Consider the following 242011-nt stretch of genomic DNA (forward strand, 5'->3'; position numbering starts at 1 on the left):
ATTATTTAGATCCAAAGATTTTAATAGAAGGATATTTAAAAATCAACGAAAAAACTAATTACAAACTATTTAATTTAATTTGGAACACAGCATTTTATTTCAAAATAGCCAGTGGCAATTTTTGTTTTAAATATCTTGATTACGATACAATGAAATCTTACCCTTGTGGTCCTTCATGCGTAGTTACTTAGTACACGGGAAAAGTATGTACTATGAAAATTAGAAGGCAAATATAAGCAATTTGATTGGACGAGAAGTTGTAAGTATGTGCTAACCTAGACAGAGACAATAGCCTATTGAAGGACGTTATAGGTTTTGGGCAAGAAAAAGATTAATTAGAATATAGCAAAGTGCTCTCGACCAATGAAATTGTAGGATTTGATGTCTCTAAATTGTAAAGAATGAATGTAAATCATGTTCTTAGTAATGTATTATACTATTAGTCTAGGTTAGTCTATGGAAAGGTATATACAATGAAATTTAGAGCGAGGGGCTTGCCTTTAGTATATACTTTTTCATAGACTATCCAATTTAGCACATATTTACAACTCGAGTAATCTTTTAATTGGTCTATTGATAGTTTATTTTGGCTGAATACTTGTATCACAGATGTTTGTAAAACAGAGTTCATTAACGAATTTTATGTTTTGTAAATTTACTCACTAGTATCATTGTAAGATATGTGATTTCAAAAGGCCCTAGTGACTCCAGAATGAATAAAGATGATAGCTGCTGGTGTAAGTATGTATATTGATATAAAGCGGTATTTTGCTATACATGTACTTCTTTACATGGTAAGATGACAAAATGAATTGACCAAAAGCAGACAATAATTAAATTGCAGCGGAAGCTTTACATGTTTTGATAACACTTTTCAATTTCACAGTAAAACTAAAGCTATAACAAATTGAAATTATTTGAAAGATATAGATAGTTTTTTCCCCATAGATAGTCTAGCGGATAGCATTAAAAAGCAACTATCAATAGATCAGAGATTATAGGTTTTGTGTGTTTTTTTTTTTTTTTTTTCAAAGTAAAAACTAAAAGATTTATCAGAATATGTATATATATATATATATGTATACGAGTCTAAATTGAAAACAACGTTCAGACCTATGATTGTGTTGGATAAAAACTAACAACTGATGGTTTTAAACCCTGCTGACTGCCATTGACGATTGCCAAATAAATTGATCACCAGATGTAACATGGATCTTATATTTAATTAAATACAAAACAGAAAACAATAAACTTGCAGAGAAGATGGTATACCGCAAACATGAGGTGCAAAAATTTGTACACCATATCCGGATTTCGACAATTAATGTCTCTTCAGTTACGTTAGGGATCGAAATAGTATTTGGAAGGCCATATAATTTACCTCAATTTAGGATAAACTCTTGAATTTTAAAGAGTCGAAATAGGATGAACGGATCATATAAACCCGAAAGAAAATGTAATACAAGCCCAAACGAAAAAATATAAACGAGTCTAAATTGAAAACAACGTTCAAACCTATGATTGCGTTGGATAAAAACAGCAATTTTTATACGTGTGCATGTAAAACAAATTTCTTGGTAGAGGGGTCTAAATACAGCACAAACAACATTTTCCAAAAGACCAAAAAAGTGAAAAATTTATTTTAACAAAACGCATTTGACTAACAGGTCGAACAACTCAGTCTGATGCATATGTATATATATATATATATATATATATATATATATAAGTCTAGAGATTTGCACAACGATACTAATATAAGATGGTATTATACGAAGATCATGTTGTTAATAAATCGTGTTGACAAATATTTCGGCTTAACAAATAGCCTTCTTCAGTGTCAATTATTTTAACAATACTGATTATATGTATAAAAATAGCTCAATAATACAGGTAAGTTTTGGTCTATTGATTTAATCCAAAATCCTGAACATCATAATATAAAACAAAACTCAATACTCAAATATACGTGACTGTGTATATTTACATCCCAAAATGAGTGAAAAATAAAACTTAGTATTTTTTATTGATGCCGTTTGGATGATGTACATTTAGTTCCTTTATCCAAAAGCTTTCCCGAACCTGTCGCTGGGCATCACTCCAGTGAATGTTCGCGTCGAAGGAGAATAACAACAGATGCTCGGATAGCGACTCAGAAATTTCAGAAGACGAGAACAACTACAAATTTATAAAAAAGAGTACTTGGATCCCTAAACCGAGCAAAAATGCCAAATCATTTATTGACAATTTTAAGTCGGACATTATTAGAAATACTAGAAATAACAATAAACCTTTTGACAATCTTACCAACGAAGAACGAACTGCACTGAAAAACTTACGATCTAACGACAATATCGTCATTAAACCTGCAGACAAAGGCAGTGCAGTGGTTGTCATGAATAAATCTGCTGAACGACAACTTGGCGATGCTTTTTTTTTTTCCTTATCTGCACAGTATCGTCTATTCTAGACGATCCGGTACATAGTAAATTTGCTGGCTGGTCCTTTTTATAGACTTCTATAGGTGGTACATTCTCTCCAGACATTATCATGGTTTTTCAATTCAAGACATGCATGAAATATTTGCCACTGGACATTAAGCAACCAATAATCAATCAATCAATTCATGACGAAATAGATCAATTTCCCCAAGAAAGTTAATAAAATCACCAAGTTGCCTTAATTTCCCTTCACAATAAATCATAGTACACACTTTTTTTTGTGTACAAAGTAATTGCATGGACGATAAATTATTACAATTTTAAGATAGCGCTGTACTCTAATCAAGGTGTAAAAAACCATATTTGTTACTCTTTATTTAAATGAAAAAAACTATCAATTGTCAAAAACATTTTTTTAGATCCAAAGATTTTAATAGCAGGATATTTAAAAATCAATGTGAAAACTAATTACAAACTATTTAATTTAATTTAGAATATAGCAAAGTACTCTCGACCAATGAAATTGTAGGATTGGATGCCTATTGATTGTGAAGAATGAATGTATAGTCCATTTGACTTCTATAAATCTTCAGAAAATAATTCTTAAAAATTCATTTTTGCAAATAAACATTTTTTTTTCTTGATGTATGTTAATGTTTGATATATACGAACTTTGACTATGAATATCATAATTTTGGGACAATAATCAAAAAAGTTACCCATTAGGTCTCTATGTTACTTCTATTTTTTTTTTTATATAAAATAATTGATAGAGTAAGTATGAATAGTGTAACAGCCTTCCATTCAAAACAAAAACATAAGACATGTGTTTTAAACCTGTTTCATTGTACCATGTTGTACCAAGAGAATGATAATCCCTTACTTCATGATAAGTACTCGCTAACGCTCGTTCTTAAAAAATTGAAATATGTATTGAATAGAAATTATCTTGCTCGTATATACCTAACATTTATTAGACCAGTTATGGAATATGCATGTGAGTTATGGGATGGTTGTACTCAACAAGATTCTTACAATTTAGAACATGTTCAGTTGGAGGCATTAGAATAGTAACTTAAGGTTGCCCGTGTATGCTAGTAGGGATGCTATATATTTCGAAACAGGCTGGCAATTGTTAGTGGACAAGAATTTCAAAGCTCAGTATGTTCTATTCTTTAATTTACATAATGGGACTGCCCCTGATTATCTCTGCGATTTAATGCCCCACTTGTTGGTCAAATGTCTAATTATGATTTGAGAAATAGTAACAATTATGTAGTACCCCGTTATAGACTAGATATAACCAGAAAATCCTTTTTCCCGTCTACGACTATAGCCTAAAAAATATAAATATATGCAAACGAAAGATGAAATCTAGTAAGTTAATATACAGCCATCATCATAGTTTAGTTGTGGTGATAGAAAACTTAATATTATTCATACACGTTTGAGAAATATGTGCATGCAGTTCTTAAATGCAGAGCTACACCGTGTTAATATTAAACCCAATCCCGCATGCAGCTATGGCCATCCTATTGAGGATAGTATTTCTTATTTGTCGGATTCCCTTTGCATAACGAAGCAAGAAAAATATTGTTTTTAAAATTAGAAAGATATGCTATATCAATTGAGCTTCTATTGGCTGGTGACAGTGACCTTACATTTAAGTAAAATAAAGACATTTTTGAGACTGTACAATATTATATCTTTATTGCAAGGGGGACCTGGCAAGAAAACGTTAGGAGTGGGTGTTATAAAAAGTCTATGTATGAACCCTATATATAAAAATAAGGAGATGTGGTATGATTGCCAATGAGGCAACTATCCATCCAAGTACAAATGAAGTGGATGTAAGCAATCATAGGCAACCGTACAGCCTTCAACAACGAGAAAAACCCATAACGTATAGTCGCTTATTTCGGTCAAAAGCTCTTTTGAGCTTGTGTTATATAGTTTTATCAATGCCGAATCAAATAAAAAAAATCTTATCTTGAGGCCCGACATTAAAAATATGAAACAATTCAATTGAGAAAACTAATTTATAACAAAACAATTTACGAAAAACAAATATGACAGACATGAACTAACGACAATCACTGAACTACAGGTTCCTGACTTGGGACAGGAACATAAAGAACGAGGCAGGTTAAACATGTTTGAAGGCGCCAACCCTCTCCTAACCTGGGATAGTGGTGTAACGGCACAACACAAGAGCAAACTTTGCAAAACATAATGTTTTACTTTTTTCTGTAAAATTTACATTTTTCTGTGACATTACAACGGATATGTATCAAAACTGCAGGAATGTTTTTCTGTTCTGCCTTGTGTCAAGCAGAATCGTGTGTACCGTTATAAGATTCTAAGAGCAGGGCTGATATTGATATTCATAGATGCTCAGATAATTGCCATTATCATAAATAATAAAAAGAAACTTTTTATGGATAGTGCTAGAAGTGGGGAAATTGAATAGAATAGGAAAAGGGAGATGTGGGGAAAAGGTAGACAGCAACCGAACAACTACATGTAATATTTTCCATATGCCAGCTGGAAATTAAAGACACCCACAGCAGATATTCCAAATTGTTCAATGTGTCATTGACTGATTTAAAGGGGTTTGTGAAATTTGCTTTCAAATATTTGTAAAAAAAAAAAACATAAACTTTAAGTATGCATACTTTAAGTGACATGTTCGTTTTTACGATTTTTTTTATAAAGCTAAAAGGATAGTTGTCTCTTTGGAATCATATCACATCTCCTTCTTGTATTTATATATATATATATATATCTTTTAATTTGATAGTCTAGGAAATTGCTCGTTTTCGAATTTTGAAGCTATTTGGTTCGACCCGTGGCTTGCTAACAAGATTTAAAATTGACATGTAGTGTATAGAAAAGTGTCGGATTTCACGTCGGGGCCTTTTATAGCCGACTATACGGTATGAGTTTTTCTCATGTTAAAGGCCGTACGGTTGCCTATAATTGCTAACATTCACTTCATTTGATATCTGGAAGATAGTTGTCTCATTGGCAATCATACCACATGTCCTTGTTTTTATACAGATCGGTGTCAGAATAACATGTTATATGAGGGTGAATCTTTTTTCGTGTTGAATACAAACATGCATTTCCTTTTGGGCTAAATTAATGTTAGCAATACATTAATCTTGGTTAGAAGAGTCTAGTTACGTTTTTTATTATTAAGAGTTCAATAGAAAAAAATCCTTCATATCCTATATATCATTTTCATGATAAATCACGGACTTTGTTCTTAATAAAACTATCAAAGAGGGACGAAAGATACCAGAGGGACAGTCAAACTCATAGATCGAAAACAAACTGACAACGCCATGGCCAAAAATAAAAAGACAAACAGACAAATAATAGTACAGATGACACAACATAGAAAACCAAAGACTAAGCAACACGAACCCCACCAAAAACTGGGGGTGATCTCAGGTGCTCCGGAAGGGTAAGCAGATCCTGCTCCACATGTGGCACCCGTCGTGTTGCTTATGTTATTATCAACCTGAACTTTTCTTTACAGTCATGCAACTGGAAACTTTTCAGTGAGTTCTTAATTCAATTTTTTTTCGGCCATTTTTCTTGATTTATAGACAGAAGTATATTTATAATTTCAAAAAAAATAATGAATGTCAAACACATTTCACTCTTTTGATTCATTTTCTCAAATTTTTTTTATTCCAATCAGGTTTAGTTTTAAACGGGGTCTAGTAGGCTTAATTATGTACATTTTTGTAGGAAGTCAAAAGGGGGGGTCTATAATGTATATAACAAAGAAATTTTTCGATTAAATATGATACTGACCTCAAAAAGTTCATCTATTTGGTTATCGGGAACAATCTAACTTAACATTGATGGTCCGGGCTTATCTGCTTATTGTGCAATTCAGAGTCTACACGATCTACCAAAATATACATTAAGTCTTCATCTGACTCGGACAATATTTCTTCATAATTCGGATTTTTTGTAAGAGTCGCTTCATTTTCAGACGCAGATGATATATCTTCATATATTAGAAGAAAATTTCCACGAACATCCTCATCACGATTCGTAGAATTATCACAAAACTTTGATTGAGTTATAAATATATTGTCATAATAAAATTTAGAATGGAAATGGGGAATGTTTCAAAGAGACAACAACCCGACCAAAGAGCAGAAAACAGCCGAAGGCCATCAATGGGTCTTCGACACAGCGAGAAAATCCCGCATGTGATTTATTTCATTTATTAAAAAAATTGCGAATCGTAAGGGATACGTTTTACTCGGTTCCGAGCAAAGAAATGTTAAAATCAAAGAAAAAGATTGCATAAAGAATTCATACCAATGGTTTAAGTAAGAGAATCTGTAAGAAGTAGTGGATTCGAAATCGTTAATCAGGTTGCGACTTACGTCGCTCGTTGATTATCGTTATAAATTCTCAACTACGTAGACTGTTTACACGAGTGATTGCCCTTAAATGACGATTGTTTACCCATTTTTGTGTTTTTGGCAAAAACTAAAGAAGATAGAGCGAAAAGGTAAACAGAAAAAAATGACCAGCATTACAAGATCAACAAAAAAGATTTTTTTTTGTCATGAATTATCACAATGTCGAGAGTGTTCATTATTGAAGATGCACATAGCCCTAGGGGGTGATACTGTGTCTTTAAAGCCTCAGTTTCTGTTTAAATTTGTCAAATAAATTTTGGCAAACCTCTTTTCAATCAATCTTCCTCTTCCCTCTTGAATAAAATAAAGGTACTTAATATATACTCAATAGCTCCTTTAAGTTATTTCGTATCTTTCGTATCTGAACTTACATCAAACGGAGCTAAAACTGTATGAATAATGAGAGGTATATGCCAACGAGACAACCCAAAGACAAAACTAGAGGCTCTCAAGAGCTTGTGCCGCTCACCTGATTCTACTTTGGTTTTGGATATCATGTTAAAATAGATTAAAATCATAACAGATACCCTAATAATGAGTGAGGCCAAATTTGGTTTAATATTGGCCCTGTAATTTAACAAAAAATCCTGGTGGCCATCTTGAACAGTAAATCAGCAACAAAGTAGCAACACTTCATCAGCACCTCATAAGAAACATTTATGCCATGTTTGGTTTCATTCCATTCAGTGCACCTCTAGAAGAAGCATTTGACGTATGTATTTCCAATAGGGTCTTATGTTAAAGGAAGTCCCCCGCTGGCGGCCATCGTGGATGAAGGATCAGCTTCAAAGTAACAACACTAAGTCAGCACCTCATAAGGAACATTCATGCCATGTTTGGTTTCAATTCATTCAGTGGTTCTGTAAAAGAAGACATGTGTATGTATTGTCCATAGGGTCCTTTGTTAAACACTGTCCCCAGCTGGTGGCCATCTTGGATGATGGATCAGCTTCAAAGTAACAACACTTGGTCAGCACTTCATAAGGAACATTCATGCCATGTTTGGTTTCATTCCATTCAGTGGTTCTCTAAAAGAAGACATTCGTATGTATTTCCCATAGGGTCCTATGTTAAACTAAGTCCCCCGCTGGCGGCCATCTTGGATGATGGATCGGCTTCAAAGTAACAACACTGGGTCAGCACCTCAAAAGGAACATTCATGCCATGTTTAGTTTCATTCCATTCAATGGTTCTTTAAAAGAAGACATTTGTATGTATTTCCCATAGGGTCCTATGTTAAACAAAGTCCCCCGCTGGCGGCCATCTTGGATGATGGATCGGCTTCAAAGTAACAACACTTGGTCAGCACCTCATAAGGAACATTTTTTATTAAATTACAGGGCCAATATTAAACCAAATTTGGCCTCACTCATTATTAGGGTATCTGTTATGATTTTAATCTATTTTAAAATGATATCCAAAACCAAAGTAGAATCAGGTGAGCGGCACAGGCTCTTGAGAGCCTCTAGTTTTGTCTTTGGGTTGTCTAGTTGGCATATACCTCTCATTATTCATACAGTTTTAGCTCCGTTTGATGTAAGTTCAGATACGAAATAACTTAAAGGAGCTATTGAGTATATATTAAGTACCTTTATTTTATTCAAGAGGGAAGAGGAAGATTGATTGAAAAGAGGTTTGCCAAAATTTATTTGACAAATTTAAACAGAAACTGAGGCTTTAAAGACACAGTATCATCCCCTAGGGCTATGTGCATCTTCAACAATGAACACTCTCGACATTGTGATAATTCATGACAAAAAAAAATCTTTTTTGTTGATCTTGTAATGCTGGTCATTTTTTTCTGTTTACCTTTTCGCTCTATCTTCTTTAGTTTTTGCCAAAAACACAAAAATGGGTAAACAATCGTCATTTAAGGGCAATCACTCGTGTAAACAGTCTACGTAGTTGAGAATTTATAACGATAATCAACGAGCGACGTAAGTCGCAACCTGATTAACGATTTCGAATCCACTACTTCTTACAGATTCTCTTACTTAAACCATTGGTATGAATTCTTTATGCAATCTTTTTCTTTGATTTTAACATTTCTTTGCTCGGAACCGAGTAAAACGTATCCCTTACGATTCGCAATTTTTTTAATAAATGAAATAAATCACATGCGGGATTTTCTCGCTGTGTCGAAGACCCATTGATGACCTTCGGCTGTTTTCTGCTCTTTGGTCGGGTTGTTTGGTCTTGTTCTGAAAACCATTTGTTTCCACTACATTCCATGTATCTGTCCAAAGCATGGAGCATACAGACCAACAACAAAGCATGGAGCATACAGACCAACAACAAAGCATGGAGCATACAGACCAACAACTGTTTATTTCATGTGTCTGTCTACTGTTAAAGCCTGTGGTTGTCTTGGTATAATTCATTTTGTTATTTATTTTACAGTATGAACATAAAATGATTAGCTGTTTCTCATAAATATTTGTCATAAAATTTATGGGAACCTTTTAAAGCTTACCTTGTAGTGCTGGCCTTTGCCCATTGCCAATTTTTAAAACTGTACTGTGACTTGTAGAATTGTATTGAACAGACAACTGTCATATTGACTATCATACTAGCATCTCCTTAATTTTATATTCTAAAAGTTGTCCTCTCATTATTGTTAATAAGATCATCATTGTCAACCTGTATTTTTGCTAATTATTTACAGGCAGATAGAAAAGAGGCGAGTGTATGCACCAATGAAAAATATACTGAAAATCAAATAATAATTTTTTTTTATTGTCATCAATTTCTTTTTTTAAAGGAAAATAATCTGGAAACAAAAATATACTGAAACACTGTTCTAATGTGTAATGTAATATTGTATCAAGCTTCATGTAAATGTAATAAATGAAGTACAAATGTACAAGGAGTTGTATTGCTAAGGTGGGTTATGATCAGGCTAAAAGCTAAAGAACCTGAAATCTTCTAATGAAGAGGTGCACATATCATGATCTATTACATATTTATAGACTTTTGATTGATTGATTGACTAATTGTTGCCTGTTTAATGACTTTCAAGCAATAAAGACAAAAAACACAGAAATTTGGGCAGACAAGACAAGAAACTTTGATTTAAATCATCTACAGATATGCATGGCATAGGTTGTAAAATGAACAGATTTTTTTTATCTGATTACACAATTCACAATATTTACAATGTCAAAACAAATTTACAAAATCATATAACATCATGATAGTAATTTTACAATATATAAGAAACCTAATATAACTAAATATGAGAAAGTGTAAATTGTTTTAGACCCTGATGTACAAGGTGAGAGTGTTCTTATAATCAATGGTGGTTGTTCTGTGGGTTGATTGGGTTCCGGGAAAAATCCATTGTGAACTATGAGATCTCGCATGAATCGTGCAGAGTCTTTTGGAGTTCTGGGTCTGCTTGGATTGCTGAAGTCAACAAAGTGGAGACCAAACCTCTCTGTATATCCTCTCATCCACTCAAAATTATCCATCAGTGACCAGGCTGTGTATCCTTTCACTTTAACACCATCTACTCTTATTGCTGATAAAGAAAACCAGATTGGGATGTGAATTAGTAATTGATCATCAATAAATTTTTACTTAACTAAAAAAATGAAGCTTCTTAAAATTAGACAAAATTACTTCCCAAAATCTATATAAATACACAGCTGTGCCAGGAACAATTGATACGTCCATACACAAATCCCTGAGAGAGGACATTGTATGTTAAGGATGTACTTAGGTCAGGTTTATGAATTTTTGTCAGATGTTAGGACTTTTGGGGTTTTTTCTTACGATACAGGGTAAAATATTTTGCCCCATATCACCCACTTTTCTTTTCATAGAAGTCTTCAATAGCTCATAAAAGGTCATTACCAAAATTAAGCAGATTCTAGATTTTTTTCTTACGATTTGAGACCCAAATAATGAAATGCTAAATATAAGGTGAAAGTCCGAGTAAGCCTTTTCCCGCCATTTAAAAAAAAATAAAATATCGCAAAAAGGAGTTCCATAACCTATCAATATTTCTAGCTTATTTTGTTCCTTTACTAATGCTCTTCTGACTTATAGTATCAATTTTAAGTTCTAGATTTTTTTAATTTATCCTACCTACATCCCTAATCTAGGAAAAATTAACGTAAATATCAGGAAATATTCATACCATTTTTTTTAAGGATTTACAAGCTGAATCTAAATTTATGTCTTTTTCAATTCACAAATTTTAATAAATGATTTTATCACTGTCCAGTTAAAAATCTTGTGTTCTTGACAAATGTCTATAATTATTCTCATACTAGCAATTATATTTACGCACATTACCCAAACACAGTGAATTTGAAAATAAAGAAAAAAAATAAGTCCCTTTATCTTGTTTTACGGGTTTTCTTGCATATTAAATGTTAAGGAAGAAATCTTATTCATTAAATTTTCAATTAGCATGTAAAGCAATCAAGAACATTCTAAATAGTTTGATTTACATGTATCTTTATACCAAAAGGGAAAATAAGCTTGACAAAATTGAGATACCTGTATGATTAGATCAATTTTCCAAGGAAAAGGTCAGTAAAAAGAAAGCCTTTTTTCACCTAACTTATTTTCATTCAATGTTTTGTTATAGTTTTGTATTTCTATAATATGGATGAAACTATTCAAACTGTTAAAGGGAGACAACTCAATATATTCTCAGTGAAAGTTTTGCCCTGAAATAGTAAAATCATTGTTGTACAATAAAAAAACAATTGCATATTAAAATGCACCAACAGAAAAAATCTAGAAAAGATACTTTTTAACAACAACTTTCCTAAACATTTAAGTATAATGTTTGAGCAAGCTACAGAGTATGTACAAAATATAAGATTTTTTTTTTTAATGTTCCAGGTAATGTATTCAAACTTGAAAGATGATTTTTATCACAAAAACTCAATGATATATACTAATATACCATCATTCACTTGAAATTTTTCTGTCCTTAAGAGATAGTTCCTAGTACAAATGTAACAGGATAATTCTAAAATAGTTATTCCCTCTTTGCCAACAAGCATTTAAATGTACCTGTAAATGCTATATAAGATTTAAATTACCTCTGGGACTTGTTGGACACATGTATAATTACCTGTTAACATGTGTTTAATTTTAAAGCTTCTGTTAATTAAAAAAAGTGATAGCTATAATTATCTTCTGGATATTATTTTTAGATGCCTTTTGTGGTTTAGTTTTAATTAGTTAGATTCTTAAAACCCATTCTTTTTACGACCTCTGAAATATTGGACAATATATTGTCTCCCAAAGAATTCCAAAATCTAAAGGATTTATTACCTGACATTAAACAGTAAAATAAAATATTAAAATAAGCCAAACAGATGAAAATTTTGTTCTAAGTAAATCTACATTTGTAACCTCCATAATTGTCTTAGTTGGAGATCTTCTACTTTGGATGTTAAAATATTGACACCTTGTAACTAACAACTTTTTGCATGTTCACCTCTTGATGATGTTGATGCATTGCAGTCTCATTGATAAACCTAATAAATCCTTCTGTTCAGATAGGAAAGAAGAAATATGGTGTGGATATGAAATAATTAATAAACCCGAATAATAACAGGAAATGAACAACTATTCAACTGCTTTCTTGAACTTGTCGATTGCTTGTAAGTCTTAAACAATAAAACTAAACTATAGTCTACATCTCACTGTAAGATTATATCCCAGAATTATCAGTTGTAGACATATTTAAACCAGGAACATATATATTGACGGGACTTGACACTACCTGATTGTAGTCGATTATATCGTCGTGCCATAGTTAATAAAGATACGATACAGAAACGGATATGTGTAAAAAACGGACTCGCTATTATCCTAATAATTTCTGATATTATCAATAAAATGTCATTCAAACTAGTTTTATAGTGATGCTAGTGTATCAAACTTGTATTCTGTCACTTCAAATTTGTTAAAATCGCAAGCATTTTATCACAGAATTGTGCAGAATGCAAACCAGGTAATAAAAAAATGGCGGCCATTGCCGCGATGATTTACAAATTCCCAAACTATTATAAAACACTTCACATCAAATAAATCAAACTTATTTTGGTAATTTTATATGACAAAATATATCTACTAAATGATAAAACTTGTATTTATTTACAATTAGAGTTATGTGGTTTATTTGTTGAGCAGTTCTGATAGTTTTTCAGTCAGACGCTACCAAAATCCGTAAATCTCGGGAAGTCTCGGGGAGTCCGAGATTTTATCAATTTTATACTGAAAAGCGTATCAGATTCATTTCCCGTTAGATATACTGTTCCCAGTTTAAACACAATGGCGTAATTTTGGTTTGTTCTTTTTTCACATATTTCTAGCTCTAGAAACTTTCTATGGAAGTCAAGTATAATAGGCACTTCCATAGGTAAAGATAAATTCAATCATTATACAAAATAAGAAAAAAGTGATAGTCGACATAAAACCATACCTTTTAATACATTGTTGATATAATGTTTATAATAGTATATTCTATGATCGTCCTGTAGACTTCCATTTCTATCAGAGATACCATTCTCTGTTATATATACAGGAACATCTCCATAGTGATTTCTTATCCAGTTTAGACCTTTTCTTAGTCCCCATGGTGTAACCTTTAGCCATGAAGATCCAGATCTACAATTATTTAAAAATAATCTTTCAGTTAACAACTGACAAAAGAATAGTGAATGTTGTAACAATGAATGTAAAAATTTTGGTGTGGGGGTTATTTTTTGGAACATGTATATTGGGATAAAATATCAGGAGTGTTCACGTAACACGTTTCTCTAACATTTGATATTTTTGTATACAAGTAAATAATTTCGAGTTGGAGAAACGTGATTTTTTGGCAGTAGGGATTAATGAAATTTACCTGTAAATGGAGTTACAGTGAATCCAGCTCAAAATAACTTTTGAAATATATGACGGAAATTTGAAAAAAATATATTTATCTATAAATATACAAAACTATTTTACAATTGTATAAAATTATCAACAATATTAGCACTAATAGACAAATACACTTAACAATCAGGTATGCACAGGAAAAATGCTTTAAATTGTGGGCACATTTATAGTATTTATATACAAAAAATAAAATCTTTAAATTAAGCACAAAAAGTGTGCTTAATAAACAAAAGTGCAAACGATGAAATGCCTTGCCTGCTATACTTATCATGATTGAATTTATGTTAAAAGTTTGTTATATGATCAGATGAACTCTGTACACTTTTATACAATCATACCAATCATATGGTCAATGATTTATCAATTTGTTTACACTGTTGACTTATTTGTAGATTTTACTTTGCTGAACAATTTAACTGTTCAAAGTTTCTGTCTATCTATCATAATTTCTGAAAAAAACTTAAATAAAAAGTTGTTCTTGGGCAATAACTTTTGTTAGGGATCAATTGATGAATTCCATTCTTAGACTTATTGGTAGATCTTACTTTGCTGAAGATTTTTGCTGTTTAAAATTTCTTTTTATCTTTAATAGTTTTCAAGATAACAACCAAAAATAGAAATTTCCTAAACATTATTACTTCAGGGGCAATAACTCCAAATTGGGTTGTCTGATTCGTCTTAAATATTCTCACTTATAGATCTTGACCTGCTAATCATATTTGCTACATGTCAGTTTTTCTCTAACTGTTTTAGTTTTTGATATATAACCAACAACTGGAATAAAAAACACAAACTGTTTACTAGATACCTCAAGGATCATTCACCTAAAGTTTGGTTGATATTGGTTCAAGAGTTTCATAGGAGAAGATCTTTGAAATTGTTTACGACGACAACAGACAGGAAATATACATCGTTTTATCCTTTGAAAGTCATCAATTACCTAACGAATAGCCAATGAAAATGTCTCCATATCGTTTCATAATGCTGGATGATAAGCCAATCAAATTAACGCATAAATTAAGTAAATATAATTGAAGTTTAAAACTAGAGGCTCTTTAGAGCCTGTGTCGCTCACCTAGGTCTATGAGCATCTTCAACAATGAACTCTCTCTCCAACATTGTGGACTAGAATAGAATTCACAACAAAAAACCTTTTTTTTTGTTGATCTTGTATTGCTCATAATTTTTTCTGTTTACAGTTTCTCTCTATTTTCTTTAGTTTTTGCCCAAAACAGAAAAAACGGTAAAAATCATTATCAAAGGGCAATAACTCCAATAAGGGGTGGACAGACGATTTCAAGACTGCAAACTTATTTGTAAATCAAGTCTTGCTGATCACTTTTGCTTATTTAAGTTTCTATCTATCTATAACAGTTTTTTCAGATATTAGGCAAAAACGCAAAAAAATGAAAAAATTCGTCGTTAAAGGGCAATAACTCCAATAAGGAGTTATCTGATGATTTCGACCATGGGAACTTATTTGTAGATCTCGTCTTGTTGATCATTCTTTGTATATAAAGTTTCTCCCTTCTATCTATTATAGTTTTTCAGATATTAGACAAACATGAAAAAAATCGGTAAAATTCATCATTTAAGGGTAATAACTCATATAAGAAGTCCTCTGATGGTTTTAAAGTAAATAGATAATATGAAGAATTTTCAAGATAATAGACAAAACTTGCATTTTACTCCTATGTTCTATTTTTAGCCATGTCGCCCATGTTGGTTGGCAGGCAGGGTCATCGGACATATTTTTTAAACAAGATACCCTTATGATGTTTGTGGCCAAGTTTGGTTAAATTTGGCCCAGAATAATCAGAGGAGAAGATTTTTGTAAAAGTTAATGACGACGGACGACGAAAGAAGACTGACGCCAAGTGATGAGAAAAGCTCACTTGGCCTTTTAGGCCAGGTAAGCTAAAAACAGACTATTTTCAAAGTAGATTGGACTAAGAGTGCACATTTTATGAATTATTAGTTGAAAAAGCATACCCAATCCATGTGGGATCTTTTGTTGATGTGATATCATTGTCTTCATTGTAGTCCACTTTGTAGACTTTGTAGCTAGGAGTTGACTTCAGTGTAACAATATTTGAAGTATAAAAATTTAATCCAAAGAAATCTGATGTGCCTGGAAAGAGAATATAAAAAAAAAATGTTAAACGAAATTTACCAAAAAAGATTGTACAGTACAACAGACCACCCCAACCACCAACACCTGATTACTGTGAGAAAAAAAACATGGGTATAAATACAAAAAATAACAAGCTTGTCAGATTGGGTACTGGCCCACAATGTGGTGGGGCTAAACCAATTTAAACCAGTGCAAGTTGATACGTACTGACAAAAATAGCATCTAAAAAAGAAAGTAAACATGCGGGCTAAAAATGGCTACACACAAAATAAATTATCAGCAAAAATAACTTGGTTAACAGCACCCAAAGAATAATTGTGGACAAGTTTGGTTCCAATTGGACCAGTTGTTTCAGAGAAGATTTTTGTAAAAGTTAATGGGTGACAAACACTGCAAACAAGGCCTGGTGATCTGAAAAGGACAGATTAAAAGGGAATTTACAAATATATGATGAGGGCATTACTACAGACCTGCCAACTATCCCGATTTTGGCAGTATCATCCCGATTTTCATGCCTCAACCCGAATCCCGATATCGGGATCGTAAAACAAGTCAAAATCCCAATTTTTACAAAATCTACCTGAAAAAATTGTTGGTTAACGGTTTTGGAGTTTTTCTGATCAATTTCTATAAATCAATAATTTTACCTGGCGACATATTTATGACAAGTTTACCGCCCCAGCTAATCAACGGTCACAACAGGTGTCATAATTTTTTGTTACAGGTAATCTGCTTATCGGATGGGTCATAATGATCCTCAAAATTAATTAATTTGTAAATAGAATTGGTCAGTTGGCATTTCAATTTTAATCAATTTATCATACGATCACAGTTTGCAACATTTACCATAGTTTCATGACAAAAACGTAATCAACTGAAAGACGAAAACTGTAATGAACTCATTAGGAAACATTGTTTATCTTGAAATCCGTAACAATTGTTGAAATTGGACGTGTTTCTCTCCAGTTCTGATTTAAAATCAACACCATTTTATATGCACTTCTACTGTGTATATAAGCCTCCGTCGGTAGGAGCACCTCTGAATACAAAGAAAGATAACTCAAATGTTATCCATTTTCTCATTACTGATTGACTAACTCAAGAACTTAGCTTTAGGTCTTTTGAATCATGGTGCAAATATTAGAAGGTCTTTGGAGGTGAAATGGGGGGGGGTCTTCATTTTGAATTCTTTATTTTTAAGGCCATTTTTCACTATTCTTAAGTTATTTTGCCAATTAATAAGTACAAGAAATAAAAGAAAACAAGACTTATTAGCTCATCATCAGCATTCCAAAAGAAAAAAGAAGAGATATGAAACTATTTCTAGAGTAAAAACAGTGCACACAGAAACGCCGCAAAAATTGTAACCCTTAAAAATCTGGTCACGCACTAAAACCCCCATGGGGATTTTCAAAAGTTGGCAGGTCTGTTACTATGGATTTGATAGTAGAGATCTAGTTTAATGTGTGGATGTACCGTTGATGAAGTTTTTCTCATGATCAGTAAACTCTGACCTAGTTTAATGTGTGAATGTACCTTTAATGAAGTTATTCTCATGATCAGTAAACTCTGACCTAGTTTAATGTGTGAATGTACCTTTTAATGAAGTTTTTCTCATGATCAGTAAACTCTGACCTAGTTTAATGTGTGAATGTACCTTTAATGAAGTTTTTCTCATGATCAGTCAACTCTGACCTAGTTTAATGTGTGAATGTACCTTTAATGAAGTTATTCTCATGATCAGTCAACTCTGACCTAGTTTAATGTGTGGATGTACCTTTAATGAAGTTATTCTCATGATCAGTTAACTCTGACCTAGTTTAATGTGTGGATGTACCTTTAATGAAGTTATTCTCATGATCAGTAAACTCTGACCTAGTTTAATGTGTGAATGTACCTTTAATGAAGTTTTTCTCATGATCAGTAAACTCTGACCTAGTTTAATGTGTGAATGTACCTTTAATGAAGTTATTCTCATGATCAATGTACCTTTAATGAAGTTTTTCTCATGATCAGTAAACTCTGACCTAGTTTAATGTGTGAATGTACCTTTAATGAAGTTATTCTCATGATCAGTCAACTCTGACCTAGTTTAATGTGTGAATGTACCTTTAATGAAGTTATTCTCATGATCAGTAAACTCTGACCTAGTTTAATGTGTGAATGTACCTTTAATGAAGTTTTTCTCATGATCAGTAAACTCTGACCTAATTTAATGTGTGAATGTACCTTTAATGAAGTTTTTCTCATCATCAGTAAACTCTGGGAGACGACTTTTGCTGTAATTAAGATGGATACTTTTGTTTCCAATTTTGTACTTCATAACATCAGGGTAATCTCCATTGACATACACAGGGTTGGCATACTGGCCTAACCAGAACTGGTTCCCTATTTCTGATGCTTTCAGATCATTTTGATCCTCCATGTTTTTTGGTTCATGCCAGTCAAAATTTAATGTTATTCCAATTTGTCCTGAAATTAATAATGAATACAAAAAAAAAAATCAAGAATCCAATTGATTATAGTTATTACAGTTATTCTGAAACCAGGCCTGACATATTGTTATTTGGGATTACAATAATATAATTTGTCATATAATTTTAATAGTTCATCCACAATGAACATGTGTACTACGTTTCAAGTTGATGTTCAACTTTATGGCTAACTATCTTTACCAAAAACTTTAACCAGCAAATGTATTTATTTCCCACATTTTTATGGTCAGTGAACCATGTAGTTGAGGTCAAAACAGTAATCTGGCATAAATTTTAAATGTTCACAACATAATGAACATTTTAATCTTAGATACCTGATATTTTTTATTAGTTGTTATTGGCTTTAAACTAGATGTCAGTAACTGCGAGTACTTTCAGATTTGTACTTTGTGTCTTATTTGTTGTGAGGGATGTATAAATTCCCTGCCATGTCCAGTCTGTGTTTTTGTTCACTGTTTTTATGCTTTGTATTGATCTGATGAGTTAAGCCTTTTTTAACTGATTTTTATAGTTTGTTCTTATGTTGTGCCGTCCCAATTCAGGAGTCAGTAGTTCAGTGGTTGTCATTGGTTCATGTCTGTCATACTTGTTTTGTTATAAATTAGGTCGTTCTAAGTTTTCTCAATTAAATTGTTTAATATTTTTCATGTCAGGTTCTTTTATAGCCAACTAACTGGTATGGGTTTTTCTCATTGTTGAAGGCTGTACAGTTGACTGTAATTGCTTACATCCACTTCATTTGGACTTTGGTGGATAGTTGTCTCATTGGCAATCATACCACATCTCCTTATTTTTATTTATGCATACTAAGTTTTAAGTTGATGTGACCACACCTTTCTGGTAAACTACCTTAATTAAAAACTTAAATCTTATACGGGACAAACAGACAAACAGAAGCACAGATAAAAAAAATGCCCCTCTTCTATTACTGGCAGGACATAAATACTAATATCTGACATATTTCTGTATTGTGAACATCAAAAGGAGTTAATTGATAAATGTATAATATTTTTTGATTTTCACATTTCAAGAGGCTGAATATTGACCTTATCTTACCTTTAACTGAGTGTTATCTTTATTGTGCATCTGTATTCTTAATTTTACAGACAAAATTGATTAATACCTTTTTGAGTTGGTCTAAATTCTTCATCATAGATATGGTATGCCTTTGCATGAGCTTTGATCAAATTATGGGCTGCTACATATGTTGTGGTTCCTGGTCCTATGACTCCTGGGGCCATATGACCATCACCATACCCCTGTGTGGCTACAACTCGAGGTTCATTGAGTGTTATCCAAAATTTCACCTATGATAAATTTAGTTCTATATTAGTTTAATGAAACATAATTAAAACTCAGTTTTGTGGTGTTCATTATATCAACATAATGATATGTCTGACACAATGGTATTCTGTTTTAAAATAGGGTATGTGAAAACCCTACCATTTGGAACTTTAAATAGAAAAAACTCGAGACACGTCAGTCAGGAGCAAATTGTAACTATATGATATCCAAATGTTTCAAATTTTTGTTTTACAACATGAAAAAAAGTAATTTTCACATAACACTCATAATGTTTATATATGGATCTAAAGGCTAGAATGAATGATAGGGTGTACATAAATTGTCACTTTATTCATGACCTATCCATATACAATATTAATGAGAAATCAAAGTGCATTATACTGTTAGAACAGCAATAAACCCCAACACATATATGTATTTTCACATAAAATGCTGTTCAACTCCCCTCCCTGACTTCTCATTAAATTTTTCTAGAAACAGTCTTAATTTAGTATCAAATGTAACTAAGTTACTTAGGCATGAAGTTTAAGTAATGACAATCTAAATATTGTGGCACTGATTTGTACTATCAAAGTTGATTGTTGAAGACTGTATCATGTGTATTTTGGCCTCTAGATGTCTTCTGATTTTTTTGTGGTGTTAGAGTTGCTGCATCATTGATGTACACCTCATATCTACTACAGGTACAATTCATAACATAATTTCAACTGTGTGAAATATAATTTATTTTCTATGATGGGGTTTGAAGATAGGTACCTAAATGTAATGAATCAACTTATCACTCAAAATATAAAATATAACAGATTATGTTATCTCTTAAATATTACTGAATGCTATCATTAAGACTTAAGTAGGTTTTAGGGGTGAAATATCAATGATTTAACAAATGATTTGACTTGACCGAGAGAAAAAAATCTTGCTTTTTACAATGTAAGTTATTGTGACCAAATTATTACAAAAATACTTGAATATACATGGGACATGTGATAAAAGATACACCATCATGTCCCCTAAATAGGGCTAAAAGTTATCGGACACTTTTACATATATATAGGTCAAGTTGACCTAAAACTTAATGATCAATATTTCATAAAATAAGAAAAAAGTAATGGCAAAATATTATTGATATTGTATTGAAGGTTTCTTAGAATTTTTTTTTAACTAACTCTGGATATACAGACAATCAGTCAGACAAGTGTGAACCTAAAACCTAGTCACATCAGCATGTGGCATCAAAATTATGGGTTACAATATAAAGATTTCTGAAAAGCCTTTTTATATTTGCACTCATTATTATGATTATGGATATTAAGAGAACTATATTCTAGTTGGTTTTAGAAGTACTAAGCATTAACTTACTCTGTTTCCAAATTCTCTGAAACAAATTCTGGCATACTGTGCAAACAATTCTGACACTGTTTCATTAGCCCATCCTCCATACTTGTCCTGTAAGGTCTGTGGTAAGTCCCAATGGTACAGGGTAACCATAGGTGTTATATTAGCTGCTAGTAAACTGTTTATCAAGTCATTGTAGTAATCAACACCCATACGATTGAAAGACTGAGTGGTGCCATCTGGTAAGATTCTTGGCCATGAAATAGAGAATCTATAGTGTGTCATCTGTAAATAAAAATGTTAACACATTACAATTTAAACCATACAGGTGTTTACAAATTTTCTTGTACAATGTAATTGGTCAATCCTAGTTCAACTGTTGCAAATGCTTTTTGAAAAATAATTATCAGCAGTTAAAATAAAATTGCTCAAGTCTTGACTCAGGATTTTACCTTAAAGACTCAGTCCTGTTTGAAGAACCTAAAAGAGTCATGGTATTGCTATGATAAATTGAACAATTGATGATTTTAAAAGTTTGAGCAAGCTTTGTTTTGCACAAATCAGACAATGTAAAACAATAGTAAAAATATAGCACGCAATTCAGTGGGTGTTGTTGGTTGCAGTCTGTCAAATTTTAAATTTTTTTATTGTTTTGTAAAATATAAGGTCGTTAAGTTTTCTCTTTTGCCTTGCTTAACATTTTGTCTGCTGTCTGGATTGAAATACTTGTCTTTTAGTTTTTTAACCTTGTATGTAATTAAAGTTAGCACACAATTCTAACTGATATTTGCAATATTGCTTTAATTAGTTATGACAACGACAGAAATATAGATTCCACCACTGCAGCAAGTGTTTTACGATATTTCTCAACTCGAGATACTTACATTTAAATATTTAAAGCGCAAAGCTTGCCAAGATTTTTAAATAATTAAAATTTAGCTGTTGAGAATGGAGAAATAACGTAATACACGAGTTATAGTGGTGGAATCTGTTTCTCCAATGATTTTTATCCTTCCTTTTCAAAGATTTGCAGAAAGTTGTGTTCTTTTTATGTGATGTCATCAATCATGGTCGCCTTTTTTCATGACGTCACAATAGGAAATTCAGAAGAAACCAAGAAAATTTGACGTCATAATTGAATTTTGACCAATCGTTTGCTGAGAACAGTTATTTCACTAGTGAGGAGAACAATTTTTTTGAGAACAATCGGTTTGGGAAATGTGAAAATAGTGATAAAAATTAGAGAAATAAAATGCAACCATTGTAAAGTTCTGCTATACAATTGAAGGGTTATTTCACAAAATATTGATGCATATTGATGGTCTCTTGAAGAATGTATATGGCAATAAACAAGCTTGTTCCATTAGGATCTGTGAGCCATTACTTTGATTCTAAGTTTAAAATTGAAAAAAAAATAGAGGCCTTGTACATCTTTAGATCTTAGGTAAGCCTTAAGATTAAAAAAAAATTCACACCTAGAAAAACATCACCACTATCAATCAAATTTTTTTTTTAAATTTGGACTTCTAGTTGTGCTTTTTAGACTATGCACTATATAAGAACAGTAGGTTGACCTTCCGTTAATTTATCATAAAACTATGTTTTTTTTGGGGTTAAATTAAAGAATGTCATGTGATTAAAACTGTGTTTTTCTCTCTCCTTATTATGAAAGTCCTTAAATTGAGGTCTACCACTATCATTTCAATTTTATTACAATTGACATGTCATGATACCAAAAACCTATTTAAGTTTATAATGCCTATCTAATACAGTGTTTTACAAAATTTTAAAGTGCAATAATGTTAAAACTGTGAGGGAAAAAGAGGGGTGAAAGATACCAAAAGGGACATTCAAAATATTAAATAGACATGCCATTCAGAACATATACCATGAGGAAAAATATTAAATAGACATGCCATTCAGAACATATACCATGAGGAAAAATATTAAATAGACATGCCATTCAGAACATATACCATGAGGAAAAATATTAAATAGACATGCCATTCGGAACATATACCATGAGGAAAAATATTAAATAGACATGCCATTCAGAACATATACCATGAGGAAAAATATTAAATAGACATGCCATTCGGAACATATACCATGAGGAAAAATATTAAATAGACATGCCATTCGGAACATATACCATGAGGAAAAATATTAAATAGACATGCCATTCGGAACATATACCATGAGGAAAAATATTAAATAGACATGCCATTCGGAACATATACCATGAGGAAAAATCATTCACAGTAATGTTATTTAATATTTCGTTGCATTAATTGGAACATAAGGAATTAACTATACAGCAGTTATACCCTGTAAGTATGCAGTGGGAAATACTTCATGAATATTAAGGATAGTCAATAAATCTAAATTAGAAAAGTTTACAAACCTTCATATCTTTCATTAACTTGATATCTTCATGATATTTATGATAACTATCACAAGCTACATCTCCTGTTGCATTGTTGTCTATTTTACCATTGTGTGAATGAGTATCCCATATACTTGGTCCTTTACCTACAAATAAACTGTATTTATTAAAACACAAAAAAATGAGAAACATCTTACATCAAAATCCATTCAGTTGTTTCTCTCATTATATTGGATGAGGCATTCACCAAGCATGAGATGTTCCGAAATACTGTGGATTCATAATTATTCGTTGGATACCAATTTTCATGGGTTTCGTGGGAACAGGTGAACCACGAATTTCAATGTTCAACGAATTCTAATGTTCAATTGCCTTGTATGCAGACATTGGCAAACCACGAAATCAATCATCCACAAAAATGCAAGTTTTCCTCAACCCTAGAAAATTGGTGCTAACGAAAATAAATGAATCCACAGTAAGACAAAACATTCTCTTAAAATGAGAAATGAATAAATAATACCGGTACTTCATTGTCATTTAAACATATATTTGTGACAAATTTGTGGGTCGGTTCAGCATACCCTTGCACCACTGGAATCCTTGAATACTACTCAAGAGGTGAGAGAGAAAAAATTAAGATCATTATCAGCTTGTTTTCCTTTAGAACTTATGTGTTGAGATGATATCTTTTTATTGCCAAATTCATGATTTTAAGCAAATATAGGAGGAATCCATATCTTAGTCTGTCATTTTTATTATTGGCTTATACATATTCCTTCTTCTAAACAAAAGTGTTTTCAACTTTTTTACAGAAAAAAAACTTGCCAGTAAGAGGCAAATTGACTTTAAATAAATAGTGATAGAAGTTTGATGTACATTAAATCACATTGCTGGTATTTTGAGGATTAATTTGAGCCCTTAACCACATTTGTAGTCAAAGAATTACGATGAAACAAGACTTAACAAAAGAAATGTCTTAAATTTGCTTCACCAGTACAGTGTACTGTTGTGAAAGGGAAAGGGTTAAATTTATACAAAGCAACAGTTTAAATTTTTTCTATTTATTTCATTTTCAAATAAGTTTTTCCATTTTTCAATTAATTCATTTTTCAATCAAGGGCTATGAAGACTTTACTTTATTCAAATATCTAAATTTGGGGTAAATGTCAATTAGACAGAAACCCCTTGACAAAATTTAACCAAAAGACATCTAGAGGGCAAGATACAGCCTTTAAAAATAGACATGTACAATATGTCAGCTCTGAATCATCCTGCATCTAGAAAAGTTGCGAATAAATGTAACAAAAATAATCAAAGATCTTCCATTAAACTCTGTGTTGTACTATCCCAACATGATACATAAGGTCTAAAATGTCAATATGAAACATCAATTGAAATAAGTGGAACTCCCTAAACATAATATATTTGATCCAAATTACAGTGGTTATCAAACATAAGACATTGGACCTTACCTTGATATAATGGCTGTTCATATGAAAATAAGGAGTTGTGGTATGATTGCCAATGAGACAACTATCCACCAATGCAAAGACATAAGGGCAATGATTAAACAACTATAGGTCACTGGATGACCTTCAACAACTAGCTAAACCCATATCGTACAGTAAGCTATAAGAGACAGATCAACCATCTTCATCAGTTCTTAACAAGAATTACAAACATTTCAGTTTTACAAAGTTTGCAATTCAAATGATGGATAATTAACTTTTTATAATTCTTATATAACTTGCATGTCTACAAAATACATGTACTGTAATCAGATTGTTGTTGTTATAACTGCTTTCACATTTAATCCGATTGGTTCCTTAAAAAAAAATCCCTTGGTTTACACTTCGATAGACCATGTTGCCGAAACTACTTTCGTAACCTTCAATGTGTTTATTCATGCGTGATACACATGCGTTATATTAAACTTTTGTCTTTTGTGATGAATACAGGGGTTCCAAGCAAAGTGGAGATTGAAAAACAAATAATTAACAGTGACTAATTAGTGCATAACAAAAAGAAATAATGCATTAAATCTTGGAAAATGTATAAAATGAAAATAAATAAAACAAAATTCCACGAAATTTCATGACTGATCTTGGCGCATTAACTTCATGGCAAAACATGACATACGAATGAAAATTCTCAAGCTGATGATTATTTCTTTACTTATACGGTTCAAATTCGAAAAATAGCTCATTAAAATGAAGTTTTAGAGATTGGTGTTATTTTATTTTAGATTCTCTTGGATTAATGGAACATTTAGGGATTTAAGAAAGTCAATATGGCGGCTAACTCCTTAGTTACAACATGTCAATTGTGCAGTTGATGTTAAATAGTAGCCAATAAACAAACAATTGTTGATTAAGAAATAATTCATGGGGGCTTGAATTTATACGGATTTTACCACGGGTTTGCCCTTTTCGCTCGTAGTAAAATATTTAGCATAAAGGACAAACCGGTGGTAAAATCAGTATAAATTCAAACACCCATGAATTATTTCTATTCTAATAGATCCTAATAGGACAAATACAGCAATTCTTTTGGATCAAAGCGCTCTAGGTGAAGGCATTAAACACACTATTAATATTGACGTAAAAGAATGAAGAAAACTGAACTATTGACATGTTTAAACTATTTACAATAAAGTACTTATATAGCTTTGGATGAATTTAAATGATAATCTTACTTATATGTAAAAAAAAATTAGCTTTTAACAAATTTTATTATCGTATAATTATGTTTCCTTGATTTGATGACTTTCAGTTTCCCGTAAAACGCTTATATTCTTACATCATCGTTCGATGATGTCATTTCCACCAATTGACGTCAGGTAGCTCATTCATAAAAAAACATATGATGTGGGAGTATGAATGGAACAGCCCAAATAAATCATGACCTTGCCGATAAGTTGACATACAATATATTCATATTTTACCACAGGTGTGTACTCAAAGCGTTTGAAGAACATCATATTAGAATTCAAAATTGTGAATGTTTCATTTCAGAATTATAAGGATTAAACACATTTTTTCCAGTGTGAAATGCTGAACCTAAGACAATCTGACAGTGATTTTGAAAGGTTTGGTTTAAACTGGCCTTATAATATTCAGGAGGGGGCTTCCTTTTTAAAGTTAATGTTGATGAACATCTTTAAGCCTGGTAAGATTAAAATAAAAAGAACTATTAAAAGCTAACTCACATGCCCACTGTCCCTAGAGCAATGAAAATATACATTGGTCCAAATTTAACAAATTCTGAATAATCCAATTCATGAAGTTTTTGAACAGAGCTCAAGAAAACCTGCATACAAATTTGAAAGAGATTTTACAAGAACACAATTAATAATATGACTTTTGGTACTAATCCCTATGCACAAAAAATGTTAATAGTTTCCTGTTTTTCGGATTTTACAATAACAGCTAATTTAAAACATGTTTCTATCTTAAGTTTATTGTTTTTACCATCTACATTCCAAGCTCCTTCTACTTGGTAAGCAGCTGTGGCTGAACTCCAGGCAAAATCATCAGGGAAAGTTCCATAATAAAAATCATCCATCATTGGTAGTTTATTTGGATCTCTAGTATGCTTAACATGTTCAAATGGTGGGTGGTTATCTAGGTTAACAAAGCCATTGTTGATAATTAAGTTTCTATAGAAATTGGCAGAAGCCTTTGGAATTCTGGGTCTGCTTGGATCACTGAAGTTGACATAGTGGAGACCAAACCGCTCTGTATATCCTCTCATCCACTCAAAATTATCCATCAGTGACCAGGCTGTGTATCCTTTAACATTTACATCATCCAATTGAATTGCTGAAAGAAAAATGCAAACAAAATGGACTAAACAGCGATAACAACACTAATGTGTGGGGATGGGAACATATGGCTACAGAAAATTATGCTGGGAATATTTATAAAATCACTGGCAAGTCATGAAATAGTCATTGTAACTTGTCAATTGAATATAGTTGTTGGTATATCATTTGGTCTACAACTACTTAGAAAATGAACAATTCATTACAACTGATGTTCAATTTGAGCTTATTAGACAATGATTGATTTGATGGTGTAGGATCTGCAATATTGAACTATGAAATACATCAGGAAAACCTTTTTTTAGTATAAATGTGTTTGCAGACCTGCCAACTTTTGAAAATCCCAATGGTGGTTTTAGTGCGGGACAACAATTTCAAAGGTTACATTTTTTTGCGACATTTTTTAGTGGCACTGTTTTGTAAAAAAGTATCATATCTTTTTTTTTATGGCATACTGATGATGAGCTAATAAGCCCTTTCCTTCTTTTTATTCACATGATTCTTGTACTTAAATTATTGTGTAGAAAAGATGAACATGTAGTTAGAATACTAGGAAATATTTTCTAGGAATATTTAATAAAGTGACTGTTGACTTTCCCAATTTAAAAAATATGGACAAAGAAGGACATTTATCTGATTCCTCAGCTCTTGGAAAAAATAAAAGATATTTTTCTTTAAATGATTCAAAAATAGAATAAAAAGAATGACAACCCTGTATGGTCTGTTACAATAAGTGTAATATTCATTGAGCTACAGTAACAGTTTATTATGTTTATGGTAGAATTGCAACTTTGAATTTTGTCAATCAGCCATGCTTTTCTTCTTAAGCTGTGTAAGAACCTTCTTACAGATGAAAATTCATTTGCTATGATCACGATTTTTACAATTCTGACATACAGGAACTAGAGGCTCTCAAGAGCCTGTGTCCCTCACCTGTATCGACTGTTGTTTTGGAAATAATATAAAATAAGGTAAAAATCATAATTAATAGTATTAGATACTCTAATAATGATTGAGGCCAAGTTTGGTTTAATTTGGCCCAGTAGTTAAATTAAAAGCAGGTCATCACATTGTAGTCTTATAATAGTTACTGAAGACCCCTTATCATTATTTAAATTAATTTTCAAGTTGTGACCATTTGAAATTGTTTTTTTTTTTACAATTTTCCCTTAGACTTCTATAGTAAACCCCTATGTTCTATTTTGAGCTATGGCAGCCATGTTGGTTGGATGACAGGGTCATAGGATACATTTTTCTAACAAGACACCCTTTTGAAAATTGTGGCTAAGTTTAATTCTATTTGGCCCAGTAGATTAAGTGGAGAAGATTTTTACAAAAATTTACGAAAAATTGATTATAAAGGGCAATAACTCCTTATGGGGTCAATTGACAATTTTGGTCATATTAACCTATTTGTAGATCGTACTTTGCTGAACATTATTGCTGTTTACAGTTTATCTCTATCTATAATAATATTTAAAGGGGCACTAGCTACGAGATATAAAATAATTATAAAATATGATTTTTTTTGTTCAATCTTTAATGAAAGTGTAATAGTGAAATAATAATTCGCTTTTAGCAGCCAGTATTGTCTAATTTTGTCAAAATAAGCAAATAAATATTGATGATAAAATTATTCACTTGCAAGTGAATAATTCGACCTCATTGAATCCGTATTCATGTGAACTTCAATTTAACCCATTAGCTAGAGATGGATAACGCATGAATTGTGTGCATGTTTGATTATTTATAGGAAAAGAATGTCAACATTGAAAGTTAACAAAGGTAATTCATTTAATTGACTGAATTGATCCTCAAAAAAAATCATTCTTATACAGGTAAAAATGATGATTAACATATATTTTTAATCTATAAATGAAATTAAATAGACCTAGAAGAATCCAATTGCACGAGTTGTGCTATCTATTTATATCTTTATTTATGTTTATATCCCTTATATGGGCATCAGTGGTTTTCGGGAGGTCAACTCGACAGTTAATTAGATGGCGTTTAGACTAAAATACACACAAAACGAAGCTACATATTATCAACCCTATGCCCTGTAAATTGTTTATTTTAGATTTTTTATAATTTGGATAAATGTTTTACATTGTTATATAACAAATATGAGAATTTGAGTCAAATCGGTGAACATGAATTTGACAGCTAGTGCACTTTTAAGATAAAAAAAAAAACAAAAACTGCAAAATTTCCTTAAAATTACCAATTCAGGGGCAGCAACCCAACAATGGGTCGTCTGATGCGTCTGAAAATTTCAGGGCACATTGATCTTGACCTGATGAACATTTTTACCCCTGTCAGAACTGCTCTAAATGCTTTAGTTTCAGAGATATAAGCCAAACTGCATTTTACCCCTATGTTCTATTTTAAGACATGGCAGCCATCTTGGTTGATGGGCAAGGTCATCAGATACATTTTTTAAACTAGATACCCTAAGGATGATTTAGACCAAGTTTGGTTTAACTTGGCCCAGTAGTTTCAGAGGAGAAGATTTTTGTAAAAGATTACAAAAATTCAGGAAAAACTGTGTAAAATTGACTTTAAAGGGCAATAACTCCTTATGAGGTCAATTGACAATTTTGGTCATTTGACTTATTTGTAGATCTTACTTTGTTGAAAAATTTTGCTGTTTACAGTTTATCTCTATCTATTATAATATTCAAGATAAAAACCAAAAACTGCAAAATTTCCTTAAAATTACCAATTCAGGGGCAGCAACCTAACAACAGGTTGTCTAATGTGTCTGAAAATTTCAGGGCCGATAGATCTTGACCTGATGAACAGTCTTTACCATTGTCAGATTTGCTCTAAATGCTTTAGTTTCAGAGATATAAGCCAAAAACTGCATTTTACCCCCATGTTCTATTTTTAGCCATAGCGGCCATCTTGGTTGATGGGCAGGGGTCATCGGATACATTTTTTAAACTAGATACCCTAAGGATGATTTAGGCCAAGTTTGGTTTTATTTGGCCCAGTATTTCTGAGGAGAAGATTTTTGTAAAGGTTAACGGACAACGGACCCTATTGGTCCAGGTGAGCTAAAAAGGAATACAACTCAGAAGTTCCAAACTAGTTCGAATTTTTGCATGTTTGCAATAATCACAAGAAACAACGATTTTGATTGGCTTATTAACGTGACCATGTGAAACACAGACCTTAATTGGCTGATCACAATTGTCTCCCTTGGGAAAAGTTCAAAATCAGAACAATAATTTTTTTTTTATAGAATTTCACAAAATTGTGTTTTAGAGTTTTTTTTTCACAATCATGATAGTGCAATCATGACAAAGGGTCAAAGTTGTGTAGTTCATGCCTAAATCGTGAAAGTTGGCAGGTATGTGGTTGACTATAACCAGAAGATACTTGACGGTAAAGATAATTTATCTTTCAGATTTCTACACAACCAAATTTGCTGTCAACAGCAGGTCATATAAAGCAATGTATTTATTGCTTTTAAGTTTCTTTGTTTTTTCCAGCATAACCAGATTTCTAATTTTAAGAATTCCATAGCAAGACTTATTTTTGGCTGTGAGCATGACTGATGAAGATGAATCCAAATTCAAAGAAAAGCAAATTGGACCACCAAATTTAGAAAGTGTTATTTTCTGTTATACATTCTTGATCTTGCTGTAGGAAACTTTATTCCACAATTGACATTCCATCTCTGTTTTAGGGATGAAACATGACACCAAAAGCACTTCTCCTTTGACCTCTGATAATCTCATATACATTTAACTTATGATTAAAATAAATTCCTTTGTTACCCACTTTCATACAGCCAAATATAATTTTGGAAGAGCATCTATCTATGCCAATAATACTTTTTCCTTTTGGTTAAATCAAATTTTAAAAAAATAATTAAAAAAATAACATATCTTATATACCTTTAAGTACATTATTGATATAATGTTTATAATAGTATATTCTATGATCATCCTGTAGACTTCCATTTCTGTCAGAGATACCATTCTCTGTTATATATACCGGAACATCTCCATAGTGATTTCTTATCCAGTTTAGACCTTTTCTTAGTCCCCATGGTGTAACCTTTAGCCATGAAGATCCAGACCTAAAATAAGAACAAATATTATAACAAAATCTGATCTTTTCTTATAATGTACTATCAGTTCAGAATTTGTAATGTTATATCATCAATTGTGCATGCCTGCCAACAATTTGTAGCTACAAAGTGAGAGATCTCCCTCTTTCAATTCCCACTAAGGGGGATGTTATGCATGACAACCTTTTATCATTCAAAATTTTGTAATAATGTTCAAAGTGTTTTAACATTTCGGCACAAACAGATAAAATATAATTTTCTTTACATGGATTTATTACGGTAAGTTAAAACAACATTCTTGATGACCTGGGATATGTCTCTGTACTATGCAGATAACCAATTTTTTTGCAAAACAGTGAAAATCAATCACAGAAAATACTTTAAAAACAACTCAAATGATGAAAAGGGGTGAAAATAGGAAGAATTGGGGTCAAAGAGATAGTTTAACATCCCTTGCTGGTGACTGGTCCACAGGGTTATATTTAAGGAAATTGAGAAAGTCTCCATCCTAGATTTGGTGTGTTGGCAGGTTTGATTGTGAAACAAGAATATTTGTCCATAAGAAAACATGTGCCACTTGCAATGGCACATTTCCATCTTCAATGAACCACACAATCTGCGTCAAAACCCTAATTTGGTACTTATTTTAAAAAGTTCACATCGTAATTATCATGTGTACTACTCTTAAAGTTGATGTGACCACATGGCCAAATCTGCAACCTGATAGGGGATGGATGAATAGCCTTACAGACAGAGAGACATAAGTGTGGCATAAAAAAGTGAAAGAATATGTACATGTATTAAACTGACTAGAATAACATATAATAAGTAATAACAGGAATCACAAAAAGTACTGCACAGTATTACAGACCACATTAACCACCATCACATTTTAAATTCTGTTCACCTTATTTGAAGGCAGCATTTACTGAAATGACTTTAACTATTACTAATCAAATATTTTTGTTCATTCATTAGCAATCAAAATAACAGATGCAGTCTTTTGAATTATCAGTTCATGTAATAAATGAATGTAAACATTATTGTAACTATGAGACATTTAGACATCATGTAAATATATCCACAAGAAGGTTTCAATGCTAAACTGAAGATAACAAAGATAAATTGCATAATAAGCCCCTACAGGTACGAAATTTCAGGAATAACAGTACTGTAATTAAAAGATTTGCTGCTGTCAATTGGTGATTTAACAGTTCAAAATTCTATTTTACTGGATTTGTGTAGCAGAGCAGACAGTAAATTCCCTTAAGGATGTTCGCTCGTCTTGTTTTTGAATTTTTGCCAGATATTCGAAATCCTCTGGTTTTATCAATGTAGTGCCATTAAAAAATTTTGCCCACAAACCCCTACTTTTCTTTCGATAATTTGATTACATATAGTTTAAAATGTCATCTTTGAAAATCTTATAAAATCCTTGTTATTTTTTCATCGTTTTTGAAAGAAAAAAGGTGCCAATGTTTAATGTATGAAAAATCTAGAGAGAATTATTTCCCGTCAAATTTTCAATGGCTTATATCTCGAATACAAGCACACGGACCCTTCAATTTTTTCTGCTTTTTTAGTTTCTATATTTATATACTATCAATTTATAACAGTCTTTTAAAAAGCTTGTTATTAAATTAAAAAAAAATAATAAAATTGAAACAGAGAAGCTAACACCCTTAATTAAAGACAACAACTCTTCTACTACAGTTATTGTTATTGTTATGCCTATTCCTTTCCTAGTGCATTTCAAAAAGAAATACTAAAATAGAGTTTGAAACTATGTTTCAATAAAAACAATAAATTCTGTGAAATTTCATGAAAGATTTGGCCTAAAAATGTCATGGCAAATCAAGACATCATACAAAAATTAACAGAACTTCATATTATCATTATCATTATTGTTTCTTTACTTACGCCTATTTATAATCATTATGATGTAACATGCCCTTATTGGGCTGATGCTTGGTTTAATTAAGTATTCATATTCGTACAAATGAAAACTTTGACTGAAGGTTTTTCTGTTTCATGTACCATTCAAATTGGAATAACATCTCCTTAAAACGATGTTTTTGAGGAAGTTTAGTTTTTATTTCAATTATATTGTATAAATTAAACATTTGTTGATTCCAGCAATTCAATATCGCAGCTCAATCCTTCGCTTTGACATGTCAATTTTAGATTTGACTGTAAATTTTTGCCGTTGAAAATTGCATTATAATCTTCTATAAATCCATTTATAATAAACTCTATAAAAAATATATTCTGATAGCACCATGGCACAATTGTACTATAAAGACCATGTGAAGAACACTTGATGAGCACAACAGAACTTGGACAAATGGGAAAAAAAGACCATGTATTAAAATGAAAGTGAAAGTAAATTTATAAATGCAATAAAAGTGCTGTTCCTTTGCTTTTTGTGTTTTTTGCTGAGCCCATACTGATTTGATGTCATGGATGGATACCACATATCCTTTCTCTTCTATTATGTATTATTATGAAAGTGAAAATGGACTTCAGCTTTCGATTTCATATGGCCAAGTGATCAGTAATGTTGAAGTTGAAATGACTTTTCAAAGTAGAAAAGAATCCAGCTGAATTTAGCAGTGAACTTCACAATGATACAATTTAATCATTTTAATATGTAAACAAAACACAGAAGTGGCTTACTATGGCTTTGAACTGTCTGAAGTCAGTTAAAAGCTGCTAAATCAGCTGCTGATATGTACAACAATCAAAAATCTAACTAAATGTTAATCGTCAAAATAAAATGTGTAACTTTCAATTATGTTGTTATTACAAATTACAGTAAGTAGCCCATGATATGGCACAGAAAACAATGATACGATAAATCTCCCCCTTTGGAGATTTTGAAAATTGACACCTATGATTAAGGGTAAAAATCTCTTGAATGGCAAACCACCAACCTTCTGTAAGTATCTCAGTCTATTAAATAACAAATTTGAGACTATGATGCACATATATTGGGACACAGCATATTTCTAATATTCATTATATATCTAATCAAAAATCAAATGAATGAAAATGCTTTTTTTTAACCATTAACCTTACCCAAGCCATGATGGATCCTTCACAGAATTGATGTCTGGATCCTCATTATAATCTACTACATAACTTGGTTTATCTTTCATCGAGACAAGATTTGAAGTGTAGAAGTTCAAACCAAAGAAATCTGAGGTGCCTGAAACAAACCTTAACAAATAAATAACAGAAAATAGTTGATAAAATAATTAACTTCTAATGCACTGATTGTTGTGCTAAGCATACCTTCCCTCGTAATTCAAAGTTTTTGTAAAGAGGAAAAAAGTGCATGTCTTACAGATCTAAAAACCATTCACATGTTTCAAATCATCACTGCCAAGCTGCTGACTAAATATGAAGTCATTGTATTTGGTAATACTGGAAAAATGTGTGTTAAAAAATTTAAAGTTCATTTAAAATATTGAAAAAAATTCAGATTTGGCAAAAAGGAAGCATGTTAGTCTGACAGATCCCAAAAGTGTTCATATATAAACAACTATCACTTAGCCAAGCTGATGACCAAATATAGAGTCGTACTGCTCAGTTGTTTTCTTTGTTGATAAATTTCTAAAGAATTTAAAAACTAAGGTTCCATTTCCCTCATTTGAAGTTGACTGTAGATGAATTTGGTAATCCTTTTATGTCCTTTTGGTCATATAATTCCTCACATTTTCAGGTCTTATACATCCTTGGCTTTAATGTTTTTGGCATTCCGTATGAAGACCTTGTACCTGGTGATGCAAATATTTGTTGGACGTATGGAAGGATGGATGGTGGGTTAAGGGGAATGCAATATGGTAGAACAATATATTTACTGTCAAATTCAAATATACTTGCATGTATTTATTATTGTTATTGTTGAACAATGAACAAAAATATTATATTAATCTTTACGATTTTCGGAAATGCCAAATACAATCAATGCTATCAAAGTTTGAAATGAGAGTTTATTTTTGCAAAACCTATATCAAAATTTTCAAAATGATAAATACATCACATAAATTTCTAAATTTAGAGTACTTGTTTTTCTTGTACCTTTCTTATTTTTGAGGATGTCTGGCAAACTGGATACCTTACACAAAGAATTATTGAAGTCTACCTACTATGTCTACAACCAATTAAAATACAATTGACAATTTTATTATTAATGACACTATAAATAGTTGTCATTCTTGTATTCACTACAAACTTTGGTATCACTTTGAACTTTTATATAATGAGAACTTTCAAATGTTACAGGAATTCAGCACTTCAAGATAAAAGCTTTACCTCTGATAATCAGGACAGCTCAATAAATCATGCTGTAGGATTGAAACATGAATAGGTTAGAAAAATTACATTTTATGGACCTCTAATTTTTCTATTTAAAAGACTAGTTGGAGATTTGATTGAATAATGACTACAAATGTCAAGCAATTCAAGTAGTGTCTGTATAACTGAAATTTTATGAATAAATATAGGAATTCAAAAATGATTATGTGTTACCTTTTATATATCTTTTTTCGTAATCACTGAATGCTGGCAGACGACTTGTATTGTAATTTTGATGTATACTCTTATTAGCAATCTTGACCTTCATGGCCTCTGGATAGTCCCCATTCAAATAGACTGGATTTGCATACTGTCCTAGCCAAAACTGGTTCCCTAGTTCTGAGGCTTCAAGGTCGTCTGGATTATTTTTGTCCTTTGGTTCATGCCAATCAAAGTTCAATGTTATTCCAATTTTACCTGATAATACCAGAATTGTTATGGAATAAATAAACATTAACATGATTAAAGATATGCATTTTTCCTTTCAAAGGACAAAACAATAGTATTTGACATATCTTGCCTAGAAAATATAGAATAAAAGCATAAAAGTTGATCCCTAACAAAATTCACAAACCAACTTATACCTTAAACAATTAATTATAAGACTTCTCCACAAAACATGACTCCTTTAAAATGTCATACAGTTATATACAATGAATAACAGTATCAGTTAATGGAAAGAAAGTCATCAGGCATGTTTTACCTAATGAAGTATTTGAATTTCAAAATATAAATTTGCTTAAAGATAATGATAGAAATAAAAAAAGATCCCTCAATAAATGTCTTTAATCACTTATCAAAAGCCCCCTTTATTTCCCCTAAAGAAAAAAGAGGATTCTCCCCCTTAAACACTGGTTGGTTATTTTCAGCTAAGTATTTCACAAATGACTGTGAACGTATTTCTTATAATGCTTTGTGTCTTACTGAACAATATTACCTAATTTACTAATTTATATCATTACTGGCTTTGATTGCAGAGTTAAATTTATAGACAGAGCACTTTAAAAATGTATATCTTAAAATTTTCAAATGTGTCTAAGTTTTACTTTGTTCAAGGTAGGAATTTTATCACAAACTTTACCAAACATGAACATTTCATTGTCCATTTAAATGAACTGTACCAAGTTATAAAACACAAATAATGTACACAGCCAAGATTTAACTGCATAATCTAAAGCCAAAACCGTGAACATGACATGAAAATAACCCGACATACATTATCCCAATCCTTCAGGAGAACCTTATTTCAATTCCAGGTCTGATGCAAGTTTTGAACCCAAAAGGAATTTTTAAGTTTTCAATTCTGAGTTTATATCCATACATACTTTCAACCCCACCACATTTTATATGGGCCTGTCCTAAGTCAGGAGTCTGTAGTTCAGTGGTTGTTGTTGGTTCATGTCTGTCATATTTGTTTTTCATAAATTGTTTTGTTATAAATTAGGTCATTTGTTTTCTCAATTGAATTGTTTCCTATTTTTCATGTTTGGGACTTTTATAGCCAACTATACGGTATAGATTTTTTCATTGTTGAAGGCCGTAAGGTTGCCTTTAATTACTTACATCCACTTCATTTGAACTTTTGTGGATAGTTGTCTCATTAGCAATCATACCACATCTCAGAATTTGAACTTGAAAAGTATCATTTTCCTTCCAAATTGTCTTGTACTTCGAACTTCAACACATCAGAGTTAAATCGTGAGCTTTTTTTTCTTTAAGGGACTTAGATATATAACCAAGATTTCGAATCCAGCAAGTCATCAGAGTTAGAAAGGCTTTTGACAAACAGGAATTTTATGGGACTGACAAAATACCTAGAATTATCTGATTTTTTCAACATAACCCAGTTCAACAAAACAAGGTTCTACTGTACCGTAATCGGCCTTATATAGTTCACACTGGTACATTGTCAACACCCCCCTTCTTGTCACAATAATTCAGGTAAAAAACCTTTTTGTAACTGGTCGAAAATGTCTTATGAAACTCCGGTAATTTCAAATCGTGTGTGATCGTTTGCAGTATTTTCATGGAAAAACCCTTTTTCCATCATTGAGTTAAAGTTAAAATGCTTGTAATTGGTTCTATGACACTTCACGAGTGTTAAAATAAGTCAAAATCACAAAAAAAAAAACAATTGAGGAACTTGTGTTCGTTTTAACCGGAAGTTCGAATAGCACATGTCAATTGGAAAAAAAATATGGTGAGATTGTACGGAAAATAGTTAATAGATATAGAATACTACTTTTAAAGTAAAACAGTTCCATGCTTAAGTTAAATAATGTTTAACATATCCATCACATTAACGAAACACATGCATCAGTATGAAACACCAAAATGAAACGAATAACCAATTACATTTTGTAGTTTATACATCGTTATGCATAAGCTGGTTCCCAGCTTACTTACACACTTTTTTTGTTCCGTTAAATTCAAGCGGATGGCAGTTTATTTTATGCATGTAGTGAAAAGAAACGAGAAATTTGTAATGCAGCATTTAATTTTGAAATTTATTAGTTAATATTAGATTTTGAATAAAAATTGCATATTAATATGGATTAGGTAAATTATTAGTTTTGAAAATGATAAGAGTGCCCTCTACAATTTCAATAACAAACATGGCGGAATGTAAACAAACCTTGTGAAATTGAGATTTTCTCTTTTTTCTTGCTTATCGTACTCTATAATCTTCACCCCTGTATGACAGGTTCAATTTTGGAGAATAAAACCGTGGACTATACAAGCCTGAATTCGGTACTACAAATAAAGCTTAAAACATATGGCATTACAGTGCAGGTACCTTTCTGAAGAGATCTGAATTCCTCATCATAGATATGGTAAGCTCTGGCATGGGCCTTGATAAGATTATGAGCTGCCTGATACATAAAAGTTCCCGGTCCTATAATGCCTGGAGCCATGTGCCCATCACCATAACCTTGTGTAGCTACAACACGAGGCTCATTTAATGTAATCCAGAATTTTACCTGAAAAATTAAAGGAACACTTTCAAAACCTTCAAAAATGGAAATATCTGTGTATGTTTTTTTAAATATTATATATAAATAAGCAGTATTTTTTGTGTTCTTGAAAGTATCAATCTAAAAATCTTAAATGAAAAAATTAATTTGCGTTTGACATAAAAATATTTTCCCGCAAAAACAAAGAATAAGGCAGTATTTCTAGGGGAAAAAGTCATGTTCTTGGCACATTCAGAACTTCAAAATGCACAACTGAATAAGGTTTAATGCAAGTCTGTTTGTCCTATTCAATTGTTTAATGTAGGAAATTTTGAGATCAAAGATTATTTCCATGAGAACAAGATCAATGTAGGATCTGGACCTGTGTCGTTGCATGCAATTCATTGAGGTTACATGTATACTGAGGCATAACTGATCATTCAATTCTATAGAAGACAAGAAAAGTTTGATAAAATTTTTCCTTGCATAACAAGTGATGAAAAATTTCAAACTATCGTCGAACAGGAAGTGGTTATACAACAGATGTAAAAATTGTTACCATCCCACAACTCAACATTATCAAGCTCTTGACCAAATATAAAATCATTCCCTTCTATAAGCTTATAAGCTAGATGAAAATTTTCCTTGTATAGTGAGTCCTGTAAAATTTATAAATTATCGACAAACAAGAAGTGGCTGCACAGCTTATGTAAAAATTGCTTACACTGTACAACTCATCATTATCAAGCTGCAGACCAAATATAAAATTATTCCCTATCATAGAAGTCAAGAAAAGCTTGACAAAAATTTGTGTACCAAAGAAAGACGGAGTGGAGTGGTTATTAAACCTGCTTTCACCTTTAGCACGCAGGTAAAAAGATTATATATGAAAAAGCAAAGGGGATTAACTCATTGTTTTGCACAACTAGGATGTATTTAGAAATGTTGTCAAATTATGTTAAATTTGTTGAAAATAGCAAAAATTAGGCATTCACAACTTTAGACAGATAGATTTTGTTAAGTTATTAATTTTTTTTTCAATTTTTACCAAATATGTGTTTTTTAAGCCCCACTGGCAAAGCTGACCTTTGATGGTAGTCTAGCTATTTCTTCTATGTATCTTTTGATAACAAAGTTTAATAAGTATTTTATACATCTTGTGCTTTCAAAATTTAAACTCTAGTATTTCTGCATAAAGTTTAATACAAGAAGGCACTTCAAATACATCAAGTTTAGAATATTTGATTTTTATCCAAATAACAGCAATTCTTCTAAAGCTATGATCTTATGTTTCACAATACATAGAGTCTAAAACAATGATTTGAAACTAAATTCCATTGCATTGTAAACCAAGAGATTGTGTAACCAAAAACTTTTGTGAAAGTAAGAACCACCAAGAATGTGTCCATAGTACACGGATGCCCCACTATCATTTTCCATGTTCAGTGGACCGTGAAATTGGGGTCAAAACTCTAATTTGGCATTAAAATTAGAAAGATCATATCATAGGGAACATGTGTACTAAGTTTCAAGTTGATTGGACTTCAACTTCATCAAAAACTACCTTGACCAAAAACTTTAACCTAAAGCGGGACAGACAGACGAACGGACAGACAAACGAACGAACGGACGCTCAGACTGAAAAACATAATGCCCCTCTACTATCGTAGGTGGGGCATAAAAACATGATCTCCTCTAGCATGTCCAGGAGAGGACAAACCAAGATGTACTGTTAGCTATTGCTCCCTTTGTATATACCAGCAAACAGGAAGTGTAATTTCAAAGGAAAACAATAAAGAGGTATGGCATAACCAGATGAAGGTTGGTGTCACTGTGTTTCTGAGGTAAATGCCAAATATATGTTACAGACTGATGGATACACAGGACAGATGGACAGAGGTTAACCAGTATACATATTTTTGGAGTGGGAGCCTATTTATTTTAAGAAATAAATCAACAGATAAGAAAGGTTTGAATTTGCTAAGCTACAATTTATTATCTCAAAATTGAAAATGTAGACTTGTTGGAAAATTATACAGATTTTAATATTAAACATTATGAAAATGCCATGTTCTTTTTGCATTTATTTACATTTTCTCCTGTGGAGATTAATTGCTGCATATATATGAATCATTTTTTTGTTGTTGAAGTTGGTACATATAAAAACTCTAGCAATGAAATATGGGAGATTCTACAAATATTTCCTGATTTACATTGCAAATATTTCTGGTTACATTTTTTCCAGTTTGTAGATCCACCTACCCTATCTCCAAATTCTCTGAAGCATATCCTAGCATATTCTCCAAACAAGTCCTGCATACTGTCACTCAGCCAGCCATTATACTTGTCCTGTAAAGCCTGTGGCAGGTCCCAGTGATATAATGTCACCATTGGTGTGATTCCTGCTGCAAGAAGACCGTCTATTAGGTTGTTGTAGTACTGAATACCAAGTTTGTTTATTGTTTTTGTGGTGCCATCTGGTAAAATTCTTGGCCAAGAGATTGAGAGTCTGTAATGAGTGACCTAAAATTGGAATGTAACATTGATTATTATGATAGCAATTTTAATCCATCTTGATTATTACCGGTATATATTTATTCTTGTCCTTATATTTTTTTAATAAAATGCTTCGCTGGGGCGCAGCTTGATACGACCGCAGAGGTCGAACCCTGAACAGTTGGGGCAAGTATGGACACAACATTCAAGCTTGATACAGCTCTGAATTTGGATTGTTATTAAATATTTGACACAGCATAGGTTTCTGACACAGAAAGAATGTGGTCTAAGAACTTGAATTTTTTTAATTTACCTATTATGGTCCAATGTCCAAAATCAAAATACATGGTTAGATTCAGCATATCAAAGAATCCAAAGAATTCAATTTTTGATGAAATCAAACAAATTTTAATTTTGGACCCTTTTGACCTCAATATGAACCAATTTGATGACGGGGCCCAAAAATCAAAATACATGGTTAGATTCAGCTTATCAAAGAATCCAAAGAATTCAATTTTTGATGAAATCAAACAAAGTTTAATTTTGGACCCTTTCGACCTCAATGTGGACCAATTTGATGACGGGGCCCAAAAATCAAAATACATGGTTAGATTCAGCATATCAAAGAATCCAAAGAATTCAATTTTTGATGAAATCAAACAAAGTTTAATTTTGGACCCTTTTGACCTCAATATGAACCAATTTGATAGCGGGGCCCACAAATAAAAAATCTAAATTCATGGTTAGATTCAGCATATCAAAGAACCCCATATATTGAATTTTTGTTGAAATAAAAAAAAGTTTAATTTTGGACCCCAACTTGGACAAACTTGAAAACTGGGCCCATAATCAAAAATCTAAACACATGTTTAGATTCAGCATATCAAAGAACCCCAAGAATTCAATTTTTGCTAAAATCAAACTAAGTTTAATTTTGGACCCTTTGGACCTTAATGTAGACCAATTTAAAAGACGGGACTTAAAATTAAAAATCTAAATACACGGTTAGATTTGGAATATCAAAGAACCCCAATAATTCAATTTTTGATGAAATCAAACAAAGTTTAATTTGGTCCCTTTTGACCTCAATATGAACCAATTTGATAGCGGGTCCCACAAATAAAAAATCTAAATACATGGTTAGATTCAGCATATCAAAGAACCTCATATATTCAATTTTTGTTGAAATCAAACAAAGTTTAATTTTGGACCCCAATTTGGACCAACTTGAAAACTGGGCCCATAATCAAAAATCTAAATACATGTTTAGATTCAGCATATCAAAGAACCCCATATATTCAATTTTTGTTGAAATCAAACAAAGTTTAAATACTGGACCCTATCTTGGACCAACTTGAAAACTGGGCCAATAATCAAAAATCTAAACACATGTTTAGATTCAGCATATCAAAGAACCCCAAGAATTCAATTTTTGTTAAAATCAAACTAAGTTTAATTTTGGACCCTTTGGACCTTAATGTAGACCAAATTAAAAAACGGGACCCAAAATTAAAAATCTAAATACACGGTTAGATTTGTAATATCAAAGAACCCCAATAATTCAATTTTAGATGAAATCAAACAAAGTTTAATTTTGGACCCTTTTGACCTCAATATGAACCAATTTGATAGCAGGGCCCACAAATAAAAAATCTAAATACATGGTTAGATTCAGCATATCAAAGAACCCCATATATTCAATTTTTGTTGAAATCAAACAAAGTTTAATTTTGGACCCCAATTTTGACCAACTTGAAAACAGGGCCAAAAATCAAAAATCTAAATACATGTTTAGATTCAGCATATCAAAGAACCTCATATATTCAATTTTTGCTAAATTCAAACAAAGTTTAATTTTGGACCCTTTGGACCTTAATGTAGACCAATTTGAAAACTGGACCCAAAATTAAAAATCTAAATACACTGTTAGATTCGGCATAACAAATATATAAATGTGATCAAAGATTTTACAAATCTAATGCGCCATGCTGTGCAATTAAAGATTACTTCTTGAAATTTTTCAATATTTGAAATTTGAAAAAAAAATAATATTTGAAGAATAATTCTTTTTAATTTCTGAAATCTGAAATGAGAAAAAATTGACCCCCCACAATTTTTTTTTATCCCCCCCCCCCACCTTTTTTCCCCCAAAAAATTCTTTCCCTCAAGATATGGTCATAATCTCAATTCAAATTTCCAATGGAGTTGGCAACCATAATTACCCATTTAAATTTACCATAGTGCTAACTTAATCTATTTTATAATAGAATTAAAAATATAGTGTCAAATCTTTTATATGGATTTTTTTGTAAAAAAAAAAGATGCAACATTTGCAGATATTTTTACTGGTCTTCCTTTATAAATATGCATTTCTTTAAACATAATTTAAAAGCAGTGTAAGGGAAGTAACCAAAGCGTTGTATTTGGATTACCTCCCTTACACTGTTTTAAATTATCTTTATTGTTCATTAACCATTACTTTATACATAATTTAAAAGCAGTGTAAGGGAGATAATTTCAATGATGTATTTGATTTATCTCCCTTACACTGCTTTAAATTATGTTTTGTACTAAAGTATTTGTCCATTAACCAGGACAACCTTGTTTTTCCCCCTTTTTTGCCCTTAATTCCTAAACGGTTTGAGCCATAACCCCCCCAAAGCAAATCCTAACCATCCCTTTGTGGTATGGAAACTTGTAGTATAATTTCAGAGAGATCCATACACTGTTGCACAGTTATTGTCTGGAAACTAGAAAATGCTTATTTTTGGCCCCTTTTTGGCCCCTAATTCCTTAACTGTTGGTACCATAACCCCCAAAATCAATCCCAACCTTCCTTTTGTGGTATTTAACCTTATGGTCAAATTTCAAAAAGATCCATTCACTTAAACTAAAGTTAGAGTGCGAAAACCAATGTGTCTTCGGACGACGACGACGACGACGACGACGCCGGACGACGACGACGACGACGACGACGACGCCAACGTCATACCAATATACGACCACAAAATTTTTTTGCGGTCGTATAAAAACTAAGCTGATACTTTGGTTTATATAGGATGAATTAAAAGAGATACTATGTCAATGTCAATATATCTTTTTCAGAAATTTTACGAAGAAAAGACTGATACATATTCATGAAATAGTTTCAGAATTGGCTTTTCTTTGATGTTTTATCTACATACATTGTGATCCTAAACAGTCTGATATTTATTTTGTAATATTTAAAATCATAAATAGGTATAAACAAATATCAAGTTTAATGTTCAAATTTCTGAGAAAAATTAGGCAAAAATGCCTTTATCGATCCCTGTTTGTGTCCAATAAAAGTTTACAAACCTTCATATCTTTCATTAACTTGATATCATCATGATATTTATGATAGCTATCACAAGCTACGTCTCCTGTAGCATTGTTTTCTATTTTACCATTGTGTGAATGAGTATCCCATATACTTGGTCCTTTACCTAAAATAAAGCATATGCTATTGTGAGATACTCAGTGCAAGAAATGCTAAAAGATATTCTCACTTGATTTATCCTTTTCCTGACCTGTTGACTATATTTATTTAATCAACGTGTTTCATTTGATCTCAGTTCTTCATTGGTTAAAATTTGATTATGACTTCAAATTTTCTTGCTTTCCTCTGAAATTCCTATTGTGACGTCATGAAAAAAGGCAACCATGCCTGATGACGTCACGTAGAAAGAACACATCTTTTTGCAGGTCGTTCGAAAAGAAGGATAAGATTGTCTGGATATCGTCTAAAAACCATTAGAGAAACAGATTCCACCACTAAATCTCATGCAATACGATATTTATCCACTCTTGACAGTTAAATTTTAAATATTTAAAACGGTCGGCAAGCCTCATTTTTTAAATTTGAAAATTTAACTGTCTCGAGTGGATAAATATCGTATCACACTCGATGCAGTGGTAGAATCAATATTAACATGGCTTATTTGACACTGTTGTATTGGCAAACAATTACCATTATGTAGTAAACAGCATCACAGTATAGACCTTCTATATGGTCAACCTTATGTCACAGTAAACATTGTAAAGACCATATAGCAAAATTTTGGGTAAATTGTTAATTGGAAAATGAGATAACCAGCTGATGGCCTGTATCTTACCTTAAGAGACTGACAGCATATTTTAATTGATTTGGTTCAACCTCATAGTCTCCTGCACTCAAGGTAAGTTTCAACAAGTGAGGTACTGATACATGTAAAATCAAGTTGATATCAAAATAAAGTTCCTGACAATGGCTTTGTTTGCTTAATTGACAGTTTCGGATAATTAAAGTGAATTATTTTCTTTGACGTCATTTGAGTTGTTACACTGGGCCATTAACTGTATAGCAGAAACTACACCCTATCGATTTGATGAAGATAAGTCTCAAATTGATTTAAAGGAAACAACCACAAACTTGATTTTGTTTGAATATGTCCTTCTACATAATGAAAAAGAACACACAAAGTTTCCATCATGTTTTGCCAGGCCAATTTTTTATATAAAAGTTTACCAGGGATGATTCAGATAAAAGGACTATTGAAGCACAAAGTTCAACTTTGATGTAATAAAAAAGCTTTAGCTTGAAATTAACAGTCACTTTACCATCTAAATTCCAAGCTCCTTCTACTTGGTAAGCAGCTGTGGCTGAACTCCAGGCAAAATCATCAGGGAAAGTTCCATAATAGAAATCATCCATCATTGGTAGACTGTTAGGGTCTCTTGGACGTGAGATTGTAGTATATGGAGGTCTATCATCAGGTCTGAAGAAGCCATTATCTATTATCAAATCTCTAAAAAATCTAGCAGATGCTTTTGGTGTTCTTGGTCTCTCTGGGTCACTGTAGTTGATATAATGAAGTCCAAATCTCTCTGAATAACCTTGCAACCATTCAAAGTTATCCATTAAGGACCATGCAGTATACCCTCTAACATCCACATCATCCAATCGGATTGCTAAAATAAAAATTAGAAAAACTGTTCTTCCAACATTCAGTCAACAGGTAATGCTACTGTACAATGGACCAATTGTGGGGGATTGTAGAAATTTCATTGTTTTTATGTTATGATTGCTATAGACGTAATTAACAAGAACACTAAGACTTTGTTACATAATTTAAACATGGAGGTTGAATTTCTAAATTAGTCCTGGCATAAAGTTTGTGACTAGAAATTCTTATAAAAGAATTGATAGATAAAATTTGAAAAAGTCAATATATCTGGTAAAATCTATATAGAACAATACATTATGTAAAAATTACAGAACAATTAAATACAAAAGACTAATTATCACAAGATCTGCTCTAGATTCATGCTTTTGTTTGACAGCTGTTTTCCATTCATTTGATGTGTCTGAGCTTTTGATTTTGTCATTTGATAAAGGACTTTCCAATTTGAATTTTCCTTGAAGTTCAGTATTTTTGTTATTTTACTTTGTAATATATTGAATTATGGTTTGATAATTATGGAATTCCAAATCATATAAAATTTGTAAAAATTGAAAAAGATTTTTCATGGAGGAAAAAAGGCATTGTGAATCAAAAAGGTGTACTAAAATACATGTGAAATTTTATAAAGTTGAACAACATGCAAGATAGAAATTATAGCCTTATATATTGATAGTTCTACCAACACCAAAAGAAAAAGTTGCTCATTCACTAACTTTCTAAAATGAGATAAGACTGGCCCTGGGTATAAAACAAAAGTTCGCATTTGATTTATAATCAATATGTCTAAAATTTGAACAACAAAGGGACTGAATATTTATAGGAATTGAAATCCCATAAAATAGTAAGAAATCAACGATATATCAAATATGTCTTAATACCTTTCAGGACATTATTTATGTAATGTTTATAAAAATATATTCTGTGATCATCTTGAAGACTGCCATTTTTGTCTGACACTCCATTTTCAGTGATATAAATAGGAGCATTGCCATACTTGTTCCTGATCCAGGTCAAAGCTTTCCTTAGACCCCAAGGAGTGAACTTCAACCATGAAGATCCAGATCTAAAATAAACATGAAAATCTTGTATTCCTTCTAATTTCCCTTCATTCCTAATGTGCAAGCTCACTCAAAATAGTTAAATTATGTTTCAATGCTTTAATCCTAACATCACCCTTCTTTTAAATAAATACTTTTGATTCATTTATTGTGAAAGAAATGAAACTTTTCCACAGAATCACTTTCTCTTGGTCAAGGTATTTAAACTTTTGTAAGTTTACTTGTCCCATTGTATAAATACAATAGCTATTGTTCTCTGTGTAGTTTATTCACTGGGGCCTTTAAATTTCTTCTAAGAGAAATCCACCACTCATTGATTAATTTACCTAAAGAAAAAATTCTCTTCTAAGTAGATGAAAATACATGTATCAACTCACAAAACTGCATGTGATGTTGTATTTACTCAATATCAATAATAAATTTTCAATCTGTTCAATATAAACACTGATTCAAATATTAAAAGATAATTTCTGACAAGATTTTCAACATTGCTCCTATTGAAATTTGTTTTTTGTGTGTTTGACAAATACAAACTGGAAAATGACAATGTTTAGATCAAGGCCTTCTTAAATGTTTTTTATGACTAAACAAACACAAAAAAAAACGCAAATTTCAATTGGAACAATGCAAAAAAATTGTCAGATATCAGCTTTTTATGATTTTATTTTTATAGACAAAAATCTATGTTGCTTTGTTGATCTTGTATTGCTGATAATTATTTTCTATTTACAGTTTATCTCTATCTTTTTTAGTCTTGCTCAAAACACAAAAAAGGTAAAAAAAAATCATCATTTAAGGGAAATCACTCCTACAAAGGGTCTACTAATAATTGCAGCAAAACTTGACTTAATTGTAGATCTTGATAATTGCTGATAATTTTTGCTATTCAAAGTGTCTATCTGTCTTTTATAGTTTTCAAGATAATAAGCAAAAACGCTAAACATTGGTAAAAATCATCATTACAGATCAAGAACTCCAATAAGGAGCCATCTGACAATTTCTGCTTTGTACACTTATTTGTAGGGTTGTCTTGCTGATCATTTTGCTATTTAAAGTTTCTATCCATCTATTATAGTTTTTAAGATACTGGAAAAAATTGTCATTTAAGGGCAACAACTCCAAGAAGTAGTCTTCTGACAATCTAGATGTAAATAGACAGCAGGTAGATCTCAACATTCTGTACATTTCTGCTACTGTCCTATTTTCACTTTTCATAGAGGTTTTCGAGATAATAGACAAAACTTTTACCCCTATGCTCTATTTATAGCCATGACAGCCGTGTTGGTTGGCAGGCAGGGACATTCAACACATTTTTAAACTAGATGCAATGATGATTGTGGCCAAGTTTGATTACATTTGGCCTAGTAGTTTCTGAGGAGACGATCTTAATGGACGACGACAACAGACGTCAAGTGATGGCAAAAGCTAAGACAGGCCCTTTGGGCCAGGTGAGCTAAAAACTGAAAATTAATATAATTAAGATAACCTACGATAATGCATTAGTCACCTGTAATGACATGGATTGTGTGAACAAGTCATGTAATCACTTGAAAATGTGTGTATTATACAGGAAAAGCATGTGAGTTCGCCACTATGGCAAGTAATCTAATTTGTTCATTTCCTTATATTCTGTATATATATATTAAAATACAATGTTTTGGCATTGACTCTTTGAAGTAGATTACATTTTTCATCAATGAGCTATGTAAATGAACTAGTATAATTATTTATCACATAAGACCACAATAAAACATACCCTAGCCATGATGGGTCCTTTGTAAATGTCAAATCTGTGTCATCATAGTAGTTTATATCATAGGTTGGATTAGCCTTATGTGTGACCACATTGGATGTATAAAAGTTCAGTCCTATGAAGTCAGCTGTGCCTATCAATAACAATAAAATTAAACATGTTTGAATTTTATTTACTAAACAAGGACTTTAGCAGTGTTTATTAGTTTTAAGAGGTTGAACTACTTTCATATCTATAAGCTTCCTGTGTTGTATGATTTTGTAGCCTCAATTAAAACCGATGTCAACTTTATGCTTCATATTTCAGATAAGCATTATAAAGTTCATAACAAATGAAAAGTGGATACAGCTTGATGTCTCCGTGAATTTATATTTCTTTTTGGGAATCTTAAGAAATCTACCTTTTATGAAGCTTTTCTCATAGTTGCTAAAACTTGGAAGGCGGCTTTCTTTCAAATTCTGGTGGCGACTATGGCTTCCAATTTTGTCCCTCATCACCTTTGGATAATCTCCTGTTAGGAATATTGGATCCCCAAACCATCCAAAGAAGAAGTCATTTCCAATTTCTGAGGCTTCCAAGTCACTGGGGTCAGACCTGTTCTTTGGTTCATGCCAATCAAAGTTCATTGTGACCCCGATCTTTCCTAACAAGAAAATAATTTAACAGTCAAAATAAAACTATTATAAGGGTATTTCTTAATAAAATGTACTGACAAAATACTACAACCTGAAAAAAAAATTGTTCTATCTTGAATAACTTTGAAACATCTTCAATGAGTTTATGCGTTGTTACTGTTGCATGTATATCAGCACAATTGTTTTCTGATACCATAAGATGGTGTTTGGCAGACTAGAAATTGATATTTCCTTCCTGAATTCTATTGAGTATGCTAGAATGTATTTTTTTCCCTAGTTCATAGGTGACCGTATATAACTCTTGAAGGAGAAAACTCTTCTTATTCAATAAAATAATTCATAACATTGTGAATTCAAAGCATCTTACCAAAAGTGAAGCTTGAAAAGTTCTAATTCAAAACTAAGAGAATTATGGAGCAAAAGGTTAGATGAACCCTGCCAGACAGACATGAACACCTTATAATCATTCCATAAACCAAAAATAGTTGACCTATTGCTTATAGTATCTGATAAATTGACAAAAATATGAAAACTTTACATTTATTAGTGAACCATGAAATAAAGGTCAAGGTCATACGAAACCTGCCAAACAGACATGAACACCTTACAATCATTCAATACACCAAATATAGTGACCCTATTGTTTATAGTACCTGAGAAATAGACCAAAACACAAAAACTAAACTTTGTTTAATGAACTATGAAATACCCCAAATATAGTTGACCTATTGCTTATAGTTTCTGAGATACAGACTTGACCACCAAACTTTAACCTTGATCAATGATCCATGAAATGGAGGTCAGGTGAACCTTATCTGAAGGACATATAGACGTTGCAAGGAACCCATATATCAAATATATTTATCCTATTACTCATTACTTAAATAAGTGAAAAATTCACTTGACAAAAAAACTATAATTTTTTTTCAAGCAGTCGCTGAACCAGTTAAATGAGGTCAAGGACAATGGACATATGACAGACGGAAACTTCGTAACATAAGGTATCTGCATACAAGGTATGAAGCATCAAGGTCTTCTACCTTCTGAAATATAAAGCTTTATACAAATAGTTTACACCGTCGCCAGATTGTAATCCCTAATCTCACATTCTGCAACCAGGCGACAACAAAAAGCACAAGAAAATAACACTGAATATAATATTCTTTGCCTGAATTTCAATACCTTGTTGTTTTGCTCTAAATTCTTCATGATATATATGGTAAGCTTTAGCATGTCCTTTTATCAAGTTGTGAGCAGCAATGTATGTTGTTGTCCCAGGGCCTGGTATTCCGGGAGCTTTACCCCCATTTCCATATCCTTGTGTTGATACTACCCATGGCTCATTCAGCGTAATCCATAACTTCACCTTAAAGACAAAGAGAAAAAAAACTGTTGACACGGAGATATGTCTTGCCTGTATGTCATTTTGATAGTGAAATCAAAATGGCAATACTTTAATATGAAAACTATGCAAAAGTTTCAAAGTCAATGAACCATGACTGAGGAGGCAAGACCAAATATTATCCTTGAAAATAATATGTGCCAATGCTATACTATTACAACTGCATACCAAATATCATTGATTACCATTAGTGGTTCATCTTAAACTGACCTTATCACAAACTTGATCATGTAAACTATGCAAAGGTCAATGAACCATAAGTTACAGAGCCAAAAAATCTGTGTTAATATGCTGTTCCCCTTAAACTGACCTAACCTTATCACAAACTTATAATTCTAACTTTGCAAAAGTTTCTAAGTCAACATACCATGCATGACTGAGGTGGCAAAGCCAAATAATCTCCATGGAAATGAGATGTGTCAATGGTAATACAACTGTATACCAAATATCATTGTCTAACCATTAGTGGTTCCCCTAAAACTGACCTAATTGCAAAATTTAAAGTTTAAACTAAACATAAGTTTCAAAGTTGATAGACCGTGAATGAGGAGGCAGGGCTAAATTATCTCCATGGAAATGTGATTTGTCAATGTTAATACGACTGCATACCAAATATCATTGACTTATCATTAGTGGTTCCCCTTAAACGGACCTTATAAAAAAAAACTTTAACAAATTGTTGATGTCACCAAGACCTAGGAGTGAACTCAGAATCTCCAGAAGGGTAAACAGTTCCTGCTCCACATGTGACACCTGTCTTGTTGCTCATGCAAGTACAAATCTGGTGATAAGTCTCATTTGGTCGGTGATGTCACAACTGAGGAAAGAGAACAGGATTGTGGTTACAGCAATTGGAACATATCCGTGGTCATCTGTGACACAAATATTCCATTACAGTCTACCAACTCCTGATGGAATCTGTAAAACTTTTTTTTATTTCTCAAATTTTAACCTGCAACATGTAAGTTCTTTTTAACCCACTGATATAGAGAAAGTGCAATCTATATCATTAATGCTGTTAACAACATACTTACCCTATCACCAAACTCCCTAAAACAAATTCTTGCATACTCAGCAAACAAATCTGATGTGGTCTCATTCAGCCATCCACCATAATTGTCTTGTAGAGCTTGTGGTTCATCCCAATGGAATAAAGTGACCATTGGTTCAATCCCAGCATCCTTCAAACTGTCAATCAAGTTATTGTAGTATTTGATTCCTAATGGATTGATGTATTTTGTGGTTCCATCCGGTAATATTCTGGGCCAGGAAATAGAGAATCTGTAATGGGTTACCTGTAATATGGATATATATTGTAAAATCAGAAATGTGAAAACATCTGATAGGATGATCATTACAATAATAAACACCATATCTTAAATTGTGTCATCACTATTCTATTACAACATGTACAGCAACAGTATTAATCTAAATATCCTATATGAAAAGTGTTGTGTATATCAACTTGGTTACACATTCTAGTAGCAACTTATGATTTGATAACAGAACATTTTTCAAAGAAAATTAATAGAATGTAGAGTTTAAATGCTAATTTATAATAACCTAATCTGGACAATACAAATTTGAGTCTTGTTAAAACTTAGTCTATTAGTATATGGCTATTAATAATTCAATAATTTCATTGTGTAATGATCATAGCAGTTTTTATTCAAATCTTTCCTTACAATAAAAACAACAAGTTGCATTTGATTTTGTGTAAAGTATACCCCCTCCTTATTACACTTTGACAAAATGTTCCATGCTCAGTGGGTATAATCAAAACTCAAAGAATTGTCAATCAGGCAGTTTTAAAAGTCACATGGAACAACTCACTGTATAAAGCTCCTTACATAACATGACTATCAATGCATTTGAATGGGGACATATAGTTGGAACCCCCTTTATCCTGGGTTGGAAACCCCCCCCTTTTAAAAATGGATGGATCCGCCCCTGCAAAATGTCCTTAATATAGAGCTGAGTATTATGAAACTCAAGTTTTGGCAGACAAATAGACAAAAATTAAAATGGAAAAATGAACAGACTGAGACAGGCTGAATACAGTGTACCACCCACTCTGTGAGTTGGTGTATTATGATGTCAAAGGGCTTGTCTTTTTCTCAATGTTCAAATTTTATGCTGGTTAATTAGCAATGTTCACAAAGATTTAATGATTCCATTCAATCCATTTATTTCGCTCACCAAAATTAGACAGGAGCATTCCTGATGCAGTGGAGAAAAAAAAAATTCAAGACAAAATAAATCAAGTGCATGATTTTTTTTTTAAATTACCTTCATGTCCGACATAATCTTAATGTCCTCGTGATATTTATGGTAGCTGTCACATGCAACATCACCAGTATCATTGCCATATATTTTACCTTGATGAGAGTATGTGTCCCAGATACCCAATCCTTTACCTGTAATTAGAATGTATATCTTAAATATTTTAACTATTGCAGTATGATCAAATCAAAACTTGTGGTAATGTTTTATAATAATAATATTCAATATATCATCGCTACAATATGACAATTCAGATACACATGTACCAGTAAATGTTTTCAAGGGGAAACATAATTGTCATTGGCCAAACACAATAAAGGAACCAAATATAACATAAACAAGAATATGTCCATAGTACACGGATGCCCCACTCGCACTATCATTTTCTATGTTCAGTGGACCGTGAAATTGGAGTCAAAACTCTAATTTGGCATTAAAATTAGAAAGATCATTTCAAAGCGAACATGTGTACTAAGTTTATAGTTGATTGGACTTCAACTTCATCAAAAACTACCTTGACCAAAAACTTTAACCTGAAGCAGGACAAACAGACGGACGAACGGACGGACGAATGAACGGACGCACAGACCGAAAAACATAATGCCCCTAGGTGGGCATAAAAACATTGCTGACTGTGAAATAAATAAAATATGAAAGAAACAGTGTTTGAATTGCTGTTCTTCTTCTTGACATTAGATGATAAAGTAAAAAGTTCAAAAGCAAGATCAAGACAGTCCTGAACCTTCAATAACTGATAATCTCTGCTATTTATTGAAAAATGCTATTTAAGTCTTTGAAGAAGCATATGCTGGTATAATCAATAAATTATACATATGTAACTAGCAAAGGCTTCCAAGACAGAATCACAATGGCAAAAGATGCAAACCTGCTTCAAAAAATGGGTCAAAGTCTCAAATGGCCAGGTTGCATGACTAAATTTTACTAAAAAATGAGAAAGTTCCAAAGTCTAGAAAAAATCCTCAAACAATTCTATATTACCAAATGAAAAACTGCAACATATGTGTGATCTTCCTGTAAAGTTTCAGGGGTCTGGGTTGAAACTGTAGGAGGAGCTCAGTGTTCTCCCCAGAAATTTTTTAAGGCGCAAAATTTCCAGGGCGCGTAACTCTACTTTAGAGCTGTGAACTATTGTGACCTAAAGCAATCAGTCATAAATCATTACATGCAATAATGCACAGTATTAATATACATGATACATGCTGAACAGCTTCAGAAATATTTATTTCTGTACTCTCTGTTCCTTCTATAGTAACAAGACAGGTTGTAATTTTGTTGGACAGCCTGTTCCTCAGTCTTTATCTTCTTTAGGGTTGAAACCATTATCTGCCTTTCGCGTAACCCATTTCTTCTTTGCAAACAACATGTTGATTCAGCATTAAAATTGATTATGTTTAAGATGTTTGGTATACAGCTTTTTAAAACAAAAAAAATTGTAATAAACCAGCTGACCAGTGTCCGTAGTTTGACATTACGCTTCCGTGTGTATAATTGTCAAAACGTTTCTTTGGCAGGTAGATATAAACGAAACTTGACAAATTCGTCAAAGTTAAACTCAGTGAAATTCTTTACTAGTGACATTATACTAATGCTGCACGATTCTGTACATTATTTCCCGATGGACGAATTAATGATCAATGTTAAAAAATTATCTTATTTCTAAAACTAGACAGTTGATAGACGAATTTTACTTGCAAGCAACAATTTTTCACTTTTAAATAAAATAAATCACTCCTCGTTATCTTTAATAAAAGTTTATTTTACTTTCTGACGTACAAATACTCTCATTCATTAATTTCATCGTAAATTTCTTTAGTAATGTGTATTCAAATTTATCACGTGTATTCATCATGTTCATTGGTCGTGTTTAAATAGATTCTTCTTCTCGACCAATGAAAAAAATCGTTACTTAAATGGCCAAATATCGCACACAAACGTTGCGTAATTACAATGTATTTGCGATCTATTTCTTCAATTTTTGCACTTAAGTTTTTAAAAACTTTTATTTTCTACTTAAAATATCTATCTTCTTGATGATCATTTACGCTGTAACCTGATTACATGGTCTGATAAGGCTGGAACAGGTAAATCCGAGACTTTTGCTAGTTATCAGTTATTGCGCAACATTGACCGACCTCTCAGCGGTAATCAGCAACTTGCCAATTTTAACCAACATTTATAATTAAAATGTGAAAATTAACAAGCTGCGGGATCAAGTATTAAGGGACAGCGGCCAGTTAAGGTGCTGCGGGATCAACGAAAATATTTTGAAGGCGCTGCGGGACCGCAGCGTCATATCGGCCTGGGGAGAACACTGGAGCTGATTACACAAATTAGGTACCATTGCTTTTCCCTCACCTGCAGCCCTGCCCTTTATCACCATACTTGAAAACAGTTTTGGACTTTTTCCAACAATTCCAACCAAAGTGCTTGAGAGCACTGAAGGGTAAAGATTGCTTTCATTTTGCAAGTGTGTGAATTTAAAATAAAACACTGAATTGTATTTAGCTATGCAAACTATAAATTTGAGTTGGAGTAATCTTCCTTTGTTCATGATTGTACATAAATTTGTAGTTTAACCTATTTTTATCACAGATTCATACACCATGCATTTCTAATGTTATTTTCAATAAAGAAAATTCTTCCTGATAAGTATGGTAGTGCACATACAAATCATATTGTAACTTGAGTATCTAAGTATAACATAGTATAAATAAATTCTATGATGTCGGATAGGATCTAAAGAATGATCACTTTACTGCACTATTTCGTTTGAACTATGAAAGGTAGTGATAAACCTTGGAAGACTTAGATATCAAGTCAGTACCATAGGGTTTTGATTGCATTTCATGCAATCTTTACCCAAAAAGGCAAAAAGACTATGGCATTGAAAAATAAGGAAACAATTGCATTATATATCAAAAAATAACTGCAAACAAACAATAGCAATATAAATCTTTCCAATATAAAAACAAGAAGATGTGATATGATTGACAATGAGACAAATATCTATCAAATAGACCAATGACAAAATAAGAAAAAAAAAATACAGGTCACCAGAACTTCCTTCTAAAGGTAATTTAATAATCACAGATACCTGATAATGTAAATATTGACACGTATTAATGTAAAATTTCAAAATTTGATATGGCATTTTAGGGTCCTTAATACTATGTCAAAATTTTAAAAGTTATCTTATTTATATTTCATATCTATTTTACCATAAAGAAATATTAAAGAAAAAAATCACTTTTTCCCTAGATAATAAAACCATTACTCAGAGATAGAAGTGTCAAAATTTCAAAACTTCAACCTCCAGTTGTTGCCTATCAAACAAGTAAAAAGTTGGCAGTGCAAACAGATGCTCCCAAAAACTCCACATAGTTGTTGCCAATCAAACAAGTAAAAAGTTGGCACTGCAAACAGATGCTTCCCGAAACCCCACATTTATTCATAGACAAGAGGCTTCATAGAGCTTGAATGGCTCACCTGGAAATTTTTGTGCAGATCTTGCATCACTCATTTCTTTGCTGTTTAATGTATATTAATGCATGTTTAATCATGCCATTTTAAGTTTCTCTCTATCTATCATAGTTTCTGCAAAAAATTTTAATAAATTGAATATTCTAACCATAAGCTCATTTTTGTTAGACACCTGTTTTTGGGAATGATAGACATGGGTAAAAGTATACTTATTTGAAGGCACATAACCTCCTTACTTCGTACACAAACTGCACCATATAGCAGAATTGTAAAAAAAAAACAAATAGACCAAAGTGCTCAATGAACAAATATTGTATATCAGCACAATATACCTACCATCTTCATTCCATGCACCCTCTACTTGGTAGGAAGCTGTGGCAGAACTCCAAGCAAAGTCATCAGGAAAGGTACCATAGTAGAAATCATCAAACATAGGAAGATTGTTTGGATCTCTGTGGTCATGAACTGGTTCAAATGGAGCCCTGGGTATTTCAAAATTTGGGAAGAAACCATTTGTTTCTATCAACTGTCTGAAAAATCTTGAAGATGCCTTTGGTATCCTTTGTCTTTCTGGGTCTGTGAAGTTAACATAGTAAAGCCCAAATCTCTCTGTGGTAGCTCTGTTCCATTCAAAGTTATCCATTAATGACCATGCAGTGTAGCCCCTCACATCTACATCATCTATTCGTATTGCTAAATCAAATGAAAACTGATTATGATATATTTCTGTCCATTTACTTTGTAGACTTACCTTTGGTTATTTTATTTGTTCTTTTTCTTTAGTTGCATTGACACGTTTGGTTTTTATCTCATTTTACTTTTCTGAGGTGGAATCACTTGTAGATCATTTCCTTTAATTTTCTTTTCACATTAAAATTATATTTTTTCATTTCCTTTCATTGTCAAACAAGTTGTAGGTTGGTTCCTTTATTTTATTATTTCACTTAAGAATACATGCAAATTATGTAAGCATTTCATCAAATTTATTCTATACTTGACTCTACCTTTTAGCATACTATTAATGTAATGTTTAAAGTAGAATATTCTGTGATCATCTTCCAAACTTCCATTTCTGTCTGACACACCATTTTCTGTGATGTAGATAGGTACGTTTCCATAATGATTCTTGGCCCAATTTAAGGCTTTCCTTAATCCCCATGGTGTAAATTTCAACCAAGAAGATCCAGATCTACAAAGTTTCAACATTCAATCAAACCGTTGAGTTAAGAATGTCAACAAAACCATTTGTCCAATTCTTCCATCTAAAAACTGCACCAAGATCTTTATACAAGTTTCAAGAATACAGTTGGGTTTAGACCAAGAATAACATATGAACAGCCAGAAAAGTTAAGGCTACATTTACTCACATGCCCTTCGTGTAAACACCACCTTAAGTCTGCATCAACCTTAAAATTTTAGTAGACACAAAAAAGAATCTCATTTATTTTCACTTTTAGCTCTATTTTAACGTACGTGAGAAGGCGCATTTTCTAATTTTGTTAAAAGTAAAGGCACATTTCCTCTCTGTACTAAACGTGTGTTAACACAGTTTGTCATAGTATCCTGGATACATTGATTCATCACACATCACATGACCAATGAAGGTCATAATTCATTTTCTATGATAAAATACATTATTTGATAACAACTATATTGTAAAAGCAACAAAATGGATATTTATTGTAATAAAAAATTATCTATCAATTGACTCAAAATAATTATGATATTTTATATCTTTCAAGTATTATATTGTATGTATGCCATGTTTATGTTTTAAAATTGACTCAAATGTTTAATTGTTAAAAAAATTCGTAAGGGTTCCGCAGAACCCAGTGTCTCGCCTACTTTTGCTGTTAATCGCGGGCTCAACAAAAATGAGGAAAAAAATCAATAAAAATATTCCTTTAGATACTATCTTTTGATTGTAAGAAGCTTCTGTCAAAGTTTGGTATAAATCCAGGATAGTTTATGAATCTAATAAATGTTTTAAAAACTTTAACTGAAGACTGTATTTAATGTTAACTGGAAGAAAAACTAAGTCCATTTATAAGTAAAATACGGATAAACAGGTACAAAATTTTAACAAAATTTCCTTCTAGATACTAGCTTTTGATCATAAACAAGCTTCTGTCCAAGTTTGGTACAAATCCAGGATAGTATAAGAAAGTTATTAAAATTTTAAAAACTTTAACCACAGAGTGAATATTTGTGGACTCCGCCAACGACGACGACGCCGACGGAATGTAGGATTGCTATGTCTCGCTTTTTCGACTAAAGTCGAAAGCTCAACAAAAAAAGACATTGCATACTTACACTGTGTAAGCTCTAGACAAGCAAACAAGGTTATGAAATATGTGCATGCAGTGTTAATGTGTTTACTGTATGTTATGCTTTTTCTGCACCCAACTGTAACTGTAAGAAAATTGTCTCGAAATTCTTGTCAACCTGTCTATTATTGAAGATCATATGTTGACCTCTAGATATCTTTGGTTTTGTGTTGCTGGGTTGCTGTCTCATTGACATTTACACCATCTCTACTTTATTCATATTTACTTAAAAATCAAATTCAATTTAAACACTTAAGACAAACAATCACCACTTTAAGAAATGCTTTTCCCCTTTGTGACCCATGTCAAGTTTAACGTGTAAAGATATTGATAACTCTTACCCAAGCCATGATGGATCTTTGTACTGGTCAATATCCCGATCTTCATAGTAACTGACTTTATAGGAAGGTGAGGATTTTAATGTTGCTATATCAGAAGTGTAATAGTTAATTCCAAGAAAATCTGAAGATCCTGAAATATTCATATAATATTATATGTACAAACACAAAAATATTCATAATAAGATCAACACTGATAAATGTGTATGGGCCTGAAATAAATGTAGATGGAGAGCCAGAAGTCACAGCATATTTTATTCCAACAAGTGAAAAAAAAAACGATTTTTTTATTTCTTAAAACATGTAAAATTAAGCCATATTTGAATAAAAAATGCCTTCTAATGATTCCAATTTGTTATAAAATTATAACTAAAAAGGACCAGTTACCAGTTAACGTCACCTGGCATTTTATGTAATAATGGACATGTTTCGTGAATACAACATACTGCTATTATCTGCACACTATAACTTTCATTTAATTTTTTGAAGCATATATTGTTTTGTTTGATCAGATTTAAACAAGAAAATTATGAGTTTTCACTTTTTTTAATACTTTGTTGGAATATATGTGTGTGGGGACATGAAATCCTCTGTTTTAAAAAACTTTCCGTTTTCATACAAAGTAATATCAAAGCTTGTTTTAGAACGAACTTTCGTAAGAATTAAAGAAACTAATTTGAAAATTAACTTCTTTGCTCTTGTTGAATACTGTGTAATTTTATTTCAAGTCACATAAATTCTTAATCAGCTCAGATTTAGCAAGAGGAAGAAAGCTTTAGAATTTTGGACGGAAGGACTATATGTTTGGTTTATTTGACATCCAACCTTCTCTTACCATAGTCTATCAAAATATGAAACTGTGGTTCATGCAGATTAAGCAAAAATTTCTATTATCTAGTAGCTAGATTCTGAAGTGATGGTAACTGGTTCTCGTACTTAAACACAAAAACTGCCACAATAGTACCCAGCTTAACCTTATATATGATTAGTTGTAAGGCGATTTGAAGTCGAGTCTATGGTATTCATTCATGTGATGGACTGTGAAACTTAGATCAGGAGATTGTAAAATTTTGGTCAGGAGATTAGGACTCAGATCAGGAGGTTTTTAATCAACATTAATTTTGTCGTAAATGTAACCGTGTGCTGTAGAAATTGTCTTTTAAAGTGTTTTTTCTTCAATTTTCCATCCGAATGTATTATGTTTAAAGTACCCTTGTACTTATAAATTTTCTCTATCTTTATTCAACATGTTCAATTTTACATATTTTTTTTTTCAGTATGTTCTTTCACCTTTAACTAACAATTATAAGAAAGTTTAATTTAAGACCACTTAAATTCTAAATTCTTATTTGTAAATATATCCAGTTCTTACTTAACTTGTTCTTACACCTCAGCACATTAGGAATATTATTTTTAAAATTTTCTGATGACAATCCTATGAATTAATTATAATATTACTAATTTAGTAATTATTATTGCCTAAATTCAGTCATCTGTACATAATTAAATGTTTCCTTATGTTTAAAGGTGTATATAGTTGCTACAATTATACCCTATGGGTAGTGCTCCACAATTAATGGAGGAATATACAAGAAACTGAACTGAACTTTAAATTCTTTATTTTATAACTTTTTTTATCATTATTTTTCAGAACAATCACTATAATCACAACATTTGTTTAACTATCGCAAATAGATCTTTTTTGCATGTTAAAAAACACATTGAACTGGTCATAGTTATTATATAAATTTCAATTTAAGCCTTGAAAGGAAGTATAGAACCCTCAAATAATTTTCAAATTAATTATTTTATCTGTCCTAAGACATTTAAAATAATTTAATTACCATTCTTTTATGATTATTTGTTCAATTTATATTTTATTTATATTCTTTTAAAAATTTACATTATTCAAAGGAAAGTAACTTAAAACAGGATAAATCAAGGGAAGTAACCTCATTTCAATTATTTTTGAATACACAAAGTTTTTATTCAACAACGGCAGTTAGCCTGAGGTAAAAATCGTTGATTACCAGTATGTTTGACACCCAAGCTGACAAGTGAAGCCATATAATTATGCATATTAATTGATTTACATGTAAAATATAACTTCAGGTTATGTCAGTTACACCAGATATGTTGGGCTGAAATTTTTCATTCATGAAATATTTCATACACGGGATTTTTTTCTCTTCAACCAGAGGTCGGGAGGAGACTCCTGAAAACGGGATTATTGTACCCCCGTCGGGAGGTTCACATGTATGGGTATTAGAACTGACTTTTGGTAACCCGTTATACATGTATGTTAAAAAAATATGTGCAAACAGAATTCCTGTAAAAAAATATTTGAGAAAAATTGCAAATTTCTGACGATAACTGGTACTGGACCAGAAGGGATGGTATCTTTTCTTTTTAATATTATTTAAAATTAAAATAATATAAAAATTTCAATGATCGGTGCTAATAACACAATTGTGCAACTTAATTTGCTTATTTTAAAAAGTTATAAATGATTATGTATCTTAGGGAAATGACTTCAGGTAATACATAACTCACACCTAAATCATTATGAACAGGCATTAAAACATGGCAGGTTTTCATTTTCACTCAATGTTTGATAACCAATGTATGCCATCATGAGTTAATAGGTCAGTAATTTTGCCTTTTGAAAGGTCCTGATAAATTGCTTGCGCAAGTATTCTTAAATATGCATTTGGAATTGCATCCCAAAAAGAGCGAGTTCCAATGTTGTGTATTCAGTCCTACAAGATGTGACTATGCATTGATCCCTCAAACAAGGGACCAGTTAAAGGAACAACTAAACCCTATTAAGCTCTTTGGTATTTTTTCTTTCCTCTTAAAAAGATTTGATTTGATTTTTGGTGTTTTAACGCCACTTTTAAGCACCCCTTTTGGGCTATATCGTGGCGGCCAGTTTTTATTGGTGGAGGAAGCCGGAGTGCTGGAGAAAACCATGACCTTCGATAGGAAAACTGACAATCCTAGTCAATTAAGATTGAAGTCGAGTGCACCCGCACGAGCGGGGTTCGAACTCACAACCTCAGTGTTGACTGGCTAGTGATTACAGTAGTAACTACTTAGACCACTCGGTCACCGAGGCCCCCACCTCTTAAAAAGATTGTCATTATGTATACCTTTGATATAGTTCTTTTCCTCCTCTGTGAAGCTGGGCAGACGACTGGATGGTAATTTCTGATGCTCACTCTTGTTTGCAATTTTAGATTTCATGACATCAGGATAATCACCATTGACAAATATAGGATGTCCATACCAGCCTATCCAGAACTGGTTCCCTATCTCTGAAGCTTCTAAATCACTAGGGTCTAATGTATCCTCTGGTTCAAACCAGTTGAAGTTCAATGTGATACCTATCTGACCTGTAAATATATATCACAAACTAATCAAGGTGCTATTTGGTGACATAATGCCATACTCCTTCTTCACATTTCCATATTCAGTGAACTTCAAAATCTGAATCATAACCATAACCATAATGTTGCATATACTTTAAAGTGATCATATTATAACAATCATGCATACTAAGCTTGAAATTGATGTTACCACAACTTCATGATGAACTATCTTAACCAAAAACATTAACCTGATTAAGGATTGGAAGAACTGCCATACAGATTAAAGGAAATACACAGGCATACAAAGATGAAAAAATCACAATGGCCTCTACTATCCTAGGAGGAACATAAAAAAAATGGTCAGCTGCATAAAATCAAAGTTGCCATTATGATTCATTCTTGTTAGTAGTGCAGTTGATTAAAGTCATTCTCTGACAAACACCACACAGATCATATAACACCTTGATGCCTATAACAATTTCATGAGAACAGCAACTTATCCCATTCAAAGGCTTGAGACCCTTAAACTTAGTTTTGACTTTGTTATTGTGGATTGAAATCTTTATATTATATTTATTTCAATATATTTGAGCCACATTTGAAGTATTGTACTAACACGCATATACATTCAACAAAAAACTTTCTTCAAAAAGCAATCTGTTTGTGGGAAAAAATATGGGTTGGAATTCTGATATTTTTTAAGTTGGTTTAATTTGAAAAATTTAACAAATGTACTGTTATTCATTGCCTACTAACTATACCCTGGCTCAATTTTATTGGAAAAGAAGGAATAAGAACTAGAGGCTCTAAAGGGCCTGTGTTGCTCACCTTTGTCTATGTGCATACTCAACAAAGGACACTCTCCAACATTGTAGACGAGAATAGAATTTACAAGAAAAATCTCTGTTTTGTTGATCTTGTATTGCTGATCCTTTAGTCTGTTTAGTTTCTCTCTATCTTCTTTAGTTTTTGCTCAAAACACAAAACAGGTAAAAAAATCCTTATTCAGGGGCTGGGCAATCACTCCTATAAAGAGTGACAGGCTACTACCTTTTTCAGCAAAATCTGACTTGTGAGTAGATCGGACGATTTCCTCTATATTGTCTTAATTGTAGATCTTGTCTTGCGGATCATTTTTGTCTATTTAAGTTTCTATCTATCTATAATAATTTTTAAGAAATAAGGCAAAAATGCAAAATATTGTAAAAATCATCATGAAAGGGCAATAACTCTCAAAAGGAGAAGGCTGACGATTTCAACAATGCGAACCTTGTTTCAGAGGAGAAGATTTTTGTAAAAGTTAGCAACAACGACGGACGACAAGTGATGAGAAAAGCTCACTTGGCCCTGTGGGCCAGGTGAGCTAATAATGTAGGAATTAAAACATATCACAGGGTACAGTATAACCAAATGAAGCTATGTGTTATATATCAAGAAGCTATGACTTATAGTTGCTAAGAAAAGGGAGAACACAATTTCATATATTTGCATGACTTTTCAAAGATACGTTTTAGGCAAACAGGAAGTAGAACAGCAAATTTTACATGGAATGGCATACCTAGATGAATTAGGGTGCCATATATCAAGAAACTATATAATCTTTGGATCTGGGTAAAATTACATTATATGTTTCTGAAGATCTTTTACCTTGCTGAGTACTCCTGAACTCCTGATCATAAATACGGTAAGCCTTGGCATGTGCTTTGATTAAGTTGTGTGTGACTGTATAGTCCTTGGTACCAGACCCCTTTATGCCTGGAGCCATTGTCCCATCTCCATATCCTAATACTGATACCATGTGTGGCTCATTTATAGTGATCCATAATTTCACCTGAATTCAAATATTTATAAAATTTGGTTTATATCCTAGTCATATGATTTTTTTATGCATTTTGAAGGCCATTTAGAAAATGAAGGATGATGGATAATTTTTGACACCTGAAATAAGTTAGGAATAGCATGTTTTACCTATATCTCCCTTTTTGATTGAGATTTCAGCACAAAAAGATGTTGCAAAAAAAAAAAAATTCTCACAAATTTTCACAAAAAGAAATATGCACAACAACTGCATAAAATTGCATTCCAGTGGTACTTAAACTTAGAGATTTTGTATTTACAAACATTTTTTCTCAAAATTTGTGATTTTTTAGCAAAAAGTAAAGTTTTAACCAAAATTAATTTTCCAAGGTTTCTCAAAATCACAGGACTTCTTTTTATAGATATATAAAACCTGTGCATATATATTATTGACATTTGCTTAGAAAATCTTTACTTAACATATAAGAACTAAAAGTTTGGATGATAGTAGAGTGATTACTAGGATGCAATACAGATTTTTGGCAGGGTCCCTAATAATAAAATTACTTTAACCTCTGCCCTCACAAACCTCGTTACCACAAATTATTAAAAACTTGATTGAAATCTGAAATGTGACTACAGACGCAAGCATAGCGAACAAGTTGTGCTTAAATATATACACTGTAAGAAAGGGCCAAAGGAACATCACTGTCCAAAAAGGGAAAATTAACAATCGGGAAGGAAAAATCATCTCTTTTGTCGTAAATATTTATATATAGCTTTTGGTATGAAACTGAAAAATTTCAAATCTACAAAAAGACACTTATTGCTGTCTGTGCCTGATTTATGAACAGTAAGTTCCTTTTGGTAAATTTTCACAGTAAAATTATGAAATTCCTGATTATTCAAAGCAAAAATATCCTCAAGGTAACAGTAAGTATTTTTTGTTGTTCCTTATTCTTTAAATATTTTTGCTTCAACAAAAACAACAAAATTTATGTTCATCATAACTCTTCTATATTATTTGAAATAATGTTCTCATACCCTATCACCAAAGTTCTGGAAACACACTTTGGCATATTCTGCAAACAAGTCCGAGATGGAATCATTCATCCAACCTCCATACTGATCCTGAAGAGTCTGAGGTAGATCCCAGTGATACAAAGTAACCATTGGCTGTATTCCAGCATCAATCAATCCATCAATCAACATGTTATAGTATTGTATACCTCTACCGTTCACTTTTCCTGATGTGCCCTCTGGTAAAATCCTCGGCCATGACAGAGAGAAACGGTAATGTGTCATCTAAAATGTCATTTACAGTTATCATATTTTGTAACCATTGAGAAAATCTTTTTTTGATATCAATAATTTTTCTTGCTACTTAAAAATCACTTATGGATATATACATGTTCTATGTTCTGTGTATCACATGTCATATATTTCTTTTTTTTTATTCAAGTATTCATATTAGGTGCTCTTACAGTACGGTACACAAGAATTGAATGAAATCCTCAATTATGGTTTGAATGATCACAATGATACTGTTCCAATTTAATGATACTATTTTAGTAGTTCAATGGTCAATTCATTTTTTAAAATGAATAATACAAGATGTGGGTACATATCAACAAGATAGCATGCCAACATGTAAACCTAAGGAAATGAGAAAATAATCAGTATACTATAATAATCGTAAAGTTACCTTCATTTCAGACAAGATTCTAATGTCCTCGTGAAACTTATGGTAGCTGTCACAGGCTATATCTCCTGTTGCATTGTTGTCTAACAAACCACTGTGTGCTCGTACATCCCAAATACTTTCACTTTTACCTAAAATGTCACAAAATTTAAAAATTTCATATGACCTATTTACAATTGGTGTTGCATTTTGGGATTTCAAGTATGTTTTGGTAGAATGTCTACTTGTAGATCTGATTTGTCATCTTATAGTGATGTCTTATGTCATACATCATCTCAAATATAACTAAATTTCAAATATGCTACTTATATCTTAAAATCTATTTCCTGAGCTAAGACAGGGATTTTTTTTTCTGGAAAAAAATTAGGGTTTACCATATTTTACATTCTCCTTACAGGACATGGAAATTCTTAACTCAGAACTTTTAAGAAAAATAATCTTGCAGCCATCTTATAGCTCATTTTTGAAACTTTAAATAAGTTACAAGATGAGGAGCAGCAATGAAATCACACATGAAAATGTTCCACTTTACAATGCCATTTGTTAATACTTTATTAATAAACATATTTCAAAATACAACACAAATACAATATATAACTTAAGCAATCAACATACAATATATGAAAAGTAATCTATACTTAAGAGTTTTCTTCCCTGAAGAGTTTGACCTACAAAAATTTTGATGTAGTTCATACCTGATGATGTTAATCTAGAGCATACCTGATGATGTTAATCTAGAGCATACCTGGTGATGTTAATCTAGAGCATACCTGATGATGTTAATCTAGAGCATACCTGATGATGTTAATCTAGAGCATACCGGATGATGTTAATCTAGAGCATACCAGATGATGTTAATGACCAAAGAGATCTAAACTGAAAACATGTCCACAAGTATCAAAATTTTATAATTTCTTCTTTATAAAAAATCATCACTCGTATTTACTATTATTACTATTTTCAAGATCTGAAACATTTCTGAAGAATGAATTTCATAAATATAAATTATTAACAAAATCAAAAGAATTGATTTTTGTCATCTACACATTTATACAAACTCAACATATCCTGTCTTTCCTAGCATGAACATCTACTAAAAACCTGTATATCCCATTTAACATATTAGCTCACCATCTACATTCCAAGCACCTTCTATCTGATAAGCAGCTGTAGCTGCACTCCAAGCAAAGTTTTCTGGAAAGGTTCCATAATAAAAATCACTCAACATTGGCAAATTATGTACATTTGTTTTCTGTTCAACTGGTTCAAATGGCATGGAAGGTACGGGCTCTTCTTTGTAAAATCCATTATCAGCTATTAGTTCTTTATAGTAACCAGCTGAGGCTTTAGCAGTTCTCTTTCTGTCAGGGTCATTAAAGTCAATATGGTAAAGTCCAAACTTCTCATTATAACCACTCTCCCAGGCAAAACCATCCATCAATGTATGAACAAAGAAACCTTCAACTGTACAGTTGTCCAATATGATTGCTGAAATAATATATAAGGTAGTTTTGTGTGCAGAAAAGTAGTTTAAACAAGGGATAGCATCTATAAAAGGATAGTATATCAGAATTAATGAAAAAAATTTGGGTAAGTTGCCAAGTTTTTTTTTCTGCATAATTTTAACTGTAGCTTTTTTTATTCTACTGATGAAGAAAAACGTTTAACCCTTACACATTTTTATGTCTAAGCCCATAGCCAAGATTTTTTTTTAAATGGCTACATCAACCTCTTCATATTTTTGTCAGTTGACTATTTATTGTTAGTAAAAGACATTAATGTGTTTAATACTCTGTTGAATTCTTTCACTTGTGTAAAATCAGGATTCAAAGCTAGTTATATTGCCTGGTTAATTTTTCACCATTAGACACAGTCTGGTGATTTCTAAATGTATGAATTTAACAATGTTGTGTTTATGGATTGCTGTCTCCATGATGTTTATCCAATCTCCTTGTATTCCTATTTATCTTACCTCCTATACATTTCTAGGAATATGATTGGTTAAAAGCAACCGCGTGGAGACCGTGTATATTCCATATTAGGTTAGTAGGGAGGCGGGGCTTATTTCAATACACGGTTAGTAGTGGTGTTACATCCCTTTATAAAACAACACGGTGTTGAAAAATCTTTTAAGGTTTCAACAGACAATGCAATCAGGATGATGAACGATTGAAATAAATTAATTAAACACATTTTAAGCTAACAAGTTGTTATTGTCGGCATTTGTTTTTGTGTAGACCAATGGAACTAGGTTCCTAACGGTATTGAAGAGTTGATCACTTTTATATGCCCCTAGTCTAAATACCACATGTTAAGATAGTCGGTAAGATAAATTCGTTACATAGTGTGCTAGTGACATAATACGATATATATGGGGTCAGTAAATTCCATATGGGGATTCGAGCTTCGCTCTCACCCCATATGGAATTTACTGACCCCATCTATATCGTATTATGTCACTAGCACACTAAGTAACTAATAATACCTTTCAACACTTCATTTGTATATTCTTTAATATAGGATATTCTATGGTCATCATCAAGTGTGCCATCATTATCACTGGTTCCTGTGTCTGTTACGTATACAGGAACACCAGGGTACTTATTCTTTATCCAGTTCAGCATCTTTCTCATTGCAAAAGGTGTAATATAGTACCAAGATGAACCAGTCCTTAAAGAGATATAGGAAAGGTTAAGCCTTTGAATGACTGTGAGTTAGTTAATAACATTCATATAATACTGAAGAAATCATCCAGAACTAACAATTTTTCAAATTTATATCCAACAAATATGACTTTGACCTTTATCTTCCATCTATATAAGTTTCATATTTAAACTAACAGAGGCAAATTAGTTTTTTTACCCATTGATGGACAAGACAGACAAGCCAACCGACAGCATAATAAGCATGAAATACATGCTCCAGATATATTTTTCAGACAGTTTAATAAAGTATATGGATTTTTTTATCAATGTAATTGCAACAGAATGAACATTGTAATTTGATGTGTCTGTCAAAACAACCAAAAAGACCGATCATCTGAAAGTAATCAGAGATCTCAGAATCTCATGAATCCTGAAATATTCTTCCAACAATGGATTTTACATAATATTTTCATTATTTAAAAAAAAGTTATTTCCAATAGTCTTATAGATTCTAAATTGACCAATTACAAAAGAACACATATAGATATAAGAAGATGTGGTATGAGTGCCAATGAGACAACTCTCCATCTACGTCAAAATTTATAAAAGTAAACCATTATAGGTCACAGTACGGTCTTCAACACGGAGCCTTGGCTCACACCGAACAGTAAGCTATAAAGGGCCCCAAAAAATTACTAGTGTAAAACATTTCAAACGGGAAAACCAACGGTCTAATCTATATAAAAAACGAGAAACGAGAAACACTTATGAACCACATCAACAAACGACAACTACTGAACATCAGATTCCTGACTTAGGACAGGTGCAAACAAATGCAGCGGGTTTAAACGTTTTAATGGTACCAAACCTTCACCCTTTTTCTGAAACAATAGTGTAACATCACAACATAGAAAGACACACTATAAAATATCAACTGAAATAGCTTAACTCAATCAAAGGACATTTTAACACCATTGAACATACACTGAACAAATAAATTTGACCTATGACACAATGTAAATACAAAATAAATAAACTAAGGGAAGAATAATAAAAGTAACATGTTATATCGGTAAGAAATGTTAAACAATTAAAGAAAAACAATATGCTCGAACAAAAATACCATCCATTTGCAATAACTTTAAACACAGGTAAATGAAAATAATTTTGTTGTTAGGTATACCTGTACAGTACCAATAGAGAAAGGAAATATTTTTACAAAATAAATAAACTAAGGGAAGAATAATAAAAGTAACATGTTATATCGGTAAGAAATGTTAAACAATTAAAGAAAAACAATATGCTCGAACAAAAATACCATCCATTTGCAATAACTTTAAACACAGGTAAATGAAAATAATTTTGTTGTTAGGTAAACGTGTACAGTACCAATAGAGAAAGGAAATATTATTACAAAATAAATAATTTAGATGTTCATAGTACGAAGTGAAAATTTATAGTTATACCAAACACTTATCAAAGCTGGTATATAGACCAGATATAACCCTGAATAACATTAAATAACAAAAAAGCAATACAATTAGTATCAACAGGTCAAATAAACAAGAAAGTATGATTTGAGAGTACTCGCAGTTACTGACAGCTAGTTAAAAGCCAAAACAATTAATAATAAAAAATCATGCATCAGAGACTAAAATCAACTAAAACACATCCCAGGGATTTAGTATTTTAACTTCATGGACAGTCAAAGAAGACATGACTAGTGACATATACATACTTTTTCCAACTGCTGTCCACAGAAAAATTTACTGCAATGTCTTTTGCAATACCTGTCAACATGTCTGTGTGTTCTTCAGTAGTAACTAGGTAAGCTGTGTAAAGATTAAGTCCAAGAAAATCTGCTGAGCCTGCAAAATATACATACATTCAGCATTTGACCAGAAAAATCTTGGAAGAATTGTTTGTTTTTATGAATTAGGTTTTGTTCATTTTCAGTTTGATGAACACGGTACCCAATGTCAAATTTTGGAAATCTAGTTTTTTTTTATACAAAGTAGAAGTTGTGAATAAAGGGAAATGATTCAAAATTATGAACAGCACCTCTCCTTAACACGTCCTGAATTTATATTCATATTTTAAATGTCTTCACATAATGAATAAATATTATCAAAATTGTGACTCTTATCATGATTGTTATGTGATCAAAAAAAAGATGTGAGTTGAAAAATGTTTTTAAAAAAAGAGGTGGAAGATACAAAAGGGATATTCAAACTCATAAATCAATGAAAAACTGACAACGCCATAGCAAAAAAACAAGAAAACAATTTAAAGATAAACAACAGCATACAAAATACAGCATAAAATAAAAGAAGAATGTGTCTGAGGACATAATAATATATAATAATAATAATAAATTCTTTATTTAAAGAGGGTAATTCAATTAGAAGTACGAAGAGAAAGAGGGACAGTCAAGGGTAACACTTAATGCCCTCGTTGCCTGCAGCATGCATAAAAATAAAGACTGAGCAACACAAACCCCTTAAAAAACAGGGGTTTCATTAAGCTATGAATATCTTAACAGATACTGTCAAAGTCTAAATAAGTTTGATTTACTTCCCTTTACTTAAAAACCAAAGAGTCTTGGAAAGAAGAAAAACCTTTGACTGATGTAAAGATCATTAGATGTCTTCACATGGATCTTTAAAAAAAAAAAAAAGAAATTATGTCTTATCCATACTTGATAGAATGTTTTAATAATGAACACCAACAATTACATCTTGATTGACATGACAAAATATTATGTTATGTCCTAGACATGTTATAATTTGGTAATAACAATGTCATGAAATAGAAATTCCTTTATAATACAAGCTCCAAATGGAGGAAATATTCTGGAATATTATTTTATAAGGCAATTGTACACCTAATAAGAGAATACATGTAGATGAAATAGACCATAAAACATCAATTGACAAAAATTGCAGCCAACTGCCATTAACAGCAGAGACTTGAAATTTGATTTTTAAATTAATACCGACCTTTTAACATTTTTTTCTCCTCAGGAGTAAACATTGGCAGCCGACTGTCATTTACAGAAGATTTCATTACATCAGGATAGTCACCATTTCCAAATATAGGATTAGCAAACCAGTCAAAATCAAATGCATTAGCCCTTTCTGCTGCATTCCAATCTCCAGGGCTGTATTTCCTCAAAGGTTCATTCCAATATGCTTCAAGTGATATTCCAATTTTACCTTTAATACATACAAATAAATCTACATTTCAAAATCATTATAAATAACTACTTTAAAAACAAGAATATGCGTTAATACTGACACCATGTTCCACTCCTATAATCACATTTGCATGTTCAGTGAAATGCAAAAATCAGGGCCAAAAACTATTGTGCATAATATTTAACTAAATTCGCATCATAATAAACATGTGTATTACATTTCAAGTTGTTGATGTGACCACAACTTCATGGTAAACTACCATAAACCAAAACTTAGCGTGATACAGTACAGACATACTAGTTGATGCACAAACAGATGAACATACTGCAAAATATAATGTCCCCTTACAATTATTTCTTACTTCCCTTTGAAACCTAGCAGATACAACATACCTTTTTGTACATCTCTGTACTTCTTGTCATATGTATTGTAAACCATGGCATGGGCTTTCAATAAATTGTGACCGACAAGATATGTATTTCTACCATCCTGATTGGTCAATCCTGGAGCTGTAGTTCCTTTCTCATATCCATCATATGCTATGCCCTTAGGACCATGAATTGTCACCCATGTCTTTACCTAAAGCAAGGATAGATCAACATACAGCTCTTCAAATAGTAGTATCCTAATTTTTGAAGATGATTTATCCTTTCACAACCAATTGTTTCTTGGTAATAATAAACAAGTAGTTTTTCATTTTCAGCTTTTCATTGATTGAAATTTAATTCTGATGCCAAACTTCATTACTAAGGAAGAAAAGAAAACAATCAAGCATGATGACATTAAACAGAAAGAATCAAATTTATATATATTTTTTATATGTTTGCTTTTGTACATTTTAATAAATAAAAGAAAAACTGCGCCAAATAATACACCTTTGGCAATACAGCACACTAAATGAGACAATTGAATTTCAATTAATCAAGCTTCATATCTTAGAACTTAACTGTCTTGAAAACAAAAATTAAATGAATAAAGATAAAAAAAAAAAAAAAAAAAAATCTTACTCAACTATATTCACATTTTAAACTGGTATGATATAATCAATTACTTGAAAGATTGTGTCAAAAAGAGCCTTAATTCAAATATGTCTTTTTTTTCAATTTCAATAAAACCATAAATGAACTAACTGAATAAATCATGTCAGACTACCTTCTTATATTGAATTGTTTTAGTCATATTTCTTCTTATTTTTATTGTTAGGCACAGTTTTTTGTGTGTTATTGGGTAGCTCTCTCATTGGCATGTACCCCATATTTCCTTTTATCTACTGTATATAAAACTTTTTGAAAATACTGCACACCTAAACTCTGGAATGAAATTAATAACTGTTGAAATGCATTTTCTTCTAGCGTTTGGAGTTATTTCTTTCTACGTAATAGAAAAAAAGTAGCAAGGTTGTATGACTTATGATTATAAAATATGATTAATTCAGCATTAGATTCCCATATGCTAAATTTATAACTAATAACAATACAGCTCAATCTTTGGATCCAGGGCCAATACAGAACCTATAGCAAAAGTATATATTTACTGCTTTAGTTGACCAAACCAAATGTGTTCATGTGTTTTTATGTTATAGTTGAAAGCTTAAAACCTCAAAATTGCAAACCCATATAGTGATCAGCAAATATTCTATTGTGAATGGTTGGCTATTTCCTATATTTTTAAGGCTTTTGTTTTTATATAACATTCATTTAATTATTTTTGTTTCCAAACTTGCATCTCAAATAAAATTTACTACAGACTACAAATACCTTAGCATGGAAATATGTAATCACTTACCCTGTCACCAAACATTGAAATATGTAATCACTTACCCTGTCACCAAACACTGAAATATGTAATCACTTACCCTGACACAAAACATGGAAATATGTAATCACTTACCCTGACACAAAACATGGAAATATGTAATCACTTACCCTATCACCATACAATGAGAAACAAATGTCAGCAAAATCATTAAATAATGTAGCAATATCCTCATTCAACCATCCATCCATGTCCATTAAAGCTTGAGGTAGATTCCAATAATATAAGGTAACTACAGGTTCTATTCCAGCATCAATTAAAGCATCAATTAGTTGGTTGTAGTACACAATCCCAGCAGCACTAGTTATATTAGTTGTCCCTTGTGGTAAAATTCTAGACCATGATAGGGAAAACTTATACTGACTCACCTACAAAATTATCAAATTAAGTTTTAATAAGATAACCAAGACAACATGTTCCTTGGAGCCTGTACCCTTACTTTTTATGATATACAAGTTAACCTAACCTATTGTGTGCTACTACCACCATATCCTACATTAAACCTTTTGCTAAAATGAATGTGCTAGGCATCAGTTTCATTTTAGGATTATCTCATTACCAATAAAGAATACTGATTAAGATTGTATTGTAACAATTCTCTAGAAGAAAATATTATGTATTTCCAAATGGGCCTATATATCAAAGCATGGTGACCATTTTGAATTTTGGATAAGCATCATTTGGTGTCACATATTTTAAAATCAAATACTCATACATTATAACATTGATTCATTGCCTTCTTATAATATCAGTTAAAAGTCTGATTTCAACATCTGATCAGAAATACTATTCAACCATCTGTCCAAATACAGAAATATAATGGATTCCTTTAATGCAGGGAGAGAACGATTTTTTTTTCTGCTGATGGATATTGTAAAATATTAGCTGAAAATCATTTTCTATAAGGCTCTAAGCTTCCCATGTCATCTAAGACATGAGACAAAAAGGTCAATATTATCTCAAGCAATAGATTTCTTATAATAGCTATATGCTGAAATACTGATGATCTGTTTATTACATTAGTTTTAGTACTGTTAATTCAGAAATTATTGTGAGGTTTTCATTAATGCAAATTATAAATGTGACTTGCAATAATAAGAACTCGCATTCAAATATCTGATACATACATATGCATTCAGCTTTACCTAAGATTGCAATACCAAGTAATTTATCTCGCATTATTGTTCATTCTTCCAAAATCACAATATTATGCACGCAATAATTTCTGAATTACAGTATTTACTTTATAAATAACAAGTATGTGTCTAAAGTACACGGATGCCCCACTCGCACTATCATTTTCTATGTTCAGTGGATTTTGAAATTTGGGTCATAATGTGCAATGCAGGATTCCCTAAGGTGTTAGAAAGATGCAGAATGAGGAAAATCTGATAACTTCTTAGGCTTGCAGGAAATACTTGTTACATGCAGCCAAATTGTTTTCAACATTTATATTACTTCAACAAGAATAATAGTCAAACTCATGGTAAGGACATGGGAATCTAAGAGCATAACTACCAACCACCAAACTTTCTTACATTTAGTTCCTTTAGAAGGTTAACATCCTCCATGTACAAATTGTAACTATCACTAGCTACATCACCTGTCTCATTGTTCTTTGCCAAGCCATCATGTACAAACTGATCCCAAATACTGAGTCCTTTACCTATAGGAAGAACATGAAAATTCATCATATTCTGGTTGTTGACAAAATTGCTAAATGCTTTGGTGTCTATTTTTCATTAATATTCCATGTCTACAAACAAAAGGTTTTCCAAAAATATATGAAAGGAGGAGTTAGGGGTCATTTGTAGTAAAACTATATGGTTAATGGGTGTTCTTTTTAATTTCTTTGAAACAATAAAGGTTATTATTATGTCAAATTTGTTGTACAGTAGTGTCAAATAAAGTTCCATAAAACCTCCACTCCAAAATATATTTATTTCTATAGTTTTGGTAAAACCTCAAAAGATAAACCAGATTTCCAACTTTTAGCCTTAGACCTTCAGTAATCCTTTAAATAATTGTGTGTGATGGCCTTTTTATCTCGAGCTCCCAAACATAACAATTCATAAACATATAGTCGGTAAGTGCAATGTCATTTCAAAAGGATTTTTAAAAAATCATGTTGTGCAGGCTGGATATTTTTTGTAGGTTTTTAATTTCGCCATTCAATACATAAACTTTTGGATTAGAGATTAGATACCTGCATGGAACAATAAGTGTGCCTTTTGCACATCTATTATTCATTTGTTCAATTCATTTAATCGGGGATATCTAAAAATGACTAAGATCCTACGTCCGAAAATAATGAGAAAAAATACCTAAACAAAATAGTAGGTGAGCAATCTTGTGCATTCTTTCTGTGAAGTTTCATGGATCTGGGATGAACACTAGAATGATTTCATTACCAGCCCATAACCAATCACTATCACCAGTTTTGCATTTCATTTAACCTTACCAAAAACCTAAATCAATCATCAAGACCAGTGAAAATCTAGAAATCCTTTAGAAATATTTGGAATTTCAACAACAACAAAAATAAAATAATTATTTATAGCAACAGACTGAGGTAATCTTCATTGGTGGATGGAAATCCTCAAACCCACTCTAAAAAAGGAAAACGATAAATTATGTAGTGTTTAATTCTGTATTATTAATGATTAGCACATTGATATCAGACAAAAATTGGATGAACACTAAATGGTGATCTTTGCTTCTAAATGTTACTCTGGACCAGGTGAATAAAATATATATCAATCACAACTGTCTTAACACAGTCTTTTGTTTATGTCTGTCTCATTTGTTTCTAGTAAATTGTTTTGTTATAAATTAGGCTGTTGGTTTTCTCATTTGAATTGTTTCACATTTTTCATGTTAGGGCCTTTGTATAGCAGACTATATGGTATGGGTTTTTCTCATTGTTGATGCCGTACGGTTGCTTATAATTGCTTTCATTTGAACTCTGGTTGTTAGTTGTCTCATTAGTTTTTCATTTTCATCAGATTCTTCTTATCACGATATATTAAATATAATGTGTACATATAAAACCAAAACAGATTTGAAATTTATAATTCGATCGTAGGTTTCAAATGATGAGTAAGTTCACGATTCTACATGTAAATTACAGACAGCATTAACAAATGATCTTACCATCTGCATCCCAGCCTCCCTCTATCTGGTAAGCTGCAGTATTAACACCCCAGGAAAAGTTCTTGGGAAACATCCCATAATACATCTCATTCTCATATTCTATTGTAGGAATTCCTCCTGGTGCTGTAAATGTACCCTCAACAAAACCCTTATCTTTTATCAGATTGGAGTAATATAATGCTGACAATTTAGGAATTCTTGTTCTCTCCGGATCATTGAAGTCTACATAGTGAAGGCCAAACTTCTCAACATAACCCTGACCCCATTCAAAATTATCCATCAAACTCCAGGCACTGTATCCCTTTACATTACAACTGTCTAACTTCACAGCTGTAAAACAAACCCTTAAATGTAACTCAATTTCTGTGTGTTATATCATAGAAAATTAGAAAGAACCAGAATCATATATTTTTTTAAATATTAAGAATAATAAAGAAATATAATTTCATATTATAACATTTATATAAATAATCATTGGTCTACAAGATGGTCAATCATGTCATACAAAGCAGATAACACACCTTTTCATTAAAAATCATCTTAAAATTCTGTCAAAATTCACACAATCAAATAAGATACAAAGCAATTTTAAATTTATTTAAGGAATAACTGTAATATTTTTTCTGTCTATGAAGAAATAACATCAAAAATGTGATGCACACTGAATAACCCACGTAGCGGGTTATTTTAAAGTGTGCATCACATTTTTTATGTTATTTCGAATAGACAGATAAAATATTACAGTTATTTCTTATAATTCAATTCTAAATTCCATTTTAAACCGGAGTAAACAATGAAAAAACGTTGATGACGTCACGGTCACATGACTAAATTATGTCTATGAGCTGATAAACAAAACAACGTCAGCCAATCAGCAGACGCGTTACATCCAAAATTAAATTATTTTAATATGGAAAACAAGTCTCAAGCAATCTTAAAATTGTATTTATTTTATATCCCAAATTTTGTTGTCATAAGTCATATTCCATTGTAATGTCATATATATGAACCATTCTAAACCAATCCCTGGGTAAATGGTATTTTTTTTAACCATAAACCTAATTAAACTATTACAAGTGTAAACCAAAAACTTGTCTAAACTATTTTGTGTAAACCAATCATGTACCCAGCCTTGCAATAGATATTTTCGATAAATAAACCAATTTAACAGGTCACATCCTATCTTAATATTTGGCCAAAAAGAGTTTGAAGGCCTCACTGTGACTTTGAGATGAAGAACAGCAATAAAAGCATTGTTCCTTTGCTGTTTGTGTTTTTTGCTGTGCATATACTTAAATTTGGTGTCATGGGTGGACACCCTATATCCTTTCTTTTCTATTATGGTGTATACAGTCATGCTATAAAAAATACCTTTTAACATTTCATTAATGTAAGCTCTATAGTAATTAACTCTATGTTCATCACGTAAACTTCCATTTCTATCTGAGACACCATTCTCTGTTACATACACAGGGAAGTTATTGTAGGTTTTAGCAATCCAGTTCAATGTTTTCCTCAAACCAAATGGAGTAACCTTTAACCAATTGGAACCAGACCTGTGTTATCAAAAAAGTAATTATTAGTATAGTTAACAGCAAAATAAAATAGCTTCTGAAAAGAAGATTTGTTATTAACTGAACAATACAAGATGTACCGTGAGTTGTTGCCAAAATACTTTATCCAAAATTAATATTGTTGACTAAACATGTTTCATATATTATCATGACATTTTAAAGATATAAAATTTGGGTAAAGAGAATGTAGAACATAGAAAGTAACTGAATTTATGTGCCTGTCCGAAGTCAGGAGCCTGTAGTTCAGTGGTTGTCGTTAGTTCATGTCTCTATGTGCCTGTCCGAAGTCAGGAGCCTGTAGTTCAGTGGTTGTCGTTAGTTCATGTCTCTATGTGCCTGTCCGAAGTCAGGAGCCTGTGGTTCAGTGGTTGTCGTTAGTTCATGTCTCTATGTGCCTGTCCAAAGTCAGGAGCCTGTAGTTCAGTGGTTGTCATTGGTTCATGTCTCTATGTGCCTGTCCAAGTCAAGTCAGGAGCCTGTAGTTCAGTGGTTGTCGTTAGTTCATGTCTCTATGTGCCTGTCCCAAGTCAGGAGCCTGTAGTTCAGTGGTTGTCGTTAGTTCATGTCTCTATGTGCCTGTCCCAAGTCAGGAGCCTGTAGTTCAGTAGTTGTCGTTGGTTCATGTCTCTATGTGCCTGTCCCAAGTCAGGAGCCTGTAGTTCAGTGGTTGTCGTTGGTTCATGTCTCTATGTGCCTGTCCCAAGTCAGGAGCCTGTAGTTCAGTGGTTGTCGTTGGTTCATGTCTCTATGTGCCTGTCCCAAGTCAGGAGCCTGTAGTTCAGTGGTTGTCGTTGGTTCATGTCTCTATGTGCCTGTCCGAAGTCAGGAGCCTGTAGTTCAGTGGTTGTCGTTGGTTCATGTCTCTATGTGCCTGTCCCAAGTCAGGAGCCTGTAGTTCAGTGGTTGTCATTGGTTCATGTCTCTATGTGCCTGTCCCAAGTCAGGAGCCTGTAGTTCAATGGCTGTCGTTGGTTCATGTCTCTATGTGCCTGTCCGAAGTCAGGAGCCTGTAGTTCAGTGGTTGTCGTTGGTTCATGTCTCTTTGTGCCTGTCCCAAGTCAGGAGCCTGTAGTTCAGTGGTTGTCGTTAGTTCATGTCCGTCATATTTGTTTTTAAGTAAATTGTTTTGTTACAAATTAGGCTGTTAGTTTTCTAAATTGAATTATTCCATATTTTCATGCCTTTTATAGTCGACTTTACAGTATGGGTTTTTCTTATTGTTGAAGGCAGTACAGGAGCCCATAATTGCTTACATTCACTTCATTTGAACTTTGGTGGATAGCTGTCTCATTGGTAATCATGCAAAATCTCCTTATTTTTATATTGAAAAAGTGTCACACAGTGTGGCAAAACCAGATGATGCCATAATTCAAAAAGCTATGACTTGTATTGGCAGAGAAAAATGAGACAGAAATGTGTTGCAGACAGACTGACAGATAGATGGATGCATAGATCATATAAAATAATGGCCCCTTCTAATGTAGGTTGGGCATAAAACGTCTACAATTTTGAAGCAATCCTAAAATACATCAATGGCAAAATCCAGAGTAGAGCTGAAAGTTGATGTTATAACACAGAAACTAGGAGGTTCTGAAGAGTTTGTGTCGCTCACCAAGGTCTCTGCATGTGCATCATTAGCACTGGACATCTGAAACATTGTAGCCTTGAATACTGTAAATTCAGAAATTATTGCGTGCATTTATTTTTGCGATTTTGTCATTTTAGACTAAAATGTGATTTTAATTTTTGCGATGTTTAGCGAAAATCCTGTTTAATTCATATAAAAAATTTCAAAATGCGAGTTTAAATTATTGCGATTATAACCCTGTCGCATTTTTCGCAATAATAAAAACATCGCAATAATTTCTGAATTTACAGTAGATTTATAAAATTATATTATTCATGACAAAATCTCTCTTTTGTTGATCTTGAATTGCTCATTTAGTTTTGTTGACAGTTTCTCTCAATCTTCTTTAGTTTTTGCCCAAAACACACAAAAGGGGTAAAAAAAACCCAGTGTGCTTTGTATTGAACAAAATTGAAATACAAGTTTTGACAGTTAGACAGTGCCAAAACAAATTATTTCTTATAATGACTTTTACAAAATTAGAGACTCTCAAGATAACTAGAGGCTCACAAGAGCCTGTGTCGCTCACCTGACTCTACTTTGGTTTTAGAAATCATGTAAAAATAGATAAAAATCATAACAGATACCCAAATAATGATTGAGGCCAAATTTGGTTTAATATTGGTCCCGTTATTTAATAAAATATCCTGGTGGCCATCTTGAACAGTAAATCGGCAACAAAGTAGCAAAACTTGGTCAGCACCTCATAAGGAACATTCATGCCATGTTTGGTTTCATTCCATTCAGTGGTACTCTAAAAGAAGACATTTGTTTGTATTTCCAATAAGGTCCTATGTTAAACTAAGTCCCCTGCAGGCGGCCATCTTGGATGATGGATCGGCTGCAAAGTAACAATACTTGGTCAGCACCTCATAAGGAACATTCATGCTATGTTTGGTTTCATTCCATTCAGTGGTTCTCTAAAAGAATACATTTGTATGTATTTCCCATAGGGTCCTATGTTAAACTAAGTCCCCTGCTGGTGGCCATCTTGGATGATGGACCGACTGCAAAGTAACAACACTTGGTCAGCACCTCATAAGGACGTTCATGCCATGTTTGGTTTCATTCCATTCAGTGGTTCTCTAAAAGAATACATTTGTATGTATTTCCCATAAGGTCCTATGTTAAACTAAGTCCCCCGCTGGCGGCTATCTTGGATGATGGATCGGCTGCAAAGAAACAACACTTTGTCAACACCTCATAAGGAACATTCATGCTATGTTTGGTTCCATTCCATTCACTAGTTCTCTAAAAGAAGACATTTGTATGTATTTCCCATAGGGCCCTATGTTAAACTAAGTCCAACGCTGGCGGCCATCTTGGACAATGGATCGACTGTAAAGTAACAGCACTTGGTCAACACCTCATAAGGAACATTCATGCCATGTTTGGTTCAATTCCATTCAGTGGTTCCCTGAAAGAAGACATTTGTATGTATTTCCCCTAGGGTCCTATGTTAAACTAAGTCCCCTGCTGGCGGCCATCTTGGATGATGGATTGACTGCAAAGTAACAACACTTGGTCAGCACCTCATAAGGAACATTCATGCCATGTTTGGTTCCATTCCATTCAGTGGTTCTCTAAAAGAAGACATTTGTATAGCCATGATGGCTCCCCTGTGCCTCCATTCACTTTATCTGTATCATAACTAATAATAAATACCCAAGTCATAATGGCTCCCCTGTGAATCCATTCCTTTTATCTGTATCATAACTAATAATAAATACCCAAGTCATGACGGCTCCCCTGTGAATCCATTCCTTTTATCTGTATCATAACTAATAATAAATACCCAAGTCATGACGGCTCCCCTGTGAATCCATTCCCTTTATCTGTATCATAACTAATAATAAATACCCAAGCCATGATGGCTCCACTGTGACTCAATTCCCTTTATCTGTATCATAACTAATAATAAATACCCAAGCCATGATGGCTCCACTGTGACTCCATTCCCTTTTACTGTATCATAACTAATAATAAATACCCAAGCCATGATGGCTCCACTGTGACTCCATTCCCTTTTTCTGTATCATAACTAATAATAAATACCCAAGCCATGACGGATCCCCTGTGCCTCCATTCTGTGTATATGTATCATAACTAACAATAAATACCCAAGTCATGGTGGCTCCCCTGTGCCTCCATTCCCTGCATCTATATCGTAACTAATAATAAATACCCAAGCCATGATGGATCCCCTTTGCCTCCATTCCCTTTATCTGTATCATAACTAATATCATTGATTACATCTTTATCTTCTGGATATACTAAGAAAGATGTATAAAAATTCAATCCAAGAAAGTCTGTACTTCCTGAAAAAGAAAAGAAATTCTACAAATAACAATATAAAAATAGAAGGCTCTGGTGATCCAAATGTTTATCAAGTAGCTGCACACATCGTCACAATTCAAATATCTGCAAACAGCAAAGTATTGTTACTGACAGATCTTAAAAGAACTAGATGTGTCGGAACGACACGAATGGCCCCGTCTCAAAAAGTTGGAAAATCTGCAATTTCAACAACACATATGGACACAAACATGCATGGATAGTTATCCAGCTCTCAAGACCAATACTAGTCTGATGAAAAATTTCCTTGATCAATGAGTAGTTAAATTTCAAACAATCAGCAAACAGGAAGTGGATGTACTGAAGATGTGTTGAAACAACATGTAAATCAGCATATCGGAACAAAACATAAACTTGATCTGTTACTCATCAAGGTAGACTCACATATAAAAAATCAGCGCAAAATCAGAAGGCGTATAGAACAAAAGTCTGTATAACTGTGATTTTCAACAATTTTCAAAGTCCAAAACCTGTAATTACGGCAAAAATCAGCAGAGCAAATTGAAACTTAAAACTTGATCTGTCTGTAACACATCATGGTTAACTCGTATAAAAAAAATCAGCCCAATATCTGAAGGTGTTTAGAAAAAAATTCGTACAACTGTGATTTTCAATAATTTATCAAAGTCCAAAGCCGGTAATTTCGGCAAAAATATTAGTAGAGCGAAACGAGACTTAAACTTGATCTGTAACTCATCATGGTTAACTCACATACCAAAAATCAACCCAATATCTAAAGGCGTTTAGAAAAAAGTCTGTATACCTATGTTTTTCAACAATTTATCAATGTCCAAAGCATGTAATTTCAGCAAAAATTAGCAGAGCAGAATGAAACTTAAACTTGATCTGTAACTCATCATGGTTAACTCACATACCAAAAATCAGCCCAATATCTGAAGGCGTTTAGAAAAAAAGTCTGTATAACTGTGATTTTCAACAATTTATCAAAGTCCAAAGCAAGTAGTTTTGGCAAAAATTAGCATAGCGGAACAAAACTTAAATTTGATCTGTAACTCATCATGGTTAACTGGCATACCAAAAATCAGCCCAATATCTGAAGGCATTTAGAAAAAAAGTCTGTATAACTGTGATTTTCAACAATTTATCAAAGTCCAAATCCCGTAATTTCGGCAAAAAATAGCAGAGCGGAACGAAACTTACACTTGATCTGTAACTCATCATGGTTAACTCACATACCAAAAATCAGCCAAACATATGAAAGGCGTTTAGAAAAAAAGTCTGTATAATGGTTTGTTGCAGAATGACGGAATGACAGAATGACAGAATGACAGATTGACGGACAAGGGTAAAACTATATGGCCCCGACCACTTTGTTGTGGGGCCATAAAAATATTTAAATGCATCATTGCCAAGCTGCTGACTAAATGTGAAATCATTCTGCAAGGGAAATCAAAATCTCCCCCTTTGATAAAAAATTACCTTGTTTCAACCCCCTTTCCTGATTTGAGTTTGAAATAATAGTAATTACTATTTGTCCAATGCACTTATCTGGATTTATCTCCATCAAGAATAAACCAAAAAACAATTAAAATCCCAAGGGTGTAGATTACTTCTTTTTTTATATTGTTCTCATGATTCAATACACTTACATATCAATAATCAAAGGGAAATTTATGTACTTCTGTAACAACAAATAAATTTCTGAGAAAAATCTATGCATTGGTTTTGAATTCTTTGACAATTTTAAGACAATTTTAAAAACTTTTAAACAGATTTTATGTCTTTTCTATACAAATGGAAATCTATTTTGAAAGAATTAATTCTATTGTAGTTCAGAAAATAGAAGAGATAATATCATTAACCTACCACTAGTGGTTCCCCATAAAATGACCTAATCACAAACTAATACATGTAAACTATGAAAAGTTTCAAAGTCAATAGACCCTGACTGAGGGGGCGGGGCCAAATAATCTCTATGGAAATGAGATGTGCCAATGCTTATACAACTGCATACCAAATATCATTGACCTACCACTAGTGGTTCACCATGAACTAGACCTAATCACAAACTAATACATTGTTGACGCCGCCGCCACCGCCGCCGCCGATGCCGGAAACAGCATACCTATGTCTCCCTTTTTGACTCCGTCAAGGCGAGACAAAAATCTGTGACATATCCCTAATTACTGTAACTTGACATCTGTAACATGCAATAGGGGTCATCTGACAGCTTTGGTCAAATCATGGAAGTATTATATGACAGGAATAACAACAACGCCAGTTCAAAGGTTTCATCTGCGTTACCACCTATCTTCCAATTACTCGTCAATTGGTTTAAGATATGGAATGGTAATTGATTCTCGGCATGTGATCAACAAAATCACTGACACTTTTCGTCCATTTTCCTGTTCATGAAAATATACGAACAGATCTAGACCAGTTGACGGTTGTTGTCGGACATACTTACGAAGTAACCCGAATAGTTCACTCGTTACATTCCGCTGTTGTACGCTGCCCAATAGAGTCACTCGTTCAATGTTGACTTTAGGCTATTTTTCATATTTAGGTCTTTTTTCGATCTTGATAGTTTAAGCTGACAGTTATCACATATGAAATTAGGGGGAAAGGGTGGATCATTTTCAATTTTAATATTTAAAGATAGTTAAGAATCCATTTCTGAAAGTTTGTGTCATCTGTACTATTATCTGTCTGTTTGTCTTTTTATTTTTGGCCATGGCGTTGTCAGTTTGTTTTCGATCTATGAGTTTGACTGTCCGTCTGGTACAGCCCTCAAAGTAGCTTCTGAAATGAAGTTGCCAATTGGCCACCAGACATGAAAATTTAGTGGCCAACTCAAAATTTCAGTGGCCAAGAAATAATTTTAGGTTGTCTACATTTTTTTCTAGTTAAACAACCCTTGTGAAATAAGAGTATTAAGTTTTTGTTCTGTGTTTGTATGCTGTCGAGAGTAGAAAATAGTTTGTATAAAATCAACTGTAAAATAACCACATGATTTATTTAATTTTATATTCATTGTACATGTTTTAAAAGTAGTTTGCAGTGTTAAGCGGAAGCCCGAAGCCTCAGTCTAGTAGAAATCTCATCAGACTTGTGCTTAGAAGCTCGGTTGCCCGATCTGTCAAGTGAACATCTGAAATCGTTTGCGAAATCGTAGCCGGTATTTTATTGAATCTAAGAGAACCAGTTACAGAATCGACAACCTTGTTTCCATCCGTTTACTGACAAAATCGAGAACGAGGCTCGACCATGTGCTTTCAATAAACACAATCTATAAATGCCAATGGTTTTCTTTCTAACGGCACTTAATAGTCAAAGTTGTGACTGAGTGCAGAAATAGTGCAGTATAAAAGGCGCTTGAAATACAATATAAATTTGTGTTACTGTCAAGCGCTCAGACAATTTTTTAAAAACCTGATTCTGATCAGGGCAAAATTTACGAAAATTTACGGTCGCCAGATTTTCAATATTCTAATAGCCTAAATGGCGACCAGTCATGAATTTTGGTCGCCAATCAGCTTTTAAAGTCGCCCAGGTGACCATTTAAGTAGACTTAAATTGAGGGCTGTGGTATCTTTCGTCCCTCTTTTTTAAGAAGATAATTGTACAAAAATATGTTTGGACCTCCTTTTTTTAAATAAAAATAATGGAAGTTTTTCGTGTATACTAGTAAATTAAAATATTCACAATTTTAAACATCTATATTCTTTAATTTGTACATTAACTAATTCATGGTTAGAAATATAGCGTCAAGCTCATTTTGTTTGGTTGTTTCTCTTGTTGTTTTAACTTGTTAATTAATACTAGTATTCAATTGTTATCAAACACTTTTTTAAAATAGATATAAATTTCATGTTTTACAACTTTATAATCCAGATTTTAATAGTTCAGTTTCAATAATGTAATCAATGACATTATTACAATTATATAATTCTTATATGATTTACATATTAGAGAATACATTGATATGATTGGTCTAGAGGACTTCCGGCAGCTAATCTTGACGTTGTTTATTTTTCGATAGACGACGTTGACCGAACTTCTTTTTTGTAACCAATGTAAACAAGATGGCGGCGATAATAATACAATCCGACTCGACGTTAAAAATATTGTTTTCACTTCATGTTAATCGTTAAATAAAATGATCAACATAAAACATTTATTTGAATGATAATAAGAGTTTTTGTAGTTTTTTTATCAGATAGCAAATTTCATGGAGTACATATTTTTGCGTTAATCAACAAATATATTCATGCACCAGGCCAACTCAATGACACAAATATACAAATATGCGAAAGATATAACGAGTGTGGAAAATTAAATTCGTCATCTCAAATTTTAAAGAATTATAAGGATTAAACGGCTTTTTAAAGGAATTTATTGGTGTATAAACTGGACCAAGTCACTCACAAACATATTGTTTGTGAGTGAATTGGTCGAGTTCATACACCAATAAATTCCTTTAAAAAGGCGTTTAATCCTATAATAAATCTAAAATTCTTGAAAGTAAATATCCTTTAATAAATCTTGATAAACTTGGCACATTTCATCAGTAAAATAAATTATGTCTTCATTTGCATGATATGTCTACATTATTTTTTAAAACATCATGTGAAACCTGATCGCTTCTGCAGGTCATTAATACATGCTAATTAATTGTTGTTATTCCTTTTCATTTTACTTCCATGGTCAAACTAACAGTTAAGATAGAACTCGGCATTCTGAATATTTTTGCCCCTTCAGACTTTCTCCATAAGGGTTTTCAATATATAAAACAATACATGCATTTTATCCCCCATGTTTCATTAGCCATTATTGTCAGCGAGCAAGTTCATCAGATTCAATATTGAATCTAGATACCTTAAGGATGACTGTGTTTTTTTGCATTTGGTCTTTTAGTTTCAGAGGAGAAGATTTGTTTTACAGTTGTATTACCTTTAAGATTTCTTTGTTCTTCTGCTGTAAATTCTGGTAATCTGGATTTGGCAAGATTTTGCAGAAGACTGTTGTTTCTTACTCTACTCTTCATAACATCAGGATAATCACCAAACATAATCGGATTTGCAAACCAACCAAAATCAAACTGCATTCCACGCTCTGATGCCTCCACATGTGAAGGGTCGTAGGGATCCAATGGTTCAGCCCATCCAACATTTAAGGTGATGCCAACTTGACCTAACATTTAAAATAAAAAAATAAATAAAAAATTACACTGAATACATTTTGTGTGTGACTGTCCAAGGCACTTTCCTGGGTCCACCTTCATCAGGAATAATCCAACAAAACAACAATGGATGTAAATTACTTTATCCTGGTGGCTCTTTTTTTTTTTATCCTACTCTCCAATCACAAACCTTGAGTTCATTTAGTGTATAGTAATTTTAAACCCATTTTAGTTCATTTAACAAATAATTAATCCAAAATTCAGAAGCTAGACTTATGTAAAAACAATTCTTACAAATATATGCTTGTACGAGAATTCAAGTCAAAGGTAATTCAGGCAAGAGTTGTATCACTATGTTTGACAAATGTTGATCTCAAAAAATAAATTCAATCTGAATTCCATGAATTGTACGTCAACCGTAATAAAATGCTAACAGATCTGTAAGTTAAATTTCACACTAATGTACCAAAATTACCTCCTCTGCTTCAATTACAAAAGAAAAGTCTGAACAAGTACACTAATGTAACAAATATCTAGCAGGTATTACAATGAAAAGTCTGGAATGGTACAATTTTCAAGGACCTTCATCAGGAAAACTGACATTTCTAGTCAGTTAATATTGAAATCAAAAGCACCTGCCTTGTGCCAGGTTTGTAATCACAACCCCATGTTTTTACAGGCTAGTGGTACAGTAGATGAACTACTTAGACCACTCTGCCACTACCTTTTAAGATCATGTCCTCTCACTAATCATAAGTATTTCAAAGTTGGGGACTATTTTGAACGCATCTATCCCATTGAACTTGAAATAAAGAATACAGCAGATACAGTTAAGTAGTTTAGTGTACCTCAAATCTTGATTCACATCTAGAAAGTGACAATTAAGGTCGGATGAGGACAAAAATACTTAATGACAAAAAGGATTTCCAATTGCAAAATTTCCATTTCTGTGAAGCAACATTCAAGAACAGCCTACGTCTCCCAGTTGGCACTAATTTGCAGAGCTTGAATTTACTACCATAATTTCCTAGTAGAGGGTTTCTTCTTACAGTACAAGAAAGCTATTAAAGCAAGGGTTCCAAGTGGTATAGTTGAAATCATTCCTTCGAAAATTAAACGTACATGAACGTTATGGAATATATCTGTTCCAATTGTCATAACCACTATCTTGTCCTCTTTTCCTCGAATGTGAAATCACTGAATTAGACTTATTACTTAATTTATCCTTATATGAGTAACAAGGCCGGTGCCACAGGTGGAGCAGGATCTGCTTATCTTTCCAGAGCACCTGATATTAACCCCCAGTTTTGTTGGGATTAGCTTTGCTCAGTCTTAAGTTTTCTTTGTAGTGTTTTGACTATTTTCCGTTGTTTGCCATGGCTTAGTCAGTTTATCTTTAACTTGAGTTTGCATATATATCCCTTTGGTATCTTCCACCTCTCTTTTGCTATTGTTGGAAATTCAAAATGCAGTGCTTTCATCTGCTTTATTTATATAACATTGGTACATTTTTTTTCATCTTAAAACTTAAATTTTATGACAACAGCTATCATGAATTAAATCTTTTTAGATTTTCATTTAAATATCACTAGTACATTTTCTACAAAAGATATATCCTGAATTTTCATTTTTTATATTTTCATTAAGTATCACTTTTACATTTTTGTACTAATATTTTGTGAAGTAACAGAACAATTTTTGGTTACCGTTTTGTTTTCCTTTATATTTCCCTTCATACAGTCTGTAAGCCTTCATATGAGCTCTGATTAAATTGTGGCCAACAACATAGGTATTAGTACCAGGTCCAAATTTTCCCGGAGCAAATGAGTTAACTCCATATCCTAACCAAGCAACTATCCAGGGTTCATTAAATGTAATCCAAAGTTTAACCTAGAATAAGCATATAAATGTCATAAAAATCACTGAAGAAATAATAACATGTGATATGAAACAAAATACATGTTTACAATACTGTAAATTCAAAAATTCTTTGTGCATTAATATTATTCTTATGTTGGTTGAACAATGACATCAAATCAATTTAATCCAAACATATTTCTAATACAGAAATAGTTTTTTTTATATTTTTTAGCAGTTAGTTTTATCAAGCATACACAAAATGGAAGTTTATTTTTTCCCTAGTAAAAGTCTTTAAAAAAAAAAGACAGAGAGAGAAAAACAATTAAATTGCATCATCTTACTCTATCACCAAATCTTTCAAACAATAAACCAGCGTAGGCTTCATAGTAATCTGTGATAGAAGAGTTCAGCCATCCTCCATGGTTTTTCTCAAGTGCAGCAGGGAGATCCCAGTGATAAATGGTTATCATTGGTTTTATACCAGCATCCAGCAATCCATTTATTAGTTTGTTGTAATATTCGATACCTTCTTCATTGACATTGGGCAACTCTCCATCTGGCAATACTCGAGACCAGGATATTGAAAAACGATAGGACTTAACCTAAAATGCATATAACATATGTGTCTGATTCCATGAAAACCATAAAGACCAAATCATCTGTAATCATAATAAAAGGAACTTTTTGCTTCTAACATAGAGCCATTGATGTAATAAAAAAATCTGCATTTATATTTTTATGATTTTGTGTTAGGCCAAACAAAATTAGGTGTGTTTCTAGTAGCTTGACTGACCCTTATCTTTAGACTCTGACCCTTACTTTTTTTTACATAATTTTTTTTTTAATAAAAATCGGTAATTATGGGGTGATCTGAAAAAGTTCTTCCTTTTGAATGTCCTAAAATCATCAGGGTCTAATTAGCAAATTTTTGCAACCTGAATGGTTATAAAACAATTGCCGGCTGTACAACTAGTGTGTCCATAGTTCGGTTAATAAAATGCAATCATAAACCTGATGTACAAACTTTCATCACAGTTTCTACCTCAAAAACATTTGAACAACATTTCAAAGAACTTCATGATGAGATCAATGAAAAGAAAAAAAAGAAAAAAGATCCCACCCTAGTACCCTACCAAACCTATTTTTTGGGGGGATACAACAGGAAACACACTTATTTGGTTTTGCTTTATGATGGTATTATTTTTTAACTAACATTGGTATACTAACTTAACATTGGTCTACTAACTTAACATTGGTATACTAACTTGACATTGCTTTATGATGGTATTATTTTTTAACTGACATTGGTATACTAACTTAACATTGGTCTACTAACTTAACATTGGTATACTAACTTTACATTGCTTTATGATGCTATTATTTTATAACTGACATTGGTATACTATTAACTTAACATTGGTCTACTAACTTAACATTGGTATTCTAACTTAACATTGCTTTATGATGCTATTATTTTTTTTTTATGATGCTATTATTTTATAACTGACATTGGTATACTAACTTAACATTGGTCTACTAACTTAACATTGGTATTCTAACTTTACATTGCTTTATGATGCTATTATTTTTTAACTGACATTGGTATACTGACTTAACATTGCTTTTTTCACAACATTTACCCTGTACATCCTTCAGGAATTCAAATGAGACTGCTTGTCAGAATATCATGCAAAATTTCAAATTCTATCAAATGGAAAGAACTGCAAGCTTTTATTATACTACAAAATGGGGAGTTCAAAGTCTTGTTAACAGAAGATCTATATTTTCAAGACCTTTTTATTTTCTTTTAAGAATTTAGAATTTCCTTCAATGAGAAAATGAATCTGAATGTATCATCTGTCTGATGACTGTCTGAATGAACTTTGTTCTTTTAACAGATTGCGTTTTAGAGGCAAATGGACTCTCTTTGACAACATTTAGCTTTATTTTGTTGCTAAATGTAAAATATAACAAAGTAAAAAAATTGGTTATTGTGACAGGGTCATGAAATAACCATTCTTATTCCACACTTTCATGGTCAGGTGAACATGAACTTTTCTACAAATCTACATTTATTTTTTCAGGATTTTTTGTTTTGCTGTTAATCATTTTTAACTGACATTGAATGTGTAGAACTTAACATTGCTTTTTTTAACCATGTTTACATACTGGATATGAATACAAATACTTTATAAAACCAATTATCGTCCGATAAAGGGCATGTTACATATAATGATTATAAATAGGAATAAGTAAAGAAACAATAATGATAATGCTTATGATAATATGGATTTAACTATAGCAGTTGTCTTCTTATTGTAAAACATTTATAACAAATTAAAGCCAAAGTGTTTCATAGTTCTACATATTCACAAAAAAGAAGCCAAATAAATCTGTTTTCTGTATTTAGATTTTAAAAATTATTACATATTTTCAAAGCAGAATTTAACAATACTTGTCTTAGTTGTTCGAATGCTGGACATTCCATCAGAAATTGAATTTCATCTTCAATAGAATTTAAAAAACCAAATTAATAAATTCTTTTATCTTTGTCAATTTTTTTATAACTGCCCTGCTCAATAGCTAATTTATGATATGCACAGTAAGATGACAACTTTAAAGTTTACCAAAAAATGTTCATAAAACAGTATGCAATGTATCAAAATTTATGGCAATAAATTCCACATTTTATCTCTAAAATGAGAGTGTAATGCATTGGTGTAGATTATAAATCTTGCAATTGTAGACTTGAAAAAAAAAGCTAAAGAGCCTATGTTGCTCACCTGCATCTTCAACAATGGCCAATTTCTAGTAAAAATCATCATAAAAGGGAAACAACTCTATTAAGAGTTAATTGCCAATTTCAGTCATGTTGACATGTTTGTAGATCTTATCCTGCTGATAGTTTTTCCTTTTTAAAGTTTTTATTTATCTATTATATTTCAAGATAATAGGTAACAAATGCATAAAATTGTTAAAATTACCATTTAAAGGCAATAACTCAAATTACTAGTCAACTGAAGATTTTGGCCATTATGGTACATTTGTAGAAATTGTCTTGCTGATCATTTGTGCTATTGAAAGTTTCTATCAATTTATTACAGTTTTCAAGTTAATAGGCAAATATGGGGAAAATCATCATTAGAGGGCAATAACTTCAATAAGTAGTCGACTAACGATTAGGATTATGTTGACTCATTTGTAGATCCTGTCATGCAGATCATTTTTGCTATTGAAAGTTTCTATCTATCTATTATAGTTTTTAAGATATTAGGCACATACCAAAAAAAATGGTAAAAATCATCATTAAAGGGCAATAACTCTAATAAGGAGTCAACTGAAGATTTCGGCGATGTTGACTAATTTGTAGAACCTGTCATGCAGATCATTTTGGCTTGTAAAAGATTTTCTTTATCTATTATAGTTTTTAAGATATTAGGCAATAATGCAAATTGGTAAAAATCTTTATTAAAGGGCAACAACTCTAATAAGGAGTCGTCTGATGATTTTGGTCATGTTGACTTATTTGTAGATCTTGTCTTGCTAATCATTTTTGCTTTTTAAAGTGTCTATCTATCTATTATAATTTTCGAAATAATAGGCAAAATTTTCAAAAATGGTAAAATTTGTCTTTAAAGGGCAATAACTCCTATGAGAAGTCGTCTGATAGTTTTGACTCAAATAGACAATAGGTGGAGCTCAACATTCTGAAAATTTTTCATCTTTTAGATTTTCTCTATTTAAAGCTGTTTTCAAAATAATAGGCAAAACTTGCATTTTACCCCATGTTCTATTTTTAGCCATGTCAGCCATCTTGGTTGACAGCCAGGGTCATCGGACACATTTTTAAACTAGATAACCAAACAATGATTGTGGCCAAGTTTGGTTAAATTTGGCCCAGTTGTTTCAGAGGAGAAGATTTTTGTAAAAGTTAATGGATGACGACGGACAACAAGTGAGCCAAGTGAGCTTTAAATGTGTTTACTAAATCTGAGTACTTGTTGAAGAATACAAACACAAAACATTTCAGCATTGCAGAGCAGATATATATAAAATATGTTCATTGCCTGAATCTGCGGAATAGGAAAATTAGAAATTTACTTACCCCCATCTCTTTCAGTATTTTGATGTCATCTTTATATTTGTGGTAACTATCACAGGCCACGTCACCAGTAGCATTGTTAACTATTCTGTTTCCCATATGAGTGAAGTCATCCCAAATACTAGCACCTCTACCTATACCAAAAAGAGGTTTTCCCAAAAAAAAAATTTAAATGAGACAGATCTAAGCTGAAATACAATTATCATATTTATTTCTACAAACTAATGCTCAGTATAAAATGTTTAAAAGTCATCCAATGTCAACCTGTATGTTACTTGTGATTAGAGACATTTTCCACTCACATTTATTTTTCTGTTGTTATTAATTTGTTAAAATAAACGTCACATATGAAATAATAGACTAATTTTGTCACAAATAAAATTTGATAAATAAAGTGATAAAAACTAAAACTAAAATCTCAATGTAAAACTTGACTGGCATGGGACATCAGTGACAATTACATTCTATTATCAGAAACCTTCTTTAAGATCTTTTGTTTTTTTTAAGCATTATTTATATAACAGGGTAATAGTTTATTCCAGAATAAACTGTTGACACCGAGATATTCTAGCATGTCCACATAAAATTCAGAAAAAGTCAATCTGAGGGATAGAAACATTGCTTATTAATTCAAAGTCGCTGGACAATGATCTTGTGGGCAGGGCCTCGAAATGGTTGACAAACTGATATGTTCTGTTAGTAATGCAACTTTATACACAATATCATTAATCTGTCACAATTCAAGTAGTTCTTATCAAACTGACTTAAGCAGAAAACTTAATAATTGTTGACGCCGGAGTCGGAGCCGTAGTCGCCAGAAAAGCAATCCCTATGTCTTGTTTTCTGCGACTTTCATTGCAGCGAGACAAAAATCATAAGAATAGCATGGAAATTGGTATCATTACCCCCTTCATCCCAGCCTCCTTCTATCTGATATGCAGATGTAGCTGAACTCCATTCAAAATCATCTGGGAAAACACCATAGTAAAACTCATCTTCATATGATGGTGCTGTCCCACGTCCTCCATCACCACGGTAACCAGGAATATAGCCATTCTCTGTTACAAGTTGTTTGTAAAACTGAAAAGAGTCTTTTGGTGTTCTTGTTCTTTCAGGGCTACTAAAATTTACTTGGACCATACCAAATTTTGGATAATATCCTTCAATCCATTCAAAATTGTCCATCATTGACCAAACAGAATATCCAATAACATCACATTTGTCAATTGTGATAGCTGAAAAATACACAAATCTTACATCATAATACACAAATAATAGGAAGCATGACGTCAGATTGAAGGCCAGACATGGCTACAGGAATTATTGGGAAATCATCAGAAAGTTATTCAATGCAATGAAAAACAATCAACAAACAAAACCAAATGAAAAAACTCACGAATTGAATAGCAAATGGGCTGAATCTAATTGTATTATTACATTTTTTCTTTCTAATTTCAGGACTCAATATGTGTAATGGGTCTTCAACCTATATCTGGACCTTGGGCTTAATCCCTCAGTCTTAGGAGGATACCAGGGCCTATGATTCCCCTTCCCCCTACAGAAAAAAATAGTATTAAAGACTATTAAAGTCAAGATTTAGATTGAAGTTATAAAGTCAGAGCTTCATGACCCCAAAATAAAAATAGATGTGAAGTTTCAGTTGACAAATAATACAATGGCAGAAAAATAGTATGAAATAAGTATGTTATTGAGTTATCATCAGAGTAGATGGGTACAGCTTACATTTATTCTTGTACCTATGTACTAAAATAAAGTAATTATATAAAATTGCAATTCTGTTTTAAATATAAACAATACATATTCATACTCATGCTGCAGCAAAAAAGAAAAAGTCTGATAATACCTTTAAGAACTTCATTTGTATAAGCCCTGAGGAAATTGATTCTTCTGATATCATGTAGATTTCCATCATCGCACATTCCATTCTCAGTTATCATAACAGGTACATTATATTTGTATTTAATCCAGTTAAGGAGTTTTCGTAGTCCCCAAGGAGTCACTCTGAAGCCATCAAGGCAAGTTCTATAACAAAAATAATTCTTACTATGGGTGATACAAAAGTTGCAATCTATGACAATCAATATAATAAAGTCAAATATTATGTCAATGACAGATCTTTGATAGTCTCTGTTATGTCCATGACAGATCTTTGATAGTCTCTGTTATGTCAATGGCAGATCTTTGATAGTCTCTGTTATGTCAATGGCAGATCTTTGATAGTCTCTGTTATGTCAATGGCAGATCTTTGATAGTCTCTGTTTTGTCAATGGCAGATCTTTGATAGTCTCTGTTATGTCAATGGCAGATCTTTGATAATCTCTGTTATGTCAATGACAGATCTTTGATAGTCTCTGTTATGTCAATGGCAGATCTTTGATAGTCTCTGTTATGTCTATGGCAGATCTTTGATAGTCTCTGTTATGTCTATGGCAGATCTTTGATAGTCTCTGTTATGTCAATGGCAGATCTTTGATAGTCTCTGTTATGTCAATGGCCATACGGTTGCCTATAATTGCTTATATCCATGTCATTTGAACTTTGGTGGATAGTTGTCTCATTGGCAGTCATATCATATCTCCAATCTTTATAAAGGAAGATAAATTACAACTTACCAGTTGGAAGAAAATTAGTTTTGATGTAATTTTAACTGTTACTTTCAAAAACGAAGTCTTTGATTTATTTATTACCTTTGGTAACTTACTCATTGCGAAAAATTACTTAATCCTTTGTCTAAATATTTCATTACTTGATTTAAGGTCAGGGTCTACCATAGAACTAAGTCTGAGAGTGCTTGATCAACATTTATTTTAATAATCAAATTAAGCCATTCAATGAATAAACATGAAAACAAGCGTTTATCAGGTCACAGTCTGTATCCCCCATCTTGCATCAATGCATAATAATGATTTTAATATGTTGAAAGGCATCTTCAATGGATTCATGTTTGTAACCACAAACCCTTTACGTGATTCAGGCCAAGCTTGGTTTGAACTGGCCTAGTTGTTTCAGAGAAGATTTGAAAATTTACTTTTCCTGAATGCTAATTAATGACTTTAGCTACAAAACAAAATTAGCAAAATGACCAACATCATAATTCTTCATCTCAGAATTGGAATTTTTATTTGTGTCTTTTCTATCACATATTTCTATAAAATCTATGTTTAGAATAAAATGAATATAATTATAAACTTACTTATCCCACTTTGGATCATATTCCCGACGTACACCCATGTCTTTGTCATAATCTGTCTTAGGTTCTATATCTCCTACTGGTGATGCCAGGTGGGAACTATACATGTTAACACTGAAAAAGTCAGACGTTCCTGAAATGATATAGAGACTAATTATACCTTGTATTGTCAAATAACTGGTTATGCATCTGTATTTGAATGACTGATATAATAGATATTCCTACTAACTGGTAGACATCTAGATAAAGCAAATGAAATTGATATAACTTCCAACAGTTAAACACCTAGATAAAGCATCGAGATTCATATAACATTCCTTATGCTGAACACCTAGATAAAGCATTGAGATTCATATGACATTCCAGCAGTTAAACACCTAGATAAAGCACTGAGATTCATATGACATTCCAACAGTTAAACACCTAGATAAAGCACTGAGATTCATATAACATTCCTTATGCTGAACACCTAGATAAAGCATTGAGATTCATATGACATTCCAACAGTTAAACACCTAGATAAAGCACTGAGATTCATATGACATTCCAACAGTTAAACACCTAGATAAAGCACTAAGATTCTGTGTATTACTGTTGGAATGTCATATACATTCCAACAGTAATACACCCAGAGAAAACTTGGTATTTGATATAATATTCCAGCATTCAAACACCTAGATAAAGCATTGAGATTCATATAACATTAGAACAGTTAAATGCCTACATTTGTTGATAAAGCATTGAAATTCAAATAACATTCCAACAGCTAAACATCTAGATAAAGCATTGAGATTCACATAATATTCCAACAGCTACCATCTAGGAAAAGCATTGAGATTTACATAACATTCCAACAGCTGCCACCTAGATAAAGCATTGAAATTCAAATAACATTCCAACAGCTAAACATCTAGATAAAGCATTGAGATTCATATGACATTCCAACAGTTAACACCTAGTATATAAAGCATTGAGATTCATATGACATTACAACAGCTAACCTCCTACAGAAAACTTGGTGATTGATATAACATTCCAGCAGTGAAACACCTAGATAAAGCATTGAGATTCATACAACATTACAACAGTTAAATGTCTATATTTGTAGATAAAGCATTGAAATTCAAATAACATTCCAACAGCTAAACATCTAGATAAAGCATCAAGATTCATATAATATTCCAACAGCTACCACCTAGGAAGAGCATTGAGATTTATATAACATTCCAATAGCTGCCACCTAGATAAAGCATTGAGATTCATATAACATTCCAACAGCTAACACCTAGATAACATTTACTTACATAATCAAAAATAAGAGGGCTGCCTCAATGCAGAGCAAGATCTGCTTACCCTTGATCACCTAGAGGTTTCGTTTGGGTTATTGTTACTCAGTCTAGTTTTTTATGTAGTGTTTTCATCTTTCTATTGTTTTTTATGATAGGATTTTCATGTGTCAGTTTCTCTTGGATTTATAAGTTTTGAATAGAAATCATAAAGTATCACATTCTTAATTTTACAATAATGTTATTTATAGAGCTTATAATGAACTAGACTACTTATTGGTCCTCTGGGAAAATCTTATTCTTTAAGGTTATCAATTTAATATTGCAGTAGGATATTTGAATATGTTCTTGATCAATATTTATTGATTTTATTTCCAATAGTTAAATACATAACTAGGCATGTCCTGCTATCCAATGAATTTTACATATTGTCCGATTTTCTGTCCATGCTTAATATTTTATCTTTACACAAGATCATGCTTTTCTAAAACTTCTTATGATGTCTTCACACTAAATCCATTAGAGGTGTACTGATTAATATTCTAATCAGTGATAACATGGTATATTTATCAGCTGAAATTGGGCTTTGAACTAGCTTTTAGTAGCTTTAAGTACTCTTAGATTGATACTTTGTGTCTTTTGTCTTTTTGTTATTTGATTTTTAGATTAGTACTATTATGATGAGTTATGCCCTTTCAAAATGATTTGTAGTTTGTTCTTATTTATTACTGTCCCAATCCAGGACAGTAATCCAGTGGTTGTAGTTAGTTGCTATCTGCCATAATGTCTTTTCATTTATTGCTGTAGTATTAATCATGCCGCTTTGAATTCTTATTTCATCATTTCGGTCCCTTTATAGCTTATAATGTGGTATGGGTTTTGCTTATTGCTTAAATCTGTATGATTACCTGCAATTGTTACCATCTTTGCCCTTTTGAACTTAAATGGATAGTTCTCTCATTGGCAAGCATCCAGTATCTCCTTATTACTAAACAGAAATTATAAGTTGTGAGCACATCTCACAGGTATCAATATAAGACTAACATCAAAAGTGAGCAAACACTGCAAATCTAATATAAAGAAGAAACTTGAACTTGAATAGGGAAAGTTGGTAATATGACTTTCTTCTTCTATCAAAGGACATACGAATTTCATAATCTATGAAAATGACATACCATAAATTTTGACTTTCTGTTCATGGGTAAAATCTTGAAGTACCATTGTAACTATATTTTTCTGTATATTCATTTTATTTCTTTCTTTCATTATGTCTGGATAGTCACCATTTACATAGATAGGATGAGCAAACCAACCCAGCCGGAACTGTAAAGCTGTTTCTGCTGCTTCTATATCTCTGGGATCACTAGGACTCTTAGGCTCATACCATGCAGAGTTTAGTACAATAGATACCTGTCCTAAAATCAATTCAAACAGTTAAATTAAAACAACATATATCCATCCCCTCGTATATCAAAATTTCATATTCCCCCTTGAAGCATTTTATTGAAAATATATAGGGATAGATATGATGTATAACTGATCATTTGCTCTAACCTCAAAATAAATTTGTAACAAATTACCAATAAGGACATAAATAATAAATTTTACAAAAGTTACTCATTCATAGAGCATTCATAGAGCATTTCTAATCACTTAAATGTACATACCCATTTAAGCACATTCTTAATTCAAAGAAATCAACTTTTTCAGTGTGGAAGATGAAATAACTTTTATTAAAAATAAAAAAGTATATGCTAAATAGCATGAAGTTTTCATTGCTGGTCAAAGGGGAGTTATAAACAAGATATTCTTAACCTATAGCTGAATACTGCAAGTTCAGATCTTTTTTGCAATGTTTTTGTTTTTAAAAAACGTGGCAGAAAATAAAACATGTTATAAAGTAATTGACATGATTTTTAAAAAAAACAAATAAACCACCGATGTAAGCAACTTAAACTATAGTAAACCAACTGACTTTAGCAAGTAGGAAAATAACATGTATATAAATTGCTGTGAATATGTAAAACTTGAATCTTTCCTTAATCAACTACATCAAATAAATTTGAAAATCTAATATTAAATCGCCACAAAGTGTGCTATAAAGGGCAAACTAAAGTATCCGTGAAATAAGTTGGTTCACTGTCATCAAAGTTTTTCTATTACATTATTGCATTTTAACAATGCCTTCCTTGTGTATCTAACACATTACTGGAACAGCCCTTACCAATTTCTCAAACAACAACATAGACAAAATTCTTACCGTTTTGTGATGCTCTGTAGGTGTCATTGTATAAGTGATAGGCTTCTGCATGAGCTAACAACATATTACGAGCTAGAACATAGGTGTGTGGTTGTCCAGGTGCTGTCAGATTCGTTGTCTGCTGCATTGGTTCGTTCATTGTAAACCAATACTTCACCTACATTTACATAAAGTAGATCTATTGTACTTTTCACCATAATTTATCAACTATCAAGGTCTATTTAATAATAAAACATTCGCATCAAAACAAAATGGAGTTATGGTAGACATACAACATTGAGAAATTTGCCGAAAATAGAGATTCATGATCAAAGTAATTTGTAATTGAAAATATGAGATAAGCATGGAAAATCCAATTTTACAGGAGAATTCACTATAAGCAAATGTGGTCAGTAGAAAGACCCAATAGAGGGTACACAACACAGAATCAAACATAGAAATGACAAAACAAAATAAGATAAGACATACAAACTGCTACAACAAGCATAAAAAATGTATTGCATACATTACACCAATCATTTTTTGAATATTGATCAATTATGTATTCATCTATAAACTGGTTTTCAGGGGATAACATTCAAAATTTGTGAGAAATTTTAAATAAGTTCTATTAGAACAATCAATTATCCCTTTCCTGTATCATCAACTTAAAATAGAAATTCTCACAAGTTTACATATTAACTTTTAAAAATCTGATGATTCTACTAATTGATTATCAAAAATCATCAGAAAAAAAGAGCATGTCAGGCAAATGAAATGAATACTATCAAATATTAAAAAGAAGTTAAAGTTATTTAAACTAATTTTGTATATTAATAATTAAAATTGACAACAACACTTCAAAAGATCTGCAATTTTATTATCTATGTCTACATGTTTCGCCTGCAAGGCAGGCTTCATCAGGACAATTTTTATACAGAATTTAATCCCTGAAGTACTCAAAGTGGTGCAAGAAATTTGACGTCGTCATGGTGAGAGAAACAATGAAAAGTGAAAGTAGCAATACAGAGTTATAAATAGATAAGATAAATATAGAAAATTAAAGTTTGTTTACAATGTAACTTGAGTTTGTTTTACTATTATATGATACATGAAATTGTTCTAATGGCTTGGTATCTAATTGGACGAACTTCCCATGGTTCCTACCACTTCGCAAGGCTTCTCTTCCAACCTGGCCATTGTTGGAGGTTACTACTTCCTGGCGCGTCGGCAACACATAGGAAGATTATGGTCGCCGCTATGTAAAATAAAATTGTCAAAAAATGTTCCCTTGTTAATTATTTGGTGACTCTCTATAATTTTTGGATCGTCTGCAGTAGTTGGTCTGTTTAATAGCATGGTTGTGAATTCCTAGTTCATTTAAGATCGGCGCCCGTGGTACGTTTTTTTTCTGCTAACAGTTATATCTATATGTTAAGGTGGTATCGGATTTCTTGGTCATCTTGGTTCAGTTGTTATTTCGTCGCAAGTATGGAATATTCCTTGGTCCATGTATATGCTGGTGGCCTGTAGATTGGCGCGTGTAGCAAGGCGGTTCCTTTCGGATGCAGGGGTTCACGATTAAATAATAAATTAAATTCCGTGTGGTGAACCAACGCCTGTGAAATCGTTTTGGTAGAGTCCCTGAAGTGGATACCTTGGTATGCCGGGTTGTCAAATCATGCAAATGAATGCAATCCTTAAATAATAATTAAAATTGACAACAACACTTCAAAAGATCTGCAATTTTATTATCTATGTCTACATGTTTCGCCTGCAAGGCAGGCTTCATCAGGACAATTTTTATACAGAATTTAATCCCTGAAGTACTCAAAGTGGTGCAAGAAATTTGACGTCGTCATGGTGAGAGAAACAATGAAAAGTGAAAGTAGCAATACAGAGTTATAAATAGATAAGATAAATATAGAAAATTAAAGTTTGTTTACAATGTAACTTGAGTTTGTTTTACTATTATATGATACATGAAATTGTTCTAATGGCTTGGTATCTAATTGGACGAACTTCCCATGGTTCCTACCACTTCGCAAGGCTTCTCTTCCAACCTGGCCATTGTTGGAGGTTACTACTTCCTGGCGCGTCGGCAACACATAGGAAGATTATGGTCGCCGCTATGTAAAATAAAATTGTCAAAAAATGTTCCCTTGTTAATTATTTGGTGACTCTCTATAATTTTTGGATCGTCTGCAGTAGTTGGTCTGTTTAATAGCATGGTTGTGAATTCCTAGTTCATTTAAGATCGGCGCCCGTGGTACGTTTTTTTTCTGCTAACAGTTATATCTATATGTTAAGGTGGTATCGGATTTCTTGGTCATCTTGGTTCAGTTGTTATTTCGTCGCAAGTATGGAATATTCCTTGGTCCATGTATATGCTGGTGGCCTGTAGATTGGCGCGTGTAGCAAGGCGGTTCCTTTCGGATGCAGGGGTTCACGATTAAATAATAAATTAAATTCCGTGTGGTGAACCAACGCCTGTGAAATCGTTTTGGTAGAGTCCCTGAAGTGGATACCTTGGTATGCCGGGTTGTCAAATCATGCAAATGAATGCAATCCTTAAATAATAATTAAAATTGACAACAACACTTCAAAAGATCTGCAATTTTATTATCTATGTCTACATGTTTCGCCTGCAAGGCAGGCTTCATCAGGACAATTTTTATACAGAATTTAATCCCTGAAGTACTCAAAGTGGTGCAAGAAATTTGACGTCGTCATGGTGAGAGAAACAATGAAAAGTGAAAGTAGCAATACAGAGTTATAAATAGATAAGATAAATATAGAAAATTAAAGTTTGTTTACAATGTAACTTGAGTTTGTTTTACTATTATATGATACATGAAATTGTTCTAATGGCTTGGTATCTAATTGGACGAACTTCCCATGGTTCCTACCACTTCGCAAGGCTTCTCTTCCAACCTGGCCATTGTTGGAGGTTACTACTTCCTGGCGCGTCGGCAACACATAGGAAGATTATGGTCGCCGCTATGTAAAATAAAATTGTCAAAAAATGTTCCCTTGTTAATTATTTGGTGACTCTCTATAATTTTTGGATCGTCTGCAGTAGTTGGTCTGTTTAATAGCATGGTTGTGAATTCCTAGTTCATTTAAGATCGGCGCCCGTGGTGCGTTTGACAACCCGGCATACCAAGGTATCCACTTCAGGGACTCTACCAAAACGATTTCACAGGCGTTGGTTCACCACACGGAATTTAATTTATTATTTAATCGTGAACCCCTGCATCCGAAAGGAACCGCCTTGCTACACGCGCCAATCTACAGGCCACCAGCATATACATGGACCAAGGAATATTCCATACTTGCGACGAAATAACAACTGAACCAAGATGACCAAGAAATCCGATACCACCTTAACATATAGATATAACTGTTAGCAGAAAAAAAACGTACCACGGGCGCCGATCTTAAATGAACTAGGAATTCACAACCATGCTATTAAACAGACCAACTACTGCAGACGATCCAAAAATTATAGAGAGTCACCAAATAATTAACAAGGGAACATTTTTTGACAATTTTATTTTACATAGCGGCGACCATAATCTTCCTATGTGTTGCCGACGCGCCAGGAAGTAGTAACCTCCAACAATGGCCAGGTTGGAAGAGAAGCCTTGCGAAGTGGTAGGAACCATGGGAAGTTCGTCCAATTAGATACCAAGCCATTAGAACAATTTCATGTATCATATAATAGTAAAACAAACTCAAGTTACATTGTAAACAAACTTTAATTTTCTATATTTATCTTATCTATTTATAACTCTGTATTGCTACTTTCACTTTTCATTGTTTCTCTCACCATGACGACGTCAAATTTCTTGCACCACTTTGAGTACTTCAGGGATTAAATTCTGTATAAAAATTGTCCTGATGAAGCCTGCCTTGCAGGCGAAACATGTAGACATAGATAATAAAATTGCAGATCTTTTGAAGTGTTGTTGTCAATTTTAATTATTATTTAAGGATTGCATTCATTTGCATGATTTGACAACCCGGCATACCAAGGTATCCACTTCAGGGACTCTACCAAAACGATTTCACAGGCGTTGGTTCACCACACGGAATTTAATTTATTATTTAATCGTGAACCCCTGCATCCGAAAGGAACCGCCTTGCTACACGCGCCAATCTACAGGCCACCAGCATATACATGGACCAAGGAATATTCCATACTTGCGACGAAATAACAACTGAACCAAGATGACCAAGAAATCCGATACCACCTTAACATATAGATATAACTGTTAGCAGAAAAAAAACGTACCACGGGCGCCGATCTTAAATGAACTAGGAATTCACAACCATGCTATTAAACAGACCAACTACTGCAGACGATCCAAAAATTATAGAGAGTCACCAAATAATTAACAAGGGAACATTTTTTGACAATTTTATTTTACATAGCGGCGACCATAATCTTCCTATGTGTTGCCGACGCGCCAGGAAGTAGTAACCTCCAACAATGGCCAGGTTGGAAGAGAAGCCTTGCGAAGTGGTAGGAACCATGGGAAGTTCGTCCAATTAGATACCAAGCCATTAGAACAATTTCATGTATCATATAATAGTAAAACAAACTCAAGTTACATTGTAAACAAACTTTAATTTTCTATATTTATCTTATCTATTTATAACTCTGTATTGCTACTTTCACTTTTCATTGTTTCTCTCACCATGACGACGTCAAATTTCTTGCACCACTTTGAGTACTTCAGGGATTAAATTCTGTATAAAAATTGTCCTGATGAAGCCTGCCTTGCAGGCGAAACATGTAGACATAGATAATAAAATTGCAGATCTTTTGAAGTGTTGTTGTCAATTTTAATTATTATTTAAGGATTGCATTCATTTGCATGATTTGACAACCCGGCATACCAAGGTATCCACTTCAGGGACTCTACCAAAACGATTTCACAGGCGTTGGTTCACCACACGGAATTTAATTTTGTATATGTACACATGTGCTTCTAGAAGGTCTATGTCATTGCTTGTGACATGAGTAAACATTATTGCATAATGAATGAGCTCTGGTCTAACAGAAGACAATAAAGAGCTGCACCATGAGAGCATGATACACCAATTGTCCTTTTAGCTCATATATAAGCTTTAACTGAATTTATATGATCAACTAGAAATACTATGATTTTCAACATTTTTTAAATAATAAAATTCCATAACCCCGCATTATGTCATATCAGAAATTTATAAAAAAAAAAAAAAGGGAGCTTATTTCAATAGGTATAAACATGTCACCAAAAAAGCATTTTTATGTTATTGTCCGAAAACTAGAAAATCCCACCTTTTTTCAGAATAAAGTCCCAATTATCCAAAACATAAAATCAGAAAATTTTTTAAATCGAAAGGGAACTTATGTCAATATATGAACAATTCACCAAAGTTTCATGAAAATTACTCAAAGCATTTTTGAGTTAAAGCCAGAAAACTGGAAAATCACCCATTTTTTATGAATAAAATCCCATAACTGGGAACCGTAAAATCTTAAATTTATAAAAATTGAAAGGGAGCTTGCGTCAATAGATATAAATAATTCACCAAAGTTTCATGAAAGTTGGTGATAGCATTTTTGAGTTATTGTCCGAAGTGTTGACTTCGGATGGACAACTGTATACCATAAACGTCCCGTCTTAGACAGGCGCATAAAAACAATAGGGTTTATGCTCTAAATTACATTCAATGGAGTCCTGAAACTGATAAAAAACATATTTTTACATTGATGTTTTCAATCTTAACACATTTGTACAGCTTTTCAGTTTTCAGCTCCAAACAGAACTTTCGTAGATACTGCGCATGCATGCCTCTTGACACAGAAGTTGTTACTAATAGTGCAATCTTAATTTAAAAACAGCATTTAATGTAGGGCTACAAACCTTATTTCCAAACTTCTTAAAGCAGACATCAGCATAACGCTTGAAATGCTGGATTGTATTTTCATTTGCCCATCCTCCAATTCTCTCTAGTTCAAGTGGGATATCAAAATGATACAGTGTTACCATTGGTGTGATACCTGCTGCCAGCAACCCATCTATAAGTCTATTGTAATAATCTATTCCTGGCTGGTTTGGTATTAGATCACTACCATTGGGGAATATTCTAGTCCAAGCTATAGAAAATCTATAAGCTGATACCTGAAATAGACATTGTATTGAACTAAAAGTGCACCAAATTTACATGCAGTATTGTTATCGTTTGCTGTTACACCTTCCAAGGATATGTGAAAGGTAAAGCTAAAACAAACATCTTAATCTTCAGTTTTTTTTAATCTTGTTTGTGGACTGTTATTTGTAAAAGCGCTTCATACTTATATGAGAACATGATAAGTGCTTTTAGGTTAGCAGCTGATAATTTACGATCTCTTTGTGCAGAAATTGCAATCAGCTGATTATTTTATTGATTTTCTGTAAATCGATACACGTGATGAGTTCAAGGTGAAATCTGAGTATTGTTTGATCAGGGAAAAGTCAAGAGAAATCTAAAACAAAATTAAGAAGATGGACAATCTAAAACAAAATTAACAAGATGGACTAAGTCAAACTATTATATTTTTTACAGAAGTTGAATATCTTCATTACATATGTGGCAACTGTAATAACCTTTAGATCAGAAAGAAGTTTTATATCTTCATATAAAATGGTAACTATAATTACCTGAAGTTCAGACAGAAGTTGTATATCTTCATTATATCTATGGTAACTATAATTACCTTTAGTTCAGACAGAAGTTGTCTATCTTCATTATATCTATGGTAACTGTAATTACCTTAAGTTCAGACAGAAGTTGTATATCTTCATTATATCTATGGCAACTGTAATTACCTTTAGATCAGAGAGAAGTAATATATCTGCATTATATCTATGGCAACTGTAATTACCTTTAGATCAGGGCTGTTCCAGAAAATACTATGTCCCCCCCAGGGAAGGCAATTTTCTTTTAATTTTATGTGGGTGGTTGTATTTGAAATACCAAAATGCAAAGGGAGTGCTGTTCTAATTTATTTTTACTTCTGTGGGTGGTGGCAGTCAAAATAAAGTGCCGTCCCTAGGGGGGGGGGGCATAGTATTTTCTGGAACAGCCCTGAGACAGACAGAAGTTATATATCTGCTTTATATCTATAGTAACTGTAATTACCTGAAGTTCACACAGAAGTTGTCTATCTTCATTATATCTATGGTAACTGTAATCACCTTTAGTTCAGACAGAAGTTGTCTATCTTAATTATATCTATGGTAACTGTAACAACCTTTAGTTCAGACAGAAGTTGTCTATCTTCATTATATCTATGGTAATTGTAAATACCTTCAGGTCAGACAGAAGTTGTCTATCTTCATTATATCTATGGTAACTGTAATCACCTTTAGTTTGACAGAAGTTGTCTATCTTAATTATATCTATGGTAACTGTAACAACCTTTAGTTCAGACAGAAGTTGTATATCTTCATTATATCTATGGTAATTGTAAATACCTTCAGGTCAGACAGAAGTTGTAAAGCTTCATTATATCTATGGTAACTGTAATTACCTTCAGGTCAGACAAAAGTTGTATATCTTCATTATATCTATGATAACTGTAATTACCTTCAGATCTGACAGAAGTTGTATATCTTCATTATATCTATGGTAACTGTAAATACCTTTAGATCAGACAGAAGTTGTATATCTTCATTATATCTATGGTAACTGTAACAAGATTTAGTTCAGACAGTAGTTGTCTATCTTCATTATATCTATGGTAACTGTAATCACCTTTAGTTTGACAGAAGTTGTCTATCTTAATTACATCTATGGTAACTGTAACAACCTTTAGTTCAGACAGAAGTTGTATATCTTCATTATATCTATGGTAATTGTAAATACCTTCAGGTCAGACAGAAGTTGTAAAGCTTCATTATATCTATGGTAACTGTAATTACCTTCAGGTCAGACAAAAGTTGTATATCTTCATTATATCTATGATAACTGTAATTACCTTCAGATCAGACAGAAGTTGTATATCTTCATTATATCTATGGCAATTGTAATTACCTTCAGGTCAGACAGAAGTTGTATATCTTCATTATATCTATGGTAACTGTAATTACCTTCAGGTCAGACAAAAGTTGTATATCTTCATTATATCTATGGTAACTGTAAATACCTTTAGATCAGACAGAAGTTGTATATCTATGGTAACTGTAAATACCTTTAGATCAGACAGAAGTTGTATATCTTCATTATATCTATGGTAACTGTAACAAGATTTAGTTCAGACAGAAGTTGTCTATCTTCATTATATCTATGGTAACTGTATTTACCTTCAGGTCAGACAGAAGTTGTAAAGCTTCATTATATCTATGGTAACTGTAACAACCTTTAGTTCAGACAGAAGTGGTCTATCTTCATTATATCTATGGTAACTGTAATTACCTTCAGGTCAGACAGAAGTTGTATATCTTCATTATATCTATGGCAACTGTAATTACCTTTAGATCAGAGAGAAGTTATATATCTGCATTATATCAATGGCAACTGTAATTACCTTTAGATCAGGGCTGTTCCAGAAAATACTATGTCCCCCCCCAGGGAAGGCAATTTTCTTTTAATTTTATGTGGGTGGTTGTATTTGAAATACCAAAATGCAAAGAGAGTGCTGTTCTAATTTATTTTTACTTCTGTGGGTGGTGGCAGTCAAAATAAAGTGCCGTCCCTAGGGGGGGGGGGGGGCATAGTATTTCTGGAACAGCCCTGAGACAGACAGAAGTTATATATCTGCTTTATATCTATAGTAACTGTAATTACCTGAAGTTCACACAGAAGTTGTCTATCTTCAATATATCTTTGGTAACTGTAATCACCTTTAGTTCAGACAGAAGTTGTCTATCTTAATTATATCTATGGTAACTGTAACAACCTTTAGTTCAGACAGAAGTTGTCTATCTTCATTATATCTATGGTAATTGTAAATACCTTCAGGTCAGACAGAAGTTGTAAAGCTTCATTATATCTATGGTAACTGTAATTACCTTCAGGTCAGACAAAAGTTGTATATCTTCATTATATCTATGATAACTGTAATTACCTTCAGAAGTTGTATATCTTCATTATATCTATGGTAACTGTAATTACCTTTAGATCAGACAAAAGTTGTATATCTTCAGTATATCTATGGTAACTGTAACAACCTTTAGTTCAGACAGAAGTTGTCTATCTTCATTATATCTATGGTAACTGTAATTACCTTCAGGTCAGACAAAAGTTGTATATCTTCAGTATATCTATGGTAACTGTAACAACCTTTAGTTCAGACAGAAGTTGTCTATCTTCATTATATCTATGGTAACTGTAAATACCTTTGGATCAGACAGAAGTTGTATATCTTCATTATATATATGGTAACTGTAAATACCTTTAGATCAGACAGAAGTTGTATATCTTCATTATATCTATGGTAACTGTAATTACCTTTAGATCAGACAGAAGTTGTATATCTTCATTATATCTATGGTAACTGTAAATACCTTTAGATCAGACAGAAGTTGTATATATTCATTATATCTATGGTAACTGTAATTACCTTCAGGTCAGACAGAAGTTGTATATCTTCATTATATCTATGGTAACTGTCACAAGCTATATCTCCTGTGTCCTTGTTCTTTACTATACCCAGATGAGATATGTAATCCCATAAACTTTCACCTGTACCTAAAATGTTTCAACCACATATTGAGTTTAATACCAATTGTAGTATTTGTACAATAAAATCAGTTCTGAACCAAAAACCATGTGCATTGTTTTTAAAAAGTTTTGAGTCACTTCAACTCTCTTATGCTAAACCTTGCTTTAATTTATTTTTAGATTGCTTGTAAAAATAAGAAAAATACTTTCACAAAAATACCCTGAGTTAATATTTAAAACATAACTATACCCAAATCTAGGAAAAATGTCAAAGCAAAATGAAACAAACCAGAACAACATAAAAACAGTTATAGCACAAAATTTAAAGTATAAGAGAAAAAGGACTATAGTCCAAATAAATTTGATGTCTTGAAAGGCTACTTTTATTTTTTTGCCCTTGGTGTCATGAATATTGTAATTTATATCTTAAAATTTGACGGACCTGAATTTCTTGATAATATATGAGCTGCGTCCGATAGAAATCGACCTTATGCAAGTGCATGTATACATGTACATTTATAAGACTTTGATTGATTTTGGAACATTCAAATACGAAATAAAAGATGAATTTTGGTCCGTTTTGTAGGGTTCTAATAGCAAATCAATTTTCAAACAGTTACAGACTTTGCATAGAGATTTTTTCTATCCGAAAAAGGTTAACAGATGTATTGATATTCTTTTGCATAAGGTTGATTTCTATATATCCTACACAGCTCATATATTGAACATTCTAGAAATTTGGGTCCATCAAATTTTACGGAGTTTGATATTTTATACTGTACAAAAGTGAAGGATCAAGAGAAATCAGGGAAACCATTTTAAAAATAAAGTAGGTAATTGCACATCTCAAATGGAATTGTAACTTATTTTATCATTACTTTTGGATATTTCTGGAAATATTGTTAACCAACAAGCACACAAAAGGTTTATATGCAACAGTCTACAGCCTTCAATGAAGATTTCATGGCAAAATTGGATCTCAAAGCTCTGCTGAAAATTCTCTCTCAAAGTCCAGACAAAAAAATGGCTTTGGCATTAATATTTAGTTGGAAACTCAGGTGTCAGAGCAAAAATTTTAATTAACCTTTCAAGACTTCAGAATTATTTGGACTAACATGATTCCAAACAATAACTTTTTAAACTTGAAAGTTCATCAAAGAAAGGACTTTTTTCACATCTCCAGCTAGTTACATAATATGAATACATACTCAACAATCTAGTTCTATAACTAAAATGTTTTTGTATAAGTTTTCTTTTTGCCTAAACAAATGTCATAACTCTTTGCAGCTTATCCACTTCTGGTAATTGAACTACTGATACACACAGTTGTATCACCTCAATTTGTTTACAATTGTCAACAACTCACCATCTTCATTCCAACCACCTTCTATCTGATATGCAGCTGTTGCAGTAAACCATTTAAAATGTTCAGGAAATTTTCCATACAGAAATGTGTTCTCATTGGCCACCATAGATGTTGATACTCCTCCTACACCTGGGTATCCTGGCTCAAAACCATGATCTTTTATCAACTGCTTGTAAAAATATGAAGAAAATTTTGGCATTCTTGGCAAAGTAGGATCAGAATAATTCACCATGCAAAATCCAAAGCTAAAATTGTAGCCATCAGTCCATTCAAAACTGTCAATCAATGAACGACCATAAAATCTTTTCAAGCTGGAAATTTTATCAACTTGTATTGCTGAAATATATAAAAAAAAAAATGTAGTTGTTTAGAACTGAATTTCCCATGGTATATATAATTCAGAGTTAGCAAAAAATCAAAATTCCTGAAAGCATGAACAAGATTGACTTCATCATGCTGCAGTAGATTATAAAATTCATTTGTTTTTTAAAAGTTAAATTTATGATTATTCCCCTTTGATAAGATGCCATATATGTATAAACATTATTTCAATATATTTTCAAGAAGTCTTAGCCAGATATCTTTAAATATTTAAATTTTCCTTGCTTTTTTGTTGTTGATTTTAAATGTTCTTTCCTTAATTCTGACTTAATGCTCTCTTTCAAATAAAAAAGCCTAAAATTACCTGTAGACTTGCAAAACCTTAAAAGTTGTTTTGAATTACTTCGAGAACTCAAATGTGGCCTAACAACTTTTATCTAAACATACTTGTACAGGAAAATGAATACATTGACAATAAAGAGCTGTGCCATGAGTGCATGATACACCGGTCGCTTTTTCAAAGAATAAAGTTCCATAACTCCTCAATGTCATATCAGAAATTTGTGAAAAACCAAAGAGAGGTTATTTCAATATATATAAACCAGTCACCAAAGTTTCATGAAAACTGCTCAAAGCACTTTTGAGTTATTGTCTGAAAACTGGAAAATCCTTTTTTATGAAAAAAATCCTACAACTCAGAAACGTAAATTCTAAAATTTATAAAAATTGAAAGGGAGCTCACGTCAATAGGTATAAACAATTCACCAAAGTTTCATGCAAATTGGTTAAAGCATTTTTGAGTTATTGTCCGACATTTTGACGACAGACAGATGGACAGACAGACGGACGGACGACAACGGTATACCATAATACGTCCCGTAAACAGGAGTATAATAATATAGAAAAAGAAAATGAATACATTGACAATATACAAAAACAGACATTGATTTTGATGTGCTATACCTTTCAGTAATTGATTAATGTGAGCTTTGTACCACTGGACAGTTTCTGTGTCCTGTAAAGACTGTTTTCCACTAGCTGGTCTACCAAGATACCCTGCCATATACATCACTGCTATTGGATATTCTTTACTAATCCATTTCAGGATTTTTCTTATACCAGATGCTGCTTCAGTATCAGATCTTTGAATAAAATGAAAAGAAATTAATATCACTGCCAAATGTTTATACCCTTTCAGTTGATACAAAATTATGGTGGATTACTTATAATTTTTTTAATTTATTCTAAAGGTAGCCTATAAATAAAGGAGAAGTAGGTGATACTTCAAGAAAAAAGAAACCCAAAGACAAATATAACCAAACCACATCTAGAGGCCAACATTACAGTCTTCAATAATTGGCAAGTGTTTATACAACATGTCAAGCTCTAAATTGTCCTTAGTCTACCAAATTGTGGTTTATACAAAATGTCAAACTCTAAATCATCCCTAGTCTACCAAGTTGTGGTTTATACAATATGTCAAACTCTTAATCATCCCTAGTCTACCAAGTTGTGTTTAATACAAAATGTCAAACTCTAAATCGTCCCTAGTCTACCAAGTTGTGGTTTATACAATATGTCACACTCTAAATCATCCCTAGTCTACCAAGTTGTTGTTTATACAACATGTCAAACTCTAAATCATCCCTAGTCTACCAAGTTGTGGTTTATACAACATGTCAAACTCTAAATCATCCCTAGTCTACCAAGTTGTGGTTTATAAAAAATGTCAAACTCTAAATCGTCCCTAGTCTACCAAGTTGTGGTTTATACAAAATGTCAAACTCTAAATCGTCCCTAGTCTACCAAGTTGTGGTTTATACAAAATGTCAAACTCTAAATCATTCCTAGTCTACCAAGTTGTGGTTTATACAAAATGTCAAACTGTAAATCATCCCTAGTCTACCAAGTTGTGGTTTATACAATATGTCAAACTCTCAGGGCTCACACTACTTCAGAATCATAGGGAGAAGTGACTTCTCTTTTTGAAACTGAGAGGGAGAATGGGTTATATTTGAAAGAGAAGTGCTTGTTCAACCGCGGCGCTACAATGTTTGATTTTACTATAATACAAAGGGCCATATGTATCTTCTTTTTTTATATTGTTCAATTTGTACCTGGGAGTACAATAAAAGTAACAGTTCAAATTCAAAGTTGTTTAATTTTATCATATCTTGTTGCACAATCATATTAGTCCTCTTGTCAGAAAAAAACAGTTTAATATCTAGCAATAATAAAAAAGATTTTTTTTATATCAAAAAGGAAAAGAATTAAGTTGTTATTTCAATTTAAAATGTACTCTGTTATGTTTGTGAAATTCAGTGGTTAAAATTCTCATTTAAAAGATATATAAATTTAACACAGTTAAGCTTGGACATAGTATAGTAGTCCCAGAGTTGAGCAATTTTAAATAATAAATTGGAACAATTCATATACATGGAAATATATACATTAATCAAGTAGATCTAACCAAAAGTATGTTAATGTGCGTGGAATGCGTAATTTTTCCTTTTGGGATCAATATTCCTCTGTCAGCTGTGCCATTCATTCTTCAGTAGTCATTATCGTAAGAATCCGGATTTCGGTCATAGCTGGTCCGGTTCCGATCAGTAGTTTAGTACAAATATTTCAATGGCAGACGAAGAAAAATTTACAAAAATAAACGATGTGTGATACGCTATTTTGAAAGGAATATGACGTTTTTAATGCAATACATGGATAACAAATTTACTTCAGGCAAATTTCATCACGTTCTAATGAAGTAACAAACTTATTTTGCCGAAAATTAGAATGATTTGATGTACGCTCTCTAACAAGTACCGGAAGTGATAAAAAATTGTTTTTATGAAATAACATGCAACCAACTTTAAAATCAACGCTTTATAATTTTGACTTGGATGGAGAGTTGTCTCATTGGCACTCATACCACATCTTCTTATATCTATTTAACTTCTTTTCTGAAGAAAATAAATGGTTTATGTCTTTGAATTTCTTTACTTTTTACTTAAAAATTGCTGTTTCATCCACTTGGTAAAAATTGAAAATTGCAGATGACGAAAGCAACTGAAAGCGAGTATCGTAAACAACAGGGCGACTAGATTTCGCTTTTGACAGTCGGGCAAAGCGAAGTGACGGCCCGTAAAGCGACTTTGTCGCCCCAGTTGCATGGTAGCGTGAGCCCTGACTCTAAATCATCCATAGTCTACCAAGTTGTGGTTTATACAATATGTCAAACTCTAAATCATCCCTAGTCTACCAAGTTGTGGTTTATACAACATGTCAAACTCTAAATCATCCCTAGTCTACCAAGTTGTGGTTTATACAACATGTCAAACTCTAAATCATCCCTAGTCTACCAAGTTGTGGTTTATACAACATGTCAAACTCTAAATCATCCCTAGTCTACCAAGTTGTGGTTTATATAACATGTCAAGCTCTAAATTGTCCTTGGTCTACCAAGTTGTGGTTTATACAATATGTCAAACTCTAAATCATCCCTAGTCTACCAAGTTGTGGTTTATACAAAATGTCAAACTCTAAATCATCCCTAGTCTACCAAGTTGTGGTTTATACAACATGTCAAACTCTAAATCATCCCTAGTCTACCAAGTTGTTGTTTATACAACATGTCAAACTCTAAATCATCCCTAGTCTACCAATTTGTGGTTTATACAACATGTCAAACTCTAAATCGTCCCTAGTCTACCAAGTTGTGGTTTATACAAAATGTCAAACTCTTAATCATCCCTAGTCTACCAAGTTGTGGTTTATACAAAATGTCAAACTATAAATCATCCCTAGTCTACCAAGTTGTGGTTTATACAACATGTCAAACACTAAATCATCCCTAGTCTACCAAGTTGTGTTTAATACAAAATGTCAAACTCTAAATCATCCCTAGTTTATCAAGTTGTGGTTTATACAACATGCCAAGCTCTAAATCATCCCTAGTCTACCAAGTTGTGGTTAATACAACATGTCAAACTCTTAATCATCCCTAGTCTACCAAGTTGTGGTTTATACAACATGTCAAACTCTAAATCATCCCTAGTCTACCAAGTTGTGGTTTATACAATATGTCAAACTCTAAATCATCCCTAGTCTACCAAGTTGTAGTTTATACAAAATGTCAAACTCTAAATCGTCCCTAGTCTACCAAGTTGTAGTTTATACAAAATGTCAAACTCTAAATCATCCCTAGTCTACCAATTTGTTGTTTATACAACATGTCAAACTCTAAATCATCCCTAGTCTACCAAGTTGTGGTTTATACAATATGTCAAACTCTTAATCATCCCTAGTCTACCAAGTTGTGGTTTATACAATATGTCAAACTCTTAATCATCCCTAGTCTACCAAGTTGTGGTTTATACAATATGTCAAACTCTTAATCATCCCTAGTCTACCAAGTTGTGGTTTATACAATATGTCAAACTCTAAATCATCCCTAGTCTACCAAGTTGTGGTTTATACAACATGTCAAACACTAAATCATCCCTAGTCTACCAAGTTGTGGTTAATAAAAAATGTCAAACTCTAAATCATCCCTAGTCTACCAAGTTGTGGTTTATACAACATGTCAAACTCTAAATCATCCCTAGTCTACCAAGTTGTGGTTTATACAAAATGTCAAACTCTAAATCATCCCAAGTCTACCAAGTTGTGGTTTATACAACATGTCAAACTCTAAATCATCCCTAGTCTACCAAGTTGTGGTTTATACAACATGTCAAACTCTAAATCATCCCTAGTCTACCAATTTGTGGTTTATACAACATGTCAAACTCTAAATCGTCCCTAGTCTACCAAGTTGTGGTTTATACAAAATGTCAAACTCTTAATCATCCCTAGTCTACCAAGTTGTGGTTTATACAAAATGTCAAACTCTAAATCATCCCTAGTCTACCAAGTTGTGGTTTATACAACATGTCAAACACTAAATCATCCCTAGTCTACCAAGTTGTGTTTAATACAAAATGTCAAACTCTAAATCATCCCTAGTTTATCAAGTTGTGGTTTATACAACATGCCAAGCTCTAAATCATCCCTAGTCTACCAAGTTGTGGTTTATACAACATGTCAAACTCTTAATCATCCCTAGTCTACCAAGTTGTGGTTTATACAACATGTCAAACTCTAAATCATCCCTAGTCTACCAAGTTGTGGTTTATACAATATGTCAAACTCTAAATCATCCCTAGTCTACCAAGTTGTGGTTTATACAAAATGTCAAACTCTAAATCGTCCCTAGTCTACCAAGTTGTAGTTTATACAAAATGTCAAACTCTAAATCATCCCTAGTCTACCAATTTGTTGTTTATACAACATGTCAAACTCTAAATCATCCCTAGTCTACCAAGTTGTGGTTTATACAATATGTCAAACTCTTAATCATCCCTAGTCTACCAAGTTGTGGTTTATACAATATGTCAAACTCTTAATCATCCCTAGTCTACCAAGTTGTGGTTTATACAATATGTCAAACTCTTAATCATCCCTAGTCTACCAAGTTGTGGTTTATACAACATGTCAAACTCTTAATCATCCCTAGTCTACCAAGTTGTGGTTTATACAATATGTCAAACTCTTAATCATCCCTAGTCTACCAAGTTGTGGTTTATACAATATGTCAAACTCTTAATCATCCCTAGTCTACCAAGTTGTTGTTTATACAACATGTCAAACTCTTAATCATCCCTAGTCTACCAAGTTGTGGTTTATACAACATGTCAAACTCTAAATCATACCTAGTCTACCAAGTTGTGGTTTATACAATATGTCAAACTCTTAATCATCCCTAGTCTACCAATTTGTTGTTTATACAACATGTCAAACTCTAAATCGTCCCTAATCTACCAAGTTGTGGTTTATACAATATGTCAAACTCTTAATCATCCCTAGTCTACCAATTTGTTGATTATACAACATGTCAAACTCTAAATCATCCCTAGTCTACCAAGTTGTGGTTTAGAGCTTGACATATATGTGGTTTATTTTTGGTATGATGGAATACACTTGACAGACTTGGGAACAGCTTAACTTCTGAAAATTTATAATAGTTATATTCCAATCCTAAAACAGAAGCAAAATACAAGCAAAAGCAACAAGTGTTTTAACTGTGGAGAAGGTGGACATAGTACTAGAAACTGTAACTTTGGGCATAAAATTGAGTGTTATAAATGTGGTTATTTGGGCCACAAATTAAAAAATTGCAAAAACAATTAGGGATGTGGCAAAGATAAGGAAGCCGAAATTACTGTAAATACATACACAAGGTTTGAGGTGTTAAGTAATATCTGTCAAGAATGTAACAAGGTGGCATGTGCTTGTGATTATGATAATCTTTTAATTGACATAAATGGAACATGTTCTAAATCCTTAATTAACAATAATGTAGACTCTGTATGTGTAATTAACAATATGGAAGTTCTCCCTGAGGCTAATGAGTGTGTCAATGCAAATAAGGGTGAAATAGTTGGTGAGAAAGGAAGTGGTCTGCAAATTGAATGCAAACGCATAAATGATCCTAAATTGCTTAATTCATTTGGTCTTAAAAAAAGGGGATTAAAAATTGCTAATCTCAATATTCAGCACATATTGCCAAAAATTGAGGAAATAAGACTCACCCTTAATGAAAAGAAAAGTTTACATATTTTGGGCCTATGTGAAACATTCTTAAATGCAGAATTGGGTGATAATTTAATTGAAGTAAAAGGTTATGACATAATAAGAAGAGATAGACATGAAACCCAAGACAAAACAGGGGGTGGGGTATTAGTTTATATAAACAACTTAATGGCATATGAAAGGAGAGAAGACTTAGAGATTGGTAATGTTGAATCAATTTGGCTTCAGATCAATTTTCCATACACAAAACCTATTCTTTTGTGTTCAGTTTACAGACCACCTGATATGAAAGTAGACTGGATAGATGCTTTTGAATTAGAAATAAGTAAAGCATCAAGCTTAGATTTAGAAATTATTATTATGGGTGATATAAATATTGACTATGCTCAAGGATGTAGTAACAACAAATGGTCCCATATGATACAGTGCTATGGTCTTACACAACTTATTGATAATTCAACAAGAGTAACAGATAAAAGTAAAAAGATCATTGACCATATATATACAAATAAGTCCGATAATATAATTGAAACATATGTACCTTATTTGGCATTAAGTGACCATTACCCAGTATGCCTTACAAGAAAAACAAATGTTAAAGAAATACCTGATTCTAGCCACAAGATCATAACTTATAGATGTTTTAAAAAGATTAATGAAGAGAATTTTATAAAAGAACTTCAATGTAAACCATTTAATACTGTGAAAAAAGAACATGACACAGACAAAGCTTTAAATTTCTGGTATTCTCTTTTCAATAATGTTTTAAATAAGCATGCTCCAACAAAAACAAAGCGAGTCAAAAATGTCCAAAGGCCAGAATGGTTAACCCCTGAAATATTAACTGCCAGGCAAAACAGGGATTATTACCATAAAAAGCATGATCTAGACAGATACAGGTTCTGGAGGAACAAAAGCACATCACTTATAGATGATGCAAAAAACAAATTTTATAAAACATCTATTGAACAGGCTAAAAATCCAAAAGAATTATGGAAATATGTCAAGGGGCTCAACCAAACTAAAAGTTCTCCTTTTCCATCACAACTTAAGATACACAATGGTGTTATCACAGAAACTCAGCATATAGTTCATGCTTTTAACAAACATTTTATAAATATTGCCCCGAAAGATAGCCTATCAACATCTAAATCATACAAATTTGATAGTAATAAGATTTATGAGGAGGTAGCAGCAAAAGTACCTCAAGATACTTGGTTTTACATCCCCTTAATTACAGTTGCTGAAGTTAAGGACTGCCTTAGCAATTTAAATGTTGCAAAAGCTACAGGCATTGATCAGATCAGTCCTCGCATACTTAAACTATCATCAGAAGTTATTTCACCGTCAATAGCTTATATTATAAATAGGAGTATCACTGCTGGTATATTTCCTTCTGAGCTTAAAAATGCCCGTGTCATGCCAAGTCATAAAAAGGGTCCTAAAGATACTGTTGACAACTATAGACCAATATCTATTTTGCCTACTCTTTCAAAGATTTTTGAAAAGCATGTCTGCAAACACCTATACCGATACCTATTAAAATATAAGCTCCTTCATGCAAGTCAGTCTGGATTTAGAAGCCACCACTCTTGTCACACTGCTTTACTAAAACTTATTGATCAGTGGTTGAAAGCCATTGATGATGGAGAAATTATAGGTATTATCTTCCTAGATTTTAAAAAAGCATTTGATCTGGTAGATCACATTATCCTTCTTCAAAAACTGCAGTGCTACAAAATTTCAAATTTATCATGTAACTGGTTTAAATCATATCTATCTCATAGATTCCAACAAGTTGAAAATGGGACAATCAAGTCAAGGGCACTAGAAATAAAATCTGGAGTACCTCAGGGCTCCATATTAGGCCCCCTTTTATTTTTATTGTTCATTAATGATTTGCCCCTTCATATAACCTCATCTGAAGCAGACCTTTATGCAGATGATACTACCATTCACTGCACAGGTCGTAGTCTAAATACCATCCAGGACAGCATTACAAATGATTTAGACAGAATTGAAGAATGGTGCAAGGGAAATAAGATGTATATAAATCCAACAAAAACTACATCTATGGTTATTGGTTCTAGACAGAAACTAGCAAAAACAGACCATGTTCTTAATTTGACTGTTGGTAACTCCCACATTAGAGATGTTAATGGCGAAAAGCTCCTAGGGGTTTTTATTGATGAAAATCTTGAGTGGACAGCCCAAATTGACACTTTGTGCACAAAAATCAGTACCAGGCTAAATCTTTTGTCTAGGATAAAGAAATCCCTCCCCCTGGAAACACGAAAGTTATACTTTAATGGTTATATTCTCCCTATTTTGGATTACTGTTGTACAATTTGGGGAAACACCAGTGACCAAAATACAAATAGATTAGATAATCTTCAAAAACGAGCAGCTAGAATTATTCTTGAACTTTCTTATGATACCCCATCTAATACAATGTTTAAAAAGTTATCATGGCTTCGATTTACTGATCGTGTAATTTACCACAAGGCCTTATATGTTCATAAATGTTTATATGGATCTGTCCCAGAATATTTGTCTAACAAAATCTCCTATGTTACAAATAAAAATGGAATGCAACTTAGATCAAATACTACCCAATTACTTAATATACCAAAGGCAAGAACAAACACATTTAGAAGATCTTTTTCATATTCTGGCCCAACTTTATGGAATAAACTACCAGAAGCACTAAGACACATGTCAAACATAAATACTTTTAAAACAAACTGCTTTAAGTTTTTACTTGAAAATCCAGGAATTATTTAAATGATTATGTATCAATTTTGATTATGTTTTCTAATGTTTATCTTTGTTATGAAGAAATTGTGTGATGCATTGTGAGTGGAGTGTGAGGGCCTCAAGGGAGAATAGTGTTTGTACTAATTGAGCATACCCTCTTGAAATAAAGATTATTATTATTATTATTATTATTATTATTATACAATATGTCAAGCTCTTGTGAAAATTCCAAGTTGTGAATAAATTTAAAATATATTATCAAAGATTTCTATCACTTCTACACTAATTGAAAACCAAATATAATGCAAATAAAGAATATTCTCAATAACCCATACTTTTGTATACTCTAAAAACTCACATTCATAATCTCAGAAGTGATTTTCCTTACAAAATTTTTGCAATTGCATTAATTAGATCTCACATTTTTACCAGTTATCAGTGATTTGCAATACTAAATGCGTGCATTAATTTCTGAACTTACAGTACTGTACATAAATGTGTGATATATGTTTAAACACATGCAATGCATGAAATGTACATAGAATCTTGCATCTTTTTGGCATTATGTGTTATATTTCACTTAACATTTAAATGTATTTAGCATCTTTATAGAATGCAGTTTATATTTCGCATTTATATATTTAAGGTTAAAAACTTTTTTAGTTATTTATTTTCTACAATAATCTTTAACATACGTGTATTTGTAAATCCTAAGTTCTTTATCATTATCAAATGATGAGAATTCAGTATTTTCTCTTGGAACAGGATCAGCAAACATGGTTCCCACATACAGCAAATCCAGAAAATCTATAGTACCTGGAAATGTGAAAAGTAAAAATAACATTCAATATCAAAAGATTTCTGAGATATATAATTGTGGCCTATCTTTACTTCAAAGGACCCTGTACATTACGGTAATGGTTCAATCTAATGTTAAGGTTTGTTAGAGTAAAGTTTAGACTAGGGGTATGTTTAAGGTTTATGTTAAGAATGGATAAGGGCTGGGGTTTCAAGTTCTGGTAAGTACTTGGGTTAATCTTTAAATTTATGCTTTGTAATGTAACAGAAAAGACCTATTTGATAAGGGTCCCAAAAGTAAAAGTAGACCGTAAACTAAATGAATAGCACTGGAATACTTTAACAAAAACACCTGTTCCCAGTTCAGTTATCTGCTTACAAAAATCATACAAGTTGCAAAAGTAAAAATGACAGCACAAAAAAGAAAATGTGTTCACAAATTTTTAGGAGTGTTCAGTTTAAAAAAATTTCAAACAATTTGCATTTGACACTGAAACTGCTCAGACAGAAATCAGATAAATATAAGATGATACAGACTGATTCAAGTTGTTAGATTTCAGAAATCTGAAATTCAACAGATTACAATTTCTTTAATCCTTCTGTAAAATAATATTTTATAAATTCAGAAATTTTAGGGTCTATATTTATTTTATGTGATTTTTGAACAATGGAGAAAAATTCAATGTTAATTATTACCATTTCAAGAAATGCTGCATACAATTAATGCTGACAAAATTTAAAATGCAATTTCTAATTTTTGCAAATCTATATCCCATTGCATTTTTTTGCAAGAAAAAAACATTGTGTTTCAGTTTTTACAGTAAACAGAATTAACCACAGCAAGAAAACTCGATAAAATATCAAAGGATTATACCCTAATAATTTAATTTTGGATGTAACACGTTTTCTGATTGGCTGAAAGTGTTTTGTCTATCATCTCATAGACATAATTTTGTCATGTGAGCGTGACGTCATCAACGTTTTTATCATGATTTACTCCTTTTTTGGATTAAATTATAAGGAATGACTGTAATATTTTTCTGTCTATTCGAAATAACCTAAAAAATGTGGTGCACACTTTTAGATGACACTTTGCAGGTTATTCAGTGTGTCCTTTTATAAATTTTGAAATTATAAAGAAACTAAGGTTTCAACTCCCTTAGGCAAAGTTGACCTTAGATGAATTTTTGCTCTTATTAAGGTACTTTTGGTCATATAGCTCTTCAACTGTTTCGGTTCTTATACATCCTTGGCTTTCAAATATTCGGCTTTGAGCATTCCTGATGAAGGTTAATCCAGAAAAGCACTTCGGATGCATTAAACTGTTGTGTTGTGTTGTTTTCATTTTTTTTTTAGATCCTTGTCTATTATAAAAGACAATAACTAAATAACATCTCAGCCACACTTTGGAGATCTGATTTTGAAGATGTTAAAGTTATATTCACTTTTAAGTCACTATCAGAACTGTACAATTCACATGAATCAACCAGTATATAAAATAATTACCTTTTACACTTGTAATGTTGAAATTTCTGGCATAGACTTCCATTTCATCAGGCCAACGTCCCTTAAACAAGGGATGTGCCAACATTCCTATATCAAAATGTAATCCTCTATTTCTTGTTGATTCCTTGTCATCGGAGACTTCATACCAATTACTCTGCAAAGTTATTCCAATGTCACCTTAAAACAAAAACAAGTACGATATATACCATGGTTCTTACGAGTTAACATATTCAATCAAACGAATCCGAAGGATGAGTTTGTTTAAATATGTTAATGAGTAAGACACGTGGTATATATAAATTGTAATATAAATAGAATGGTTGACAGCTTGAACTAATACAAAACACTTATAACGTTACCGATTTATCCAACAAGATGGTAGCTCGCGCAAGTCAGTATTGCATTTGACTTACAATGCTGGTCTGACACACATGCAGATTTGTAACAAACAGATACGGATGTAAGATTTTGAAAGAGGGGGGGAGTGGAACATGTAAAAAGTCTTTGCATTAACCATATATGTATCTCCATAAATGGGGTCTAGGTCCCCTTGCCCCCTCTAAATCCACATCTGACAAGGATATTAAACATTATTCTAATGATGGTAAGTTTTGTTTTATTGATAATTTTCAAGATATAAATGTTGTTCATTTCATTTTACCTTTTAGCTTTTTGTTGCATGAAATAAAAAGAAATCACATCTACGTTTATGTATTATTAAAAAAAAACATTAATTGATATGTTTTTTTTTCCTTATTTTTTAGGGTTTGTTAATGGTTCTCATTTAAAATCATATTTATAAAAATTCTTGTTTCCTAAATAGTTGAGAGGCAGATATATTTCAGAAAATGGAGGTGGAGCTTCAGCAATGGAATAACATCAAAATGAACATGTTGTACAATAGCTAAGCTCCGCCTACTTTCCTTTAAGATTCTAGTTCTTGTTTAGTTATCAAAGTATGGTAAAACATCAAATTGAAGATAATAGACCATGGTTTTCCATCAACACAATTTTTAAGCAAATTATTTCATTAAAACATCAAAAGAAAAAGTGCAATTTATATTACAAACAATTAATTTACCACTTGATTCATTGAAAAGGTTTTTTTTTTATCAAATGCATAAATGGAAAATGCAACCAAAAGCTTGTAAATTGCATAAACATGATCAAGTTTCATGTTACAGTTAGAATCTATCAAAGACCTTAATTAGGCATTGAATTTGTTGAAATAATAGCATTTTTGGGGGTCCTAAAATAGCTTTGAGTCACCTCAATTTAGTTATAATGTTGTACTGAAATAATTTTAAACCAGTTGACACATTTATATGAATCTTCATAACTTAATTTGGGGATGTCCTGAAATAGAAATGGACTGCTACACTTTGATTTCACAAACTATTTAGGAGATCCTAAATTCAAATTGTGAAGTTCTATTAATATTAGAGAACCTCCTTAAATCAAACATATTACATGTATTAGCTAATTATTCATGGAGGTCATGAAATAAAATTAAGTAAATTCACAAATTTCGTTGTTATTTCTGGAAGGGCTTTCATTTGGTATCAGCTTACTAGATGTATCAATTTCGACATAGTTCTTTTTTTTAGCTTATGCATTATTATTAAGCAGCTACTGTTTCCTTGGTGCTTGTAGGGTAGTCCATGCCAGATGTTCAAGCATGTTACTAACTGATGAAGTGTTGTGATATCTGCTGAAGTTGTGTATCCACTCATTTATTTTACCTGTTATCCCATAATGATTCAGTTTGTGGATGAGAAGGCTATGACTATAACCTTATCAAATGCCTTGTAGAAGTCCATTATGAGACAATCTGTATGTTTTTGTTGATCTTAATTGTTAGTTAATTTATCAATGAATTCAATTAGTTGTGACTCACATGATAATCCCCTTTGAAACCTATGTTGAAGTGGATACATAGTTTTGTATTTATCAGCATGAGACATAAGGAAAAGAATTTTAATTTCACTGCACTTGCCTAGATCAGTTACTCTACTAATCATACAGACCTTATCTTACAATGAACTAAAAAAAAAAACATTATCAGTTCATCAATTTGAAGGAATGATTTCATACCGTAACTTTAAAAAAATATTATTGCATGAAGTAGCAATCATAAAGGTCAATAAGACAATGCTTCTTCCATAACAACACTAATTGAAAATGTTAAAAACACCATGATTGCTCACCTTGCTGTTTAGTTTTGTAGTTGTTCTTGTATCTGTTGTATGCAGTAGAATGAGCCAGTAAGACATTACTAGCAGCCTTGTAAACAGTCTCTGCAGGGCCATCAATACCAGGAGCCATGTCTTTTGTTCCATATCCTCCATAAACAAATGTGTAAGGGTCATGAAATGTGATCCATTGTTTCACCTACAATATCAATTTATTAATCAAATGATTTGTAATGTAATAACAAACTTGAATTTGATTTAAGTTATTTTAACAGATACCTTTTCACCAGTCAGGGGACTTACTTAAATGAGTGATTTTCTAAATCACTGATTCAAGTAACATTATGTTCATAAAGGTTGGAAGTAAGAGCTGTCTTTCTTAATAATCACCTATTTAAGTAGAACAGATTAATCACTAGACTAAGTGATTTAATTTTATTGTAGCCTTAAATATAGAATACTTATGATCCAGGGACTAATTATGTTGCTAAAATTATCAGAACCAACATCTGTGTTGATAAGATGACCAGGTCATGTCAGGTGATGACCTTGTACTAAATCTAGGATAATGACATAAAAATCACTTGTTTAAGTATCATACCTCAATTTCCTTCCAAAAAATCACTTCTTTAAGTATCATTATTTTAATAACCCCCACTAATTTCAACACCCCCGAACAGTGAAATTTTGATCGCGAACAGTAGAATTTTATTACATAATCTATAAGATGAAACCTTGAATTTTACAGGAAAAATACTCCCACTACTGGGAAAAATCTGTTAAAAAGTATTAGTTGATTGTGTAAAGCCATTTTTATAGCATTTTTTCAACTAAAATAGAATTTGCAGCTAAATGATTGCATCAAAGGCATAAACCTTGCTGCTTAAAAGAAGCAAAAAGTTCATTTTTTCAATTTTACTAATGAAAAGATATTATCTAAACCTATGTGTTTAAAATTTTGGTAAAACTACAAAATCACAATTTGTGACAAAACTTCGAATTTGCTACTTAAATAAGTGATTTTAAAAATCACTTATTTCAATAAGTCCCCTGACTGTTCACATTTAGCCTGTATTAAGAAACCTTGAGACTATTAACTTTTCACAATTTTGAAACTTTGATGTTTTCGTATTAGAGAAGATTTAGGTTTTGATTCACTTTATTTTTGAACACATGAAAGTCTGACCAATAAATCACATATGAATGAAAATAAGTTGGTTTACATTATTGTGAACTGTAGAGCCACTTATGACCAAAAATGGTGGTTATTGTACATGTTTCTGATTTTTCATCCCCCCCCCCCACTACCCCTTTTCATGCAAACTAATTTTTCTGGTACCCCTTTTTGAAAATTCTAGAACAGCTACTGATCTATTTAATTACATAGTGTTAATACATATATCTCTTTTCAACTATAAAGTAACATGATGTTATGAACAATTATAGATTTACAGGGTGTTGATTCTCTTTTGAATTTTTAACTGTACATTCCCTATGTAAGTAAGAGCTTCTCACAAGGTATATAATGTCACCACATATAAATGGTAGAATTGTGACCTATTATCAGGCTACTCTCTAGTTGAGTAAACTAAATGTACATTAAAACCCTAGTACAACTTTATATGCCATAATGTATAAAAGAATTTACATTTGTTTTCATCTCGTAATAAAACTTTCTTGAATCTTATTACTACTACTAACCTTGACTTCCCATAAGGTTTCGCAAGGTTGGTTTTATGAATACAATTAAAGAGATATCAGTTAAGGCTTCAAACAGACACAGTCTTTTGTCTACTTTTCATCATATAATGTAATATTACAAATTAGTTTTTTTCCACCATAATCATTCTCTCCTACTGGCAAACATACCTTATGACAATATATGAACTTATACCACATAAAACTTTAATGTAAGATTGTATTTTTTCAGCAAAGTACAAGCTGTTGAGTAAACAGGAATTCATCACACAATACACCTTCAGGCTTACAAATTAACACAGGTATTCTTGTTTAATTGCACTAAAGACAATACTACCTTGAGGCCATATTCCTTGAAGCATTTATCTGCATAAGCTGCAAATTTATCAACAATGGTAGGATTGAGCCATCCTCCTAAATCTTGAAGTGCCTGAGGTAGATCCCAGTGATATAACTCCACCATGAGGGAAATCCCTGCTTCTTGGTAAGCAGTAATGACATTATGATAGTGCTGTATGCCTTCAGTGTTAAATGGTCCATCACCTGATGGCTGTATTCTGGTCCAGGACAACTGAAGTTTAAAATGCTTTGCCTACAAGAAAATACAAAACCTTTTTAAGTTTTAGGAAAATGTTTGAATGTTTCAGAGGCATACCACTTTTTTTTTTTTTTTCATTATTAGCAGTTGGTCAGAATTATTGCAAACAATTTCTTATTGGGTTTACCACCATTTTTCTTTTTCTCAGCAAGAAAAATCAACAAGATCTATTAAGAACAAGAATGTGTCCAAAGGATACCATGCCCTGCTAACTTTATCACATTTACATGTTTAATGAACCATGAAATTTTGGACACACAGACTGGAGAACATATATAATGGTCTTCTTCTTTCTTAGGGGAATATTTTTCAACGGTTTTTGGTCTGTTATGGCCATGTGGTCCCAAATTGAGGTTTTTAATAATACGATAATGACATAAAACCTGTTTAGTAGATAGCTCAGCAAAAAACCTCCATAAGTTTTTAAAGATATTTCACCTGGCCTACTCTTGCACAAAAGGTGGTTCAATTAAAATGATTAAAATTATACCCTGGTGATTAGGGACGACAAAACACTGATTTGGGCCCCTATACATGTCATTTCACTGAATAAATAGTTGATACAAAAGTGAATTTAAGCTTATTTGCTTATGCTACGAGGTACTGTGCTTTTGTTTGAATTATTATGTTTGCTTGGAAATTTTTTATTTTGTTTGCTCTCTGTCATATTTAAGCATGTTTTTTTTCGAATTTATTTCTATTATTCTGTTGGAATTTAATGTATTTTGCAATAACTTAAAAACTCTCCATGAAGAATATAAAAGTCTGTTAATAAGTAAATATGTACTTTATTCAACTCTCTCTTGTAAAAGTTATTTTAGGATCTATTGATATGTTTTATGTAAAGATGTCATGTGGTCATATTGACATGAACTTTTAATAGGGAAGTAATCTGGTTCATTATATTATATGTACTTTATTTCAATCACATAGTCACCTTTATTATTGTGAAATGTGCATTGAGTTATAAATGAAGAATTGTTTTAAGTTTTTGGTTTTGGTAATTTATCACAACTTTTTTTGTACTATTTCTGTTTTGTAAAGTTTATCAGCACCAATTATCCACGTTAAGATTTTGTAAATTACAGGTTCACATTCCCTTTACAACTCTTCTTGCCGGCAAGGCTTATATTTGGTTGCCTGGGATGATTAACACAATTTACAGTCACTACATGTAATGTATTTATTACAGTTTTAGTATAAAATCGGCAAGTCAGTTTTCTCTATTGAGTTGTTTCACATTTTGCAGACCTGCCAACTTTTGAAAATCCCCATGGGGGGTTTTAGTGCGCGACCAGATTTTAAAGAGATACAATTTTTGCGGCGTTTCTGTGTGAACTGTTTTTTTACTCTTGTCTCTTCTTTTTTCTTTTGTTATACTGATTATAAGCTTAGCCTTGTTTTCTTTTATTTCTTGTACTTATTAATTGGAAGTAATGAGAAGATGGATAAAATTTTAGTTATCTTTCTTGGTATTCAGAGGTGCTCCTACCGGCGGAGGCTTATACACAGTAAAAGTGAATACAATATGGCGTCAATTTTAAATCACAACTGGATGTTTAACTTCTGATTTCAAAAATTCGGTAACCAACAATTTTTTCTGGTAGATTTTGTGAAAATCAGGATTTTGACTTGTTTTACGTTCCCGATATCAGGATTCGGGTTGAGGGATGAAAATCCGGATGATACCCTAAAATCAGGATAGTTGGCAGGTCTGATTTTGTCTCTTCTGTTGTTCAATAGCTTATTATATTGTATATGATTTGCTCATTGTTGAAGGATGTTTGATTAACTGCAATTGTTCAAATCTTAGTCCTATGGTCTTTGATGGTTAGTTGTCTCATCAGCAATCATACTCCATCTCCTTATTTCTATAGTAATTGTCACCATAATAAATTTGCTCAAATAGAAATCATGAAATACAATACATGTGGAGCGTTTTATGCTCTTTGATGTAAAAGAGTCTCAGAGAGTATGTTCAAAAGCCACTTTTACAACTGTTCTTGGATTATTGAGTTTAGCTGTGTAAATTGCATAAATAAACAGTCATATCCTATTAGAGGTTGGTTAGTTTAAAACAAATCAAAACTTATCAGATACATTGACTTATCAATTTAACAGGGATAATAAGGATATACTCAAATGATATGACCACCATTGTGAACTCTTTGTAGAGAATAACAAAGATCAAACTTGGAAACTTCCTGGGCAATTAACTTGCATTTGGTTAATTTTAAATGCCTAACTTAGATTTAACACCATATTGGCAAATTATTTTGCTTTACTTTCCTTTGTCATACTATCTTTAGTTAATTATTGTTGAATATATGCATGCAGGAGCTGCACTTTCGAGGTACGTGACATTGATTGATGCCCAATTGGCAAGTCCACTTATCTCCCATTTGGAACATAACTGAATCGAGTGCACCTTATTCTTAAACATCCCAGAATAAAGAATAAATTTAAGACAAATACACTACAGATTTCCAAATGGCTAGTTTCTGAATAAAAAGTAATGCAAGATTTAGAAATGAAGCAAAATCAACTCTGTAACAGAAAAAGGAAAATCAATAAAAGTTAACTGACAACTAACAAAAAGGGGGAGACAAGAGTGACATGCTGTCACAAAAGAGTAGGTGGGGTAAGTGACTTCACATATTACTCCCCTCTTTATCATGCAAACTTATTATTTCGAAAAGAAAAATACTGCAAGTTAATTTATAATAAACATGTGAGAAAATGAAATAGAACGATGGTTGTAGAACTTTGCTAATAAAATGCATGTTTTATATTCACAGGACCTGACCTGAATAGTACATTTGACATGTATTTGATAATTGTACACCTATCACCTCTAGACAGTCATGCTTTGAATGTCATTTTATTTCTATGATGCATAGGGTGATTTTTAACTGTCTACGTGTCATGTCCCATATCAGTTCTTTTTCACAAGCCTATGTTAGATAATGATAGAACAACTCTTTTAGCAAAACACCACCATCAACAATCTTGGAAAAAAAAATTCGTTACATGTTTAATATTCACATTTATTACAGATTTTTGACATGCAACATACATATGTAGACTTAAAACTCGGGATAAAATGTTGTTTTTGATATATCTCCAGCTACATAAATGTCAACATATCTGATGGAGTGGATAAGTTTTAAAAAGACCGACCTCTAATGGCAACAAGATTGGAAATGTTGAGTCAAAGATCAATAGTTGATTGGGAGTAAACTAATTGCAATGTATGAGGGGAGTTGTTCTATTGTAATACCTTGTTCAACCCATCATTTCCATTAGCAATCTGATCAGAAATATGGTACATGTCCTCATTAATTGTCCCAAACCTATTTTTTAGAAAATTTTCTAGCTACTTTAAGGACATTGATTTTTTTTTAAAATCTCCATTTAAGATTACCATATGTGACAAGGTGATAAAATTCATCCGGAGCAAATAATATCAATTGAATCATAAATAAATTTAGAGAATAAAGATGACTTATTATAAAGAGATGTGTAATTATGAATGTATGAGAAGAATATGTATACTGGGTATAATAATTACTAACCTCTAAATGTTGAATGCAAGTGATATCTTATGAGTAGGATACATATACCTAGAATAACTATTACTAACCCCTAAATGTTGAATACAAGTGATAGCTTTTGAGTATGATACATACCTGGTATAAATATTACTTAATACCCCTTAATGTTGGATATAAGTGATATCTTATGAGTATGATAGATACCTGGTATAATTATTACTTAATACCCCTTAATGTTGAATATAAGTGATATCTTATGAGTATCTTACATACCAGATATAACTCTTACTCAACCCCTAAATATTAAATACAAGTGATATGATATGAGTATGTTAGATACCAGGTATAACTATAGGCTTGCATCCTGACCCAATCTAATACTTTGTCGATAGGGCCAGGCATAATACAATCCACTTGACCAACTATCAGCGCTGAACAGGACTGAATAACTGAGCATGTGCATGTTCTATAAACAAGGAATATGTCGATCGGATCGTTAATTAACAGTTGATTCACGATGTTAATCAATAACATTTGAATTATATATGCTAAATTTTTGGAAATGAAAAATAATTTTCAATGAATTCGTGACAATATAAATATTTCCCGCCAAGTGTGAAGAAATGACGCTATCCCACGATGAATCATTCTATCATCCAATTGACGAAACTATGTCGTTGTATTCCGCCTGACTCTACTGTCGAGCAGTGAGCCAGGATCCCAGGCTAGTATAACTATTACTAACCCCTAAATGTTAAATACAAGTTATATGTTATGAGTATGAAACCTAACAGGTTTAACTATTACTAACCCCTAAATGTTAAATACAAGTGATATGAGTATGACCTAACAGGTTTAACTATTATTAACCCCTAAATGTTAAATACAAGTGATATGTTATGAGTATGATACAAAACAGGTTTAACTATTACTTATCCTTAAATGTTGAAAACAGGTGATATCTTATGATATCTTATGAGTATGATACATACCTGGTATAACTATTACTAACCCCTAAATGTTGAATACAAGTGATATCTTCTGAGTATTTATTGAAGCTGTCTGCTGCCACATCACCTGTGACTCCACCTAGTACATGACCACTATGTGTAAATCTGTCCCAGATACTTTCACCCTTGCCTGAAAACAAATATGCAGTCTCTAAAGAGGCTTGTCGTTAGAACTCACCAAAAGCGATAATATAAATGTGCAAGTGACTAGTGAAGTGTAAACTAAAATGGTACATGCAAAGAAATTAGCTGGAAACATTTTTAGATGCTCTACACACACTCAGTTCTCATGAAATATACACAACCAAAGACAGTAAAATGAGGCACTTCTTGGATATAAAAATATATGGCTTGATAGCAAAATAAAATATGTGTGTTTCCAGTTACTTTTAATTATCTAAGGACAAATTAAAAACTTAGAACTTTTAATGAAAGGCAACATATTTAAATTTAAAGCAATAGCTCACATCAGCCTATAAGATACTGTGAAAGTACTTTTATTCATGGGTATCCATTTTCGTGGTTTGAGCAAAAGTTACATGGTCATTGGTTCTTAAGTTCATGGATTTAAGTTTTTTGAAAGAAACTTTTTGTCAGTGACTTTTTGTCTTTGACTTTCTCTCCTACATTCTTTCATTACTGACAACATTATCAAACTTTTAATAAAATAATTGCTTTCGGAAATAAGCTGATTCATATATGCTTACAAATGTTCTCAGTTGAAGGAAATTGCAAAGTAAACATTTTAATTGTTGCACACATGTAATCAGAAGTGATGACACTTATTAACCTGAGATTGATTGATCAACAGATTAATGATTACCAATGGTGTTAATTGGGCCATAAACATGTCACTTAAAGAAACGGTTACATAAACAAATGCAACAAATGTACTTTGAATTGTAGAATTAATTCTTATGAAATGAAAAAAGCAAGCCCAATATGAAATATTTTTTTTTCATATCCCAGTTCTTGAAATCTTTTTTTTTTCCTGGTGGTCCTTGAAGAAAATCTGCTGATCCTCACTATTATTTCTATTGCAAAATACCATTAAAATTGTGTCTATCCTTTGCTAAATTTTGGTGGTCAAAACCTTCAGACCACCACTTTTACGAGAAATCTGTTGTATGATTTGGACAACAGTTCTTATATTTCGTTGGATATTTAAATTCGTAGTCTAGATAAAGCCATCCATGAAAACCAAGAAAATTGATACCCCACGAATAAAAGTACTTTCAGACATGTCAGAGTATAACAAGATTGCTACGCTGTAGCAAAATTTCATTCAACGCTGTGTAACTGTGGACAACAAATATGACAAAGTGCCATAACTAGCAGAAGAATTGTCAAATCAAATGGCAGTAAGGTAAGATCAACTACACAGGATCTTTGATGACAAAAAAATCCTACCAAGTATAAAAGGTTTCTGTCAAAGGTTTCATAAGAACTGATCATGCCAGACCCTCATGTGAAGTCAAGGTCGTTTAAAAATCCTAGTGGTAGTTTCAGAAGAATTCAATTCACAAGATGTCATTGTGTTACAATCATGACAATGGAGTTCAATTCATAAAGTGTTATTATGTTACAATGGAGTTAAATTTACAAGGTGTTATTGTGTTACAATGGAGTTCAATTTACAAGGTGGTATTATGTTACAATGGAGTTCAATTTACAAGGTGGTATTGTGTTACAATGAAGTTTAATTCATAATGTGTTATTGTGTTACAATGGAGTTCAATTCATAAGGTGGTTTTTGTATCGATCTGATGAATTAAGCCTTTTTCAAGTGATTTTTATAGTTTGTTCTTATGTTATGCTGTTACACCAATGTCCCAGGTTAGGGAGGGTTGAGCAATCACAAACATGTTTAACCCCGCCACATGATTTATCTTCCTGTCCCAAGTCAGGAGCCTGTAGTTCAGTGGTTGTCGTTGGTTCATGTCTGTCATATTTGTTTTTCGTAAATTATTTTGTTATTAATTTTGCCTTGAGTTTTCTCAATCAAATTTTTCATATTTTTCATGTCAGGGCCTTTTATAGCCGACTATACGGTATGGGTTTTTCTCATTGTTGAAGGCCGTATGGTTGCCTATAATTGCTTACATCCACTTTATTTGGTGGATAGTTGTTGTTTGACAATCATTCCTCATCTCCTTACTTTTCTATTACAATGGAGTTAAATTCATCGGGTGTTATTGTGTTACAATGGAGTTCAATTCACAAGGTGTTATTTTGTTACAATGGAGTTCAATTCCCAAGATGTTATTGTGTTACAATGGAGTTCAATTCATAAGGTGTTATTGTGCTACAATTGAGTTCAATTCATAAGGTGTTATTATGTTACAATGGAGTTCAATTCATAAGGTGTTATTGTGTTACAATGGAGTTCAATTCCCAAGATGTTATTGTGTTACAATGGAGTTCAATTCACAAGGTGTTATTGTGTTACAATGGAGTTCAATTCACAAGATGTTATTGCGTTACAATGGAGTTCAATTCATAAGGTGTTATTGTGTTACAATGGAGTTCAATTCACAAGGTGTTATTGTGATACAATGGAGTTCAATTCCCAAGGTGCTATTGTGTTACAATGGAATTCAATTTACAAGTTATTGTGTTTCAATTAGGGATGTCAACAAGTACTCGATGACTCGAGTATCGCTCGGTAGTACCGAGTATCTATTGCCAAAATGATACTCGTCTAATGGGGATCCTGCTAGAATGTTGTTGCTTTCTTAAGCTTAAACAACAAATATTTTTATTGAGAGCACCTCCCGGGAAATTATATATTAAACAAATATAATAAAAATTAAAACAAGATTCGAATGTTTGCGTTTAACTGTCATTTAAAATAGCTCTAAACGGAGGTAGGAAATGAACAAGAGCACTTTTCCAAGGCTTACACTTTTTGCTAATATTTGTCATTCCCCCACCTTTCTACCGTCAGAGCATATATTTACATCAGCAGAAATGTTAGTTGCCTAACAAAGTTGAGAAATCGCCTTGTCCCAGAAAAAATTGACAAGATAATGCTTTTCAATAAGAACAAATTCGTTGCATCCTGTGTCGGCCCTCAGAAATTGATTGAAGGCATCAGTAAGTTCTAATCATCACCCTTTTAGCAGAGACATATATACACATGTATGTCTCTGCTTTTAGTAATCATCAAATGTGTTTTTTTTTTATGGTTCCCAAATACTGTTGTTTGAGTAATCATTTTTCTATAGATATTAATTAATTACTTGATGAGATTATTTTCAGCTTACATAATTAGTACATTGGGCTATTAATTAGGATATAAAATTCCTAGGACCTTTATTTAGTCCTAGGTAATAAAGCTGAGTTTTTTTACGTTCATAAGGCAACGACCAACAAAACATAAAATGGGTATAATTTTGTGCTGCCACTTTGTAAAAGTTTTACCGAGCGAGTACTCGAGTACCGATGGGTAAATCCAACGAGTACTCGATTAGTAAATCTTCACCGACTTGACATCCCTAGTTTCAATGTATTAGAAAAATAAAATTAAAATCCCAGTTCTCCAAAAAAAATTGTTTAAACGAAATGAGGGTATAACATGTATAATATGATGACAAGATATCCTCATAAAGAATATATAAGCTTCTGTAATATGGTCTCAGGCCCTGTGGGGAGTACCAGTAATGCATTTAAAAGTTGTCTTAGTGTTAAAATATTCGAACCTAGGTACTTTATTCATTGGATTTCTACCACATGATTTGGGCCCTTTTGATTTAATAACCTCCCTTAGTTGCAGATTGAAAGATATAAATTTTAGCTAATTTGTGGATCATAAATCAAGACTTCTTCCAACTTAGAAGATCTTAGAACTCTCCCTAATGTGTCCTTGAAACTTCCTTTGGTGAAAATTAACAAATATGTTGTGTTATTCTATAAAAAATTCGTAAGGGTTCCGCGGAACCCAGTGTCTCGCCTACTTTTGCTGTTTAATAGTCGCAGGCTCAACAAAAATGGGGAAAAAAATTATTAAAAATTTTTCCTCTAGATACTATCTTTTGATTGTAAGAAATTCTGTTGAAGTTTGGTAAAAATCCAAGAAGGTTTATAAATCTAATAAATGTTTTAAAAACTTTAACTGCAGACTGTAAGTAATGTTAACTGGAATAAAACTAAGTCCACCTATAAGTAATATACGGAAAAACAGGAAATAAATTTTTACAAAATTTCGTTCTAGATACTAGCTTTTGATCATAAAGAAGCTTCTGTCCAAGTGTGGTACAAATCCAGGATAGTTTAAGAAAGTTATTAAAATTTGAAAAACTTTAACAACAGAGTGAATGTTATGTTAACTGGCAGTAAAACTAAGTCCACATATGCGTAAAATACGGATAAACAGGATTTTTTTAACAAAATTTTCTTCTGGATACTTTCTTATGATTATAAACAATCTTCTGTCCAAGTTTGGTATAAATCTAGGATAGTTTAAGAAAGTTATTAAAATTTCAAAAACTATAACCACAGGATGAATGTAATGTTAACTGGCAGAAAAACTAAGTCCATTTATGATTAAAATACGGAAATACAGGATTTTTTTTTTTACAAAATTTTCTTCTGGATACTATCTTATGATCATAAACAAGCTTCTGTCCAAGTTTGGTAGAAATGAAGGATAGTTTAAGAAAGTTATTAAAATTTCAAAAACTTTAACCACAGGGTGAATATTTGTGGACGCAGCCGCCGATGTCGACATAATGTAGGATCGCTATGTCTCGCTTTTGCGACAAAAGTGGCAGGCTCAATAAAAATCATTATAGGTTGCACTTTGTAAATACAGCTGTTTCACAAACCACACCTCTTTTGGGAGATATATAATATTCATGGATATTTTGTTTTGTTCACGTACTGGTTGAAAACGTCTCTACGTAAAGTCTGTAACTGTTTTAAAATTTATTTGTTATAAGAACCCTACAAAACAGACCAAAATTCATCTTTCATTTTGTATTTGAAGGTTCCAAAATCAATCAAAGTCTTATACATGTACATGTATACGTGCACTTACAAAAGGTTGATTTCTATCCGACGCAGCTCATATATAAACTTTATGTAAAATTTCATATGGGGACATACACGTTTATTTCTATTCTGAATTTATGTTCGGATGCTTTTAACCATTGCATATTAAATTCATATAATATAAAGCTTTTAGCTAAAGCAAGCGAACTAATCATAAACGTCAACAAATTTTAGTGCCCTTTTATAGCTGACTATGCGGTATGGATTTTGCTCAATGTTGAAGGCTGTATGGTGACCTGTAATTGTTGACTTCTACGTCATTTGGTTTCTGGTGGAGAATTTTTTCATTGCCAATCATACCACATCTTCTTATTTTCATAAAGTCATAGACACATAATACCCCTCTCCCATCATATATTATTTTCAATGCTTTTTTCAACATAAATTTGTCACAAACTGTTAAATATTGTAAGTTCCATAAAAATACAAGCTTCTTAAATGAATTTAAAGAAATAAAATGCATTTATCTATACCATGTAAACTAGGGACAGTCAGTTGGTACAAACCGATTGGCGTGAATATATGCGATGTTCAGTTACTCCTTAGATAAGTAAACCGAAAAGACCAGACACAGTATATATTATCATAAAGGCCAAAGATGTCGTAAAATAGGTTATTAACTTCTAGTTGCAGTTCAAGGATTTTGAAAAGGGTGGTTTACCATGACAACGTTAGGAGTGACATTTGAAAAAAAATTATGCATTTACCATACATTTGCCTAAATGCCATATATATAGCTGCAGCCAAGGATTTGTATACAAATCCTTGCTGCAGCCCAGCACCCCCAAAACTCAAAGAAAACAAATAGATATAAAAATCCGCTCTGACTTCAAAAGTTGAACCCGGTAAAAAAAATATATAAATTGAAAGTAAATTATTCATTTACAAATTTACAACTGTTTTTGGATGGTTCCTTCAATTTACTCGAGATTCAAGTGAACAAGTATTTGTGAAGAAGAGATTAACACTTTACCTTGGCTTCGTTTTTTGCTTGCAATGAACTATAAATTCTATATAAGTTCTGAAGAAGTTTTATGTTATCGTTAGAAGTGAAAAATATTTGAATCTTCATATAAAATTGATAAAAAAAATCTAAATTCTCTGCTCTATAGATTTTCATAAACATTGATAAATGGAGTCTAAAATATATCCATAATAAATGCACTGTATCAGAGACATATATTACATCTCTGACTGTATCTAATGCATATATATGAGAACAACTACTTATAAACTGTTACATTTCCCGTGCTATGTGGTGTAGAGACTGCATTCATCATAAATCTAAGTTAAAAGACAAATTACAGCCGATTCCAACGAGTGTGTAGCTAATGGTAGAATCTTTGGTTAGCTTCCTTGCTAGCTCAACCATGAAATCATTATTAGGTAAGGTACATCCAGCCTTTGGGTGGAGTCAATAGTTAAGCAGAGAACCAATCAGAATTAAGTGACAGAATATAAACATTAGTTTTACAAGTCAGTTTAAAAATAAGTTTTCAATCTAAATTTAAAATTTAATGATAATTATTAAGATCATTCACAAGCATGTTGTAGGTGTGTTTGATTTGCCAATTTTATTTTGATAAATGGTTAAAAGTTAAATGAAAGCTGAAATTCCTAAAATGTTTTCATCTTCATCAAACATTACAAATAATAATATATTTTACCTGTCTGTTAAATTTGTTACATCAAGTTAATAAAATGTAGTTGGATATGATTGACAAGTGCTGACCGTATTCACTTTTACACATACACATATGTTTACAATACACCCGGACAGGTAAAAAAGATTGAAGGTGTTCAAAAGTACATATGACCTGATCATTTAATCTAGGTCAGATTAAATCGAACTGAAGTAGAGACATAAAAATTGGTCTTCATGGCTGCATTAATTATCTAAACTAATAAGTAGTTAACAAACCAAGTGGATGTCCATAAATTCTGCAATATTTTCAATTCTAAACTGCAGTTGTTTGCTGGGTTTTTTTTCGTTGCAATTTTAACTAAATATAAGTACTACAACCGTGCATGATATTAAGTAGTATGATAATTTTTATTTTCTGTGTGAATATAAAAGATTTTAGTTCTAAAAAATATGCATATATAAAGAAAATACATAACAATGTTTCATGCGTGGGGAATACACCAAAAGACATTAATTTACTAGACTGCCTATTCCCGGCGTAAATATTTAAAAAAAAAAAACGTGACTCCGCTTCTGGTTATTTGTAATAAAAAGATTTTTTAATTCAATCAAAGAGTAAGAAATGAAATTTTATTTCCAAAGTAGTCTCAGTAAACCTTTGTATGAAACATATATATATTATAAATAATAAACAGGCCATTGATATAAATGTTTTCATTGGATGATAATATAGCGCTGTGCTCCTCCCAATTTTAAGGTAATAATCATTTCATGGTTGGGCTGGCAAGGAAGCTAACCAAAGATTCTACCTTTAGCTACACACTCGTTGGAATCTGCTGTAAAAAACATTTCTAAAAGCTTTCTTTGACAAATTTTATACTAACTTCATTACAACAAGTTTAATTTGCATTTTCTAAAAGAGAGCTAAGAACTGTTTTGTATTGTAGTAAATTTAATTCATTTGAAATTTGTATTCAGATACGATGTTGGAGATTGCTAAGCGCCAATAAAATACAATAATTTTGTATTTCATAAATTAGTGCCTTCGATAATAAAAATAGTCTCATCATGCCGATATTCATAATTCAAAAAGACTCTTTTCATTGTTATTACAACAAATAGGTCAAAATAACATGACAGAGTGTTTTGTTTCAGTATGTTCTAGATACATATACAAAAACCCAATTTTAGACAAGGTACCCCCATAAGCCTGGAAATATCGTGGGTAGTCACACCTGGAAATATCGTGGGTAGTCACATATATACATGTATATATCTTTATATCTATTCTGCGTATCTGGTTTTTGACGAATTGGGTTATTTTGTATAGACATCATTATATATTTTTTCAGCTACTGATTTGCAAACTAAAAAGGCAGAAAGTTTTTAAAGTTGACTAACTCTACACAAAAATTTACGACAAAAGGGATGATTTTTCTTTCCCTATTGTTAATTTTTCCTTTTTGGACTGTGATGTTCCTTTGGCACCGTCTAAGACCGTCACTCTTACGGTGTTGATATATCCCAACTCGTTCGCTATGCTCGTGTCTGTAGTGACGTTTTGGATTTCAATGAGAATAATATATGTTTAACTAGTAAATTATTAAGCCAGAGATTTAGTTACCACAAATTACTTAAAACCCCTAATTAATTTCTTCCATAGCTACAAAGATTTGGTTTGCAAGTTTGACTGTACCTGTCATGCCTGTAGAAAACTTATTTCAAATGGAATAGCATATCCTAAATTTTATCATGTTTATGTCAATTATGGTGAGGTTATAAACCAAGCCCAGGAATTTAGATACAATCCGGGTAAATTTATCAATCCTTTGAATAAACATATTCTAAAAGGTTACCTATTCAACACTGTAATTAAATCTTTGAATATTGTTTTTATTGGTATTAATATTGATTTTGTTATCAGTAAATTAAAACCATACTAAATATTACACATATGTACTTTCAAGGTACTACAATCATGACAATCTGTCGATACCGTTTACACCTATAGTTTGGCATTGCACAAGGTCATGTTTTTCTCTGATTATTAATAACGTCTTTACACTAAATCCATTGGATGTTGGATGTGTACTAATTGATATTTTAGTCTTAGATAAATGATTTTTTTATAAGTTGTTATTTGCTTTGAACTAGCTGTCAGTAACCATGGTAACTGAGAACTCTAAAATCTGTAATCAGTGTCTTTTTGATGTGTGGATGTATAAGTGCCCATCCACTTCTACTAATTTGTTTTTGTTAAATGTATTTCTATTTATATCCATCTGATGAGTTAAGCCTTTTTCAACTAATCATAGTTTGTTCTTTTGTTGTACTGTTTCACCACTGTCCCAGGTTAGGGGGAGGGTTGAGCTTTCACAAACATGTTTAACCCTGCCACATGATTTATCTGCCTGTCCCAAGTCAGGAGCCTGTAGTTCAGTGGTTGTCATTGGTTCAAGTCTGTCATTTTTGTTTTTCGTAAAATGTTTTGTTATAAATTAGACCGTTAGTTTTCTCAATTGAATTGTTTCATATTTTTCATATGGGGGCCTTTTACAACTGACCATACGGTTAAGGTTTTTCTCATTGTTAAAGGTACGGTTGCCAATAATTGCTTACATCCACTTTATGTGAACTATGGTAGATAGTTGTCTCATTAGCAATCATACCACATCTCCTTATTTTTATATGCACATGTTAATATGTTCATTTTTACACCAACAAAATATAATATTGAAGATTACGAACAGTTGCATGTGCAGAGTACGTGATTAAAAATATTCAAATTATAGTTACACAACAAAATTAATTTTTTTTTTACTTGTAGATTACTTGAATGGTGGTATTTACATGAAAAAAGACAACAAGTGATTTAAAATATGTACATTGATATTTATAAAGTTAATTTATGTTGTGGAGAACTGTTGGTGTCAATTGTAAAGGTTTTAATTGTTTGACATGCTATTACAAATTGTGGTAACAATTTCCATTGCATTATTGTTTGTGAAAAAAATGACCGAAATGATTGGTTATGTGCTTTTCTTGTTTTAGTATCTGTTGGTATAAGGACTAGCGATGGAATTGCAATGAGTCCATGGATGATTTTGTAAAACATAATCAGCAAGCAAGTGAGGGCCATTGAAGATTGTTTATCATGGATGTTACACACTACTAGTGTTGTGGTTGTTGTTACATAAATAACGGGTAGCACGCCTCTGTAGCATTTCTAGTTTATTTTTGTATTCGTTGTGTGTGGATCCCACAAGTTTTGGTCTCACTATGGATTGGTATGCACGGGATTTGATGTTGGTGTTTGATACTTTTAGGTTTCTCTTCAAGCAGACAAGAGATTTGTTTGCATTTGATACAATGTTTTCATAGGATTGTTCCATTTTAAATTTACTGTAAGGTTCCACCAATATTTTTTGCTGATGTTACTGGTTCTAAGTATGGTTATGCATGATGTAATTTTTCTGCACCAGATGTGCATTTTGGCAATCAATGTCTCTTCAGTGATGCTTGAGGCCAAAATATTTGAAAATGTAACTGGTACTGTGTTTGATGTTATTCCATCTATAACCACTGTGTGTGTACCGTCTGATAAGAAAGCCTGAATCCATTTTAGAGTGTTGTTTTGAATGTCATAGTACTTAAGTTTGTAGAGCAGACATTTGTGGGGTACTTTATCGAAGGCTTTGGCAAAATCCATAATAATGAGGTCTGTTTGTATATTTTTGCTGTTGTTGTTATGAAGTTCTTGTATAAATTGAAAAAGTCACCTTGATATGCAAACAAATTATTATTATTATTATATATCAGAAGCATGTATAATCCGGGTTTGCCCTAATTACATGTTCGCCCTGGGTCCGTTCGCCCATAGTCTGTTTGCCCTGGGTCCGTTCGCCCTAATTTTTATAAAAAAGTTTTTGTTTTGGAGCATTAATCAGGCAAATTGGCTTCATTGTTCCATTTGTTTTTATTCAGAATTACTTATAATGACTGTTGATTGTAAATAAACTCATCATAGATACCAAGATTAAAATTTTGTACGCCAGACATACGTTTCGTCTACAAAAGATTCATCAGTGACTCTCTAATAAAAAAAGTTAATAAGGCCAAATAAAGTACGAAGTTGAAGAGCATTGAGGACCCAAAATTCCTTAAAGTTTTGCCAAATACAGCTAAGGTAATATATTTCTGAGGTGGAAAAGCCTTAGTATTCCGAAAATTCAAAGTTTTGTAATTTAGAATGCTGATTAGATATGATTACGATGTCTTTTATCTCACTGATTGTTGTGGTTATTGTTTTTGATGGATTAATAATGAAATTGGTTTTTTTTTATTAACAAGTCAGCTTGGAATGAGTTAAAACAATGATGTAAGAATTGTAAGACATTGAAGGGAAATTGTTTTCGCCACTTGGCTAAGTCTTTGAGCTCAAGGTGCTGAGTGAGTTGGATCTTGTTATACCTGTTTGGATTGTTTTGAAATTGTTCCAAGGTTTCAAAAAAGATAAATTCATACAGATAACTTGGTCTCCAGTTCCTGAACACTTCTTCTTCTTCAAAATACTGTCCACATTCAACATGATGAATATTCTGGCAAGAATATTCAATGCAAATCAAAAGAAAAATAATTATCTGGAGGCATCATGGTCCAAATAATTTGGACTAGAGGCATCAATACAACATAAATATTTCGGTGGAATTTTAATTCAAATAATTTATATTATACAAGACAACAAAATAGAATAGAAATCTGAGGGCTAACAGACTCAGTGCGAACAGGAATAAGGGCGAACGGACCCAGGGCGAACAGGTATTAGGGCGAACAGGTACTACTAGGACGAACGCTAATCAGGGGGAACGGACCCGGATTCGTCTGATGCCCATGACAATGCAAAAGTGATTAAATACATGTTGTTTGCAGACGTCAATAGGTTAAGTGTCGCTGCATGGTCACCAAATTACAAAAGATTTAGATCATGTAGTAGTCCAAATAATTATGACGTCTTGCAAGTCTATTATATTTTTTTTCTTTGACGCCTTCCATCGACGTTCGGCGTTATGACGTCGATGTAAGGCGTCAAAGAAAAAAAATATAATAGCCTTTCAAGACGTCATAATTATTTGGACTAGATCATGTAGATACAAATATAAATGATTTATCGAAAGCACTTCTTCTGAAGTACATACTTATTGGGCTATTCCAGAAATAGTCTGTCCCCCCCCTATGGAAGACATTGGAATTCCAGATTTTTTTTTCTTGATTTTTTCTAAAATTCCAAAGTAATTTTCTGTCTGGACCAAAAAATTCCAAACTTTTTGTCTGTTAGTGCACATGAAATTCCATGTATTTTCTAGAGGGACGAATAATTTCCTTACAATTTTTACTGGTAGTCATTAAGATTTGCCAGAACAGAAATATTTTGTGACCCATAATTTCCAGGTTTAAAACACAAGAGTTCTGATTAATTCCCTATGTATATGTACATTTCTGGGGAGGGGGACAAAAGTCTGATACAGCGATAGTAGTTTAGAGAGCAGGATAAATGATATTGATACTATGGAATTTCATTTTGTAGGTTGCACTTTGTAAATACAGCTGTTTCACAGACTATGCCTCTTTTGGGGGATACATTTGTATATCATATTCATAGATATTTTGTTTTGTATATGTACTCGTTCCCAGATATGATCTATATGTTTTATCTCTGACATAGAGACATAACTTGGGAATGTAACCAGAATAGGTAGATATTTATAGGTAGCGGCCAACTTGAATTCTGAGGAAGACCCAAAATGAAGGGAAAGGGGGGAGCAGTACAGAATTTTATTAGTATAAGTTCAAACTCTTAGAAGTTCTGGGCATGTAAATGTTGAAAATATGCTTCAGATCCCTATGGTTAGACTTTTGAATAAAATAGTTGTGCATATCAACAACTTTCCATTCTAGGATATAATTTTTGTTACAAAACTTCATAGTGAAAGTGGCACAGTTTGAGCTGTAAAGGGGGTTCCTATGGGAAATTACATTGTCTTTATTTACAGATTCGCAACCTACGATTTTTATCTTGAATTGTTTCATGTATACAAAACTGTTGAATGTTAATCAGGTGCAAATTTCAAAATGATTGGATTAATAGCATCTATGATTAGCATCACTCAGTGGAAAATTATATCACATGGGAAGATAAAAACAAAGAAAATTTGGTATGACAAATATTTGATGCCTTAATGACCTTTTTAAACACATCAAAAATAAATACTGACATCTGATTAGTTTCAGACTTATGATGATCAAGTAGATGATAATTTCAACCTAATTATATATTTAGAATTTAATCTGTATTTTTCACCATTAATTAACACCAATAAATTGTGCAATTCGATATCTCCTAAATTTTAGAATGAAATTTAGGGTTTGTCCTATATCATTATAAACAAATGTCAGATTTTGGGTTACTTCAGGCTAAATAGCCAGAACATTTACCAATAAACAGCTAATTGATACATCCTTTATTCAAACACACTTGTTTGTCTTCACAGCAGGAAATTGTCTAATTACCACTATATTGTAGAAGACTGACCAGAGAAATGACCAGCTGTGTACTATGACTCTACTATGGATTGCAAAATACTGTTACACATAAATAGATTCATTTAGATTGTTATCAGAATCAGTGGCAAACTGTCTACTGACTTTTGAATTTACACACAGAAGATCCCCCCTTTTTTTTTTTAATTAATGCAAGGAAATGTGAACTTTTATAAATTGATTATTTGTGTTTAGTTTTTTATTTTCATACGAAAGCATATAACTTACTAAGATAAGAAAAATAAATATAATAAGAAATGACTGATGTTTGAAGAATTAACCTATTTTCAAAAATATTTTTATTGTGTACTGGAATGAAACTTTAGATGATATTGAATGCAATGTTCTCCTACCAATTGAATAATCTGAAAATGTATTCTCTTAACAATGATGTCTAAAATTTGACATGAGTTTTGAAATTTAAAAAGTTTATAAAAATTCATTACACAAAAAAACTGACATTCTTAAGTCATCCTGTTTTACAATTTACTATTTGTCAAGCCTGCAACTAGAGTTCCCCAAGCTAGACATAGCAATCCTTCTCTCTAGTGTCATCAACATTTAAAGGAGTAGGTCCTGTAAGGGCCAATTTTGGCCTCAAATTTCAGGTACATCTGATGAAAGATTTTGGGCACTTTTTAAACTTATAACTGTCTTCTTCAGTCGATTCAATTAGTTGATGTGAAAGATTTCAACTGATTAAGTCATTAAAGACGGCAAAATTCAAGCTTATTTATATGAAAAATCTATCAAATATGCCATAAAATGTCACTTTTCAGATGTTTTTTGTCAAAAATGAAAGTGGCCGCGTTCGTGTTCATTCTCAACCCTTTATATATGTTATGTATTATCATCAAATACAACATACATCTAAATATTGAGACTGAACACAAATGCGGCCACTTCCATTTTAGACGGAAACCGTCTTAAAATTAGCTCAAATTGTAAAATTGTGAAGATTGCAGTAATTTTGCATGATTTAACGATGCTAGTACCCGATACATGTGCATTGTTTTGCCAAAAAAAAGCCCATACTTATGTAGCAGAAGTATTCTTAGCTTTTCAGTAAATAGCTGAAAGTTTACATTTTAACAATTTTGTAAAACTGCTATATTTTGGGGCCAAAAAGGGGTCTTACTGGGCCTACTTCTTTGTTTTGGGTTAATTTCTTTTTTATTTTAAGTCAATTATCTTTGTTAAATATTCATGGAATTTTGCTTAACTGACAGACGCTTCTTCTATACAAAGACAGCATCCAGAGAATATTATTCTTTTTTCAATATTTCACTGATATAATGGACTTAGTTTTTTTTGCACTAACATATATTGTTTACAAAACTTTGAAATTTTCAAAAAACTAAGGATTTTTTATTACAGGGATAGATTACCTTAGCTGTATTTGGAAAAATCTCTTTGGAATTTTGGGTCCCCAATGCTCTTCAACTTCATAATTTATTAGGCCTTTTATTAAACTTTTTGGATTCGAGCATCACTGTTTAGTCTTTTGTAGATAAAAGCCTGGTCTGGTGTTCACAATTTTAAGCCTGGTAACAATAATGTGGTTTTTTAGACTTCAAAATAACTTTGTCAAAGCATTATGGAATGATTGATGTATTGATTAAATGATTGTTGTTGATGCCACTTCAGCACTATTGTGCTATTTTGTGGCGGTCAGTTTTTATTGGGTGGAGGAAGCCATAGAGAACCATGACATTCGGTAGGTCTCTGCCTTATAGAGCGAGCACTAATCTAATAAGCAATATTTTAATTCAAAAAGACACAATTTTTTAGTTGACAAGATAAATTAAGAGTACAAATTAAACATCCAGGTATCATTTTCTGTGATTAGGGATAATTTCATAGAATTTGATCCAATACCCACACATTTTGGTGCAAATCATATCTCTGGCCTTTCATGGATACTGTGCTATTTAGCACTGTTTTGGTTTTTTCCGGAATTGTATTTATAATTAAAGGGAAACCTTCTTCAGAGACCACCCCTTTTGTTTTTGTTTTTCATTTATTTCTTTTTTATTACTGTTTAAAGTTTTAAAAAAAAATGTAATATCTTTTTTTATTTATTATTATGGTAATTTTACCATGCCCATTTTATATAAATTTATTGTTTATCAGTAAATTTCATAGTATAGTTTTATATGCAATATTTTTAAAATCTGTTTGTTTTAGGATTTTATAACATGGGGTTTCATATTTTATTGTTAATACATATATATGTGAATGGATATATGTAAAGCGCTTAGGGTAATTTTAATATTATATAAATCGCTGTTGTAAATACTGTATAATAATAATAATATTATAGTTTTTTGATTTGTTAATTTAAATTTGAATTTTGATTTTTTGATTTTCTAACTATTTCAACCTACATGTATTTCAATAAAATTTAATGTTGAATTAAGTGTTTCATGGTAAGAATTTTGTCTGAAGAATATCAGTTTACTTGTGTGGTTTACATGATGATGGTCATTAATTAGTTCTGCACAGTGAAATATTTTGTAGGAACTGTGAGTGTGATGTTCATACAAATAATTTTATAGCTCATTTCACTAATTCACCAATGTTCTATTTCTTTTGAATCCTATTGATAGGTTTTTATGGGATCTGGCACCTATTGTAGAATCTGTTTTAAAAAGATGCCAGTATTTCCTGAATACTTTTTGAAGTTTTTCTGCTTGAGAATGATAATATGTATTGTAATGAATGATACATTACATCTATTTCAACTTTGTTCTTTTTCTTTAAAAATTGGGTGGTTTGAGTTTTTATGAAGATATTGGAATTTTTCAGTATTCTTTCAAAAGCATTTCATATCTAAAACACCAGTATTTTTCAAAGCGTTCATCTTTGAAGATTTATGGAATGATTATTGCATTCATAAGTGAACTTTAGCAATAATTAGCATTTCAAACAGGAAATCCAATTTCAATTACTATTTATTTAGTGGTAGGGATGAGCTGCTAAAAAGATCACCATGGTCACTATTTCAAGCTTCATTATATATGATCCAATCTGGAAATTTAGATGAAGGTCAAGTTTTCAACTTGCTATTTATATCACAAGTATTTGAAACTAATCAGATGTCAGAATCTTTTGATGTGGTAATAACAACAGTTGTAAATGTATCCAATTAAGTGGTCAAATCAATTATCTCTCTATTAATTTTCCCATATGCATTCTTACCAGCTATTAACTTGCTGTTTGTGCTTTTAATCCCATTGTTTAGACATTTTCACCTAATTAACATTAAAAATATATAATAATGAAAAACTACATATTTTTAATTTTACCCTTTGAGAGTGTTGACCATAAGAGAAATAGGTTTAACAACTTGAGAAAATTGGATATCGCTTGATATCAACTCTTGTTATTTAATTTAATTACTAATAATAAACTCGCCACAGGCTAATTTATTATTATATTGAAATTAAATAACTCCAGTTGAAATCAAGCGATATAATTTCAATTCTCACTTGTTATATGAAACCTATAAGTACAGCCTTCAACATGGAGCCTAGGCTCACACAGCATAGTAAGCTAGAATGGGCCTGAAAATGACCAGTGTGAAACAATACAGACGAGAAAAATTAATGGCCAACTTGATATACAAAACAATAAATGAAAAACAAATATGAAATACAGTAATAAGCGACAACCTCTTAAATTACAGGCTTCTGACTTGGGACAGATATATATATATAGAAAATATATGCAGCGAGGTTAAAAAAACGTATGTGCTGGATCCAAATTCTCCTGGGATAGTGGTGTATTTGTCTGCAATGACAAGACTTCCATATACACTGGTAAACATATTGGCTAACAGTTCTTCTAGTCAGGGATTTGTTTGTGCTTAACTTTTAAACACACTTCTTTTGGTTACGGCTGCATATATGTTACTGAGAATAAAATTCCAGTTTTTTTTGGCACATTTAGAAAAAAACAGATAAATTCCAGACAGAAGAAATAAAATCGATGTCTTCCATAGGTATTGCTTCTAATCTTTACACTAAAATTTCCAGACAAATTGACAGCATCATGAAAAAAATTCCAGTATATTTAAGTTTTATAATGCGTTTAAATTCTGGAATTCCAGAAAATTTTGGTAATGGTGAAAAATATTTCCATGGATTTTTTTTTTTTACATCTTATGTCTTCCATAGGGGGGGGACAGAATATTTCTGGAATAGCCCATTGTAGCTGTTGACGGCGACTGAGTCAACGAAAAGGGACATCTATCATGATAGTATTATTTCTCGCTTCTGCAAGCTCGGCAAACCCTAAATTCTCACGCACACTGCTCAGTCCCTGTGACATCGAGGTACCGGGGAGAGGAGCATGTACTCAAATTCACCCAGAAAAAGCTACCTGTTACCTATCTTCCTCCTCTAGCAGGAGCTTCGCTTCTACAGCGTACTTCTTTATTTTGCACCCTAACCCTTACACATGGGGCACTCATAAAATTGGTTATAGTATATGTTCATAAACCTGTAAACGTAATTATTAGAAACAGTAACATATATACAGCACGCGGACTAATCCATCACCATGTAAACGAAGTTAACTAGTTTATTACTCAATCCACTTGTCCAGATTTCACTATTTATGTATCTATATAGTAAACAGGATAAACACTCCTGCTCTCGTAATACACCTTATCGCTATTTGTCCGCCATTACTGGACATCACACAAGTTCCCGTAAAATTTTGACGTCATAATAGAAAATGTCTGACGCCACAATGGAAAAGTGATTGTTGTATGACGTCAAAAGTTCGAGCGGGACAGATTCTCGGGTCAAGCGGGAATAGCGATAAGGTGTATAGCGTTTACTTACCCTTTACTGTTCAAACACTATCCTTGTTTAGTTATTATCATAAAATCTAAAAAAAAACGTTCCACTGTTCATACACCTAATCGCTATTGCCGGCTGACCTGAGAATCTGTCCCGCTTGAACTATTGACGTCATACAACAATCACCTTTCCATTGTGGCGTCAGATATTTTGTATTATGACGTCAACATTTTACGGGAACCTGTGTGGTGTCCAGTAATGGCGGACAAATAGCGATAAGGTGTATTAGGTAAGCAATTATTTTATAGTATAACACTCCTGCCCTCGTATTAGCGTTTACTGTTCAAACTATATCCTTGTTATCATAAAATCTAAAAAAAACTTTCCACTGTTCATTAGGTAAGGCAAATATTCTATATAACACGCAAACGAAGTACTTAAAATCTAGAATCAGTTAATATCTTATAAGCATCGGATACGAGCTAACAGTTCAAACACTATCCACATCATATTGACGGTAGAATAAGAATCACTATATAAATCCTGACAAAATCCAGTAAAATGCAGATCAAATGTATATATCGAAAAGTTATCCGATATGGAATTTATTTTGTTTCTTATATACCGCTATACTGAGAATAAATTTACTCTGACATTAAAAGTAAACGTTTATGGTATAGTTTCTAATTATAGATGTGAAAGATTCTCTTCATCATCAAATAGTTCTTGCAGTGGCGGATCCAGGGGGGTCCGGGGGTTGGAACCCCCCTTTTTTTGACGATCAATGCATTTGAATGGGGACATATAGTTGGAACCCCCCCCCCCCCCCCCTTTATCCTGGGTTAGGAACCCCCCTTTTATAAATGACTGGATCCGCCTCTGCCTTGTATTAGCAAAAACGGCTTATTGCTATCTACGAGAAAAGATTTCAGCTCTTGGATAAAGCGATTTCTTATGCTTGACAGCTTTTCACATTTAACGGTATAAAGTGAGTCACATCTTCTGGTTCAATGTTACATAATGGACAATTTGCTGAAATAGTTTTTTGAAATTCTAGACCTCTGATACTGAAGAATCATTATTCCAGTGGCAATTTTAACTTTAATAGCAGCCATATTTACGGAGTACGGGTTAGTCCCACTGCTTTTCCAAATATTATGCACAGTTCCTATGTTGGAGTCATTAAAATTAATATATTGCAAGGATGAATTTCCTTTAGCTTCCATCTTTAAATTTTGTAAAAAAATAATTGTTAATACAGTTATTCACATGCCTATTCCAGCTTATTTTTGATGGTGGATTCTCAATGATATCATAAGGCGACGGCAATCAATAAATTTCAGTTAAATTGTGTAGTTTTGTAAACCAACTTCCAGATTTTTCATCTTTCATAGCCAATTGTCTAAAAGCAATTTAGTTACGCCTGAGACTTCTCCTTCCAAAATTAAATTTACCATTGTCTTTTATTCATAAGTGGGGCTAGTTGGTAGGCTTTAATTTTGTACATACTTTTATTTATCAGTGGGGTGAGTTGGCAGACATAAATTCAACGGCATTACTTTCTTTTTCATAAGTGGAGCGAGTAAGCATGACTCAATTCATCATACTATTGGGTACGACTCCAGTAATCAGTAAAATCCATAAACTAGCTTTGGGAAGTTTTGCAAACATTTCAAGATAAGAGAACTCTATAGAAAGACAAGTCGCAAAAAGACAAATCCTCATCTCAACGTGACAGCCGTAAAGGACAGTTGGTTCACAAAATGAGATCTTTATTAATTAAATACAGCCTACCATCAATCTTTAGCATTTTAGATGAACCACCTTCAAAATTAAAATGAAAGAACTCTATCAGGAAAGCGATTGACACCTTCTGGGTTGAACATGTGGTTACCATGTCTGTCTACTACAAGAGTATTTCATTTATTTCTACATCTAATAGTAAAACTGGTCAACTACCGTCAATGCTCTAGCAAGTGTCCAGACTTCTGCAAAAGACATCCAGCGTCTCCCGGCCATCAAACTTAGACTCCTTACTGGAACATATATTCTTCAATGTAATAGGACAGCTTTCAACCAAGTTGACATCAACCCAACATGTCTCTTATGTGAGGAGGACGCTGGAACATTAGACCATTTCATTCATTCATGTACTGCTTTAGCCTCTGCTAGAAACTATCACCTGCTTGAACTTTCACACATTATCAATAAAAGCGAGCTCTGCCGCGGCGAAATGTAGAACATTAGAAAAACTAGAAATTAGTACACAACTAATATTGGATGCTAGTGCCTTGCTCTGTAACTGTCAATGTAAATGTGGATGTACAGATTTTCTTCATCTTGTAGAATACATAAGTAGAAAACTTTGCTTTGCATTGCACATTAGACGTAATACAATATTATAAACATTACCGGTGAATAAAAAGAAAGGGTTGCTTGCAACCACTCAGTCAAAGGCGTGAATATTTAAAATCTAAATTATCTTTTGTTTTAGATTTTAATAGTGTAATAAACATTTAGTGGGTGTTAAATACACCATATTCTAGTATGTAACCAGAGGCGTGCCTTTGAAAGGCGGGATCTTCACACAAGACAAGGCAATTGCAAGACAAGACAATGCCGGACCCGGACTGGGTAAAAAATTATAGGTGGAAAGTGAATTTTCTTAGAATTATTTTTTTTCCTTTTTTATTCAGGAGAAGTTAGTTAATTTTTGGAGAACTGTAACAAGATGCGTTATGATGATAATAAAAATAAATCATACCTACAGTGTGTATATTTACAAATGACTTTAAAACACATGGACATATTTTTGGATGAATTAATTTAGTTTATATTTATAATTCGTCTACTCCTAGTCCGGGGTTAATTCAGGTCACGGCCCGGACTCACCTAGTATTATTTTGTTGATTCTCGGATAAAAGTCTTTTTGTTAATTTTTACGTTGACAATCAAATAAGCAAAAAGGTAAATGAATATAAATGAAAAACCTCTTTTCATCACATAATGTGTGAAGTTTTATATCTCTATCAATGTCTATATTTTGCGAATACACCTAGTCCGGGGTCACTTCAGGTCACCACCCGGACTCGCCTATTACGACCAACATTTGATTATTTCGTTGGATCTCGGATAAATGTCTTTTAAATTTCCTGTGTATTACACGGTTGATCAAATGTCCCGTCAACAAGCTATGCCACAATAAACAGTTTACATACAGTTAGTTATCGTAATGCAATACACGCAGGTATAGTAAACTTCAAGCTAGTCCGGGGTCATGTCAGGTCACAGCCCGTACTCAACTGTTCAAGATTGTGTATTACATCGTTGATCAGTCGATCGCTGCTTAAATGTCTTATTTTATTGGAAAAATTCCAACAGTGTATCATCCAATCAGGAGTCGCAGAAGATTTTATTCAGAGTACCATCAGGCATCTTGGGGTAAAAAAAGTTCCCGGTTAATGAATGCGGCCTTGATTATAAGATCAAAAATTAAATTATATATCGAATGCATACCCTCAACGCTCACCAACACATCTATTACATGTCCTGAGTGCACTTTTTATGTCCTGAGTGCACTCAGGAGGTCCTGAGCGGTTTTTAAACGTACCGAAAATAAAGTGTCTCTCATCAATTAGGTCATATAAAACCACTAGTTATCATTATTGATACAAAAGCATAAAGCACAAAATATTAAACTCTTGGAGAAATTTTGAATAAATAGGCTTTGATTAAACATATATTTACTTGATCATTTATTTATTTATTTATTTATTGTATTCTTCATTTTTGTTTTAATTTTGCGCTCGGAATGTGGGAAAATTTCAGTCCGGTTCCGGGTTTCATACCAAAGTCCGGGTCCGGAGTCCGGTCCGGTCCAGGTTTCAGTGCGTACCAAAAGAGGGATTTTCAGGTTTTGAAGTGATTTAAAGCGGTGTGAAATGGTCGGTGATGTATGGCCCCCAAAGCCGTCGTTTTTTATTTGTTACCCCATTGCGTTTAGGCACACTTCTATAACGAAATATGTTCTTATATAACTAAAATAAAGCGACAAAGTTAATATTATTTGTTTATTCTAAAGAAAGAAAGCAATTTATATATAATGAAATTCCATCAATAATTATAATAATAATTTTCTAGTCGAGACGTGACAATTTGTGATCAACAGAAATAATATTTAATAAACGTATTTGTTTTTAAGATTAGATATTTAAAAGAAAGTGGCAATTAATTTCTCATTTGAATATACACATATCTCGGAGACATATAATTTCACAGTATGACATGTAAATCAAGTTAAGTGTGAATTATATATATTATATGTCCGAGGTAATACAAAGGTTTTATATAGTAGTTTACTATTAAAATCCCTTGATAGTGAATTTCAATCATTTTTGGCACACACTCCTGCAAATTTTCCATGCTTCTAACAAATGTTTGACATTCTCTCAACACTCAGATACCGAGTAAGAAAATCGCTGCTCACAGATTTTACTAACAGAATGTTTCAAAATTCAAGGGTCACATAGGCGGATCCAGGGGGGTGGGGGGCCTGGGGGGCCCGGCCCCCCCCCCTTTTGTGGGAAAAATTTGGTTGATTATATAGGGAATCACTGAAGCATGACTGGAGCGCCCCCCCCCCCCTTTTAGGTCAGTCAGCGGGCCCCCTTATGAAAAGTTCTGGATCCGCCACTGGGTCAAAATCAAGAGAAGTGGTGTCCAATGATAAGCTTTACAGTCGTTTGTAAATTTTCAATTGCTATTTTTAATGATTTTGTCTGCATCATGAATACATAGAAAGACCTAGTAAAGATTTAATTTTACAAATAAATTCTAAAAAGTATTACCGTGTTCGTTCCATGCTCCTTCCGTTTGGTATGCTGAACTACATACTCCCCATCCAAAATCGACAGGAAATTTTTCCAACAGAAAGTCGTCATTTGCAACAATAGCTACAAAATAATAGCACAAAACTAATATTCTGTGCATCTTTTGAAATTCTTACATGCAGTTTAACGATGTAGACATGTTGAAAATCGTAACCGATAAACGCTTATCTTGTCGAGCATTTAAATACATTTGATCATCTCTTCTGATATCGTTTATATTTTGTTATTTAAACTTAAGTGGAAAACTATGCAACACATTTTTGAATCATCTTCTTATTCCGAGATGAACTCTACACGATCGATGAAAGATTATACAGAAATTGCATTTTCAAAATCATATTTTTGTTCTCTTTCCTTTTTTTTTTATTTCAAAAAAGGCAATATGATTTCATGGGGAGTTATGCTTTACTATAATCAAAGCAGGAAATGTTGTAGGAATTATCGGACAAAGATGTAACCAACTGATTATTAACAAATAATGTTATTGCAATCGCTACTTATTTACGTATAATTACTGCTTTTTTTTTCTTTTCAAGTACTTTTTTTCCTTGCTTTTGTCTTGTGAAATTTGATTGAGCCGCCATTTTGTTATTGGCTGAAGTGCATAAAAATGCGTCTCACTACGTAAACGTGCACACTCTCAATTTTAGACTAAGACAATCAAATTGTTTTTTAAATTCACTGGATGATGTATAGTAACATACTTGTCATATGTATGCATGGTATGAGCCTTAAATCATCGTGCATGTATGGAAAGTGGAACAAAAAGTCGTCATAAGGCCTAGCGGTCGATATATTGAAAATGTGGTCTTTTCTCTTCCTTCTTTTTATAAGAAACACACGCACGCGATAAAGTTTACATACAAAGTATAAAATTGTAGATAAATTTAGTTGTGTACAACCTCCATTCGTTGATCTTTGTTCTTTAAAATATTACATTAACCTTTAGAAAAATAAGAAGTTATTTGGAAACACTAACATATAGTTAGATGAAAATAAATTAACAACCTGAATATAATACAGAACTACCCAAGTCTTTATTTTTACCCTAAAAGAAGATTTGTTCAAATAAAGCAAACAAAATGCCGATAGTTACAAAAGCGTTAATACAATATAACACCATTTGATAATAGTGGAAATGATTAATACTGCTGAATAAAGATGATTTCGGGAAGTTACTAGGCTACCTTATTTTTTTTAGATTAACAGATTTAAGAGTGTATCACTAAAGGTTAGATTTCACTGAGAAAATCAACTGAAACTCGCTTCTTATAATTGTTCATGTACATGCATATAGTATACATATACATTCCGAATCATGTGACAAACACTCGTCTCAAACGATGTCTAAAGTTTTTTTGTGACCTTCAACAAAATGAAGAAAAAGTACGCCATACCATTATGTTATTTTTCGTATTATATAAAATAGCTGTAATGCTTTCTACATGTTCTAATGGTAATGTTTTTGTTGGAAAATGTTTAGATAAAAAAGGAAACACTTTGACAAAAAAAAAAACCTTACACACAGAAAATCTCCATCTCGAACGAAACATGTACTATAACCTTAAAATTGATCGTTTGTTTGCCAAAAAAAACAGATATTTATTTTATCGCACCGTACACTAACATACTTTTATAACCTATTTTTTGTATAAAAATAAACCCATCAACCTCTTGTTAATAACAAAGAACAAACAAATACTGACAGGTTGACAAATTATGGTATGCACTGAAGTTGATCATGGGGTTTTAAACTTTTTAAGAATTTCAAGGTTTTAAATTTCATAATATATTGGTACTTTTGAACTTCATATATCTTAAATAATCTTACTGCGAAGAAAATTTGTCATCCATGTTATAGATAAAATTTCATATTTACTATATAACTTAGACAAACATATGATGCAAATCATATTAGAGGAACACAGGAATTTGTCCTCAATATAGACTCTTCAGATTTGTATCTCCTAGCAATGATCGTCTCACTTAAGGAATAAGGAGGACTTTTAATTTATTTAAAGTATTTGGAAAGCAAAATCTAGGCTTTGAAGTACCACTAAAATATTCCGCTCCAGAGTAATATTATTTATCTTATTATGTTTGCAATTACTTGTTATCATCTATCATGTAATGTGAAATAAGATAAAGGCAATCCCTTGGATGTCTTCTTTAATACTTTGCTAGTAGCATAAAAACTTCTGGAAGGTTACATACAAAGGTTATTGTTTTTACACAACCCACATTCAATATGATAATCCCACTACCGGATGGTTATAATTTTTAATTTTTAAGTTTCCGCGTACGTCTGATCGTCCATCTACACAGACTATATATATATATATATATAAAATTCTTCCTCATACAGCAAACAGATTTTTACAAACTCATTTAATCTATTTTTCATTGTCAAAATGTTACTTTCCGTAATAAACTTATTTTCATGCTTTGACAAGATTAAGGATTTCGTGAAGTGTTTGGGTCTAAGGAAAAGGGCACAGCCATTTCATTAAATTTCACTTCCCCTTATAGTTTATATTTTTTTTCTTGAGAGAAGGAATTCGAAAATATCAAAGAACAGGAGATTTATTAACTTTCTTCTATATATATGATTCTAACTTTGTATATGCATTTGCACTTAAACAAAGATTGTAACTAACCAGGAAAAGTTGATTTTCGGCGATTTGGACGATTTTGTTAAGGTCCTTTTTAGGTTTTTGGTTGATGTCTGTCATACTTGTTTTTCGTTTATTGTTTGTCCTTAGTAAGACCGTTGCTTTTTCTCGTTTGAATTGTTTGAAATTTTGTCAATTTGGGGTCGTTATTTGACTTTACGGTATGGGTTTTATTTTTGTTGAAGGCCGTACGGTGACATTTCATTTGTTGTCTCATTTGCAATCACATGCATACCACATTTTCTTATTTTTATATAACATGTATTAGTGCATGTGTCTTCTTTCGAATGTATCTGACAAAGGTCACTCCTGAAACACGTGTTCTTCGTTTGTACTGTAATATGTATCGTATGTTATATAATAGTACTACAACTTGACGATAATACACATTAAGTATATCTATAGCCAGTATTATACAAAAAGGAGTTTCTATATCAAAAAGACAAAAAAATGACAATTTAGGAGATAACTGTATTGTATTTTAAGCTTGGCCTTCGTAAAACGTAGATTTTACTGTCGCAAATTGAGTTTACGTAGCGACGCGTAGTGGAGCTAGGTAAACGGATATTTGCGACAGTAAAATCAACTTAAGCTTAAAGTATAATACAGTTATCTTCATTCTAATGCCACACATTAAAATAAATACCATTTTAGTAAATATTTTGGCTTAAAAATGCCATAAATGAAAAGTCAATGTGACGTCATTGGTATACTACCGATGTCAAACATAAAATCTAAACGTATTTATACTTTTCGTACGCTTCTTGATGGTTTAAATATTGACCCTAAAATAAAATTTGTGGCAAAAATTGTTATTTTTGTTTATTTTTTTGATGAAAAATTACATAGTTAAAATAAAACTCGAAATTCAAAATGGAAGCTTTCCTTAGTTACGGACTGGTAGAACGGACGATCTGACCCTTTTAAATATTTGTCAACGTCCAATGACAATTTCGTTCTAAACAAATTGCATTAGAATGTTGTTTTTGCTTTTTCAGTGATTGTGGGACTCTCAATATTTATCAGAAGACGATTTTCAAATTAAATAAAAATGACGATAAAGGTGTAACCTAAAAGCCAAACTAGCTATAGATAGAGTCGATTAGTTAAATACATCTCTTTCTTGCGCCATCGACAATATTAATAGTAAAAATGAGTATCATTTCAACCAATCTCCTTTTTGAGAATACATACACACCTTATGTTATATCTTAAGGTCGACCATCCAACAAGTGCAGGGAAGAGAAAGAGGCTCACCGAACAACATTAATTTTAGATGTACCTTTGGTAAGGACTGTAAGTCGTCGCTGCATATATAGGACAAGCCTCTTCCCAAATTTTTTAATCGGATGTAAGCCAGGTTTGAAACACTTTCCATCATTAAATTTTTTTGTATCTCTGTTAAATGAACTTATATCTTCTCTAGAAATTTGTAGAGTATAGTTTGTTGAAGGGAAACATTTTAACAATATCATCAGTATGGAAATTGATATATCCCTGAAAAGCTCGCAACTTACTGATCATAACCAAACTTTCGAACCTTACGTTCAACATGTTACTATAGTTAACAAAGTTTCTAGTGATTTGTATATTCAGAGATACCGTTAACGTGGTGTATAACATTAAAAACTAGCAATGTAGTTCAAATTTTGAAAGTAAAAACGACATATGGTACTACTGGTTCACAAGATTTTAACCACCTCAAACGTTTCGTTGCCACATGAATGCTTGAATGTATGGGATCGTATGATCAAGTAAAACCCCTTCCAAGAAAGCGACAACCTAGGAGTAAGAGCAAAGATAAGTCCGTCGAAAGAAAGAATAATGCAAATAGCATATAACTACAAGGAGCTAGGGTGACAACCAATCTAATTAAATATAGATCTCGGATTTCCTCAAGCTCATCTTGGACGAGCACGTGAGTTGCGATAGATCTGAATTATGATCAGATTTGTTAAACTTACTGCGGACTGTTACATGTACCTTGTGAGCTAACACATTAAAATTTAGTTTGGTGTCATTACAATTTACATGTTGTGGTCTTAAACAGTAATCAAAGTACTGAAGTACTGAACATCGGATGACCGCAGGTTCTTGTGGATGGTCAAAAGCACATGTCACAGAAATAGATCACATCTCTATACCTGAAACTGAGGTTAATTTACAGAGATATATTTTTTTCTGATACAAGTTCGTGCATGGATGATGAATAAATGACAGGAAATTCAACCGCACCGTAATAACTATTATATTGTAGTGATACAAATCAGTATACCTGGGACTATTATACTAATATGATAATAGTGTCAGAGTATACACGTCTGGTTTGTTGTTATATATTATATTAATATACGGTTGCATGTATATATAATTTTCATCTATTTATATATCATTCTATTCTACTATTCTAATTATAGTGCAGTGCAAGTGCATGGTGGACACTCTTCTGTAAAAAAATCGATTTTTCTAAAAGATTGGATATGAGAAGCCATTCATATTTTCCCGCAAAACAAATAACAGAGTTATCGGTCCTTGCCGGGAGTGTCGCAAAACGTTCTTGAGATATTCTTCCGTAAGCTTTAACACAATTTTTCGATACGTGTGCATTTATATCATCAATGATTTTTTACTTTTATATATACAACTAACGACAACATATTTTCATATTATTAATTTGAGTTTTAATAAAAATATTTATAGGAGTATCCATTAAAAAAATGAATTTGAAACAAGCGATAAGTAATGTTATTTTGCACTAGATAAGTGACCGCGGATCTATAATTTTTATAGATCGGTTGAAAACCCAAAACTAATTTGCATAATGGATATTTAGGCGATAGCAATACATCGAAATGACCTCACGGTCATCGCGATGTAAAAAGTTACTCATTCCTATAATAATGCCAGCCAGCTTATTTATATGTACCATAAGTGTAAAGTATGTGTAGAGCACCTAAAACCTTTGCGGAATAACAGAAATGTCTAAGGGATTTTAATTTTGCACTCATGGCAAAATGTTAAAACGTTTTAAAAGAACTAGAAGAACAGCTGAATTCGTTGTTATCTTGTTGAAAGCCTTTCTATGAAAGGTTAGGAGCCTCGATGGACGAGTGGTCTAAGAAGTCGAACTACTGTATCTGTAGCCTCTGACAACACTGAGATTGTGAGTTCGAATCCCGCACCGCACGTGGCAGGTGTGCTCGACTCCAATATTAATTGTCTAGGACTGTCAGTTTTCCTACCAACCGTCGATGGTTCTCTGATGACAATCCGGCTTCCTCCAACAATAAAAACAGACTGCCACGAAATAGCACAATAGTGCTGAAAGTGTCGTTTAACACCAATCAATCAACATATACATGTTAAAGTATAGATATCGACAATAAGCATTGGCTAGGCACAGTTGTGGATAATTTCAAATATGTGACTAACTATGAGATTTCCAGGCTTATGTAGATACCTGGTCTAAAATGGGCTTATTGCATATTTATCCAGTACATACTAAGAAAAAACATCTTGTCAAGTTATTATGACAGATTTGTTGAAACAACAGTGTAATGGGTCTTTTTGTGTTTCTACAGAAGGAGTATTCGATTAATTTTTTTTTTATCAACGAAATACTTATATATGGATATTTCGAGGATTTGGACTCCTAATAATTCAAATAATATTATGAAATAATAAACAGGATAAAATAATCAATAGTAAACATTTTATTGCTATCAATAAATGATCTAGGTGATAGATAGACGCGATACTCAGAGAGGGAAGGGAGGGGGACGTTCACTTCGGACATATATCTGGAATATTTATCTAGCTATTAATATTAATCAAATATTGGAATAAAACAGTCTATTGAAGTCAGAATTAACCCGGTTGGGTCTGTACAAAGAAAAAAAATGACATGTTTCATTTCCATTTAATGGGAACACAAAAAGCATATTACAATATCAGACATTATTTTAGACAACAACAAAACAACAATAATTAATCAATGTACAAAGTAAAAACAATTTGAACATGTATATACTCCGTAATTATATGTATAATGTGCCTTATATGCATATATATATATATATATATATATATATAAACAAATACATTAACCTAAATTCCGGTTTCTTTTTTGCTGTTGGACACTGGTTCATGTTATACAATTGTAGAAAGGTACCTACTTCTTACTCTTACCAATAATACGAAGATAATCAAAATAAAACGGGCTAATTCATTGCATACATAGCTAAAATATATCATTGAGCACAAAATAGTATATTAAACACAAAATAGTATTTTAAAACACAAAATATTATATTTGAACACAAATTAATATATTAAAACATAAAATACTGTATTAAAACAGAACATATTATCTCTCATTCTATTTTTTTCAACATTAGATTATTGCAGTCCGTATGATACTGGAAACCTCTCACTTCAGAGCATATCCAAGCAGTTTTTATCTTGATATAATAATGCTATCAATTACCTGGTAAATTTATAGGTTATTACAACACAAACTTTAAACAATCATAGAATATCACACGATTCCGTCATCTCAGGACAGACAAGATGATACTCGGACTGTTTGCCTTTGTTTTCTTACTCAGAAATGGATACTCTTCATCGATGGAAAATGAGTTCTATTACGGTGATTTTCCTTCAGACTTTAAATGGGGTGCCGCAACAGCTGCGTACCAAATAGAGGGTGGCTGGCAAGACGATGGTAAGTTTAGTTAATATAATTTTAATGCAGGTTTGCCGTTTGTCATGTCGCTTTATTATAAAAGAGATTTGAACTTTTTTTACACATCTGTAAGTATTCTAAACTTGTTCAATACTTAAATAATGCTTTTGCTGTTTCAACGGTGTGTTCACATTTCTCCAACATTTGATATTTTGGTATACAGGTGAATAATTTCTTGTTGGAGAAACGTGATTTTTTGGCAATAGGGACTAATGAAATTTACCTGTTAATGGAGTTACAGTAAATCCCGCTCAAATTAACTTTTGAATGATGTGACGGATTAATAGTGAAAACAGTCAAAATTGGAAAAAAAAACATATTTATTTCATCAAAGAGCACTTATATACAAAACTATTTTACAAGCGTTTAAAATTGTCAACACTTTTAGCACTGATGGACTAAAAATCTTGAAATTCTGCACAGGAAAATGCTTTCAAGTGCGAAAACACTGATAGTATTATTCAAAAAAATTCTGCACTATAAAATCTTTAAATTAAGCACAAAAAGTTTAATTAATAACAAGAGTGTAATAATGCGGGGCCCTATGTTGCTTCCCTAGTGTTTATGTAACAGGTGATAATAAAGTATGTTTAAAAAAAATAATTACAAGAGTGCACCCGCTGAAATGTCTTGTCTGCTTTACTCATTATTTATCATGATTGAATTTATGTTCACATATCAGAATAAGAAGATGTGGTATTATTGCCAAGGGACAACTCTCCACCAGAGACCAAATGAAATAGAAGTTAACAACTGTTATAGCTCATCGCATGGCCTTCAACAATGAGCAAACCCTATACCGCACAGCAAGCTTTAAAAGGCTTCGAAATGAAGTCGGTAATATGAAGGTTTTACTCAGATATCACATAAACTCAACACGATCAATGATCCATGTAAATTAGGTCAAGGTAAGATGAACCCTGCCAGATAGACATGTACACTTTACAATCATACCAAATATAGTTAGCTAGCTACTACTTTAATATAGTATCCGAGAAACATTTATTGCGTGAGGTGGAAAAAGCAGCTTCCCAATTTAATGTTAACGAATGCTCGTTGTGCGTAATTACGGGTAGCTGTCTCGGTAAAGTAAGTAAAGAATACAATGTAATTCTAATCGAAGTTGATAATGGTGAAAAACAGTCCTCAGCAAGTTGAATAAGCGGTCGTATGTCTGCTAACTTTTATTGAATAGTAGACTAAAGACCAATTGGTACATAACTTCATCGACCAATACGTCTATTGTGTGGAATTTAACAAACCGGGATTGGTACCCTTTAAAGGAGTTGTATTAGTCTACTTTATTAAATAGTATGGCAAATGACTATCAATTTGTTGTCACGAGTATGAAATTCTACAATTTGCAAATGACGGTGCTGTATAGAAATCAGGTTCATGCATTAACTTTTGCAGAAAAAAAATACAAGACCTCCAATGTTACATTTATTATTTTATTTTAAGAATTATATAATACCCTGTATACAGACCTCACTTCTCACTATACCTTCCTAAAATCAACAATTTAAATGTTTAATTGTTATATAAACACCAAGCCAATCTATTGTTTGAAACTTTTTGGATAAACGTGAGTTGGATTTTTCAAATGTTGGAGAACCGTGAATAAACCGTTTAAACATTAAATTAAATTAAATTAAACCGACGCATAAAACGCGTCTCTTGTTACAGATTCTCGTAAATCTTTCTCTAATCCACAAGTACACAATATATATGTAAACATATTACGTAAGATTCCAATATCTTCTTGCACGAATTAACACTACAAATGGACTCAATAACTTCATTTTTTTTTTCATTATTTGATATTAGAATGTAGAATTTCTGGTCGAAACCGCGTTTGAAACAAAAAACAATTTTTTTTTACATGTATGATTTCCCCTTAAATTAAACGTGTATGAAAAGGATTGTGTTCCTTGAAGAAAGGATATAAAAAGGTATAGGTTATGTTTTGTCCTAAACTAAAAGAGGTGTTGATTATTCCTCCTAAAATTATTTCACGTCATGACCCTTTTTCATTATTTTTGTAGTCTTTTTTACTCATATTCACAATATCATAGTTTCATATATCATTATAATCTTTTTTTTTTGAGCTTATGATGAAATTATAAATGCCAAAAGATGGCTCAAAGATACTTGCTTTCCTGTACTGTCTATGAAGTTGCTGTTTGAAATCTTTGATGATGAAGATGATGATGGATTGCTGATTAGCGTCCAGCGGCAAATTAATATGCATATTCAGGACGAGAACATATGTTAATGTAGTATGAATATTAACCCTGCTTTGTACTAGACCGACACGCTGAGCCGGATTTTCAACGTGCTAGTTCACAAGGTAACAGTCCGCCAGAAGACATGTCACCTTACCCGGACACATTATTCTGACTTCGAGCCGACCAGTCTTTGCTCTTACTCCTCAATGCCGCGTGCCTAGCGGAGAAGCAGCAAATACCAATTTTAAAGTCTTTCGTTTGACCTGGCCTGGGTTCGAACCAACGACCACGAGACCTCGTTTTAAGATAAAGTACTTTTCTTATACTGATTTGTATCGGATTTCTTATAAAGGTATCTTTTGCTTTTCCACTGATCGATATCAAAACGGGAATTGTTGAGATCTAATAAATTCGTCACAATTGAACCCCGTCACATATATTCATGTGCCTGTCCTGAGTTATTAACTTCGTCGGAGGTGGTCTTTTGGCATATCTTCATTTTTTTTTTTGGTTAATTTTGGCAGATCTTTGATAAGATATTTATTTTTACACGGACCTATGAAAGACATTGTGTATATAGACACCTGTGTACGGTTCCAGACTGCAGACGCGTCTAGATTTCTTTGGTTATTTGTGTTGTTAGTTTTAATGACGTAAACCCCATAACTCCTTTCATTTATATTCAAAACTGTTCCTGAATTTCAATTTCAGATACACTAAACTGCTTGACTAATGTGTTAACAGTACATTTGGAAACCAAATATTATTCCCAACAAATCTTACTTAAAAGAAAATCCTGTAATCTTACATTCATTTGGAATTTCAACCAAATACTATAGTTTAACGAAATAGGACCTTCTTTTAAGGTAGATTCTTAAATGTTTATAAGTGTCCATATCAGCAATGTTGTATTGCCCGGCCTACCAAAATGATCTACGAAAGCTCTCTCTGATTTATAAATCTATTTCATAACCAACTTAAACCGAGCTTTAGTTTTATTAAAAAGGACCTACTCATCTTAGGAGTTTTGTTAATTGAATATTGATACTTAGAATACATACAATCATAGTAATACGTACTATTCTGTTCATTACTTGTTGCCTGCAGTATTCACGCTCAAAAGTCGTATAAGATTAATCTGAAAATTCATTTAAAACTGAGAAAGATTGTCATTGTTTATGAATATAACTTATCGTACTGAACATGCAAGAAATATTTGCCAGCGGACGTTAAGCAACCAACAATCAATCATGAATATAACCATTCATGTCTTAAGGGACGAATAAACACTATAATAAATGACACGTTCCCTTCTTATTGCCGCTGGTACCAAATAATAAGTTTAGAACTGAGAAAAGTTTATTTAGAGGAATATTTATTTAAGATTTGAAACGCTTTAATTCGCCTACGATAGGGAGGTTGCTTTAAGTTTTTCTGTCTTCGTGTCCGTCCGTCCGTCCGTCCGTCCGTTCTTCTAGGTTTTCAGGTTAAAGTTTGGGATTAAGGTAGTTTATCATGAAGTTGTGTTCAAATCAACTTGAAACTTAGTTCATATGTTAATCATATATGATGTTACAGTTTTAAAAGATTTGCCAAATTTAGGTTTTAAATGCAGATTTTGCAATTCACTAAACATGGCATTGTTATAGTGCTAGCCAGGCATGGTATCCTACGCTCAGATAATTTGATATTTCCTGCATTTTCGCATGTTATATTGTAGAATTTTTTGGAAAACATCGAGATGAACATGAGGAATGTGTGCATTAAAAATAAATATCTATTTAATGCATGGATATTTCGGCCCAATTTGAGGGTCTACCTACATTTGCGGAATTGGAATTTTGACAAGTATTCGGCGTTTGCGCATACAATTGGTATTAGTTTGCGCGAGCTTACTTGTAATTTACTAAAGTTTTAATATGTGTTCAATCATGAAAATAACCTGAACTTTACAAAAAAATTGTTTTGATTCGAGCGTCACCGATGAATGAGTCTTTTGTAGACGAAACGCGCGTCTGGCGTACAAAATTTTAATCCTGGTATCTCTGATGAGTTAATTTACATATTAATTCAATAGTTTTATAAACATGACTATATAGGTTGAATTCCGTTGCATATAATTGCCTACATCCACTTCATTTGAACTCTGGTGGATGGCATGTCTGATTGGCAGTCATTCCACATCTCCTTATCTTTTTTGAAAAAAGCAGTATTGAATAAAATTATACAGTGTGGTTTTCCCGGAAAGGATTATTTAAAGTATATAAAACATAGTCTCGAATAAACACAAAATGTATATTCTCCACAGGTCTAATCCATAATTTAGTCACTGTCTGGTACGTGTACTCGAGCGATTTAGGATAACTTGTGTATATGGATGTGAAATTTCTCCAGTTTAGTAATAAAAACAAAATCAACGGTGAACTTAATTTTGTCCATATATGTGCCTTTCCCCGGAACACCATGAAACGTTCACATAATTAAAGAAAAATATAAAAAAAATAAAAAATAGAAAAAAGGGAGGGTTCCAACCCCCGGACCCCCCTTCCCCCTTTTGGATCCGCCTATGTACCACGTATTTTAATGTACGTAGTGAGCTGATCTTTCAGCATATTTTTTTTATATTTCTTAGTTACGCTTATTATACGACGAGTGTGCTCCTCATTTGTTCCCATAAACAAAACATTCAATTCACGATCGGTTCTTATTCTACATTTGCATATTTTCTTGGTGCATCTCCATAAAATATCTCCATTTTTCAACTCTTTTTTAACACGGATACTATATCCATCGAATTGATATCAAGGGTCATTCACTTTGTTTGTCTAACTGATTGTAATCTCCATTTTCAATATCAACTTTCACATTGTCATTTCTCTCTTTTTTTAATTTTATTTCAGAATTTATTATATTTAAATAAAGTTAAACGATTTTTCAATAGAAACTGTAATTAACTAATTCTCGCAAAAGTAGTAGTTTTTCAACAAGTAAATTTTGCACAATCGTAATGCGCAAGCGTAACGCGCCGATTTAAAAACATAGACATACTTATTTCTGTACGTACACATGTCTACAAAGTATTTTGATGGGAAGATCCAAGTTGTTTGTAAGCCGAATATGCATCGTTCAGAACAGGTATTGGAATCCATTAATTTTTTTTCAATATCAAAGTGTTATAAAAAAAAAGAAAGAAAGGGGAACATACCATGATGCAATCAGCAAATCATTAGTCAAAGAAAAACAGATAGTACCGTGGTCATGTACATACAACGAAAACATAACAAACACTCCATAAAACACTACACAAAAACCGTGGTCAAGTACATACGACGAAAACATATCAAAAACTCCTTAAAAAAGAGGGACGAAAGATACCAGAGGGACAGTCAAACTCATAGATCGAAAACAAACTGACAACGCCATGGCCAAAAATAAAAAGACAAACAGACAAATAATAGTACAGATGACACAACATAGAAAACTAAAGACTAAGCAACACGAACCCCACCAAAAACTTTGGGTGATCTCAGGTGCTCCGGAAGGGTAAGCAGATCTTGCTCCACATGTGGCACCCGTCGTGTTGCTTATGTTATTACAAATCCGGTAAATAGTCTAATTCTGTAAGTCACATTCGTGAAAAGGGAAGGGTATTGTAGTTACGACATAAGGAACATATCCGATATCATCTGTGAAACGGTTATTCCATAACGGTCAACCAACTCGTGATGGCGTCCGTAAAATTTACGAAGGGATGATTTCAACTTCACCATTTGGAACTCTTGGCTTAATAGCTTCCTTGTGAGCAGCAATCCCCTATCAAGGAAATCATGATAGGAAACACAAGCCCAGGAATATCGTATCAATTGGGAGATATATACTCCGTATGCAGGCGCTGCTGGAATGTTGCTACATAGAAATGGAAAGTTCACAATTGGGAAGCTGAAATCATCTCTTTTGTCGTAAAGTTTTGTTTTCAACCGACCCTCATTGTCAATTTCTAGATGTAAGTCAAGATATGAGGCAGACTTAACTGTATCTGTAGTATCCTTTATCTCTAGTTCGATGGGATAGATTCGTTCAACATAGTCACCAAATTTTGTATTATTTAGTGAGAGAACATCATCTATATAGCGGAACGTAGAGTTAAAGGATATTGCTAACTTTCTATCTTTCTTCCTAAGAAGTTCCTGTATGAAGTCAGCCTCATAATAATAAAGAAACAAGTCGGCAAGAAGAGGGGCACAATTGGTTCCCATTGGAATTCCGACAGTCTGTTGAAAAACACGTCCTCCAAACGTAACAAATATGTTGTCAATCAAGAAATCAAGCATCTTGATAATGTCAGTTTCAGAGAATTTTTTGTTTGAATCAGAGTGATTCTTTACAAAGTAGGATTTATCCCTCCCCAAGACAAGATACTTGTATCTACATTCGCCATTCTTTTTAATGAAACAAAGTAATACCAACTCTTTCAATTTGTCTTTTAGTTTGGAATGGGGAATACTTGTGTAAAGTGTAGAAAAGTCAAATGTTTTAATACTATTGCAAGATGAGAGAGTCTTAGATTGTATGTACTCTAAAAGATCTTTGGAATTTTTTAGTATCCACATCTGATTCACGCCACCTCTAGAATAGGCAGTTTCACAATAACTTTGGAGCCCGGCTTTGATTGCTGATAAAATAGATGTTAATAATTTAGAAAGAGGTTTCGTGGAGCACTTGATTGAGCAACACGACTAAATTTGGGTTGATCTCAGATAAAAGAGTAGTCAGCTGCAATAATATAAAGGATATAAAGGAAATCAAATGCGTGTGTTAGAAAACGCCCTGGAATATTTGATTACTTGAACTTGGAGATGTAGGCGCTGCTGAAATATTGCTACTAAGAAGAGGAAGTTCACAATGAGGAAATTGAAATTATCTCTTTCGTAGTAAACTTTAGTTGTCATCAACCGACTCGATTAAATTGGACGGACAGACAAGTTTCATTGCCATTTATTCATCTAATCTTTGTACATTCGAGGGATAAAAATAAAACCGATTTTACCTTGGCGTGCAATATTTATGAATGGCAAATATTGGAAGCCTTAAGTTTACTAGTATACAAAATTGATCGATGTAGATTTTGATATATATTAATAAACTTGATTAAAGGTTTGAAATTCGAAATAACTTGTGAATGAAAATTCAGAGAAACGTGTAAATGTAGTAATGTAGTAAGATACTATATCAACAGGGACATTTCGAAATAATTTAATCATATATAATCAATCATTTTATGATAAACAAAGACCAAACGACCTTCACAAATGCTTGTATATGACCAATAAATTGACAACAAGGTTATTCAACTTGTTAATATGTTCAGGATAAAGGTAATTGTATAAAATGTTATCTAATTAAAACCAAATTTGGCTAGCACTTTGTCAATGCTAAAATAATTATATAAAAGCAGACTCGAAAATAAAATGGGAGAAAGGAAACTCAGATAGAATACAATTGTTTGAAGAAAACATAATAAGTGTTAGTATTTATAGCACTACTTAAATATCGAACAAAACAACAACAAAAAACAGAGATTAAAAGACAAACTATTTGGTAGTACGAGTCGAAAATTAGAGCTTAAAGTATACAAATGACAAAAAACTAATAGTTGTTTCCATTATCTAGCTATAAAATATATCCAGTACTGTACGATTTCGCAGCATGTTACGCTTAATATGTCTTTTTGGTTCTTTTTTCATTCTAGAAATCGAGATACTGAAAATATGAATCCATTGATCCAAGTCAGTTTTATACATTTGTAAGTGTATCTCTGGAGATATTTAAAAAAAAAGGTGATATAGGCCCTTTTCCGATAGCTCTTTCCCGATACAGAACAGAACTCTTGAATGGTAATTGTTCACATTCAAAACTGAACTTGACCTGTATTGTTCACAATACTGTGTTTAAATTTAAGAATATTCTGTCAAGTGGAACATTTGCAATCATCCAGAAACCAGGAATAAAACCATTTTGATAAATTCTTCAAAGATTCGGTCAAGCCACGGATGTGTATAGTAAGACTATACAAATATTTTGTCAAGCTGTACATTTATCATCATACTTGGAATTTTTTTAAGAAGTGTTAAGGACCATAACGCTTGAACGATTAATGCCAAAATCCGTTCAAACCATATATTTTAAGGCCAAAAGTGTGAGAATCGCAGACAGGACGAATATGTGCATCACTATATATATATTCCGACCCTTTGAGACGGGGGAATAATAATTACTACATATGTCATTTTAAGATAATTGTACTATGATGCAGCTCAACAAGTGCTAAATACAATACAATTTCACGAAATTCCTAAAATCCGTAATGCAGTTAACTAAACCATTATTAATGACAAGATCTAGAGTATTACCCACACGAGTCTGGCGTAAAGAAGTCAATAACGAGAACTATACTGCTTATCTATCAATATCTATCACTACTGACACAACAGACCTGGTTCAAAATTCAAAACTTAGAGAGATACATAAAAACCTGTCAACGTTGATATTTCGGATATTATCTAAATTTAAATGAGTTTAATAACTGTTGTACGTGTCATGTTATAATGAATGTGCCTTTGTTTGTTGACTTTGTTTGTTTATGAAATATTTTGGATTAAATCAACTTACATAAAGATATCAATCAAACGAGGTTCGCTTATATATCAGCAATACTTCTTATATGTTTTGATTTTTTAAAGCATAATAATCCATTTGTATTTCAAACTCTGAGAATACTAGTCTAATCAGCACGACGAAAAATATAATTTTTAACAAATATGATTGGAACGGGACACGTGGAAAACTACTGTGAGACAACAACTCAACGGCCCAAAAGAAATAAAAAATTAATCTAAAGGTCAATGAATTGTAATTGTTTACTTTTTCTACATTGTGACTTGGATGGAGAGTTGTCACCACATCTTCTTATTTATATTGATAATAATAGACTAGAATCCATATAATATGTTTGACTTTTTATCTTTAGAATCTATAAAGAACCACTGAATGAAGACCTGTAATCAACAACAAAAACTTTTCATTGTTAAAAACAAGCAAATAAAGGAGCCTGTAATTCAGTGGATGTCGTTTGTTGCTATATGTCATATTTGTTTTTCGTTCATTGTTTTGTACATAAAACAGGCCGTTAGTTTTCTCGTTTAAATTGTTTTACATTTGTCATTTCGCGGCCTTTTATAGCTGACTAAGCGGTATGGGTTTTGCTCATTGTTGAAGGCCGTACGGTGACCTATAGTTGTTAATTTCTATGTCATTTGGTCTCTGGTGGAGAGATTTTCTAATTGGCAATCTTACCAAATCTTCTTACTTTTATATTTTTACATGACGAAAAGTGGTCAGAAGAAATCTTTGTCCTTTAAATGTTTGTATTGTTTCTGTATATCGCGGTCAGATTATCGTAAAACTTACGACAGTCTTTTTTCTGACAGCTATCAAATCGTTGCTATGCGCTAGCTTTAACTTTCACTGAATGTTTACTACGCAATGTTAAATGCCAAATTGTGACATGAAGATGGAAAATTCCAAAATACAGACTTATAATTTAGTACGTCAGACGCTCGTTTCGTCTACAAAAACTAATTTGAAGCGATCAGATTAAAACAGCTGGATGGGAAAATCAACTTTATAACTGAAGAGCATTGAAAATCAAGAATTTCATATAGTTGTGTCAAATATTGATAAAGCCATCTATGTTTAGGAAAAAAACCTTAGTGATTCCAATGATATTTTATGTCAACAAAAGAGTGCTGACGTGTGATACTCTCGGAATATTTAAAAGTCCACTAGTGATGGTAGGAGGTTAATTAATTTCATTTTCATTTTGTCTAGATCAGTGGTTAGTTAAAGCATGGAAGTATTATATATATCAATATAATACTTCCATGGTTAAAGCTTGGTATATGAATATAGACACTTTTCGAATGTATTGAAATCAGATTGTCTTTTTGGTGAGGGTGAGTGTGCAGGTCTATATTAACGTATAATAAAGAGACTCTCGCCATTAAAAACTTACTAAAACTTTGCTAGCCTTACGAATCAGTTGAAACCTTTTGCAAGGTCAATAGTATTGACCAAATAGTAAAAATCCCTTGATGAACAGCCAACGCTGTCACTTGATATAGTAATTGAACTTTCAAAAGTTCAAGAAATGGAATACTTATCAAGCCAAACAGTTTTTACTCTTATGAATTCCTTATTTGCTCATTTTCAACAAAATTTGAATGAACTTTCAACAAGTAAAGCTTCTTATCAGGGTTACTTTTCTATTGAATTGTTGTAACAAACAGTGCAATTGAATCGGTTTTAGCAGTTTAAGTTATCATGCAAATAATTAATTCAAAGTTTGGTATTACTTTGAAATAATTGTGTTCGAAATTACGATTTAAGCAGTTGAAATTATCCTTGAACAGTTTAGAAAATAAGCATTGCTTCGACATAGTCATGAAAATGTTGAAAGCAAAACATTTTTTTTTAATTCACCAGGTCCATAAGGAAAGTGTAAGATATTACCATCACTACCCCCGTTATCCTTCAATTTTCACATTTCCGCCTTTTCCTCATAAAATTGACAAGACTAAGCTAAAGCACATGTTGGACTGTGTGTTGTTCGTTTGTGTATTTTGTTATTTTACGTCTATTTATTTTAGAGGATTTGAGTGTTGGTGTTTGGTAGTCTTGTAATGTTCAATTTTTTTTCAATAATTCTTGTTATCGTTTTTACGTAATTATTGATCTCTATATATTCTTGACCATTTTTGCATGCATGTCTAATTCTTTTACCTTGTTCCAGTTTGTTAAAATTTTTCCATGTTATGTTGTTTCGGTCAAATAAAAGTTGATCACCGAAGACAATGCCTTTTCTTATTTGGTCCCCATTTGAATCTATTTGATGTCTGCTTTCTCCAGAAAATATCGGATAGAGTAAAATTGATCATGATTACATTATTGAAAAATACTCTAGAATTGAATCCTTCGTATGGTAGTATTATTTGGGTGCAAAACGTTGACCGGAAGCGCTTCACCCTAAAGTTCTGTACACGCACCAAGCTTTTACAATCTTATAAAATTACAAAAACGCATTGAATTCTTATAGCTAAATTTTAAGCTGTAACCATGAAAATCATGAGTTGAATTAAGCCTTTCGTTTGTTTTTCTACGCATTGTTTTAACGTACACGGAGAGCACGTGTAGTAATAGATGGTTCATTTCATACGGAAGTAAATATTTTACTTTTTTGTCAAGACAGGATTGCTGTGTTTAATGGGTCGAAGGAATGAAAAAACTAAAGTTTCCTGCCACTTTCAAGTTAAAACTGAAGCGCCTCCTGTCCACCCTTTAAGAAATAACTGATGTATCTTTTATTTATACCGCTATCTGCAGTAAAGCCAAGTTTGCCAAAACATCCTTTTTAATAGAAGTTTAACCTTTGGAATTGAATGCCACGTCCAATTAAAATGCACAATTATGCAATTATACCGAAAGGACAGAATGATTTGACCAGGCAACTGTATATGTAAATACCTTAAATGATGCAATAGCATTCGCAGTATGTTATATCATCATCAAAGGGTACTGCCAACGAAATAATGAATTCCAAACCAAAAGAACAAACACAACTGAATTTAACAACTGTGTTTAAAGAGTATGATTACACCCATCACTGTATTTTAACCCCTTTCAGAATGTATACAGTTTCACTGGAGTGGTGACAATACAACTAGTGCACACTATTGTTAATATTTTTTGTATGTCCATAGTAATATAATGAGAAATAATTGCTATAAATAGAAAAAGGGTTCACAAGAATAAAATGAAACACAAATAATGCAACGTGTATATATATGCATTTTATTTGAAATCAAAATCACCAATTGTCACAGCCGTTGATCATATACTGTATCGTACATTAGATTTGATTACAACTAAGTATGTTATGCAATAAATCAGTTGGAATTAAACACAGAGCCAGAAAAATCGATACTAGGCCTTTTTTTTTTATCATTATTCATAGAACAAGGCAACTTTTTTCGCTTGTTACATAACAAAATAAAACATAAATATGTGTATAGTTGAGTACATTTAAGCTCTATCATTAGCCACAGGCACGCTTTGAACACATTTATGAATTAATAGTAAGAATCTATTTGTGATTTTTTGCTTGACTATAGTTTTATGTAAAAGTAAGAAGATTAATGATTGCCAACTATCCACGTTTATGGTAAGCAGCTGTAAGTCAACGTACGGCCTTCAAACAATAGCAAAACCATGCTGTATTGTAAGCCATAACAGTTTCGAAATGACAAAATGTAAGACAATTGAAACGAGGAAACAAACGGTCTGGTTTATGTACAAAACAATAAACAAAACAAAAAAATATGATAGACAGCAAACAACGACAACCACTAAATTTCATGCTCTTGACTTGGGACAAGCACATAGAGAGTGGCTTGGTTTGACATGTTTGAGAGCGCTCAACCCAAACCTGGAACAGTGATGTATCATCACAGCATAAGAACAAACTGTAAAAATCAGTTGAAACCATATTTGATGAAACAGCTTGTCATGTACTTTTGTACCCAAAATGACATTTTACATAAAAATCCACATTGATGTATAGAAATGCTTTTAGATATGTGAAACAAAGATATGCCTCAAACAGTTACCAATGGAATTATTACAAAATAAACTTTTTCAGATTAATTTCCAGTTATGATTTGTGGATGAAACTAGTGTTTCTAACCCAGACACTTTAGATTTTGCAAGGCTTTTGATATGTGAAAGAGGGCTTATACTAAGTAAACCTTTAAAATGAGACCAAAATTACTTCTGTTCCGATTTGCTTAAGGTTATGCAATTTTTATGGTAGATTGACTTGACTAGTAGCCACGTGTTTGATTTGAATTTATATATTCCCAAATATGAAAGGAAAACAAAACTTTTATTTCATTATCATAAAAATAAAAGCCGTGAAATTCTGATGTGCCTGCAATACAATTCATAATTTTTTTGTTAGATCTCTGCTTGGTGGAAATATTTCATATGTATTTCCTAAGACTAAACATTTTTTTACAGGCAGAGGACCTAGTATTTGGGATACATTTCTACATAAATGTAACGCAAACAAATGTCAGAATGGTGACATAGCAGCAGATTCATATCACAAATACAAAGAAGATGTACAACTGTTAAAGGGCTTAGGTGTAAGTTTTTAATGCCGAAAAATAGATAACTATACTTCGACGGGCTTAATTGTTTGGTGACCAAAATTGATATGAAGTTATTCTTAATACGTAAAGCAAAACATGTTCAAAATTTGACGAAAGACAAATGACGATTTCAATTTAGACCGGCCATTCAAAAACGTCCTCTCCTGAACATGCATGAAATAGTTGCTACAGGACGTTAAACAACAACGATCAATCAATCAATCAAAACGCCCTCGATATGATTAGTTTTAGGAATGGGATTATCCTCTTGAAATGCCAATTGTTTTTTTATTTATTTTGATGTGGTATTAAATCGATTTTTTATAACAAAACAGAAAAATACATTTCTACATAAATGTCGAAAAATTGACTAATTCTGTAGTAACAAGCAGTTGAATATTGAAGATTTATCTTATTTGCGGTTTTTACAGGTAGATTTCTATAGGTTTTCTATATCTTGGAGCCGAGTATTTCCAGATGGAACCCCTTCATCTCGTAATGCAGCAGGGATACAGTACTATCATAACGTTATAGATGAGCTTATCAAATACAACATAGAACCAATGGTGACATTGTATCATTGGGATCTACCGCAGACTATTAATGACAAAGGAGGATGGGAAAACGATACCATTGTTGATTATTTCAATAACTATGCTAGAGAAATGTTCCGAGAATATGGAGACAAGGTGTGAAACTGTGGTTAAGTTGTTTTGGGTTTGAAAGTTATACTAATAGTACATACCACATAAGCAATGAAGGTCAGGTGATTTTTATTGTCAAAACTATTCAAGCAATCAAGCAAACATGAATCTTGTCATTTTGGGTGATTTGAGGTTTGACATTTCTAGATTCAATATGTGGTTTGAATTAAATTCGACATTCAATATATGGATTGAATTCAAGATCTAAATGTAAGATAATAAATTTCGATTTAAAGATTTAGAATTCATAATCGGAATTTAAAATTGAAATTAAATATACGAAATTACCGAATTGAAGATAGGTTTTATTAATGAACCTATCACAGCCAAAATACAATATTAAAAAAAAAAATAGCCACTGCCATACATTAAAAAATTACAAATCAAATGTCCTAATAAGTTAGCTGATAACACATCGAAATAGGAAAAAGCATTTGCTGTGATCGAATATTTATAAAAAGATAACAGGAATTAACAAAAATATTGAAAGTGCAACATCCCCCCCCCCCCCCCCCCCCCCCCCCACTATAGAAAGACTTCGTACAAAATAAAACGTATACACAAAGAATAACAACAACAAACAACTCATGGTCCAAATAGCCTGACATTGTAAATGAATAAAATGTGGTGGGATTAATTATAAAATAAAAAGATGTGGTATATATTGCCAATGAGACAACTCTTTACTAGAGACCAAATGACATAGAAGTCAACAACTATAGGTCACCGTACGCGTCAAACCTGTTTCAAAGCGCTTTATTTTTTTTTCTGAATTAAGGTTTGTCGTGAACGCCAAAAGTTTGGAGAGCAAAAGTTGTATGAATGCATTTTAAAAGCTAATTAACAGAAAAATAAAACTAATTATACGATGCTCAAGGGCTTGGAATTCTATTATTATATTTCATTTGGGCGATTATAAACATGAATCTATTTCCATGCGCACAGCACGTCCTTTTCACCAGGTAACCTGTACAACAAAAGTTTGGAAATACTTGAGGAGTTCATATTCAATATCCGAAATTGCCGATCTGAAGATAGCTTTTATCAATGAAACTATCATAGTCAAAACACAATATTTTGAAAAATTACAAAACTTCCTAAAATAGTCAATATGTCATACCTTTTAAGGTCAAGGTACAGTAAATGGGCTATGTCTCAGATTTTGGTAGAATTTTGCATACAACTTTGGCTCGTTAAACAATAACTGAAAATCGAAAAATTATTGATGTATCTCTCATATTTTGTGAAATATTTCTGATTGAATTCATTCAAAACAAGTAAGAATTTGTTTAGAAAGCACATACAATCGGCGAAAAACGTTCTTCAATTTGTCCTAAAATCATAAAAATATCTAATTTCAAGTCCATCGAGTTTTCTTAAAAAAGATATGTTGTTGATACACAAGTTCACGTTTAAATGATAAAAAAAAGAATCATATATATATGGTTATTGACTTTGTTCTTTTGATGTAATGACCAATCTGTTACCTTATTGGTAGTAAAAAAACGTCAAAAAATCGACGTTTTACGGCTTACAACGCAGTAACTTGTGTTTATTTTGACGTTAATATGTGGTATTTTTTTTCACCAAAAACGACACTTTGAATGATGTGTACCGTAAAAACGAAGTTGGTGAACACACATTTTCAGTAAGGCACTGAAAAGTATAAGTGTACTATAATGTAATACTAAATATATCGATTGTTCATTCTTTGCTATTGTACTTTCGTGTTCCCCCAGATTGCAATATATTGACACTAGTTTTTTTAACGGATGATAGTTTTGTTGCATGTTCAAATACATAAATTGTTACTAAACTGTTAGTGGGGGTTTAGATTTTGTCGATAAAAAGATGACCTGAATGTTCACGGCAAAATGATAATTATTTTTTTCAAATTATAAACCAGGTTAAAGGTTGGATAACTCTAAATGAGCCTGGTGTGGTATCATGGCTTGGTTACGGAACGGCTGTCTTTGCTCCAGCTGTTTACAAACCCGCCACAGGACCATATGTAGTTAATCACAATCTGATTAGAGCACATGCAAAGGCTTACAGAACTTACAGACAAGAATTCTACGCTAAACAGAAAGGTAAAATTTACTACAGATCAAAGTGGATTAAAGTTTATAAATCAACGTTTCTGTGCATATTTTTTTCATAAAACATTTGAGTCCAACAATCATAACCTTTTTGGTTTCGTTGTTCCTTCGACAATACAAGAAAGTTTCTTTACAAACTTTATGAACTATTTTTAAAAAGGCGACTCGAAAATATCAAATCTGCTTAAGCTTTTTTTTCTTTTTCAACGAAATGATATATTTTCGGATAAGAATTTTGAAACAAAACTTTGAATTTGCTAGACGTCAAATCTAATGAAAAGAAAGATAACAAAATAATTTCTCGGGATAATTTATAACTCCTCTTAAGAGAACTATTTTAATTGCTTGGTCTTTTTATCGAAATTGTTACACTATCCAAATTATTTGTCCTCTTTATACTTTAACAGTTAGCGTACAAACATCTTGATGTGGCAAGAGAATGTCTAAATGTTTAAATTGTTTGTGTATTTGAAATGAGATTGTACAGCAAATTATGAGAGTTTTGATTGATTTATTTGTCCCCTCATATAAGTTTAAAACACAGATGTAGCGGCATCTAGCAAATAATTTATGCCAATTTGCTGAAAGGGTCCGTCTGAAACTTACAGTACGGTATGAGATTTTGCTACATGTGTCAGGCTCCACTGTCTTAAGATAAATAACGAATAGGAATAGGATATATTTTATAAACATTTTACATCATTTGAAGCAATAGAAGATTTAAATGCGTGCGAATTTGTTTGAAACGACAGAGTTGAATGTTTGAAAATCGTTTTTAAATTGTTATTTCGTTGTATTTTGATCTATGAAGTTCTGTGAATTAACAGTGATATGCATAATGTAGGTAAAATAGGCATATCCTTGAGCACGGATTGGAAGGAGCCAAAAACAGATAGCAAGGCTGATAAAGATGCATCAGAGAGGAAGATGCAATTTGATCTTGGAGTTTATGCTCATCCAATTTATGTAAATGGAGATTATCCTGAAATAATGAAGACAAAAGTAGCAGAAAAGAGCAAATTACAAAAATTATCAAAGTCTCGACTTCCAGTATTTACAGAAGATGAGAAACTAATGAACAAGGGTAAATATACTGAATCGATTCCGCATGCATTAGAGCGTTTGTTTAACGCATATAGATAATACAGTACACGAATTTATTATAAGATAGATTGAAAAATCCTGCAACATTGCATTAATATAAGTAAGAATATAATAAGTCTTTTAGTAAGGGAACAAGTGCATATTACACGAACTCTGTTGCGCCGGCCTTTAAATTCAGTACAAAAGTACAATGACGGCTCCTAGTTCGTACTATGGTTGGAACGGTAGCAAATCGGGAAACCTCTATTATGCATGAAATTATTGGCAACTGGACGTTAAGAAAACAACAATCTAGAGCTCATATTTGAAAGCTGGATTGGAAAAGGTCCTTCCTTTTTTATACTCGGAAAAGCATGAACTGTATTTGAAGTTTGTGTTTTAATAGATTTTGCGGTCTTAAATTGAGTTCCCCTAAAAAAAGGTTGAAGACTTTATTCTACAAACTAATTTTTGGAAGAAAACGCTAAACTACACATACTTTTACCACTGTTGTCGATGCTTATAAGTCTTTCAAAAAATGATGTCTTGGGATAATTACAGGTTCAGCTGATTTTATTGGTATCAACCATTATACATCAAGGTATATTTACAACAGTCCTCATAATGACTGGCCAAGTTTAGCACAGGACCCTGATACTGATGAATCGGAAGATCCAACATGGAAAACGTAAGAAAAAGATATAGACCATTATGCATTAATAAAATTGAGAATGGAAATGGGGAATGTGTCAAATAGACAACAACCCGACCAAATGGGTCTTCAACAAAGAGAGACTTGGGACAGGCGCAAAAATGCGGCGGGGTTAAACATGTTTTGTGAGATCTCAACCCCCCCCCCCCCTATACCTCTAGCCAATGTAGAAAAAACAAACACACAGCAATACGCACAGTAAAACTTAGTTTAAAAGAAGTCCGAGTCCGATGTCAGAAAAGGTAACAAAAGAAACTAAGCAAAATGACAATGATACATAAATTAACAAAGGACTACTAGCAGTTACTGACATGCCAGCTCCAGACCTCAATTAAAAAATTATGTCTTCATTAAGTCTACATTACTATCAAACTATAGTTATGGATACTTTCAACTCATTTGCCATCCGGGTGTCATCTTGAGATTCCCGTATATGGTTGGAAGAATGATACCAGGCTGATATAGGCAATAACGTGAAACTATACTTACGATGTAAAAAATGAGGCCTGATAAAAATTTATAATGAACTCATTCATATAAGACCTGATATTTGAACGCAAATCAAAAATTTCAGGTATGCAACCTACAAACATATCACATTAAAATAATGACTGGTATTTTTATATCTTAGAGCAAAATCTAGTTGGCTCAAAGTCGTACCCTGGGGAATGAGAAAATTGATGAACTGGATAAAGAAAAAATATCCTCATGCAGATGTGTACATCACAGAGAATGGTTTCTCTGACTGTGGTGACCTCACTGACCAGGGAAGAATAGATTATTACAAAGCATACATTAACGAACTGCTAAAAGGTATATTTCTCTAAAAGTTGATATTGTTTAAACAAAGTTTGTAAATCGATCTTCTTTATAGACTTTAAAATACTTTATGTAATTGTTTACATAAACGTCTTTAAAGACGTTTTAATGATTCAAAAAGAAGTCATGCATAAATAGTGAAAATGTCTCGCAAATAAAATATTGGAACATTTAAAACTAATATGTATTTCACCATCAATACCTTTGATGCAAAATTTGCACGCATCAAAATCAGTATTGTTAAGTATATATGATAATCATGTTACTATAGCATATGAATGTGTATTTTAATGTTAATACAATGTCAAACTTCCAATTGGGTTGCAACTCACCAGAGCATCAACAGAAATTGACGAACAACATATTATTGCTTATTTTGTATTAGGTTTTCAGTATTTTAAGATCTTCGCATTTTCACGAGTTCCTTACTCAGTACTATTATAGCCTTTGTATGATGTTGATACGACGATATACCCACCTGAAAGAATATATCGACTGAATGTATGTATAGTTGCTATTTACTTTACAATACATATCTATCCGATTATTTTAGCAATCAAATTAGATAACTGCACCAATGTAAAACGTTACACTGCATGGTCGCTGATGGATAATTTGGAATGGAGAGCTGGCTATTCTGAAAAATTTGGACTTTTCAAAGTGGACTACGAACGATCAGATAGACCAAGAATTCCGAAGGCATCAGCTCATTTTTACACAGATCTGGTGAAATATAACGGATTTCCAAGAAATTGGGATATGAGATATGTACGACAAGGTAATTAATGAATAAGATCAAAACAAGGATCTAAGGTTGTCCTAATATGTCGTTGTCCTTCTCTGTTGACCGCATGTATACGTTTAATATCTATACAGAACGAATATAACAGAAAATGAGAACACATAAAAATAAAAAACAGAAACTGAAACTAGATATCCAACTGAAAGTGCTCACTGCAACTGTCGAATATAAAGGAAGGAACTGAATACCTTAATGTGTCGAAATACAAAATGTAAACATAAAAAAACAATGAATGTGAAAATGCAAGAGTCTAAAAGAGAAAAAAAAAACAAATCTGAATCATTGATTCAGCAACATGTACAAAAGTATTTTTAAAATACATATAAAATATCTAAACATCTAAGAAAAAAAAACATTTTGTACAAAAAAAAAAAAAAAAAGAATGTTGAAAAAATGAAGGACACATCTTTTATATTAAATCAATGTGCACATAATAAATTTTGACTAAGAATACATTATATTTATCAGAAAACACTTTGCACTGTTAAATATAATGCTTAGGACGCAGACAATTTAAAAAAAGTTATTTTCATTATTCAAAGGAGCTTAATTTGTTTTTGTTTTTAATTTTTAAATATGAAATAATAAAGAATATCAAGATATATAGCTAATCCCTTCAAATAAGACTTAGATATGTTGTGACAACACGGATTTCCCGTTCACCTGTGAAAGGAAGCAAACATTCAGATTAATGGCTACAGACATCATTAAGAAAGAGTTGACAAATACAATTGGTATGGCACTTTTTCAGTCTAAGAACCGCAATTCTGTTGCAAGTATATCACCCCAAACAAAAGGCAACTGTATTTTCTTTTATGCATAAATTGTAAGAATCATATATACATTTATTTGATCGCCACTCATTTTAGATCTGGATGTTTAAGAATGAAAAGTGTTTACATTGTTTAATTTAGATTTAGTTGATAGAGATGCCTTCATGCATGGGACATTTCAAAACGATTTTGCCTGGGGAGCTGCAACATCTGCATACCAGATTGAAGGAGGATGGAACGAAGATGGTATGCATGCTTACAATGATTTGGTCTATTTAGTATTTATTATAGGTAAATGTTTGGTGGTGGTGTGCTAATTTCAGCTTTGCTTATTTTGTGGAATTTATGGTTATATATCATTAACCCTAAAAACTGCTATTTTCAAATGATATTGGAATACCGAAGGAGGAAGTATAAGTTAATGGACGTTATATAAACGTTTCAAAAACATTAATATATTTGAAAAAAAAGTTTGAATATTACTGTAAAACTAATTAAATATACTGTAAATAATGTTGCATATGATTTTTCTTGTGGAGCCTGGAACATTTTTTATTTCGCGGAAGCAAGACATATCGATCCATCATCCCGTCGGTGACGCCGACGTAAACATTAAGGTTCATTCTGTGATTAAATCTTCATTGAATTTTACGACAACAAGACTATATCCACTTTTCTGTGTGTTTTTTGCTGTGCGTGTACTGATTTTGTGTCATGAATGCATACCCCATATCCTTTGTTGTTCTATTATAACCAGAAGTAATTTTCGAAGTTAGCATTAAGATTCAGTCTAAGGTTAAAGTTTTCAGACATTTAAAATAGCTTTGTCAAATCTTCAAGGAATTTTACGAAAATTCAACAGAATTTTGTTGATGATGAAAAAACAGTATAGACATCAAAAGTTTAAAAAGATTTTTTTCTTTATTTTTCCGTTTTTGTTTTAACTAATTGAATAACTTAGTTTTTGCAGATTAACAGTTCGATACAGTCTGGGGTTAAAAGTGTTTTGACATCAATAACTTTGTCAAACCTTCATAAAATTCTTTAAAGCTTTTAAAGTTTTGGCAGAGATAATGTCTGAATCAAAATTCAAAAAATTGTTTTTCCATATTTTAGAATGGGATTAAAGTTTTAGGCATCAATCACTTTGTTTAACCTTCACGGAATATTTTGAAACTTGGAAATAAAAAAGAAACAAGTCTTGAATTTTTAAAAATTATTTCCCGTATTGTACTGATAAATGGACTTAGTTTTTTTGACAATCAACATTACACTTTAACACTGACAGCAGCAATCGCTGGTGATACACAGGGTTCCGCGGAACTTATTATGAATAGTGTTTGCTTTTTAGGAAAAGGACCGAGTATATGGGACGTGTACTCCCATGCTGGACGTATTGTCAATAAACAGACTGGAGATGTTGCCTGCGACAGTTACCATAAATATAAAGACGATGTTCAGATGTTAAAGTCACTCGGAGTAAGTAATCTCATGGTGTGATTTTATTTGTTCAAATATGAGAATCACATGGAATTGTATATCTGCTTATTATAAACATATTTACATAGTTCAGTATTTACGACAGATGTTTCTGAAGTTGTAACTATAACTTTTATTGTAAACCGCACAAAAGATACCAGGCTTCTGACTTAATGTAAGACAAGATATTCTTATAACTGTCATGTATAACAGAAATAATAACGTTTGTTGTTTTCTTCAAATCTATCATAATATAATGTAAATTGTTTTTAGTTTGATGGGGCAAAAATTTTCTCTGTTTTCTTCCATGTGCAAAACACTTATGTTTTTTGCACATGTAAGAAAAGAATAATAGAATAAGATTTGTTATAATTGCAAATGAGGCAGCTATCAATCAAAGACCTAATCTTGTAACTGGATACGCGAATATATCACATCATATATACTGTATGGCCAGACGTTATATATAAATGCATAAGGATTCAATAGTAACTATGGAATACTTTATTGATATGTAAAATTAACGTATCTTTCACGTCACAGAATTACACTGCTTCCATTGAATGATCCTTTAGATTGTTAGTCATTCCGAATTTCTGCTTCTTTTCAATGAATGAATATGAGATTTTTTTGTTATTTCATTAAAGGTATCACACTACCGTTTTTCCCTTTCTTGGAGCAGAATAATGGCAGATGGTACATTAGCAACTGTTAACCAAAAGGGTATCGACTATTACAATAATCTTATCAATGAACTACTGGCAAACAACATTGAACCAATGGTTACTCTCTATCACTGGGATCTACCACAGGGACTTCAGGATAAAGGAGGCTTTAAAGATGAAGCTTTCATAGAATATTTCAACGACTATGCTCGCTTATGTTTTAGTATGTTTGGAGATAGAGTAAGTCAATAAATTATAACTAAGCCATACGATTATGTTCCAAGAGAAATACCAGGTACCACATATTTCATTATAATAATAATAAATATCAATTTATATAATGAATAGGGAACTCATGCTCGAAATGCAACTTAATCACTATACACTGTAACGATTCTAATGGTATCTTTGTGGTTAGGATGCAGATAGGAGACACGACTCCAAGCTAAAAACTTATTGTCTGGAAAATCAAAAAGCCTGATAACAATAAACGTGCATTTGTAAAAGGTCTTTGTGAATATGAATGAAAGAAGTGGTAGGGTGACATTATATTTACTTAAAAAACGCATAAGTTCACCGAAACAATGTTACCAAGTGATAATTACAAGTGATGTTTACTTTGTACAAGGACTGTGATAAGTACCAACACCAAATTGCTAGCAATAGTTAACTTTCTACTGTTGTCCTGAATTGAGTTGCAAATGAATTCAACTAATAAATTCAAAGAGTGTTTGCTTTTCATCTAAACATGCAATGTTTTATTGTGTTATTCTATACCAATATTTTAGGTAAAACTTTGGATTACATTTAACGAGCCATTTGTTGTTAGTTGGTTAGGCCATGGCATTGGAGTAATGGCTCCAGGCATCAGTGAACCAGGCTCTACTGTATATACTGTCACTCACAATATTATCAGAGCACATGTTAAAGCTTACCATACATATAATGACCATTTTCGTTCACATTTTAATGGTATGTTTGTTAATAGCTTCTTTTTGTTTATGTTGTTTTGTTTTTCTTTGGGGGGGGGGGGGGGGGAGGGGGGAGGTGAGACGGAAATTTTGGAAGGGTTTGATTTAAATATTATATATGATTTGTCCTGTTTTCAATTTGTTCTTTTAATATTTTGTAGCTTTATAACTGTTTTCATTGGGTTTTATTTTTTTGACTTGAATATACCTTGGAGTTCGGTATTTTTGTTATACATATTTTATACTGTAATTTCAGAAATTATTGCATGCATTTATTAATGCGATTTTTGAAGAAAGAACAAAATTATTAGTTTAATCATTGTGATTTCAGGAAAATCTGCATACAGATATATGTATCGGTTATCAGAATGAGAATTCTGTTTATTGCGATACTCACCAAGTCGCATTATTTGCATTAATAAAAACCTCGCAATAATTTCTGAATTTACAGTAAGAGGAAGTAGATTATCTTAAAATATTATAATTTTAGAGTATCTTAAAACAGAGGCGAACTATACCAAAGGGACATTCAAACTCATAAGTTGAAAATCAACTGACAACGCCAGTTACTGTGTTAAGGTTTACATGTCAGACCACAAAAAATGATTTAGTTTATAAATTGCCAAAATCACACAACATGCTTATTTGGTTTATCTACAAGAAATATTAATATTTTTGTTATGTTTCAGGTAAAGTAGGTATAACCTTAGACTGTGATTGGAAGGAACCTAGAGAAGATACACTATGGGATAGAGCTGCTGCAGAAAGGGCACTTCAGTTCAAACTTGGTTGGTTTGCTAACCCTATATTTGGTAATGGTGACTATCCAGCAGTCATGAAGCGAATGATCAAATCAAAGAGTGTGAAACAAGGACTATCAAAATCAAGGCTTCCGGAATTCACCGATGAAGAAATAAGTCAAAATAAAGGTAGTTATACTCATAATATAGAGTATGTTATAGCTTCTTCTGAAATGGAAGGTTGATTGGGTTTTTTCTATTTTGTCCCAAGAATAAATAACTTTAGATAACATTTGTATGTTTTGCTGTTGTAAATATGTTGTAGAGATTAAACCAACACTACTCTGCATAACCCTTACATCATTAATTAAATCATAGTTGGTCTTATGTTCTCTTCCCCACAGGAGCTGCAGACTTTATAGGTATCAATCATTATACAACAAATCTAGTCTCTCAGAAGGAACAGTCTGTTGATGAACCGCATTATGAACGCGATCAGGATATTGATGTATCGTACAGTTCATGCTGGAGGGAGTAAGTCATTTATTTCTTACTCAAAACAAAACTACAAATGAATGAAATGAAATGCAAATTTGATATCAATGAGACACGGTAACTCAAAAACTAATATTCCATTAAAAAACAATAAGAGATCACATGAGGTCTACAAACTGATAAGAAACCTGCAGTGCCTTTCTTATCTAGACACCAGAGAAGAAAATTTGTGTACAATGAAAAAAAAGGAATTTTCAAATGTACGTATGATGATTCCTTTATCATTATTAAAATACCAAATTACATAGTACAATATTATCACCTCTGAAATGAAGTGGAGCATTTCACTTTAGTTATATGCCGACATTGCAGACAAAGACAAAAAGAAAAAGAAAAATCATATTGCACAGTTCTTTAATTTCACTCTCAGATATATTGCTGATGTCATACAGTAACCTATATTTCAATTTGTGCCTTCATCTAATATATCATATATCCATGTAAACTTGAAGTTAAGAATACTTTCTTATATGAGATGCAGAAGTTCGGCTTCAGATCTTGATATTTAACTCGATATTGGCACATATGGACCATTTGAAACTAGAATCTTTGACCAACGTGATGTTTTCAACTTTCCAATTGTCAACTTCCCATTTCTCAGCAGAAATAAATGATTTGTAATATTAATAGGCAATGTCAAAGGTAAAATGCTGACTGATAAAAGATAACTGTTTTTTCATAGAATTAAATATGACAACCAAATAGTGGTGGGCAAATATGAAAAAAAAAGTCTCTTATTATTAGAACATGATCAGAAGCATAAGCTTTATTTTAAAGGATTTGACTTTATAAAGCATGTACAGAAAATATATTTGCTATGAGATTTTCATCAAGGTTTAAAGACCAGAAAGCGATTTATGTTTTATTGAATATTATTTGTCCAAGAAAATTTTCAGTATCAATCGTGTTCGATGTATACTACGTTGCTTTCAAAACCGATAGGACGTGTTTTTATAGAAGGGTTCAACGATGTGACAAGAAGAATTTATTTTGTAGACCAAGTGCGACGGTATTCTTTCTTTCCCAACATCAGGAAAAGAAGATCAAATAACGATTATTTAATTTTGACATGATAGAAACAGGTATCCATAAAAGAAGCGGAAGGGAAACTGGTTTTTAGCTCACCTGGCCAAAAGGCCAAGTCAGCTTTTCTCATCTCGGCGTCCATCGTCGTTCGTTGTCGTTATTAACTTTTACAAAAATATTCTCCTTTGAAACTACTAGGCAAAATTTAACCAAACTTGGCTACAATCATCATTATGGTATCTGTGTCCGATGACCAAGCCTGCAAAACCAACATGGCCGACATGGGTAAAATAGAACACAGGGGTAAAATGCAAGTTTTGTCTATTATCTTGAAAACCACTATGAATAGAGAAAATTTGACAGGAGCAGAAATGTAAAGAATGTTGAGCTCAACCAATTGTCCATATACTTCAAAACTATCAGGCGACTTCTTATAGGAGGGATTGCCCTTAAATGACAAGTTTAACCGGTTTTTTTTTCGTTTTTGCTTATTATCTTGAAGACATTAATAGATAGAGAGACAGTTTGAATAAAAAAAAATGATCAGCAAGACTAGTGCTTCAAATAATTTTCACGGTCGAAATAGTCAGTCGACTCGTTATTAGAGTTAATGCCCTTTACTGACGATTTTTGCCATTTTTTCGCGTTTTTGCCTTATATATTAAAAACTTTGATAGATAGATAGAAACTTAAATAACCAAAAATAACCAGCAAGACAAGATCTACAATTGCGACAAATGGTGGAAATCGCCCGACAACTCCTTATTGGTGTTATTGTCCTTTAAAGACAATTTTTACCATTTTTTTTGCGTTTTGCTTTATATGATAAAATTATAATAGATGAATAGACACTACAAATAATAAAAATGATCAGCAAGGCAAGATCTTCTAACAAGTCAAATTTTGGTGATATAGTTAGTAGACTGTCACTCTTCATAAGAGTGTTTGCTCTTAAATTAGGATTTTTTTTATCCTCTTTTGTGTTGTGAGCAAAAACTAAAGAAGATAGAGAGAAACTAAACAGAACAAATGATCAGCAATACAAAATCAACAAAAAAAGAGATTTTTGTCATGAATTCTGTTCTCGTCTGCAATTTTGGAGAGTGTCACATAGACAAAAGCGACACAGGCTCTTTAGGGCATCTAGATCATTTTACCCTTAGATTGTTTGCAAGGAAAGGGAGAGAAAAAAGAGGAGTTAGTCTCCCTTAAACATAATTAATAAGTACGTGCGACTTATCTATCTGTATTTAGGTTTTGGAATTTCTCGACTTAGAAAAAAATACCATTCATGTTAAAAATCTCAGTTAATACATTAATCTCGTGCATGTTTACAATATATGAACTTCATTAACAGGGGTGTGCTTCTTGAAGAAAAACTGCTCGAACAGAGTTATGATGAAGTAGGACTGAAATCCACACAACATATGTTTTACGGTCGCTATCACAAATTAATTGATCGATAGGATGTGTAGTCGTCTCAATTCACTGGCAACTTGTCTTTAGATACCAGTAAAGTCGTCTGAACTGTTATTTTAACCGATTTTGTCATATTCCTGATTGTGAACTCTTTACTGAGTGTTAATTTACCCTATTCAAATAACTTTATAAGAAAACAAATATGTCAAAATATTTATAATGCAAACATCACAACAGAAAATGTCCATAAAGTATAAAAGCATTTGTAAGTATAAATAAAGGCAACAGTAGTATACCGCTGTTCAATAGTCATAATTCAAACAAGCAAAAACAAATCCGGGTAACAAACTAAAACCGACGGAAACACATAAACTATAAGAAGAAAACAACGGAACAACAGAAACACTGAACCATAACAAAATCAAACGCCAAAATACATAGAAACGGACTGTAGTATAGGTACTGCCATATTCCTGACTTGGTTCAGGACATTTTAAGAAAAAATGGTGGGTTGAACCTGGTTTAATGGCTAGCCAAACCTCCCGCTTATATTGCAATGTTAAAAATACAGCTAAAATGACAACACTACGTGACAGTAATACAGTACAAACAAACGCAAGAACACTCAGCACAGAGAAATACATAAATAAATAATCTAATAGTACATTACAACATGTAAATCGCAGAATAACAACGGACACCTCCCATGAATTTACAACAGCAAACCAGGACACCACAAACGAAATATAGACTGCGCGTCACATGAACGGATCAACGTCACAAAAAGTGAAGTATTTTTTGTGACGTTTATATTATCACAGGAAAATTTCTAAAATTAAAATAGATTTGTATTATAGACACATACAAGAATATTAAATTGGGATTGAGTTTGTAATGATGTTATTTTATGTATTTTCTAACCATGACAAGAATATTAAAATGAAATTGTGTTTGTTATGGTGTTATTATATGTATTTTCTAACCATGTCAGTTTTTCTTCTAAATCAAAACTATGTATAAACAAAAAAATCCTGTGCATATAGTTGCTTTAAACTTAAAATCATATAAATGAAGAGGCTGATATTATATCTTAACTTTAACATACATATAGAAAATAAAAAAAAAAAAAAACTGTAATATAAGGCAAGATCATGTAGGACCAAACAGTAACCACACATGAAAACAAACAACATAAAACAAAAACCCTGTAGACGAACCACGAGTAACTCGACTATACTGACAAATAAGACATATATGAAATGTAACGAAAATACAGAATTAAAACCACAATCGAAATAAACCGACAGCAACTCAGGACAAAATGACCCACCGGACACACACGTATAAGACAGTAACAACAAAATGCCCGAAAACGGCCGAAAGCGGGATATATAAATACCGAACCACGTCGTCTCCAACAGCGAACATACGACATAACAAAATATCCAACGGATTTACAAAAGAAGCATCATAACTAAATACATGAATGTTGGATATATATAAATACCGAGACACGTCGTATAGCAATGCCAATTCACACTCGGCAAAACAGTCATATTCGGGAATAGGTCACGTTCAGTATTAAGCAGATCAGACGACGTAGATGGCAAAGCACAATCTAAGACGTGGTAAAAATGTCGTTAGTTAGTTTAGACACAGACACATCGTATAGATCAACCAATTCGTGATGGTGTCCATAAAATTTACGAAGTGTCATTTTTAATCTTTCCTCCTCATAACTCTGTTGGAGAAGTTTCTGCGTAAGGAGCACAGTCCTGTATATGAAGTTCGTATAGTGTGAACATGCACGAGCATAACGTATCAGTTGAGATATGTAAATACCATGCAACGGGGTATAGGGTATGTTACTGCTGAGAAATCGGAAATAGATAATTGGGAAGTTGAAATCAAGTTAGGTTAAAAATGTTATTATGATTTCAGAAAGTCTGTTAGCACTATGAATAATTTGCGATATCATTTTATAATTGATAAGGTCACAGTCAGGGTGGTTGCGAGGGAACCCCTGGGGAATCAGACGACTTTTAAAGTGGGTCAAAGACAGATACAACTCCCCTGAAATTTATGTTACTGAAAATGGATTCTCTGACGATGGAAAATCTTTAGAAGACAACGACAGAATATGGTATTACAATAGTTATATCAACGAAATGTTAAAAGGTATTTATACTTTAATACAATTAGTTTGCATTACACGAAATGTAATATGATAGTGTACCCTTGAAGTGTGAATAAATATTTGCATCATGTTTATGGTCTTAATTTTGGATAATACAACACCTTTAAGACGAAGGGCTGACCAGTTTTAACGACTGATTATCTTACCGTATTGTGTAAGAAAAGAATGACTGGATGTACATTGGACAACAATTTCATTTAATATCAAGGAAAAAAATATTAACAAAAATACCGAACTCCAAGGTAAACTCACAGAAATGATACGTCGAGTGTTGTAAGTTACAGTTCTTCATCTAGGCGGTTGCTTAAACATTGAACTTAAATGCTCGCACTTAATACAAAGTTTGATTGCTCTGACTGAACACATCTAGTCGTTTAAGAAATAAAAGCAAACAATACAAAAGCAAGGCTAATAAATCAGCATGGACTTTTTCAATTTAAAATTGTATTCTAACATTATTATAATGTATCATGTGTATTAAATACTTTTCCATAAAACAAAGAAAACATCCCGGTTCATTTATTCCACTGTCAACAATATTCAATTTTATGATTATATCTGCAAAATATCGTTTATTTTCTTGGACTTTATCTGAAACTATCAACTTTCTTTTTTACAATTTGTATTTTTTGAATGATTAAAATCATACCTGAGGTTGCATTAATTGATTGGATTGTACCTATTATGGGACATATTTGATGGTGCTCATTAAAAGTATAGAAAATATGGTTTCCTATTGTAGTCACCTTTTTGCAAAATTTGAATTCTTCCATATAACTAACGAAACACGTATAATCTGTTGCATCATATGTGTCGATTTCTCCCACACATCATATAACTGCTTGCCGTTAATACATATAAGCCTTTTTAAATTTTGCTTAAGTATAAAGTATAATATTTTCTTTATAAACGTTTCCCTTTTACTGTAGTAATCAACTAATCAGAATAAACAATAAGAAGATGTGGTATGATTGCAAATGTTACAACTATCTACCAGAGACCAAAGTAAACTGTTTCAGAAGGTAGTCGAACGAAGAACATCGAAGATGCAAAGTGTTTATTTGTGTTACATCCTGCTCTTTTTGTGATCCCTTTTACTTATGATAAAACGGATACATGAAATAGTTTCTTTGAATTGTAGATATTTCATTGCATTTCTTATTTACATAGCAAACAAAGAAGATGGCGTAAATGTCAAAGGATATATGGCTTGGTCTCTAATGGACAACTTTGAGTGGGGAAGTGGATTTACACAGCACTTTGGAATATTTCATGTTGACTTTGACACAATGAACAGAACAAGGACACCTAAGAAATCAGCGACTACTTACACTCAGATTATCAAAGATAATGGATTTCCATACAAATGAACATTTGTTCCCTTTGCTTTGATACTTTTCATTTCAGCGACTTTTCTAAATTTACATGACAAATCTCTGTGAAATATATACTAGTTTAATCGATGTAATTTGGTTAAGTTTGATATGCATTATAAGTGACTGTCATTTTGTTTTATCGCCCTTTTCATGGTAATGCCACGGCGTAATTTCTTCCGACCGTTGCATCCTTCTTTTTCCTGTCTCTATAGTTTCATTAATTTTCTGTTTGATTATTTCTAAGCTTGGTTTTATTGGGTTATCAATGGAAAATCACGACAATATATATAAGCGTTTACTATAATCATGAGCGAGATATACCAAATGTCTGTTTTCTAAGCACTTTTTTGGACTTAACATTCATCTGAAACATTCAAAGTTTTAAAACCAAATATTTATATATCAATAAGGAACAATGTAATAAACGAAGAGATTGACATAGTTGTCAAAACTGACTAATATAAAAGTAAGGAGATGTGGTATGATTGCCAATGAGAAAACAATCCACCAAAGTTCAAATGAAGTGGATGTAAGCAATTTAAGGCAACCGTACGGCCATCAACAATGAGAAAAACCCATACCATATGGTCGGCTTTAAAAGGCCCGACATGAAAAATATGAAACAAATCAATTGAGAAAACTTACAACCTAATTTATAACAAATGTATTTATGAAAACAAAAACAAATATGACAGACATAAACCAACGACAACCACTGAACTACAGGTTCCTGATATCGGACAGGCACACAAAGAATGTGGTGGGTTAAACATGTTTGTCAGCGCTCAACCCTCCCCTAACCTGGAACAGTGGTGTAACGGTACAACATAAGAACAAACTACAAAAATCAGTTGAAAAAGGCTTAACTCATCAGATGGATACAAATAGAAATACATCTAACAAAAACACAGAGTGGACGTGGACGGGTACTTATACATCCCCACAAAAAAAAGACACTAAGTACAGATCTGAGAGTAGTCGCAGTTACTGAAGCTAGTTCAAAGCCAATAACAATTGATAAAAAAAATTATGTATCTAAGACTAAAATATCTATCATTACACATCCAATATCCAACGGATTTAGTGTAAAGACGTCATTAACAAATCAGAGAAAAACATGACCTCGTGCAATGCCAAACTATAGGTATCGACAAATTGTAGTACCGTGAAAGTACATATGTGTAATATTTTTTATGGTTTTAATTTGCTGATAACAAAATTAATATTTATACCAATAAAAACAATATTCAAAGATTTAATTACAGTGTTGAATAGGTAACCTTTTAGAATAAATTTACTTATAGGATTGACAAGTATACCCGGATCGTATCTAAATTTCCGAGCTCGGTTTCCAACATCATCGTAAAATTTAGGATGTGCTATTCCGTTTGAAATAAGTTTTCTACAGGTACAGCCAAACTTGCAGACCAAATCTTTGTATCTATGGAAGAATTAAGTAAAGGTTTTAAGTAATTTGTGGTAACGAAATCCCTGACTTAATAATTTACTAGTAATACATAGATTACGCTCATTGAAATCCAAAACGTCACTACAGACACAAGCATAGCGAACGAGTTGGGATATATAAACACCGTAAGACGGTGCCAAAGGAACATTACCGTCCAAAAAGGGAAAATTAACAATAGGGAAAGAAAAATCATTCCTTTTGTCGTAAATCTTGTGTAGAGGTTTTGGTGTAATACTGAAATATCTAAATCTAGGAAAGGACAGTTATTGCTGTTAATATTAGTTTTATTTAAAGTAAGTTCCTTTCGGTAAATTTTCAGCAGTATATTTAGAGAATTCTTGATTATATAACGAAAAAATATCATCAAGATAACGGTAAGTGTTGTTGAATTATCAATTAAATGGAATTTAGACGGTTCTTTAGTGAGTTTGGTCATAAACTCATGCTACTGAGATATCGTGGCACCAAATCGCCTTGCACTATGTCCGACGCGATTTGGTGCCACGATATCTCAGTAGCATGAGTTCGAATCCCGGCCAGGGAAGAACAAAAAATTTGCTTCCGCAGATCTTACATTGTTGGGCTGTTATTTAGACGAATTATGTATACAGAATGTGTTTTCAGCCTTGTATGGACTTGTATCACCATCACTGTGATGGATAAAATCTGTCGTAGAGTTGTCACTGGTTCAGACGTACTTATAATACAATTATTTCTGTGACTGCACCCTACATTAATTTGTAAGATCCTCCACGATATATGATTCAGCTGATCTGTAATATTCCATCTTCATGCCTTATATATCATGTACTATGTTACGACGCTAGATAAAAACTGACGAGGAAAGGTAACACCCGGCCACTGAAAGCTTGATTTTTGTCGAGCCTAGGTGGTCGAGTGGTCTAGCGCGTCGGGCATAGTGCAAGGCGATTTGGTGCCACGATATCTCAGTAGCATGAGTTCGAATCCCGGCCAGAGAAGAACAAAAAATTTGCTTCCGCAAATTTACAGATCTAACATAGTTGGGCTGATATTTAGACGAGTTATATATATATATATATATATATATATAATTATAGTCCTAATCATTCGTGACAAATGTGCCACGCCTATCTTTTGTCATTAGTAACATGTTTACTACAAGCAAAAATATTGTAAAGAAAAAAAGAAAAGCATCAATTTCAACTGAATGTACCTCACACATTGGCATATTCTTAAAAAAAAGTCCATCAATCTTAATGAAAATGTACGTTTGGAATTTGAAGCTGTTCATGCATTAAACCATATTTTTGAATTTCTGATCTAATAACAAATGGTTCAAGATGACTCCAAACTCTAAGTCAAGTTTTGGAAAATTTTGAATACTTATTCAAAACTTGAATGAAAAGGATTTTCTTAACCAAAACCAATACTTTAATCGAATACAAAGCTGTACGTTGTCTTGTGAGTACAAATTCATGTATTTTGACTAACGAGGACCCTGGAATCAAAAAGAGGAAAATTGAAAGTGAAATATCTAACTAAAACTTATTAGACAACATAGATATGAGCAAAAGAGAGGCGAAAGATACCAAAGGGACATTCAAACTCAATCTATGGAAGAATTTAGTAAAGGTTTTAAGTAATTTGTGGTAACGAAATCCCTGACTTAATAATTTACTTTAGTAATACACAGATTACGCTCATTGAAATCAAAAACGTCACTACAGACACGGACACAGCGAACGGAACGAGTTGGGATATATAAATACCGTAAGGTGGTGCCACAGGAACATCACCGTCCAAAAGGGGGCCTCGGTGGCCGAGTGGTCTAAGTAGTTACTACTGTAATCACTAGCCAGTCAACACTGAGGTTGTGAGTTCGAACCCCGCTCGTGTGGGTGCACTCGACTCCAATTTTAATTGACAAGGATTGTCAGTTTTCCTATCGAAGGTCGGTGGTTTTCTCCGGGCACTCCGGCTTCCTCCACCAATAAAAACTGGCCGCCACGAAATAGCCCAAAAGCGGTGCTTAAAAGTGGCGTTAAAACACCAAAAATCAAAATCAAATCACCGTCCAAAAAAGGAAAATTAACAACAGGGAAAGAAAAATCATACCTTTTGTCGTATAGTTTATAGTTTATGGTGTAACACTGAAATATCTAAATCTAGGGAAGGATAGTTATTTCTGTTACTATTTGATTTATCTATAGTAAGTTCCATTGGGTAAATTTCAGCAGTATATTTAGGGAATTCTTGATTACATAACGAAATAATATCATCAAGATAACGGTAAGTGTTGTTGAATTATCAATTAAATGGAATTTAGACGGTTCTTTAGTGAGTTTGACCATAAAATGTGATTCATAACAGTATAGGAAAAAGTTTACAAATAAAGGGGCATAATTGGTGCCCATAGGAACACCTTCAACCTGTCGATAAACATTATTGCCGAAAGATACATAAATGTTTTTAGGAGAAAATTTACGGCTTTAATCATCTCATATGTTTATCATTCAGACTGATGGAATATTGGTCAATCTTCTTTCTAGACTTAGGTGATTCGCTTAATCAGAGATCAACAGCTATCACATATGTTGTCGTCATATATGTTTTTGACGTCAGTTCCAAACGGAATTTCGAGGAATAAATGCGCAAATGTCTTTGGCATAGTACTGACTTAAACATGATTACTAAAAACCAAACGCTTCTGACTAAGGTAGCAAAGTTATTCGGTTCATAAAAGGTGAAAACCAGTCTATTTGGGACCGCGGTAGTCTAAACGTTTTTAAGAATTCTTCATAGAAATGATAACAATCAAATGTCCATCATTTTATCATATTTATTATATCAAAAAATTATCAGGTGAAATGTACTCTGTATGTCCTATAATTTAAACTGCTATAACTGGATTTTTGCTCACAAGCTCTTATAACAGTATGAAATGGTGTTTTCTGTATATTTCAATCAGGCGTTACTAAGAACAAACTGCAGTAACCTCTTTATCTCTGCTTTTATCTAAAAAGGAAAAGAAAAGAGATAATGATATAAAGGAGCAAGACATGCTTATCAGGACTAAACCAAAACCCATTTACAAACAAAACAAAATATTTACACACTTTATCAGATTACCCTCGGCTTTTGTTAGGGGGTGTTCTGTTCAGTTTGTTGTGTGTTGTATACTGTCTTTTGTCTTTTGATTATTTTTATGTCTTTTGCCATGACATTGTCAATTCGTTTTCGAGTTATCAGTTTTATTATCCCGATGGTATCTTTCGCCTCGATCTGATGTAAGATGACAAGAATCTGCAAGAGTCAAATGCCTCTAAAAGCAAACGTTTTTGTCTCAGATTTTCACTTGCATACAAATTTTAAATCACTTTTTATGTCTTTATTTTTTGGCAATAATAAAACAATTTGGGGAATGGGGGCGGGCTATGACTATAAAACTTATCTTTTCAAAATGCTGCGATAAAAAAATTGCACGAATCCAAAAGATAATAAGAAAAGAATCAAAAGACATAAAGGAGGAAATCATAAACCATAAGTATAAGTGTAAGAACAACAGACGATACCATAACCAAAAACAAAACACTACCAAAAAAATCCGGGGATGATTTCATGGTGCTACGGATTGGCATGCACATCCTGTCTTTCAAGTTTTACTACTGGCACCTGTCGTGTTGCCCATGGGAAGTAATAAAATAGTGATAAGTTGCATAGTGAATTAGTATAAGAAATAAGTTTTTTTAGTCATGTGATAAAATATGTGTTTAAAAAAATACTTTTAGAATGTTTACCTTCTCTTTCTTGCTAACTTTTGGCTTTTTCTTTTTTGGAATCAAAGGTTCTTCAATCGTTGAATTGGAAGATAGTTCCATTGTCTGGTTCCCTGCATTTATCTTATTTACCGTATTTACATCGCTTGTTGTATTGCCACTTGTCTCCTTCGCAAGGCTCGAATCAGTTTGAAGAAGTGTTGAATTTCCTGTTGCTATCTCTGGATCAATTTGCCTGAATAAATTCGTCATCGTTTCCTTGAAATTTCCGGGTTTAATCTTTGCTTCCTCCTTCATCTTAAGTATTTTGTTCACCTTATCTGCGAAACTTTGTTTCCTCACAGTAGGTTTTGCAGTAGTAGTTTTGTTTCTATGCTCTAGTTGATTTTCATACAGAATTTGTTTACATTTTCCATTTAACAAACGATAGTACTGATTGATTAATTTTCTAACTGGTCTTGAACAATATTTCATGTGTCTTGTCATGCAAGTTGCTGTGTGATTAGCATACCTGTATGAACAAAAAAAAACACTTGATGTCAACATTAATGGACGATCGCCATTTCATAAACATTAACATATTTTGTTTTAATAAATGTTCCATCTGGAAATGCTTTTTTGGGGTACAGAATTACAATTTCAGTCTGTATACATGTACAAAATGTATTATTATTTTTTTCTAAATGTGTTACCAAGAGCATGGTGATTGTTAGATAACGTCATATTCAATCTCAATTAACAAAGGAAACAGTCTCCAACACAATTAAACTAAAGTTTTATGTAAAGTCGATATTTAGTAAACAAACTACATAAACATACGTTCTAAGTTGTCTTTACAAATCGACAACGAATAGAAATGAAAAATTACACTACATTTTACAGGTACCTTCCTAAACATTTGGTTATCCTTGCTGTTATGTTAATGTCATTTGGTTTTCACTTTTTATATTTGTAGGTTTTCCATAACTGTTAGTTTAAAGCGACCCAATGAAGGTTATATTATGTTTATTTGAAGTAGATTCAAAATTTGCAAAGAAGAAGGTCCGGTAAGGGCCAATTTTGGCCTAATATTTGAAGTACATATGATGAAAGATTTTTGACATTTTTTAAACACTAAAGTGTCTATTTAATTAGTTTTTTGTAAAATATTTGAACTGGTTTGGTCTTTAGAGACGCTCAAATTCAACCTTGAAAATGCAGAATCTATCAAATATGGTTTTTGTGTAAAATGAAAGTGGCCGCATTCGTGTTCGTGTTCAGTCTCAACCTTTATATATGTTATGTAATATCATCAAGTACAACATATATTTAAGTATTATGACTGAACACATGTGCGGCCACTTCCATTTTTGAAAAAAAAACTGTCTAAAACTTAGCGCAAATGTCAATATTGAGAAGATTTCAGTAATTTTGCATGAATTAATGATGCAAGTACCTAATGCATGTGCATTGCATTGTCAAAAACAGCTAATATTTATGTAGCAAGACTATAGTACTTTCCAATAAATAGATAAAAGTTTACATTTGAACAAATTTGTAAAAATGCTATTTTTTGGGGGCCAAAAGGGGGTCTTACCGGGCCTACTCATTTATGTAGCTAGTACGTAGTGAAATGTCGTCAAAATTATCATTGGATTCACATTTTTGAACACCAAGAATTGTCTATTCTAAGATGTATTATTTAATCATATTTAAGAAATGAGCCGTTTCCATCGATATTTAAACACTTTAAACATATGAAAGTTGTATGTAACATTTCAAAAGAGGTATATATAAATTTACCACCTTTCAAATTTTACTTGAGATAATTTCAAACATTTTATATGGGAACGAACTGTGCGCCTCTCCTTGCCGACCTCTTCTTATTTTCATATAAATCGGAGTTCCTTCAGACACTTGTCAAAAACAAGAAGATCAAAGAAGCCAGGTTATTTAATTTCACTTTCAGATATATTGATGATGTTCTTTCCATTAACAATCCGAACTTTTCTGATTGGGTTCCATTAATATATCCACCAGAACTAGAAATTAAAGAAACAACAGACACGGCTTCCTCCGCCTCATTTTTAGACTTATACCTCGAATTTGACATACACAGTCATCTCAGTACCAGAATCTATGACAAACGAGACGATTTTAATTTTGAAATTATCAATTTCCCCCACCTTAGTAGCAATATACCAACTTCACCTGCATATGGGATATACATTTCCCAACTTATTCGGTATTCAAGAGCTTGCAGCTCCTACTCAGACTTTGTAAAACGCCACCAGTGTCCGAGCAGAAAGTTGATGAACCAGGGGTATGTCAAAGAACGTGTCGTCCTTTTTCTAAAAATGTTCATCGGAAGGTACCAAGAACTTGCTTATAAATATTCCGTATCAACTTCACAAATAATACATGATGGTCTTGAAGTATAGATTTTGCGTACTGACGTTGTTTATCATCTTAATAACGTGTTATAGTATTCTTTTATTTGTCTTTATTAATATTACTTTTACTGTTAAGTCTGTTTTTTGAGATATCCATTTGACGTGACTCTGTGCTTATGAATCCCGTCATACTTTGAACGACAAACTTATTTTATTTATTAATATTACTTTTACTGTTGAGTCTGTTTTTTTGTGATATACATTTGACGTGACTCTGTACTTATGTATACCGTCATACTTTGAACCACACAATTATTTTATTTATTAATATCACTTTTATTGTTAAGTCTGTTTTTTGTTATATCCATTTTACGTGACTCTGTATTTATGTATCCCGTCATACTTTGAACGACAAAATTATTTGATGTCTACCTGTGCGAATTTCAAACACGCGATTTTACGCCAGTACTTAAAACCTTCCATCCTTTATGGGTGGATTTTACATAGATAAATTAAATCGTATAATATAAGCAAAATGAGGATGTTAAATTTGATGTATGCCTTTTTGTGCTTCTTCGTTACATTTGTTTGTTTTTATAGTGATTAAAATGATAACACAATGTTGACTGCTGTACCCCTATTTTTGACATTTTTACCTATTGTGTCTGTTTGTTTTGTTCACGCATCGTTGTCAATATAATGGAATTTGATGCGACTGTCATACAAGTGAGAGGTTTAGCTAGCTATAAAACCAGGTTCAATCCACCATTTTCTACAGAGAAAATGCCTGTACCAAATCAGGAATATGACAGTTGTTATCCATTCGTTTGATGTGTTTGAGCTTTTGATTTTGCCTTTGATTAGGACTTATATCTAGTAATTGACTATGAGGGTCGGTTGAAAACAAAACTTTACGACAAAAGAGATGATTTCAGCTTCCCAATTGTGACCTTTTCATTTTTAAACCAAGAGTTCCAAATGGTGCAGTTGAAATCATCACTTCGAAAATTTTACGGACGCCAACGCGGGTTGGTTGGCCGTTATGGAATATCCGTTTCACAGATGATTTCGGATATGATCCTTGTGTCGTAACTACAATCCCGTTCCCTTTTCACGAATGTGACCTACCGAATTGGACTATTTGCCGGCTTTGTAATAACATGAGCAATACGACGGGTGCCACCTGTGGAGCAGGATCTGCTTACACTTCCGGAGCACCTGAGATCACCCCCAGTTTTTGGTGGGGTTCGTGTTGCTGTTATACCCCTATTTGTGATATTTTTACATATTGTGTCTGTTTGTTTTGTTCACACATCGTTGTCAATATAATGGAATTTGATGCGACTGTCATACAAGTGAGAGGTTTAACAAGCTTTAAAACCAGGTTTAATCCACCATTTTCTACATAAGAAAATGTCTGTACCAAGTCAGGAATATGACAGTTGTTATCCATTCGTTTGATGTGTTTGAACTTTTGATTTTGCCATTTGATTGGGGACTTTCCTTTTTGAATTTTCCTCGGAGTTCAGTATTTTTGTGATTTTACTTTTTAATGACATTTGCAACTTACAAATTTCGAAACTTGAACATAAACTATAGCGTAAACATAAACAGTAAAATTAACCTGGGCTTTGATTAGTATTTTTAGACTGCCTTTGTTTGCACAGCTAACCTTTTTTATGTAAAATCTTGTTCTGTGTGTTTTTGATAATAGATCCAGAAATGCACATTGTAGTCAGCAAAATAGGTACGTCACGTTACATAGATTCACCGATGATTTAGTCTGAAAGAGTCAATGTTTCGGAAATAACTATGACTTATCAAATTCATTTTGAGATGTGTCAGCTGATACATTTTGTGACTTAAATGAACTGAGGTATTCCCGTATAAAAAGTGTTGGCCTAACAAGTGTTGGACTAATTCATGCACCATCTGACACTGAGCGTCCTGGTGAAAGTAAACAAGAAATTATCGTCCGACTAATATACTAGATCAAACAAGAATTAAACTTATTGTTTTCTTCAACAGTAGAATCAATTGGTTGCATTTCAGTTTTTTCTTTTCAATTTGACCAATTGTTCGGGTCTTGTTTTGGTTATATGACTTAAATTTTTTAACTTACAAGCACGCATTTACGTCTGCATACGGATTTTCCGTTGAGTTTGTATAGTATAACTGTAGTATTACTGTGGATAGATGTTTCGTCTGGTATTGTGTACAGAATGAACTTGCTCGTCTGCTGCGGTCAATACATTCCATATCATCTGCATAATCTGTTAAACATATTAGTTATTCCTCTTGAAATTGCTAAGAAATATATTTCACCTACTGCGTGGTCACGCTATATGCGAATTCTCCTACTTTTTACACTTTATCGTCGTAACAAAATTGTTAAGGGTCCATGACTACAATTATGAGTATTTCTATAATCTTAGATTACTCAAGTCAGTACCAGCTTTACCTTTTGGTTTTGATGTTCATGCAAACTTTTCATGCCCTTTCCAAACTTTTTATCTCGTGCGTATCTGATGATAGTTATTTGAGAAATACTTGTCGTGCACGCTGTGATCGTTATTATGTATATACGTTAATTTTTCACACTAGTATCACTTTTTAAACAATTTCTAATAACGCAACAGTTTATAAACCATGCCCAATCAGGTGTTAATGTACAATAATTGTGTGTGTGTACTTAGACTAAAGATTACTTGTATTCAAAAGTCGGAAACATCGTCCTTTCTTGAAAATTACATTACAAATTACGTTCAAGCCCGATTACAGTTGCGGATTCAGACAGTGGCGCACCCCATTCCCCCTATATATATATATTTTGTGTCAAAATAATGTCTTCTTATTCCTAATTCTTAAGCGCTCTTTCGCGAAAATCAAATCATGGATCCGCGCCTGGTTCGGTAAAATGAATGAAGCAATGTTTTGTAGGTTCATTTCATTATTAAACCCTCTCATACATAACATGCATTACTGTCACCTTTAAACTTTGAACACATAGCATCTGAAATGTTGTTAGCAATATCCATATCAAACATCATACTAAGGTACCAGTCATTAACATCCGCCAGTCGAGTATAGGGTAATGACAAATCAACACATGGTAAAACTTCATCATAGGTTCTACAAAAAAGTTAAAATTTTGATGTTCATTATTTCAAACAAAATAAGGACCATTTTGTATGCATTTGTTCCATTTTTTCAGGTAAAAAAAAATTAAGAAAGAAATTTGCAGTAAATATTGTTTCTCCAATCAACTCACAAAGCACGCACAACAAAATATGGTAGGTACGCATGTATAAATATACAACAATTTTGGTTTGTACCAACTCAGGCATTTGTTTACCATGTGTTTTTGCTAGTTAATTTTTCCTTTCTGAGGAGCCGGGTGTTGGTTTGTCAGTTGTGCTGTCCATTATCGTAATTTATGTTTAAATAAGCTAGAGCGTGCAAGCTATATAATACCAATATCTGCATATTCACGAATATATACTCGTATATTAAGAGAAGTAAAACATCCATATGAAAATCTCTATTTACTAGTAGACGATGCACTTTTGATCCCACGGTGAAAAGGTTTTATACATTTACTTTTTTACCTGCTTAGTTCAAACATGGAATGAAAAGTATACCTTCATGTGCTACTTTGAGAGATAAATTTGGTCGAAAATTTAAATATCATTTCAAATTTCATGGTTTTTTACGTTACTATCCTTTTAGAAGAAACATATAACTCGTATGTTTAAGAAGATACACACAAACGTTTTTTGGTAAAAGCATTTGGAATATCTTCTTTATATTAGTATGCTCTAAATTTCTGTAATATAATTCTTTGGAAATAATTCATATTTATATAATTTGCCTGATTGCTGTAAATACATTTAATTAGAAAAAATTATCGGTGGTTTTTCAGAAAAATTGTACAAATATTCTTCCTACATCATTAAGCAAAATATCATTAAAAAACAGTGTTCCTTGTACTTGTTTCAAGCTCATGAGTACAATCAATGGAAAATTACATGTTTTCCCAATATGTAACGTTGCGAATTGCGCAAAATAATATTTTCCGTTAACGTTATAACCTCCCCTTTATATATTTTAACAGTTTCATGGTACTTACCCGCACCATTTATCTATAACTTTGGCATAAATTGAGGTATAATTGCTAGTGATGTTTGCACCTTCAGCCTCCTTCTGACATCCTTCCAAAGTGGGGTTAGGGAGTGATGGAACGGTACCTGGAAGTATCTGACCAATGCCGGTTTGCAACAAAGTATAAATAATCAAGCTTACAAGGAACATGATGGCAGATCTGGAACAAATAAGATAATGTACTATTGTGGCACATATCCGTACATATTTTTAGAGACATTTTTAGAGAGCTACAGCATGCAACTCTCTGTAATTTCTGAAATTACCGTAAGACAATAGAGAGCAAAAGCACTAAAATTATAATAATTTTAAGGACACATATTTGTTGAATAGGATATTTCCATAAATCCGTTTTTACTATTTTATACAATAACTGAAAAAAAAAATATTGATGATTTGCATGGCGGTTGATGCATGCATAGCAAGAGACGTTTACCCTGTCGACACTCGGTCTCGCTTCTTTAAGAGTTCGTGCGATTTCCTCAGTTTTTGTTTATTACCTTGATTTGTTTCTTCCTAAAATATTAATGATTTTTCGATATCAATAAACTATAATGTTAGCCTTAATTTACACCCTCCCTTTCTTGAAACAAGCATACTTCTGCGTCTCTAGTGGAGAGTTGTCTTATTAGCAATCATACAACATCTTCTTATTTTTATATACCTTTTGATAACCATGATAATTAATTAACTGTTTTGTTTGTGGTTGTACATATTAAGGATATCCGGTTTAAACAAGTGACGGTTGAATCAGCTGATTTCTGACTAAAAGAGTCAAAGGTGACAATAAACATGTACACATCACATGTTTTTCTAAATGCACTTGACAGCATAAGTGTCAAGTCTGATCATAAATGTTATATGTGTTTGTCTGTGCTACGACTAAATCTTATGTTCTTTTATTTTCAACTTTTCTGACGCGTTAAACAAGTACAGATCTTGATGTTATACATAATGTTCCAGTCAACTGAATCTTCATTATCCCTCTAAGCTTAGAACCTTTGATCATACAATAAATGGATCATCTTGGTTGCATCTTGTCGTACATGCAACTTGAATATCTTATTTGTATGTATAAAACGTTTTATGATTTTTTAACATTTAGGTTTTGTTCACATAATTTCTGTCCTGAAATGAAATCTATAGAATTCTAGGCATAACGCAATGACAAAAAATGGCAATATCAAGTGTTATTATGGAAGAACTTTTACAAAATATGTTTTTTTTAAAGAAATTTAGTACACTGATGCGAAGTATATTTGTGAGAAATTGTTTGGATGGCTGTTTTTGTCAAAGGATTAATTATACTTGCGCACATACAATTTATGTTTGTTTTAACTGGTATAGATTGTAAATACAGAAATAAATGATAGAATCTTATTGAGATTTGATATTTCGCGACTGACGAAAAGAACCACGCCTTCTTGTATATATAAATATATATAACACTGTGTATATAGCAGACAAGTACTAATTAGAAAACTTTCGTGACAAGCAAAGATAAAATCACCCTAGTGAAACTTCCTCTTTTAAATTAGTGGATTAGATCTGGTGTAGTGGTTAGATCCTCTGTCTTTACATGCTAGGTGCATGGTCGTCGAAGGATGTTCAAAATAGTTGTAAGTTTGCCTCTCGCGAGATAATCTAAAAATCCAATCTGTGTGTACAGACAATTTGTAGGGTGGAAATTACTATGACATATTGTTTGGCTACACTATTAAGCTTTTATATATATGTAGATGAGTCTATCAGCGTTCTAACTTGAAAAAATATTACAAAACGGAACTCACAGACTCGGTAGACATAATAAATAAATGAACAAAAACGAATTAATAAATAAAATCAGGTATTACCATGTCGAACACCCCTTTCTTAATTGTAACATTAAATATGTGTTCATGATAGCATCCACTCGTAATGTGATATATATTGAATCTTTGTACACACCTTTCAGGCGGTTACCCAGTTGAAATTAAACAAAAGAAACGGAACTATTTGTTAGAGAAGGTAAAAAGGGCCAAATAGGTATATTTGAATTGTTTACATCTGTTTCTGTGGGCTTTAAAAGTTTTATGAAGGTGCGTAATTTAGGATTTTATGCATCTAATATACGTGTTTTTACTTAAATTATATTATGGAGCTTGGAGATATTTGTAAAATTTTAAATTATAGACACATTTTCATAAAACAGTAGATTGTGGTAGGTGCAAATACATGTGGATCTTTTTTGTGCATAAGCATAAATTCCACCGAAAACAATTCTACAGAAAGATAATAGATTGATCTTTTCAAAGTATTAAGTTGCATCTCTGCCCCGGCGATAGTTTTTTGGGTAAAAATCCTAAAAAAGGGCAATAATTTCACCGAAAAGAGAATGTCGTGTTTGAGTTGATTTTTCTGTCATGAAAACGTATAAAGCAAAAATATTTGATACATCATCTCGCTTCAGATTCTATTATTTTTATGTATCTAGGGTAAAGGTTTATTTAATAACATTTAAAATTCACAGTACTAAAAATGAAATATATGGGTCAAATGAAATACCTTTCTGATGAGTCATAACAACAGAGTAGGTGTGTTCGAATAACAAATTTTTACTAAAAACACTTGACGACAGACTTAACAACTGGATCTTAAAAATGCATAACTGCAAAAAACGTCATTTTTTGTATCTAGGGTTATAAGTCCTTAACCTCTGAAAATTTGAAGTCTGCCCTTCCACGAAATATTTAATGAGAATTTTCAAAAATGTTTTTGAACTTCCGAAAATTCCCCCTGACAACCGATCATACAACCGTTTTAAATTGACTAAATGCAGAAAAGTACATTAAATGATAATAAATAGCTAGTAGATACATTTGTCTTTTTAAATACAACTTGCATATAAGGATCGTAACGGTGCTATGTGGATAAATATATCGGTTTTCAAGAGCTAACTTGGAAGCGCGTCATCCCTATAATGGCTTCCATTTTTACGATTTTAAAAATTAGCTGGGGTAATGGGGAGATAATTTTGACGAAGAAGACTCCTGACTGCTTTGATATGATTGATCAAAGTCATATTATATCCATACGTTTCATATGAATGATCGTTCTGTTGTAACAATAGCTTTTCAAAATCCGCAAATATCGATGAACCAGAAATAGCATCGTCCTTAAATTTAGTTTGTAAACCAAATTGAAACATATGTTTCTGTATAAATGCCGAACTTCCAAACAAAAATAGTTAAATCAGTCATGTGATATGTTTCTGTATAAATGTCGAACTTTCAAACAAAAAGAGTTAAATCAGTCATGTGATATGTTTCTGTATAAATGCCGAACTTTCAAACAAAAAGAGTTAAATCAGTCATGCGATATAATAATTTATGAACTACCCTGCATGTTAAATCTTCACCAGTCTACTGTTACGGTTTGTGCCATACATTTCTATACTAAAAATTCAGCATTTTGCTTTAATGTATGTAGTTCCTAAAATGACAACTTCTAAATTAATGGACAAAGTTGAATGACCAAGTACTACTCACAACAAAAATCCTCGCTTTGCAAACAGCCAAAATTTATCGTTATAACTAGTTTTATTGTAATTTTTGTAGATTTTAAAAGTGCGTCTTAGCTTAAAAAAAAAAGAAACTTTATGCTTTACAAAGAAAATGTAAAAGAATTAAAATTTAAAATGATAGAATTGAACTAAATTTCTAAACAGCTTCTATCTATAGACAGTGTTGCTTGTCTTGAAATAAACAAAAAAACATACCAATTCTGAATTAAATCCTCTTTACATTTATACTAATGATTCAATTAACTTTCCTTTGAATATGATGTCAATTAGAATTCTAAGGTAATAAATCTGACTTACAGCATGCACCTCGTGCTTTTGAGATGTGAACTGAATTTTAATGAAAAGGTTAATCATGGTAATTATTTCATGACTGTGTTGATCTTAAAACACGAAATTTTAATTACTTTGTTTACTTAAAAATGTTTTCCTGTAATCATTTATAAACTCACAAATATGCATGTTATCAGACTTATAATATAATTTCCATTGAATCTGTCATTCAACGGGGACAGACATTACTTTAATACAAATATCTGTATATAAATTAAAGTAAAAGGTGTCATCATTAACAAATGTTAAATACATAAAACTGCCATCTTTAATGTTTTTACTTGTTTTACACTGTTCGTGTATTTTCGGCGTACAAGATGACAGTTATTCCAAAACACGTTAATTTCGGTCGCGGGCGTATAAGATGAAATTTATTTCAGAAACATATTTTTTTTTTTGGTCGCTGGCGTAAACGATAAAAATTTGTCTAGAAACATGCAGGCGTACAAGATGAAAGTTTTTATAGAAACACTTTGATTTTCGGTCGCAGACGTTGGAGATAAAATTTATATCACAAATACGTTAGTCTTTTTCATTTGTGTATGCTTCTATAACCTGGTTTTCCTTTTTTTGTATCTACTTGCCCCTGTTAACATATCCTGTTTTGCAAGTTTTGTTGGAAGATGTTCACAATACAATCATAATTTCTAAACAATCATAATGTATAAACAATCATAATGTATACACAATCATAATGTATCAACAAGCCCTATTGATATTTTGATATCATGTCATCCGATCACGGGAACTCATTAATTGTTTTAAATAATCTAAAGTCTCACATAGAAGGTCACGAGGAAAGGAATAATAGATCATATTTTAGGTGCTTCTAGAGAAAACTCAAATATGAAGGACCATTTTCAGACAGACACTATAATTAAGTGGTTGAAATAACGAAACATTCAGTTGTCGAACAAACAAAAACCACAAGAACTCGAGCAAAAAATTCAAAATTAAAAGATGTATTTTCAACCCTTTAAATTCCAGAAAAAACAGACAACGGTCCGTTATTCAGGTCAAAGAGATCTTACAAAACTGAATCGAACACCAGAACTTCCAAGGGCAATTAATGAGGCAGAAAACAACATGAAATTACTCAACAAGACGAAACAAATTGCTCACAGCAGCGACAAACTCATCATAGATACAAGGCTTAACATTTGGATGCCATACGTACGTTTCGACTACAAAAGACTCACAATTGACGCTCTTATCAATAAGCTAGGAAAGCCTAATAAAATACGATGTTGAAGAGCTTTAAGAACTCAAAATTCCTTAAGCTTTTGCCAAATACAGCTAAGGTAATCTATTGCTTGGGTAGAAAATCATTAGTATTTTAAAAATTTAAGTTTGAAAACAGGATCTGCCTACCCTTCCAGAGCACCTGAGATCACTCCCAGTTTTTGGTGGGGTTCGTGTTGCTCAGTCTTTGGTTTTCTATGTTGTGTTTTGTGTATTGTTGTTTGTCTGTTTGTCTTTTTCTTTTTTAGCCATGGCGGTGTCAGTTTATTTTCAACATATGAGTTTGAATGTCTCTTTGGTATCCTTCGCCTCTCTTTTAACAGTTAATCTATGATATAACACAAGACAACCTTGATTGTACACGGATAAACACAACACCAAACAACAGGTTTCATTCCGTATGAATCACTGATGACAATGAAGTGAAATCGCCGAAAAACATGAACAAGGCGATCACACAAATATGCAATAAATACAAACAAAATGATCAAAGAAGCATTCCAAGAAAAGAAGACCCAAAGAACATTCATTAACACCAATGACTTTGTTTAATCTAACCAAGAGAAAAAGAACAAATCATCAACTACATATAAACTAGAATCTGTATCATATACAAAATATAAGGATCAACTATTTGAGATCAGCGAAATTCAGAATGAAGAAAAGTGTTCTACGAATTCTCACACTTTTAATATGCAAATAAGATGGACGTTCCAGACTTTTTCAATTTAAACTGGCTAGATGAAATTTTGATACACGCTAAATCAAATGAAGAAAACACAGGCTTGCACAAGGGCGAAGAAAAAGGATGGTCCGAACAAATTGATGTATAGACTGTGTTATATAAAATTTAGCAAAATTCTCGATAATATAGATATGTGAAATATGAAGTGCAATATTTTAAATCTTATTATAAACATTTATTCATTTAAGAGTTCTTTATTTGAAATGAACGATAGTATTTTTCAAAGAAATGAGAAAATGTAGTTTGATTCGTACCATTTCGATTAACATACGGTATTATGAAAAGTTTAGCAAATTTTAGATGATAGATACTAAAAATGAATTGTGAACCAAAATATTAAAAACAAATCATTATGAACATTAATTTCTCTTATGGTTGTGACTTGTATGAAGAGATATTTCTCATATCACACTGCACGGAGTGTGATACGAAAAAGTGGTACGAAAAATATTTCAATATGATTGGCTTCTCCAACATCATGAGACAATATAACGACAATGCTATTGGCTATTCGTTAGGTCATCGATGACTTTCAAAGGTTAAGACGATGGTACATTTCGTCCATGGCAACGGACATATATGATTTCATGAATGATATACTAAACACTTACACTTTTCACCTAAAAATTATCTTTTGTCAAATGTTATAAAATTCTGAAGAGTACAAAGAGTTTTGAAATGTGTGATGTTAAAGGTTGACGCCCGAATAGGACAAATGACGTCAAATTGGTATGTGCAAAACACTAGACCAACGCTTCGCGGCATTCTTCATTTAACCCAATGAGAGTGTTGACCATTAGAGAAATAGATTTAGAAACTCTCGTTAATTGATTCAATAATAAATCATCGTAAGGTTCGTTCAATATCATATTGAAATTAAATAACTCGAGCTGATATCAAGTTATATCCAATTTTCACTCGTTATGAATCCTATTATTATTCAACAGTAGTTTATTTGAAATGAATTATCGTATAGTTTTGAGAAATTACTAAATATAGTTTGATTGATATCATTTCCATTATCAGAAAAAAAAAATAACTCGTTTACGATGATTTCTGACCTCTTTTAAATGTTGATGTTCAAGCTGAATCCTTGCATCCTTGAATTGATAAGGTTCCGCTTGACATTTTCTAGTATATGTCTGTATTATCATGTCCATTATTTAATCCTTCTTACTAAAATATATATGTTTCTAAGCTGCAATATGGAAATTATCCCGATAAAGATATTCGTCTCTTTGCTCGACTTAATGCCCAAAAAACGCCTTATGACGTTTTGTAATGCTGTTTTAAACCAAATGCTTTAATAGGAAGCTTACGATTGGAATCAACCGCGTAACGCATGATGGTATATTTAATGTTCTGTATAATAACGTCACATGTATGGTTGTTCTCTTTATACTGCAATTCTTACAACTGTTCCAAATGAAATATTTTGCGTAAAAAGCAACAATTTTGAAAAAGAAGTGGACGACGTTAAAATATCGCGAGCCAGTATTCTTCAACGTTATGAATAAAACTATACGGAAAGTTTTAATCAACGCCACAAACAAGACGGTTTGTGGTCAATGCTGTCAGTGACTGATATTGCAAATGCCTTGTGACTAATGTTTTATATGGGCAATGCAATTTGACTGTGCAAATATCACAGTTGCATTATAAAATACGTTACACTGTTACATATAGAATAATTATTATACATTGTCTCAAAATATAAAATTTATCTGTATAAGAAACTAGGAGCAGCCTATCCTGTTTCGAGTCGAATACAAAATTTTGAATACAATGTACGAGAATCTGGAATAGGGGAGGGGGGAGGGTCTTCAGTTAATACTGATTCAATACCACTGCTAGTGGACTGTTTGTCCCCGAGGATATCATCATTCAGTAGGCAATGCGTTGATACTGACATGATTTATAACATATTTTTGTTCTTCTAAAATCCGCCGTTGATGAACTAAGAAATTATCAAGAAAACAGTTTCAACTCCCTAATGAATAATTGACCTTACATGAATATCGCTTTTTTATGTTCCTTTTATCTGTAATAGAAATAAGGTTTGTTAAACATAGCGTATGTTTTACGTGTTATTACAGCGATTACATGTAACGTCAATGTTGTTAACGCTTTCTGTGTAAGAGATCAAAGGGTATGCAAATATTGTAATAAACTAAAGGATGAATACTTTTTTCTATATTGTAAACATAACTCAGCTTTTACAGATCAGCTATTTTAAAAAATCAATAATATAATACCTTGTTGATACCTGGTTATCCAAATTATCAACAACTTTTAAATCCTGCATTTGAACTTTTGTCAGAAGTTCGTGACTTTATAAGCAATCTATGATATCCATTTTTCCTCATTTTCTTCTTTTTTGTATTGATCATGTAATTTAACTAAGTTCCGGTTTCAATACAAGATTCATGAATGCTCAATTTGTAAAGATAGAGAAAGATTTGTACTATAGCCCAAATGGCGGCTAATGTGTATTTTGTACAGGATCCCTATTATAGTCACTATAACCTATTATGTCTGTTTCGGTTGCTCAACCAAGTTTGTCAATATAACGGAACTATAAACAACAGTTAGTGTCATACAAGTGGGCAGTTTCAAAAAGAGATTCATAAATGCTCAATTTGTAACGATAGAGCGAAATTTGTACTGTAGCCCATATTGCAGGCAATGTGTATAAAGTTGTACATTGAATGTTTTCAAAAGAATGATGTAAAATGATATGCTAAAAAATATAAATTGTTTTCTGTTTTTGTTTTGACCAATATTGCAAGTGCATCTTGGAACTAAAGTCTTGATGTATTTTATCTATATTGTGCTTAATATGGATGTTTTTGGTTAAATACACTGAAAATACCCCAAAAAGGCCTTTTAAGGGCCCTTTTTTCAGCAGTTTTATACAACAAAAAAACCCTACAATTGTTTTTCATTTTACTAAATATATGTTTTAATTATTTGTAATGTTGAAAAACTGTAAATAACAAACACTCTGCATAAATTCTCGTTAGGCACACATCAGAGCCGTTTCTTTGTCCATAAGAGGCAAGCAGAATCTCAAGTAGTGAAATGTGCAGAAAATAAAAATAAGACCGGGTATGACAAAATGTTGCATTCTAAAGATTAAAGTAACAATCTAGAATATTTAAAAGAAAATATTTAACATAAAATTCAAATAAAGACATGTTCACAACAGTTTCATAGATGAAGGGTATCAAATCCTGAAAAGTTGTCTTAAATTCTATTAATTAAAGAAACAAAAAGAATTAAGTAAAAAACATGCATTTCTTCATACAGTCAGATCATTCTAGTATTGAAATACTTGGTGCTTATCTAAACTTTAATTGCAACTTAACATAGGGACCACTGCTTTTGAAAATGCACTGTGTCAAAGGGAAGTTATTCTAATTTTACATATGATTTTAAAAATTTCAGAAGAAATATCTGCAAATTTGATGAAATTTGGAGTATATGTATGCCTTTTATTTATTTTTTTACTCTTTCTATTTCTATTATTTCTTTCAATCTTGACATACAACTGATTGTTTCCCATAGACCCTAAGCGTCCTCACCTAGTCTATACAGTGCATCATTGCTAGTCGCAGTTTAACATATAATTTTGCATGATAAACAACATTAACACTCTCCAAAATGTTTTCATTGCTTTGATATTTACAGGAAATCACTGTTTGGGTTACTGAGTGGCCTTGAAAAAGTACAATGACAGAGTTCATATTTTCCCGTTAGGAGTAAAGTCAGTAAAATAATTCCCATTGACTTCAATGCAAACCTTCTATTGAAATTTATACCTGGTTTACATTTAGAAATCAGAATCTTTCATATATCATTCATTAAAGTACAAATGTCGCACCATCTTCTGCAACATTACTTTGCAACTCTTTTGTTAAAAAAGTTAAGGGCATTCAGCAGTCAGTTTTTAAAAAAAAATTTCAACCTTACTTTTGATTCATTTTTCCAAAAATATTTATTACAATCACCAACCAGTGGAGCACAGGACTTCAGCGTTATCCTGATATCTATCCCCAAAATGGGCGGTCCTTAATGACGTGTATTTATTTACTGAATTTACCCCTTTAGGGTTGCGAAAATGAGGTCCATGTCCATCAAGTTACATTGTCATGACAATTTATTTTTTTTATATTTATTCTTATTACTCTTGACTGCTGTGTTGATATTGAACTATACGGTTGTTGTAATAATTAAACAAAGTGTACGTAATCTATTACTCAAAGCGTTGAGAGTATACGTATGCTGTAATTAAAGTGCTCCACAGTGCGCTATGGGTAATACTTACTTTTTATCACACAAGCAATGCCTAAGCTAAAACACATTAATGACGTTTCTCAAGGAAAAATTCATTAACTAAATAATGAATTTTATAAGACGTATTAGCACTAAATACATGTTGGATGTGTTCTGGTGGATATCATTGTCTTAGATACATTATTCTTAAAATCATTTGTTATTGGGTTTGAACTTATTGAGGATTCGTCTGATTTAAAGTATATTGTCTATACTATATATGAAAATACTTTGTCTGATGAGCCAAATGAATTGGAAATTACCCCGACTTTTCCAAGAGTAGGAAGAGATGGTATTATATGAAAAAATAATAATTTCAAAATGAAATATTTTGCGTAAAAACCAACAATTTTGAAATAGAAGTGGACGACGTTGAAATATCGCCAGCCAGTATTCTTCAACGGCGTTATCATGGGGTAATTTCGAACCCATTTGACTCACCAGACACCATATTTTCATATATAGAACATGTCACGTGGGGGTTCGAACCCAAAACCCCAGTATTGGCAGGCTAGTGATACAGTAGTTGGACTACTTAGACCACTCGTCCCCACCAAACTCAACAAAGCGGTGGGAACATTGTTTTGCTAGACGTCTATACATAATGTCCAGGATAATTTAACAATAACATAACTTGAAACTGAAGAGACATTAATTGTCGAAATGCGCATCTGATGGAATATAGAAATTACTACTACTGGGTCTATGCCTCTGCTGGTGGACTGTAAGTCCCCGAGCATATCACCAGCCCAGTAGCCAGTACTTCGGTACTGGCATGAAAGTACGGATATTGTTTAATTGAAATTTGCTGTTATAAAGTTTTGGAAATTATTCAAAATTAAGGTATATATCTCCCTCGGGCAAAAGTTCTGATTCCTTGTTGGCTATACTTTAGGTCTATTTTGATTTGATCTTCAAAGTCTGTATTAGTATTTTGGTTTACAAATAAACTGACCTCGAGCATCACTGAAGAGACACTAATTGTCGAAACGCGCATCAGGTGCTGTTCATGTTATTTGTCCCATGATAATTCTATAAAAGAGAGGCGAAAGATACCAGAGGACATTCAAACTCATAAGTCGAAAAAAAGACCAACAGACAAACAATAGTACACAAAACACAACATAGAAAACTAAAGACTGAGCAACACGAACCCAACCAAATACTGGGGGTGATATCAGGTGCTCCGGAAGGGTAAGCAGATCCTGCTATACATGTGGCACCCGTCGTGTTGCTCATGTTAGTACAAACCGGGTAATAATTCTAATTCAGTAGGTCACATTCGGAAAAAGGGTGACGGAATTGCATTAGGAACATATCCGCTATCATCTGTGAAACGGATATTTCATAACGGTCAACCAACTCGTGATGGCGTCCGTAAAACTTACGAAGGGATGATTTTAACTTCACCACTTGGAACTTTTGGTTTCATAGCTTCCTTGTGAGCAGCAACCCTCTATCAAGGACATCATGATAGGAAATACAAGCCCTAAAATATCGTAACAATTGGGAGATATATACTCCGTATACAGGCGCTGCTGGACTGTTGCTATATAGAAATGGAAAGTTCCCAATTGGGAAGCTGCAATCATCTCTTTTATCGTTTTGTTTTCAACCGACCATCATTGTTAATTTCTAGATATAAGTCAAGATATGAGGCAGACTTAACTGTATCTGTTGTATCCTTTATCTCAAGTTCGATGGGATAGATGCGTTCAACATAGTCACCAAATTTTGAATTATTCAGTGAGAGAACATCATCTATACAGCAAAAAGTAAAGTTAAAGGATACTGCTAACTTCTTTTCTTTCTGAATTTCTAAGAAGTTCCTGTATGAAGTCAGCATCATATGAATACAGGAACAAGTCGGCAAGAAGAGGGACACAGTTTGTTTCCATGGGAATGCCGATTGTTTGTTGAAAAACACATCCTCCAAACGTAACAAATATGTTGTCAATCAAGAAATCAAGCATCTTGATAATGTCAGTTTCAGAGAATTTTTTATTGGAATCAGAGTGATTTTTTTTACAAAGTAGGATTTATCCCTTCCTAAGACAAGATACTTGTATCTAAGTTGGCCATTCTTTTTTTATGAAACAAAGCATGACCAACTCTTTCAATTTGTCATTTAGTTTGGAATGGGGAATACTTGTGTAAAGTGTAGAAAAGTCAAATGTTTTAATACTATTGCAAGATGAAAGAGTCTTAGATTGTATGTACTCTAAAAGATCTTTAAAGGATTTTTTTAGTATCAACATCTGATTCACGCTGCCTCTAGAATATGTAGTTTCACAATAACTTTGAAGCCCGACTTTGATTGCTGATAAAAGTGATGTTAATACTTTAGAAAGAGGTTTCGTGGAGCACTTGGAAGACCATTGTAATATACCGTTGTGTGTAAGGACACTTATGTAGTTTAGGTATCCTATACAGTGATGGAAGATCCAGTTCTTCATCTTTGGTTTAAATTCCAAAGGAACATAGAACAGACCTATGATTATCCAGGATTCACTCTTTAGTAAGTGTCGTGGGGGTATATGTTGGGTTTCCAAGCGAAATGTGAACACCTAGTTAATTTATCAAGCAGTTTATGTAATATGATTTACAGACAAAAACGATGTTGTTTGGGGCTTTATCTGAGTGGACAACAATGTATTTGTCATGGAGGTAGGACAAGTGTTTTGCAACATTTGGGTCTTTTAAGATTGATGTAGCATGTGTATTAATAGACCCATTCAGTTTCTTAATTCTGATTTGTATCAACGACCTCACAGTCATAACTCATTCGGAAAGAGTATCTACGTCTTCTTTCTCGCGTTTAACCCATTGCCTGGCATAATCCTCGACTGAATCCATCAGTATTTTGAAGTTGTGTTTCCAATTGATGGATTTAGGCTCACGATATTTCGGGCCTTTAAATAACACATTTCGCAGAGAAGTGTTATTGACAATGTTTAGATCACCGGTAATAACGTGGCCAGCCGGATTATATATGAATGGGGAACTAGAACAGGTGCAATCAGGAGGTTTAAACTTGAAGTCGTCAATATTGAGATCCTGCAACACGTGTTTGTAATTGAAAATTTTAGTTGCAATTAGCTTGGTATAGGTATAAGAAATGATAGGTTCAGACTGATCTCTAAAATAGGGAGGTGTTTTCGATTGAACTGATTTGTGATGAAGGATATTGCCCAAGTTGATGGCATCGAGACCTTTGTTTGCAAAGGAAAGTTTAAGAAAGGATCTTTTCTCCTTTTCATCTTTTCCAATGCGAACTGGTTTGAAAAGTCTGTGACTTGCAATATCCGAAATGATAGCTGTACGTTTGTATTGGTTTGAATGAGGGTTAGTAACAGTGGTTTCCAAACATAAGTTGTACAGATAATGACGTTTTGAAAGGGTCAATGAATAAAGCTTCGTGCGAATGGGATGAATACCTAACGGCTTTTGTATAAATGGCAGCAGGCCATTAATAGAGACATCATATAAATGTGTTTTGTTTTTTTATATTTTGGATAACATTATGACCAAAAATGAATCTCGTGAAAGCATGTGAATCAGTGAAATCTTTAAATTACTGAGGACAGAAAGATACAACTTTTATCCTTTTTTACTTTAAATATGCAAACTTAAGCAATGGATCGAAATTTTCGACATGATCCTCAAAAGATTCAAACTCGTCTTTCAGCACTCCTATGGGACCAAATGTGCACCCCTCTTTGTCGACCTATACTTATTTTTACATGAATCGGAGTTCCTTCAGACACTGGTACGTGTTGTAAAAAAAGATCAAAGAAGATGAGTAATTCAATTGCACATACAGGTATATTGATAATGTTCTTTCCATTAACAATCTAAACTTTTCTGAATTAGTCTTATTAACAAATCCTATAACTGAACTAGATATTAAAGAAACCGCAGATACAGCTTCCTCTGCCTCATTTTTAGACATTTATCTCGAATTTGATAACAGCGGTCATTTCAGTACCAGAATCTATGTCATGTATGATTGAGACGATTTAAATTTTGAAATTCAAAATGTTCCTCACCTTAGCATTAATATACCAACTTCACCCATGAATGGAATATACATTTCTCAACTCATACGATATTCAAGAGCTTGCATCAGCTACTCGGACTTTGTCAAACGTCATCGATGGCTAAGCAAAAAATTAATAAGCCAGGGTTTGTAAAAGAACGTCTGGCAGGTGGGTCCTGATGTGCGATTCGGACGAGGTTTTTACATTGTTGTTTAGCCTTGTTTAATATTTTATTCAATCTGTTATTTATTGAGAAAGTGTATATTATATACGGTATGTACTATCAAAGTTTATTTATCGGGGGCTTTGTCAATTTACTATTAATTACAAAATGTTTTTGGTGGCGTCTTTGTCAAATTTACCAACAAAACGTTTTTGGTGGTGTCTTTGTCAATTTTACTAACAAAAAATTTGTTGGCGTTTTTGTTACATTTATTTGTATGTGTGATTGAATACTTTAGTCATTTGTGTTGTATGTCTGTGATATATGTTTACACAGTTTTGGCTACTGGATACCAATTGTTCTCAAATTAACCTATTATGTGCATGTATGTTTGGGAAACTCACCCAATTTTGTCATTATAACAGAGCTTTAAACAACTGACATACAAATGGAAGGTTTATCTTGCTAAAAAAACCATGTCTAATCCATCATTTTCTTGGGAAAAATGTCTGTACCAAGTCCGGATTATGACAGTTGTTTTTCACTCGTTCTGTCGGTTGATAACGTTCGATTTTGTTAGTTTTTATGTTCTGGTTTTGAAATCAGCTTGGAATTCTGTTTTTGTTATAACTTTTTCGTCGGTGTTTTTATATTTGCCTGTGTCAGAAATATCAGCGAAATTGTTTTTCGGATTATCCAGTAAAAAGTGAATGATGTTGTAGATAATGCATATTTTAAGGTTTTCTTGTCGTATAACACATCGAGGGGTGTCAGGATTGATCAAATGAAAGACCAACCGTAAGGAGGTATTTCTTTGGGCAATTCTGAGACCCCGAGGTGTGTTTTACGACAAGAAAATCCTTAAAATATGCATTATTTGACTTATAAACCGTACAAAATATTATTTTCTGCAAAGATTTTGCAGGATTTGCCTCCTATTTTACCGATCATGCTGAAGTGGGATATTCTTTTCTGATGCGTTCAGGTTTTAATACGCCCTACGGCTAATTTGTAATGTGAAATAAAACTCACTTATTAATCTAGATATAAATAAAGGCAAAAGTAGTATACCGCTGTTCAAAAGTCATAAATCGATTAAGCGAAAACATAAAAACGTTAGCAATCATTATCCAGTTAAAATAGAAATATCACTGTAGCTGCATGAAGCAAGACGCAAATGACTTGTTATGGTGTATGAAAAATACAAGTCACTTTATCAGAAATTTATTGTATCACTTAGTTTATAAAAGGGGGAAGCAATGCTTTTTTTTCTATTTCATGACATTTTCATCGTGGAAAAGCAGATGATTTTTTCGACAATTTTTAACGAACTATTCAGAGTAATTGTTTTCTTCACATTTGAATGGCAATACAATTTTGTTTAAACAGAGAACTTAGTCAGAATTAAATAGTATACCCCCCCCCCCCCGACCCTATCATAAAGTAAGTGGCTGTTGTTTTATAGAAATTATAAATATTTAGTCAAATTGATCATCTGATAGAGTAAAAGGTATATATACAGTAGATGTAAAAAGTTAAAAACTGACACGAATAGAGCACGAAATCGTGATACATGTACAAATAACACGAAAAACGAATATCCATAGGTCAAAGTATGATTTCCAAAACAGTATGAATTAATAAGATTTTCAAAATCATACACACGAATGTGTTAAATCTGGCTTGTTTTAAAAGCTTTATAAAAAGTTTTGCATTATTAAATTCATCTCAAATAATGTCCCTTTATTGTAGCGATAAATTAACAAAACTTCACATTATTTGTTTCAAAAATTAAAATGTGCGATTTTTTGTATTTCAGTCTAATAAACAGAGGACAGGATTGTTTTTCTGCCTTAATCAACAACACATGATAACAACGAACATACGAATTAAATGTTTAAGTAAATTATAGTTTGCATTTTAATCAAGAAAAATATTGACCTTACACAGGTCATTATTTTATGCCTTGAAACAAATTTCATTGAAACTTGGTATCGTCCGGGTTGATTCTACAAAAGAAAGACCTGTCGTTCTGAAAGAAAATAACTCCATATATGTATATAATGTAAATATAAGTTTAAAAGCTTACATTGTATGTAGAAATTCAACAGATTGTGTTGCAATTTTTTATGGCCCTTGGTGTGGTCTCTATGGGATTGGAAACCGGTATTGAACTTTACCAGACCTCATCTCACATTTTTTGTAAAACAATTGTTGAAAAACACTAATTTTGATCATTGAGAAGCCTTATTTATCTCCACTAATTGTATGTCATAAAAAATGTTCGGCTGCTTGTTAATGAGGTAACTCGCTTATGTGTTCTATCCCCCTTTAATTCGTGGATCCCTTTGTTGGCATATTAGTTAATGTTCTTGAATGTTTGGCTTCCTAGAGAAGTGAAAAAAGACTGCTGTCTGTAATCATTCAGGTAGAATTATCCAATAATTACCTGTATAGTTGACTGTGCTGAAACATTTATCAAGATGCCCACTAATTTAATGAGTAGGGGTGAAACGTACAGCAATTACAAGTCCAAAAATACATCTAAATATTATGTTAGAATATCCCCACATGGACAAATGATGTTCATTTCTAAAATTTTTGTTAGTAGTGCCAGTGACACATTTATTGTTGAAAAATGTGAATTTATGAATTACTTGTTTCCAGGAGACGAGATTACGATAGATCGTGGCTTTAAAATAGACGACTTTGTTTCCATTGCGTGGAAAGCTTAACATTCCAGCATTCACAAAAAATCAGTTAAGTTCAGAGGATGTGACAATCACGAGAAGGATTGCAAAAATACATATTCATGTGGAAAGAGTAATTCGACGACTCATTGTTAAAGTGTTGAGGAATGGAACTGATATTTGAATTATGGCTTGCATAGTATATGGGAATAGCTGGAGTCCGAATGTTTGATAATCTCTGGTAGCTTCGTCTCATAAGGGTAGAACTCCTCTTATAACATTTAATATAGAAACTATATTTGTGACTTATTATCAACACAGTAATAGTTGTCTACTATCACGGTCTTTGCGAATTTGAATTTTGCCCAAAGTGCAGAAAAGTAACGACATTTACTTCCAGCTTTCCGGTATATAGCGAAATATTGTAATATACTTTGGATATGAAGTTGATACTTGAATCATAGGGCAATTGAAAGAATGGTGTCGAATATTTTGTATGACCCCGGGTGAAATAGTCATCTCGGGGTTGAATATTGCATACATGATCGTAAAAAAAATATCTCCTACTAAAACTGATAGAAACTTGAAAGTAATTGTTAGAGTTGTCTGCACTTAAGGTTTAGGAATTTAGATATTTGTGTAGAGACCAGAATTATGGGCGAACATCTATTTAGAATTATCTAGTCAGTAACTAGTGAAATATTGTAGATCATTTGGTGTAAGAAGTTGATACTTGAATCAAAACTTAACATACAATACAGAAATGTAAATGATGGTGTTGTATGTTTCGTTTGGTCCTTGAGGCATGGTTGCTAGGGGTCAAAACCGACATTTAGATTAGCAAAGAGTTCTAAAGGGTCAAACAACACAATTTCAATATCCCAGAAGTCTATTAAAGATATGAATTTCATATTTGACATAATGTAAATACACTGTAATAGTTGGCTATGCTCAATGTTTTGAAATTTAGATTTTGCCATCAGGGCAGAAAAGGAAGAGAGTGTAATTAAGATATCTATTATATTGTGATCAACTGTAAAGTAGTTTGGATAGGAAATCGATAACTGAATCACAGTCATTATTTATATGGGAAATGAACAGATGTTGTCGAAATTTACGTATGACCTCCTGGTAAAATAGGCATCTGATGGTTCGAAAATCACAAAGATGAACTTTAAAAAATCTCACACTAATAAAGTTTGGAACATGATAAAAAGTGGTAAAGATAACACTGTAAGAATTGTCTGTGCACTAAAGAGTTATGAATTTGAGGAATGCATCCTGAAGGAATGATATCATTTTGTGGACATTATCTGTTATCATTTCAATCTTAAGAGGTAAACTTAACTAAGATAAAAACCCATCCAACGACACAAATAACCAAAAGCTATCTTAAGATCAACATACAGAATTCGTTAATAGACAGCTGTCTATACAATATGTCAAGCTCTAAATTACCCAGAGTAAAAATGTTGTGAATATTTGAACAAGAACTATCGCAGATAATCAAATTCTTCAAATAACATAAAACTTTAAATATAAGACATAAAACATTAGATATAAGACATAAGACAACCAATGACGAGGCGGTAAAAATATAATCACAAAGAACAATACACTGAAAAATATCATAGAAAAAAAAACAATTTTAGCTACAGGGTTTTGATTGAAACGGATATAACAGTCAGTGTAACTAAAACAATATAACTATATCCAAGTGTTGGTCCTCCTGATCCGACTTTTTGTGAACCCTTTTGAGATTTCAATGTTTCTGTAGTAGTTCTAGTCTTTTCTTGATTTGATAAATCCATTTTAAGAGTAGAAGAAGGTATAGACTGAGCTTTAGTACTTCTTTCAGATTCACTGATCTCACTGTCATCTTCACTTTCACTTCTTGCAGACTCACTGATCACACTGTCATCTTCACTTTCACTGCTTTCTGTGTGGTTACCAAAAGTTGTCAGAATACTCTGTACTTCTTTATCTTGATCTGGACGATCTATTTCTTTCTCGGACAGTGGTTTCATTGCCGATAAAATTTTACTGTCCTCTATATAAATGTCTTCAGTCACTTTTTCTAACGTAACAGTGGTCGTATCCATCTGCTTGGCAGGTCTTGGTTGAAAGAAACTGTCATCCCTTTTGTCGGGTGTTAATGTTTCAGGTGTTGTATGAACAATTTTCTGGAAATTTATATCATCTTCCAATTGGTTAGTGGAATTAGTAGAAAGCTCATCTTCGTCGACTTCTGGCATATCAATAATTTCGTCCGTAGAAGGATTTTCATTAACTATTTGCTTTGGAAATTTTGTCGTCCGTCCATGATCGTCAAGTCTGTGCTTAGTTATAACAAGAGGTTCGTTTACATTAATTGCATGTCTACCTGGAACGATATTAAAACGGTTTGAATTTTGATTTGGTTCAATTTCGACATCTGAATGAATAACTCTTTCTATTATTCTCATTTTAACTACGCTTTCGAAAGGAGGTCTTATTTGTTGTACATCGTTGTTTCTTGTTCCCGTAGACTTTATTTGTTTTTCATTTATTGTTGAAGTTGATAGTGTTTTACCAGAAATTGAATCCGGAGTTTGTCTAGGTACATGTTTGGATTGTAACTTGGTATTATCATTGTCCTCAGACTGAGCAGTGGCTGACACTCTTGTGTCGTGTTGTTGTAAATTATCTGGAGTTTCTGTTCTGTCGTTTCCTGATATCTTATGTGAAGTGTCTTCTGTATCTTCTTTCTCTTCCAAAGGTTTCTCAGATGTAACTTCACCCTTTTTGTATGGTTTCGGGGTTGTAACATTTTGGTATGTTCTAGCAATTTTTAGACATTTTCCACTGAGTATCTTAAAATATTTTGAAAGAAGTTTTTGTATTCCTCTTCGACAAGTTTTGAAAAAGGGTTCAAAACATCTGGAAGTTGTGACTGGAATTCTGAAATTAATGATTAGATAACAATATTGACAGGAAGCCGAAATGTGTTTTTATTTGTTTGTTTTTTTAGTGATTAAGATGATAACACAATGTTGACTGCTGTACCCCTATTCTTGACATGTTTACCTATTGTGTCTGTTTGTTTTGTTCACGCATCGTTGTCAATATAATGGAATTTGATGCAACTGTCATACAAGTGAGAGGTTTAGCTAGCTATAAAACCAGGTTCAATCCACCATTTTCTACATAAGAAAATGCCTGTACCAAGTCAGGAATATAACAGTTGATATCCATTCGTTTGATATGTTTGAGCTTTTGATTTTGCCATTTCATTAGGGACTTTCCTTTTTGAATTTTCCTCGGAGTTCAGTATTTTTGTGATTTTACTTTTTATGACTTATCAACCAATTTGATTAAATGCCGGATTTTATTTGTCATAAGAAACACCACGGTTGTTTACATTTTCAAAACAAATAAGTTGACCCCAGGTTTTTTGGTAGGATATGTGTTGCTCAATCTGTTTTGTGGACAAGTGGTTGTCTATTTGTCATTTTTTTTGTTCACGGTGTTATCTTTCTCTCATCTCTCTACCTGAGGGGAACTTTCCAAGACATCCGGGTTTAATTTGTAAATTGGATTTTTTTTACTTGATGTCAATTTACTTGTCTTTTGTTTTGTTGATTGTCCGTTGTCTATTTTTTGTATTGGTCCTATTTTCATCGACCACTTTTTGATTCCATTTTAATCTATCATACTAGGATTAAAAACACCGTCGTACTTTTATTTAGTTTGTAAGTTAATCGGTCCCAGATTACACATAAAAATCCTGCAGAAAAAAATGCGTTTAAATCTTGTCAAATCAATCTCAACCAAAACATTTTTTATTCTTTCTTTCAAATTTAACTTTCTGAAATCCCTAGATTCTATTCATGTATGTTGCGCATGTGATGGGATGTGCCTCCCTTAGCAGTAGATACTTTGCCAGTCGTAAGCGGTTGAGCCATCTTCGCTAGCTAAGGATTAAGTTCCAGTCCTCTCCTCTCCACCCTTGGCAGATCAAGCCAACATTTGTGATTATAATGATGCGCCATCTATCGGTAGACAAAAGTCACGCCCATTCCGACTACATAATTCTTGAACAATGGTAGCACTCGAACAATCTTCAGTAGGGAGGTGTAAAAACAGTGTTTACAAATTTCGTGAAGCAGGAACAGAAAATAAACATTGGCATTCCAACATTTGCGCGAGAAACATACCCATAAACTTCAATTAGTTGATTAAGAACTGCAAGATTGTCACTAAATATCGTCTTATGTTTTGGGGATAAAGACTTGTTGCACAATCTGCCAGTGCAATTATTTATTTACATTGTCTACATATTCACGTGGTCATATTAACGGCTATTTTTGATTGGATGCAGCCAGTTACAACTGCGACCAATGAAAATCATAACATCGTGGATCCGAAATTCTATCTTAATCCGCCAAGGGTGGAGAGGAGGGGACTGGATCATAACCCTTGGCTAGCGAAGATGTGGTTGAGCTAATGAAGTACTTCTTTTGCTAAGTCGGTTAGAATTTAACACAGAGGTTCCGGAGGAGAAGATGTGATTTTCTAATAAGAATCATGCTCTCTGGTTACATTAGGTACTCAACTAAAAAATCTCACGGTGGTTAGAAACTATTTGTAGCATATGTAGCCAGGTGATGTGAGAGTCATAATGGTATGACGACTCTTGAGGTTGGGAAGTTTGATGGGATTACTTCCCTTGAGTAGTAGATACTTAGCCACCCGTTATTGGTTGAGGGAGGGAAGTACTTCTTTAGCTCAGTCGGTTAGAGCTCTGACTTGTAACACAGAAGTCCATAAGAGAAGATATATGATTTTCTGGAGAATCATGGTTACCAGTGAATAAATCTCAGTGAATTGATATGCTACGAACTGTAAATGAAGGGGGATATTAACGTAAAAATTACATGCACGTATTTGTAGATATGTAAATCATATAAGAATTATTTAAGTTTGTTTAAATTGTACATATTTTGCGAACAGCTGGATAAATAGTAGGTTGATCACTGAGCTTGTACATTTCATTGAAGGCACTACATTTCTCATTTTGAAAATGTCGCCTGTTGTTAGATTAAATAGACTTGTGGGAAATAATATCAAAGCAGTAAGCCATTTAATAATAGGGGCATTACAAATATTAAATTGACTTGTAGCAAACATTTCAAATTGACAATTATGGGTCAGGGAATGAATAATTTCTGAACTTATTCATTTACATTTGAATTCAAAGTAAACCTTTTTTTACTGAACATACAAGCAAGCTCTGAGTGAATTCTCATCTCCAACATTCGATGTAGAGTTCAGTTGGAACGCCTTGTGGATGTGTGCTGCTATGGGTGACGTCAGCATGCTGACACACATTTCCGCTTGATTCATATCTGTTGTCAGACATCCCATTCTGTTTCCATATTCTGTCACAATGTATAATAAATTGAGGTTATTTTTTCCGTATATTCATCCTAACATATATCTTGTTTCATTAAAAATTAATTAACTTGTTTCGTAAATTTGCGCTTTTTCATATATCAGAAAATTCCTGAATTTGTTACACAGATTCATTCTATATAGTTCTATATACATATTTGTATTGGTATTTTTTTTTTATAAAGAATAAATAAGTTGAAGGCGTCTACTGGCTGTTTTCACAGCATTTTATTTTTCAATATTGTTTGCCGTTTACTCGTACTGAGACAACAACATGAACAATACAGCTTTTGAATGTCTAAATTTAGGATTCTCTGTGTCATCTCTTGAATTTCCCAATGGATATTCGACCTTTGGATTTGATATTGTAGAACCGTCGTTTTTAATCTCGTTCTCTAAATGTGTCGCAGTAAAGAAAATGTAGTTGTATGAAAACTTACTTTTAAGTCTAGAACAAACACCATTACTGGTTTTGTTTGCGTATTCTTGGTCATATACTAGGCTTAAGTACCAGTCGTTGGGATTGGAAGAACTAGCCGATGGTAAATACTTTGTTACGCATGGTAAAGTGGTCTGGTAGATTCTGTTATAAAATAAAAGAATATATAACTGTCTGTTCAAAGTAAGTTTGACTCCAGAATACAATAAAGGAATTAAGGGTGATTTGGGGAATAAAGTGTATTGATTGATTCTCATTAAAGTATTAGAAAAACATTATCACAATGTAAACTTCCCTAAACCTAACCTTAAAAAGATTGAATTTGTTAGTTATATCTTCAGGGTTGTTGCAATTTCTTCAGTAATAGGAAAACACACATAGCAGATATCAATTTTTTTTCGACTAACGTCTCTGCAGAGACTAATGCTTATGCATACAGTATTCAAAATGTACATCAATGCCAACAGCATCATAGCAATAAATACATACACAACAAAGGTGGATAATTGTCTCATTGTCAAATCTCCTTTTTTTTTTATATAGGCAAACAAAAAACAAAATTCATATTCTTATTTTTTTCTAGTTTTTCATCCGAATATAACCTCCGCTTGCAGTACTAATTGTATGTATAATGTTTGGAGGCTTTATGGCAGCCTTGGTTCGTCCATTGTAAATCATGAAAGAAAACAATGTAACTGAATCAAAGATATGGCACGTAAAATGTTACAATATTCTTAAGACATACAACGGAGAAAATGTCTTGCGTTGATTTTTCCATTAAATTTGGACTAAGAGTAAATGTTGATATGCACTCTAGAAACTTGCAAAGAAAAATAAACCTTCGTAACTTATTTTTCGAAATATTTCAATTTGTTTTATATTCCAATACCTTTCCGTAAAAGTTATAGAAATTTCAAATGGATAGAAATATTTTCGACCATTTTGTGCAAAATGTTCTGCCGTCATATGGCTTTACTAAGTAAATCGCAAACTGAAAATTGAATTAGATGTAATCTATCAAAAGTCATTCAATTCAATAATTGGTAATAGAATGCCGTAAACACGGTATTTCCACTAAAAGTACATGCAGTAAAAAATCTACCAATTTTGTTCTTGTAATTTTGATATAATATATCATTCTTGAAGCAATACACTAAGAAAAAATGGGGGTCCATGTGTTATAAAAATAAGAAGATGTGGTATGATTGCCAATTAGACAACTCTCCACAAGAGACCAAATGACACAGAAATTAACAACTATGTGCCACCATACGGCCTTCAACAATGAGTAAAACCCATACCGCATACTGTGGATTTATTATTATTCGTTGGATACCAATTTCCGTGAATTTCGTGGGTACAGGTGAACCACGAATTAAATGTTCAATGAATAACAAATTTCCTTTAGACTTGTATGCAGACTTCGGCAAAACCACGAAATTAAATATCCACGAACATGCAAGTTTTCCTTAATCCATGAAAATTGGTACCCACGAAAATAAATGAATTCACAGTAGTCAGCTATAAAAGGCCCCGAAATGACAAATGTAAAACTATTCAAATGAGAAAACTAACGGCCTCATTTATGTACAAAATAATGAACGAAAAACAAATACGATATACAGCAACGAACGACAACCACTGAATTACAGACTCCTGACTTGGGACAGGCACATACAGAATGAGTCGGTGTTAAACTAGTTTGTTGGCGCACCAAACCCTCCCACTAACTTAGGAAAGTGGTGTAACGGCACAACAAGAACGAACTATGCAAAACAATAAATGAAAAACAAATATGAGAAACAGCAAAAAAAGACAACCACTCAATTACAGGCTCCTGACTTGGGACAGGCACATATAGAATGTAGCGGCGTTAAACTAGTTTGAAGGCACGCCAACCCTCCCCCTAACTGGGACAGTGGTGTAACAGTACAACATAAGAACAAACTATAAAAATCAGTTGCAAAGGGCTTAACTCATCAGATCGATACAAAGCAGAAATACATCAAACAAAACACAGAGTGGACATGGCAGGTTACTTATACATCCGCACAACAAAAGACAATTAGTACAGATCTGAGAGTACTTGCAGTTACTGACAGTTAGTTCAAAGTCAATAACAACTAATAAAAAAATCATGCATCTAAGACTAAAATATCAATCAGTACACATCCAACATTCAATGGATTTAGTGTACAGACGTCATTAACAGTCAGAGAAAAACATTACCTTGTGTAATGCCAAGATACAGGTATCGACAGATTGTAGAGCCACGAATGTGCATATGTATATAAAAATAATAGTTAGTTTGATTTTAATTTACTGATAACAAATCAATATTAATATCAATAAAAACAATATTCAAAGATCTAATTATAACGTTGAATTGGTAACCTTTTAGAATAAGTTTATTTAAAGGATCGATAAGTTTACCCGGATCGTATCTAAATTTCCTGGCTCGGTAAACAACATCTCCATAAAAATAATATGTGCTATCATGTTAAAAATACGTTTTCTACAGCTACAACCAAACTTCCAAACCAAATCTTTATATCTATGGAAGAATTTAGTAAAGGTTTAAAGTAATTCGTGGTAACGAAATCCCTGACTTAATAATTTACCAGTAATACATAGATTACGCTCATTGAAATCAAAAACGTCACAACAGACACGGGCATAGTTTTTTTTATAGCTAAAAACAGAAAACCTAGTTTTATCCCATTTCCCTCTTGTTGGCGCTAAGTAATGCCGCACTAAATTCTTTATGCAACATTGCCGTGTAGCATTTCCCAGTGTTTCTCAAAGCGTTATATGAATTGTTACCATAAATTGAAATTAATTAATGATACAAAGTAAACAGTATTCAGTTGTTTCGAATTAACCGCACGATTTTTGCAATCGGTTTATTCACGATTCTCCGACATTTGAAAAATCTATGTCAAACAATAGATGGGCTTGGTTTTTATAAACAATTAAAATTTTTGTTTAATGAAGTTATATTGAGACCTGTATACGATGTATAATATAATTTTCACATAGTCTGGGCTTCCAAAATGTCGTATATGACTTTTTTTTTTGGCTAAAACTACTTTTTCACACAAACCGGCTTGGCGGGAGGAAATCTCTGATATTCCAAAAATATCATACATTTAATTAGACCAATTAAAACATTTGAAATAAGTCATGTTATAAGATTGACAATCTCAATTGTTTGTAAAGTTTGCCTCCAAACTGTTGTATGTAAACTTGTTTCACCAACATCACCATGCGATGCATATAGAGAAAGACACAGCATTACTACACTTGAAAACGCCGAAGTGATTGGCATCGACACGACATATTTCGTCGACTATGTTAACGAGTACTGGGTAGATGGAAACAACCGCCAACAATAGATCAATTCAGTAACATGGGACCACGCCTAACAATCACTTAGAGGGATGGCACAGCAAACTAAAGAAGCACGTCAACCATGCTCAAACAAACACCAACATCCTGATAGAAAAAGCAAATCATATAAAAGGAGTAGCTGGTGGAACTCAACGACCCACATCCAAGAAGTACAGAAACGTAAACAACAGATTGTCATCACTGAAAGAACGCATTTTCGGGTCGAACTTACCGTCCAGGACTACGCCGACCAAGCCACCTTCACCCTCCACATGGAAATTCGACTGTAGTGTGTAGTGTATTTTATTGACAATTTGCTAAGAGACTCAATATATCTGTTCAGTACAAAATATTAATTCATTTTGTACATTACTTGTTATTTTCTATGAATTATTCATTGTGATTAATTTCAAGAGTTTGTAGTGCAGAATTTGTTGTGTAATACTATTAAATTTTACCCATGTTTATGCATTTTTCTGTGCAAATTTATGTATTCATAATATAACTTGTCGTTTTATTAATTATACTTGTGCTTAATTTAAAGTTTATAGTGTAGAATTTTATGTAAAATACTATTAATGTTCCCGCAAGTTGACGCATTTTTCTGTTCATAATTTCAGGATCTTGTAGTGTTTTTGTCCATTATTTCTTATATTGTTTATCATTTTATACGGTTGTATATTTTTTTACTTTGTGAATAACTGTTGTTTGTATATGGGTCATTCTCAAAAAAAGTCGAATTTTGAAATTGCAATTTGAATTAAAGTTCCTAATTAAAACAACCCTCTTCATAGGCAAATCATAACAAACAGTACGAATGGAACACAATATAAAAAGATGCAATCTTGTTAATGGCATACAAAAATATATTGAAACATTTTTTGATAGGTGGTGCAATATTTTGTCTCTCCTGTTACCATGTTCAAAAGATATCTCGGGTTATTTAGAAAAGGTTTCGATAAAATTTTAAGCTTGTTTTTCATAGTCAATAAGATTGTTTTCAAGAGTAAAAACTTTTATATATTTTCATTATGTGTACTGAAAAATACTTCTAAAAATTGTTTTTTAAAGGTTATGTAACCATCAGCCACGCAAGTCTAAGATAGCAATTCATAATGTTCAGCATTTTCTTTCTTTCTAATAAACCCAACATCAAGTAATTCCCTTGCATGTTGGTTTTCTTTTGTCGTTTTGTTTTTGGTAACAGGAACGTACATTAACGATATATCACCATATTAAGTTCTATCCTGTTACCCGTTTTGTCTATCCTGTAACCGATAGAAGTATTGCATTTGTATACATTAAGACGCTGTAACCTTTAAACGAGTTCAAATAACACATGAATAACTAATCATCCAATATGTGTTAAACTATATGTAATTATATACTTGTTTATGACGTTTCTGTCAAATATTGTCTATCCTGTTACTGTAATTACAGTAACCATAGTAACAGGATAGACATAACAGGACAGATAAATTTCTTCATTTATGAATGCTGTTGTGAAATAACTACACCCTTTAATGTATTTCTGCTGTGTTTTTGGTTTCAAACACGTAATTGCACTTTTTATAAGTTTAATATTGGTGTAATTGATAAATATGTTGGTAACAGCATAGACATGATAAAACGGTACCAACTAATTTTTTTCACTAAATGTCTTGATTTTTCCTTTCTCTAACACTGTTATGCAAGACACGTGCTGTGCTAAATTTTTAGGGTGCTTTGTGCTTTTGAAATCATCACTGACTAGAACTTCCATATTCATAGGGAGAAACAATTTAACGATTGGTTAAGTAGCTGTAACAGGATATACATGCATTTCATGTACGCCGATTGAATTTAGTTTGTAGAAAAAAATGTTACATAGAATAATAAAGAATCTGTGATTTTTCGTTAGAGCTATTATAAACATTGTAAAATAGTTATTTTTGCAGATATCAAGGCAATCAGAAAATATGAAAACAAATAATTTGAAATGTATTACCCTGACACTGTACGCACATAAATTACTCAAAAATCTGATTTAAATATATTTTAATCTTATCAAAATAGATCTAAATCGTGTTTATTATTGATGGTCCGACTCATGAATCCTACAAACTTTCATTTAAACACTTACAACTGCATTTTCCTTTAAAAATATTTTTTTTAGCATAGGTGTACTGAAAGTTCGACATAGAAAATGACCCATTAATGAGGTTTTTGGTGAAATAATTATATTTTTGTCTAATTTTACTTTAAATTTTCTCAACTACCAATCAGTTAGATCATTCAAATTTTAGTTTGATCTGGATTCACTGTAACTCCAATTACGGATAAATTTCAATTATTCATGTTGCCAAAAAAAAAAAAAAAAAAAACACGTTTCTCCAACAAGAAATGATTTACCTTTTATACAAAAATATCAAATGTTGAAGAAACGTGAACACAACCCCTCGTTGGCAGTAGATTTCGTGCTCTTTAATTTATAGAATGTTCGTTTTCCATAGAATGCTTATTAAGAACTTATTACATTTTTGGAATTAATTTTTTAATTGTGATGCATTATTCATTTGATATTTTGTTGTCTTGCATTTATATGAATTTTATATAATATAATTATATTTGTGCAGCTAGATACTCACTGACACCACTGATTTATAGAGTTAGCTGGTTGATTGTTGTATGCTGGTTCACTGTTAACAACTGGTCCCGTTCTAGTCATACATGCCTGTAACATTCGGTTTGGTTTTGATGGTGACAGGCCGGGTATAACTTGACACAAGGCAACATTTGTGCAGATAACCAGATAAATTCCAGCTAGTATTATACCTGAAAATTATATTGTAAATATTTGTAATTTTTAATATGCTTATTTATTTCGACTTATTTCGTTTTCACTATGAGTTTAACGGTCTGAATTTTAGTATGTTAATTTTAAATAGTTTCTTTATAAAGAATATCCCTAGCTTCGTTCCAAAACGGTTATCTTTCTCCAGTACAAGGTGTTCTTAGAAAATTTGGGTTTTCAAGTGTCGGACCATTTTTGGTTTTTGTTACTTAGTAAATTTTACTTTCGTGGAGTCCTTGCTGTCAATGTTTCATTTTGTTTCTACACGTTTTTAAGGCAAAGCGAGGTTTATTCAAGAAAGAGTGGCATAATGCATTACAATTCTCTTGTCCAACGGAGACTTCCCAAAAACGTGGGAAATGGTTGCATAATGCGTTTGGAGTTCTCTGGTCCAACGGAGACATCCGTTCAAAAACCGTGATCGAGTTTGATATAATTCCCAGTTTTTTGGTAAGACTGTATTGCCTAAAGCTTTATTATTAAGCGTTCTCTATTGATATACAACATTCCTTGTTCCTAAAAATGTTCTCTCATGCAAACTAAAGTGTCAATTAGTACACATCCAACGGATTTAGTGTAAAGTCATCATAAACAGTCCGGGAAAAGAAATGTTGCAATCCCAAATTATAAATAGTATCGACAGGATGTAGGACAAAACAAATCATAATTTAATAGCATATTTAGTTATTTTAATCTATCCCAAACAAAGTCAATATTAGTACCGGTAAAACAATATTAAGAGATCTTACTATAGTACTAAATGTATCTTTCTTGCGTTTGATTCGCCGCATTTGTTTATTGTTTTCTGGTTCCGATTTCTGATTTGACTTTATTGTCTTACAGTTAGTTTTGTATCATCTAATTATTATTATTCCTAGCTGTGTATCACAATAACAAAGGCTCGAAGATAATTAATTAGGGAGAATACCTAGTAGAGGTTAGACATTAGTCTTTTTTTGTAGTTTTAAGTGTTAGGGACTAGTACAGCCACTTAATTCTAAATGTATCGTCTTTATCCACAATGCACCATGTTTCCGTATTTATCATGTCTAATATAATGTCGATGCTTCCCTGTTATTGGACTGTTATTCAGTCTCACATGGGGACAAAGGCTGTCATCTGTTACATTCATGTTATCTTCGATTGATAAGTTTTGTGGTTTTTATAATATAATTACACCTTATGTAAGAATCCTGGGTTTTGATTGGTTGATAGCCAGTGTATTTTTCACCAATTTACTGTTATCAAATGAATATCGTTCATTTTTTAACGCCGCCGGGGTATATGCAAAAAGGATATGCCTTTTTTACCCTCTCTGCCGTGGATATTTGCCAAAAAATACTCTATCCGACTGGACGCTTGTAACGTCACGATCATCAATGCGTTTTTGAACGTTAACATTCGGTGTAATTAAACAGATATAGCATGTTCTTGAGGGGTATTTGCGAAAAATACCAGTCTTGAGAATGAATTTCCCTCGACTTACGGCTCGCGAAATTTAACATTCTCTCGACTGGTATTTTTCGCAAATACCCCTCCTTAACATGATATATCTGTTCATGATACCGACTCTCCAGGACAGTTGACTATTGACGTGTTCGGCTATTACGTTATGTCCCTCCTTCATAATAAAGTTCCTCGTATAAGTTGTGCGTTGCGCTGACCGTTCCTGATTATGGCTATGTTTAAAAGGTAATAAATGATCATAAATGAGACATATAAAAATAAAAAGATGTGGTATGATTGCCAATCAGACAACTCTCCACAAGAGACCAACTGACACAGAAATTAACAACTATAGGTCACCGTACGGCGTTCAACGATGAGTAAAACCCATACCGCTTAGTCAGCTATGAAAGGCCCCGAAATGACAAATGTTAAACAATTCCAACAAGAAAACTAACGGCTTAATTTATGTATGCCCTACCCAACTTACTACCATTAGGTCGATAGCACTATACTGTCCTCGTAGGCATCCGTGTTATGGCAATCATGGGCAATCATGGGAATTGACGTCTTTTGTTACAAACATGATGATAAATTTTAATTGAAGTATATGAAAAACTAAGATTGCATCTATTACAACCAAAGACCTTGGCGAATGCATTTTAGTAGTAATATACTTTTCCGTTGTTATCTATTTTTTTCTGTGAACACGAACTTTCATACTGTGTAATAGACAGAGGTATTTTTTATAAGCATTGGGAACAGCACAGAAAACAATGGGTGACCTTCTCAGTCTAGACTCGGGGAGATTTAGAGCTTGAAAGACCGTATGTTTACCTCCCTCTAGATGTATTTTCTTTTTTCCTGTGTCGGTGTGTTGCCGTCTCATGGAGGGTTAATATCAAACATCTCCTATTATGCATGTATACATGTATGTACTGAGTAAATTAGGTAACACGTAGAATCCTTTATATTGCATTCTTTCTTATATTAAAAGAGAGGCGAAAGATACATGTACCAAAGGGACATTCAAACTCAGATGTCGAAGATAAAATGACAACGCCATGGTTAAGAAAGAAAAATACCAACAGACAAACAGCAGTACACAAAACACAACATAGAAAAATAAAGACTGAGCAACACGAAGCCCACCAAAAACTGGGGGTGATCTCAGGTGCTCCGGAAAGGTTGACCAGATCCTGCTCTACATGTGACACCCGTCGTATTGCTCATTTTAGTACAAACCCGGTGATAAGTCTAATTCGGTAGGTCACATTCGGGGAAAAGGGGACGGGGTTGTAATTAAGACAATTAGAAAATATCCGTCGTCATCTGTGAAACGGATATTCGATAACGGTCAACCAACACGTGATGGCGTCCGTAAAATTTACGAAGGGGTGATTTCAACTTCACCAATTGGAACTCTTGGTCTAATAGCTTTCTTGTAAGCAGCAACCTTCTATCAAGAAAATCATGGTAGGAAATACATGCCCTGGAATATCGTATCAACTGGGAGATATATATACTCCATATGCAGGCGCTGCTGGAATGTTGCTACATAGAAATGGAAAGTTCACAATTGGGAAGCTGAAATCATCTCCTTTGTCGTAAAGTTTTGTTTTCAACCGACCCTCATTGTCAATTTCTAGACGTAAGTCGAGATATGAGGCAGACTTAACTGTATCTGTTGTATCCTTTATCTCAAGTTCGGTAGGATAGATGCGTTCAACATAAGTCACCAAATTTTGAATTATTTAGTGAGAGAACATCATCTATATAGCGGAAAGTGAATTGTTACGACTTTGTTGTGATTATCTTAGTTTACATATTAGTTAACTGAGTCAGAGTCAATCAAATACTGCGATAAATTGACATTATCCACTAAATAAATAATAATGTTACACCATCAATAAGTGACAATTGTAGTTTTTTTCACAATTGACGAAATTAACTGAACACTTGGATAACCCATCTTTTATCTCAGAGGAAATGCGTTTTTGGATTTTTTTTTGTCTCGGTTAGCATTTGCAGTTTACGTCATTTTCAATTGTCATTTTTATGTTATCTTATAGGTGTAATTTGTGCTTAGTAGAGAAATAATTATTGACTACTACCAATGCTATTCAATTGATTAACCAGCGAGAAAGTAATTACGAATGTGATCTTACTCATATTATTTGAAGATAATGATATCAAATTATTGTTTCTTACCTTTCATAATGATATAATCATAATTTCTCGTTAATTAATTTAGTAAATCGTGTCTGTTTCATACATTGTTGTCCGCACACATGTGTTCTGAATATTAAGTATAACCTTTGTTTAGTAAGGAACATGAATCAACGTCAAAACGTTGTTTGCATCTATTTATTTCTTTAAATTGTTTAATTACGTGTATGTGATTATTTTTCTATAAGAAATTTTGGTGTATAATTGATGTCCAGGTGAAAACAGGGGTGTCGAATAATTGTTATGTACATTTTTTATACATTATTTTAAATTAATTGATTTATTGTCATACTAAATAATTTTGACATTTGTAATGATTTATAACTTGTTATAATTGTTTAATGTTCAACAATTACATACTGTGTAATTCATGGTAGTTTTTATAGTCAAAAATTAAGTATGAAAGGACTTATTTACTGTATCCCAAGTCGTTTTAAAAGATGTTTCAAACATTAATGCTTCGCCTATGAAGGCGAGACATAGGGATTGTTCTCCTCACTATAAAGTTACTTTAAATATAAATAAGAAGATGTGGTATGAGTGCCAATGAGACAACTATCCATCCAAGTCACAATGTGTAAAAAGTAAACAAGTATAGGTCAAAGTACGGCCTTCAACACGGAGCCTTGGCTCACACCGAACAGCAAGCTAAAAAGGGCCCCAAAAAGACTAGTGTTCAACAATTCAAACAGGAGAACCAACGGTCTAATTTATATAAAAACGAGAAACGAGAAACACTTATGAACCACACCAACAAACGAAAACCACTGACCTTGGACAGGTGCATAAAAATGCAGTGGGTTTAAACGTTTTAACAGGCGTCCACCTTCACTCTAACCTGAAACAGTGGTATAACATTACAAAATAAAAAGACACACAATAAAATATCAATTGAAATGGCTTAACTCGATCAAGAAGACAATACACAAAAACAAGTAAATATACAATGAACGAATAAGTTTGATCTATGACACAATATAAATAAAAAGATGTTAAAGATATAAAGTTTTATATGTCATAGAATAAATAGACACTCAGTATCATGTTAACAGATTTGTTATAGTTTTAAACTTTCCATTTAACTCAATTCCAGTATAAACTATTCGATATATTGATTGATTGATTAATTTCAAACACTTTCAACATATAAATCTATTCAGTCAACATGGTCAAGATGGCTGAATATAAAAATAAGAAGATGTGGTATGATTGCCAATGAGACAACTCTCCACAAGAGACAAAATGACAAAATGACCATTTTTGGTTTTTAAGAGACCAAAATGACACAGGAATTAACAACTACAAGTCACCGTACGGCCTTCAACAATGAGTAAAACCTATACCGCATAGTCAGCTATAAAAGGCCCCGAAATGACAGATGTAAAACAATTCAAACGAGAAAACTAACGGACTGTTTTAAGAACAAAATAATGAACGAAAAACAAATATGATGTACAGCAACAGACGACAACCACTGAATTAGAGGCTCCTGACTTGGGACAGACACCAACAGAATGTGGCGGAGTTAAACTAGTTTGAAGGCACCAACCCTCTCCTAACCTGGGACAGTGGTGTAACAGTACAACGTAAGAACAAACTGTAAAATTCAGTAAAATAAAAACTGCACATATATATGTATATCACCGTGCATACTTGTTCAGGACTTAAATGTGTCTCATTGACACTCATACCACATCTTCTTATATCTAAGTATAAATATGTTGATCATTAATGAATGTACAATCCTGGTTGTCCCCTACTTTAACAGTGTCTCCCTTGCATAACATTATATATCTACTACGTAACACAGCAAATTTGTTTTTAATTTTCACTGTGGTTAATTAATTTTACATATAGATCATTTTTCGCACAAGTAGCTTAAATACAAGTAAAGCTATAAAACGAAATAGCTCATATATTAACATTCAAAAGTTAATATAAGAAATGATACATATACAAAATACTTCAATTACTTAAAACTACAGGATGTGGATTTTTTTGGATTCGAAATAAAAAGATGCATCATGTAACTAAAATGGTACTCGATAACAAATGCAAAATGTTTCTCTTATCTGTGTGATAAAATGACATGATAACAAAATCGCTTCATATTTTTGTTTTCAAAGGGTCATTTCTATCCTAGATAATGCCCTTTTTTATCTAACACTTACATTACGGTCACAAGAGTTGCCAAGTTGAAAAAAAATGTATTCTAATCCATTTTGTATTTTTTAATAGCAACTGATTCAATATATGCATTGCTTTTGAATTACTATTATCTATACCTTCGGCAAAGTGAAAATTTGAAAAAAATATAGTCCATTGACACACAATACAAGTCACCGCTAATGGACTGTAGTCCCGATGATATCATGTTCAATTGTAACTTTATGATAGCTATTTCAATATTGTAATATCTGCATAAAAAAATGGAACCGTAACTATCAGGCCAAGTTGATTATAGTATGAAGTATTCTAGTTGGTTTTAGGTATTCCTTTCAAACCTTTGTTTTAATAATATATAGATCAGCATGTTAAATATCTTTGTACTCTGTAGGTATAATAAATAGGGGAGAAGTACCGAATTGATATGCACGATGCAAATTGCTGAAGTATATCAATTCGGTAATTTCCCCTATTTATTAGACCTATACAGAGTAAATCAAGAATTTGGAACACTGGAATTAACATTTGAACATAAATGTATACTATTAATTATCTTGGTGTAATCAGGGGTGTACAGAATCTTACACCGTTGTTGAAAATTCATACACCCTGTGGCGCAGCCGAATGGGTGTATGAATTTTCAACAACGGTGTAAAATTCCGTACACCCCTGAATACACCAAGATAAAGAATTTATTTTTTTCGAAAATTCCTTTCCTTATTTTTATACTAGGTTGTAAAATTCTGATGAAGTTTTAAGACAACAAAAGCAAAGTGTGTCTCGCAACATTTTTGGTTATAGACGACGAAAGCAAAGTGTGCAGCTAAGCCCATTTTAGGTTATAGACAATGAAAGCAAAGTGTGCTGACAAGACCATTTAAGGTTATAAATAGACGACGAAAGCAAAGTCATAGTGTGCACCCAAAACCATTTTAGGTTACAGATGACGAAAGCAAAGTGTGTGACCAAGATTATTTTAGGTTATAAACGACGAAAGCAGTGTGTGGCCAAGGCCATTTTAGGTTACAGACGACGAATGTAAAGTGTGCAGTCAAGACCATTTAAGGTTACAGACGACGAAAGCAAAGTGTGAGGCCAAGACCTTTTAGGTGAGGGACGACGAATGTAAAGTGTGCGGCTAAGGCAATTTTAGGCTACAAACGACAAATGTAAAGTGTGCAGTCAAGACCATTTTAGGTTACAGACGACGGATGTAAAGTGTGCAGTCAAGACGATTTTAGGTTACAGACGACGAAT

General features: G+C 32.5%; 5 protein-coding genes across 10 annotated transcripts; 1 reads left to right on the top strand and 4 right to left on the bottom strand.

Annotated features, from left to right (window-relative positions):
- Positions 1-9960: 9960 nt before the first annotated feature.
- LOC127712470 (lactase/phlorizin hydrolase-like) lies at positions 9961-123747 on the bottom strand. Its single transcript, XM_052218913.1, has 39 exons — positions 123582-123747; positions 121973-122093; positions 112857-113035; positions 111573-111908; positions 110106-110233; positions 106426-106683; positions 100529-100685; positions 99444-99683; positions 96986-97115; positions 95636-95814; positions 94677-95006; positions 93775-93905; positions 90011-90271; positions 89516-89699; positions 87581-87820; positions 82497-82629; positions 57770-57954; positions 57102-57458; positions 53271-53398; positions 52016-52276; positions 50762-50945; positions 49345-49587; positions 48948-49077; positions 47012-47196; positions 45790-46140; positions 44509-44636; positions 40936-41196; positions 38517-38700; positions 35894-36136; positions 34439-34568; positions 31185-31369; positions 26927-27277; positions 23475-23602; positions 21095-21355; positions 19554-19737; positions 18165-18407; positions 15794-15932; positions 13344-13528; positions 9961-10412 (listed from the first exon to the last, which is right to left on the bottom strand). Exons 1-39 carry the CDS (start codon positions 123664-123666, stop codon positions 10081-10083), a joined length of 8070 nt encoding a protein of 2689 aa, XP_052074873.1. The 5' UTR covers positions 123667-123747; the 3' UTR covers positions 9961-10080.
- Positions 123748-124976: 1229 nt separating this feature from the next.
- Positions 124977-155754, bottom strand: LOC127712850 (lactase-like protein). The gene is made up of 5 exons (XM_052219456.1): positions 155583-155754; positions 132636-132763; positions 127809-128063; positions 125789-125972; positions 124977-124990 (listed from the first exon to the last, which is right to left on the bottom strand). Exons 1-5 carry the CDS (start codon positions 155722-155724, stop codon positions 124977-124979), a joined length of 723 nt encoding a protein of 240 aa, XP_052075416.1. The 5' UTR covers positions 155725-155754.
- Positions 155755-162736: 6982 nt separating this feature from the next.
- LOC127712472 (lactase/phlorizin hydrolase-like) lies at positions 162737-194086 on the top strand. Its single transcript, XM_052218916.1, has 16 exons — positions 162737-163019; positions 176399-176526; positions 176964-177221; positions 179143-179326; positions 180180-180419; positions 180980-181106; positions 181762-181943; positions 182503-182727; positions 183666-183770; positions 184876-185003; positions 185651-185908; positions 186457-186640; positions 187329-187568; positions 187784-187913; positions 192373-192557; positions 193747-194086. Exons 1-16 carry the CDS (start codon positions 162866-162868, stop codon positions 193944-193946), a joined length of 2928 nt encoding a protein of 975 aa, XP_052074876.1. The 5' UTR covers positions 162737-162865; the 3' UTR covers positions 193947-194086.
- Positions 194087-198227: 4141 nt separating this feature from the next.
- LOC127712480 (uncharacterized) lies at positions 198228-209746 on the bottom strand. Of its 6 annotated transcripts, none has more exons than XM_052218942.1 (6): positions 209723-209746; positions 205680-205871; positions 204540-204682; positions 203673-203823; positions 199200-199689; positions 198228-198417 (listed from the first exon to the last, which is right to left on the bottom strand). In XM_052218942.1, the coding sequence occupies exons 2-6, from the start codon at positions 205859-205861 to the stop codon at positions 198367-198369; spliced, it is 1017 nt and encodes a 338-aa protein (XP_052074902.1). In that variant the 5' UTR covers positions 205862-205871; positions 209723-209746; the 3' UTR covers positions 198228-198366. The 6 variants fall into 6 exon arrangements, with proteins under 6 accessions (XP_052074902.1, XP_052074898.1, XP_052074899.1 ...); XM_052218938.1 differs by lacking the exon at positions 209723-209746 and adding an exon at positions 209571-209615; XM_052218939.1 differs by lacking the exon at positions 209723-209746 and adding an exon at positions 209469-209571.
- Positions 209747-224397: 14651 nt separating this feature from the next.
- LOC127712475 (uncharacterized) lies at positions 224398-238675 on the bottom strand. The gene is made up of 5 exons (XM_052218928.1): positions 238571-238675; positions 234708-234894; positions 228692-228834; positions 228082-228238; positions 224398-225758 (listed from the first exon to the last, which is right to left on the bottom strand). The coding sequence occupies exons 1-5, from the start codon at positions 238575-238577 to the stop codon at positions 224471-224473; spliced, it is 1782 nt and encodes a 593-aa protein (XP_052074888.1). The 5' UTR covers positions 238578-238675; the 3' UTR covers positions 224398-224470.
- Positions 238676-242011: the final 3336 nt, after the last annotated feature.

The sequence above is a fragment of the Mytilus californianus genome, unplaced genomic scaffold (assembly GCF_021869535.1).
Source record: "Mytilus californianus isolate M0D057914Y unplaced genomic scaffold, xbMytCali1.0.p SCAF_8, whole genome shotgun sequence".
Classification (NCBI taxonomy): Eukaryota; Metazoa; Mollusca; class Bivalvia; order Mytilida; family Mytilidae; genus Mytilus; species Mytilus californianus.

Bases quoted from the DNA above. Each gene is read 5' to 3' on its own strand.
- LOC127712470 (XM_052218913.1), bottom strand. From the start codon at position 123,666: ATGTTGGCACATCCCTTGTTTAAGGGACGTTGGCCTGATGAAATGGAA. The intron at 100,686-106,425 runs GTTTGTAGCCCT...ATGTAAATGTAG, and splicing joins TTAAGAAGTTTGGAAATAAG to GTGAAGTATTGGTTTACAAT. The intron at 57,459-57,769 runs GTAGAGTCAAGT...CATTTGATTTAG, and splicing joins CATTAATAGTATGCTAAAAG to CAATACGAATAGATGATGTA.
- LOC127712850 (XM_052219456.1), bottom strand. From the start codon at position 155,724: ATGCACAGAATATTAGTTTTGTGCTATTATTTTGTAGCTATTGTTGCA. The intron at 132,764-155,582 runs GTAATACTTTTT...ATTTGTTTTCAG, and splicing joins AGGAGCATGGAACGAACACG to GCAAGGGTGAAAGTATCTGG. The intron at 125,973-127,808 runs GTAGTATTGTCT...TTGATATTGTAG, and splicing joins TCAAGGAATATGGCCTCAAG to GTGAAACAATGGATCACATT.
- LOC127712472 (XM_052218916.1), top strand. From the start codon at position 162,866: ATGATACTCGGACTGTTTGCCTTTGTTTTCTTACTCAGAAATGGATAC. The intron at 181,944-182,502 runs GTATATTTCTCT...CGATTATTTTAG, and splicing joins CATTAACGAACTGCTAAAAG to CAATCAAATTAGATAACTGC. The intron at 185,004-185,650 runs GTAAGTAATCTC...ATTTCATTAAAG, and splicing joins AGATGTTAAAGTCACTCGGA to GTATCACACTACCGTTTTTC.
- LOC127712480 (XM_052218937.1), bottom strand. The intron at 204,683-205,679 runs GTAAGTACCATG...ACTTTTTTGTAG, and splicing joins GTTATAGATAAATGGTGCGG to AACCTATGATGAAGTTTTAC. The intron at 203,824-204,539 runs GTGACAGTAATG...TATGTTTAACAG, and splicing joins TATGTGTTCAAAGTTTAAAG to ATTATGCAGATGATATGGAA.
- LOC127712475 (XM_052218928.1), bottom strand. The intron at 228,835-234,707 runs GTGAGTATCTAG...ATTTTATAACAG, and splicing joins TCTATAAATCAGTGGTGTCA to AATCTACCAGACCACTTTAC. The intron at 228,239-228,691 runs GTAAGTTTTCAT...ACATTGTGACAG, and splicing joins TGTTTGTTCTAGACTTAAAA to AATATGGAAACAGAATGGGA.